Below are 285,983 nucleotides of genomic sequence, written 5' to 3'. Positions count from 1 at the left end.
TGGAATCCCCACTGGGAATCTGTCTGGTCTCACCTTCAGGCAAATACGGCTCAGTATTTGCACTGAAAATGCTTGGAAGCAGAAATCCCAACTTGGAAAAGGAGCCACAAAGGAATAGCAAGATACTTTCCATTTTTTGAAGTGTCAGCTTCTGACACTTCACTCGTCTGTAACAACAGCTCATTTGTAGATCAGCTCTTCCTTTGACTCCAATCCAAAAAAATCTCATGTTCCCTTGAACTGTCCAGTCTCCTTCAAAGACTTAGGTTGATGTTTCTTGCAGTGACTGTGCTGATCCAAGGATCAGCTTTGTCTTCGATTCCTGCTCGTCTGTGTGTCCCTGGTTTGACATTTTGACCGTTTCCTGCAAGTTCTCTCCTCTTTGTGTGGTTTGTGTGTGAGCCAGATCATCAACAGCTGCAGTGGCCCCGAGCTGGCCCCGTCTGTCCTCAGCCCACTGCTTTCTAAAGACACCACCGATTTCCTGAGAGGACACCTGACACCCAAAGAGATAAACCTCTGGGATTCCCTGGGGGAGACATGGACCAGATCCAGGTAAGGACAGAGCTGCCATCTCCCCAGGCTCCCCACGCAGACGGGATGCTTGGATTCCCTGATGCTCCTGCTTCTTCTTTCAGGGGATGCCCTGAAAGACACATTCTTCGTGAATGTCCCCTCATATTCCCACTTTCTGTCCTAGAGCCGAGTGGCCCCGAGACACGAACATCCCCACCTACATCCCCAAATTCCACAACGGCTGGGAACCACCCACAGAAATCTTCCGTGGAGCTCCCTGGGAAATAGACATTGGACACTTGCAAGAGGAAGGTTAGTCCTGTGTCCCTGTCTCTTCACTCTCCCTCCCCCTTTTCCGGAGAAATGGAGCTGCAGGGGTAGTGGTGGCGTGCAACAAGTAGTTGGCTCAAAACTCAGTTGGATCTGGTTGCCCCAGTTAAATACAGAAAGCAAATGAGGCTGGAAAAGGGCAGCAATAATGAGCCTCTCCCAATCCAAGGCAACAGCACCCTACAGCGTAACTGAGCTCCAGGGACACAGGCTTCCCTGGAGAACACCTTGACCAAAATCTGCCAGACCATGACTCATCTACCACTATCCCTCTCCTTTTCTCCGATCAGCTTTCCCCTTTCCTGGTAACACTGACTCCATGTCTGCCTTTCCAGCTCTCCTCAGCCAATGGATATCCTTACTGGAACTCCTCACTCAAGTGTGGCCAGACGGCTGAGCAGACACAGGTCGGGGATGCCTTCAAACAGAACATCACTCCACATGGAAATAGGTGATGGATCCGCACGCCCGGAGCTTTGGCTCCCACCTCGGAACCTCATGAACGCACACGGACACGTACAGTGACACTGGGACGTTTGGGCATCCTGGAGACAACTCCCTGCCACTGTTAATAACCATCAAGGGAAGACAAAGATCAGCTGAGGGGTTATTCCCATAAGCACTGTCTGCTGTTTAACCCCCAGCAGCTCTGCAAGGAAAGGAATCGCAGGTGTTTTCCACCGCAGGAGGCAAAAATATTGACTGACTTCATCAGTCCATCCATAGGTCTTGTTTCCCAACATCAGCCCAGCAAAGTGACCTTAAGGATCAGGTGCCAAAGATGCTGCACTGCGCTTTGGCTCTCCATGTGTGTAGAGATGCTGGAATCATGGAATCACAGAAGGGATTGGGTGGGAAGGGACCTTAAAGATTATCCCGTTCCAACCCCCTGCCATGGCCAGAGACACCTTTCACTATCCCAGGTTGCTTCAAGCTCTGTCCAGCCTGGCCTTGGACACTGCCAGGGATCCAGGGGCAGCCACAGCTTCTCTGGGCAACCTGTGCCAGGGCCTCAGCACCTTCACAGGGAAGGATTTCTTCCCAATATCCCATCTAAACCCACCCTCTGGCAGCAGGAAGCCATTCCTCCTTGTCCTTTCACTCCAGGCTCTTCAAGTCCCTCTCCAGCTCTCTTGGGGCGCCTTTAGGCACTGGAAAAGGCTCTAAGGGCTCTCCAGAGCCTCCTCTTCTCCAGGCTGAACATTCCCAGCCCTCCCAGCCCATCTGTGTAATGCTCTAGCTCTTGGAGCACTTCCTGCCCCTTCCTGTCTGATATTGCGCTGGTTTATTAAAGGAAATTCTGACTCTTTCTGCTATCTCTGTGTATTTATCTCCAAAGGACTGTGAGTACGGAAGAGTCATCCCCTATGTTCCTCAGCTCTTCTTTGGGGAACTCACCTACAAATGGAACTGCAGAAATGGGGAGGGAGGAAAAGGAAACAGGATGTGAATCGAGCACCTGCATAGTGACCACAGATGTCCACTGCTAGACAGACACTGATGTCAGGCAGATCATGCCCTCCAAATAGTGCTCAGAAAGAGAACAAGTTTGGGATTCCTGAAACTGCTCTGAATTGGATTTGCTTAAACAGATGTCATTAGTAAAAGCAATCAAAGAAAGAGTTTTGATCCCTCTTCCAAGCTGATGCCACTTATCATGTATCTTCCCTGCATTCTTCTAGGGAAGCTGTTTTTGATGTTGTCCTGTCCTTCTTTTTATAAGGGAGCAAAAATACTTTATTAAGTATTACTCTTTCAGTTTTGTTTCCTCTCATCTTCTGAGATACAGTAAAGTGAACATTCAGCAGAATAGTTTTGTATTTTTTGAACACAATTCTTCTTTTATCCAATTGAGGCCCTTCTGTGATCATGAAAAAACAGAAACTGTTGTGAACTACAGTTTACACTCATAAGAGGTTGACATGGGTCAGTTCTCCAAGGTTATTCTTAGTTCAACTGCTGTGTAAACTGTTGATGTCACTGACTGGAGGCTGCTCTTCAGGACATTATAGATATGATAATTATATGACAGAAAATGCAACATATAGTTGAATCTGACCTTCAAGTTCACTAGCTTAAAAAAGGAAAAAAATGTCTGTAAGAAATTTGCTGCTTTTCCCATTACTAAGATGTAATAGATGCCTTCAAGTTTATACTCAGTCGACAGCATATACACATGGACAGCAGTGCCCATCCATCTTCAAGCTAGGGTACATTTTAAGTCTCAATGATCACTGCCTCCAGAAAGCATTTTTGAGACAAAACAGGCAAAGTCTTTTGCATATCTAGACAATCATCCAATACTAGGATCTTCACTCCCACATAAACACTTCATGTTTTTCCACAGAGGAATCTGAGATAGATTTTTCTGAGAAATAACAAACCACCAAAAATTAATTAAATGACAAACAAGGGAAAAGCACCACTTCCTCACTCAGCACATTTTCCTTGATTTTCATTAAGCATTCAGATTTACAGATGCTGATATTGCCACAAGAGCAGTTTTTTTCTGGTTTAACTTCCTCTTTCAGTAGAGCGAGCACAGCTGCAAAATGCAAGCTCATTTCCAGGCTCTCTTACACATCACCAGTTTACCACATTCCAACCAGTCACAGCTGTGCAACACCCTGTCAGGGTACTGGGATTACTGCAGTGCCACAGACAGTTTAAGTGAGGCTCATGGAGCTGTACAATTTTAACTATGTTTTATATGTATAATTAAATGATGCATGACATGGAAATAAGCCAGCTGTACTGAAACTGAACAAACTAACTGCTCTGATGCAACAGTTAAGCATCTCATCAGTTCTAAAATGAAACAGGTTTAAAGCAAAAACAATATAGAGAACAGAATGCTTGACACTGTTAAATAGCATACTCAAAGGATAATTTTTGAACATTAAGGAAATGCACTCACCCAGTCAAATTTTCAAAAGAATTCCTGGCACCAAAATATTCTCTGTTTGCTTTTTCACCATGTTTTAAGAATGGATCACTCTGGGGGAAGAAAATCCTGTGCGCAAAACACTGCGTGAAACTAAACAATCCTTAAACATGGCTAATTTCCATGTGGAGCTGATGATTTAGCACTGTCATCCTTCAGCAGAGGAGAAAGAATTACCTGTCTTTAGTTTATTTAGGTAAGATGAAAAAAGTGAAGAGCGTGAATTTGATCTTGCTTCAATTTACTTCAGTGGAAAAACTCTTGCCATGACTTCAGTGAGAGTGAGACTGCATCTTAATTCATTCTATATGGAGAAAAACAAATCAGCTGAGAATAATGCTTTTGTTTATTAGATGTAAATTACTACCACAGTCGTTTTTAACAGTGCTAAGTAAATCCTGCTTTAAAAGCCAAACGTTGCCTTCAGTCCTGCTTATTCCTCTGTACTGTGTCACAATGCAGGATTCCTGGTCCTCTGACCAAGTCACCGCTGTCACAGTAAGCATGGCTTGCTCTGGGGAATGGCCACATTCCCACACGGGAATGATAGATGTTTGTGGATGTCACTGGTGACAATGTCCAAATCTGGGCTAGGGCATGCCCCCCAGCCAAGAAACTAGGGTGCACACTTTTGTAATATAAATGCATTCACTGAGAACACAGACTGCACTTACTAAAATGTCCATGAAAAGCAGCCAAGTAAATCAAATCAATAGGGTTAAATTTGCAATTAGGATTCTCTCTTTCGGCAGGAAAATTTTAGGATAGCCACAAATTGAGAAAAATTTGCTTTTTTTTCTTCTTTTTCTCAGAAGGCAATCAACCTTCTGGTCTGGCTATTCTTTACTTCTCCCTATGAAGTAAAATCTAAAAAGACACACACACGATATTTATGGAAGGACCTCCCAATGAATTAGGAAAAATTATTACTCAGAAGATCAAACAGAAACAAGACTGTCTACACTGTATGAATTAAACATACATGAATTAGGACACTGAGCCTTCCATTCTTTAGTAACAGAACTGATGCTGTCCTGAAAATGACATTAATGAATTAGACTGGTATATGAAAACCTTCTGCATCTGCTCTAGAGGTTGGAATGAGGATGTTAAATGAGGCAGCAGACAACAAGGACGTGCTGCTTAGGGAAGCTGAATATCACTTCTGTGCTTGTGGAGTTCTGCAGTTTGGATGAAGGTCACAGGTTATCTCCAGCTACATGAAAATGAGTGATAAATACACACTGTTGGTCTTAGACTGAAAGCAGTACTAGGCAAAGAGAGTCAAAATATGGAATATTACTCAAAATCATCCCCTGGTTTTCTAAAGATCATAATCTTCTATTAGAAGACAGTTTGTTACCTTCTCCTAATAGTAAAGCTGTAATAGTAAAAGCACCTCAATCTTGTAGAAGTATCTAAGATACACAGAATAAGTAAGGTATATGCAGTGAGAGCACCCTAAAAACATCACAAGAGGAGTGACAATTTCTGGGATAGTAATGACATGAACGAGTATCTAAACGTTAAGTCTGAGTGAATAAGAGAATTTTTCAACTAATGGATCAGGGAAAATGTGAAAGGATGAGATATGTGATTAAAGATCATAGTGTATTCGGTTAACACAGGTGGAAAATATATGACTTTGATTCTGTACTACAACATATTTTAATTGATTTGTGTGTAGTTTTAGTTTTATACATGCACAATTTTTTAGAACACATCTTTAGACTGGGACAAACAATAAAGGAAATCCATTGTATGACTTTACATTGATCCCAACATCACTCACTGGAATATCTTAACATTTCCTGCACAGATTCCCATTCGTTAAGATGACAACCTTGAGAAGAAGGAAACCTATAACTGCCATTCAGAGAAGGTCTAAAATTTCAATTGCTGTTTGAACACAAAGGAGCTTTGACATGCTGTGGTTTATTGAAGCACTCCTGCAGTTATAGACACATCTTTAACCACCCTACCCTCTCCCTCTTCCTCCATCCAGCACTGATTGATGCAACTGGAAGCTTCAGTAACTGCAGAGCAAAGTCCCGCTTACTTCCAGCTCTCCTGCCCCAGCAAATGCTCAGCTCTTCTGGGAAGATGGAGCTATGCCATAAGCACATTGCACCTGAAAGGAGATGAAACCTTCCCTTCAAAGACACATGTGACCAGGTTTTTGGAACTGCCTGATGTGGCCAGTTCTCATCTGTTTTCCATAAAGAAGGAAAAGAGCCCTGTATTCTCCTCTTCATGATAGTTCAAGTATGAATTCCAAAGAACAGAGATGCCAGGACTTGTCAGTGACATGACTAACAATTTTATGAGAACTGGCAAAAAACCAGTTCATTTCTCCTACATCTTATTCTCAGAAACCTTGGAATTGTTTTGTCTGAAAGATTTGGGGGGAGGAAGGTGGACTTAATTCTCACAACTATATTAAATATTCAGTACATCTGATATTCTGTTGTCAACACGCAAAATATAGTTTAATTATGATAAGCCATACTGGAATCATTTACAATACATAAATGTGAAAAAACAGCATTAAATTATTTCTTGTTCCATGTGGAAAAATATACACCTTCCAACCCCCCAAGAAAGTAAGACAAGGCACAATAAATTCTGGTAATTCTCTTTCTTCTGACTTTTCAGTTCCATCACAGCTCTCAAAACTAAGATTTATGTGCTGTTTTGCATCTGTATCTGTTGTTGATTTTCCCCCCCTACAGGGATATAGGTGAATAAGTTTGGACAGGAAACGGTATCCCTCAAGCCAAACTGAAAGGTTTATAAAGTTGCTAAGAAAAGTTTGGGTCAGGGCCTAAATATCAATCATCTGCTCACTGTCTTTTTAAACGAGCTCAGGCATTTTCCCAACTGTTCCCAGCAGGTCTCTGCCACTATTTTAAACTAAGATTTCAGCCATTTTTTTTCCCCTGTGTTGACCTCACTAATTTTTCTTTCTCCCCCTCTTTACCTGCCAAAGGCATCCATCAGGATTTTGCCAAAGGCTATCTGCTTTTGAAGTTGAGAGGAATTCACTAATCGTGAGTGTCAAATCCACAGTAAATGCCATGGCCATATGGTATATGCTGCTTTTGGGAATTAGCTCAAAAGGCCTAGCTGTGAGAAGGCCGGCTGTATGTCAGGAGGGTTTTACTGCTAACTTTCATAACTCATGTCAGCTCTTTCAGTTTCTGTATGCATTGGCTTCAGGGAGTGCAACTGTTCCCTGAATTTATAAAAATGTTGTCAAGATCCCTTGATCTTGCTTCCTCTGTCTCTCTCGCACAAACACATCCAAACACATTTATATACACAGTGGAATAGCATGCACAGTGGCATGCAAATCTAGCAAAAGAGAAGCTTGTAAATAAATAGCATGTCATTCTGCTTACTCAATACATTTCTCTGGGTGTTAAACTCATGATAAACATATCATAAGCCCCGATGAAGGCTCTACAGCCTGTCCCATCACAGCATCCTGAGTGTAACTCTGCAATGCATAGGAAGACATAAGTTTGAAAAACAGAGCAGAAATAGCTCCCCTAAGGGCAAGGTGCTGACATAGCTGAAACATAACTAACTGGAGAGCATTTGTTTTCACTAAAGAAGGAAGTGTCAGTGACACATCTCTGTGCCTGTGGAGGTGTACTGTACATTCAAAGCAAAAAGAAATCCACCTTCTTTAAAAAATTGGCCATTAATACATAAATATGTCTGTGTTGAAATCCCTCAGACGGTACCATTCTTAACAAGAACTACACACAAGACTAAGAAATTCTGCAGAGAATCACGCTTTTGTGATCCAAAGAGGCAAGGAGAAAGAAAACCACATATGAAGAGTTTAACATACCCACTTAGTGATAGAAAAAGAATTATTACAAAAATAAATGTCAGTCCCCTTGAAACACTTGAGTCAGCGCTCTCAACTTTCTCTGATGCTGTAGGAAGGTGTGAATGTCCTCCATGTGTCACATCATCCGCACCAGCCACACAGGAATGTCTCCAATGCACCTCAGAGCCTTTCAAGGACCACTCCCCTCTAATTTATGTAGAGTCTGTTAACATCCTCTTGGAGCAAACAGAAATAATACTTTTAAAAGACATTTATACTTCAGAAACATGTGCCCCGACACAACAAAAAACCCAGATTTTAATACTGCCCCGAGGCAGAATTCATCCATCTTTAAGGCTTCTATTATGTATTTCCTGGTTAGTAATACAAAAAGAACTGCTGGCAGTATCACATCGAAACCAAAGTGGCAGAATCAGAAAAACTACTGAAAAGTTTACCTTTATAGGAAAGCTTCAGTCTTGGGATATTTTGTTTTGACGTTCCAGTGACTGGAAGGAACAGCATCGCTAAAGACAGCAGGCTGCAGGCATGTGGCACTTGCAAAGCTCTCATTCTGCTCTCCTCTTCTGTATCTTCTTTTGTACTATGGTGAAATATCTCCCCACTTTTCAAACAATCCAAGTTTGATCTGGAAGAAAAAAAGAAAACATCTGTAGATCTGCTTTACTGCATAAGCAACAATTCTGTAAGCAAGCCAGACCTATTTCTAAAGAGCACCTCAGTTAATTTCTTTGCTACGAAAGTATTTTTCCTCTAGTACAAGTAAATATGTTTTGTTTCTTTAATACTAAATTTACACATTTTGACATTGGAAAAATATGTAAACTTTTCAGACACCAATGTCTAGCCTAGCTAACGTTTAAGCACAAATTAAATTAATGCAGTATCCATAAAAAGAACATTTGACATTCAAAAGTGACCATGCAACTTGATAGTTAATACCAGTCCATTGGATATCTTACATGTTTTATAACTCTTTTTGTCTCAGTACAACAGCTATTGTGTGTTTATGCTATGACTAGAATGAACTGTAATGTCTCAGATGCCATGGGGGTACAAGCTGAGTTAACAGTGAGTACTTACCCATCAAAAACTAAACTAAGAAAACTGGAAAGAGCAAGCAGTTGTGTTTAGTTTTAATAGAGAAAAAAGTCAAAGCGGATGATGGATTTAAAAGTGCTTTCAGTATGATATTTCCAGCAGAACAACTGCCTCAACTCATCCACCAAAATGTCCTATAAACTTTAATGAGTGTTTCAGGCTGGGGTCAATAGGCTGATATGGGATTTTGTTAGCACAGTGTGCAACTAAGCCAGCTTTGCAACACTTTTCACTTAGTAAGAATCATTCATATTCCATAAATCTTAAAAGTGTTTTACAACTGAAAGCAATTATCACTGCCCTTATTTTCCCTATGCAAAAACGGAACCATAAAGCTGCAGTGAACCTATTTCCTCAAGGTCACACAGCAAGCACAGTAGTTGAAAAGAAAACAGCAACAGCAGTCCTGCTGTCCTTTGTACCCAGCTATCAAGGATCCCTTTTGCCCAATAACTCGACTTTTGCACATGAAATTATTTGAAATGGCATCTTGAGTTCTGAAGGCAAAACTTCATGGTTAATAAATCACAGAGATCAGAGTATGAAAATATTTGTGAGACCAGATCCTTCCCCCTGCAAGTGCCTGATGCTAGAGGTCAAGGGAGATGGCTGGTGAAATGACAAATGTCAGTGTTTGAGTAATGCTGTAAAACCAAGGAGTAAGGAAATGTTATGGTTAGTCAAGAGATTAATGGCTCATGATGTGCCATGAAAATTCTTTTCTGAAAGGTACTGGAGCTGCCTGATTAAAAGAGCAATCCTAGTGCCCACATCAGCCAGCACTTGCACAGACACCAAAGGAGAGGTTCCTTGCAAGTCCATGAGAGATGCAGCACAGCTTGTGGCCCCTGAGCCTTTTCCACTGGTCTGTTATTTGAACTCCTGCAGCACTGGGTCTTGCAATTCTGTGAGCTACAGCAGCACCCAGAACCAATTCGGCACCTCCTGATACAGGCAGTTCATCCTTCCTGGCATGAAAGGATGGAAACAGAATCCCTTCCGTTCTCTCTGACACAGGAAATCTTTCTCAGATGAAACTTGGGCTTTCTGAGCCTCCAGACTTTCGCTCAATAGCAAAAGACAAGGAAGTGTGCAAGAAGAGCATGATGGTGAAAAAGAGGGAAACAATTCGTAAAATCCCCAAAGCATAATTCCTATTGCAGAACACTAAGCTTCTTCCTTCTCAGTCCCCTCTTCAACACTCATATTCAGTGTCTGAATGCACTACTCTTGGCCAAGTGTGAGTACATGTTCACGAAACGACATGGAGAGAAAACAGACAAACATGAAATGCCTGTTTCATCTTTCTCTTCCCTTTATTACAGTATCAGATCCTAAGAGAACACCCTTACTTCTTCTGTGCCAACACATCTATCTGAGGGTGGACCACGAAGGACTAAAGTGGATTAGACTATCCCAGGGTTAAATCGCCTTTAAGAAATTTATTTAGAGGTGAAAAAGGGGAAAAGAAGGAGAGGGGACGAGGGGGAAGAATATATGAAGATGAGACACCAGCCCTGTTCATCTTCAGCAGGATGATAGTGACAAACCATACTTCAAAAAGAAGCAATTAAGAGGGAGCCAGTCTCACTGCAAGTATGTTGAGAAGTCACGGCCTGAAGGTCTGGGCCTCAGCCAACAGGGAACTCACCAAAGGATATGGGGCTCATTTTCTTGAGGCAAATTACTGTGAAGAATCAGGACTAAATTTGACTAAAAAAACAGTTGCATCAATGCACTGTCATTTGCTGAATTGATTGAGAATCAGCACCAAACTCGGCCCTTCGCCCATAGCTCACAACCTCACTTTTTCATGTAGGCTTTTTTTGCTAATGGGAACCTTCCTTTTTTCTTGGTTGGGTTTTTTTTCCCCTTTCCCCTTTTATTTGAATAATGTCTGTGAAAAACCATTTGCTTTCACGAGGCGGTTAGTTTACACTGGAGGCAGCAGCTCTGTGAGCTCGAGCCAACCCTGTCCTGTCTTTAGATTCATTGCAATCTGGCCACATTGTCACATATATTTTTAGTTTATGATGATCCTCTAATACAATTCCAGCTTCCACACAGAGTCCTTCCAACAGTCTAGCTCAGGTTAATGAACTTCAGGCCACTTCTCTTCTGCAGGAATTTCGAGGCCCAGGGGGTGGCTGTGCCCAAGAGATTTGCCAAAATCCGCTACGATTTCACCGCGCGAAACGCCAGTGAGCTCTCGGTGCTGAAGGATGAAATCCTGGAGGTACGTGACCGCTCCTGGAAAAGGTGTGTCCCCCAGGGGCAGGAGAGAGCTCGGGATAGCAACAAGCACCAACTCCATTTTCCCTGGTGGTATCTCAGCAGTGACACAAAGCTTTGCTCAAACCCAAAGCTGGAGCAGGCTGCCTGTGCTGTGTCGTGTCATTTCCTCAGCTCAAAGACATCGGTCCCATTTTAACCACAGTGAGGAGGGAGGACAACAACTCGCTCTAGAGCCCTGCTCATCCCCCGCTGGGTCGGTTCCTTATCACCACTTCCTCCTCCACGAGGATTTGTTTTCTCTGAAAAGCACCTTTCTCATAACCTTTCTCTTACTGCAGCACTGTTGGCAGCTGGACAAGGTGAGCCCAAGCCCGTGACTTGGGCTGACACTGATCTGTGACCTGAGGAAAAGGTTTCTCTGCAAAATGTGGCTTTTTATTTATTTAATTATTTATTTTAATGCAAAAAGACATCAGAAACTCAGTCATTAGGAAAAAAAGGTCTGGAGAAACAGGGACATTATGTAGGAACTATGAGTTCTTCAGCACGCAGAGGTGCTCTCCTGTTCATCCTTACGATACATTCTGATGCTTTCCAGGAAAAGTTTCAGTCCTGGATTGCATCTGAGAGCAACAGATCTGATTAGAGCTCCTGGCCTCAGTGATGTCCTTCTGGCAACTTCACCTTTTGGATGGTTCGGCCCCGCTATATCCTGGTTGTTTATGCCTGAAATCCCATTTTCCCACAGCAGATTTATTTTTGTCCCTCTCTCAGGTGTTGGAAGATAATAAGCAGTGGTGGAAGTTGCTCAACCGGAGTGGGCAGGCCGGTTATGTTCCGTACAATATCCTGGATGTGGTGAAACTGGAAGAGCTCAAACAGGTCTGTAGTCAGGTAATACCTGACTGGTATCAGCTGCAGGGCACAATCTGCCTCTGGGAATAATGTTGTCATTAGACCTCCCTGATTTCTTAGGATACTATGCACCAATCAGGACAGACCTTCAGAAGTAGACAAAGCCAGGAGATTCCTGAGTCTCCTATGATAAAATTCACATTTTGCTACGATCGTCTTCCCAAATAAGGCCTATCCTTCCTATTTGTGCACCAGCCTCCTGCTTTCCATATTTTTCCACATCAAGATTTTTCTTGGGGGCTAAATTAAAGATGGACACTTCCCTCAGCCAGTTCAGTTCAGCACCAGGAACACGTTACTGGAGTGGAGGCAGATGGAAACACCATCTAAGTGAGAATTAACTGAATACTGCAACTTGCACTGCAGAAATGTGGAGCTGGAGTGTTCTAAACACCCTAGGGAAGCATGGAATTGCTTCCCCATTTTGGTATTGCAGCGTTTGGGCAAAGCCTAAGGCGGCCCAGCAGGCTTCTGGATAAATCCCTGCTAGTTTAATCAAAACGTCAAAAAACTTTCCAGTCCGCTCCAGGCCCTTGGCAGTGGTCCCGCTTCACATCCCAGCTACGGAGCAGTGAGGCTCTGCCTTCCAATGAGATCGAACACGTTTGGCACAACTAGGAATTCCCTTGCGCAAACTTCAGACTTTGCTTTGGGTTCTTCATTCCCAGAAATTAACTTCTTCCATGCAGCTCCACCTGAGGTCTCCCCAGCCCCACATCAGCACAAGGAGAACACGGCAGTTTGTCCCTCCGTGGGTGTGAGGCAGAAAGCTTAAGAACATTAAAAACGACAAAAAAAAATTCTTACTTTTCTTTCCCTTTCTAACCAGTCTAACCAGAGGTACAAAGGAGACCTGAGCCCCAGGGGCCATGGCCCATCCAGCCCAACCCACAAGCTGCCTGCCAGCTACGCCGGGGATAAGTGGGGCACTGAGATGTTGTCGCGCCACTCTGCACAGGACGCCAAAGAACGCACGTGTGTGTCCCACTCTGGGCTCCCCTGGGTTTGGGCGCTCGGGGGACCAGACCTGCCCAAGGGGCTCCCCTGCACCTTTTACTGATCACAGCAATGGAGCAGCACTGTGTCTGGAGGCCATTCCAGGCAGGACAAGAGCCAAGAGAGCAGCCCTGGGGCTTGTGACACCTCCGGGGCTCTCGGGCGGCCCGGGCCGAGCAGGGCAATAAGTGATCACCCCATGCCTCCTTCCTCCAGTTCTAACTTCCTCCTCCTCCTCCCAAGGAGAGAGTTTCCTTTCTCTTCCAAAATGTTTAAGTGTGTCTAAGGAACAGCTCAGGTCAATCCCTTTCTCTCACTTCCTTTTGCTCATCTCCCGGCACACACACAGTGCCCGCCTGGCCGCTTCCTTCATGTGGTTCCACAGAATTCCCGGCCAAACAGGAGATCCGCATCACTCCCTCACCCTGCACGTGCTGTGGGGCTCACAGAGCAGGAGAGAGATCAGGGGCCCTGCTCACCTCACCCCTTATCCCACCCTGTCCACTCCTGGAAGCAGGAGCCCTTCTGGGACGACACGAAGCCCCACAATACGAGGACACAAATCTGTTCGTATCACTGAGTTATTCTCCACAGTCTTCAGGAGTTTCATGGGGAAAGCGATACTGGATGAAGAGTCACTGGAGTTTTCACAGAAGCACAGGATGCCCTGGGCTGGAAGGGACCTTCAAGCTCATCCCATCATGAGTGTGTTGCTCATTCCCAGTTTGTGCTTCCTGCCGCTTCCGTTCTGTTGCGGAGCAAAACCTGGAGCTCTGCGATCAGCAAATTAGTGACTAGAAGCAGCAGAGAGGACTGAAAAGGTCTCAATTCCAAACCTCCAATTGTAGATTCTCACAGAACTGTGCTTCCACATCAGGCAACAGCCAAGGGGTGATGGGAGCAAAATAAATGGCAACACAGGGGCACAGGAAAATGGGAATCACTTTTCTGGGCTGAATTTAAATAAGAATGTTGAGCCACATCCCCATTTGCCCTACAGTTTCCCCACAAACATTTAATGGCATTTTTGACTGAAGACTTGCTTTCATTCCCTACTTGTTTCTACAGAACTTATTCACCAAACGGATGAGCTGAACGACGAGCTGCTAAAGAAGATCACAAACAATAAAATTCAGCCTCCCCACAGGAATTTCAAAGTGGAAAAGCCTCAGCAAGTTTTCGTGCCCCTCACCTTTGAATCCAGCACTGAAGAAGTCAAAGCCTGGCTGGAGGCCAAGTCATTCAGCAAAGAGTAAGATTTGCCCTATTGCCACGTGCAATGCTCGTCCTTCCCTGGAGAAGGAGCGGGGGAGGCCACCGGCACCATCTCACCTGGGACAAGCCACTTGGATTTACTTACAGAGCCTGTGTTGCAAATTAGATTTCAACCCTGTTCAATCCAGGCTCTATAACCAGAATGTTCAGAGCCCAAAGTCACTCCCTTTCTCTGGTATAAATATTTTCTTGGAGATAAACAGTTAACTAACTAAATCCAAGGCCTGAAATGCTACTGGAATTGCAGCTGCCACCTTGGAACAGCCCCAGGGCCCCGTGATATGGTCCCACTGCAGCTCCTGGCCTCCCATCTCCAACTCCTCACCTCTGGCACGAGGCCACGTGCAGCACAATCGTCACCTCCCTACTTTGTGTCTCCCCAGGACCGTGGAACACCTGGGCATCCTCACCGGAGCTCAGCTCTTCTCCCTCAACAGAGAGGAGCTGAAGAAGGTGTGCGGTGATGAGGGAAACAGAGTCTACAGCAAGATCACAGTGGAGAAAAACCAGCTGGAGGTAAGCATTTTTCTGGATAATTCCTGCTGGAATGGGGGCTGTACCAGCAGCGTCAGATAGCTCATTAAACAGGCATTTTAAAAAATACAATTGTGGGGAAAAAAAATGCAACCAAACCTACACCAGCAATAAAACACACGTAAAAATTCCGAAGTGTCTTTTGAGCAAATCTGTAAGATCCCCCTGTTTCCACTAATTAATCTGCTTTTTACTGATATCACTTATCTCTTTGAAACTAGCTCTACTTTTACAGCATTAATTAAATACTGTCACTTAACTGCAGCTTGAAGTTCAAATCCAAACTGCCTGTTTTGTTTCCATTCCAGAAAAGCAGAGGGGAGTCGGAGCTCCAAGAAATCACGAAGCGCCGCCAGGAAAGGATTGATTCTGCAAATTAAAGTCTCTCTGCTTTATTTCAGCTCTTAGCCCTAAGTAGTGCAGAAAAAAAGGGAATGAAAGCAATGATTCCTGGCCCAGGCCAGATGCAGCAGAGCTCCCCTTGGGGTCCAGCTGCCATCAGAGTGACAATTCCTTGAACACTGTTGGGAAGGGTTGACAATAAGACCATGTCCCACTGGGAAAGGTGTTTTAATTTTGCATGAAGTATTTTTTTTATAACTATATATTTTATACTGAAATTTTCCGTGCATGCGATCAGAGCAGGATTCACACGGGGCTGGATGTACAAGGGCTGGCTTCAAGCAAAAAAAGACCCCCAAAGCTTTTCTCCGAGGGCTGTCCCCTGCTCCCCACTCTCCCCTGGCAGAGCAGGCGTGGCACACAGCACAAGAGAGGCCAGCCTCAAGGCTTGGAGCCTGGACCAGAGGAATAAGGCTTTAGAACCCTGCAGTGGTTTGGGTTTAAGGAAAGGACATTAAAGCTCATCCCATTCCACCCCCCTGCCATGGGCAGGAATGCCTGTCACAAGCCCAAGTTGTTCCAAATCTTGTCCAACCTGGCCTCGGACACTTCCAGGAATGGTGAGTCATGACCTCTCTGGGCAACCTAACCCTTTCTATTTCCATTTCCATTTCCTCCTCAGTGCAGGTGTCCCCTGCAGCCCACGAGCACAGGGCCGGTGACAACTGCCTGTCCTTGTCCTGTCCCCCTGTGCCCCCTCGTTGGACAAGGCTAGAATGGCAACACACATTCCCAAAGTCTGGCTGCTTCCTTAAATCCATGGACCAGCTAGTGCTATCTCTGAACAGCTGAAATGAGCTTTCAGTGCCTAGAAATGAGCAGGAGTGACAAACAAAGGGATTTGAATCTGGAAATAGGTGAGTTCCACCCGCCCACCGCTGCTGATGCAGAGGCTGGGGCTCGGGGCAGCTGTGCAGCCCTTCCCTGGGGCACGGATCCTGCACTGGAATGTTGTGGTGGTGTTGCCAAACCGGGCCTCAAACCAGGAGAAGATAAGCCCTGACCGTTTGCTCCCGACCCAGGCACACCCACAGCCCTTCCCAGGGTGTTGGTCACTTGTCCCCATCTTCACGTTTTCACTGCAAAAAGTCAGCTGAAATGATTCCCAAATAGCTGAAACCCCAAAGCACACTGGGAAAGGCAGGTTTAACGCAAATTAAATGGCCACAAGAAAAAAAACCCCTCTAATTTAGCACAGGGTGTTGCTCTTTACTTCCCGTTTTCCTTCATAAAGTTATGTGCATTTGTATATAGCAATCTGTAAATAGGGGTGAGGAAAATCCCTCTCCCTAGAAGCAGAATTAAGTGATTATGCTTCCAAAATTTACTCACCATTTCAAAACTCAAGCAAGCAGCGTAGTTCCTGTCCACAGCAAGTTTGGCACATTGCATTTCTAGCTCTGTTTGACTGACAGACCAATCTGATTGCAAAGCAGTGAAGCACACAGAGCTCCAGAGCTGCCCACAGCCCAGGGACAGCTGGGTTTTCTCTCTCAGCACATGCTGAGTCTTTGTCCAAATTTGTGCCTGTCATTGCACATTTAATGGAAAAAGCTTTAAAACAGCATCTGGGGAGCTCATGTCTAAAACTGAGAACACCAGTGCACCTTAGTTTTGGCTTCATTCTTAAGCGTCTCCAATGGATAATCTGTTTTCTTCATTTGAAACAGGACACTGCTCTCACCAGCAGAATTAGGGTGCAGGCAGGGGAGGATCCTGGGTTTAGTCACAGCCCTGCTAGGATCTGAGAAGGGCACTCACCTTGTCAGGGAGGGATGAAGAGGACAATCCTCCTGAGAAGCCCTGGCTCCGGATTAGGGTGGAGATGGGAGGCAGGATGGCAAGCACGGGAGGCGAAAAAGTTTCTAAAATGAAAATAAAAACGAATGTTGAGCTAGGAAACACACCATCTTCTAGTCCTGGGGTGTAGAGGAAAGCAAATCACAGGGAATTACGGTTATCTGGGATTTTAACAGGAGTGTACATGACAGCTCTGTAAAGCCGGGAGCCACAGGAGCACTTCCTAAAACAAATAGCTCAGTAGACCTTATTGCAGAGGCCACTTTTACAAATTTCCACGCGACTGAGCTGTGCATCTGTTCTGTTTGTACTGCCTGCAGACACTGCTATAAAGTACTGTACATTGATGTAACTGAGCGAAGGAGACAATGATATAACCATGCACTGTACAAGATTTATTAAAATAGTTAAGTTATAACTCCATCTCCGTCTCTTTCACTGGGTTTTCATAATGCTTTGTCACTGAGAGTCTCAGAAACTCAGCAGAATGTCTGAAACCACACATTTCCTTTTGGGTTTGGGGACTGACATTCAACAGGAAGGATGTTACGGCCTGGATAGCTGTGTCTTAAGAATAGGGGCAAAGCATGAGAAGGCTGCACAAAAGCACATTCTTGCCTCTCTGGAAGGGGAACGACTGTGGCAGCTGTCCCAAGTGGAACCATACAGAAAGAGGGAACAGCATAACCCCATGACTAGGAGCCTGTTACACAGATTCTCCAACATTTCCAGCCAAGAGCCATCCTGTTTCCAGAAGCAAAAGTTTCTCTTCTCTTTTCCTTAACAATTAAATTACCCAGCTGAAATAACTGGTAATTCCTTCTGTAGATGTTTTGGAGAGTACAATTTCCAAGTGGGCCCACACTAACAAGATCACCTCTTTTACAGCCTAAATAAAGTTCAGGCGAACCACGAGCCCAAAACACCTGCCTTACTGGGCCGAGGGCTCTCTCAGCGCCTGGAGCTGCACTCGATAAACCATTTCGAACCTTGCCACAACGGCGGGGAAGGGAGCCCAGAGCGCTCAGCTCCTGCAGCGGGGCACCACCGACGCGGCCCCGAGCCTTCCCTCACGGCCGCCTCCCTCAGGGGCTGCCCGCCGCCACCTTGCGGCACCGGCCGCGCCCGGGCCCCGCGCGGCCACGAGGGACGGGTGGCTCAGGGGCGGGTCGGGCGCCGTACCGGCCGCGGGGAAGACTGCCGGGGGTTCTGGCGACACGGAGACTCCGGGGACAGGAGGTTCCGGGCCCGAGAGATCTCGGGGCCAGGAGACTCCCCCGATACGCTCCGTCGGGGACGATGGCGGCGTCACGGTCGCCAAGGCGAACCCCCGCCCGGCCCTCACGAACCAGCCAATCAGAATCGCTCTCCCTCCCGCTGCCCCGCCTCGGCTCCTCCCGCGGCCTCGTCCGTCTCCTGTCCGCGCTCCTGATTGGCCGCTGCCGCCCAGCCAGGCTGGGATTGGCGGCGGGCGGCGGGAGCGCGCGGGCCGGTGGCCTTCGGGCACGTACCGTCCCTCCTGGGCGCGCGAGTCCCCCGGAGCCGCGGACGTGTCGGTGTCCCCCGTGAAGCGGCAGAAGGTGGAGTCGGCGCTGGACCAGCTCAAGCACCACACCACGGTGGTGGCCGACACCGGGGACTTCAACGGTGAGAAGCGGCATGAGGGGATCCTGTCTCCGCAGCTTCTGCTTAGCCCCCTCTCCCGCCCCTCTTCACGGAGAGTGGGCGAGCCCGGCCGAAGGGGCGCGCGCTGCGGGGACCGACCCACCCTGGGGCCGGAGGGGGGGCGAGCGGGACGGCGCTGGGTCTCCATCCCAGGGCAGACCCCGCCGTGATTTCTCCCAGTTTGCCCTCGAGTGTGCCCTGACCACTCCGTTCAGCTCTGCGTGCTGTCAAGGAGAAGTGCCAGACTGAAGCCAGGCTCTGCTGCTCTAATTAATTTTGGGTTTTCTTCCAGTGGGCTGTCTAGATCTGGGACTTGTTTGGGGTTTTTCAGACTCACGCTTGGACGGGGCTTGGAGCAGCCTGGCCCAGTGGAAGCGAGTGGAACTGGATGAGCTTCAAGACTCCTTCCAACCCAAACCATTCCAGGATTCCATGATATGCTTAAAAACTGATTTGGGGTTGGAGAGAAAGAAGGGAAATGATGCTTTTTATTTGTTTCACTTGAGCTGTACATTGATCTTCTCCCTTTTTGCATTTCCAGGATGCAGAAAGTGAGAAGGAACTTGAGGAGATGTGCTCGGTCCAAGAGAAATAATTTTGAAAAAACTCATCTCACTGGATACTGCAGCAACAGTAAAATCCCAAATGGATTTCATGATCCTGACAATTCTGAGTGCACTTCAGGGATAAGGCACAAGATCTTACAGAAAAACAGACGCAGCAGCACACATCCAGGAAAACATCTTGGAATTAATGGCATAAAATCGTGGTTTATTTTCCTGCATCTGTTTGATTTTAGGATCCCTAAAAATGTTACATTCCTAGCATCAGGGGTCAGGGGGTAATTTAGAGGTAGTTGGTGATAAATATTTTTGGTTATATGTAGGGCAGATATTTATGCCTTACATAACTCTGTAATATAAATATGTATTATATATTAGGGCATATAGCTATCTATTTATATATAACCTATTTTTTATGTGTGCCCAGATATAGTTTATATCAGACACTGTGCCTGTCTGAAGGCCTTGCTACTGCGCTCCTAACTCATTCCTGAGGAAAACATCAGGCAAAAGTTGTTAGGTTTAACTGGTTCCTCTTTTCCTTAATAATTATTTTACTCAGTTGGAATAACTGAGAACAGCTGTTAGAGATGTGCAGTTGCCAGTGGGACCAAGGCACTTTTTTGCACAACGCAGAGTGGCGTTTAAGGTATTCAGTAGTCAGAGAAGTGAGGATTAGGATTTTGAATGCTCTTGGGCAACAAGGCTGGCCAGAGATCCCTCCTAACTCACTGTGGGACAGCAAAAACCCCACAGCCAAGGGTAACCAGGGATTGTGGGGATGGAGAATTTAATGGCATCAGGTGGCAGCAGTGCCAGTTCAACTGATAAAAAAGTAAATCCATAACTGCTCTAGAGGAGTATTGTTCCTGGACGTGTGTAAATACAGGGACACCTCTTTACTCTCAACTGAGGGAGGTTTGTGGTTGTGGTGCCAGTTTACCCTTGAGAGTTCCAGGCTTTATTTCAGCTCCCCTGGCCCGGCCTGATGTGCGGCAGTGGTGCGAGGGCCGGAGCCGTTCGCTGGCTCTGGGAACGCAGATGCCATCATGGCCCAGTGGGGGGGGGGAGCTTAGGCTGTGGTGGCAACCTAGGAAAGGGATCAGATGGCTCCTGGAACTGCCCAGAGTGCAGGAAGGGAGGGGGAACTGAACTGCTCCCACAGACCCCTGCTGGGCTATGGTTCTGGGCCAGGCCCATCAGAAAAGTGGCAGCATCAGTGGCACCTCAGTTGTTACTGTCCTTGGAGCTCTCAGGATCAGGATGAAATCATGTTCATGCACTACTGGGAAAGCAGGGAGCAGGATCAGTGCTCTAACTCTCTACACTCTCTCTCCAGGAGTGCCTTGGGTCATGGCAATTTAATGAGTGGAATAGTTTCCTGTGTCTGCCTGGGCAGCTGCAGTTATTGCACAGGCATTCAGGGCTGACAGTTCCCTGCAGGGAGAGCTCAGCACATGTGCCCAGAGGCAATCCCAGCATCTGCAAGAAAGAAAGAAGCAGCAAAAGGTGATTGCTTCTCTTTCAAAGTTCTTTCAAGTGCTCACACCCAAACCAACCTTTGCTCTTGATTCTGGCCAGGTGCATGGTGAGCAGTGGGCACAGGTCATGTCATCCATGCTGGTGTGAGTGATGCTTTCTGGGGGAAAGCAGCTGATCTCCAAAGTTCCCTTCCTGCCCTGTGCCTGATCTGCACAGGAGAAAACCTCTTCCAGGAAGGGATTGTGCTTCCTCTAATCCCATTTGCCCAGTCTGTTCCATGGGGATATTGCCAGCCTGGGGCAGCAGAGGCACACGCAGCTCTCAGCACTCTCTGCTCCAAGCACAGCTCTGGGCTCCTTTGCACACTGCCTCTGCCATGGGGGTTTTCTCCAGGAGAAGCCAAGGAATTGCTCCTGGAAGGGTGCAGATTAAGTTATCCCAAAGGGAAGCAAAGAATAAATCTCTCATTTTTCCATCAAAATGCTCATGCTCTTTCCTACAGATTATTTCAAGTTTTTCCCACAAGCTTTGCCCTACCCATCATCCCATTTTTACCCCAAAAAGTAATTTTCTCTGTCCTCCAGAATGTCTCAGTGTCTATCCCCAAAATTTTCACTGTGTCTCTGCAAGTGACTACCTCAGTTTACCTCATGCTGTTCATTCTCTTCCCTGGGGATTGCTTCAGATTTTCCCTCCAAGCTGTCCCTGTCTGTGCACTTCTGATTTCTTCTTTTTTACAAGAAAGTATTCATTCACTACTCTGGAGATTAGCTCCAGTTTTACCCCCCCCAAAATTGCCCTAACATTCACTAGTCATTGCCTGATTTTTACCTCACTATGTTCATTCTCTCCCCCTAGAGATAACCTCAGGTTTTACCCCCAGTATTTTCCCTACCTGCCCACTAACTATTTACTCTTTTTGACCTATAAATATACTCTTTCTATCCTGGAGATTTCATCAAGTTTTACCCTGAAATATTTCACTATCTTTCCAGTACTGTCTCACTTTACCTCAGGATGTATGCTCTCCCTGCCACACATCACCCCAGCTTTCACCTCCAAAATTATTGCTACTTGTCCACTACTTATTACCTGATATTCACCTCAGTATGTCCATTCTCTGCCCAACAGGTCATTTTAATTTCTACCCCCCAAAACTTGTCCAACCTGTCACCTAGTGACTGCCTCAGTTTACCTCAAAAATGTTGTCTCCCCTAGAGATTACCTCAGACTTGACCCCCACATTTTTTCCCTGTCTGCAAGTTACTACCTCCATTTAACTTCAGTATGTTCATTCTCTGGACTACAGACTCAAGTTTACTCTCAATCTCCCTGCCTCTCCAACACTGATTACTTCCTTTTTACCTCAAAAGATTCATTTATTTTCTACCATGGAGGTTACATCAAGTTTCACCCCCAGAATTTACTAATACTTCCACAACTGATTCACTCAGTTTACCTCAACAAGTGTTCATTCCCTCACCTAGAGGTGACCTTGTATTTTACCCCCAAAGGTTTCCCTACCTGTGCACAACTGATTGCTATAGTTTACTTCAAAATCTTCATGCTCTCCATTACAGGTCACCTCAAGTTCACTTCAAAAGTTTTCCCTACCATTTCCATTAGTGATTATCTCAATTTTTACCTCCAATAAGTCATTCTCTACCTACAGACACTGGATAGTAAATCATACAAAGATCTAAAACACTGCACAAGAAACAGCAGAAAGTTTTCCATAAATAACACAAGTTCCTTTTTTCCCCTCCTCCGCCTAGGACTGCTACCAGGAGACAGGAGAGCTGCTATCAACACTCAAACCTCCCAAGCGTTGTTATTGCTCAGAGAGCTGCGCTGGCACTGAGCTACTCCCATGCGCCTGCAGGGCTCTGGGGAGGGGGAAGACGACCTCCCACTCCTGCCTGGAGAAATTTCAATGCCCTAAAAAGTCATTTCCCTTCTCTCTCTCTGACCCACGGCCAAAGCAGCTGTGTAGAACAACATGGACTACTCATGGAAGGGATGATTCAGTTGTGGGAAAAACGCTAAAGAAAGACTATCACCCCAAATTTCAGGGTGAAAACACACTGCTTGTTAACAGGAGCACACAAACTCATTTAAACCAGAGAGGAAACTGCACACCAGGAAAAGAGCTGAAAGATAGGCCCTGCCTTGATTGATAATTCCAAAGGAAATTCCCCACAGATCATAGGCAATTACCTATAATTTTACCTCCCTAATCACTGGATTTCTGACTTGGGTTGCTGTGGAAGTGTTTCACAGATGCCTTGAGGGGTCAGGGGCTTGGCTGGATTCTTTGTGGTTAGTCCTGACAGGCCCAGGCCAAACCCACCCACCTGCATTGCTGCTCCACCCCAAATTTGCATGAAATACTGAGAACAGATTATAAATACTCCCCTTCTCTGTCCTTCCTGACACATCCATGGAGCAAATGTACTCTATCCATTGTTCCCAAGAGCACCTCTCCAGCCCAAATCCCAGTTTTCACAAACACAAACCAAACAGACCTAAGACAATTATTCCATCAGTGCCTGCAATTCTGAGCTCCCTGTTCCCTGCCACTCACACAGCAATCTCACCTCAGCCCAGAGACTCCCTGTCCCCAAAGGGAAACACAACCTGATAGGGCACAGCTCTGGCACCACATTTCCCCTTGTTCCTGAAAAGCCCTAGGTAAATCCAGTCCCTCAGACCTTGCATCCCTGAACACCAGGAGAGCTGGAGTTTTACCCAGATCCCAGTGCCCTGCACGGCTGCGCTGACACGAGCACAGGCCGATTGCTCCGCCCAGCACCATCCCTCATTTTCCTCCCATTGCTCCCCAAGTGTCCCCAAACCACCCCGTGTCCGTGCCGGGGCCAGGGCCTGCCCCGACCAGAGGCTGTCACCCAGCCTTGCACCTGCTCCCACCCCTGGGAGAGCTGGGAATGCACTGAGAGCTCGGCTCCCCAGTCCTCAGACACACAAATAATGCCCAACCTGCCCCTCTGGGCACAGCCAAACACCACAACTCCATCATCCCCAAGGAACTCTGGCAGTCGCCTCTTCACCTCTGCCCTTGTCCAAAGGACACAGGTAGGACTGGGCTGTCAGAAATGGTATTCCCTAGGCAGTTCATCCCAGCAGAAAGGAGAAGAGGAACCCTGTGTCCCTCTGACTGACCCCACAGCATGGGCAGGACCAGCTGGGTTCTTCGTATTCTAAATTTTAAAATGAACTGAAGAACCTGAAAGGCAAAAAACAACACACATATAAGGTTAGAGCCAGTCAACACACACAGACAGACACACTCTCAGACACCCCTTCTTCAGCTTAGACGCTGACTGCAGCCCTTACTAGAAACACTCCCCCCTAAAGAAGATGCTTTAACATCTTCTTCCATCTGCTGCTCCTTGATGTGGAACAGTAGATCCTGGGAAAATTGGTAGCATCAGTGACCACAGGGATCAAAATTTGCCTTAGGGACCTGCAAGACAGCATGAGGCAGTCTGCAAGTAGCTGACAGCTAGGAGTTATCCCCACACCAGGCCCATAAACTTTCTACCCAAAAGCCCATAGACAGGAGAGGAGAGTTCTAAAACTGTTCAAACTAGCCATGACTGAATGTGCCAGGGCAGGGCAGCTCCAAGCATAAGTGGCACATGGACACACAGTGCATCAAATATAAGCAAAGATGACATGAAGACTTGAGATAATGCTTCAGAAGATAAATTTTTGAGACCAGGATGCTTTGAGGCGACGGAAGCTACGAAACTACTGCAGTGAGGAGGGTCTAGTACACTTCATACAGAAGTCCAAGGGAACAGCACATGAAAAAAAAGATACTACCAAAACTGAGAAGGAAGATGGATAGGAACACCTTGTGTACTTCTTCTGGTCTCAAAAAGCAAAACCATAAAGATGCCAGAATAAGCCCAATCCAGTAAAGTATGCAAGTGCTCCTGCTGCCAATATGGCCCATAACGATGCCTGTAAAGCATTGAGACATCACAAAGCCCTATGACACTGAAGACAACGGACACAGACCACATAACAGACACAAACTGAAACTGCCCAGCAGTTTTACCTGATGGACCCACGATTGCTAGTGCAAGATAAGCCAGAGGCTGATGACGCCGAAGGAAAGAAGGCTCTACGGCAGTAGTACGTGACAGTGAAAGGTAAACTCCTTATGAGAAGTTAGTGCCAAAGCTGGTAAGAGGATGCTCAAGAAGTGCAGTAGGCCTAGAGAAGGAGGCAACGACTGCCAGCTGATACAAAGGGATCCCTAGAGAAGGATTCTGCTGCCAAAGGCTGAAGTGACATCACAAAACATGACCGACCCACAAATGGCCAAGATGCAAGATGTCCACGTGCTTGCTATGCTCAAAAGTGCTCAAAAGCATGGCTACACTGAAGAGTAGGCAAACTTTAGACCGTGGCAATCGTGCCAGACCCGAAGGCAGGCTCCTCGGGTGAAAAGATGGACAATGACATCGAGACTCAAAATCCAATGATGCAAAGCTCACGAGAACATGGAGATGGGTTGGAACTGCCCGGCCCGGCAAAGGCTCGAGTGATGCTGAAGAGAAACCCTCTCTCCCTTAACCTCCAAGGGGCCTGGCCCACTACAGCCCTCTCCTCTCAGCTAACTTCAAATTGCCTCCTGTGATTCCAAAGGTTTTTGCCTTCTCCCAACCAACAGTCCCCACACTTAGCTCTCTGAAGACCAGCAGACGAAATCCATCCTCAACAGAAAAGAATGCTTCAGCACCGTGGATGTCAATACATGGCCCACAGCCCACTTGGGTGGCTGCAAAAGATGGAGAATAATGACAAAATTCAGACTGTGATGACACGTCCCAGAAGTGACCCCTTGCACAATGCCTCTCTCCCTCATAACTGCTGAGGCTCATCGCTCACCGGCCATTTCCAAACTTAGGCTCTGCACCTACTTGTGGTACCTAAGACAACAAAACAGAAACTGCGACTATTGCCCTCCAGAAGAATAAATGCACAGGCTGGGCTCCCTCTGCACCACTGGCCCAGGCTCACCTCAAATCTCCATCCGACTCCGGAGGTGGCCCGGACAATACCTGCAAAGCAAAAAGGGACACGCTTTGCATGCTGCCACGTACCTCTCACCTATCAGTCGCCCCACCTAAATGCCAACTCACCTGCTCGCCTCTGTCCCTTGGCATGCCCAGGGCAGCAGCAGCACCTGCAGAGAAGCAAAGCAAAAAAACATGCTGAGAGACTGAAACCACAGCCTCCCCGCTCCAACTTAAGTACACCACACCTATAGCTTAAGCTTGCACCCACCTGGCCTCCAGCATCCCAGGGCCGGGACACCTTCCCAGTGGACCACCTAAAATGCACAAACAAAAACGGATGCTTAGAGCTGCACCAGAAACTGATACCCAAGCAGTAACAACTCATTCTGGCCACCAGTCACCGCTCACCTCGCTCCATCGACCTCGACCACTGATCTTCAGCATTACTTCCTACAAATAAAGATGAAGAACAAAGCTGTAACACAGTCACCATTTACACTTGCCCTGCAAAGACAAACGGTGACTGACCTTCCTGTGGGAACCACCTCACCTGGTATGGGGCACTCTGCCACAGATTCAATCCATCTGCATCTGAAAGAAAGTGATGACAAAAGTCAAAGTACTGCATCATAACTTAGCAGCTCCAAACATTTTGTGTTAATCTAGAAATACCATCTTGAGTCCAACTAATCCCTACATTACAAATGTCAAGTCCCTAGGACTTATCCTATTACACCTACACCCAGACTATGTAGCAGGGCAAAGCAGCCCCAGGCCAAACACACAGACACCTGTGACACAGGAGATGACAAACAAGGGGATGCAACAAGGAGAGGAAACTCTCAGCAAGAAGAATTACCAATGACATGACCTAGATGAGGCCGATGAGGCTCAAAGAACTCTGGCAGAAAAAGACCCTAACAGAAGGACTTATGCCAAGAACCGCAAAGATGGATGCCTGAGGATCGTACAGTTGGAATCCTCTACCTATCCTCACATTCTCCCAAGTCCTAATCTGTTATAAGGGACCGTTGCAGTGCACAGCTGTCAATACAGCTCAGAACAAGACTGTAAAAGGTGTCTGACTCAATAGTGCTAAAGAGAGATGCGATTCCGATGCATGTCCGAGCCTGCAAGTCAAAGGTTCAAGGGTACCAGCGTCGGGCCAAGGAACGCAAAGGAGCTGCTGAGGATGATGCCCAGCATTTCTGATAAGCCCCTCAAAGGGGTAAGGCAAAAGACATGTGACACAAGATGCCCACAATAGAGACACAGAACACACAATAGACAAGTGACACAACACACACCGGGACTGCTCTGCCATGCACACCTCAGCATTGCGATCAACAGCGAGACTTTGCCTTTACGTGGCCTAAGGGCTCCTCTCGTGGACATCCCCATTTCCAAAGCTAATTCAAAGATCCCTCCCACCAAGTCCTGACCCAGCACCCCACTCTCATTCCCCTCCCTGAGGTGTAGCCCTCGACTTAGCGCTCAGATATCCAGGGATGCAAATCCTCATCAGGTGCAAAACAAGGCCACCTCATCATCTGGGAAGTTCCTGCCCTCAGAGGGCTGTTCTCTCTCAGTCTACTACAATAAAGAAAACCAAACATCAGTGCCTGAACTCAGCAGCACATCAGCCAAAACCCAACAATTCCACTACTCACCGGCTCCTGAGAACGCCCCGGTCCTTGGCTCATACTCTGTGGCCGCACTCCGAGGCCGACGTCGCAGGGTATCCCTGGGTTAAGGGGAGACAAGGTGATGTGGCATTACTGAAACTTGAGGGGACCCTTGCTCCTCCCTCCCTCCCCGACTCTCCACAACTCCTCAGCCATTGCCAAAGGCTGCCCAGATGGCACCTTCAAACAGAAAAGGTACAGGCTTCATCGCAGAGCCCTGTAATACTTCTGGAAGGCTCACAGGGACAGGCAGCTCAAGGGTGATAAACTGGCTCCATCAGCTGGTCCATGAGGGGGTTCAGCCCCTGTAGGCATAATACAAGTGGGCCACCTAAAACACACAAATGGATGCTCAGACAATGCATGCTTTGAGCTGCCCCAGAATTTGGCACCCGAGCAATAACTGGTTGCGTCCACTGGTCACTGCTTACCTCACTCACTTGACCTTGACTGCTGATATCCAGGTTTACTTCCTAAAAACAAAGACAAAGAACAGCCCTGCAACATAACCAAAATGAAACACCACCCCTGAAAAGCTGAATGATGACCAACCTTCCCAGGGGAGAAGGGGCAAAACAAAATGGAAAGGCACATGCCCATGTAGTGTCCAAAAGGGTTGCATTGCCGAGATAGGTTCCACCTGAAAGTGCTTGACTGTGACCTCTTTCTGCAAGGGTGTCTGTCATGTTGGAGTAGTGATTTGAATGCTGCAGACCACCTGTAAAACACAAAAAAAAAAAAAATCAAAGGCTACTTATAGTTTCATCACTAATACAACAACTCCAGTAGCATCCAGTTCTGTGCTGGAATCAATACTCATCCAGCTCATGGTCCCCCCGGTGCCAATAACCTGCTGTGCCAAGTGCTTCACATCTTCAAAATGAAAATCCCAACAGTGAGGTAAACATAGAGCCCAAAGTCAGGCCGTAGCTTGGACTTCAGGCACTGACCCACCTCGCTGCTGTGCTCCTCTGGTCTCCTCCATTCATATCAGGTTTACATGCTCTCCCTCTGCAAAAGAATTATTTGTCAAAGTTACCCAGACAGACAGGGAAAGCTTAGCCTTTCCCAAGTTCTCATTCCTCAAAGCAAACTGCCTAGGATCCCACAACAGTGAGCCTTAGGACAAACTACTATGAAACTGCAAGACACCACTGCACCACTCCCACATCTCCACTGAACACCACACAGACTGGCCACAGTCACTCCATCCGAGGCGTAGCTCAGGTGGCTGAGCAAAGCAAAAGGCTCCCTGTAAAGTCTCCTTTCTTCTCCACCTAACCCCCCCCCCCCAAGACTACTCTACAGAGCAGAGCAATTCCAGGCTAGACACAAACTCAAACAACACATTATACTACAAGCAGTGTGACATGAGGATGATAAAAAAAGCTCTCGGCAAGAAGAACAATGGCAAGGACAGGGACGACGCCAAAAGAGACAACTGATGGTATGGCAATGGTGGATGAAAGAGGCTCTAAGGAGCAGAAGAAAAGACTGGAACAGTGACCTGTTCTAAGAACTGTCAGTCACAATGATCAAGATGGCTGTGAGAGACAAGGCCACATTTAGAATGCTCCCGATATCCTGACAATCTTACAAGCCCCAGGACATTACAGCTCACGGCTGGAAAGGATGGATGGCAGTACAGCCGGGAACAAGGCCTCCAAAGAGATCCGACTCAATGCTTTCAAGATGTGATTCCAAGATGTGGCCAAGCCCACTGGTAAAAGAACAAGTGATATTGGCATCCTACCGAGAAGTACAAAAGTTCAAGAAGCTAGAGATGATGGCCAATGCTTATGATGAGCCCCTTAAGGGTAAAAGGCAGAGAGATCTGATCCAAGGGAAGCCAAAGACACAGAACACACACCGGACAAGACAACACACACTGGAACTGCTCTGCGCTGCACACCCTACAGTTGCAGTCAAAAGTAGGGCTACTCCCTTTAGCTTACCTAAGAAGGCCCTTGGAGAGCATCCCTTTCCCCTACACTACTTTTTAAATCTCTCCCAGCAATTTCCAACCCACTATCCTGCTATCATCCCTTCTCCGGGCCCCAGCCCCCAACTTAGCTTTCAGATGACCGGTGATGTGAATCCACACTGGATGCAAAGGAGTCCACCTCAGCCATCTCCAAAGGCACTGGGATCACCAGGTTGGCCTCTTAGTCAGCTATGACAAAGAAAACCAAAATCAATGCACCAGTGTAGGGGCATACAAGCCAAATCCCAACAAGTCAGCTACTAACTGGGACCCTACTCCCACTCCCACTCATACTTGCAGTCTTTAACTTACCTATCAGAAGCCTCCATCTCCGATGTCATCTCTGACCCAGGGTAGCTCCCTCTTGCAGCACAATGAACCTGCTGAAACATTTGGAGTGTAATACTGACACAATCTGGAATTTCAGGAAATTGCAGTGCTTCTAAGAAAAACAAGGCAAAGGAAAAAAAAATACAAAAAGCACCAAGCACCTTAACAACCTTGAACACTCGATCCAAAAATCACGAACTATGCACTCAATGCTATCTTCTTCACAGTGTCTTCAAAGCCTCTATTGCTTTAGATGCCAAAAGCACCTGCTGAAAGAAAGCTGAGAAAACCTGAATGACCCCCCCCCCCCCCCCCTTCATGGAAATAAGAAGACACCCTCACCCCAACTAACCCCACAGAAAGAATGAGCCTCTTTTTACCCAGGGCTGGGGTTAATATACCCCTGGCCGGGCCCGCCTCTCGTTCCCACAATGCCCGGGAAAAGGGAGGAGGCAATTTTACCAGAAGGGATAAAAGCACTGGGAGGAGCTGCAGCTGTTTGGCTGCTCTGCCTTAAATTCCAGGTGACTAAAGGGCTCTGTAGATGCCTTCTGTTTTACTACAGCTGCATCCACTGAAAGGGTAAAAAAGCTTCTTGTTTTGGCAGCGTAGACACATGAGTTGCATGATTCCTTGTTAAGTTCTGTAATTGTTCATTGGTGGCTATTGAGTCACAGGACTATGGAGGGTGGAGAAGAATAGTAATAATATACATGGTGTAACTCCTGTTGGGGTCTCTAATTAGGGATGTATTCATTATAAATAAAACTGAAAAAATAATGGGCTCTCTGGCAGCAGGAAGGTTTTGTGAGTGCTGGGCTCGCTCCCTTGTGAGAGATTAGGTGCCAGTACCCAGCTAGAAGTGCCCTGAAGTACAGATTTAAATTCTTAAAATGCTGAAAAAGGGGGAGCTTCCTTCAATTGAACCCCTTAAAATGAGAGACTAGGGAGTGTTTATCTCTACTTAAATAGATGCCATAGCAATAAATGGGTTCTCTCCTCTGAATCCCCTAAAATACTGGAAAAAGAGGGGTTTTCCTTACTTCAGGTCTCTCCAGTGATGGAAAAAGGGGGATTTCTCCCTCAATTCACACCCTTATAAAGGAGGGACAACTGGGCTTTCCCCTCAATTTAAACCTTGGGATGATGAAAATGGGGGAGTTATGCTCAATTCCAATCAATAAAATAGCATTGTCAAGGTTTTCCCCTTCTATTTAAACTGGAGAATAATGGAAAATGGGGATTCCCTGTCAAGTGATACCCCTAAGAGCATGGAAAAGGCAGGGTTTTCTTCAACGGATGCCCTTAAAGTTGCAGAGGAAGGGGATTCCCCCTCAATTTAAACACAGACAATTATGGAAGTTTTTTTCCCTCCGTTTAAATCCCTTTGCTCCTCATAACCCCCCTTTTTGGGGGGGGGGCACTGGGGAAGGGCTGCCAAGATGAAAGGGGAAAGTGGAATGTTTCCCTGGGACCCCACATGCTGCCCTGCCTGCTCAGGTGCTGCCCCTTGGCACGAGGGGTTTTCCCTGGGCATTTTCTGGGAGCAGTGCTCTGTGCCCAGGTGCCTCCGGCTGCTCCCCAGCTCCTGCCGGATGCTCCGACCATTGTCCCTGGAGGGACACTCGGGATGCCCCCATTGCCCCTCTGGACCAGCAGCTCCCTGCACAGCTGTGCCCGGGGAACCCTCGGAGAGCGGCCTCTGGCAGGAGCCGCCCCCTCCTCATCCTGGCCGCTCACCCCTGGGGCTGCTGCGGGCTGTGGGGTCAGCGGCGTCGGGGGCGGGCGGGAGGCGCGTGGGCGCCGGCCAGCAGGCATCGGCGGGGACACCTCCGTGCCGCGCGCGCCGCGCCTCTCCCACGAGAGGTCCCCGCGCCCCGCGGTGCCGTGCCGGGCTCTCGTTCCCCCCCCCCCGCGCCGCCGCCGCCCCCCGCTCCCTCCGGCCCGGGGAGCTGCAGGAAAACGCAAAAGCATCGAGGAAGAGCGGGCACCGGAGCTGCCCGAGCCATCGGCTTGCCCGAAGGGCGGCGGCTGCCCGCAGCCGGGAGCAGCCACCAAGGATGGAGCTGCTGTTTGCCGGGAGGTGGGAGCTGGGGGCAGCCGGAGCCGGAGGCAGGCTTTCCCCGGGAGGTGGGAGCTGGGGGCAGCCGGAGCCGGAGGCAGGCTTTCCCCGGGAGGTGAGAGCTGGGGGCAGCCGGAGCCGGAGGCAGGCTTTCCCCGGGAGGTGGGAGCTGGGGGCAGCTGGAGCCGGAGGCAGGCTTTCCCCGGGAGGTGAGAGCTGGGGGCAGCCGGAGCCGGAGGCAGGCTTTCCCCGGGAGGTGGGAGCTGGGGACAGCCGGAGCCGGAGGCAGGCTTTCCCCGGCAGGAGGGGCCGGGAGGATTTCAGCTCGCAGCGGCTCTCGGTGGGTGCTGGATGGAGCCCGGGCTGAGCCAGGTGGCCGGTGCGGGTGCTGTTCCTGTCCCCAGGCGCCGATGAAATGGCAGCTCGGAGCAGCCTCGTGTGTCTGTGTGGAAGCAGCTCCGATGCTGGCAGCCAAATCAAATCAAATTGCTGTCAGATTTGTATTAAATGTGGTGTTTAAATCTGGAACTGCTCAGCTCCCTGGGTGGGAAAGTGCTTGGAGTAGCCAAGCTGAGCCGTTGTTGAGAATTCCAAGCATTGTGTCTTTACTCTCCTTAATACAGCGTTTAAATAATTGATACTTGATGGAGACAGTATCAGGGGGATTTGTTAGAGGGGCAGGGATGTTTTTTCACCTTGCAGTGTGTTGGGATAGTCAAGACTCCTTATGTCAAAATTAATTGATCTTCCTTCTTTTCCTTTTTTTTCCTTTCTAGGTTGTGGCTGAGTGGGAAGAATATTTCGGATAAAGAAATGAAATGCACGAGGGAAGCTTCGTGTTCCCGTGGAGATGCTTTAGGCGCGTGCAGCTTCTGAGCTGCACCGAAACTTGAGGCTGCCACAGAAGCTTCCTGGTAAGCCTGAGTGGGTTTACTGCATGGGGGTTCCAGTCACTGCTGGACATACTCTGAAGTCCTGGGAAAACATGGAACAATAGCTCTGAGTGGAAAAAATATATGCTCAGCATTCTCTAGGGAAAATTATAGTTGGCCTGTAAGTGTACCCCCACGTCTGCATTGGTTAAAAAGTCAGTCCCACACACTTTCCTGGCTGGTGTGAAGTTGTATAGTTCATCAGATCTGATCCAGTGTGTAAAGAAATGTTTACTGTGGACTTTCAGGAGATTATCAGCAGTCCTGGGGAGGCTGCTGAACTTGATCTCCCTGGATTGACAGAATGAATCCACATAGGATGCAGAGCAGGATGTGGTTTCTCAAACAGAATAGTGACATTCTCGAAGGAGGCTACAAGCAAAGGGAATCTTAATTTTAGTTATTGAACACAGAAACATTTATATCTGCTTATGCAACTCTTAGAAGGGAAGAAGAACATGGCCATTCTGTGCAGTCCTATGTGGAAGCGTACTGGCTCAAATTGTCTTTCAAACAGCCAAGTGGCACCGGGTGTCACCTGGAAAAATTAAGTACTGGGGACACTTTACACTCATAAATGGCCTGACCTTGTGTACATGGAAATCAAGGGACTTCTGTAATGTTAGAATGGGTCTCAAATGATGGGTTTTTGCAGATTAGCAATCTATCCAAGGAATGATATCATAAAATTTTGTCTAGCAAAAACTGCTGCCAACATTTAAAAATATCTACCAAATGCTATTCCCGTTAAAACAGTCTTGTTAAAATTGTCTGTTCCAAACAGAACAAGATTTTACTGTTCTTGGTGATGTCGTTTTCCTCCTCAGATTTCTGTGAAAGCATGTGTTTCACAAGGCATATCAAAGTTGTCTCATGGGCAAAAACATGTAAACATCAAGCGTGTCATTTTCTTGAAATCCCCTGTAAAATGGCTCGCCACGCTGCCTTTAACCATTCAGAAGCATAAGAGGAAAAAAGGAATTTGCAGGCACTCCAAGGCTGGGTCTGTGGGAGATCTGAGATGAGCCTGTGGCTCTGCAGTCACCCATCAAGAAGTCACCCAAATGTGCTTTTTATCTTGCAGTTTCCACATTTGGGAGGCAACTACTGCGTAAAGGATCTGGGTTCTGCTAATGAAAAATATATCACAAGGTCCGTGTGTGGCTGGGTTGGTTCCATAGTTCCAGCCATACCTGCTGTTGTGATACATAATCCCAGTTCATACTCCTGGGAAGAGTTTCCTGCAGCAGTGCAGGTGGGAAGTTTCTCTCTTGCACTGGCTCCACATTGAGCTCTTTCTTCTTAATGCAGCCAGTGCACTGAAGGAGGACAAGCTCGCTTCTTCCTTGCCTGGTTGTTCAGGGTGAATCATTAACCAAGCACTTGAGTGACAAACCAAAATTGTTTGTTGAGTGCCTTCTGCAGTCTGCACGGACAGTTTGCCTTCTGCAGGAGGTACGGTTTTCTTCTCTCACGGAATGAAAGCACCACAGACCCCCTCTGCTCGCCGCTGTGCTTTAACCAGACCTGAAGTATGTACATAATAATACATAGATCTGTATCTATCTACGTACATATATGTACTGAAGTATATAATCTATCTATCTATAGAACTTCTTTATATGTATAGAAGTTCTGTGTTGCTCCTGCTTTATGCATGAGGAAAGGGCATACATATAATGAAGAAAGAAGTTAACTTTTCCTTGTACTCTTCCTTTGTAGCCTGTTGAGGCTTTTGGTGAGAGGAATTATATCTTTTTCCTAGCAGCACTTAATGAACTGAAATCATTCTCCAGGATGATGATGACATGCCAGTTCTCGGTATATGGATATGAGTCCTGAGATCCCACACACGGATACACAGAAGGACTGCATAATGTGCTGAAGATGGGGAGAAGGTATGCTTGGGTGAAAGGTGGGACTGTTTCTTCTAATGGCTGCTTACATCCAACAGCAAATACTGATTTCTCCCTTTTTAATGCAAGAGCATTTATCTGCCAGTGTTCAAACTGCATTTCCATGACATAAGAAGAGTTGTCTGGATAATTAACTAATACAGTTAAAACACATCAGTTTGAGCAGATGTTCTTGTCTGTGCTTTTAACGTGAATGGCCTTGATTTTGCAGCAAAGTCCGAGAGATGGCACCTGAATGCAAGGGTTTGGGTTTGTGAAGCTTTGCAGAATGATGGCCTATATTTATATTTCTTTCAGAAACTCCCCATAAGCTGCACACAAACCTCGTTTAGAGAGTTTTACTGAGACAGCAGATTCAAGCCTTCGTTATTAGGGGACATCTGCAATGCCGTTGTCTGCTTGACATTAATTCTTCCAGCTGTGCATCGATGTATTGTAATGGCCCTGGTTTTTTTGGTCGCAGTTTGTTTCCTGCAGTGCCCTCGTGCCTGCGCAGCACTCGTGATGCTGACGTTGACCCTGGGCTGTGTGGCAGATGGGGCTGTCCCGTATCCGAAAGTTACGGGAATGTATGTAGGCGTCAGATGGAATGCTGGTCTCTCGGCTCACCCTTGGCTCTGTAATTTCGTCATCCAGCCATGGAGGACCTGTGCAGCCGTAACTGGCCAAGGCACTCTTAAAAAATTGTGTGCCCATTGACCAAGCTGGATTACCATGCTCTTTCCAAATTCTTGCCGTGCAAGTTCTTCCATGCCCTCACTTGCAACTCAAACTTTTTTTTGTTTTGTTTTAAATGATACTGGTACCAGAGCACGGGCACAGCACTTCTATGAGCTGCAGAGCTATGAATATCTCTTTTTATGGATACAGTGTGTGCATGCTGTGGCTTTGGGCACAGGGTATGTCAGTGCTAGTGTGAGACTGATAATAGCCTCTAAAGATCATTTGAGAAGTTGCTTACCTTTCCCCAGGGAACAGGACACGTCTTTGTATTTCCACCTTCAGATACACAACCCACTTGTGGGCTTGACTGCGTAGCAAATACAGTGTGAGAGTCATCCTTGCTTATGTGGATTTTTTTTTTCCCCCCTCTCCTTTATGTTTTGCTTTGCCCTCTCGTTTGCTTTCTGCCTGTTTTCTCTGAGGCTAGTGATTTCTTGGCAAGTTATTGTTCATAATCAAAGAAAGGTAGTGGGCAAGCAGCAACTGCTGTCTCAGGTAGCCCAAGCTGACCCTGCCACTGCTTTGGCAGGAGAAAGAAGCTTCTTTGGGAGGAGCACAGCTGTCCTGGGCTTTGTGCACACAAGGGCTGCTCAGAGCAGCCCCTTGACCCCATGCTGGCTCTGTGAGCTCTGCCACTGACTGGTAACAGTGATGGCAGTTTGTGTTGAGGCTTTGTTCTCTGCTCCCCAGAGAGAAACATTCAACTGCAGAGTGACTAAGTGGCTTTTCAAAGGCTACATGATGATTCAGTGAATGAACAACAACCCCCAGCAGCTCCAGGCCCCCTTCTCTCTGCAGAACAATGCCTTTCTCCCTGTATGAAGATGTGCACGTAGGATAGGTTGCATACAGAGTTATGTATTTCAAAAGAAATTTGAATATTAATCTTTATATTGTAGTGATGCCACTGTCCTCTAGGCTCTGTAAATAGCAGCACCACAACAATGTGAATGATTCCTTTTATGCAAAACCCTGGCCAGTGAAATAGCTTGTCAATACGAAATAAAATTGCTGCACAAAGGTTTGACAGCTACCTTCATTATATATGTCAATCAAAAGATCCTAAAAGCTTTATTGTCCCTGTACAGAGTCTGAACAATATGCTAGCCCAATATGCCTCAAAGCTATGTTCCCTCTACTCCTTTCATTTAAAAAATAGCCACCAATAACTTTTGACAAACAGTCTGAGAAAACTGCATGAGCAGCAAGGAAATCTTAGATTTTCTTGGGGATCTGTGGGCTGGAGCCTTCCACTCACTGGGCTCTGTCACATGTCACAGTAGATGAGATCTGGTCAGAAACACGGAGCCCTAAAATTACTCTACAAAACCCAGGCTGGCTGGGGTCGTGGGGAGGGCATGGGGAATTAGGGAGGAAAACTTATGCTGAATATGAACTACTTAAATAATTTTGGGTTAAGGCTTTTTGTTGCTTTCCCAGGTATGGGACATTCAAGCTCCTCTGTCGCAGGTCTCCCCCAGGTTAGGCTGGGCCTGTCTTGATGAGCTCTTGCTCTCATCAGAGCCCACCCTACAGCTTGGGAGTGTGAGGCGTGCGGATTTCGGCTGGATTCCCTTTTTCCATGGCGCTCGGTCCTGCGAAGCCCAGCTGTCACTTAGGGCTCGAGGTGCTGTAAGCGGGGCCGGGGTCGGGCGGGAGCGGGGCTGTGTCCCGGGAGGCGGGTCCGGCGGCCGGTGCTCCCGCACGGGCGGTGGGGCCCAGGCCGGGCCCTGCCGGGAGCGAGGGCCCGGCAGCCGCAGCGCTGCGAGCCCAGCGCGGCCCCGCGGCCGCGAGAGGGAGCGGCCGGCGCGCCCCGCTCCTGCCCGGCCCTCACACAGGCCGCCGGAGCCTCCCCGGGAGGGACGGACCCCGCGCCTTCGCTCGGCCCTGCTGAGGCCGCATCTGGAGTGCTGTGTGCAGTTCTGGGCTCCTCAGGACAGGAGAGACATGGAGCCTCTGGAGAGGGTCCGGCTTAGAGTGACAAAGATGATTAAGGAGAATCTCATGTGTGAGGAAAGGCAGAGGGTGCTGGCCCTGGTCAGCCTCGAGAAGAGACGACAGAGAGGGAACCTCATCAAAGTCTATCAGTATCTGAAGGGAGAGTGCCAAGAGGATGGAGCCAGGCTCTGGTTGGGTTTTGCCCAACGATAGTACAAAAGGCAGCGGGCAGAAACTGATGTACACGAGCAAGAGCTTCACTGTGTGGATGCCCAAGCACTGGAACAGATTGCCTAGAGAAGTTGGGGAGTCTCCCTCTTTGGAGGTATTCAGAAGGTATCTGGACACAATCCTCAATAAGCTGCTTTGGGGGGACCCTTGCATGTCTGGGAACTAGGTGACCTCCAGCGGTCCCTTTCCAATCTTTAACCATTCTGTGAAAGTGTGACATTGTAATCTTGTGCCATGACAGAGCAGACTAAATCTGGTTTATGAGGGTGTCATAACTTCTTTGTTCTGGGCTGTAGCTTAAGTTAAGTTTCACAATTCAAAATATCTTGGAGGTTGGTTGTTTCCTCTAAGCCCTCAGCTTGGTTCTTAGCATGTGCTGGTGCGTGGCTTTGCTCTCAGACCTGGTCATGGGCAGTGCAGCAGCAGTACCTCAGGAGGTTACTTCCTGCATGCGTATCTGCCTGTGCCTTTCTGACAGCTGCTTTTGGGATGAGCTGCTGCTCTTGGCCTGTGCTAAAGGGCTGACCTAAAAGTGTAAAGAATAGCCTTGCTCTTGTGTTGGGGAGCGAACCATGGGGATGCTCTGTGAGGATGCATGCAGAGGAGATATGGCAACAGGACTGCTGATCACAACAACTAGTGCTGGTGAAGAAACTGGTAAAATGGAAACTTTTAAAGAATTGAGGTGTTAATTCATGTGCTGAGAAAGCTGTGCTGCCCACTTACCATCCCAAAAACTGTGTGATGTTTCCCTGAGGTGCACTGCTTGCTGCTGCATCATGGCTGTGTCTTTGATCACAGGCAAAATTAAGCATGCTTTTGTAATCAGTAGACTCCACAAGTAGTTTCAAGATACATGGGAGTATATGGGAGTAAAAAGACATAGACTGACACTTCTCACAGTGTTGAAGTTTACATGGTGTGGTGTGTTCTCTCCCCATGCAGCATTGCCCTCCTGTACAGAGCCCTTTTATTCATGTTTTAAAGAATTACCACTGTTGTGGCAATGGCATAGAAGTTGTTTCGGTGCAATTTGTGGCGAGCACCAAATATTGTGCAACAGAATGTCTGTTATCTGTGACAACAGCTGCCTTTCATAACTACCTTTGATTTCAGGTGTGCAAGACTGGACTAAGCTGAACGTAGGTGGTGCTGACAGGATGCAAAAGGCTTTCTGTAAGCAGAGTGGGCTGTGCTTTTCTCGCTAGTCCACCTCTGGCCAAGGACGTACTCTGTAGTGTGTGGGTGCAATGGTCAGGACACTGCAAACACTTTTGCTCCTGTGGTAAGGCTAGGAGCTTGGTGTTGTACATGGAAAAAAAAGCCTACACAAGTCTGAAGCTTCTGCTGTGAGCACCACTGCTTCATCTTGTTATTCTGGCCCTAAAGGAAACCCTCCTGAAGGAATGCTGTACCCAGCCCCTCTGTTTCTGTGAACAGGAGGTAGCGGTGGCTTCCCAGGGGGAATAAACCAGGCTTTGGTGCTTGCCTGTCTTACTTCTCTGCCTTGTGGGAAAATGTTACGAATCCCTCTGTTTGGGTGATTGCTCACGCTTCTGCACCCTCAGACTTCATCTGTCAACTTTTAGCAGTTTATTATGCACTGATGCTGGGATGGCTCTTGCCAGCTAGGAACTGTTTTCCAGTGTCACTCCCTTGTAGTTGGCATGTGGAACTGCTGTGGCATTTTCTCGATGTTTAATGTGACCTAATTGTGTACTTCCACTGTCTGGGAGGATCAGCTCTCCTGGTGTGACAGTTGCCATAAAATCAGCGGTGCGTCTCCGGCATTTGCAGCTGGGTGCAAGGCACAAGTTCCTTGATTTTGCTGCATCAGCCCAGTGAAACATTGCGGGGCTGTGTGTGCAGCCAACTGCCTTTTGTTACGCCTGGTAACAGCTTGGCAATGTTAAAAAAAAATGTAACCTCCAGCTGTTTAATTTGCTCTAGGGAAATAAAAAGGCTTCCTAATAATCTTCATATTTACTTGGCACGTTTGGTTTGAAAGCAGATGGGTTGATTTACGAGATAAATGACAAAGCAAGAGAAGAAGTAGTGTGTCAGTGGCTTTACCATTAGAGAGGAAGGCATTTCTGATATGTGGTTAATCACGATGAACCGTTCTAGGTTTTGGGGTTTTTTTGCAAGTCAGCTTCTTGGACCTTCTGCCCACCAGCTTGCTCAGCCAACTAATTCCCTCAGTGCCCATTGTCACCTCTCCCTATGACCTACAGGTAGGGGAAGGTGCAGAGCTGTAATGAAGGAGAGGGGCTGAGGTGGCCATTCCTTCTCAGTTGTGCCTTCTTTGCCCACTCCAAACTTGTGCAGGAGCCTCCCCGTTGCAGCACTCACCCCCTCCCTGTGGCCAGACCAGTAAGTGCCTATGTCCTTTTGGATGGGCTGGGAAAGGGTCCTTCCTGAGGCACTGCTGCTTGAGGCACTGAGCAGAGCTAGGTTCTCCAGGCAGGCTGGTGCTGAGGCTGTGCCCTCCCTGCCAGAGCCATGCACCCCTCTGCCCTGGCAGGCAGCTGGTAAGTTGTGAAATATGGTTCAGCACTTTTTTTTTTAATAATAAATTGTGCAGCTGTCTTGGAAAGGATTAGAAATCAGTTCTGGAAAAGACTACAGTAGATTTTAGTGAAGAATTCTGCTGTGTCCTTAATTATTGATAAGCATCAGGATGTAAGGACACCATGTTAACCCTTCAGCAGCGAGGACGATTACAAATAATCTAATAAATGACATTCGCAGATTTTCAGATGGAGTAGGTTTAGTTGCAAGTTCTGAGACTTAGAAGTGAGGAAATATCAGAAATAAGGTTTCTGCTTATTATTTTGTATGTCAGATACTGTGTTTGGTGAGGCAACTGGGTTAGATGAACACTGTATGTCCCCTTCAACTGAAAGACACCATTCTACATTTCTGGTGGCACAGGCCTCTCCTAAGGGGTCCCAGATTTGCTTACCACCCCTGCCCTGGTTGCTCTCACCACCTTTCACTAGCGGGTTTTGCTCAGGGGATGAATCAGGGGCAGGTTCATGCCCACAAGGCTCCTGCTCTATGGCCCCAGGGCCAGGCAAGGCTGCAGGAGCACTGTGGAGGGGTTACTGGTTTTGGCAGCTGAATGGTGTCAGGAAAAGCAGCTTCCCTCCCTGCCACGTGTTTCCAGAGGGCTGCTGAATAAGTCAGGGAAGCCAAAGCAAGGCTCCTTTTTGGGCTCAGAAACCTCTGTGCTAGAAGAACCCGTCCCTGCCAGCTAGGGCCCCCCTTGTCCTGCCCATGGTGCGGGTAAGTCACAGGCTCCTCTTCTCTGTGCTGGGATGAACTGCCATGGGAATGCCATTGCCAGCAGCCTGGTGTGCTGGAAAAAGGGAAGAGGGAATGTGGTGCCAGAGCTGCGTGCCATCGGGTTGTGTTTCCCTCTGAGGACAGAGGGTGTCTGGGCCGAGGTGAGATTGCTGGGAGTGCTTGGATGAGCTGTGCAGGAGAGGGAGCTCGGGATTGCAGCTGCTGCTGGAACCATTGCCTTAGGTCTGCTTAGTCAGTGTCTGTGTGAAGTGGGATTTGCGCTGGAGAGGTGCTGTCGGGAACAAAGGACGGAGTAAATCCTCTCCGGGGATGCGCAGGGAGGGACTGAGTTGCAGGGAAGGAGAGTATTTCTAAGCCGTATCAATATTTCCCTGAACCTGGGGCTGGAGCAGTGAGGGGGGTGCTTGGGTTTGGCCTGGGCCTGTCAGGAAGAGCCATAAACGAGCCAGCCGAGGCCCTGAACCCTCCCTGGATGTTTGAAACACTTCCACAGAAAGCCAAGGCAGTCATGATTGCAGAGGACAAGTTGTAGGCGACTGCTGACGATCCGTGGGGAATTTCCTGTGGAATTACCAGTCAGAGAGTGCATGGAAGCAGAGCACATCTTTTGGCTTTTGCCGGTCTGTCACCTCCTGTCTGGCTCTAGAGAGTTTTGTGCGCTCCTGTTCAGGAGGCAGCGTGTTTTCAGCTGGAAATTTGGGGTGGTTTTGTTTCCTCAGGGTCTGGGGTCTTTCCTGAGAGAATCAGCCCTCCCATAAATCCCCCGGGTCGTTCTACACAGCTGCTTTGGCCGTGGCTCAGAGAGAGAGAAGGGAAATGACTTTTTAGGGTGTTGAAATTTCTCCAGGCAGGAGTGGGAGGTCGTCTTGCCCCTCCCCAGAGCCCTGCAGGCGCATGGGAGTAGCTCAGTGCCGGCGCAGCTCTCTGAGCAATAACAACGCTTGGGAGGTTCGGGTGTTGATAACAGCTCTCCTGTCTCCTGGGGCCCAAGGTTCGGTCTCACGGTCCCGGACCGGTGAGGGAGAGAAGGAACTTGTGCTATTCCTGGAAAAGCTTCTGTTATTCCTTGTGCAGCCTTTTAATTCTGTGTTCTGATGGACTGTCCGCTGTTTTTCTAACAGGACTTGTCAGAGATTCAGATTTAGGAATTGAATTTGGGTCCGTTCACTTCAGGATCTTGCCAAGCCTGAAGGCCTGGGGCGATGACTGCTCTCAGCGAGGGCTCTTTATGAATCCTCTGTCAGATTTCCCTCAGTGCTGGGCAGGAAAGGCGAGGGTTTGGATCAGGAATTCTGCAAGGGGGCCCTGTGTGACCGTTGGCTTCTTGTGTGTGTGTGTGCATCAGTGAGCCAAAATCAAGAGCAAAGGCTGGTTTGGTTTTACGAACTTAGAGTAACTTTTAAAAAAAGTAATCAACTTTTTCTTCTTTTTTTAATTTAGGTGCTGGACTTGCCTGTCTGGACGTGTGCTGAGCTCTCGCTGCTGTGGACTGTGCAGCCTTAATTGCTGCAGGTTCCTGTTCTTCTCACCAGCTCAAAGTACACGTGGGGTTTTTTCCCCTTCTATATAGAGCTGTTGAGTTTGGTGATTTTCCTGAATTGAGGATATTGAAGGTCGAGAAGGAAGATTTGTGTCTTTTTGTGCTTTTCTGTTGTTATTTTTAGCACCTGCTCACCATCTGGACATGGTTGGAATACTGGAAACATAAAAGTTTTTAGGTTCAGTGCTTATTTATGCAAACCCAGTTTTTTTGTTTGTTTGTTTGTTTGTTTTTGTTTTTGTTTTTGTTTTTTTGAAAGGTCTCCATTTGTCTGGGCTCTGTTCCTGGTAGTTTGATGTAGAAAAGGTCACGTGAACAGCAGGGAGCAGTGAGCACTTGGAAGGGGGGGTGCAGGTATTTCATCCAGGGTGGGGCAGTGAATGTGGCCTAGGAACAGCTCTCTGGTCAAGTGAGCAGCAGAGGAACTGAAGGATGCTCTTCCCCAGCAGAGCTGCTGCTTTGTGCTCTGGGGCAGCGCTGCCGCTGCTGGGCTTCCTCGGGGAAAACAGCTCCTTTGGGATGTGCTTTGCTGCAAAGGTTTCCCTGAGCTGGGTGTCTACAGGAGGCAGAGTCGGGATACCAGTGTCAGGAGTTTTCCATGGTTTCCAGGCTGTTGTACACAGCACGTTCCGGGCAATTTGCGAGCGTGAGGCAGAGCAAAATGGGTGCAATTGGACTCTGCAAATGCAGTTCAGGCAGACGTTGATCTTTTAACTTTTCCATGGCAGGTGCGAATTCTTGGGCATTTGTGAGTCTGCCTTGACTTGCAGGGATTGAAGGGTTTAGGTGTGGAATTGTTTGGCCAGCTTGCTCCAAGGCATCGTGTACTTCTGGAAGTGCCACACACCTCGCAGGACCGAGGAGCTGCTGGCTGGGTGCTGGTTCTGCTCTGCCCTGGGAACTGGGAGCCCCTGGGAGGGCTGGGGGTGACACCTGGAGATGGGCTGGGGAAGCCTGGAATTGTATCTCAGCACTTTTCTATGCAGCTCTATGGACCGGTGTGTGCTGAACGAAGCGGCTCTTCAGCACAATAAATTCAGCAGTTTGGAAAAACCATGGAATATCTCCGAGTTAATGATGGGAGAGGGTTGGGGCTGCTCCCTGATAACGTGCAGGGCTCGGGGGTGCAAAGCGAAGATGGGGAGAGGAGTGGGGGCTGCTCCTCGTTGTCGGGGCGCCGCGGGCGCTGCGCAGCCTTCCCCTTTTACTTCCCAATTCCTCATTTTGTGCCTCCTTTTCCCTTGGGGATGTGCCCGGGCCGCATTCCAGCGGCCGCCGTGGGACAGCGCCTGCGGGCGGGCGGGGGTGTAGGGTGGGGGGGTGGGGTTCCCGCGTGATTGACGGCCCCAACGGCCAATGGGAAGGCGGGGCGGGCCGAGGGCTGGCCAATGGGGAGGCGGCTCGGGGCTGCGCGTGGCCAGTTGGAATCGGCGGGAGCGGTTGGGGCGGGCGGGCACGGACGGGCCCGGGCGGTGAGCGAGGAGCGGGAGAGCGGGATGGGGAACGGGGGGGAACGGGACGGGGAACGGGATGGGGGAGCGGGGGAACGGGATGGGGGAGTGGGGGAACGGGATGGAGAGCGGGGGATGGGATGGGGAACTGGGGAACGGGATGGGGAGCGGCATCATATTTATTTTTATTTTTGGGTTTAATATTATTTTTATGTCTAATTTTTCCCTTCCCTTCCCTTTCCTTTCCCTTTCTCTCTTCCACCTTTCTTTCCCTTTCCCTTTCCCTTCACACTCCCTTTCTCTTTCTCTTTTCCGTCTCTTTCTTTCCCTGATTCCTGAATTTTTTTTGCCCCAGAATCCACAGCCCAAGCCACGTGCACACACTGCAGATGTGAAGTGTATTTTTACTGCCAGCAAGCACCTGGGAATAAAAAAACCTCAGCCCCAAAGCTTGATGTCTAAACAGCAACACAGAAGTTCTAAACCAGCTGTCTGGATTTGAAAAGACATATGTCTTTGGAAGTGAACATAGAGTTCAACCTGATGTAGTGATCGACTTAGGTTCAGCTTAAAAAAGGCCCTACCGACATTTTATTGTATCTAATCCCTGCTTTCCCCTGCGTTTTAGTTCTTGCCTCTCGGCCCACTCTGTTTCACGGGGCTGTACATGGTAAAACACTTCCCTGTGTGCTTTCTGGGTTTGAGCTGCCCTGCCCCGGCACGTAGGGTCACGGTTAAGTAGAAGAGTTATCAAACTTAGTGGTTCATCTCTTTTTCATGGGTTTTTGGGCAGAAGACTTACGGGCCCGGTGTGGGAATAACTCCCAGCCCTCGGCGTCTCGTTGACCGCCTCCCGTTGTCTCGCAGGTCCCCGAGGCGGCTCCGGATCTCCGCGGTCACCGACGCTGCCGATTTTCCCGGCGCGCGCCGTTCGACGTCGAGGAGCGGCATCCAGAAGCTGTGTCGGAGCATCTCCATGGCTGGGATGTTTGGAGTAAGGGCTGCAGTCAGGGTGTAAGCTGAAGGGTGTGTGACTGTGTGTGTGTGTGCCTGTGTCTGTCTGCCTGCGAGAAGAGTGCGGGTGTGGAATGGTCCTAACCTTGTGTGTGTGAGTTTTGCCTTTCAGGCTTTTCAGCTGCTTTTTAAACTCAGAGTAAAAACAACCCAGCTGCGCTGTCTGGGGATGTTTTCCCTCCCGGCTGGGTTTGTTTATCTGGGACCCGGCCGGTCTGTGAGGTGCCGTTCATCGCCAGGGTTTGGGTGCCGACCGTGCCGGGGATTTGTCAGGCGGGATGATTTTGGGGCTCCCGGGAACCGCGTTCCCATGGGGTGCTCTCGAGACGAGAGCGAGGGTGGGTTTGTGTGTCAGCTGAAGGAGGTGTGTGGTGGATGAGTGTTTTCTTCTCCCTGTGCTGCTGTTGTTTTGGGTTTCCTGAAACAATAAAATGTAATGAATTTTCCAGAAATAGAACAATTGTTACATTGTACTGATAGGGGGTTGGCTTGTGTTGCTCTGTGTTGGTGTTTGCTGCTGCACTTGCACATATTGCTCTGTATGTCAATTGGACTTTGACCAGTGTGCATATGGATTGTATTTGTGCTTGTGCTTGTGTATGTTGTTATTTCCACTTGCTTTGCTGAAGTGTAAATAAAAAACCCTCGTTCAGTAAAGTTGAATAAACCCTAATAAAGATACCCCCCCTCCCCCCTTTTGGTTGCTCTCTTCCTTTGGTGTGGTTTAGTAATTTTTTCGCCGTATTTCTTGCTTTGCTGCTCTGCTTTGCTTTACTTTTCAGTCTATTCCTCACTTGACTTTTTCTAACTCTTTATCTTTTTCTCACTGTTTAACTGTTTCTGGATGTCTCTGTCACTCTATTTCTCAGTTTCTCTTTTTCTCTTCAACACTAATTCTCTTTTAAACTCGATTTCTTTTTCTCTCAAACCCTATTCTGTTTCTCTATTCCTTTTTCTCTCTATTTTTCTTTCTCTTTCTTTGCGACTCTGACTTTCTTTCTCTCTGACTTTCTTTCTTTTCTCTGACTTTCTCTCTCCGACTTTGACTTTCTCTCTCTGACTTTGACTTTCTTTCTCTCTCTCTCTCTGACTTTGACTTTCAAACGACCTTTCTCACCTTCCCTCCTTTGTTCATTTTTACCTTTCTACCTTTGTTTGTTTCTGTAGCAGCTTGGAAAAAAAACAGAGACCGCTCTTTCTTCAGGCATGATCTGCCCCAGTCTTTGGTTAACAGAGCACAGAGGTGTTCAGTGCCATCGTGAGTCTTTAGGGCTGTGGCTCCTGCAGAGGTCCTTGGTGCTCTGATGGACGTGCTCCAAGCGTCCATCCTGGACTCCTGTATCGGGGGCGAGAAGGAAAGCATGTTTTTCCATGTCACAATTGTGACTTCTGCTACTGTGCGCGTAGTAGCCTTTCTCTGTGCGCTACCCTCACCTGCCAGGTCGTTTGCACCGCGCTGACCTGCGTTGTTTCAAACGTTCGTCTTGCGCGTTGCTGCACTCCTCCCGAACCCAAGCACGGGCTGGGCTCTTCTCCTTCTCGCTAACACCGCAAGTAAGAACACCGCACCCGTGCATGTGAACTCAGCAGCGCCGTGCACGTGCAGTTAAAAAGCAGTAATAAAACTCCTCAAACATAAAAAACCCCCAGCAAAAATACCTGCACATAAGCGGCAGAACTCAAAAAAGCAAAGGAATGAGCAACGACTTGGAGAGCGGCACACGCGCAGTAAATTGAGAAGCCGTGCCCGTGCAGTAACGCGGAAAACCGCACGGGTGCAATGACAGAAAGCGACGTGCGCGCAGGGAAGCGGGAGAGCTGCGTGGTGCTGCTCGCTGCTTCCACCTGCTGGTGCACAGGAGGCACTACAGCCACCCCGGGGAGCAGCTGCAGGCGCGCATTGGCCCAACGATGCCGGCTGAAGAAAGCTGCGCGTGTGCAGGGAGCGGCCGCAGCTACCCACGCGCAGCGCCGCGGGAAGGCCGTGCGGGCGCGGCGGCTTTTTACGCTCGGTGCTGCCGCTCAGGGGGTAACATCCCGTACCGCAGGCCACGACCTCACGATTTCCGTGGGTGCCGCCGCCTCATGCTTGTCCCGGCCGTGTGGGGCTTCAGTGGCCAGAGCGCAAATCCCGGAGCGGTGGCGCTGCTGCCGCCAGGCATTCGCGGTCCTGTTGCTCGGATGCTGGGCACGTTCTGTAGGGGATAAAACGAACGTTTTGGGGTTAAAATGTGAGTTAATTTGTATGGGAGGAAATGAACGTTTTGAGGTAAAATCGGGGCAATTAGTAGGTGACATTTTGGGATGAAAATTGAGGTTCTTATCGATAGGGGACAGACAGAGACAATTTGAGGGAAAAGACCTGAGCTAATCTGTGAGGGACAGAATGAACGTTTTGAAGGTACATACGAGGAAAACTACAGGGGACAGAGTGAAAATTTTGGTTTTAATATAAGAAGGGCAGCGCGCCCGCGCATGCGCAGTAGGCAGCGCGCCCGCGCATGCGTAGTAGGCAGCGCGCCCGCGCATGCGCAGTAGCCACCGGGCCCGCGCATGCGCAGTAGGCAGCGCGCCCGCGCATGCGCAGTAGGCAGCGCGCCCGCGCATGCGCAGTAGGCAGCGCGCCCGCGCATGCGCAGTAGGCAGCGCGCCCGCGCATGCTCCGTAGCCCCCGCGCCCGCGCATGCGCAGTAGCCACCGGGCCCGCGCATGCGCAGTAGCCACCGCGCCCGCGCATGCGCAGTAGCCACCGGGCCCGCGCATGCGCAGTAGCCACCGCGCCCGCGCATGCGCAGTAGCCACCGCGCCCGCGCATGCGCAGTAGCCACCGCGCCCGCGCATGCGCAGTAGCCACCGCGCCCGCGCATGCGCAGTAGCCACCGGGCCCGCGCATGCGCAGTAGCCACCGCGCCCGCGCATGCGCAGTAGCCACCGCGCCCGCGCATGCGCAGTAGCCACCGCGCCCGCGCATGCGCAGTAGCCACCGGGCCCGCGCATGCGCAGTAGCCACCGCGCCCGCGCATGCGCAGTAGCAACCACGCCCGCGCGGGCACGCCCGCGCGGGGGCCGCGCGCAGTGGGGCAGCGCGCCCGCGCATGATGCGCAGAGGTTTCTTTCGGACCTGGGCTGCATTTCCATCCCCCGCTCTGGGAGTCACCAGGTGCGTTAGGAGCGAGCCGATCCCGCTCCCTGAGACACAAGGGCTTGCTCGAGGAGACCGTTCCTGTTCCTCTCTTCCAGCCACTCTGCTCTCCCCAAAACACCCATTTCCTCGGAGCTCCTCTGCAACTGCATTTCCATGGACCCAGGGCTCCAGAAGCTGCAGAGTCCTGCAATGGGGTTTCTTTGGGAAGGGACCTTAAGCTCTTGCAGTTCCACCTCTGTCATGAGAATTTCAGGGCTCTAAGACTCACAGAACCATTTGGGCTTGGAAGGACCTTAAAGCTCATCCAGTGCCAGCACTGCCACGGGCAGGGACACCTCCCACTGTCCCGGGCTGCTCCCAGCCCCAGTGTCCAGCCTGGCCTGGAACATTCCAGGGCATCCAGGGGCAAATCCTCCTCTCTGGGCAGACAGAATGAGCTAAACCTGGCTATTCCTGAGGGAGTGATGGCAGCACAGCCGAGTCCTGCATCCCTGATTCCCACGGGGTTGTGGTTTGGGGATTTCTTTTCCATCCATTAAAGCTCCTTTCTAGTTCCGGGAGCTGGAAGTTTGGGAGGATGTGACACCTGGGATTAGAGCCCCCATTCCAGCAGCATCCATTGCACCTGAACGTTGTGCTCGAGTCCACTTTAGACTCAGCCCAGTTTTGATTAAGTCTGCCAAGGCTTTTGAGGCCATGAGATGTTGCCTGGAAATCAGAAAATGCCAAAGGGGACTGGAGATCCGTGTTGGAATCACGGGATCGCTGCTGCAGAGGGGAGGTGGAATTCAAAACCCCTCAGGAAGAGATTATGTGCAGAGTTTTGACTGAAATATAACTGTTTAACGAGCTCCAAATTGTGTGCTTTATTATATAAACATTCTATTTGCAGGAGAATATCTGGAAAAGACCTTTGGGATCGCCAAGTCCAACCCTCAACCCAGCCCCACCAGCACGCTCCCCAGCCACCCCTGTCCTCCAGCGCCACATCCACGGTTTTTGAAGCCTTGCAGGGATGGCGTCTCCACCCCTGGCCCGGCCTTGGTCATCCAGGGACAAGGATTCCTCTGCTTTTGCAGGAAGAGGGAAGGGGAAGCGTTTCCCTCGCAGATGGGACAGAAACGTGTTCCACAGGCTCCAGGCGTGGGTGAGTGACAGCTGAAGGCTGAGCCACGGTGAGCAGCAGAGCTAATTACCACCTTCCCCCAGTGCTCTAATTACCACCTTCCCCCAGTGCTCTAATTAGCACCTCCCTCAGCTCACCCTTCCACCCAGCCACTTCCTCAAGCCTGTTTTTCAGGGGTTTTGTCACCCGGCATTCGGCTGCCGCGCAGCTTTGTCCTCCAGGTGCTGCTCCTGCCCGGAATTGGACCCAAGGGGATGGAAAACGCCGTGGTTCCAGTGGGATTTGGGTCTCCGGCACATCCCGCCCGCTGTGCCCTCAGCCTGGTGCCCCCAGCCACAGGGAAAGGCAGCAGGTGGTGTAATCCCCCACCTAATCCTAAAGATTTCTCTCCAGGAATGCCGGGGCCTCCCAGCTCAGCAGAGCATTCCCTGGTGCCAGGCGCTTCCTCACACGCAGGGAAAAGGTGGAAACCCAACGCTTTTCCCAAAAGCCCAAAATATTCCCCAATGTGGCAGCCGGGAGCTGAGGGAATGGGCACCTTCCCCTTCTGTCTGGGTGCCTGCGGCAGCTCCGAGGTGTTGCTCGGGGATTTGCAGTGTTGGGATCCTGCAGGGCCAGGGAAGTGCTTTGGGCCCCTTCATCCGTGCAGGGAAAAGCAGATATTCCATTAACCCCTTAGAGACCATTGCAGGAGCTTCCTGGGAGAACTGGAAATGGGGATCCGTAGGGGAATTGACTCCCAATTAATGCTGTCAGAAACCCTTCAGCCACCCCAAACCACCCCAAACCTTCCACAAACAAACCTGGAGGAGAACCCAGGGCCTCCTTGTGCCCTGGCCGTGTCACACCCTGGCAGTGCCACTCTGTGCTTCCCCTTCTTTGGGCCAGAATTGTTCCCAGAATGATAAACCCGGAGGGAAGTGTTTCCACCTGGGAAAGTGAGGCTGTTCCCACACCACCCTCCTATTTATTTCATGAGGAATTTTGAAATTTTGGTTTTCTGCTCCAGCCAGGGACAGAAGAAAGTTTGGGCAGCAAAAAAAATCTGAAGTTGAATCAGATCTTAAGCCTGGATTTAAAATGGATTACATTAAAAGAACCCAAAAAATCCAGAAAAGAATGAAAGAATTCGTAATTCTCTTTCTGATCTCCCTCTGCTGCATCCCTGTCCTCCCATCCACTCTTCCCATCTCCAATTATAGATCCCTCCAGGCAGAGCCCTGCCAGTGTTTCTGTCAGGGAAGTGCCAAGCCCATCCACAATGCTTTACAAATAATCACAGGGAACACAGATTTTGTGAAATATTGAAGCTTTTGCTGTTAAAAAAAATGAAGTCTCTCTGCCATATCAGCCACGATGAAATGTCAGTGTGCCACCCTTCCCCAAGTAACATCCTTCCCTCTGTCACTCTCGCTCTGGCACATGGCAGGCCGGGATCATCTCCTCCTTCCCACAGGGAAGGAGTTGGGTTTAAATTCGAGACACAAACTTGGACAAAATTGAATGTCTGAGGTGTGTAAGAATAAGGGAAAATCGTCTCAGATCTTCTTCAGCTGCCTTTGTTTCCTGCCCTGTAACTCTTCACTCCCTGAAATGACTCAGAACTTCTGTCCCTGTTCCCTGGGAGCAGAGCCCGCCCCCCCCCCCCCCCCCCCCCAGCTGCCCCCTCCTGTCAGGGAATTCCAGAGAGAGAAAAGGTCTCTCTGGAGCCTCCTTTTCTCCAGGCTGAGCCCCTGGGAGAGCAGGGATTGAGCAGGTGTGGGGGCTGAGGTGCTCCAGCTTTAAGGTCTCACTCTGAGAGCACTCTGAGTTTGTTTCCAGGCTGGAAATGGTGCCTGGAATTTTGGGTGGCCAACGGGGATCTCGAGGATTTGAGGTGGCAGCTGGGAGAGAAACCTGCTGCCCAAATGGTACTGGAGGTTATTTCCCTCTCTCTGGAATCTCTGTCAATTAAGAGCCCAGCCTTCTCCGGGGCTGCAGTTGCATTATTTGCTTTCACCTCCGATCTGCCCGAGGTGGAGTGAACTCCTCTGGAGCTGGCAAACGCCAACAGATCCCATCTCCACAGGGTTAAGGGATGGAATTGTATTTCTCTTAACCTCTTTTGACCGGGAAGTTGGGATTTTCCCCCTCTGCCTGATCCCTGTTTCTCCTTTCTCGAGTCTTGAGTTGTTTTGGGGAGCAGAAGGTTCAGGGCTGTGCCCCTGAAGCAGCTCTGGCTGTGTGAACACAGCAACTTTCTGCAAGTTAAATCTGCTGCTATTTCTGTATTTGAAAAGGAGCTGAAATGCCAGTGGTGATGTAATGTTCATTTACATTTAGGGTCTGTTTCTATTTATTTTTGCTCCTATTAACTTCATCTTGATTCCAACAGTTTGGGGTTTGTTTTTTTTTTACCCGCTGAGGCTCTCTTTGCTGTGAACAGCTTGTTTTTTACTTCAAGCATGCCAGATTTCCTGCCTTATCGAGTCCATGAATGAAGAAGAATGACAGGTAGAAGGGGAAATGGATGTCTCCTCCCCAAGGGAAGGCTCCTGAATTGGATAGGAGCCGTTTCTCTAGGAACTGCTGCCTCTGGTTGCCGCTGGAATGGCTCTGGAAGGAGCTTGGAGGGGATCATTCACCTCGGCTTTGTCCCGGGTGTGCAGAGCTGGGGAGATGCTTTCGGGCTGAGAGATTTCCTGTGCCATCTTCCATGAACATGAAGAGAGGTGGATTAAAAGTGCCTGCAGAGCTCTGATGTGCAGCCTGTGGCTCCCTGCTCCCACTGCTGCTCCGCTCAAGGAGTTTCTCAGCCCCAGAGCAGGAGAAAAAGGCAGAAAATCATGGAATCCTGGGGTTGTTGAGGCTGGCAAAGGCCTCTAGCATCATCAAGTCCAAACATCAACCACCACCATGGTCACACCAACCCATGACCTCAAGTGCCATGTATTTATCCATACATATTTATCCCTACATATTTATCCCTATATTTATCCATATGTTTATCCATGTATTTACCCATGTATTTATTCCTATATTTACCTATGTATTTACCCAGGTATTTTATGAACACTCAAGTGCCATATCCATGTATTTTATGAGCACTTCCAGGGTTGGTGACTCCACCACTGCCCTGGGCAGCTGTTCCAGCGCTGGACAACCCTTCCCATGCTGGGCCAGGAGATGGATTCTGGAAATGCAGACTCTGAGGAGCTGGGGATTAAGGCAGCATTGGATTCCTTTATTCTCCCAGAAGGATAAAGGAGATTTATCCCCAGACGAACCAGAGCTGATCACACTGAGGTCATCAGTGGGATTTCTTCCTTACTCCCACAAATACCCACTGGGGTGACAGAGTTCCCTACAAGGGCGGTGTTGGAAGGAGCTGCTGGAATGTTTTGCTGTTTATTGGGATCCACAGGATGTTTGGTGTCTCTCAGAGCTGTTCCAGGCTTTCCACAGACCCAAACGCTCCTCACACTTCTCCTCAGAGTAGAGAGGTTTCCCAGAGTGCTGGTTTTTAATTTCAGATGCTGGGATAACGACACGGCTTCAGGAGGCAGGAGACTCATTGTGCTGTGCCTCAGTCCAGGCAGGGACAACCCCCAGCTAATAAAAACCTCTTTAAAGCACAAAAAGTCCCATTAAGCTGATATTATAAAGGCTGCAAATTGAAGCAGGCCTCAATCAGAAAGCAGCAGAATTTAATTCCCCCCCTTGCCCATTTGCATGATGATCTCCTTCCTAATTGCCCATCTACGCTTTTCCCACAGAAGTGCTGTCCCGAGGTTGGAGATGGTTCCAGCTTTATGGAGCTTTGATCTTTATCTGCTTTTACTTTTTACAGGGCACAGAACCCGAGAGTGGCAGCTGCTTTCCTCTTGTTCCTCCTGTGGCAGTGAACTGCTCTTCCCAAGGACGGCTGCAGGAATTCTCAGGCAGCAGAACGTATGGAATGCCAGGCACGCTACAGAATTCCAGTGGGAGCAGCAGGAACTTCTGTTCTTTACTGGCAGGGCTGTGCCATGAAGGGGAGCTCGGAGATATTGGTCAGCTCAGGGAATGAGCCTGGCTCATGGTAAGGAAATTCACTGTGCAGTTACTTCGGGCCCTTCTCCTTCTCCTCCTTCTCCTCCTTCTCCTTCTCCTTCTCCTTCTCCTTCTCCTTCTCCTTCTCCTTCTCCTTCTCCTTCTCCTTCTCCTTCTCCTTCTCCTTCTCCTTCTCCCTCTCTTCCCAACACCAGTTCCAGACCTCAGTATAATCCATGTTCCCACAGCCTGACCTTGCAGTTTTCCCAGTTTAGCAGCCCCAGCCACACTTGCAGCCTCTTTGTGTGGACTTTGTCTTGCTGAAATCTCCCTTTGTTGATCCTTTGCTGCCTCACCTTTTATCCAGCAATAACGTGCAGTGGGTGGAAGCTTCTCAGAATTCCCTCCCTGTTCCACTGGAAACATTCCCAAGTGGAAGCAGCTGCACTGCCCATCAGCACTTGCCTGCTTTTAGGGGTGGTTGAGGCATGAAGGATGCAACAAATGGAGTTGGCTCCAAGGGGATGAAATGCTCCCCCTGAGGCTGCTCAGAGAGCTGGAGCTGAGGAATCCGGGTGGGAATCACTCCAAGAAAAAGGAAGGAAAAGAGAGCAGAGGAACAGGGATGCAATTCCAACCTCTCCAAGGACTGGGATGGGCACATTCACCAACACCATTTAATCTAGACACGATTTCTTCTTTGCCTCTGGCTGCCAGGAGCAGGATGAGCAGTTTAATGAGTTTAAATAGTGAATAGTTTAATTAGCTGGAAGAGACTGGATCAATAGCTGCTTAAACAAACAACTGGATCCCTGTTTCCAAGCTTGGATGTAGTTTTGGAAGGTTCCTGGCAGTTTGGCAGGGATTAGTGATGCTGAGAATGTGCTTTTTTGTGGGTTTGGGGCTTTTACTCCTGTTCACGTGGCTGCTCTTTTTCTTGTTGAGTGGAAAACAGGAGGGAAAGAGCAACGATGGAAGGAATTCCACTCTTGCTGCTTGAAGGGATGGATCAGGAAGGGAACAGGCTGCAGGGAATTTGGAGTGCAAACTGAGATCTCTCCGATATTTTCGGCTCAGTCAGTCCCTCAGTGCTTGGTGGCTGTTTAGGCCACGTGCAAGGTGAATGATGGTGCACATGGCAGAGCTGCTGGTGGCTCCTTCCCCTGCCCGGCTGTCAGTCACCCTGCAGGGTGCTGGAGCAGCGTGCCAGAGGCCGTGGATCCTATGGATCCCATGGATCCCAGGGGCGTGATCAGGAGCCTGGGCCTGCTGGCCACTCCTTGCTCTCTCTTACCCTGATTTTTCAGCTCTGCAGCGAATCCAGCTTGAGTTTTTCAACCCCCTAGAAAACCCAGGGACCTTTCATGTCTGTTCTCAGATCTGGGATTTAAATCCAGCCCTTATCAAAGCACCCCGTGACCAGGCAGGCCCTGAATCCCAGCAGGGATCTGATAAAGAGGGACCTGACATCCTAAAGAAACCCTTTGAAATCCTGCTGGGATTGATTTGTATCCATAATGGAGCCCCGAGCTCTCTGCCAGGGAGAGATGAAGCTGCTCCTTTGCTTTATTATCCTCAGGCCCTTCCCAGCTTTGAGGGAAATTCAGTCCCTCTTCAAGCCCCAAAATCATGGAAAAGCTCCTTTGTATCCTCTCCACAGCCCCTACGTGGATTAATCAACTTTTTATTTGATATGGTGTCATTCTCCTTTTTTTTCCATGGCTAAAACTCCACGGTGAGCAATCAGAGCAGAAATAGGAAATGCAGGAGTCTTGGATTCCACAGTGGGATTAACTTCCCTTTTCTGCTCTCTTTCAGGACAGGAAAAACCACTGAACTCGCCCCATCTTTGGGACCAAGAGCTTTGGTGCTGGAGTAGGCAAAGCCAGCTAGGGCCCCCCTTGTCCTGCCCATGGTGTGGGTCAGGGACAGGCTCCTCTTCTCCTCTGTGCTGGGATGAACTGCCTAGGGAATGCTATTTCTGACAGCCCGGTCCTAGCCCCGGCTACTGGAAATGGGCAGAGGTGAAGAGGCAAGTGCCAGAGTTGCTTGGGGATGATGGAATTGTGGTGTTTGGCTGTGCCCAGAGGGGCAGGTTGGGCATTTCTGTGTGTCTGAGGACCGGTTTGGGTGCTGGGGAGCCCGGGGAGCCGAGCTCTCAGTGCATTCCCAGCTCACCGGGGGTGGGAGCTGGTGCAGGGCTCTGGTTGGGCTCGGGGCAGGCCCTGGCCCCGGCACAGACACGCTGGGGTGCTTTGGGGACGCTTGGGGAGCAATGGGAAGAAAATGAGGGATGGTGCTGGGCGGAGCGATCGGCCTGTGCTCGTGTCAGCGCAGCCGTGCAGGGCACTGGGATCTGGGTAAAGCACCGGCTCTCCTGGTGTTCAGGGATGCAAGGTCTGAGGGACCGGATTTACTTGGGGTTTTCCAGGACAGCAGGAAGAAGAGGAAATGTGGTGCCAGAGGTGCGTCCCATCAGGTTGCAGTTCCCTCTTTCCCATTTCCATTTCCTCCTCAGTGCAGGTGTCCCCTGCAGCCCATGAGCACGGGGCCGGTGACAACTCCCTGTCTGTAGAGGGATTCCTTATGGAACAAGGGCAGATGACACTTGTGTGAGGCTTACGACTGTTAGAATTAGACCGGGATGGGTTTAAGGAAAACTGGAACCGTGTGTTAATCTTACTGGTCAATGAACAAATGGAATCCACACTTCTATAAGAAAAAATAGAGTGTATGGAGCATATAGAAGAAGCTGTTTTTGCCTGCTGCTGCTGCTTGGCTTTATCATGTAACCCCATTCGAACTCTGCCTTCAAGACAGCTGTGAGACCGTGAAATAAAGAACTTAGCAGAACAGCAGCCTCCTCTGCTCTTTCACCCTGGTCCGAGAAGGAGGGGTACCCTGTCAAAGGCTCAACACTTGCCTTTCTGACTTTGTTTCTAAATTTCTACCTTTCTAATTTTGTTTGTTTCTAATTTTTTTTTGTTTGTTTGTTTCTAACTTTGTTTGTTTTCAACTTTCTCCCTTTAGAAATTTGTTTGTTTCTTGTATTTTACCTCTTTGTTTGTTTCTAAATTTCTGCCGTTGTAACTTTGTTTCTAACTTTCTACTTTTAAAATTTCATTTGTTTTTAACTTTTTACCATTCCTCCCAGCGAGGGCTGTGTGCAGAATACTAAAACCTGTTAAGTTCTTCACTTTTACGTCTATAGGCAAATGCTACTGATTTAGATGTAAATTCATTTTGAAATGAGCCAGCCCTCTCTCTCTACTCTGTCGCATACAGCAATATAAGAAGCTGGGAATAGAGATCCGCAGGTTTTGAGAATAACGAGCCGGCGTTTTTCTGTAGGAAGGAAAGCAGCAAGCGCCTGGCCGCAGGAGCCGAGACGCTCGGGCTGCAGGAGCTGCAGAGCGCCCGGAGCCGGCTTTTCCCTGTGCTCTGTGCCTGCCCCCGGGCTGAGCTGGGCGGCGCTGCTGCCGCCCGGTGCCGGCTGAGCCGAGAGGGCGGCGGCCTCGGTGGCTGCCGAGCGTGGCAAGGAGCGGGAGCGAGCGGGGCCGGGTCTATCAGCGGAGGGGGGGGGGGGGGGGGCGAAGGGCGGTTCGCAGCGCCAAGGGACACGGCCGTGCGTGAGCGGGGCCACAGCTATGGAAAGGAACGGGCGCCGTGCGGGGCGGTGACCGCGGGGAATGACAGCGCGGGGGGCGGCCCGGCGGGGCCGGTTTTGCCGGGCAGCAGAGGCGCGGTCGCAGCGCGACCCGGGCGGGAGGCACCGGGCGGGCACGGTCGGAATCGAGCCGCCCGCGTGTCGCTCTCAAGGAGGCGGCTCGGAAAGGAAGGCGCAGTTCCGCGCTCTCGGGACGGCGTTAAGTGACCTTGCAGAGGGTGGTTTACACTTCGGCCACACTCAAGATGGCGGACGCACTAGGCCCCTGCGAGAGGTGTCGCTGCCGATGCCTGCCGGCGGTCGCGGAGCCGTCGCCCGCCTCCGGCGCGGCTGACCCCGCCAGCCGTGTCCTCGCGCCGGGAAGCACGGCGGAAAATCGCGCGGAAAGCGCGGGGCCGGCGTCGGAGTCCGGGCCGGATTCAGGCAGCCGACTAGACAGAAGCCCTTGTGAGGGGCGGCGGGGGCCCTAAGTGTACCACACTAAAGATGGCGGCTCGACCGGAAGTGGCTTCTGGCAGCACCCAAGATGGCGGCGAAGGGCGGAAGTGACGTCACTGGCCACACTAAAGATGGCGGTCGTGTCCGCTGTTTTCTGACCTTCTCAATATGGCGGCAGGGAAGGCTCCCCCAAGCTGCGTCTATTCGGCTGCCTGAACGCGACGCCGACGCCGACGCCAGAGCAGCGCTTGCACGCAGTTTTCTGAGGCGTTTCCCGCTATGCGGACAGCGACTGTGGGGCCAGCGGCGCCTGGGGCAGGCGGGAGCATTCAGGCAGCCGGATAGACGGAGCGGGGTCCTTCCGGCCGCCATCTTGAGAAGGTCGAATAGCCACGGACCCGATCGCCGCATCGGTGCGGTACCGGTGACTTCCGCCCTTCCTCGCCGGGAGCGGCAATGGCGGGGAGCCCGGGGAGCAGCGCGGCCGGGCCGGGGGCACCGGGGCGGGTGCTCCGGGCTCGGAGGTGAGCGGGGAACGGGGACAGCCCCGAGCGGACGGTGGGGGCCGCGGGGGATCGGTATTCCGGCCCAGGGATGAGTGTTCCGGCACAGGGGTGGCTGTCCCGGCACAGGGATGCGTTCATGGACTGTCTAATAATATTATTTAACGATCGTGCAAGGAGATCTGTATAAAAAAATCCTCCGTGGTCATCCTTCTCCCAGCCCCGCTGTGTTTTCAGGATCTTGGGGGAAGAGTTTGGGTCTGGACAAGGCTCTCGGGCACAGGGTGGGATTCTTGGGGTGCAGGGCCAGGATCTGGACTCGATGCTCCCTGTGGGTCCCTTGCAGCCCAGGAAATGCTGCGATCCTGTGCCTCTGAGGGTGAAATAAAGGGGAGCGGTGGGGTTTGTGCCCGCTGTGTTCACGGCCCCGCCGGCTCAGGGCGGGTTAAAGGCGCAGCTGCCCCGAGACAGCGGGACCGGCCGGGGCTGCTCGCTCCCGGTGCTGCCGCCTCGTGGGGAGAGCCCGGCACTGCAGCCCGGAACGGCGCTGGACCACGGGATGGGCGTGGAACAGCAGCGCAGGGGATGCTGAGGCAGCCCAGGGAATGCTGCGGTCCCAGGGAAGGCTGAGGCGTCCCCTGCCCGGGGCACTCGGCAGCAAACCCCTGATGTTGAGCAGAAAAAGGAAAGTTCTGGGTTAGTGGGAGGAGGTTTCTGGAATGGAGCTGGGACAGGTGCTGATCCACGCGTGGAATCACGGGCTGGTTTGGCTTGGAAGGGACCACCAGGATCATTTACACTCTGTTTGTTGTCTGGTTCCACAGCAAAGAACATCCAGAACTGCCGCCTCACCCTCACGGACAGCAGGAATGTCTTCCATAGCTCTTGTTTTGGAATGGGAATGGCTGTTGGGAGCTCTGGCAGGACCAGGTAAGAAGAGAAATGGGATCATTGTGGCTGCTGCTGGAGGTGGTTTTCTGCTTTCCGGCTGTTCTTCTCATTGATCCTTTCACAGCAGTGTTCTAGGGCACATTTGAGGGTAATTCCAGGAATTTCAAACCAGATAAAAACTGGTGGGGAAAAAATGTGAACCTGATCCATTTCTGGTAATTCCAAGCTTCTCCCACAACACCGTTCCAGGGGAAAGCTGATAAAAGGGTAAAGATGCAGAGGAACAAGTGCTGTAAAGCCCCCTGGCGCTCTGAGAGAGCAAACCTTCCAGTACTCCCAGCAGATCTCTTGGAGAAAGTGTGGGATCGCAAGGTTTTCCAGGAAAGCAAAACAGGGGCGGAGATGAGGGAATAGGCTTCCAGTTCTTCCTTTAGCTGAAAGCCTGGGGGAATTGAGAGGGGCCACAAGAACTGTTTGTGTAGGAAAATGGGAGTTTGGGGGCTGAATCTGAGTTTCCCTCTGGGGCGTTTTTGAGGGAAAAGCTGAGGTGCTGTTTAGAGGAGAGAATGCAGATTTTTGGGGTGGAAAAGGTTGAATCAATATTGTAGAGGAAGTAAAATGTTGGGGGTAAAAGTGGATGCATTCTGGAGGGGACAGAAGGAATATTTTGGAGGCAAAATGGGGAACTGAGTAGTGGACAGATGGGGAACATTTTGGAGGCAACACTTGACAAACTCTCTGGGGTGGAGAACGACCACATGGAGGGAAAAATGAGGTGATGAGCAGTGGGCACGTAGGGAAGGTTGTGGGGGTAAATCTTGAGAAAAGCCCCAAGAAATCCTTGGAAGCAGGAGTGAGGAATTCAGTGGTGGAAAAATAGGGGAATTTTGCGGGGGTAAAACTTCAAAAGATCTAAGAGTTGAGAGTGTGTGTTTTTAGGTAAAAAGGATGTCTTGTTGAAGTTGGGCGTCTGGATTGTGGCATTTCTGGATCACAGGGTGTTTTTCCAGAAAGTAGGAGATAAAGGAGACTCCCAAAGCCTCGGTAGCTGTGTTAAGAAATCCCTGCCAGGGAAGAAAGGTACCTAAACCTCCTAGAAATAGGGACTAATTAGCATGGGAAGGGGAAAACCCACCCCCCAGTGGGAGAGAGCGCGCCGGGTAAGGGAAGAGAAGGATGCCCTTAAGAAGAAGCAGGGAAGGTGAATTTCTCGGCTTGCTAAAATGTATCAAAAAGTTTGGAACCTGGGTCTGTGTGGAGGCCGGGATTTTCTCGGCCATATGCAGAGCCCAGCACTAGGAATAAAGTTTTGATATCCTTCCAGCACCCAAACGCAGCAGAGGGAATCCTGGCGGAGCTGGAAAACGCTGTCGCTCCGTCGGTGGAATTCCTGGGAACTGGAAAGCAGCAGAAGCAGCAAGAACAGAGTTGGAAGCAGGCTCCAGCCGGGTAAGGCAGACACCAAATCCTTTGGAACTGGGCAGGGGTGGGAAGAACGAATTCTTACATTTGTAGCCCAGGGATTCCTGAGCAGGATCCCGGCAGGGAAGACTGCAGGGATCAGGCTGGGGCCTGATCGCAGCTGGGGGCAGCGAGCCTTGGAATTGGCTGAAGGGAAGAAAGAGGGATCCTTTGAGCACAAGGATCAGGTGTCAAATGCGGAGATGGCATCAGACAATTCCTCGGGAGGGTTTAGTTCCTGGGCCAAATCGATCTGCTGCCTTGTGAAGGAGCTCAGAGAGCTGGGAAGAGCCCAAGCAACGCAGGGAATGCACCGGCAGATAAAAGTGCCGGGGAACGGTGGGGAAAAGCATCCGAACAGGGGGCCTCGTTTTGTACAGGGACGGTACAAAAAATTGTCCGAAAGAATAGGAATGGAATGGGATTTTACGTATTCCTCGGAGGCCACAATCCAGTGGGAAGGCTGAGAGAAAGAAACAAGGCCTAAAAAGGCAGATGAGCCAAATCTGCCCAAAGCCTCCAATGGCCACATTCCCTGGCATTGCTGAGGACTTCAGCCAAGCTCCAAGCAAAAGGTGAGCCCCTGATTTTGGTGCCAAGGGAAACTCCAAGTTAAGAATGATCCAAATATGAAGCGCTTCTCACAAAACTCAGCTTTGCAAACCTTTCTTTGGGCTAAAAAAGAAAAGATGGGAATGCCCTTGGCAGAAAAGCAGCTGTGAGGCACAGCAGGCTTCAGATGCCTGTCAGCAGGAGCTCCAGGAGAAACGGCTGCTGGCTCCGGGCATCCTGGGCTTTCCAGGCAGGTTTTGTAGCGGATTGCAAGGCAGTTTTCCTGCCTCTGGGGGGTGGCACCTGCACCCCGCTGGAAAGGGAAAATGTGGAGAGAGGGGCAAGCGGGAAGACGGTTGCTGATGTGTGTCCTTGGATCGCAGTTCCTCCCGGTGAGTCTGTGCTGCTGGAAGTTTGAAGGAGATCAGTCCTGGAGTACGTGTGGGTTCACCTGTGGGGTTTGGGAGCGACGCTGGCCATGAAATTCCAGGGATGTTCCCTTTGCTGGAGTGAGAAGCAGTGGAAGCACTTTGCTGTCTGCTTCTTCATCGCCTTCGCCTCGGTCCCCTGGGGCTCCAGGTAATCCCCTCTCACCTTTGCTTTTCCAAGGGTCTCTAAATGAGGGCTTGAGCTTTGGTGTAGCTCCCTTTACAGGGAAGATCTGTTCCAGGAAAGGTCTCCTGGTCTGGACCGATGGCGTTGCAGGAAGAGCAGGAAACCCCGCAGCTCCTGTGGCTCCCTCATCCGATTTGCCTGCAGGCAGCAGCAAGGATCATTCCCAAGTGTCATCCCCTGGCTCCGTGACTCGGTGAGGTTGTGTTCCCCCAAAGGCCAGGGGCCGCTTTGTTTTGCAGCTCACGAAAGTCCAGCTCGGTGGTGCTGGGTTTGGTTTTTGTGTGTAATGAAGGCACTAAAAAATTCCCCTCCTTCACTGGCACAGCCCTGGAGTGGGAGCAGATTCCCCTTATCCCGCAGTTATCCCGCTCCTGCCCTGGATCCCTGCGGTGCCGTGTGTTCTCCAAGCTCACAGCACTGCTGGCTCTAAACAAGAAAAACAATCCCTGTTCCTTCTCTTCTCCGTCCTTGATGTTCCCAGGCCCTGCATCTCCCTGGCTATTCCCTGTGGGAGTCTTCATCTCCATCCCACCTTATCCCGATCAGGTAAGGGTCTGAGACGTGTTTAGCAGCAAATGCATTCCTGTGAAGAAAGCCAAGAGCAAAGAGCATCCAGATGCAGAGAAGTCTTTAGAAAAGCGTTCCAGACGTGCAAATGAGGGATGTGTCTTCCTGCATGTCCTGTTGTTTTTCTCTGTCGCGTTTTGGAAGGGTTTCTCTCAGTGATTTCCTGCAGTCCAGGTGCGTCCCTTCTTTTGTCCAAATCCAGTGCCAGAGGATCGAACAACTGACGAGTGGGGCCTGGGATGAAAACGGTTCTCCTAAAATGAGGGAAACAATGCTAGAAGAGAAATGAGCATCCTTTTAATGCCTGGAATAAAAATGCTGGGAAAGGGCACTTTTTATTTGATATGGTGTCATTCTCCTTTTTTTTCCATGGCTAAAACTCCACGGTGAGCAATCAGAGCAGAAATAGGAAATGCAGGAGTCTTGGATTCCACAGTGGGATTAACTTCCCTTTTCTGCTCTCTTTCAGGACAGGAAAAACCACTGAACTCGCCCCATCTTTGGGACCAAGAGCTTTGGTGCTGGAGTAGGCAAAGCCAGCTAGGGCCCCCCTTGTCCTGCCCATGGTGTGGGTCAGGGACAGGCTCCTCTTCTCCTCTGTGCTGGGATGAACTGCCTAGGGAATGCTATTTCTGACAGCCCGGTCCTAGCCCCGGCTACTGGAAATGGGCGGAGGTGAAGAGGCAAGTGCCAGAGTTGCTTGGGGATGATGGAATTGTGGTGTTTGGCTGTGCCCAGAGGGGCAGGTTGGGCATTTCTGTGTGTCTGAGGACCGGTTTGGGTGCTGGGGAGCCCGGGGAGCCGAGCTCTCAGTGCATTCCCAGCTCACCCGGGGGTGGGAGCAGGTGCAAGGCTGGGTGACAGCCTCTGGTCGGGCTCGGGGCAGGCCCTGGCCCCGGCACAGACACGCTGGGGTGGTTTGGGGACGCTTGGGGAGCAATGGGAAGAAAATGAGGGATGGTGCTGGGCAGAGCGATCGGCCTGTGCTCGTGTCAGCGCAGCCGTGCAGGGCACTGGGATCTGGGTAAAACACCGGCTCTCCTGGTGTTCAGGGAAGCAAGGTCTGTATTTATCCATACATATTTATCCCTACATATTTATCCCTATATTTATCCATGGATTATCCATATATGTTTATCCATATACATTTATCCATATTTTTATCCACGTATTTACCCATGAATTTATCCCTATATTTACCCATGTATTTCCCCAGGTATTTTATGAACACTCAAGTGCCATATCCATGTATTTTATGAGCACTTCCAGGGTTGGTGACTCCACCACTGCCCTGGGCAGCTGTTCCAGCGCTGGACAACCCTTCCCATGCTGGGCCAGGAGATGGATTCTGGAAATGCAGACTCTGAGGAGCTGGGGATTAAGGCAGCATTGGATTCCTTTATTCTCCCAGAAGGATAAAGGAGATTTATCCCCAGACGAACCAGAGCTGATCACACTGAGGTCATTAGTGGGATTTCTTCCTTACTCCCACAAATACCCACTGGGGTGACAGAGTTCCCTACAAGGGCGGTGTTGGAAGGAGCTGCTGGAATGTTTTGCTGTTTATTGGGATCCACAGGATGTTTGGTGTCTCTCAGAGCTGTTCCAGGCTTTCCACAGACCCAAACGCTCCTCACACTTCTCCTCAGAGTAGAGAGGTTTCCCAGAGTGCTGGTTTTTAATTTCAGATGCTGGGATAACGACACGGCTTCAGGAGGCAGGAGACTCATTGTGCTGTGCCTCAGTCCAGGCAGGGACAACCCCCAGCTAATAAAAACCTCTTTAAAGCACAAAAAGTCCCATTAAACTGATATTATAAAGGCTGCAAATTGAAGCAGGCCTCAATCAGAAAGCAGCAGAATTTAATTCCCCCCCCTTGCCCATTTGCATGATGATCTCCTTCCTAATGGCCCATCTACGCTTTTCCCACAGAAGTGCTGTCCCGAGGTTGGAGATGGTTCCAGCTTTATGGAGCTTTGATCTTTATCTGGTTTTACTTTTTACAGGGCACAGAACCCGAGAGTGGCAGCTGCTTTCCTCTTGTTCCTCCTGTGGCAGTGAACTGCTCTTCCCGAGGACGGCTGCAGGAATTCTCAGGCAGCAGAACGTATGGAATGCCAGGCACGCTACAGAATTCCAGTGGGAGCAGCAGGAACTTCTGTTCTTTACTGGCAGGGCTGTGCCATGAAGGGGAGCTCGGAGATATTGGTCAGCTCAGGGAATGAGCCTGGCTCATGGTAAGGAAATTCACTGTGCAGTTACTTCGGGCCCTTCTCCTTCTCTTTTTCCTCGTTCTCCTCCTCCTCCTTCTCCTCCTCCTCCTCCTTCTCCTCCTCCTTCTCCTTCTCCTCCTCCTTCTCCTTCTCCTTCTCCTTCTCCTTCTCCTTCTCCTTCTCCTTCTCCTTCTCCTTCTCCTTCTCCTTCTCCTTCTCCTTCTCCTTCTCCTTCTCCTTCTCCTTCTCCTTCTCCTTCTCCTTCTCCTTCTCCTTCTCCTTCTCCTTCTCCTTCTCCTTCTCCTCCTTCTCCTTCTCCTTCTCCTTCTCCTTCTCCTTCTCCTTCTCCTTCTCCTCCTTCTCCTTCTCCTTCTCCTTCTCCTTCTCCTCCTTCTCCTTCTCCTTCTCCTTCTCCTTCTCCTTCTCCTTCTCCTTCTCCTTCTCCTTCTCCTTCTCCTTCTCCTTCTCCTTCTCCTTCTCCTTCTCCTTCTCCTTCTCCTTCTCCTTCTCCTTCTCCCTCTCTTCCCAACACCAGTTCCAGACCTCAGTATAATCCATGTTCCCACAGCCTGACCTTGCAGTTTTCCCAGTTTAGCAGCCCCAGCCACACTTGCAGCCTCTCTGTCTGGACTTTGTCTTGCTGAAATCTCCCTTTGTTGATCCTTTGCTGCCTCACCTTTTATCCAGCAATAACGTGCAGTGGGTGGAAGCTTCTCAGAATTCCCTCCCTGTTCCACTGGAAACATTCCCAAGTGGAAGCAGCTGCACTGCCCATCAGCACTTCCCTGCTTTTAGGGGTGGTTGAGGCATGAAGGATGCAACAAATGGAGTTGGCTCCAAGGGGATGAAATGCTCCCCCTGAGGCTGCTCAGAGAGCTGGAGCTGAGGAATCCGGGTGGGAATCACTGCAGGAAAAAGGAAGGAAAAGAGAGCAGAGGAACAGGGATGCAATTCCAACCTCTCCAAGGACTGGGATGGGCACATTCACCAACACCATTTAATCTAGACACGATTTCTTCTTTGCCTCTGGCTGCCAGGAGCAGGATGAGCAGTTTAATGAGTTTAAATAGTGAATAGTTTAATTAGCTGGAAGAGACTGGATCAATAGCTGCTTAAACAAACAACTGGATCCCTGTTTCCAAGCTTGGATGTAGTTTTGGAAGGTTCCTGGCAGTTTGGCAGGGATTAGTGATGCTGAGAATGTGCTTTTTTGTGGGTTTGGGGCTTTTACTCCTGTTCACGTGGCTGCTCTTTTTCTTGTTGAGTGGAAAACAGGAGGGAAAGAGCAACGATGGAAGGAATTCCACTCTTGCTGCTTGAAGGGATGGATCAGGAAGGGAACAGGCTGCAGGGAATTTGGAGTGCAAACTGAGATCTCTCCGATATTTTCGGCTCAGTCAGTCCATCAGTGCTTGGTGGCTGTTTAGGCCACGTGCAAGGTGAATGATGGTGCACATGGCAGAGCTGCTGGTGGCTCCTTCCCCTGCCCGGCTGTCAGTCACCCTGCAGGGTGCTGGAGCAGCGTGCCAGAGGCCGTGGATCCTATGGATCCCATGGATCCCAGGGGCGTGATCAGGAGCCTGGGCCTGCTGGCCACTCCTTGCTCTCTCTTACCCTGATTTTTCAGCTCTGCAGCGAATCCAGCTTGAGTTTTTCAACCCCCTAGAAAACCCAGGGACCTTTCATGTCTGTTCTCAGATCTGGGATTTAAATCCAGCCCTTATCAAAGCACCCCGTGACCAGGCAGGCCCTGAATCCCAGCAGGGATCTGATAAAGAGGGACCTGACATCCTAAAGAAACCCTTTGAAATCCTGCTGGGATTGATTTGTATCCATAATGGAGCCCCGAGCTCTCTGCCAGGGAGAGATGAAGCTGCTCCTTTGCTTTATTATCCTCAGGCCCTTCCCAGCTTTGAGGGAAATTCAGTCCCTCTTCAAGCCCCAAAATCATGGAAAAGCTCCTTTGTATCCTCTCCACAGCCCCTACGTGGATTAATCAACTTTTTATTTGATATGGTGTCATTCTCCTTTTTTTTCCATGGCTAAAACTCCACGGTGAGCAATCAGAGCAGAAATAGGAAATGCAGGAGTCTTGGATTCCACAGTGGGATTAACTTCCCTTTTCTGCTCTCTTTCAGGACAGGAAAAACCACTGAACTCGCCCCATCTTTGGGACCAAGAGCTGTGGTGTTGGAGTAGGCAAAGCCAGCTAGGGCCCCCCTTGTCCTGCCCATGGTGTGGGTCAGGGACAGGCTCCTCTTCTCCTCTGCGCTGGGATGAACTGCCTAGGGAATGCTATTACTGACAGCCCGGTCCTAGCCCCGGCTACTGGAAATGGGCGGAGGTGAAGAGGCAAGTGCCAGAGTTGCTTGGGGATGATGGAATTGTGGTGTTTGGCTGTGCCCAGAGGGGCAGGTTGGGCATTTCTGTGTGTCTGAGGACCGGTTTGGGTGCTGGGGAGCCCAGGGAGCCGAGCTCTCAGTGCATTCCCAGCTCACCCGGGGGTGGGAGCTGGTGCAGGGCTCTGGTCGGGCTCGGGGCAGGCCCTGGCCCCGGCACAGACACGCTGGGGTGGTTTGGGGCCGCTTGGGGAGCCGTGGGAGGAAAATGAGGGATGGTGCTGGGCGGAGCGATCGGCCTGTGCTCGTGTCAGCGCAGCCGTGCAGGGCACTGGGATCTGGGTAAAACACCGGCTCTCCTGGTGTTCAGGGAAGCAAGGTCTGTATTTATCCATACATATTTATCCCTACATATTTATCCCTATATTTATCCATGGATTATCCATATATGTTTATCCATATACATTTATCCATATTTTTATCCACGTATTTACCCATGAATTTATCCCTATATTTACCCATGTATTTCCCCAGGTATTTTATGAACACTCAAGTGCCATATCCATGTATTTTATGAGCACTTCCAGGGTTGGTGACTCCACCACTGCCCTGGGCAGCTGTTCCAGCGCTGGACAACCCTTCCCATGCTGGGCCAGGAGATGGATTCTGGAAATGCAGACTCTGAGGAGCTGGGGATTAAGGCAGCATTGGATTCCTTTATTCTCCCAGAAGGATAAAGGAGATTTATCCCCAGACGAACCAGAGGTGATCACACTGAGGTCATTAGTGGGATTTCTTCCTTACTCCCACAAATACCCACTGGGGTGACAGAGTTCCCTACAAGGGCGGTGTTGGAAGGAGCTGCTGGAATGTTTTGCTGTTTATTGGGATCCACAGGATGTTTGGTGTCTCTCAGAGCTGTTCCAGGCTTTCCACAGACCCAAACGCTCCTCACACTTCTCCTCAGAGTAGAGAGGTTTCCCAGAGTGCTGGTTTTTAATTTCAGATGCTGGGATAACGACACGGCTTCAGGAGGCAGGAGACTCATTGTGCTGTGCCTCAGTCCAGGCAGGGACAACCCCCAGCTAATAAAAACCTCTTTAAAGCACAAAAAGTCCCATTAAACTGATATTATAAAGGCTGCAAATTGAAGCAGGCCTCAATCAGAAAGCAGCAGAATTTAATTCCCCCCCCTTGCCCATTTGCATGATGATCTCCTTCCTAATTGCCCATCTACGCTTTTCCCACAGAAGTGCTGTCCCGAGGTTGGAGATGGTTCCAGCTTTATGGAGCTTTGATCTTTATCTGCTTTTACTTTTTACAGGGCACAGAACCCGAGAGTGGCAGCTGCTTTCCTCTTGTTCCTCCTGTGGCAGTGAACTGCTCTTCCCGAGGACGGCTGCAGGAATTCTCAGGCAGCAGAACGTATGGAATGCCAGGCACGCTACAGAATTCCAGTGGGAGCAGCAGGAACTTCTGTTCTTTACTGGCAGGGCTGTGCCATGAAGGGGAGCTCGGTGATATTGGTCAGCTCAGGGAATGAGCCTGGCTCATGGTAAGGAAATTCACTGTGCAGTTACTTCGGGCCCTTCTCCTTCTCCTTCTCCTCCTTCTCCTCCTTCTCCTCCTCCTCCTTCTCCTCCTCCTTCTCCTCCTCCTTCTCCTTCTCCTTCTCCTTCTCCTTCTCCTTCTCCTTCTCCTTCTCCTTCTCCTTCTCCTTCTCCTTCTCCTTCTCCTTCTCCTTCTCCTCCTTCTCCTTCTCCTTCTCCTTCTCCTTCTCCTTCTCCTCCTTCTCCTTCTCCTTCTCCTTCTCCTTCTCCTTCTCCTTCTCCTTCTCCTTCTCCTTCTCCTTCTCCTTCTCCTTCTCCTTCTCCTTCTCCTTCTCCTTCTCCTTCTCCTTCTCCTTCTCCCTCTCTTCCCAACACCAGTTCCAGACCTCAGTATAATCCATGTTCCCACAGCCTGACCTTGCAGTTTTCCCAGTTTAGCAGCCCCAGCCACACTTGCAGCCTCTCTGTCTGGACTTTGTCTTGCTGAAATCTCCCTTTGTTGATCCTTTGCTGCCTCACCTTTTATCCAGCAATAACGTGCAGTGGGTGGAAGCTTCTCAGAATTCCCTCCCTGTTCCACTGGAAACATTCCCAAGTGGAAGCAGCTGCACTGCCCATCAGCACTTGCCTGCTTTTAGGGGTGGTTGAGGCATGAAGGATGCAACAAATGGAGTTGGCTCCAAGGGGATGAAATGCTCCCCCTGAGGCTGCTCAGAGAGCTGGAGCTGAGGAATCCGGGTGGGAATCACTGCAGGAAAAAGGAAGGAAAAGAGAGCAGAGGAACAGGGATGCAATTCCAACCTCTCCAAGGACTGGGATGGGCACATTCACCATCACCATTTAATCTAGACACGATTTCTTCTTTGCCTCTGGCTGCCAGGAGCAGGATGAGCAGTTTAATGAGTTTAAATAGTGAATAGTTTAATTAGCTGGAAGAGACTGGATCAATAGCTGCTTAAACAAACAACTGGATCCCTGTTTCCAAGCTTGGATGTAGTTTTGGAAGGTTCCTGGCAGTTTGGCAGGGATTAGTGATGCTGAGAATGTGCTTTTTTGTGGGTTTGGGGCTTTTACTCCTGTTCACGTGGCTGCTCTTTTTCTTGTTGAGTGGAAAACAGGAGGGAAAGAGCAACGATGGAAGGAATTCCACTCTTGCTGCTTGAAGGGATGGATCAGGAAGGGAACAGGCTGCAGGGAATTTGGAGTGCAAACTGAGATCTCTCCGATATTTTCGGCTCAGTCAGTCCATCAGTGCTTGGTGGCTGTTTAGGCCACGTGCAAGGTGAATGATGGTGCACATGGCAGAGCTGCTGGTGGCTCCTTCCCCTGCCCGGCTGTCAGTCACCCTGCAGGGTGCTGGAGCAGCGTGCCAGAGGCCGTGGATCCTATGGATCCCATGGATCCCAGGGGCGTGATCAGGAGCCTGGGCCTGCTGGCCACTCCTTGCTCTCTCTTACCCTGATTTTTCAGCTCTGCAGCGAATCCAGCTTGAGTTTTTCAACCCCCTAGAAACCCAGGGACCTTTCATGTCTGTTCTCAGATCTGGGATTTAAATCCAGCCCTTATCAAAGCACCCCGTGACCAGGCAGGCCCTGAATCCCAGCAGGGATCTGATAAAGAGGGACCTGACATCCTAAAGAAACCCTTTGAAATCCTGCTGGGATTGATTTGTATCCATAATGGAGCCCCGAGCTCTCTGCCAGGGAGAGATGAAGCTGCTCCTTTGCTTTATTATCCTCAGGCCCTTCCCAGCTTTGAGGGAAATTCAGTCCCTCTTCAAGCCCCAAAATCATGGAAAAGCTCCTTTGTATCCTCTCCACAGCCCCTACGTGGATTAATCAACTTTTTATTTGATATGGTGTCATTCTCCTTTTTTTTCCATGGCTAAAACTCCACGGTGAGCAATCAGAGCAGAAATAGGAAATGCAGGAGTCTTGGATTCCACAGTGGGATTAACTTCCCTTTTCTGCTCTCTTTCAGGACAGGAAAAACCACTGAACTCGCCCCATCTTTGGGACCAAGAGCTTTGGTGCTGGAGTAGGCAAAGCCAGCTAGGGCCCCCCTTGTCCTGCCCATGGTGTGGGTCAGGGACAGGCTCCTCTTCTCCTCTGCGCTGGGATGAACTGCCTAGGGAATGCTATTACTGACAGCCCGGTCCTAGCCCCGGCTACTGGAAATGGGCGGAGGTGAAGAGGCAAGTGCCAGAGTTGCTTGGGGATGATGGAATTGTGGTGTTTGGCTGTGCCCAGAGGGGCAGGTTGGGCATTTCTGTGTGTCTGAGGACCGGTTTGGGTGCTGGGGAGCCCGGGGAGCCGAGCTCTCAGTGCATTCCCAGCTCTCCCAGTGGTGGGAGCTGGTGCAGGGCTGGGTGACAGCCTCTGGTTGGGCTCGGGGCAGGCCCTGGCCCCGGCACAGACACGCTGGGGTGGTTTGGGGACACTTGGGGAGCAATGGGAAGAAAATGAGGGATGGTGCTGGGCGGAGCAATCGGCCTGCGCTCGTGTCAGCGCAGCCGTGCAGGGCACTGGGATCTGGGTAAAGCACCGGCTCTCCTGGTGTTCAGGGATGCAAGGTCTGAGGGACTGGATTTACTTGGGGTTTTCCAGGACAGCAGGAAGAAGAGGAAATGTGGTGCCAGAGGTGCGTCCCATCAGGTTGCAGTTCCCTCTTTCCCATTTCCATTTCCTCCTCAGTGCAGGTGTCCCCTGCAGCCCATGAGCACGGGGCCGGTGACAACTCCCTGTCTGTAGAGGGATTCCTTATGGAACAAGGGCAGATGACACTTGTGTGAGGCTTACGACTGTTAGAATTAGACCGGGATGGGTTTAAGGAAAACTAGAATCGTGTGTTAATCTTACTGGTCAATGAACAAATGGAATCCACACTTCTATAAGAAAAAATAGAGTGTATGGAGCATATAGAAGAAGCTGTTTTTGCCTGCTGCTGCTGCTTGGCTTTATCATGTAACCCCATTCGAACTCTGCCTTCAAGACAGCTGTGAGACCGTGAAATAAAGAACTCAGCAGAACAGCAGCCTCCTCTGCTCTTTCACCCTGGTCCGAGAAGGAGGGGTACCCTGTCAAAGGCTCAACACTTGCCTTTCTGACTTTGTTTCTAAATTTCTACCTTTCTAATTTTGTTTGTTTCTAATTTTTTTGTTTGTTTGTTTCTAACTTTGTTTGTTTTCAACTTTCTCCCTTTAGAAATTTGTTTGTTTCTTGTATTTTACCTCTTTGTTTGTTTCTAAATTTCTGCCGTTGTAACTTTGTTTCTAACTTTCTACTTTTAAAATTTCATTTGTTTTTAACTTTTTACCATTCCTCCCAGCGAGGGCTGTGTGCAGAATACTAAAACCTGTTAAGTTCTTCACTTTTACGTCTATAGGCAAATGCTACTGATTTAGATGTAAATTCATTTTGAAATGAGCCAGCCCTCTCTCTCTACTCTGTCGCATACAGCAATATAAGAAGCTGGGAATAGAGATCCGCAGGTTTTGAGAATAACGAGCCGGCGTTTTTCTGTAGGAAGGAAAGCAGCAAGCGCCTGGCCGCAGGAGCCGAGACGCTCGGGCTGCAGGAGCTGCAGAGCACCCGGAGCCGGCTTTTCCCTGTGCTCTGTGCCTGCCCCCGGGCTGAGCTGGGCGGCGCTGCTGCCGCCTGGTGGCGAGAGCGCGGCACTGCCGCCCCCGACACGGCGCCCCGGCGCTGCTGCCGCCCGGTGCCGGCTGAGCCGAGAGGGCGGCGGCCTCGGTGGCTGCCGAGCGTGGCAAGGAGCGGGAGCGAGCGGGACCGGGTCTGTCAGCGGAGGGGAGGGGCGAAGGGCGGTTCGCAGCGCCAAGGGACACGGCCGTGCGTGAGCGGGGCCACAGCTATGGAAAGGAGCGGGCGCCGTGCGGGGCGGTGACCGCGGGGAATGACAGCGCGGGGGGCGGCCCGGCGGGGCCGGTTTTGCCGGGCAGCAGAGGCGCGGTCGCAGCGCGACCCGGGCGGGAGGCACCGGGCGGGCACGGTCGGAATCGAGCCGCCCGCGTGTCGCTCTCAAGGAGGCGGCTCGGAAAGGAAGGCGCAGTTCCGCGCTCTCGGGACGGCGTTAAGTGACGTTTTTATTAGAATATGACAGTCTTTATTTTATTTTATTATTTTATTATCTGCCAGGACCTTGCAGAGGGTGGTTTACACTTCCGCCACACTCAAGATGGCGGACGCAGTAGGCCCCCTGCGAGAGGTGTCCCTGCCGATGCCTGCCGCCGGTCGCGGAGCCGTCGCCCGCCTCCGGCGCGGCTGACCCCGCCAGCCGTGTCCTCGCGCCGGGAAGCACGGCGGAAAATCGCGCGGAAAGCGCGGGGCCGGCGTCGGAGTCCGGGCCGGATTCAGGCAGCCGACTAGACAGAAGCCCTTGTGAGGGGCGGCGGGGGCCCTAAGTGTACCACACTAAAGATGGCGGCTCGACCGGAAGTGGCTTCTGCCAGCACCCAAGATGGCGGCGAAGGGGCGGAAGTGTCGTCACTGCCACACTAAAGATGGCGGCCGTGTGCACTGTTTTCTGACCTTCTCAATATGGCGGCAGGGAAGCCCCCCCCCCCCCCCCCCCCAAGCTGCGTCTACTCGGCTGCCTGAACGCGACGCCGACGCCGACGCCAGCTCAGCGCTTGCGCGCAATTTTCTGAGGCGTTTCCCGCTACGCGGACACCGACTGTGGGGTCAGTGGCGCCTGGGGCAGGCGGGAGCATTCAGGCAGTCGAATAGACGGAGCGGTGGGGTCCTTCCGGCCGCCATCTTGAGAAGGTCGAATAGCCACATCGGTGCGGTACCGGTGACTTCCGCCCTTCTTCGCCAGGAGCGGCGATGGCGGGGAGCCCGGGGAGCAGCGCTGCCGGGCCGGGGGCACCGGGGCGGGTGCTCCGGGCTCGGAGGTGAGCGGGGAACGGGGACAGCCCCGAGCGGACGGTGGGGGCCGCGGGGGATCGGTATTCCGGCCCAGGGATGAGTGTCCCGGCACAGGGATGCGTTCATGGACTGTCTAATAATGTTATTTAACGATCGTGCAAGGAGATCTGTATAAAAAAATCCTCCGTGGTCATCCTTCTCCCAGCCCCGCTGTGTTTTCAGGATCTTGGGGGAAGCGTTTGGGTCTGAACAAGGCTCTCGGGCACAGGGTGGGATTCTTGGGGTGCAGGGCCAGGATTTGGACTCGATGCTCCCTGTGGGTCCCTTGCAGCCCAGGAAATGCTGCGATCCTGTGCCTCTGAGGGTGAAATAAAGGGGAGCGGTGGGGTTTGTGCCCGCTGTGTTCACGGCCCCGCCGGCTCAGGGCGGGTTAAAGGCGCAGCTGCCCCGAGACAGCGGGACCGGCCGGGGCTGCTCGCTCCCGGTGCTGCCGCCCCGTGGGGAGAGCCCGGCACTGCAGCCCGGAACGGCGCTGGACCACGGGATGGGCGTGGAACAGCAGCGCAGGGGATGCTGAGGCAGCCCAGGGAATGCTGCGGTCCCAGGGAAGGCTGAGGCGTCCCCTGCCCGGGGCACTCGGCAGCAAAGCCCTGATGTTGAGCAGAAAAAGGAAAGTTCTGGGTTAGTGGGAGGAGGTTTCTGGAATGGAGCTGGGACAGGTGCTGATCCACGCGTGGAATCACGGGCTGGTTTGGCTTGGAAGGGACCACCAGGATCATTTACACTCTGTTTGTTGTCTGATTGCACAGCGAAGAACATCCAGAACTGCCGCCTCACCCTCACGGACAGCAGGAATGTCTTCCATAGCTCTTGTTTCGCAATGGGAATGGCTGTTGGGAGCTCTGGCAGGACCAGGTAAGAAGAGAAATGGGATCATTGTGGCTGCTGCTGGAGGTGGTTTTCTGCTTTCCGGCTGTTCTTCTCATTGATCCTTTCACAGCAGTGTTCTAGGGCACATTTGAGGGTAATTCCAGGAATCTGAAACCAGATAAAAACTGGTGGGGAAAAAATGTGAACGTGATCCATTTCTGGTAGTTCCAAGCTTCTCCCACAACACCGTTCCAGGGGAAAGCTGATAAAAGGGTAAAGATGCAGAGGAACAAGTGCTGTAAAGCCCCCTGGCGCTCTGAGAGAGCAAACCTTCCAGTACTCCCAGCAGATCTCTTGGAGAAAGTGTGGGATCGCAAGGTTTTCCAGGAAAGCAAAACAAGGGTGGAGATGAGGGAATGGGCTTCCAGTTCTTCCTTGAGCTGAAAGCCTGGGGGAATTGAGAGGGGCCACAAGAACTGTTTGTGTAGGAAAATGGGAGTTTGGGGGCTGAATCTGAGTTTCCCTCTGGGGCATTTTTGAGGGAAAAGCTGAGGTGCTGTTTAAGGGAGAGAATGCAGATTTTTGGGGTGGAAAAGGTTGAATCAATATTGTAGAGGAAGTAAAACGCTGGGGGTAAAAGTGGATGCAATCTGGAGGGGACAGATTGAATATTTTGGAGGCAAAATGGGGAACTGAGTAGTGGAGAGATGGGGAACATTTTGGAGGCAACACTTGACAAACTCTCTGGGGTGGAGAACGACCACATTGAGGGAAAAATGAGGTGATGAGCAGTGGGCACGTAGGGAAGGTCGTGGGGGTAAATCTTGAGAAAAGCCCCGTGGTATTCAAGAAATCCTTGGAAGCAGGACTGAGGAATTCAGTGGTGGAAAAATAGGGGAATTTTGCGGGGGTAAAACTTTAAAAGATCTAAGAGTTGAGAGTGTGTGTTTTTAGGTAGAAAGGATGTCTTGTTGAAGTTGGGCGTCTGGATTGTGGCATTTATGGATCCAGAAAGTAGAAGATAAAGGAGACTCCCAAAGCCTCGGTAGCTGTGTTAAGAAATCCGTCCCAGGGAAGAAAGGTACCTAAACCTCCTAGAAGTAGGGACTAATTAGCATGGGAAGGGGAAAACCCACCCCCAGTGGGAGAGAGCACGCCGGGTAAGGGAAGAGAAGGATGCCCTTAAGAAGAAGCAGGGAAGGTGAATTTCTCGGCTTGCTGAAATGTATCCAAAAGTTTGGAATCTGGGTCTGTGTGGAGGCCGGGATTTTCTCGGCCATATGCAGAGCCCAGCACTAGGAATAAAGGAATTCCAGGCTTTACAACGCCAAAAATGCAGTACCAGAGAGTTCTGTTATCCCGAGGACTTGGGGGATACTTGGCAAAAATTTCCGGGGGCCCAGGCTGGACCGAGCTTTTAACGCTCCCCGGATTCACGGGATCGGGGATTCCAGCGTGCCCTGCACGGGTTTTTTCAGGGAAGTCCCAAATCCTTCGTGTGAGCACGAAGCAGAATCCCCTGGGAGCTGTGAAGGCAACAGGATATTTCTTGGGAATTTTGAAGGGTTGGGTGAGTCCTCAGTGTTAGGTTGGAATGAACGCAAATTGTCCGGGAGTTGCTGGTTTGGGGATGGCCGGGTCTGGGTTTGGATTTGTGGGCACCGAGTGTTCCTTGTGTCAGCTTTAGGTCTTCTGGATTGGTGGGAATTGTCAGAGAAAAGAGAAGGCAATTGAAATGCGGAGCTCCATTCCCGGAGAAATGGTCAGGATGGGAGCGGGAAGGCTGTGGAGCTGCTGGGAGCTCGTGGAGAACGAAAGGATCTGAGGCCTGGAGGCAAAAGCTGTGGAACAAAGCCTGAAAAGGGTGTGGGGTGGGGCGGGAGGGGGAGGAGGGCACCGTGGTGGGGGGAAAGAGGGAAAGGATCCCTGCTCCGGGAATCCAGCAGGGACCAGGAGAGGATCATTTTCCATCCACTGCTCTCAGTGGAATCCTAATAAGGACGGTGGAAGGGAAGTGATTCGTTTGTTCTTAGGTTTGGAATGAAAGGTGCTCTTGCAGAGGGGACTATTGACCTGTTAAAATTCCGTTGGATACAGGAAAAGAGGGAGGAAGCAAGCAGCTGGGGAATGAACGGGTGGATTTTTTGGTGGATACAGGGAAAGACACGGGAAGGGGCTCTCAAGTAAAATACACCTCACGGGCAGCACCAGGAGAAGCCTCAAGTGCCCTTTTTTTCCAAGCTCTGACATTCCAGAGGAGTAAGCAGTGGTCAGCCCATCACTTTCTGTATTCCTTGGATGCCCAGTGCTTTGTTGGGAAGAGATAATATTTGGAAATGAACAAATCCGGGGATGTAATTTCCTGATAGTAAAGCCCCAGAGAGCCTGGTTTTGATATCCTTCCAGCACCCAAACGCAGCAGAGGGAATCCTGGCGGAGCTGGAAAACGCTGTCGCTCCGTCGGTGGAATTCCTGGGAACTGGAAAGCAGCAGAAGCAGCAAGAACAGAGTTGGAAGCAGGCTCCAGCCGGGTAAGGCAGACACCAAATCCTTTGGAACTGGGCAGGGGTGGGAAGAATGAATTCTTACATTTGTAGCCCAGGGATTCCTGAGCAGGATCCCGGCAGGGAAGACTGCAGGGATCAGGCTGGGGCCTGATCGCAGCTGGGGGCAGCGAGCCTTGGAATTGGCTGAAGGGAGGAAAGAGGGATCCTTTGAGCACAAGGATCAGGTGTCAAATGCGGAGATGGCTTCAGACAATTCCTCGGGAGGGTTTAGTTCCTGGGCCAAATCGATCTGCTGCCTTGTGAAGGAGCTCAGAGAGCTGGGAAGAGCCCAAGCAACGCAGGGAATGCACCGGCAGATAAAAGTGCCGGGGAACGGTGGGGAAAAGCATCCGAACAGGGGGCCTCGTTTTGTACAGGGACGGTGCAAAAAATTGTCCGAAAGAATAGGAATGGAATGGGATTTTACGTATTCCTCGGAGGCCACAATCCAGTGGGAAGGCTGAGAGAAAGAAACAAGGCCTAAAAAGGCAGATGAGCCAAATCTGCCCAAAGCCTCCAATGGCCACATTCCCTGGCATTGCTGAGGACTTCAGCCAAGCTCCAAGCAAAAGGTGAGCCCCTGATTTTGGTGCCAAGGGAAACTCCAAGTTAAGAATGATCCAAATATGAAGCGCTTCTCACAAAACTCAGCTTTGCAAACCTTTCTTTGGGCTAAAAAAGAAAAGATGGGAATGCCCTTGGCAGAAAAGCAGCTGTGAGGCACAGCAGGCTTCAAATGCCTGTCAGCAGGAGCTCCAGGAGAAACGGCTGCTGGCTCCGGGCATCCTGGGCTTTCCAGGCAGGTTTTGTAGCGGATTGCAAGGCAGTTTTCCTGCCTCTGGGGGGTGGCACCTGCATCCCGCTGGAAAGGGAAAATGTGGAGAAAGGGGCAAGCGGGAAGACGGTTGCTGATGTGTGTCCTTGGATTGCAGTTCCTCCCGGTGAGTCTGTGCTGCTGGAAGTTTGAAGGAGATCAGTCCTGGAGTACGTGTGGGTTCACCTGTGGGGTTTGGGAGCGACGCTGGCCATGAAATTCCAGGGATGTTCCCTTTGCTGGAGTGAGAAGCAGTGGAAGCACTTTGCTGTCTGCTTCTTCATCGCCTTCGCCTCGGTCCCCTGGGGCTCCAGGTAATCCCCTCTCACCTTTGCTTTTCCAAGGGTCTCTAAATGAGGGCTTGAGCTTTGGTGTAGCTCCCTTTACAGGGAAGATCTGTTCCAGGAAAGGTCTCCTGGTCTGGACCGATGGCGTTGCAGGAAGAGCAGGAAACCCCGCAGCTCCTGTGGCTCCCTCATCCGATTTGCCTGCAGGCAGCAGCAAGGATCATTCCCAAGTGTCATGCCCTGGCTCCGTGACTCGGTGAGGTTGTGTTCCCCCAAAGGCCAGGGGCCGCTTTGTTTTGCAGCTCACGAAAGTCCAGCTCGGTGGTGCTGGGTTTGGTTTTTGTGTGTAATGAAGGCACTAAAAAATTCCCCTCCTTCACTGGCACAGCCCTGGAGTGGGAGCAGATTCCCCTTATCCCGCAGTTATCCCGCTCCTGCCCTGGATCCCTGCGGTGCCGTGTGTTCTCCAAGCTCACAGCACTGCTGGCTCGAGACAAGAAAAACAATCCCTGTTCCTTCTCTTCTCCGTCCTTGATGTTCCCAGGCCCTGCATCTCCCTGGCTATTCCCTGTGGGAGTCTTCATCTCCATCCCACCTTATCCCGATCAGGTAAGGGTCTGAGACGTGTTTAGCAGCAAATGCATTCCTGTGAAGAAAGCCAAGAGCAAAGAGCATCCAGATGCAGAGAAGTCTTTAGAAAAGCGTTGCAGACGTGCAAATGAGGGATGTGTCTTCCTGCATGTCCTGTTGTTTTTCTCTGTCACGTTTTGGAAGGGTTTCTCTCAGTGATTTCCTGCAGTCCAGGTGCGTCCCTTCTTTTGTCCAAATCCAGTGCCAGAGGATCGAACAAGTGACGAGTGGGGCCTGGGATGAAAACGGTTCTCCTAAAATGAGGGAAACAATGCTAGAAGAGAAATGAGCATCCTTTTAATGCCTGGAATAAAAATGCTGGGAAAGGGCACTTTTTATTTGATATGGTGTCATTCTCCTTTTTTTTTCCATAGCTAAAACTCCACGGTGAGCAAGCAGAGCAGAAATAGGAAATGCAGGAGTCTTGGATTCCACAGTGGGATTAACTTCCCTTTTCTGCTCTCTTTCAGGACAGGAAAAACCACTGAACTCGCCCCATCTTTGGGACCAAGAGCTGTGGTGCTGGAGTAGGCAAAGCCAGCTAGGGCCCCCCTTGTCCTGCCCATGGTGTGGGTCAGGGACAGGCTCCTCTTCTCCTCTGTGCTGGGATGAACTGCCTAGGGAATGCTATTTCTGACAGCCCGGTCCTAGCCACGGCTACTGGAAATGGGCGGAGGTGAAGAGGCAAGTGCCAGAGTTGCTTGGGGATGATGGAATTGTGGTGTTTGGCTGTGCCCAGAGGGGCAGGTTGGGCATTTCTGTGTGTCTGAGGACCGGTTTGGGTGCTGGGGAGCCCGGGGAGCCGAGCTCTCAGTGCATTCCCAGCTCACCCGGGGGTGGGAGCTGGTGCAGGGCTCTGGTCGGGCTCGGGGCAGGCCCTGGCCCCGGCACAGACACGCTGGGGTGGTTTGGGGATGCTTGGGGAGCCGTGGGAGGAAAATGAGGGATGGTGCTGGGCGGAACGGTCGGCCTGCGCTCGTGTCAGCGCAGCCGTGCAGGGCACTGGGATCTGGGTAAAACACCGGCTCTCCTGGTGTTCAGGGAAGCAAGGTCTGTATTTATCCATACATATTTATCCCTACATATTTATCCCTATATTTATCCATGGATTATCCATATATGTTTATCCATATACATTTATCCATATTTTTATCCACGTATGTACCCATGAATTTATCCCTATATTTACCCATGTATTTCCCCAGGTATTTTATGAACACTCAAGTGCCATATCCATGTATTTTATGAGCACTTCCAGGGTTGGTGACTCCACCACTGCCCTGGGCAGCTGTTCCAGCGCTGGACAACCCTTCCCATGCTGGGCCAGGAGATGGATTCTGGAAATGCAGACTCTGAGGAGCTGGGGATTAAGGCAGCATTGGATTCCTTTATTCTCCCAGAAGGATAAAGGAGATTTATCCCCAGACGAACCAGAGGTGATCACACTGAGGTCATTAGTGGGATTTCTTCCTTACTCCCACAAATACCCACTGGGGTGACAGAGTTCCCTACAAGGGCGGTGTTGGAAGGAGCTGCTGGAATGTTTTGCTGTTTATTGGGATCCACAGGATGTTTGGTGTCTCTCAGAGCTGTTCCAGGCTTTCCACAGACCCAAACGCTCCTCACACTTCTCCTCAGAGTAGAGAGGTTTCCCAGAGTGCTGGTTTTTAATTTCAGATGCTGGGATAACGACACGGCTTCAGGAGGCAGGAGACTCATTGTGCTGTGCCTCAGTCCAGGCAGGGACAACCCCCAGCTAATAAAAACCTCTTTAAAGCACAAAAAGTCCCATTAAGCTGATATTATAAAGGCTGCAAATTGAAGCAGGCCTCAATCAGAAAGCAGCAGAATTTAATTCCCCCCCCTTGCCCATTTGCATGATGATCTCCTTCCTAATTGCCCATCTACGCTTTTCCCACAGAAGTGCTGTCCCGAGGTTGGAGATGGTTCCAGCTTTATGGAGCTTTGATCTTTATCTGCTTTTACTTTTTACAGGGCACAGAACCCGAGAGTGGCAGCTGCTTTCCTCTTGTTCCTCCTGTGGCAGTGAACTGCTCTTCCCGAGGACGGCTGCAGGAATTCTCAGGCAGCAGAACGTATGGAATGCCAGGCACGCTACAGAATTCCAGTGGGAGCAGCAGGAACTTCTGTTCTTTACTGGCAGGGCTGTGCCATGAAGGGGAGCTCGGAGATATTGGTCAGCTCAGGGAATGAGCCTGGCTCATGGTAAGGAAATTCACTGTGCAGTTACTTCGGGCCCTTCTCCTTCTCCTCCTCCTTCTCCTCCTCCTCCTCCTCCTCCTCCTCCTCCTCCTCCTCCTTCTCCTTCTCCTTCTCCTTCTCCTTCTCCTTCTCCTTCTCCTTCTCCTTCTCCTTCTCCTTCTCCTTCTCCTTCTCCTTCTCCTTCTCCTTCTCCTCCTTCTCCTTCTCCTTCTCCTTCTCCTTCTCCTTCTCCTTCTCCTTCTCCTTCTCCTTCTCCTTCTCCTTCTCCCTCTCTTCCCAACACCAGTTCCAGACCTCAGTATAATCCATGTTCCCACAGCCTGACCTTGCAGTTTTCCCAGTTTAGCAGCCCCAGCCACACTTGCAGCCTCTCTGTCTGGACTTTGTCTTGCTGAAATCTCCCTTTGTTGATCCTTTGCTGCCTCACCTTTTATCCAGCAATAACGTGCAGTGGGTGGAAGCTTCTCAGAATTCCCTCCCTGTTCCACTGGAAACATTCCCAAGTGGAAGCAGCTGCACTGCCCATCAGCACTTGCCTGCTTTTAGGGGTGGTTGAGGCATGAAGGATGCAACAAATGGAGTTGGCTCTAAGGGGATGAAATGCTCCCCCTGAGGCTGCTCAGAGAGCTGGAGCTGAGGAATCCGGGTGGGAATCACTGCAGGAAAAAGGAAGGAAAAGAGAGCAGAGGAACAGGGATGCAATTCCAACCTCTCCAAGGACTGGGATGGGCACATTCACCAACACCATTTAATCTAGACACGATTTCTTCTTTGCCTCTGGCTGCCAGGAGCAGGATGAGCAGTTTAATGAGTTTAAATAGTGAATAGTTTAATTAGCTGGAAGAGACTGGATCAATAGCTGCTTAAACAAACAACTGGATCCCTGTTTCCAAGCTTGGATGTAGTTTTGGAAGGTTCCTGGCAGTTTGGCAGGGATTAGTGATGCTGAGAATGTGCTTTTTTGTGGGTTTGGGGCTTTTACTCCTGTTCACGTGGCTGCTCTTTTTCTTGTTGAGTGGAAAACAGGAGGGAAAGAGCAACGATGGAAGGAATTCCACTCTTGCTGCTTGAAGGGATGGATCAGGAAGGGAACAGGCTGCAGGGAATTTGGAGTGCAAACTGAGATCTCTCCGATATTTTCGGCTCAGTCAGTCCATCAGTGCTTGGTGGCTGTTTAGGCCACGTGCAAGGTGAATGATGGTGCACATGGCAGAGCTGCTGGTGGCTCCTTCCCCTGCCCGGCTGTCAGTCACCCTGCAGGGTGCTGGAGCAGCGTGCCAGAGGCCGTGGATCCTATGGATCCCATGGATCCCAGGGGCGTGATCAGGAGCCTGGGCCTGCTGGCCACTCCTTGCTCTCTCTTACCCTGATTTTTCAGCTCTGCAGCGAATCCAGCTTGAGTTTTTCAACCCCCTAGAAACCCAGGGACCTTTCATGTCTGTTCTCAGATCTGGGATTTAAATCCAGCCCTTATCAAAGCACCCCGTGACCAGGCAGGCCCTGAATCCCAGCAGGGATCTGATAAAGAGGGACCTGACATCCTAAAGAAACCCTTTGAAATCCTGCTGGGATTGATTTGTATCCATAATGGAGCCCCGAGCTCTCTGCCAGGGAGAGATGAAGCTGCTCCTTTGCTTTATTATCCTCAGGCCCTTCCCAGCTTTGAGGGAAATTCAGTCCCTCTTCAAGCCCCAAAATCATGGAAAAGCTCCTTTGTATCCTCTCCACAGCCCCTACGTGGATTAATCAACTTTTTATTTGATATGGTGTCATTCTCCTTTTTTTTCCATGGCTAAAACTCCACGGTGAGCAATCAGAGCAGAAATAGGAAATGCAGGAGTCTTGGATTCCACAGTGGGATTAACTTCCCTTTTCTGCTCTCTTTCAGGACAGGAAAAACCACTGAACTCGCCCCATCTTTGGGACCAAGAGCTGTGGTGTTGGAGTAGGCAAAGCCAGCTAGGGCCCCCCTTGTCCTGCCCATGGTGTGGGTCAGGGACAGGCTCCTCTTCTCCTCTGTGCTGGGATGAACTGCCTAGGGAATGCTATTTCTGACAGCCCGGTCCTAGCCCCGGCTACTGGAAATGGGCGGAGGTGAAGAGGCAAGTGCCAGAGTTGCTTGGGGATGATGGAATTGTGGTGTTTGGCTGTGCCCAGAGGGGCAGGTTGGGCATTTCTGTGTGTCTGAGGACCGGTTTGGGTGCTGGGGAGCCCGGGGAGCCGAGCTCTCAGTGCATTCCCAGCTCACCCGGGGGTGGGAGCTGGTGCAGGGCTCTGGTCGGGCTCGGGGCAGGCCCTGGCCCCGGCACAGACACGCTGGGGTGGTTTGGGGATGCTTGGGGAGCCGTGGGAGGAAAATGAGGGATGGTGCTGGGCGGAACGGTCGGCCTGCGCTCGTGTCAGCGCAGCCGTGCAGGGCACTGGGATCTGGGTAAAACACCGGCTCTCCTGGTGTTCAGGGAAGCAAGGTCTGTATTTATCCATACATATTTATCCCTACATATTTATCCCTATATTTATCCATGGATTATCCATATATGTTTATCCATATACATTTATCCATATTTTTATCCACGTATGTACCCATGAATTTATCCCTATATTTACGCATGTATTTCCCCAGGTATTTTATGAACACTCAAGTGCCATATCCATGTATTTTATGAGCACTTCCAGGGTTGGTGACTCCACCACTGCCCTGGGCAGCTGTTCCAGCGCTGGACAACCCTTCCCATGCTGGGCCAGGAGATGGATTCTGGAAATGCAGACTCTGAGGAGCTGGGGATTAAGGCAGCATTGGATTCCTTTATTCTCCCAGAAGGATAAAGGAGATTTATCCCCAGACGAACCAGAGGTGATCACACTGAGGTCATTAGTGGGATTTCTTCCTTACTCCCACAAATACCCACTGGGGTGACAGAGTTCCCTACAAGGGCGGTGTTGGAAGGAGCTGCTGGAATGTTTTGCTGTTTATTGGGATCCACAGGATGTTTGGTGTCTCTCAGAGCTGTTCCAGGCTTTCCACAGACCCAAACGCTCCTCACACTTCTCCTCAGAGTAGAGAGGTTTCCCAGAGTGCTGGTTTTTAATTTCAGATGCTGGGATAACGACACGGCTTCAGGAGGCAGGAGACTCATTGTGCTGTGCCTCAGTCCAGGCAGGGACAACCCCCAGCTAATAAAAACCTCTTTAAAGCACAAAAAGTCCCATTAAGCTGATATTATAAAGGCTGCAAATTGAAGCAGGCCTCAATCAGAAAGCAGCAGAATTTAATTCCTCCCCCTTGCCCATTTGCATGATGATCTCCTTCCTAATGGCCCATCTACGCTTTTCCCACAGAAGTGCTGTCCCGAGGTTGGAGATGGTTCCAGCTTTATGGAGCTTTGATCTTTATCTGCTTTTACTTTTTACAGGGCACAGAACCCGAGAGTGGCAGCTGCTTTCCTCTTGTTCCTCCTGTGGCAGTGAACTGCTCTTCCCAAGGACGGCTGCAGGAACTCTCAGGCAGCAGAACGTATGGAATGCCAGGCACGCTACAGAATTCCAGTGGGAGCAGCAGGAACTTCTGTTCTTTACTGGCAGGGCTGTGCCATGAAGGGGAGCTCGGAGATATTGGTCAGCTCAGGGAATGAGCCTGGCTCATGGTAAGGAAATTCACTGTGCAGTTACTTCGGGCCCTTCTCCTTCTCCTCCTTCTCCTCCTTCTCCTCCTTCTCCTCCTCCTTCTCCTTCTCCTCCTCCTTCTCCTTCTCCTTCTCCTTCTCCTTCTCCTTCTCCTTCTCCTTCTCCTTCTCCTTCTCCTTCTCCTTCTCCTTCTCCTTCTCCTTCTCCTTCTCCTTCTCCTTCTCCTTCTCCTTCTCCTTCTCCTTCTCCTTCTCCCTCTCTTCCCAACACCAGTTCCAGACCTCAGTATAATCCATGTTCCCACAGCCTGACCTTGCAGTTTTCCCAGTTTAGCAGCCCCAGCCACACTTGCAGCCTCTCTGTCTGGACTTTGTCTTGCTGAAATCTCCCTTTGTTGATCCTTTGCTGCCTCACCTTTTATCCAGCAATAACGTGCAGTGGGTGGAAGCTTCTCAGAATTCCCTCCCTGTTCCACTGGAAACATTCCCAAGTGGAAGCAGCTGCACTGCCCATCAGCACTTGCCTGCTTTTAGGGGTGGTTGAGGCATGAAGGATGCAACAAATGGAGTTGGCTCCAAGGGGATGAAATGCTCCCCCTGAGGCTGCTCAGAGAGCTGGAGCTGAGGAATCCGTGTGGGAATCACTCCAAGAAAAAGGAAGGAAAAGAGAGCAGAGGAACAGGGATGCAATTCCAACCTCTCCAAGGACTGGGATGGGCACATTCACCAACACCATTTAATCTAGACACGATTTCTTCTTTGCCTCTGGCTGCCAGGAGCAGGATGAGCAGTTTAATGAGTTTAAATAGTGAATAGTTTAATTAGCTGGAAGAGACTGGATCAATAGCTGCTTAAACAAACAACTGGATCCCTGTTTCCAAGCTTGGATGTAGTTTTGGAAGGTTCCTGGCAGTTTGGCAGGGATTAGTGATGCTGAGAATGTGCTTTTTTGTGGGTTTGGGGCTTTTACTCCTGTTCACGTGGCTGCTCTTTTTCTTGTTGAGTGGAAAACAGGAGGGAAAGAGCAACGATGGAAGGAATTCCACTCTTGCTGCTTGAAGGGATGGATCAGGAAGGGAACAGGCTGCAGGGAATTTGGAGTGCAAACTGAGATCTCTCCGATATTTTCGGCTCAGTCAGTCCATCAGTGCTTGGTGGCTGTTTAGGCCACGTGCAAGGTGAATGATGGTGCACATGGCAGAGCTGCTGGTGGCTCCTTCCCCTGCCCGGCTGTCAGTCACCCTGCAGGGTGCTGGAGCAGCGTGCCAGAGGCCGTGGATCCTATGGATCCCATGGATCCCAGGGGCGTGATCAGGAGCCTGGGCCTGCTGGCCACTCCTTGCTCTCTCTTACCCTGATTTTTCAGCTCTGCAGCGAATCCAGCTTGAGTTTTTCAACCCCCTAGAAACCCAGGGACCTTTCATGTCTGTTCTCAGATCTGGGATTTAAATCCAGCCCTTATCAAAGCACCCCGTGACCAGGCAGGCCCTGAATCCCAGCAGGGATCTGATAAAGAGGGACCTGACATCCTAAAGAAACCCTTTGAAATCCTGCTGGGATTGATTTGTATCCATAATGGAGCCCCGAGCTCTCTGCCAGGGAGAGATGAAGCTGCTCCTTTGCTTTATTATCCTCAGGCCCTTCCCAGCTTTGAGGGAAATTCAGTCCCTCTTCAAGCCCCAAAATCATGGAAAAGCTCCTTTGTATCCTCTCCACAGCCCCTACGTGGATTAATCAACTTTTTATTTGATATGGTGTCATTCTCCTTTTTTTTCCATGGCTAAAACTCCACGGTGAGCAATCAGAGCAGAAATAGGAAATGCAGGAGTCTTGGATTCCACAGTGGGATTAACTTCCCTTTTCTGCTCTCTTTCAGGACAGGAAAAACCACTGAACTCGCCCCATCTTTGGGACCAAGAGCTGTGGTGTTGGAGTAGGCAAAGCCAGCTAGGGCCCCCCTTGTCCTGCCCATGGTGTGGGTCAGGGACAGGCTCCTCTTCTCCTCTGTGCTGGGATGAACTGCCTAGGGAATGCTATTTCTGACAGCCCGGTCCTAGCCACGGCTACTGGAAATGGGCGGAGGTGAAGAGGCAAGTGCCAGAGTTGCTTGGGGATGATGGAATTGTGGTGTTTGGCTGTGCCCAGAGGGGCAGGTTGGGCATTTCTGTGTGTCTGAGGACCGGTTTGGGTGCTGGGGAGCCCGGGGAGCCGAGCTCTCAGTGCATTCCCAGCTCACCCGGGGGTGGGAGCTGGTGCAGGGCTCTGGTCGGGCTCGGGGCAGGCCCTGGCCCCGGCACAGACACGCTGGGGTGGTTTGGGGATGCTTGGGGAGCCGTGGGAGGAAAATGAGGGATGGTGCTGGGCGGAACGGTCGGCCTGCGCTCGTGTCAGCGCAGCCGTGCAGGGCACTGGGATCTGGGTAAAACACCGGCTCTCCTGGTGTTCAGGGAAGCAAGGTCTGTATTTATCCATACATATTTATCCCTACATATTTATCCCTATATTTATCCATGGATTATCCATATATGTTTATCCATATACATTTATCCATATTTTTATCCACGTATGTACCCATGAATTTATCCCTATATTTACGCATGTATTTCCCCAGGTATTTTATGAACACTCAAGTGCCATATCCATGTATTTTATGAGCACTTCCAGGGTTGGTGACTCCACCACTGCCCTGGGCAGCTGTTCCAGCGCTGGACAACCCTTCCCATGCTGGGCCAGGAGATGGATTCTGGAAATGCAGACTCTGAGGAGCTGGGGATTAAGGCAGCATTGGATTCCTTTATTCTCCCAGAAGGATAAAGGAGATTTATCCCCAGACGAACCAGAGGTGATCACACTGAGGTCATTAGTGGGATTTCTTCCTTACTCCCACAAATACCCACTGGGGTGACAGAGTTCCCTACAAGGGCGGTGTTGGAAGGAGCTGCTGGAATGTTTTGCTGTTTATTGGGATCCACAGGATGTTTGGTGTCTCTCAGAGCTGTTCCAGGCTTTCCACAGACCCAAACGCTCCTCACACTTCTCCTCAGAGTAGAGAGGTTTCCCAGAGTGCTGGTTTTTAATTTCAGATGCTGGGATAACGACACGGCTTCAGGAGGCAGGAGACTCATTGTGCTGTGCCTCAGTCCAGGCAGGGACAACCCCCAGCTAATAAAAACCTCTTTAAAGCACAAAAAGTCCCATTAAGCTGATATTATAAAGGCTGCAAATTGAAGCAGGCCTCAATCAGAAAGCAGCAGAATTTAATTCCTCCCCCTTGCCCATTTGCATGATGATCTCCTTCCTAATTGCCCATCTACGCTTTTCCCACAGAAGTGCTGTCCCGAGGTTGGAGATGGTTCCAGCTTTATGGAGCTTTGATCTTTATCTGCTTTTACTTTTTACAGGGCACAGAACCCGAGAGTGGCAGCTGCTTTCCTCTTGTTCCTCCTGTGGCAGTGAACTGCTCTTCCCAAGGACGGCTGCAGGAACTCTCAGGCAGCAGAACGTATGGAATGCCAGGCACGCTACAGAATTCCAGTGGGAGCAGCAGGAACTTCTGTTCTTTACTGGCAGGGCTGTGCCATGAAGGGGAGCTCGGAGATATTGGTCAGCTCAGGGAATGAGCCTGGCTCATGGTAAGGAAATTCACTGTGCAGTTACTTCGGGCCCTTCTCCTTCTCCTTCTCCTCCTTCTCCTCCTTCTCCTCCTCCTTCTCCTTCTCCTTCTCCTCCTCCTTCTCCTTCTCCTTCTCCTTCTCCTTCTCCTCCTCCTTCTCCTTCTCCTTCTCCTTCTCCTTCTCCTTCTCCTTCTCCTTCTCCTTCTCCTTCTCCTTCTCCTTCTCCTTCTCCTTCTCCTTCTCCCTCTCTTCCCAACACCAGTTCCAGACCTCAGTATAATCCATGTTCCCACAGCCTGACCTTGCAGTTTTCCCAGTTTAGCAGCCCCAGCCACACTTGCAGCCTCTCTGTCTGGACTTTGTCTTGCTGAAATCTCCCTTTGTTGATCCTTTGCTGCCTCACCTTTTATCCAGCAATAACGTGCAGTGGGTGGAAGCTTCTCAGAATTCCCTCCCTGTTCCACTGGAAACATTCCCAAGTGGAAGCAGCTGCACTGCCCATCAGCACTTGCCTGCTTTTAGGGGTGGTTGAGGCATGAAGGATGCAACAAATGGAGTTGGCTCCAAGGGGATGAAATGCTCCCCCTGAGGCTGCTCAGAGAGCTGGAGCTGAGGAATCCGTGTGGGAATCACTCCAAGAAAAAGGAAGGAAAAGAGAGCAGAGGAACAGGGATGCAATTCCAACCTCTCCAAGGACTGGGATGGGCACATTCACCAACACCATTTAATCTAGACACGATTTCTTCTTTGCCTCTGGCTGCCAGGAGCAGGATGAGCAGTTTAATGAGTTTAAATAGTGAATAGTTTAATTAGCTGGAAGAGACTGGATCAATAGCTGCTTAAACAAACAACTGGATCCCTGTTTCCAAGCTTGGATGTAGTTTTGGAAGGTTCCTGGCAGTTTGGCAGGGATTAGTGATGCTGAGAATGTGCTTTTTTGTGGGTTTGGGGCTTTTACTCCTGTTCACGTGGCTGCTCTTTTTCTTGTTGAGTGGAAAACAGGAGGGAAAGAGCAACGATGGAAGGAATTCCACTCTTGCTGCTTGAAGGGATGGATCAGGAAGGGAACAGGCTGCAGGGAATTTGGAGTGCAAACTGAGATCTCTCCGATATTTTCGGCTCAGTCAGTCCATCAGTGCTTGGTGGCTGTTTAGGCCACGTGCAAGGTGAATGATGGTGCACATGGCAGAGCTGCTGGTGGCTCCTTCCCCTGCCCGGCTGTCAGTCACCCTGCAGGGTGCTGGAGCAGCGTGCCAGAGGCCGTGGATCCTATGGATCCCATGGATCCCAGGGGCGTGATCAGGAGCCTGGGCCTGCTGGCCACTCCTTGCTCTCTCTTACCCTGATTTTTCAGCTCTGCAGCGAATCCAGCTTGAGTTTTTCAACCCCCTAGAAACCCAGGGACCTTTCATGTCTGTTCTCAGATCTGGGATTTAAATCCAGCCCTTATCAAAGCACCCCGTGACCAGGCAGGCCCTGAATCCCAGCAGGGATCTGATAAAGAGGGACCTGACATCCTAAAGAAACCCTTTGAAATCCTGCTGGGATTGATTTGTATCCATAATGGAGCCCCGAGCTCTCTGCCAGGGAGAGATGAAGCTGCTCCTTTGCTTTATTATCCTCAGGCCCTTCCCAGCTTTGAGGGAAATTCAGTCCCTCTTCAAGCCCCAAAATCATGGAAAAGCTCCTTTGTATCCTCTCCACAGCCCCTACGTGGATTAATCAACTTTTTATTTGATATGGTGTCATTCTCCTTTTTTTTCCATGGCTAAAACTCCACGGTGAGCAATCAGAGCAGAAATAGGAAATGCAGGAGTCTTGGATTCCACAGTGGGATTAACTTCCCTTTTCTGCTCTCTTTCAGGACAGGAAAAACCACTGAACTCGCCCCATCTTTGGGACCAAGAGCTGTGGTGTTGGAGTAGGCAAAGCCAGCTAGGGCCCCCCTTGTCCTGCCCATGGTGTGGGTCAGGGACAGGCTCCTCTTCTCCTCTGTGCTGGGATGAACTGCCTAGGGAATGCTATTTCTGACAGCCCGGTCCTAGCCCCGGCTACTGGAAATGGGCGGAGGTGAAGAGGCAAGTGCCAGAGTTGCTTGGGGATGATGGAATTGTGGTGTTTGGCTGTGCCCAGAGGGGCAGGTTGGGCATTTCTGTGTGTCTGAGGACCGGTTTGGGTGCTGGGGAGCCCGGGGAGCCGAGCTCTCAGTGCATTCCCAGCTCACCCGGGGGTGGGAGCTGGTGCAGGGCTCTGGTCGGGCTCGGGGCAGGCCCTGGCCCCGGCACAGACACGCTGGGGTGGTTTGGGGATGCTTGGGGAGCCGTGGGAGGAAAATGAGGGATGGTGCTGGGCGGAACGGTCGGCCTGCGCTCGTGTCAGCGCAGCCGTGCAGGGCACTGGGATCTGGGTAAAACACCGGCTCTCCTGGTGTTCAGGGAAGCAAGGTCTGTATTTATCCATACATATTTATCCCTACATATTTATCCCTATATTTATCCATGGATTATCCATATATGTTTATCCATATACATTTATCCATATTTTTATCCACGTATTTACCCATGAATTTATCCCTATATTTACGCATGTATTTCCCCAGGTATTTTATGAACACTCAAGTGCCATATCCATGTATTTTATGAGCACTTCCAGGGTTGGTGACTCCACCACTGCCCTGGGCAGCTGTTCCAGCGCTGGACAACCCTTCCCATGCTGGGCCAGGAGATGGATTCTGGAAATGCAGACTCTGAGGAGCTGGGGATTAAGGCAGCATTGGATTCCTTTATTCTCCCAGAAGGATAAAGGAGATTTATCCCCAGACGAACCAGAGGTGATCACACTGAGGTCATTAGTGGGATTTCTTCCTTACTCCCACAAATACCCACTGGGGTGACAGAGTTCCCTACAAGGGCGGTGTTGGAAGGAGCTGCTGGAATGTTTTGCTGTTTATTGGGATCCACAGGATGTTTGGTGTCTCTCAGAGCTGTTCCAGGCTTTCCACAGACCCAAACGCTCCTCACACTTCTCCTCAGAGTAGAGAGGTTTCCCAGAGTGCTGGTTTTTAATTTCAGATGCTGGGATAACGACACGGCTTCAGGAGGCAGGAGACTCATTGTGCTGTGCCTCAGTCCAGGCAGGGACAACCCCCAGCTAATAAAAACCTCTTTAAAGCACAAAAAGTCCCATTAAGCTGATATTATAAAGGCTGCAAATTGAAGCAGGCCTCAATCAGAAAGCAGCAGAATTTAATTCCTCCCCCTTGCCCATTTGCATGATGATCTCCTTCCTAATGGCCCATCTACGCTTTTCCCACAGAAGTGCTGTCCCGAGGTTGGAGATGGTTCCAGCTTTATGGAGCTTTGATCTTTATCTGCTTTTACTTTTTACAGGGCACAGAACCCGAGAGTGGCAGCTGCTTTCCTCTTGTTCCTCCTGTGGCAGTGAACTGCTCTTCCCAAGGACGGCTGCAGGAACTCTCAGGCAGCAGAACGTATGGAATGCCAGGCACGCTACAGAATTCCAGTGGGAGCAGCAGGAACTTCTGTTCTTTACTGGCAGGGCTGTGCCATGAAGGGGAGCTCGGAGATATTGGTCAGCTCAGGGAATGAGCCTGGCTCATGGTAAGGAAATTCACTGTGCAGTTACTTCGGGCCCTTCTCCTTCTCCTTCTCCTCCTTCTCCTCCTTCTCCTCCTCCTTCTCCTTCTCCTTCTCCTCCTCCTTCTCCTTCTCCTTCTCCTTCTCCTTCTCCTTCTCCTTCTCCTTCTCCTTCTCCTTCTCCTTCTCCTTCTCCTTCTCCTTCTCCTTCTCCTTCTCCTTCTCCTTCTCCTTCTCCTTCTCCTTCTCTTCCCAACACCAGTTCCAGACCTCAGTATAATCCATGTTCCCACAGCCTGACCTTGCAGTTTTCCCAGTTTAGCAGCCCCAGCCACACTTGCAGCCTCTCTGTCTGGACTTTGTCTTGCTGAAATCTCCCTTTGTTGATCCTTTGCTGCCTCACCTTTTATCCAGCAATAACGTGCAGTGGGTGGAAGCTTCTCAGAATTCCCTCCCTGTTCCACTGGAAACATTCCCAAGTGGAAGCAGCTGCACTGCCCATCAGCACTTGCCTGCTTTTAGGGGTGGTTGAGGCATGAAGGATGCAACAAATGGAGTTGGCTCTAAGGGGATGAAATGCTCCCCCTGAGGCTGCTCAGAGAGCTGGAGCTGAGGAATCCGGGTGGGAATCACTGCAGGAAAAAGGAAGGAAAAGAGAGCAGAGGAACAGGGATGCAATTCCAACCTCTCCAAGGACTGGGATGGGCACATTCACCAACACCATTTAATCTAGACACGATTTCTTCTTTGCCTCTGGCTGCCAGGAGCAGGATGAGCAGTTTAATGAGTTTAAATAGTGAATAGTTTAATTAGCTGGAAGAGACTGGATCAATAGCTGCTTAAACAAACAACTGGATCCCTGTTTCCAAGCTTGGATGTAGTTTTGGAAGGTTCCTGGCAGTTTGGCAGGGATTAGTGATGCTGAGAATGTGCTTTTTTGTGGGTTTGGGGCTTTTACTCCTGTTCACGTGGCTGCTCTTTTTCTTGTTGAGTGGAAAACAGGAGGGAAAGAGCAACGATGGAAGGAATTCCACTCTTGCTGCTTGAAGGGATGGATCAGGAAGGGAACAGGCTGCAGGGAATTTGGAGTGCAAACTGAGATCTCTCCGATATTTTCGGCTCAGTCAGTCCATCAGTGCTTGGTGGCTGTTTAGGCCACGTGCAAGGTGAATGATGGTGCACATGGCAGAGCTGCTGGTGGCTCCTTCCCCTGCCCGGCTGTCAGTCACCCTGCAGGGTGCTGGAGCAGCGTGCCAGAGGCCGTGGATCCTATGGATCCCATGGATCCCAGGGGCGTGATCAGGAGCCTGGGCCTGCTGGCCACTCCTTGCTCTCTCTTACCCTGATTTTTCAGCTCTGCAGCGAATCCAGCTTGAGTTTTTCAACCCCCTAGAAACCCAGGGACCTTTCATGTCTGTTCTCAGATCTGGGATTTAAATCCAGCCCTTATCAAAGCACCCCGTGACCAGGCAGGCCCTGAATCCCAGCAGGGATCTGATAAAGAGGGACCTGACATCCTAAAGAAACCCTTTGAAATCCTGCTGGGATTGATTTGTATCCATAATGGAGCCCCGAGCTCTCTGCCAGGGAGAGATGAAGCTGCTCCTTTGCTTTATTATCCTCAGGCCCTTCCCAGCTTTGAGGGAAATTCAGTCCCTCTTCAAGCCCCAAAATCATGGAAAAGCTCCTTTGTATCCTCTCCACAGCCCCTACGTGGATTAATCAACTTTTTATTTGATATGGTGTCATTCTCCTTTTTTTTCCATGGCTAAAACTCCACGGTGAGCAATCAGAGCAGAAATAGGAAATGCAGGAGTCTTGGATTCCACAGTGGGATTAACTTCCCTTTTCTGCTCTCTTTCAGGACAGGAAAAACCACTGAACTCGCCCCATCTTTGGGACCAAGAGCTGTGGTGTTGGAGTAGGCAAAGCCAGCTAGGGCCCCCCTTGTCCTGCCCATGGTGTGGGTCAGGGACAGGCTCCTCTTCTCCTCTGTGCTGGGATGAACTGCCTAGGGAATGCTATTTCTGACAGCCCGGTCCTAGCCCCGGCTACTGGAAATGGGCGGAGGTGAAGAGGCAAGTGCCAGAGTTGCTTGGGGATGATGGAATTGTGGTGTTTGGCTGTGCCCAGAGGGGCAGGTTGGGCATTTCTGTGTGTCTGAGGACCGGTTTGGGTGCTGGGGAGCCCGGGGAGCCGAGCTCTCAGTGCATTCCCAGCTCACCCGGGGGTGGGAGCTGGTGCAGGGCTCTGGTCGGGCTCGGGGCAGGCCCTGGCCCCGGCACAGACACGCTGGGGTGGTTTGGGGATGCTTGGGGAGCCGTGGGAGGAAAATGAGGGATGGTGCTGGGCGGAACGGTCGGCCTGCGCTCGTGTCAGCGCAGCCGTGCAGGGCACTGGGATCTGGGTAAAACACCGGCTCTCCTGGTGTTCAGGGAAGCAAGGTCTGTATTTATCCATACATATTTATCCCTACATATTTATCCCTATATTTATCCATGGATTATCCATATATGTTTATCCATATACATTTATCCATATTTTTATCCACGTATGTACCCATGAATTTATCCCTATATTTACGCATGTATTTCCCCAGGTATTTTATGAACACTCAAGTGCCATATCCATGTATTTTATGAGCACTTCCAGGGTTGGTGACTCCACCACTGCCCTGGGCAGCTGTTCCAGCGCTGGACAACCCTTCCCATGCTGGGCCAGGAGATGGATTCTGGAAATGCAGACTCTGAGGAGCTGGGGATTAAGGCAGCATTGGATTCCTTTATTCTCCCAGAAGGATAAAGGAGATTTATCCCCAGACGAACCAGAGGTGATCACACTGAGGTCATTAGTGGGATTTCTTCCTTACTCCCACAAATACCCACTGGGGTGACAGAGTTCCCTACAAGGGCGGTGTTGGAAGGAGCTGCTGGAATGTTTTGCTGTTTATTGGGATCCACAGGATGTTTGGTGTCTCTCAGAGCTGTTCCAGGCTTTCCACAGACCCAAACGCTCCTCACACTTCTCCTCAGAGTAGAGAGGTTTCCCAGAGTGCTGGTTTTTAATTTCAGATGCTGGGATAACGACACGGCTTCAGGAGGCAGGAGACTCATTGTGCTGTGCCTCAGTCCAGGCAGGGACAACCCCCAGCTAATAAAAACCTCTTTAAAGCACAAAAAGTCCCATTAAGCTGATATTATAAAGGCTGCAAATTGAAGCAGGCCTCAATCAGAAAGCAGCAGAATTTAATTCCTCCCCCTTGCCCATTTGCATGATGATCTCCTTCCTAATGGCCCATCTACGCTTTTCCCACAGAAGTGCTGTCCCGAGGTTGGAGATGGTTCCAGCTTTATGGAGCTTTGATCTTTATCTGCTTTTACTTTTTACAGGGCACAGAACCCGAGAGTGGCAGCTGCTTTCCTCTTGTTCCTCCTGTGGCAGTGAACTGCTCTTCCCAAGGACGGCTGCAGGAACTCTCAGGCAGCAGAACGTATGGAATGCCAGGCACGCTACAGAATTCCAGTGGGAGCAGCAGGAACTTCTGTTCTTTACTGGCAGGGCTGTGCCATGAAGGGGAGCTCGGAGATATTGGTCAGCTCAGGGAATGAGCCTGGCTCATGGTAAGGAAATTCACTGTGCAGTTACTTCGGGCCCTTCTCCTTCTCCTCCTTCTCCTCCTTCTCCTCCTTCTCCTCCTTCTCCTCCTCCTTCTCCTCCTCCTTCTCCTTCTCCTTCTCCTCCTCCTTCTCCTTCTCCTTCTCCTCCTCCTTCTCCTTCTCCTTCTCCTTCTCCTTCTCCTTCTCCTTCTCCTTCTCCTTCTCCTTCTCCTTCTCCTTCTCCTTCTCCTTCTCCCTCTCTTCCCAACACCAGTTCCAGACCTCAGTATAATCCATGTTCCCACAGCCTGACCTTGCAGTTTTCCCAGTTTAGCAGCCCCAGCCACACTTGCAGCCTCTCTGTCTGGACTTTGTCTTGCTGAAATCTCCCTTTGTTGATCCTTTGCTGCCTCACCTTTTATCCAGCAATAACGTGCAGTGGGTGGAAGCTTCTCAGAATTCCCTCCCTGTTCCACTGGAAACATTCCCAAGTGGAAGCAGCTGCACTGCCCATCAGCACTTGCCTGCTTTTAGGGGTGGTTGAGGCATGAAGGATGCAACAAATGGAGTTGGCTCCAAGGGGATGAAATGCTCCCCCTGAGGCTGCTCAGAGAGCTGGAGCTGAGGAATCCGTGTGGGAATCACTCCAAGAAAAAGGAAGGAAAAGAGAGCAGAGGAACAGGGATGCAATTCCAACCTCTCCAAGGACTGGGATGGGCACATTCACCAACACCATTTAATCTAGACACGATTTCTTCTTTGCCTCTGGCTGCCAGGAGCAGGATGAGCAGTTTAATGAGTTTAAATAGTGAATAGTTTAATTAGCTGGAAGAGACTGGATCAATAGCTGCTTAAACAAACAACTGGATCCCTGTTTCCAAGCTTGGATGTAGTTTTGGAAGGTTCCTGGCAGTTTGGCAGGGATTAGTGATGCTGAGAATGTGCTTTTTTGTGGGTTTGGGGCTTTTACTCCTGTTCACGTGGCTGCTCTTTTTCTTGTTGAGTGGAAAACAGGAGGGAAAGAGCAACGATGGAAGGAATTCCACTCTTGCTGCTTGAAGGGATGGATCAGGAAGGGAACAGGCTGCAGGGAATTTGGAGTGCAAACTGAGATCTCTCCGATATTTTCGGCTCAGTCAGTCCATCAGTGCTTGGTGGCTGTTTAGGCCACGTGCAAGGTGAATGATGGTGCACATGGCAGAGCTGCTGGTGGCTCCTTCCCCTGCCCGGCTGTCAGTCACCCTGCAGGGTGCTGGAGCAGCGTGCCAGAGGCCGTGGATCCTATGGATCCCATGGATCCCAGGGGCGTGATCAGGAGCCTGGGCCTGCTGGCCACTCCTTGCTCTCTCTTACCCTGATTTTTCAGCTCTGCAGCGAATCCAGCTTGAGTTTTTCAACCCCCTAGAAACCCAGGGACCTTTCATGTCTGTTCTCAGATCTGGGATTTAAATCCAGCCCTTATCAAAGCACCCCGTGACCAGGCAGGCCCTGAATCCCAGCAGGGATCTGATAAAGAGGGACCTGACATCCTAAAGAAACCCTTTGAAATCCTGCTGGGATTGATTTGTATCCATAATGGAGCCCCGAGCTCTCTGCCAGGGAGAGATGAAGCTGCTCCTTTGCTTTATTATCCTCAGGCCCTTCCCAGCTTTGAGGGAAATTCAGTCCCTCTTCAAGCCCCAAAATCATGGAAAAGCTCCTTTGTATCCTCTCCACAGCCCCTACGTGGATTAATCAACTTTTTATTTGATATGGTGTCATTCTCCTTTTTTTTCCATGGCTAAAACTCCACGGTGAGCAATCAGAGCAGAAATAGGAAATGCAGGAGTCTTGGATTCCACAGTGGGATTAACTTCCCTTTTCTGCTCTCTTTCAGGACAGGAAAAACCACTGAACTCGCCCCATCTTTGGGACCAAGAGCTGTGGTGTTGGAGTAGGCAAAGCCAGCTAGGGCCCCCCTTGTCCTGCCCATGGTGTGGGTCAGGGACAGGCTCCTCTTCTCCTCTGTGCTGGGATGAACTGCCTAGGGAATGCTATTTCTGACAGCCCGGTCCTAGCCACGGCTACTGGAAATGGGCGGAGGTGAAGAGGCAAGTGCCAGAGTTGCTTGGGGATGATGGAATTGTGGTGTTTGGCTGTGCCCAGAGGGGCAGGTTGGACATTTCTGTGTGTCTGAGGACCGGTTTGGGTGCTGGGGAGCCCGGGGAGCCGAGCTCTCAGTGCATTCCCAGCTCACCCGGGGGTGGGAGCTGGTGCAGGGCTCTGGTCGGGCTCGGGGCAGGCCCTGGCCCCGGCACAGACACGCTGGGGTGGTTTGGGGATGCTTGGGGAGCCGTGGGAGGAAAATGAGGGATGGTGCTGGGCGGAACGGTCGGCCTGCGCTCGTGTCAGCGCAGCCGTGCAGGGCACTGGGATCTGGGTAAAACACCGGCTCTCCTGGTGTTCAGGGAAGCAAGGTCTGTATTTATCCATACATATTTATCCCTACATATTTATCCCTATATTTATCCATGGATTATCCATATATGTTTATCCATATACATTTATCCATATTTTTATCCACGTATGTACCCATGAATTTATCCCTATATTTACGCATGTATTTCCCCAGGTATTTTATGAACACTCAAGTGCCATATCCATGTATTTTATGAGCACTTCCAGGGTTGGTGACTCCACCACTGCCCTGGGCAGCTGTTCCAGCGCTGGACAACCCTTCCCATGCTGGGCCAGGAGATGGATTCTGGAAATGCAGACTCTGAGGAGCTGGGGATTAAGGCAGCATTGGATTCCTTTATTCTCCCAGAAGGATAAAGGAGATTTATCCCCAGACGAACCAGAGGTGATCACACTGAGGTCATTAGTGGGATTTCTTCCTTACTCCCACAAATACCCACTGGGGTGACAGAGTTCCCTACAAGGGCGGTGTTGGAAGGAGCTGCTGGAATGTTTTGCTGTTTATTGGGATCCACAGGATGTTTGGTGTCTCTCAGAGCTGTTCCAGGCTTTCCACAGACCCAAACGCTCCTCACACTTCTCCTCAGAGTAGAGAGGTTTCCCAGAGTGCTGGTTTTTAATTTCAGATGCTGGGATAACGACACGGCTTCAGGAGGCAGGAGACTCATTGTGCTGTGCCTCAGTCCAGGCAGGGACAACCCCCAGCTAATAAAAACCTCTTTAAAGCACAAAAAGTCCCATTAAGCTGATATTATAAAGGCTGCAAATTGAAGCAGGCCTCAATCAGAAAGCAGCAGAATTTAATTCCTCCCCCTTGCCCATTTGCATGATGATCTCCTTCCTAATTGCCCATCTACGCTTTTCCCACAGAAGTGCTGTCCCGAGGTTGGAGATGGTTCCAGCTTTATGGAGCTTTGATCTTTATCTGCTTTTACTTTTTACAGGGCACAGAACCCGAGAGTGGCAGCTGCTTTCCTCTTGTTCCTCCTGTGGCAGTGAACTGCTCTTCCCAAGGACGGCTGCAGGAACTCTCAGGCAGCAGAACGTATGGAATGCCAGGCACGCTACAGAATTCCAGTGGGAGCAGCAGGAACTTCTGTTCTTTACTGGCAGGGCTGTGCCATGAAGGGGAGCTCGGAGATATTGGTCAGCTCAGGGAATGAGCCTGGCTCATGGTAAGGAAATTCACTGTGCAGTTACTTCGGGCCCTTCTCCTTCTCCTTCTCCTCCTTCTCCTCCTTCTCCTCCTCCTTCTCCTTCTCCTTCTCCTCCTCCTTCTCCTTCTCCTTCTCCTTCTCCTTCTCCTCCTCCTTCTCCTTCTCCTTCTCCTTCTCCTTCTCCTTCTCCTTCTCCTTCTCCTTCTCCTTCTCCTTCTCCTTCTCCTTCTCCCTCTCTTCCCAACACCAGTTCCAGACCTCAGTATAATCCATGTTCCCACAGCCTGACCTTGCAGTTTTCCCAGTTTAGCAGCCCCAGCCACACTTGCAGCCTCTCTGTCTGGACTTTGTCTTGCTGAAATCTCCCTTTGTTGATCCTTTGCTGCCTCACCTTTTATCCAGCAATAACGTGCAGTGGGTGGAAGCTTCTCAGAATTCCCTCCCTGTTCCACTGGAAACATTCCCAAGTGGAAGCAGCTGCACTGCCCATCAGCACTTGCCTGCTTTTAGGGGTGGTTGAGGCATGAAGGATGCAACAAATGGAGTTGGCTCCAAGGGGATGAAATGCTCCCCCTGAGGCTGCTCAGAGAGCTGGAGCTGAGGAATCCGTGTGGGAATCACTCCAAGAAAAAGGAAGGAAAAGAGAGCAGAGGAACAGGGATGCAATTCCAACCTCTCCAAGGACTGGGATGGGCACATTCACCAACACCATTTAATCTAGACACGATTTCTTCTTTGCCTCTGGCTGCCAGGAGCAGGATGAGCAGTTTAATGAGTTTAAATAGTGAATAGTTTAATTAGCTGGAAGAGACTGGATCAATAGCTGCTTAAACAAACAACTGGATCCCTGTTTCCAAGCTTGGATGTAGTTTTGGAAGGTTCCTGGCAGTTTGGCAGGGATTAGTGATGCTGAGAATGTGCTTTTTTGTGGGTTTGGGGCTTTTACTCCTGTTCACGTGGCTGCTCTTTTTCTTGTTGAGTGGAAAACAGGAGGGAAAGAGCAACGATGGAAGGAATTCCACTCTTGCTGCTTGAAGGGATGGATCAGGAAGGGAACAGGCTGCAGGGAATTTGGAGTGCAAACTGAGATCTCTCCGATATTTTCGGCTCAGTCAGTCCATCAGTGCTTGGTGGCTGTTTAGGCCACGTGCAAGGTGAATGATGGTGCACATGGCAGAGCTGCTGGTGGCTCCTTCCCCTGCCCGGCTGTCAGTCACCCTGCAGGGTGCTGGAGCAGCGTGCCAGAGGCCGTGGATCCTATGGATCCCATGGATCCCAGGGGCGTGATCAGGAGCCTGGGCCTGCTGGCCACTCCTTGCTCTCTCTTACCCTGATTTTTCAGCTCTGCAGCGAATCCAGCTTGAGTTTTTCAACCCCCTAGAAACCCAGGGACCTTTCATGTCTGTTCTCAGATCTGGGATTTAAATCCAGCCCTTATCAAAGCACCCCGTGACCAGGCAGGCCCTGAATCCCAGCAGGGATCTGATAAAGAGGGACCTGACATCCTAAAGAAACCCTTTGAAATCCTGCTGGGATTGATTTGTATCCATAATGGAGCCCCGAGCTCTCTGCCAGGGAGAGATGAAGCTGCTCCTTTGCTTTATTATCCTCAGGCCCTTCCCAGCTTTGAGGGAAATTCAGTCCCTCTTCAAGCCCCAAAATCATGGAAAAGCTCCTTTGTATCCTCTCCACAGCCCCTACGTGGATTAATCAACTTTTTATTTGATATGGTGTCATTCTCCTTTTTTTTCCATGGCTAAAACTCCACGGTGAGCAATCAGAGCAGAAATAGGAAATGCAGGAGTCTTGGATTCCACAGTGGGATTAACTTCCCTTTTCTGCTCTCTTTCAGGACAGGAAAAACCACTGAACTCGCCCCATCTTTGGGACCAAGAGCTGTGGTGTTGGAGTAGGCAAAGCCAGCTAGGGCCCCCCTTGTCCTGCCCATGGTGTGGGTCAGGGACAGGCTCCTCTTCTCCTCTGTGCTGGGATGAACTGCCTAGGGAATGCTATTTCTGACAGCCCGGTCCTAGCCACGGCTACTGGAAATGGGCGGAGGTGAAGAGGCAAGTGCCAGAGTTGCTTGGGGATGATGGAATTGTGGTGTTTGGCTGTGCCCAGAGGGGCAGGTTGGGCATTTCTGTGTGTCTGAGGACCGGTTTGGGTGCTGGGGAGCCCGGGGAGCCGAGCTCTCAGTGCATTCCCAGCTCACCCGGGGGTGGGAGCTGGTGCAGGGCTGGGTGACAGCCTCTGGTCGGGCTCGGGGCAGGCCCTGGCCCCGGCACAGACACGCTGGGGTGGTTTGGGGACGCTTGGGGAGCAATGGGAAGAAAATGAGGGATGGTGCTGGGCGGAGCGATCGGCCTGCGCTCGTGTCAGCGCAGCCGTGCAGGGCACTGGGATCTGGGTAAAACACCGGCTCTCCTGGTGTTCAGGGAAGCAAGGTCTGTATTTATCCATACATATTTATCCCTACATATTTATCCCTATATTTATCCATGGATTATCCATATATGTTTATCCATATACATTTATCCATATTTTTATCCACGTATGTACCCATGAATTTATCCCTATATTTACCCATGTATTTCCCCAGGTATTTTATGAACACTCAAGTGCCATATCCATGTATTTTATGAGCACTTCCAGGGTTGGTGACTCCACCACTGCCCTGGGCAGCTGTTCCAGCGCTGGACAACCCTTCCCATGCTGGGCCAGGAGATGGATTCTGGAAATGCAGACTCTGAGGAGCTGGGGATTAAGGCAGCATTGGATTCCTTTATTCTCCCAGAAGGATAAAGGAGATTTATCCCCAGACGAACCAGAGGTGATCACACTGAGGTCATTAGTGGGATTTCTTCCTTACTCCCACAAATACCCACTGGGGTGACAGAGTTCCCTACAAGGGCGGTGTTGGAAGGAGCTGCTGGAATGTTTTGCTGTTTATTGGGATCCACAGGATGTTTGGTGTCTCTCAGAGCTGTTCCAGGCTTTCCACAGACCCAAACGCTCCTCACACTTCTCCTCAGAGTAGAGAGGTTTCCCAGAGTGCTGGTTTTTAATTTCAGATGCTGGGATAACGACACGGCTTCAGGAGGCAGGAGACTCATTGTGCTGTGCCTCAGTCCAGGCAGGGACAACCCCCAGCTAATAAAAACCTCTTTAAAGCACAAAAAGTCCCATTAAACTGATATTATAAAGGCTGCAAATTGAAGCAGGCCTCAATCAGAAAGCAGCAGAATTTAATTCCCCCCCCTTGCCCATTTGCATGATGATCTCCTTCCTAATTGCCCATCTACGCTTTTCCCACAGAAGTGCTGTCCCGAGGTTGGAGATGGTTCCAGCTTTATGGAGCTTTGATCTTTATCTGCTTTTACTTTTTACAGGGCACAGAACCCGAGAGTGGCAGCTGCTTTCCTCTTGTTCCTCCTGTGGCAGTGAACTGCTCTTCCCGAGGACGGCTGCAGGAATTCTCAGGCAGCAGAACGTATGGAATGCCAGGCACGCTACAGAATTCCAGTGGGAGCAGCAGGAACTTCTGTTCTTTACTGGCAGGGCTGTGCCATGAAGGGGAGCTCGGAGATATTGGTCAGCTCAGGGAATGAGCCTGGCTCATGGTAAGGAAATTCACTGTGCAGTTACTTCGGGCCCTTCTCCTTCTCCTTCTCCTCCTCCTCCTCCTCCTCCTCCTCCTCCTCCTCCTTCTCCTTCTCCTTCTCCTTCTCCTTCTCCTTCTCCTTCTCCTTCTCCTTCTCCTTCTCCTTCTCCTTCTCCTTCTCCTTCTCCTTCTCCTTCTCCTTCTCCTCCTTCTCCTTCTCCTTCTCCTTCTCCTTCTCCTTCTCCTTCTCCTTCTCCCTCTCTTCCCAACACCAGTTCCAGACCTCAGTATAATCCATGTTCCCACAGCCTGACCTTGCAGTTTTCCCAGTTTAGCAGCCCCAGCCACACTTGCAGCCTCTCTGTCTGGACTTTGTCTTGCTGAAATCTCCCTTTGTTGATCCTTTGCTGCCTCACCTTTTATCCAGCAATAACGTGCAGTGGGTGGAAGCTTCTCAGAATTCCCTCCCTGTTCCACTGGAAACATTCCCAAGTGGAAGCAGCTGCACTGCCCATCAGCACTTGCCTGCTTTTAGGGGTGGTTGAGGCATGAAGGATGCAACAAATGGAGTTGGCTCTAAGGGGATGAAATGCTCCCCCTGAGGCTGCTCAGAGAGCTGGAGCTGAGGAATCCGGGTGGGAATCACTGCAGGAAAAAGGAAGGAAAAGAGAGCAGAGGAACAGGGATGCAATTCCAACCTCTCCAAGGACTGGGATGGGCACATTCACCAACACCATTTAATCTAGACACGATTTCTTCTTTGCCTCTGGCTGCCAGGAGCAGGATGAGCAGTTTAATGAGTTTAAATAGTGAATAGTTTAATTAGCTGGAAGAGACTGGATCAATAGCTGCTTAAACAAACAACTGGATCCCTGTTTCCAAGCTTGGATGTAGTTTTGGAAGGTTCCTGGCAGTTTGGCAGGGATTAGTGATGCTGAGAATGTGCTTTTTTGTGGGTTTGGGGCTTTTACTCCTGTTCACGTGGCTGCTCTTTTTCTTGTTGAGTGGAAAACAGGAGGGAAAGAGCAACGATGGAAGGAATTCCACTCTTGCTGCTTGAAGGGATGGATCAGGAAGGGAACAGGCTGCAGGGAATTTGGAGTGCAAACTGAGATCTCTCCGATATTTTCGGCTCAGTCAGTCCATCAGTGCTTGGTGGCTGTTTAGGCCACGTGCAAGGTGAATGATGGTGCACATGGCAGAGCTGCTGGTGGCTCCTTCCCCTGCCCGGCTGTCAGTCACCCTGCAGGGTGCTGGAGCAGCGTGCCAGAGGCCGTGGATCCTATGGATCCCATGGATCCCAGGGGCGTGATCAGGAGCCTGGGCCTGCTGGCCACTCCTTGCTCTCTCTTACCCTGATTTTTCAGCTCTGCAGCGAATCCAGCTTGAGTTTTTCAACCCCCTAGAAACCCAGGGACCTTTCATGTCTGTTCTCAGATCTGGGATTTAAATCCAGCCCTTATCAAAGCACCCCGTGACCAGGCAGGCCCTGAATCCCAGCAGGGATCTGACAAAGAGGGACCTGACATCCTAAAGAAACCCTTTGAAATCCTGCTGGGATTGATTTGTATCCATAATGGAGCCCCGAGCTCTCTGCCAGGGAGAGATGAAGCTGCTCCTTTGCTTTATTATCCTCAGGCCCTTCCCAGCTTTGAGGGAAATTCAGTCCCTCTTCAAGCCCCAAAATCATGGAAAAGCTCCTTTGTATCCTCTCCACAGCCCCTACGTGGATTAATCAACTTTTTATTTGATATGGTGTCATTCTCCTTTTTTTTCCATGGCTAAAACTCCACGGTGAGCAATCAGAGCAGAAATAGGAAATGCAGGAGTCTTGGATTCCACAGTGGGATTAACTTCCCTTTTCTGCTCTCTTTCAGGACAGGAAAAACCACTGAACTCGCCCCATCTTTGGGACCAAGAGCTTTGGTGCTGGAGTAGGCAAAGCCAGCTAGGGCCCCCCTTGTCCTGCCCATGGTGTGGGTCAGGGACAGGCTCCTCTTCTCCTCTGTGCTGGGATGAACTGCCTAGGGAATGCTATTTCTGACAGCCCGGTCCTAGCCCCGGCTACTGGAAATGGGCGGAGGTGAAGAGGCAAGTGCCAGAGTTGCTTGGGGATGATGGAATTGTGGTGTTTGGCTGTGCCCAGAGGGGCAGGTTGGGCATTTCTGTGTGTCTGAGGACCGGTTTGGGTGCTGGGGAGCCCGGGGAGCCGAGCTCTCAGTGCATTCCCAGCTCACCCGGGGGTGGGAGGTGGTGCAGGGCTCTGGTTGGGCTCGGGGCAGGCCCTGGCCCCGGCACAGACACGCTGGGGTGGTTTGGGGATGCTTGGGGAGCAATGGGAAGAAAATGAGGGATGGTGCTGGGCGGAGCGATCGGCCTGTGCTCGTGTCAGCGCAGCCGTGCAGGGCACTGGGATCTGGGTAAAGCACCGGCTCTCCTGGTGTTCAGGGATGCAAGGTCTGAGGGACCGGATTTACTTGGGGTTTTCCAGGACAGCAGGAAGAAGAGGAAATGTGGTGCCAGAGGTGCGTCCCATCAGGTTGCAGTTCCCTCTTTCCCATTTCCATTTCCTCCTCAGTGCGGGTGTCCCCTGCAGCCCATGAGCACGGGGCCGGTGACAACTCCCTGTCTGTAGAGGGATTCCTTATGGAACAAGGGCAGATGACACTTGTGTGAGGCTTACGACTGTTAGAATTAGACCGGGATGGGTTTAAGGAAAACTAGAATCGTGTGTTAATCTTACTGGTCAATGAACAAATGGAATCCACACTTCTATAAGAAAAAATAGAGTGTATGGAGCATATAGAAGAAGCTGTTTTTGCCTGCTGCTGCTGCTTGGCTGTATCATGTAACCCCATTCGAACTCTGCCTTCAAGACAGCTGTGAGACCGTGAAATAAAGAACTTAGCAGAACAGCAGCCTCCTCTGCTCTTTCACCCTGGTCCGAGAAGGAGGGGTACCCTGTCAAAGGCTCAACACTTGCCTTTCTGACTTTGTTTCTAAATTTCTACCTTTCTAATTTTGTTTGTTTCTAATTTTTTTGTTTGTTTGTTTCTAACTTTGTTTGTTTTCAACTTTCTCCCTTTAGAAATTTGTTTGTTTCTTGTATTTTACCTCTTTGTTTGTTTCTAAATTTCTGCCGTTGTAACTTTGTTTCTAACTTTCTACTTTTAAAATTTCATTTGTTTTTAACTTTTTACCATTCCTCCCAGCGAGGGCTGTGTGCAGAATACTAAAACCTGTTAAGTTCTTCACTTTTACGTCTATAGGCAAATGCTACTGATTTAGATGTAAATTCATTTTGAAATGTGCCAGCCCTCTCTCTCTAATCTGTCGCATACAGCAATATAAGAAGCTGGGAATAGAGATCCGCAGGTTTTGAGAATAAGGAGCCGGCGTTTTTCTGTAGGAAGGAAAGCAGCAAGCGCCTGGCCGCAGGAGCCGAGACGCTCGGGCTGCAGGAGCTGCAGAGCGCCCGGAGCCGGCTTTTCCCTGTGCTCTGTGCCTGCCCCCGGGCTGAGCTGGGCGGCGCTGCTGCCGCCTGGTGGCGAGAGCGCGGCACTGCCGCCCCCGACACGGCGCCCCGGCGCTGCTGCCGCCCGGTGCCGGCTGAGCCGAGAGGGCGGCGGCCTCGGTGGCTGCCGAGCGTGGCAAGGAGCGGGAGCGAGCGGGGCCGGGTCTGTCAGCGGAGGGGAGGGGCGAAGGGCGGTTCGCAGCGCCAAGGGACACGGCCGTGCGTGAGCGGGGCCACAGCTATGGAAAGGAGCGGGCGCCGTGCGGGGCGGCGACCGCGGGGAATGACAGCGCGGGGGGCGGCCCGGCGGGGCCGGTTTTGCCGGGCAGCAGAGGCGCGGTCGCAGCGCGACCCGGGCGGGAGGCACCGGGCGGGCACGGTCGGAATCGAGCCGCCCGCGTGTCGCTCTCAAGGAGGCGGCTCGGAAAGGAAGGCGCAGTTCCGCGCTCTCGGGACGGCGTTAAGTGACGTTTTTATTAGAATATGACAGTCTTTATTTTATTTTATTATTTTATTATCTGCCAGGACCTTGCAGAGGGTGGTTTACACTTCCGCCACACTCAAGATGGCGGACGCACTAGGCCCCCTGCGAGAGGTGTCCCTGCCGATGCCTGCCGCCGGTCGCGGAGCCGTCGCCCGCCTCCGGCGCGGCTGACCCCGCCAGCCGTGTCCTCGCACCGGGAAGCACGGCGGAAAATCGCGCGGAAAGCGCGGGGCCGGCGTCGGAGTCCGGGCCGGATTCAGGCAGCCGACTAGACAGAAGCCCTTGTGAGGGGCGGCGGGGGCCCTAAGTGTACCACACTAAAGATGGCGGCTCGACCGGAAGTGGCTTCTGCCAGCACCCAAGATGGCGGCGAAGGGGCGGAAGTGTCGTCACTGCCACGCTAAAGATGGCGGTCGTGTGCACTGTTTTCTGACCTTCTCAATATGGCGGCAGGAAAGGCCCCCCCCCCCCCCCCCCCAAGCTGCGTCTACTCGGCTGCCTGAACGCGACGCCGACGCCGACGCCAGCCCAGCGCTTGCACGCAATTTTCTGAGGCGTTTCCCGCTACGCGGACACCGACTGTGGGGTCAGCGGCGCCTGGGGCAGGCGGGAGCATTCAGGCAGTCGAATAGACGGAGCGGGGGGCGAGGGGGGGGGGGGGTCCTTCCGGCCGCCATCTTGAGAAGGTCGAATAGCCACATCGGTGCGGTATCGGTGACTTCCGCCCTTCTTCGCCAGGAGCGGCGATGGCGGGGAGCCCGGGGAGCAGCGCTGCCGGGCCGGGGGCACCGGGGCGGGTGCTCCGGGCTCGGAGGTGAGCGGGGAACGGGGACAGCCCCGAGCGGACGGTGGGGGCCGCGGGGGATCGGTATTCCGGCACAGGGATGAGTGTTCCGGCACAGGGGTGGCTGTCCCGGCACAGGGATGCGTTCATGGACTGTCTAATAATGTTATTTAACGATCGTGCAAGGAGATCTGTATAAAAAAATCCTCCGTGGTCATCCTTCTCCCAGCCCCGCTGTGTTTTCAGGATCTTGGGGGAAGCGTTTGGGTCTGAACAAGGCTCTCGGGCACAGGGTGGGATTCTTGGGGTGCAGGGCCAGGATTTGGACTCGATGCTCCCTGTGGGTCCCTTGCAGCCCAGGAAATGCTGCGATCCTGTGCCTCTGAGGGTGAAATAAAGGGGAGCGGTGGCGTTTGTGCCCGCTGTGTTCACGGCCCCGCCGGCTCAGGGCGGGTTAAAGGCGCAGCTGCCCCGAGACAGCGGGACCGGCCGGGGCTGCTCGCTCCCGGTGCTGCCGCCCCGTGGGGAGAGCCCGGCACTGCAGCCCGCGCAGGCGCTGGACCACGGGATGGGCGTGGAACAGCAGCGCAGGGGATGCTGAGGCAGCCCAGGGAATGCTGCGGTCCCAGGGAAGGCTGAGGCGTCCCCTGCCCGGGGCACTCGGCAGCAAAGCCCTGATGTTGAGCAGAAAAAGGAAAGTTCTGGGTTAGTGGGAGGAGGTTTCTGGAATGGAGCTGGGACAGGTGCTGATCCACGCATGGAATCACGGGCTGGTTTGGCTTGGAAGGGACCACCAGGATCATTTACACTCTGTTTGTTGTCTGATTGCACAGCGAAGAACATCCAGAACTGCCGCCTCACCCTCACGGACAGCAGGAATGTCTTCCATAGCTCTTGTTTTGGAATGGGAATGGCTGTTGGGAGCTCTGGCAGGACCAGGTAAGAAGAGAAATGGGATCATTGTGGCTGCTGCTGGAGGTGGTTTTCTGCTTTCCGGCTGTTCTTCTCATTGATCCTTTCACAGCAGTGTTCCTGGGCACATTTGAGGGTAATTCCAGGAATCTGAAACCAGATAAAAACTGGTGGGGAAAAAATGTGAACGCGATCCATTTCTGGTAGTTCCAAGCTTCTCCCACAACACCGTTCCAGGGGAAAGCTGATAAAAGGGTAAAGATGCAGAGGAACAAGTGCTGTAAAGCCCCCTGGCGCTCTGAGAGAGCAAACCTTCCAGTACTCCCAGCAGATCTCTTGGAGAAAGTGTGGGATCGCAAGGTTTTCCAGGAAAGCAAAACAAGGGTGGAGATGAGGGAATGGGCTTCCAGTTCTTCCTTGAGCTGAAAGCCTGGGGGAATTGAGAGGGGCCACAAGAACTGTTTGTGTAGGCAAATGGGAGTTTGGGGGCTGAATCTGAGTTTCCCTCTGGGGCATTTTTGAGGGAAAAGCTGAGGTGCTGTTTAAGGGAGAGAATGCAGATTTTTGGGGTGGAAAAGGTTGAATCAATATTGTAGAGGAAGTAAAACGCTGGGGGTAAAAGTGGATGCAATCTGGAGGGGACAGATTGAATATTTTGGAGGCAAAATGGGGAACTGAGTAGTGGAGAGATGGGGAACATTTTGGAGGCAACACTTGACAAAGTCTCTGGGGTGGAGAACGACCACATTGAGGGAAAAATGAGGTGATGAGCAGTGGGCACGTAGGGAAGGTCGTGGGGGTAAATCTTGAGAAAAGCCCCGTGGTATTCAAGAAATGCTTGAAAGCAGGAGTGAGGAATTCAGTGGTGGAAAAATAGGGGAATTTTGCGGGGGTAAAACTTTAAAAGATCTAAGAGTTGAGAGTGTGTGTTTTTAGGTAGGAAGGATGTCTTGTTGAAGTTGGGCGTCTGGATTGTGGCATTTATGGATCCAGAAAGTAGAAGATAAAGGAGACTCCCAAAGCCTCGGTAGCTGTGTTAAGAAATCCGTCCCAGGGAAGAAAGGTACCTAAACCTCCTAGAAGTAGGGACTAATTAGCATGGGAAGGGGAAAACCCACCCCCAGTGGGAGAGAGCACGCCGGGTAAGGGAAGAGAAGGATGCCCTTAAGAAGAAGTAGGGAAGGTGAATTTCTCGGCTTGCTGAAATGTATCCAAAAGTTTGGAACCTGGGTCTGTGTGGAGGCCGGGATTTTCTCGGCCATATGCAGAGCCCAGCACTAGGAATAGAGTAATTCCAGGCTTTACAACGCCAAAAATGCAGTACCAGAGAGTTCTGTTATCCCGAGGACTTGGGGGATATTTGGCAAAAATTTCCGGGGGCCCAGGCTGGACCGAGCTTTTAACGCTCCCCGGATTCACGGGATCGGGGATTCCAGCGTGCCCTGCACGGGTTTTTTCAGGGAAGTCCCAAATCCTTCGTGTGAGCACGAAGCAGAATCCCCTGGGAGCTGTGAAGGCAACAGGATATTTCTTGGGAATTTTGAAGGGTTGGGTGAGTCCTCAGTGTTAGGTTGGAATGAACGCAAATTGTCCGGGAGTTGCTGGTTTGGGGATGGCCGGGTCTGGGTTTGGATTTGTGGGCACCGAGTGTTCCTTGTGTCAGCTTTAGGTCTTCTGGATTGGTGGGAATTGTCAGAGAAAAGAGAAGGCAATTGAAATGCGGAGCTCCATTCCTGGAGAAATGGTCGGGATGGGAGAGGAAAGGCTGTGGAGCTGCTGGGAGCTCCTGGAGAACGAAAGGATCTGAGGCCTGGAGGCAAAAGCTGTGGAACAAAGCCTGAAAAGGGTGTGGGGTGGGGCGGGAGGGGGAGGAGGGCACCGTGGTGGGGGGAAAGAGGGAAAGGATCCCTGCTCCGGGAATCCAGCAGGGACCAGGAGAGGATCATTTTCCATCCACTGCTCTCAGTGGAATCTTAATAAGGACGGTGGAAGGGAAGTGATTCGTTTGTTCTTAGGTTTGGAATGAAAGGTGCTCTTGCAGAGGGGACTATTGACCTGTTAAAATTCCGTTGGATACAGGAAAAGAGGGAGGAAGCAAGCAGCTGGGGAATGAAGGGGTGGATTTTTTGGTGGATACAGGGAAAGACACGGGAAGGGGCTCTCAAGTAAAATACACCTCACGGGCAGCACCAGGAGAAGCCTCAAGTGCCCTTTTTTTCCAAGCTCTGACATTCCAGAGGAGTAAGCAGTGGTCAGCCCATCACTTTCTGTATTCCTTGGATGCCCAGTGCTTTGTTGGGAAGAGATAATATTTGGAAATGAACAAATCCGGGGATGTAATTTCCTGATAGTAAAGCCCCAGAGACCCTGGTTTTGATATCCTTCCAGCACCCAAACGCAGCAGAGGGAATCCTGGCGGAGCTGGAAAACGCTGTCGCTCCGTCGGTGGAATTCCTGGGAACTGGAAAGCAGCAGAAGCAGCAAGAACAGAGTTGGAAGCAGGCTCCAGCCGGGTAAGGCAGACACCAAATCCTTTGGAACTGGGCAGGGGTGGGAAGAACGAATTCTTACATTTGTAGCCCAGGGATTCCTGAGCAGGATCCCGGCAGGGAAGACTGCAGGGATCAGGCTGGGGCCTGATCGCAGCTGGGGGCAGCGAGCCTTGGAATTGGCTGAAGGGAAGAAAGAGGGATCCTTTGAGCACAAGGATCAGGTGTCAAATGCGGAGATGGCATCAGACAATTCCTCGGGAGGGTTTAGTTCCTGGGCCAAATCGATCTCCTGCCTTGTGAAGGAGCTCAGAGAGCTGGGAAGAGCCCAAGCAACGCAGGGAATGCACCGGCAGATAAAAGTGCCGGGGAACGGTGGGGAAAAGCATCCGAACAGGGGGCCGCGTTTTGTACAGGGACGGTACAAAAAATTGTCCGAAAGAATAGGAATGGAATGGGATTTTACGTATTCCTCGGAGGCCACAATCCAGTGGGAAGGCTGAGAGAAAGAAACAAGGCCTAAAAAGGCAGATGAGCCAAATCTGCCCAAAGCCTCCAATGGCCACATTCCCTGGCATTGCTGAGGACTTCAGCCAAGCTCCAAGCAAAAGGTGAGCCCCTGATTTTGGTGCCAAGGGAAACTCCAAGTTAAGAATGATCCAAATATGAAGCGCTTCTCACAAAACTCAGCTTTGCAAACCTTTCTTTGGGCTAAAAAAGAAAAGATGGGAATGCCCTTGGCAGAAAAGCAGCTGTGAGGCACAGCAGGCTTCAAATGCCTGTCAGCAGGAGCTCCAGGAGAAACGGCTGCTGGCTCCGGGCATCCTGGGCTTTCCAGGCAGGTTTTGTAGCGGATTGCAAGGCAGTTTTCCTGCCTCTGGGGGGTGGCACCTGCATCCCGCTGGAAAGGGAAAATGTGGAGAGAGGGGCAAGCGGGAAGACGGTTGCTGATGTGTGTCCTTGGATTGCAGTTCCTCCCGGTGAGTCTGTGCTGCTGGAAGTTTGAAGGAGATCAGTCCTGGAGTACGTGTGGGTTCACCTGTGGGGTTTGGGAGCGACGCCGGACATGAAATTCCAGGGATGTTCCCTTTGCTGGAGTGAGAAGCAGTGGAAGCACTTTGCTGTCTGCTTCTTCATCGCCTTCGCCTCGGTCCCCTGGGGCTCCAGGTAATCCCCTCTCACCTTTGCTTTTCCAAGGGTCTCTAAATGAGGGCTTGAGCTTTGGTGTAGCTCCCTTTACAGGGAAGATCTGTTCCAGGAAAGGTCTCCTGGTCTGGACCAATGGCGTTGCAGGAAGAGCAGGAAACCCCGCAGCTCCTGTGGCTCCCTCATCCGATTTGCCTGCAGGCAGCAGCAAGGATCATTCCCAAGTGTCATGCCCTGGCTCCGTGACTCGGTGAGGTTGTGTTCCCCCAAAGGCCAGGGGCCGCTTTGTTTTGCGGCTCACGAAAGTCCAGCTCGGTGGTGCTGGGTTTGGTTTTTGTGTGTAATGAAGGCACTAAAAAATTCCCCTCCTTCACTGGCACAGCCCTGGAGTGGGAGCAGATTCCCCTTATCCCGCAGTTATCCCGCTCCTGCCCTGGATCCCTGCGGTGCCGTGTGTTCTCCAAGCTCACAGCACTGCTGGCTCTAAACAAGAGAAACAATCCCTGTTCCTTCTCTTCTCCGTCCTTGATGTTCCCAGGCCCTGCATCTCCCTGGCTATTCCCTGTGGGAGTCTTCATCTCCATCCCACCTTATCCCGATCAAATAAGGGTCTGAGACGTGTTTAGCAGCAAATGCATTCCTGTGAAGAAAGCCAAGAGCAAAGAGCATCCAGATGCAGAGAAGTCTTTAGAAAAGCGTTCCAGACGTGCAAATGAGGGATGTGTCTTCCTGCATCTCCTGTTGTTTTTCTCTGTCACGTTTTGGAAGGGTTTCTCTCAGTGATTTCCTGCAGTCCAGGTGCGTCCCTTCTTTTGTCCAAATCCAGTGCCAGAGGATCGAACAAGTGACGAGTGGGGCCTGGGATGAAAACGGTTCTCCTAAAATGAGGGAAACAATGCTAGAAGAGAAATGAGCATCCTTTTAATGCCTGGAATAAAAATGCTGGAAAAGGGCACTTTTTATTTGATATGGTGTCATTCTCCTTTTTTTTTCCATAGCTAAAACTCCACGGTGAGCAATCAGAGCAGAAATAGGAAATGCAGGAGTCTTGGATTCCACAGTGGGATTAACTTCCCTTTTCTGCTCTCTTTCAGGACAGGAAAAACCACTGAACTCGCCCCATCTTTGGGACCAAGAGCTTTGGTGCTGGAGTAGGCAAAGCCAGCTAGGGCCCCCCTTGTCCTGCCCATGGTGTGGGTCAGGGACAGGCTCCTCTTCTCCTCTGTGCTGGGATGAACTGCCTAGGGAATGCTATTTCTGACAGCCCGGTCCTAGCCCCAGCTACTGGCAATGGGCGGAGGTGAAGAGGCAAGTGCCAGAGTTGCTTGGGGATGATGGAATTGTGGTGTTTGGCTGTGCCCAGAGGGGCAGGTTGGGCATTTCTGTGTGTCTGAGGACCGGTTTGGGTGCTGGGGAGCCCAGGGAGCCGAGCTCTCAGTGCATTCCCAGCTCACCCGGGGGTGGGAGCTGGTGCAGGGCTCTGGTCGGGCTCGGGGCAGGCCCTGGCCCCGGCACAGACACGCTGGGGTGGTTTGGGGCCGCTTGGGGAGCCGTGGGAGGAGAATGAGGGATGGTGCTGGGCAGAGCGATCGGCCTGTGCTCGTGTCAGCGCAGCCGTGCAGGGCACTGGGATCTGGGTAAAGCACCGGCTCTCCTGGTGTTCAGGGAAGCAAGGTCTGTATTTATCCATACATATTTATCCCTACATATTTATCCCTATATTTATCCATGGATTATCCATATATGTTTATCCATATACATTTATCCATATTTTTATCCACGTATTTACCCATGAATTTATCCCTATATTTACCCATGTATTTACCCAGGTATTTTATGAACACTCAAGTGCCATATCCATGTATTTTATGAGCACTTCCAGGGTTGGTGACTCCACCACTGCCCTGGGCAGCTGTTCCAGCGCTGGACAACCCTTCCCATGCTGGGCCAGGAGATGGATTCTGGAAATGCAGACTCTGAGGAGCTGGGGATTAAGGCAGCATTGGATTCCTTTATTCTCCCAGAAGGATAAAGGAGATTTATCCCCAGACGAACCAGAGGTGATCACACTGAGGTCATTAGTGGGATTTCTTCCTTACTCCCACAAATACCCACTGGGGTGACAGAGTTCCCTACAAGGGCGGTGTTGGAAGGAGCTGCTGGAATGTTTTGCTGTTTATTGGGATCCACAGGATGTTTGGTGTCTCTCAGAGCTGTTCCAGGCTCTCCACAGACCCAAACGCTCCTCACACTTCTCCTCAGAGTAGAGAGGTTTCCCAGAGTGCTGGTTTTTAATTTCAGATGCTGGGATAATGACACGGCTTCAGGAGGCAGGAGACTCATTGTGCTGTGCCTCAGTCCAGGCAGGGACAACCCCCAGCTAATAAAAACCTCTTTAAAGCACAAAAAGTCCCATTAAACTGATATTATAAAGGCTGCAAATTGAAGCAGGCCTCAATCAGAAAGCAGCAGAATTTAATTCCCCCCCTTACCCATTTGCATGATGATCTCCTTCCTAATTGCCCATCCACACTTTTCCCACAGAATTGCTGTCCCGAGGTTGGAGATGGTTCCAGCTTTATGGAGCTTTGATCTTTATCTGCTTTTACTTTTTACAGGGCACAGAACCCGAGAGTGGCAGCTGCTTTCCTCTTGTTCCTCCTGTGGCAGTGAACTGCTCTTCCCGAGGACGGCTGCAGGAATTCTCAGGCAGCAGAACGTATGGAATGCCAGGCACGCTACAGAATTCCAGTGGGAGCAGCAGGAACTTCTGTTCTTTACTGGCAGGGCTGTGCCATGAAGGGGAGCTCGGAGATATTGGTCAGCTCAGGGAATGAGCCTGGCTCATGGTAAGGAAATTCACTGTGCAGTTACTTTGGGCTCTTTCTCTCCTTCTCCTTCTCCTTCTCCTTCTCCTTCTCCTTCTCCTTCTCCTTCTCCTTCTCCTTCTCCTTCTCCTCCTTCTCCTTCTCCCTCTCTTCCCAACACCAGTTCCAGACCTCAGTATAATCCACGTTCCCACAGCCTGACCTTGCAGTTTTCCCAGTTTAGCAGCCCCAGCCACACTTGCAGCCTCTCTGTCTGGACTTTGTCTTGCTGAAATCTCCCTTTGTTGATCCTTTGCTGCCTCACCTCTTATCCAGCAATAACGTGCAGTGGGTGGAAGCTTCTCAGAATTCCCTCCCTGTTCCACTGGAAACATTCCCAAGTGGAAGCAGCTGCACTGCCCATCAGCACTTGCCTGCTTTTAGGGGTGGTTGAGGCATGAAGGATGCAACAAATGGAGTTGGCTCCAAGGGGATGAAATGCTCCCCCTGAGGCTGCTCAGAGAGCTGGAGCTGAGGAATCCGGGTGGGAATCACTCCAAGAAAAAGGAAGGAAAAGAGATCAGAGGAACAGGGATGCAATTCCAACCTCTCCAAGGACTGGGATGGGCACATTCACCAACACCATTTAATCTAGACACGATTTCTTCTTTGCCTCTGGCTGCCAGGAGCAGGATGAGCAGTTTAATGAGTTTAAATAGTGAATAGTTTAATTAGCTGGAAGAGACTGGATCAATAGCTGCTTAAACAAACAACTGGATCCCTGTTTCCAAGCTTGGATGTAGTTTTGGAAGGTTCCTGGCAGTTTGGCAGGGATTAGTGATGCTGAGAATGTGCTTTTTTGTGGGTTTGGGGCTTTTACTCCTGTTCACGTGGCTGCTCTTTTTCTTGTTGAGTGGAAAACAGGAGGGAAAGAGCAACGATGGAAGGAATTCCACTCTTGCTGCTTCAAGGGATGGATCAGGAAGGGAACAGGCTGCAGGGAATTTGGAGTGCAAACTGAGATCTCTCCGATATTTTCGGCTCAGTCAGTCCATCAGTGCTTGGTGGCTGTTTAGGCCACGTGCAAGGTGAATGATGGTGCACATGGCAGAGCTGCTGGTGGCTCCTTCCCCTGCCCGGCTGTCAGTCACCCTGCAGGGTGCTGGAGCAGCGTGCCGGAGGCCGTGGATCCTATGGATCCCATGGATCCCAGGGGCGTGATCAGGAGCCTGGGCCTGCTGGCCACTCCTTGCTCTCTCTTACCCTGATTTTTCAGCTCTGCAGCGAATCCAGCTTGAGTTTTTCAACCCCCCAGAAACCCAGGGACCTTTCATGTCTGTTCTCAGATCTGGGATTTAAATCCAGCCCTTATCAAAGCACCCCGTGACCAGGCAGGCCCTGAATCCCAGCAGGGATCTGATAAAGAGGGACCTGACATCCTAAAGAAACCCTTTGAAATCCTGCTGGGATTGATTTGTATCCATAATGGAGCCCCGAGCTCTCTGCCAGGGAGAGATGAAGCTGCTCCCTTGCTTTATTATCCTCAGGCCCTTCCCAGCTTTGAGGGAAATTCAGTCCCTCTTCAAGCCCCAAAATCATGGAAAAGCTCCTTTGTATCCTGTCCACAGCCCCTACGTGGATTAATCAACTTTTTATTTGATATGGTGTCATTCTCCTTTTTTTTCCATGGATAAAACTCCACGGTGAGCAATCAGAGCAGAAATAGGAAATGCAGGAGTCTTGGATTCCACAGTGGGATTAACTTCCCTTTTCTGCTCTCTTTCAGGACAGGAAAAACCACTGAACTCGCCCCATCTTTGGGACCAAGAGCTTTGGTGCTGGAGTAGGCAAAGCCAGCTAGGGCCCCCCTTGTCCTGCCCATGGTGTGGGTCAGGGACAGGCTCCTCTTCTCCTCTGCGCTGGGATGAACTGCCTAGGGAATGCTATTACTGACAGCCCGGTCCTAGCCCCAGCTACTGGAAATGGGCGGAGGTGAAGAGGCAAGTGCCAGAGTTGCTTGGGGATGATGGAATTGTGGTGTTTGGCTGTGCCCAGAGGGGCAGGTTGGGCATTTCTGTGTGTCTGAGGACCGGTTTGGGTGCTGGGGAGCCCGGGGAGCCGAGCTCTCAGTGCATTCCCAGCTCACCCGGGGGTGGGAGCTGGTGCAGGGCTGGGTGACAGCCTCTGGTCGGGCTCGGGGCAGGCCCTGGCCCCGGCACAGACACGCTGGGGTGCTTTGGGGACGCTTGGGGAGCAATGGGAAGAAAATGAGGGATGGTGCTGGGCGGAGCGATCGGCCTGTGCTCGTGTCAGCGCAGCCGTGCAGGGCACTGGGATCTGGGTAAAGCACCGGCTCTCCTGGTGTTCAGGGATGCAAGGTCTGAGGGACCGGATTTACTTGGGGTTTTCCAGGACAGCAGGAAGAAGAGGAAATGTGGTGCCAGAGGTGCGTCCCATCAGGTTGCAGTTCCCTCTTTCCCATTTCCATTTCCTCCTCAGTGCAGGTGTCCCCTGCAGCCCATGAGCACGGGGCCGGTGACAACTCCCTGTCTGTAGAGGGATTCCTTATGGAACAAGGGCAGATGACACTTGTGTGAGGCTTACGACTGTTAGAATTAGACCAGGATGGGTTTAAGGAAAACTAGAACCGTGTGTTAATCTTACTGGTCAATGAACAAATGGAATCCACACTTCTATAAGAAAAAATAGAGTGTATGGAGCATATAGAAGAAGCTGGTTTTGCCTGCTGCTGCTGCTTGGCTTTATCATGTAACCCCATTCGAACTCTGCCTTCAAGACAGCTGTGAGACCGTGAAATAAAGAACTCAGCAGAACAGCAGCCTCCTCTGCTCTTTCACCCTGGTCCGAGAAGGAGGGGTACCCTGTCAAAGGCTCAACACTTGCCTTTCTGACTTTGTTTCTAAATTTCTACCTTTCTAATTTTGTTTGTTTCTAATTTTTTTGTTTGTTTGTTTCTAACTTTGTTTGTTTTCAACTTTCTCCCTTTAGAAATTTGTTTGTTTCTTGTATTTTACCTCTTTGTTTGTTTCTAAATTTCTGCCGTTGTAACTTTGTTTCTAACTTTCTACTTTTAAAATTTCATTTGTTTTTAACTTTTTACCATTCCTCCCAGCGAGGGCTGTGTGCAGAATACTAAAACCTGTTAAGTTCTTCACTTTTACGTCTATAGGCAAATGCTACTGATTTAGATGTAAATTCATTTGGAAATAAGCCAGCCCTCTCTGTCTACTCTGTCGCATACAGCAATATAAGAAGCTGGGAATAGAGATCCGCAGGTTTTGAGAATAACGAGCCGGCGTTTTTCTGTAGGAAGGAAAGCAGCAAGCGCCTGGCCGCAGGAGCCGAGACGCTCGGGCTGCAGGAGCTGCAGAGCGCCCGGAGCCGGCTTTTCCCTGTGCTCTGTGCCTGCCCCCGGGCTGAGCTGGGCGGCGCTGCTGCCGCCCGGTGCCGGCTGAGCCGAGAGGGCGGCGGCCTCGGTGGCTGCCGAGCGTGGCAAGGAGCGGGAGCGAGCGGGGCCGGGTCTGTCAGCGGAGGGGAGGGGCGAAGGGCGGTTCGGAGCCGAGGGACACGGCCGTGCGTGAGCGGGGCCACAGCTATGGAAAGGAACGGGCGCCGTGCGGGGCGGTGACCGCGGGGAATGACAGCGCGGGGGGCGGCCCGGCGGGGCCGGTTTTGCCGGGCAGCAGAGGCGCGGTCGCAGCGCGACCCGGGCGGGAGGCACCGGGCGGGCACGGTTGGAATAGAGATGCCAATGTGCCGCTCTCAAGCGGGCGGCTCGGAAAGGAAGGCGCAGTTCCGCGCTCTCGGGACGGCCTAAGTGACGCTTTATTATCACCTGCCAGGACCTTGACGAGGGCTGGTGCCACTTCCGCCACACTCAAGATGGCGGACGCACTAGGCCCCCTGCGAGAGGTGTCCCTGCCGATGCCTGCCGCCGGTCGCGGAGCCGTCGCCCGCCTCTGGCGCCGCTGACCCCACCAGCCGTGTCCTCGCACCGGGTAGCACCGCGGAAAATCGCGCGGAAAGCGCGAGATCGGTGTCGGAGTCCGGGCCGGATTCAGGCAGCCGACTAGACAGAAGCCCTTGTGAGGGGGGGCTTAAATGCACCACACTAAAGATGGCGGCTCAACCGGAAGTGGCTTCTGCCAGCACCCAAGATGGCGGCGAAGGGCGGCTGCTCCGGGCTTGGAGGTGAGTTGTGAACGGGGACAGCCCCGAGCGAACGGCAGGGGCCCCGGGGGATCGGTATTCCGGCCCAGGGATTGCTGTCCCGGCCCAGGGATTGCTGTCCTGGCACAGCGGGGGAGCTGCAGGCACGGGGCACCGGAGCTGCCTCATCCGTGCGGGGCCCAAGGCGTCGCTCCGGGGTGGATTCTGTAGGGGACAAAATGAACATTTTGGGGTAAAATCTGGGTTAATCTGCAGGGGAGAGAATGAACAGTTTGGGGTAAGAATGAGCTGATCGGTGCTCGCCGGAGGGGCCAGCTCGGGCTGGTTCTGTGTTGCTGTGAAGAATTTGCTTTGTGGAAAGAAAGAGACACCTGAGACTGCCGCGGGAATCCTGGGGTGGAGCCGGGAAGGAAACCTGGTCTGACTGCGGGAATGGGAAGGGGGGGTCAGGAGGGGTCCTGGTCGGTCACTGGAGCTGCCGCCGGGAAGGCGACGTGTAACAATGTATAGCGAGGTGTAAGGAACATATTGATTACTGGATTATCTATAACAAGGTGTGAGGAACATATTGATTATTGGATTATCTATAACGAGGTATAAGGAAGATATTGATTGCTGGACTATCTAATGATACTATATAACAATCGTACAAGGAGATCTATATAAAAAATCCTCCATGGTCATCCTTCTCCCAGCCCCGCTGTGTTTTCAGGGTGTTGGGGGCAGAGTTTGGGTCTGGACAAGGCTCTCGGGCACAGGGTGGGATTCTTGGGGTGCAGGGCCAGGATTTGGACTCGATGCTCCCTGTGGGTCCCTTGCAGCCCAGGAAATGCTGCGATCCTGTGCCTCTGAGGGTGAAATAAAGGGGAGCGGTGGGGTTTGTGCCCGCTGTGTTCACGGCCCCGCCGGCTCAGGGCGGGTTAAAGGCGCAGCTGCCCCGAGACAGCGGGACCGGCCGGGGCTGCTCGCTCCCGGTGCTGCCGCCCCGTGGGGAGAGCCCGGCACTGCAGCCCGGAACGGCGCTGGACCACGGGATGGGCGTGGAACAGCAGCGCAGGGGATGCTGAGGCAGCCCAGGGAATGCTGCGGTCCCAGGGAAGGCTGAGGCGTCCCAGGGAATGCTGAGGCAGCCCAGGGAAGGCTGAGGCGTCCCAGGGAATGCTGAGGCTTCCCCTGCCCGGGGCACTCGGCAGCAAATCCCTGATGTTGAGCAGAAAAAGGAAAGTTCTGGGTTAGTGGGAGGAGGTTTCTGGAATGGAGCTGGGACAGGTGCTGATCCACGCATGGAATCACGGGCTGGTTTGGCTTGGAAGGGACCACCAAGATCATTTACACTCTGTTTGTTGTCTGGTTCCACAGCAAAGAACATCCAGAACTGCCACCTCACCCTCACGGACAGCAGGAATGCCTTCCATAGCTCTTGTTTTGGAATGGGAATGGCTGTTGGGAGCTCTGGCAGGACCAGGTAAGAAGAGAAATGGGATCATTGTGGCTGCTGCTGGAGGTGGTTTTCTGCTTTCCGGCTGTTCTTCTCATTGATCCTTTCACAGCAGTGTTCTAGGGCACATTTGAGGGTAATTCCAGGAATTTCAAAACAGTTGAAAAATGGTGGGGAAAAGATGTGAACCTGATCCATTTCTAGTAATTCCAAGCTTCTCTCACAGCACTGTTCCAGGGGAAAGCTGATGAAAGGATAAAGATGCAGAGGAACAAGTGCTGTAAACCCCCCAGGCTCTCTGACAGAGCGAACCTTCCAGTAATGCCAGTACATCGCTCTGAGAGACTCTGGGATCACAAGGTTTTCCAGGAAAGCAAAACAAGGGCGGAGATGAGGGAACAGGCTTCCAGTTAAGAATGGTTTGGTGGGTGTAGGAATGATTCTTGTATGTTTGATGCTTCCCTTTTTATTCCTGAATAATTTAAAAATGATTCCTTGAATAAATCATCTAAATTTGGGAATTTAAATTTGAGAGGGAACAGTGCAACATTAATACAGGCAGAGATCATGGAATGATGGAATGGTTTGCATTGAAAGCCCCATCTCTGAGCCTGTTCTGGGCAGGCTCCTGCCCATCGGCCACTCGTTGCAGGTGGACATGGAAGTGATGGAGGCGTTCAGGGAACGCTGATTGGTTTTCCCTGCCTCTGGCAGTCAGGTCATTAAAAAGACTAATTGACCTCTTCCAGTGGGGAGACATTTAAACAAGAGGTGCCAAAAAGAATTGGAGCTTCTGCACGATGAAATCTGCAAGTATCCAACTTAAAATCCCCCCTGGATCGTCACCGGTCCAACTCCCATGGACTGGTCACCTTGGCCAGGAGTGTCCAATCCTGCTGTCAATGCACTGGGCCGGGGTCTCATTTTCATTTCATGTAAAGACCCTCTGGGTGCCCCCCAGTCACTGGAAAGACCGGACTGGGCTCCCAGGGCAGTAATTCCAGGTGTTCTCTTCATGGGAATAGCACAGGAGCCTTCCCCTTGGCCAGAGGAGTGGCCAGTGCCTCCCTCAGTCCACAAATCCCCAGGACAGAACACAGAGAAAGCAACAGGAATATGGAAATCCCCCACAGTGGGAGATTCTGGTGCTCTGGATTAGATTTTGGATTTATAACGTTAAAGGGAGGGGTTTCAAAGACTGAAATATTATGTTTTATGACTCAAACATTTTCTTAAAAGACTTTTAAAACTGTATTACAAAAACTGCAGAAGACTCCCACACCCTGAATGGGGCCCCGAGGCCTGACACTGCTCGCTGATGAAGGTAAGATAAAGTAACAGCTCAGGGCTGGGGATATTCACGGAGCTCAGGCTTAACACCTCCAAGATGAGGAGCACAGCCCCAGGGCTATCAGCTGCCCGGGCTGGCACCAAGGGGTGGAGGGAGGAGAGGCTTTGGGTACCTTGGAAAAGCCGGTGGTCACAGCCGCAGTGACTGCCCATCCTGCACTGTGCAGAGCCCGGCTGCGGGGTCCTCACCGGGGGGAGGAAGCTCATCCACAGCAGAAGGGGTGACATGGCCCAGCACAGGGGCCCCCCGACCCTGCACCAGAGCACCAGAGATGATGCAGCAGACCCTCAGTGTTGCAAGGGACAGCGTCAAGCCGGCCCCTGCAAGAGAGGCACGTGGGCGTTCCCAGCTGGCCCAAAGTGTGCATTAACCCACGGAATTCTGCACCCTTCGGCTGGGGCAGCGTGTGGCGGCGTGGCCACGGCGCCCACGGGGGACCCTCCCCACCGGCAGGGCGGATGGAGGGGAGCAACGAGACGTCGTTGGCACCCTCAGATGGGTGATGGGCTTCCATCCAACCCCTCTCCCTGTTCCCCACGCACCCTACCCTTCTGTTTTCTATTTCTCTCTCTTCCCTTCTCTTTGTCTCTCTACTATTAAATAAAATACATCCATTTTTTTGGCAACAACATCTAGCCTCGTTTGGTTTTAATCTCGTTTCTGGGGATATTTTGAACCTTCTAAGTTCTTTCTGGTTTAGGCACAGAGACTGAGCTTGCTTTGCTTTTCTGCGTTTAAACCGGATCATAACAGGGCAGGTGTGGAGGGGTTTTTCTCCCTCTCCTGTTCATTAGTGTTACCACTGCTCTTGTTGCTCTCACTGTTACTATGTGTTGTCATTAATCTCAAATGATTGTATTTGTCTTGGTTTCCATTCTTAAACTGTTCTGAGCTGGAATTTTGTCTCTGGTCTCTTCCCCATCCCACGGGGGGTGAGGGAGCGGCTGCTGGTGCCCAGCTGGGGTCCAGCCATGGCCCCGGGCACTTCTGGGGGCTCCGAACCCGAGGGACAGGAGCGGTTTTGGGCTCACAAAGAGACCCAGTGCTGCGTTTCTGGGGCTCAGAAGCAGGCGCAGAGCTTAAAAGCAGAGACTAAATCCTGCATTGTGGAGTCCTATTAGCGCAGGCCGAGGCCCTAGGGTATATCACTGTCCCACAGCCGTAGGGAGGAGGAGGAGGAGAGAAGATCCGGCAGGCAGGAATTGTGCAGCAAGATTGATTAATTATTTTACAAACTCTTTTATAGACTTCTTTCTTCATAGTCTAATTGGACAAAGGATCAGCCTCCCCTTGGGGGTGATTGGCTAAAATCCTAAAACATCCATTGTCAAAATATTTTTCTACTGTACCATAAAGAAGACTTTTCAAGGTTGCAGGTGGCTTGGTTGTTTACATAATTCTGCTACCTCTTCTGTGAGAGAGAAAAGTCTCTCACAGAAAATAGCAAGAAAATCCTTGCTAGCAGCATTTCTCGATCTACAGAGTCCTGAGAGCAGGCTGGTATGGCCAGAGTTGGGACTCAGAAACAGTGACTAAATCCTGTTCTCAGGGCTTGAGGAAGAGAGCGAGTCCTGTGTGTTTGGGCTCACAAAGAGAAACGGAAGTGCTGCGTTTTGCTGGACCTGAATTAAAGGCCAAGTGCCGTGTTTTGATGCTCAAAGCGGGCTCTTCGGGCCAGGGCGAGTGTGTGTCTCTGAGCTCCGAGTCCTGCCTCAGGCACAGCCCGAAGCCGGGCTCGCCGGCCCCACGCAGAGCTCGGGAGCAGCGACTCAGCGCCGCGTCCGGGGCTGGCGGCAGAGCCCGGGGCCGCGTCGTGGGGCCCAAGGCGGGCTCCGGGAGGGGCTCAGGGCTGAGAGCGGAGCCCGGCCCGGCGCGTCGGGCCCGGCTCGGGATCCCGGGGCTGCCCGGGCGCCGGCACAGCCCCGGCTCCCCGCGGAGAGCCGGCCGGAGCAGGAGCGGCAGCGCCGGGCTCGGCCCCAGCGCCCGTCCCGGAGCGGCTCCTCCCGGTGCCGATCCCAGCCCCGATCCCGCCGGGGGAGAGGCGGCACCGCCCGGGACCCGCAGCGGCCGCCGGCACGACCCGGAGCCCCGGTCCCGGGAGCGGCCCCGGTGCGGCCCCGGTGCGCGGGGCGGGCCCGGCCCGGGAGAGAGGGGCGGGGCCCCGAGCGATGGAGCCGCCCCCGTGCCGGGCAGGGCGGGCCCCGGGGCCGGGCGGGGCCGGGGCTCTGGGGCGGGGCCGAGCGGGGCCGGGCGGGGCCGGGGGCGGCTTCAGGGGCGGGGCCGGGCCCGGCTCAGGTGCGCGGGGCGGGGTCCGCACAGGTGCGCGGGGTCCCAGGGCGGCTGCGCAGGGCGGGGCCGAGGTGATTTAAGCCCCCGAAATCGCCCCTGCCGCCATTTGCTCCCTCAGAGCTCGGGGAGGCTGCGGCCGGGCCGGGCTCCCCCGGCGGGGCCCGGGAGAGGCCCCCGCTCCCCCTCTTTCTTCCCCGTCTTTCTTCCCCCTGTTTCTCCTGCCCTTATCCTCCTCCTTCTTCCCCCGCTTATCACCTCTTTCCTACCCCCCCCCCCCAGTTTCTTTCTCTCTCCCCCACACCCTCCCTGTCTCTCCCAGCCCCCTGCCTGCCCTCTCCCCAGCGCCCCCCCACCCTCTCTCCCTGCTCCCCTGTGCATCCCCGACCCCCCCCGCCTCCTTTCTCCCCCACCCCTTTCTCCCCTCTCCGTACCCCGCTCCCCAACCCGACTCCCCTCTCTTCCTCCTCCTCTGACCATCATCCCTCACCCGACCTTTCCCTTCCCCCCTCGTTCTCCCCAACCCACCCCGACTCCTCTCCCTACCCCATCTCATCCCTCCCCGTTCCCTCTTTCCCCCGCAGCCGCGGGGCTCGGGGCGCCGGAGAATAAAGCCCAGAGGGCCGGAGCCCGGCGCCCCTGCCCTCGCTGGAGCCTCGCACAGGGGACCCGCTCGGCGGGTCCCCCGTGCAGTACAAAAACAGCGCCGGGGCTCCGGCTTTCCACACATCACACTGGGGATCCCCTCCTCAGGAGGGGTTCCCGGGGGGGTGGTGGGTCTCGGGGAGGGTTGTGGGTTGAGGTGGGCCCCCTCCTCAGGAGGGGTTCCCGGGGGGGTGGTGGGTTTCGGGGGGGGGGGGGGGGTTGGGGTTGGGGTGGGCCCCCTCCGTAGGAGGGGGTCCCGGGGGGGTGGGTGGGATGGGCCCCCTCCGGAGGAGGGGGTCCCGGGAGGGGGTCAGGGTGGGCCCCCTCCGGAGGAGGGGGTCCGGGGGAGGGGGGTGGGGCGGAGGGGGGACTTTCCCCCCCTCCAGTCCCCGCCCCCTCTCCCGGACCCCCTCCTCCGGACGGGGCTCACCCCGGCCCCCTCCCGGGACCCCCTCCTCCGGACCGGGGCCCCGGGGGGAGGGAGGGGGTGGGTGGGTGGGGGGGTCCGGGCGGGTGGGGCTGTTGGTTTGGCCTGTGGTCTCTATGTCTGTTCATGCCACAGAGTGACGTGACCCCCTCTGCTTTCCCCCCCCACCCCCCTCCCTCCCCGGGGCCCCGGTCCGGAGGAGGGGTTCCCGGGAGGGGGCCGGGGTGAGCCCCGTCCGGAGGAGGGGGTCCGGGAGAGTGGGCGGGGACTGGAGGGGGGGAAAGTCCCCCCTCCGCCCCACCCCCCTCCCCCGGACCCCCTCCTCCGGAGGGGGCCCACCCTGACCCCCTCCCGGGACCCCCTCCTCCGGAGGGGGCCCACCCCAACCCACCACCCTCCCTGAAACCCACCCACCCCCCCGGGAACCCCTCCTGAGGAGGGGATCCCCAGTGTGATGTGTGGAAAGCCGGAGCCCCGGCGCTGTTTTTGTACTGCACGGGGGACCCGCCGAGCGGGCCCGGCCCGTGTGGGGCTCCAGCGAGGGCAGGGGCGCCGGGCTCCGGCCCTCTGGGCTTTATTCTCCGGCGCCCCGAGCCCCGCGGCTGCGGGGGAAAGACAGGACAGAGGACGGGAATAAGGGAGCAGAGGGGGTCAAAGAAGGAGCGCAGGTGGGGGGTTCGGGGTGTGCAGGGAGAGGTGGGATGGGGGGACAGGAAAGGAGGCGGGGGAGGACGAGGACGGAGCACAGGTGGGGGGGGGTCAAGGTGCAGAGGGGGAAAGAGGGAAGAGGAACAGGGGGAGGTGGAGGGGGAAGGAAAGGTGGGAGACGGAGGGGGAGGATTGAGGGCAGGTGGGGGGAACTGGGAGGGGAAGGGGAGCAGGGTGAGGGGGCAGGGGGGACCCGGGATGGGGGCGAAGGAACGGTGGAGAAGGGGAGAGAGGGTGGAGGGGTAGGGCAGGGTTGGGGTGTGTAGGGGGACAGGGAGGGGGGATGGGGGGGACCGGGCCGGGGGGGGAGGGAGGGGAGGGCTAGGGGGGAGAGGGGGGGGGGTAGGGGGGGGGGGTAGGGGGGGGGGGTAGGGGGGGGGGGTAGGGGGGGGGGGTGTAGGGGGTGGGGGAGGGGAGGCAGAGGGGGGAGAACGGAGAAGGGTTAGAAGAAGACAGACAAACACAAATATAAAGGAAAAGAACTACAGAGACATAGAAATATGGAAATACAGAGATCTAGAGCCCGGTCCGGCCACAACCGTTCCCACCGAGCGCCGAGGGAACAAATGGCGGCGCCGCCGATTCCCGAGGCTTAAATCCCCTCGGCCCCGCCCCGCGCAGCCGCTCTGGGGCCCCGCGCACCTGTGCGGACCCCGCCCTTCACACCTGTGCCGGGCCCGCCCCGCCCCGCCCGCGCCCGTAAATGCCGGCGGATCCGCGCCCGCTCCGCTTTGTGCGGTGGATGCTCATCCTGCTCCTCCCGGGCTGTGGCGGGACCGTCGTTCGGAGCGCTGTGCGGAGCCCGGCACCGGGGGCTGCTCCCGGCGCTGCGCCGAGCCCGAGGCGCTGAGGTGGGAACGGGACCCGGGCCCTGGGATTCGGGGCTGGGTTCTGTCGGTGTCTGCTGGGGGTCCCGGGCCGAGCCGCTTGTCTCTCGGCGGGCGGGGTGCGGCTGCCGGGCTCGGAGAACTGAGGTGGGATGGGGGATGGCATTAGGCATCGGGATCGCCGCGGCTGGCAAGTGCCGCTCCGGGATAGGCGCTGGCGCCGAGCCCGGCGCTGCCGCTCCGGCTGCGGCCAGCGCGGGGCTGGGCTCCCGCCGGAGCTCCGGCTACGCTCCCGCTGCGGCCGTGGGGAGCCGGGGCCGTGCCGGTGCCGGGCCCGCCGGGAGGGCGGCGCTTCCCCGCAGCAGGCGCTGGATCGCGCCTGGAAGCGGCCGGGCCGCGGGGACCGCCCGTGCCCGCCCCGGCACCCCCCGAGGCCGCCGCTCCCTCAGCGCCGCCCGCCCTGTGGGGCGCCCCCTGGCGCAACCGGAGCGCCGGCGCTCCCGGCCCGGCCCCGCCCGCAGCCCCCGCGGGGACGCGGAGCTCCCCCAGCCCCGGCACTGCCGAGGCCGCCGCTCCCCCTGCCCCGGGCCGCTCCCCCGGGGGCCTCCCGCCCGCCGCGGCCCCGCCCAACCAGCGCGCCTGCAGCGGGACGAGCCGCTCCCCCGGCCCGGCCGCTGGCGCCGAGGCCGCTGCTGCCGCTCCTGCTCTGACTGCGCCCGCTGCGGGACCGGGGCCTCGCCGGGGCTCGCTGCTGCTTGAGCCGCTCATCCCACAACTGCCGCTTGAGACCTGATGCTCTCCTTCCTCCCCCCGCTTTCTCTGCGGCTTGCACGCTCCACTGCAAAAACCTCTGGCTTTAAAAGGCCAGGGAAAAATGTTTCCTCTTTATTTCCAGAGCACAGGAGATCCTGAGTGGCAATAGGTACACAAGGACCACCAAGTCGAACCCTTATGTGAATGGCTCCTCTGGCCACTGAACCCACACCTGGGCACTCTCAGCACCCTGCTCCAGCCAAGCCAATCTCAGCTCCTGGCAATGTCCTGCCTGGGATAGGAATGCCAAGTGCCAGCAAGGTCATTCCTATGCAAATACAACTCCTTCTTTTATGCTAATACTGCTTGCCACACCAGCCCCTGTAATTGCCATAGGGCAGAGCTCCATGGCCAGCACCTGATCATGCAACAACACAGGTGAGCAGTTGTGTGACAGCACTGAACTCTTCCCATAACCCTGATTTCCTGCCCTTTCCAGGATTTACCCAACAGCTGTAAAGGTGCTTGTTCCATGGCCCTTTCCAGGGAGAAATGAGCAAGGCAAGTCCTGAGGGTTCACTTGCTCCACAGCCAAAGCTCTTCTGGAGAGGGTCAGGGCTGCTCCTGCCTGCAGAGGGGCCTTTCCCACAGGTGAGTGTTCACAGCCCAAAATCCCAGGGGCTGCTGAGGCCGCGCCAGCTTTTGTGGCCCAGAGCTGCACAGAGCTCCCAGCAACTCCTGCTCACTGCCAGGAGTGTTCCTTGGTGCTCCTTCTGTGTGTCCCAGCTGGCAGGGAATGGGGGGAAGGAGAAGGCCAGGAGGCCCAGGAAGGGAAGCAGCAGCTCTTGTGCTTTGGATTTGCAGAGAGGAGCTGTGCCTGCAGTGTCCTGCCCGTGGCACGCAGCGTGCCAAACACACATCCCCGGAACGGGCACTGGGCTGCCCGGGCAGCGCTGGGATGGACATGGATAAAGGGCTGCCCGCGGCCCCTCGGCCAGGGGCTGCTCTGAACAGGCACCCAGAGATGCTTCAGTCCCGACAGACCCCACTGACACCCCAAAAATGCCCCAAGGAACAGCTGGCACTGGGCAATGTCAGAATGGGCTGTTTGCAGAGGGGCTCAGACAGCAATTCCCAGTGCTGACCTCCCACACACCTGCCAGCTATGTCCCAGCCACCCAAAATGCCTTCCCTTCCAGCCTGAGGCCATCATCCCTCAGCAGTGTTAAAGCCAAGGCAAGCTTCCCCCACAGCAATGAAATGCCAAGCAATGCCCTCAGAGATGCCTTCAAATGAAAGGTCAGAGTCAGAGAAATCTCTTTGGATTGAGTTGGGAGTTTTTGGGGAGCCAGCTGGAACTGCACAACTGATGGAAAGCTTTCCCAGGTGGCTCCCACTGCAGGTGCCCTGAAGGCAGGGATGTGCATCCCTTTCCTGAGGGAAAAGAACTTGCAGAGGCCACTCCTGAGGCTCTGGAATGAAATCAACTCCTGCAGGGAGAGAAGTCCTCCCGTGGGCACAGGGGCTGCCTCAGCACGGGCTGGGAGCGTGTCCAGCCAGCGCCTGTTCCTGCTTTCAAATATCACCTGGAGCCCCAGCTCGGGGGGTGCAGGCAGCTGAATTCCAGGGAACTCTGTCAGGTGCCCCCAGGGACATTGGGGGGGGGCTGGGGGATGAGGGTTACAAACAGCAAATTCTATGGAACATGAAGCTGTCCTTGCCCTGACCCTGCTGAGCTTCCCTGGAAGCTCTGCTGGGTCCTGACACAGCTGGTGTTAAATAGGCAGCTCTGCATGGGAATATCCATGCTCCAGGAGGCGCTGGGAGGCTATGCCAGTGGCAATTCAGCAGGGAATTCAGGGCTTTGGGTAGAATTCATCTGAACTAGCAAAGCCAACCCCCAAATCTGCCCACCACCCAGGGAACAATCTTTGTGCTGCCCTGGCAGCCAAAGCCCCTGGGCTGGGAAATGTCAGCAGGCAAATGGATGGAATGATCTAAATGCCAGCATCCCCCAAAGGGACAATGCCATCACCTCCCTTTGCTCCCCAAGTGTCCACTGTGTTCCCCACAGGTGCCCTGGGGATGCCAGGGAGGTGCCTTTGCCCACAGTGCCTTTCTCCTGCCCCTCTCCAGCCTGAGGCCTCTTCTCCCTTCCCTGCCAGCTGCTGCCAAGGAAGGAAGACACAGTAAGTGCTGAGTTGACCTCCAAATAGTCCTTCCCTCACCTTGAGATGACCTGAGATTTTACCCCCAAAATGTCCCCATCTGCCTCCTTCTGAGTTCCTCATTTTTTACAAGGAAGCATTCTTTCTCTGCTCTGGAGATTACCACAAGATTTGCCCCCAAAACTTTCCCCACCTGTCCACTACCTCTTTCCTCATTTCCACCTCAATCTTTTCATTCTTTGCCCTACAGATGCTTTCAATTTTTACCCCTCTGAACTTCCCTACCTGTCCATAAGTGATTACCTCAGTTTACCCCATCAAGTGCATGCTCTCTGCTACAGATCACCTCAGATTTTACCCCCAAAATTTTCTGCACATCTCCACCACTGAGTACTTTATTTTTACCTCCAAATACTCATTTTCTACCATGGAGATTCCCTCAAGTTTTACCTGCCAGATTTACCCACCTGTCCACAGCAATTCCCTCAGTTTACCTCAGGATGCTCCTGCTCTCTCCTAGAGATGACCTCACATTTTACCCCCTCAGTTTTCCCTACCTGCCCAGTTCTGATCACCTCCTTTTTACCTCAAAACATGAGTTCTTTCTTCTACTGATGAACTCGGATTTTATTACCAAAATGTCTATTTTGTCCCCTGTACACTGACTAGATTTTAAAACCCAAACCACGCAGGTTATGTCTGTCTTACCCCCAAAATGTTCATTCTGTCCCCTACAAATTAGGTCAGATTTTTTCTCAAAACCACTTATGGTTCCTACATAATTACCTCAGGGTTTTCCCCCCACATTCTACCTCATCTTGACTACTGATCACCTCATTGCTTCCTCAATATGTTCATTCTTTGCCCTACAGATCTTCCCAAGTTTTACACCCCAAATTTCCTTGCCTAGCCCCAGTGATTGCCTCAGTTCATGTCAGTGGTCACACTCTCCCTAGAGATTACCTCAAGTTTAACCCCCAAAATTTTCCTGAACTGTCCACAACTTATTACCTCATTTTTACCAAAAAAGATTCATTCTCAACCTTTAGATCATTTCAAGTTTGACCCCCCAAAATTCCCCTACCTGTCCACTACTGACTCCCTCATTCTTCCTTCAATATTTATTTCCTTTCTACCATGTAGCTTCTATCAAGATTTACCCCCAAAGTTTTCCATCTGTCTACTACTGCTTACCTCATTTTTACCTCAAAATGTTCTTTCTACAGCTTATTTAATATTATTTTTACACAAGTTTCCCTATCTGCCCACAACTGATTCCCTCATGTTACCTCAGTGTGTTCATGCTCTCCCCTAGAGATTAGCTCAGATTTAGCCCCCAAATTTTCCCCACATGCTCAGTACTCATCACCTCCTTTTTCCCTCCAAGTGTTCATTCTCTGCTCTTGAGACTTTGTCAAGTTTGGCCTCCAAAATTTTCCTTCTTTGTCTACTACTGAGTACCTCATTTTTGCTCCAAAATATTCATTCTGTCCCCTACAGATTACATCAAGTTTTACCCCCCAGTTTTTCCTTCCTGTACAATATTAACTCTTTTCTGCCCCAAAAATGTGCATTCTCTCCCCTAAACATCACCTCAGCTTTTCCCTCAAAAATGCCACCTTGCTCTGCTTGACATCCCCTCCCATTTTCCTACACAAACAATTCTTGTGTCCCCTTTCAGTCACCCCAGGTTTTCAGCTGAAAATGTCTCCTCTGTCCCCTCAAAGTCATCCCAGGTTTTCCCAGTGAGGAGCTGCAAGGAATTCAGGCAGGGCCAATGACACCAGGGAACAGCTGTAAATTCAGAGGCAGAGAGAGAAGATCTACCAGGAAAGGGGAAAGGTTCAGAAAACATTTCTGCAATTAATTAATAATTATTTCCAGTTCCCCACTGAGAAGAACACAACCTCACAGCTGTTAAGGCCTGACAGTTCCCTGCAGGGAGAGCTCAGCCCATGTGCCCAGAGGCAATCGCAGCATCTGCAAGAAAGAAAGAAGCAGCAAAAGGTGATTGCTTCTCTTTCAAAGTTATTTCAAGTGCTCACACCCAAACCCACCTTTGCTCTTGATTCTGGCCAGGTGCATGGTGAGCAGTGGGCACAGGTCATGTCATCCATGCTGGTGTGAGTGATGCTTTCTGGGGGAATTCAGCTGATCTCCAAAGTTCCCTTCCTGCCCTGTGCCTGATCTGCACAGGAGAAAACCTCTTCCAGGAAGGGATTGTGCTCCCTCTAATGCCATTTGCCCAGTCTGTTCCATGGGGATATTGCCAGCCTGGGGCAGCAGAGGCACACGCAGCTCTCAGCACTCCCTGCTCCAAGCACAGCTCAGGGCTCCTTTGCACACTGCCTCTGCCATGGGGGTTTTCTCCAGGAGAAGCCAAGGAATTGCTCCTGGAAGGGTGCAGATTAAGTTATCCCAAAGGGAAGCAAAGAGTAAGTACTCCAGGAAGAGCCCTTGGGATCTGCTGGGCTGAGGTGGGAAGGGGACATTCATTCCCTGCAGGGCCAATACACAACAACCTCCAAGCCAAAGCACAGACTGGCAGGTGGGGTCTGACAGCAGCACTCTGACAAACCTCCTTGTCATTCTTCCCTGCAGTGACTTTTGCAAGCAAACTCTGAAGCTGACAAGCCCAGAAGCTCCATCCAGCCACTCTGGAAGGAAAGGATACTCCCAGGGATGAGGCACATTCCCAGCAAACTCTCCCAACACAGCCTGGAGGCAGCGCTGGAGCTCGGGTGTGGGGCTGGGAAGGGCTGCCAGGAGCACGCAGCCCCCAGGTGGGGTGGCAGCGGCAGCAGCAAATTCCCACAGGCTGATGGCACAGCAGAGAGACAAAGGCCAGCAGTGCCCACGGGAGGTGCAGGGTTAATTCTGCTCCCTGCTCTGCCCCATCCCCGCAGGAAATCTCCAAGGGGGAGAGAAACTCTCAGGGTGCCCAAAATGCAGCATCTGTCACCCTGATCCAGCTTCAACTCAGCATGGGGGGCCAAACTCCCCCCACAGGTAAACACTGAGCTGAGCTGGTCAGTCTCAAACACAGCCCCAGTTCTCACCTCCAGCCTGCTCCTGGGGCTGCTGCCACATTCCTGACAAGGAGCCCCTTTGGACAGGGCTCTCTCTGTGTCTCAGGTGCTGGGCACTGCAGGGACCAGGGCAGCCCCCTCTGGGGACAATTGGGGATTCATCCCACACCACAGGCAGGACCAGGGGCCCTCCAGTACAGGCTGGTGGGGCCAGAGCCCCTTGGGTTTGGCTGCTCAAACACCAAAGCTTTTGGCAAAGATGGGACAAGTTAAGTGGGTTTTCCTGGCCTGAGAGAGAGAAGAAATTGTTGAAATTAAGCATGGCAATTAAGTCCACTGTGGAAGTCAAAGGCTCCTGGCTTTCCCACTCCTGTTCTGATTGCTCACTAGAGGGTTTTATCCATAAAAAAATGAGAGGTGGCACCAAATAAAAGAGCTCTTTTTCAACATTTTTCCCCTACTTACTTTCATACCTAAAAAGGATGTCCATTTTTTCTTAGTGCATTCTTTGCCTAATTTTAACAGAATCGTTTTCCTTCCAGGCCCCACTTGTGGGTTCTTCACTCCTTTGCCATTGGACTTTGGACAAAGGAAGAGAAGCATCTGCTCCAAACGGGTGTCATCCTATGGGGAACACACGCTGCCTCACTCTCCCCATTCTGGATGCTGGCTCCAATCCAGTCTGAGTTTTCCCCTGTTTTCCATGTCTAAGGACAGGAACTTGTCCTGGTCAGGGTGTAAGGCCTTAAACTGCACCTTGATCTGGGGGGCTGGGACTGGGATTCCAGCAGGGAATTCATTGTTTTACAAATAAAAGTTATTCCAGGGAGCTGCTGCTTCACCACACAGTGTCAGCAAAAGAGAGAGAACACCAAAGGTGTATCCAAAAACAAGGATGGAATGATTCCTCCTGCTTTGAGTGGGATCAGGGCTTATGCTGCCCTGGAATGACAAAGAACTTCTCCCTCAGCCCCCTAGAGAGCCCTCAAAAAGCCAAAGTGCAGCAGGGAAGGAAGGAAGGAAAGGCACCTGCTGGGGACAGCACAGCTCCAGCTGCTCATGGGGACTGGGACTGAGTCTGGAGCCAAAAGCCCCTTCCCAGGCTGGAGGGGCTTGCCTAAAGCACCACCTCTGGGAAGCAAAGGGCTATGGAAGAAATGGAGTGGGAATTTACAATAATAATCATAACGGATCGGGAAAGAGCAACAACAGAAGCAACAATCATTCCAAGGGAGCAGGAGGGATGCTGAGCTTTAAACAAGGTTTGAGTGAGGCAGCAGCTCCTGGCAGTTCTAACCCACAGCTCCAGCTCTGCGATTCCAGGAGCACTGCAAGCTCCTCCTGCCCAGTCCCTGGCTTTGCCTCCTGCCAGTACTCGGCACCTCGGGCACGGGTGGCTGCGAGTGCTCCAGTGCTGCTGCCCCGAGGGAGCGGGAAAATGGCCACTAAACCCCTTCCCACTGGGCTGGCTCCGAGCTCTGGCTGGGGAAAACATTTGGCACCCCTGGCATTTCAATGCAATCAGTTTCCATCACTTTGAAGATGCACTGAATAAACCCAGGGCACATAAGTAAACCTCTCCCCATAAGGAGAGCCCCAGGGAATACACAATTCTTCCTATGCCTGGCCAAAGAAACCAGGAGCCAGGTTTTGGGGAAGAGACTCCAGACTCTTATCTCCTTCCCTGGCTGTAAACCACTTGCAGAGGCTTTGGAGTTCATACAAGCTTGTCAGGCTTTGGCTACTTCATTTAAATTCTATTCAGATACTGGAATGGAAGTGTCCTAAAGGCACCTCACTCAGACTTTAAGCCCTCTACCACCAAAGAATTTAGATGCTCTTTTCTTAGGAACACCCCACCTCTGCTTCTTTAGGTGTCTCCATGTGGGACATCAATTAAATGCGGACAAATTTTAGAATGCAGCTTCCAAGTCAAGTTACCTGCTAGGAAATTACTCCAGCTCTCTGGCACCTTGGGCTGTTTTAAACACAGCCTGGCCCTTCATGGCTGAGGCTCTGAGCTACACAACTTGTGAGCTGGCAAGTAACAGCAGCTGAGGTCTCATCCCAGCTGTACACAAAAACAGGGAGTGGGGGCTGCACTTGGATACATGCAGGCAGGGTTGGGCCCCTTCTGAAAGCTTCAATCCCTGTTTTTCAGAGACTCAATCAGGGATAATGACATTTTAGCAAAGCTCTCTTAAGGCACGTGAAAACCCGAGCAAGAAAATGGAATCAAAGCCTTTGTTCCACTGGCCTCACGCCCCAAATTCCAACGGGACAGACAAGTCCCTCTCCTCGCAAGGCAACGTCTCCTACCTGGATCTGTGCCTTCCCCAGCCTTTGGTGGCCGTTGTCTCCATCCTCCCACACCTCCTCATCTTCCTCCTCAGCAGGCCTGGCTTCCTCATCCTGCAGAGCAAGCACAGGGACACTCACCAGCCTGCTCATCCCAAACCTGGGCAGCAGGGATGGACTGCTGGGACCCCCTGGACACTCACCCCTCTGCTGGGCACCATCCCTGCTCTGCAGTCCATTCCCGTTCCTGGCCTGGCATCTCCTTTGAACGGGATGTTAAACCACAACCACTTGCTCTGCTGGGTTTTGGGACATCAGAGACTCCCCCAAGGCAATGGACAAAGCTCCTGTTCCCACAGCCTCTGCCTCCCAAAGCCCTGCTAGGGCCAGGCAGAGCAAGGGAAACCCCTCAGTTCCTGCTGGAAATTTCCTCTTGTGCCCGTAAACCCAGGGAAATCGTGGCTGCCCCATCCCTGGAAGTGTTCAAGGCCAGGCTGGCCGCAGCTTGGAGCACCCTGTGGATGGAATGAGGTGATCCTTAAGGTCCCTTCCCACCCAAATTATTCCGCCATTCCAGGATGATTCTGTGATCTCTCCCTGCATTTATTTTGCATCGTTTCCTCTCTAATCTGAATTCCCAAATCGAAATGATTTTTTAAAGAAATCATTTAAAATTATCCCAGGAATAAAAAGGGGTGCATCAAACATACAAGAATCATTCCTACCTCCATCAAATCATTGTTAATTGGAAGCCTATTTCCTCATCTCTGTCCTTAGTTTTCCTTTCCTAGGAAACCTTATGATCCCACAGTTTCTCCAAGAGATTTACTGGGATTGCAGAAAGGTTTGCTTTGCCAGGGAGGCTGGGGGGTTTACAACACTTGTTCCTCTGCATCTTTATCCTTTCACCAGCTTTCCCCTGGAACGGTGCTGCAAGAGAAGTTCAGAATTACTAGAAATGGATCAGGTTCACCTTTTTTCCTCATTCTTTTCCAACGACTTCAAAATTCTTGGAATTATCCTCAAATGAGGCCTAGCAAGCTACTGTGAAAATATCAATCAGAGGAACATCTTGACAAGAGAAAACCACATCCAGCAGCAGCCAAAACAATGCCACTGCTATTCTTACCTGGTCTCCAGGTGCTCCAGCCAGAGCTCCCAACACCCACTGCCATTCCATGAGGGTGAGGAGGCAGTTTTGGACGTGTTCTTTGCCACGGGATGGGATAACAGAGCCCAGAGGGTCTTTGTGTCCCTTCCAAGCCACCCCATGATTCCATGATACCATCAGCACCTATACCAATTCCATTCTGGAAAGCCCAATTCCATTCCTCCCATCAACTCAGAATTTCTCCCTTCCTCTCTCTGCTCCACATCAGGCATGTGTTGCCACAGGCATGGGATGCCTCAGCACTGCCTGGGAATGCCACTCAAGGCTGCCCTGGTGGCCTCAGTGCTCCAAAATGCCCAGCTGGCTCCCGTTCCAGTCAGGAATGTCCCAAACAGCAGCGTGGGGTGTGCCCTCTGCATCCCACCATTGGGGCAGCTCCCATAGAATGTGACCGACTTACTGGGTTTGGAATTCCCGGCTTAAAAGTCAGGTGGTGGAATATCCTCTCCTGGGAATATCCGGAAGACCAGAAGGCTCCCTGGAAGCCACAGGTCAGGGACAGAGTCAGATGAACGATCCTGAACTGGTTTTCAGGGGATGCATCCCCAGCCTGTGGCTGCAAAAACTCCAGAGCTGGTCCTTCCCCTTGGGACAGCCAGGGAAAACATCCCCAGCATGGATTTCTGACAGGAAAAAACTCACTGCTCCAGGCTACTTGGCTCCTCCCAAATCCAGGCCAGCACTCCAACAGGCTCTAAGGACAAAACAACAGCAAAGACCATCTCAGGGCACACGCCATGAGCTGGGCGTCACATTCCTCACTGGAACTGGGCTGTTCCCACATCCCTGGGACAGTCGGGAGCATCCCCCGTTCCTCACTCTTCCATTCAGGACAAAGAGACAACAGAGCTGTCAAACAGCCAGTGTGTAACCCCAACAATCCAGGGAAAACCACCTTGCTCTGGGGAGAAACATCATGCCCAGTTATGGAAAAAGCCAAAGAGCAGTACTGGAAACACTCCCGGGCATGGAGGCTCCCAGCTCCGGAAATGCAGCTCACAGGCTTCTTCCCATGGGAACCCCAATCTTGCCCGGGACTGGGCTCAGGGAGAAAGTCCTGCCCATTCCACCACTCTGGCACAGACACCCCAGGAAGGTGTCCCTGACCATGGCAAGGGGCTGAACAGGATGGTCTGTAAGGTTCTTGCCAGCACAGACCATTCCAGGAGTTTAAGGTGGATTTGAGCAGCTCCTGGGGACATGAACACCACCCACACCTCCCACCTGGCTCAGCCCAGAGTCCATCCAGCACTCACAGAGAGCTGCTGGGAGCTGAAATTCTCCCTGCTCCCCCTGCCTCCAGCTCCTGGGAAAGAGGAGCTGCATCCTGGTGGGTGCCCCTGGCTCTGGGCAGCTGTTGCCTTCAGGCGGGGGGATGGCTCGGGCAGCTCCGGTGACTGTTCCGCCTCGATGATTTTGTGTTTTCCTGCATTTCCCTGGGCTGGAGGGGAGCAGGGGGTGCGGTGGGAGTGCGGGAAGGCAGCGGCGGGGAGGGCAAGGAGTGGGGCCGGGCACCGCACGGCGCAGGGGGGCTTCTGCTGGCACTGGAGGGGCGCGACCGTACGGAGGCGTCCCCGCCGCTGCCGGCCACTGCCCACGGGGCTCCTGCCCGCCCCCGGCGCCACTGACCCCACACCCCGTGTCCCCACACTGGGAACCACCACGGAAAATCATGCTGGAACCTCTAATCCTGAGCCCAAGCCTTGACCTTTTACCCCCTGACCTTTGACCCCTTGACCCATTCCTTGACAACCCGACCTTTGATCCCTGACCCCTGACCTTGGACCATCCACCTTTACACCTTGATCCCTGACTTTTGACCCCCAACCTTAGCCCTTTGACCCTTACCTTTTGACCCATGACACCTGACCCCAGGACCTTTGACCCCCCTGAGCCCTGTGACCTTTGCCCCAACCTTCTACATGTGACCTCTGTGCTATGACATTGACCACCTTGACCTTTGACCCCTGGACTTTGACCTTTGATTCCCTGACCCCCCAACCTTTGCCCTGACTTTTGTCCCTTTATCCCCTAACCTTTAACCCCCTCTACTTTATACCCTGCACTGCTCTTGCTGCCTGGAACCCCTCACTCCTGCTCTACACGCCCCAGCCCCCAACTCGTACCTGTCACTCTCCAGCCTGCAGATGTCATCCCCACCTTTTTGGTGTGGGGCTTGGCCTCCTCTGAGGGTTCCAGGGTTATCCCAGCACCAGGCTTACTGAGCTGTGCTGCACTGAGGGTTCCAGGGTTGCTGCATTGTGCTGCTGGTGGGGGGAAAATGGTGCTGTTAGGGGTGGTGTAAGGGCTGGTGCACCTTTTCCCTGTATTCCTAACCTCCACTGTGTACTCTCCACCCTGTTAGGGAGGCTCTTTGTTTGGCTGCACCCAAACCTTGGCGATGAACATCGCCTCACAGACAGGACGGGACCAAGGAAAAACAAAACCCAGATGGGGGAGAAAAAAAACCTCACAGCTGGCTGTTTTCTTATTATAAAGTTAAAAATCAGTTGAAAAAACTGAAAGGCAAAAATCACACACACAAGGTTAGAACCAGTCAACACACACGCTCTCACAGACTGACACACGCAGACACAGACAGACACACACTCTCACAGACAGACACCCCTTCTTCAGCTTACACACTGACTGCAGCCCTTACTCACAACACTCCACTGATGAAGACGCTTCAACGCATCTTCCAACTGCTGCTCCCTGACGTGGAAGGGCAGATTCTGGGAAAAGCGGTAGCATCGGTGACTGCAGGGATCGGAATCGGCCTTGGGGACCTGCAAGACAACATGAGGCAGTCTACAAGTAGCTGACAGCTCGGAGTTATCCCCATACACCAGGCCCGTAAGTTTTCTACACAAAACCCCACAGACAAGAGATGAACCACAAAGTTTTACAACTGTTCAACCCAGCCATGACTCTACGTGCCAGGGCAGGGCAGCTCCAAGTGTAAGCACACCAAATAGAAGCAAAGATGACACGAGGACTTGAGATAACTCTCCAGAAGATAAATTCTAGACCCGATATGCTTGGAGGCAATGGAACCTACGGAACTACCACAGTGAGGAGGGTCCAGAGAAGTCCATGGCCCATGAAAAAAAGATACTACCAAAAGTGAGAAGGAAGATGGATGAGAACATCTTGTGTACTCCTTCTGCTCTCCAAAAGCAAAACTGTAAAGATGCCGGAATGAGCCCGATCCGGGAAAGGACGCGAGCAGAGACCCCCGCTGCCGCTACGGCCCAGAACGAGGCCGAGAAAGCACCGAGACGTAACAAAGCCCTGTGACACAGGAGAGGATGGACACAAACTACAGAACACAGACACAAATGACATAACACAGACACGAGCTGAACCTGCCCAGCAACGGGCACAAGATTCCTAGAGCAAGATGAGCCAGAAGCTGGCGATGCCGAAGGAAAGAAGGCTCTATGGCAACAGCACGCGACAGTGAAACGTAACTCCTTCCAAGAAGCCAGTGCCAAAGCAGCTCAGAGGATGCTTGAGAAGCTCGGCAGGCCTAGAGAAGGAGGCAATGACTGCCAGGTGATACAAAGGGATCCCTAGGGAAGGACTCTGCCACCAAAGGCTGAAGTGACGTTGCAAAACGTGACCAACCAGCAAGTGGCCAAGATGCCCGCGGGCGGCTACGCCAGCGAGTAGGTGAAATGGAGACCGTGGCGATCGTGCCAGACCCGAAGGCGAGCTCCTCGGGCAAAAAGATCCACGATGACGGCGAGACTCAAAGGCCGATGACAGAGATGGGTGGGAACTGCCCTGCCCAGCAAAGGCTCGGGTGATGCTGAGGAGAAACCCTCTCCCTTTACTTCCAAGGGGCCCTCCCACAACAGCCCTCTCCTCTAAGCTAACTTCCAATTGCCTCCTGGAACTCCAAAGGCCTTTCCCTTCTCCCAACCACCGCTCCCAACACTTAGCTTTCTGAAGACAAACGGACAAAATCCATCCTTGGCAGAAAAAATGCATCAGCACCTCAGATGTCAACACGTTCCCCACGGTCCGCTTTGGCAGCTGCAAAAGATGGAGAACAAGGAGAAAATTCAGCCTCTGACAACACACGCCAAAAGAGACCCCTTCCGCAAGGCCCCCTCCCTCGAAACTGCCGAGGCTCAGCGCTTACCTGCTCTCTCCAAACTTCAGCTCCACACCTGCTCACGGTACCTAAGACAACAAAACAGAAAACGTCACTGTTGCCCTCCAGAAGAGCATCCCCGGGCTACTCCACACCACTGCCCCGGCTCACCTCAAATCCTGATCTGACTCTGGAGGTGGCCAGGACAAACCTGCACAATGAAAAGGGACACGCTCAGCACGCTGCCATAGACCGCTGGCCTATCAGCCACCCCACCTAAATGCCAACTCACCTGCTCGCCTCTGGCCCTTGGCACGCCCAGGGCAGCAGCAACACCTGCAGAGAAGCAAAGCAAAAACACACAAAACATGCTGAGAGACTGTGAAACCACAGCCTCCCTGCTCCGACTGAAGTACACCACACCTATACCTTAGGCTTGCACCCTCCAGCATCCAGGGCCAGGACATCCTGCAAGTGGACCACCTAAAACACACAAACAACAACGGATGCTTAGAGCTGCACCAAAAATTGAGACCGAGGCCGTAACAACTCATTCTGTCCACCGGTCACTGCTCACCTCGCTCCATCGCCCCTGACTGCCAATATCCGGCATTACTTCCAAAAAAAAAAAAAGACATGGAACAATGCTGTAACATAGTAGCATGACATAGCCCAGCAGGACTGCAGAGAGGGGCAGAGAGGGAAAGCCGGCCAGGATCTCGTTCCCAGCCCTGAGCAGGGGCTTTACTGGCCTGACTGTCCTGTACTACCCGAGCTCTGGGGACAATGAACCAGGCTCAGTCCCTGCCTCACCACTGGCACCCTGAAATTCTGGCACTGCAAGAGTCAGGGGAGGTTTCAGCAGTGATTTCAGCAAGGTCAGAGCCGCTCCCAGCAAAAGCTGTTCTTAGACTACTCCTGGCAGAAGAACCCAGAGTACCTGCCACTGCAGGATGCTTGTGACTTCCAGGTGGAGGAGAAGGGTGGAAACAATCCAAGATGAAGACAGAATGATGAACACAGCAAAGAGGATTTCTGTATGCTCTGCACTGTTTTGTCACGTTCAGCCCTTCCTGGGCTGTTCTCTGCTTGTTGTTCTCAAGATCAACATCTCCGACTAAGGGCGGGTGATGTGAATTCCAAGGAAGTACAATTCAATTCTCCCCTAGATCTTTCCCTAAAGTACAAGATACTGATTCACCTCCCTTCCCACCAGAGTCAATCAAAGACTATCCAAAAACGTAAATTATGATAATGCGGAATCTGGTCTCCATTAGAAAAATTAATGTAGTATTTTTTATCAGAGCTTTGGTTAAATGTAACAACGCAGGAAGTGCCTGTGCTCAGGTTATTGGAGAGTGCGAGGTTTTCTCATCGCATCAGCCCTGTCAGCTGACAAATGTGGCTGTGCACTAAGGCACAAAGCACCGACGTTTGCACACTACAGCTGGAATCTGCTATCTCCGTGTGCAGACGCAACCACTGCTCATCACAGATAAACCCACAAGGGCTGCTCCAGCACTGACTTACCTGGGGAAAAACCAGCACTAAGAGGAGCAAAATAAAAAGCATGGGAGTAGTAGTTTCACCCTGAGCAGCTCCGTGAGATGGGCAGGAATCAGAGAATCCCCTGAGTAACTCTGAACTTGCTTTTCCTGATCACCTTTCACAGAATCCATAGCAGCAACCCATGAACATCCCGTGTGTAGGTTTATTCCAAAACCCACTCGCAGAAACATCAGGATATTGCACCTAAAGCTGCCTCTGCCAGAGGGAAGCAAGAGCTGGGGCTGGGAGAGGAAACAGGCAGGAACTTGCTCTCAGGAGAGGCAGCACGTGGGCTGCTGGCACTGCCAGCAGGAGGACGCAGGTGGGAGCAGGTAAAATTCCAATACAAAATGCAACTGGGGAATGTGACGGTGCAGAGGCTGTAGGTTGGCAGTCTAAGACTTTGGGGTTTATCACAGCTCTGCAAAAGCACCGAATTTCGCCAGCAGGTACCACTCATCCTCCTCAGGACAAGCTTCCAAGAGTTCATCTCTCAATTTGTGCCCCAGTGTGGGCCAAGTGCTGGTGGAGCCTGGGCTGGCACCCCGAGCTCTCACCCCAGCTGGCACCCCCAGGGCTTTCCAACGTGCCACTGCCACCCAAGCCACAATGGTGGGGCCTGAGGAAAGGAAGGAATGAGGAGGGACTTAGGACACAATCCTGCCCTTCAGACAGGCAGATTTACCTGTGCTCCAGTCTCAAGGGGGCTCTCAGTGGATAACTCAAGCATCCCGCGTGGGACACTGGGGCCAAGGAGCAGCTGGAGGCAGCTCTGTCACCTGGGCTACCTGTGTGTAGCCATATTTAGCAATAACTGAATTGATTGAAATAAAGGGTAAAAGCTTGACTCAGCCTGTAACTTTCACCTTTCTTTCAAGTGCAAAAAGAAGCAGAAAAATCCATTCATATTGATGCTTTCCAGCTATGTCTCTTTCAGATTCCCAGGTGTTCATCCCCTCACAGAGTTTTAGCGGTGACACAGAAGAAAGTTCTTTGCGTGCTGCCAGAAAAATGAGATTTCTCCCATTTTTTATTTTTACACCTAAAGTATGAAAACATTATCATCACACAGAATAGTTCTGCACACTCTCCTCTGGGCAAGGGGAAGATTCCCTGATAGGCAGATTCCAATCCCTCCTGTCCATATTTACATCCCTAAGGCCTCAGACCCTCTGTAGGTAACCACGGGGTTCCCAGGTGAGAGGAGTCACTGTGAGAACAGAATTAAACCCCAAAGCACCTCTGAGGAGACAGCGCCTGACTCTGGGAGTGCCTCCCTCTCGCGTGGAAGGTGTGGCTTACTCAGGAGTTACTCCAGGAGTTCCTACTCTGCCCAGGCCAGGCCTGCTCCGGACACTCCCCGTGCCCTCAGAGCCACAAACCCAGCTCAGGGCTGGGCTCAGAGCTCCAACACCACCAGGAATGAGCACTCCCTGAGCCCCCTGCCCTCCCAGCCCTGCTCTAGGCTGGGCAGGCACTGAGGGGCTCACTGACACCTCCAGGGTGGCTCTTTAAAGGTGGTGGCACAGGTGCTCCACAGCAGACCTGTGCCAGACCCAACTTCTCCACGGGCAAGGAAGAACCTCCCAAAGCAGGTGACACAAAAAGCTCTGGTGTGGCCCAGGGACTGCTCAAGGTCACAACCAAAATTAGTTCTGAGCTCAGGGTGGTGTCACTTCAGTTCCCTGCCACTGCTGCCACTTCCTGCCACCTTCAGCTTTTGCTCCAGGCACCAAAATATGATTTTTTCAAGGCCAGCCCATCTAAACTATCTGAAATTGCAGCCTGGCCGATCTCGGGAGCTCCCACACTCACTCATGAGGATGAAGTGACAGACCAGCAGTGAGCACTTCTCCCTCTTCCAGCCAAGCTGTGAATTGCTCCTCCCTCAGCTTCAGCAACCACTTTTCGTGCCAGTTCCTGAAGAGAATCTCGTGCTGAACATCCATCACTTTTTCAGTGCAGAGCATTTGGCTTCATCCTCAAGCCCTAGAAACACTCAGCTAAACCAGCACTAAAACCTGATTAAACTCGCATCCTGCACAGCACAATGAACTTGGACTTGGGCAGGAATCAGAATATCTGGGAATGAAGAGAACCCAAGAGCTCGGAGAGGTTTGCTTTGCCCTTGTCCTGCCTTGGGCTCCTGGCTCTGCCACAGCAGTTACAAGAAGCAGAGCAGCGACCTCCCCTCCCCTCCTCATCAACACAAACCCCCAAAAGCAGAGTTTGTCTCTCTCAGACCCACCTTGAGCTGTGTCCGCAGCAACAACGAGGCTGTTGAAAGCAGCAACCCCACAGCTCGGCGTCTGCAGGGCTGCACCCTCTCCATCCTACAGCCTCTCCATCTCCCCACAGCTTGGAGTGATCTGTTCTCCCAGTTTAGAGAAGGTGACACCAACCTCACTTTGGTTTGGGTACAAACTCTGAGGCAGACACTGAAGGCAAAGGAAGACGAGGCCTTGGTGGGAAGGGACCTTAAAGCCCATCCAGTGCCACCCCTGCCAAGGGCAGGGACACCTTCCACTGTCCCAGGCTGCTCCAAGCCCCAGTGTCCAGCCTGGCCTTGGACACTGCCAGGGATCCAGGGGCAGCCACAGCTGCTCTGGGCACCCTGTGCCAGGGCCTGCCCACCCTCACACGGAAGGATTTCTTCTGCGTATCTACTCTGAACTGAAGTTTAAGTATCTAAGCTCAAGTTTAGTTATTGCTGAGCCTCTGCTGAAGATAACTGAGACACCATAGTAGGAGAGAAAGGAAACAGGCCTGTAGAACAAACCACAGGCGAGTAACAAACCAAAATGATGTGGCCAAGAACAATTATTGCCACAGAAAAGAAACCTCAGTCACCAAAAACTCCAGTCTATTCCTACATCCTCACCCAGGGGGACTCCAAACACGACACTGCAACTCATGCTCCTCCCAGCTCCACACACACATTGCTGGGACCTCTTGCAAGCTGCTCAAGCTCTCTCCACATGCCAAATCTGCCCATGGCAGAGGTGCTGCTTTCCTGGCTCAGCTCCCAAGACTCGACTCTCAGTATTTCCGCCCTCAATACTGTAAATTTCTGGTGATCTGGAGCAAAGATTTCTGGCTTGCTGTGTGGCTTCTCACACAGAACCTGACCCCAGGGGCTCAGTCTCACTCTCTCCGTGTTTGACACAAGTCATAAAGCAAGAGCTGCAAAGACATTTCGAGGCAGTATCAGGGGCCTGAGACAGCTTTTGAGATCAAAGTTGAAATCCACTGTTTTCTTTCATTGCTGTTAAACTGTACTGGAGTCCTGGGGGCACTTTTGGGCGCCACAATATAAAAAAGATACAAAGCTGACAGCATCCAAAGAAGGGACATGGGGATGGGGAAGGGTGTGGAAGGACCATGAAAGAGCTGCTGAGGGCACTGGGTTTGTTCTGGTAGAGAAGTGTGAGGTCAGAACACATCGGGGGCTACAGCTCTGATCTCCGCTCCCTGGGACACAGACAGGACCCAGGGAGCAGCTGGAGCTGGGCCAGGGCAGGCTCACGCTGAGATCAGGGAAAGGCTCTTCCCCCAGAGGCTGCTGGGCACTGCCCAGGCTCCCCAGGGAATGGGCACGGCCCTGAGGCTGCCAGAGCTCCAGGAGCGTTTGGACAGCGCTGCCAGGGATGCCCAGGCTGGGGCTGTTGGGGGGTCTGGGCAGGGACGGGGGTGGGACTGGGTGATCCCTGTGGGTCCCTTCCAGCTCAGGATATTCCAGGATTGTCTCACTCCCCAACAGGGGAGAGTCTGCTCTCACACAGAGCTGCAAACACACTGTGCAGGAGGCAGCAAATGACAACAATTGACATTGATACATTAATAAAGCCAAGATATTAAGCAAGCCAAAAGATAAATTTTCCCTTTTGTTCCTGACCAACAAGACCTGTCCCAGTCCCAGTCCAGCCACTAAGCAACTCCAGTGTGACACAGGGACTGTCTCACACCTCGAGGCCGACACACAACAGCAGCACAGCACCGGGAGTTTAATCACGTTTCCCTCATTAGAGGAGACAATTAATGACCGCTCAGGTGCACAACCACTCCTGCAGAGCACTTCACTAGAGCCCGTTCTGCAAGAACTCCCCCAGGCTGCAAAGCCCCATTTGCCAGGGACCTGAGAGAAGAATTCGGTAGTTTTAAAGGAATGTCAGGAACCAGGAATACACCTGAGTGTAGGAACCGAGAGTGCCGAGAATATTTCTCGGTTTCCATCTCGCCCGATCCATCTGTTACGGCGCAAGGCAGAGGCAGGTCCCTACCTCCCGAGCCTGGGGTCCTCCCATCAGATGAGCCATGCGCGCGGCCAGGGGCGGTCCCGGAGCTTCCATCGGGCCCTCCCGCTATCCCCACGCGGCCCGGGTTCGCGGCCGCTTCCGCGTTTGAACGGCGGCGCCTGCTGCTGACGTCATCACTCCCGCCGCTTCCATCCCGGCCTTACTTCCGCCTTCGGGAGCCCTCGCTTCCACGCCTGCGCGGCGCGGCATCGGCCGCCCCTCCTCAGTGCCGGTTACCCCGGCAACGCCGCTCGCGGCTCGAGCCGCTCCTGGCCCGGTCCCGGCCCTGCCCGGGACGTCAGCCCCGGCCCCGCTGCCAGCCCAGCCCCGGCCCCGCTTCCAGCCCAGCCCCGGCCCCGCTGCCAGCCCAGCCCCGCTCCCGCTGCCAGCCCAGCCCCGGCCCCGCTGCCAGCCCAGCCCCGGCCCCGTTTCCAGCCCCGCTCCCGCTTCCAGCCCCGGCCCCGCTGCCAGCCCAGCCCCGGCCCCGCTGCCAGCCCAGCCCCGGCCCCGCTGCCAGCCCCGCCCCGGCCCCGCTGCCAGCCCAGCCCCGGCCCCGCTTCCATCCCAGCCCCGCTCCCGCTTCCAGCCCCGCCCCGCCCCCGCTTCCATCCCAGCCCCGGCCCCGCTTCCAGCCCAGCCCCGGCCCCGCTGCCAGCCCAGCCCCGCTCCCGCTGCCAGCCCCGCCCCGGCCCCGCTGCCAGCCCAGCCCCGCTCCCGCTGCCAGCCCCGCCCCGCCCCGCCCCCGCTTCCAGCCCAGCCCCGGCCCCGCTTCCAGCCCAGCCCCGGCCCCGCTGCCAGCCCAGCCCCGCTCCCGCTGCCAGCCCCGCCCCGGCCCCGCTTCCAGCCCCGCCCCGGCCCCGCTTCCAGCCCAGCCACGGCCCCGCTGCCCGGCACCAGCGCTTCCCAGGCCAGCCCGGTCCCGTCCACGGTCCCGGCCGCCCGCCCGGCACCTCCAGCCACACACGGACGCTTCAGCTGCCACGCCGATACGACCGATAAGCACAGCACCTCCAGCCAGCAGTGCAATTCGTTCGGCTACTGCAGTTCCATCCTAGGAGCTTTCGGCAGCTACACCTCCTACCAGCTCTGTGTCCACACAGCCCCCGTCTGCACCGCAGCCACAGCCGTGGACACACAGCAGAGACATTTCAACAGCTGCCGTGTCACCACGGCATGTACCCCCTATCATCACTCTGATAACACCACTCAGAGGATTATCACAACAATCACACGATGCTGAACCATGTTTCCCGTGCCATTTCAGCGAAACAAATACGATTTTATCTCCAGAACAGAAAGAGGACTTTCTCAACTATATGTGGACACCTCTTCCATCACAACAGGACCAAGCACGCGTTATTAATAGTGACGTCTCGCATCGAGACATTCCATTTCATGCACATTCTTCTCGAACTTCTCAGGGACATTCAGCTGATTTTATGGGACTTTTTCATCCTCAAATGCCTGCTCAACACTTCAGTGAGAAGGATATAGTGACCAGCACAGCTTCAGAAAGCATTCCTCTATCTTCCCAAGCTTCATCTCCTTTTTTTACAACAACCAATACAACTCCAACTTCTCATATGCCTTCTTCACAGCTTCGAAATCCACAACAGGAATCTGATCCCTCATTTTTCCACCGTCGCTTTCAGCGTTCGGATGACTTTGTTCGTCACCTTTATTTCCGACTCAGAGAACGTGCAGATTATCTGCCTCCAGAGGTTGCAGCACTGGGTCCCCACCCCTCACCCATCCCGCATGCTGGCAGTACCCTACCCAGATCCACTGCACCCTCTCCTCCAGTGGCCAGATCACAGCCACCTGCGATGGCAGGTTCAGCCACTCCTCGTTTATTTCCTTACAGTGCACAGCCGCAAATACCGACCTCTATTCCTCATCCAGGAGGGGGAGAAGAACATGGAATAATAATAAAATAAGAATTTTAAAGTTGTTTATTTTATATTAATTTTTTTTAATTTTATGAGAGAACTACCTACCCCATGACATTTGAGTTTCAATTATTAATTCAGTTAAGGTTCTCTTTAAAGTTTGTTTCATCCTCTCTACCCGTCCTGAACTCTGTGGATGCCATGGGGTATGTAGTCTCTCACAAAATAAAATTAAAAAAAATAAATAAAATAAACAACTTTAAAATTCTTATCCCTTAGACCCTGTGTTTCCCACCCAGCATGAAGCATACTTGCTTTCTTCTGTGTTAATGAGTTCTTTTGAATTTATAAATACTTGTATTAGCGGTGATGGCGCCCGCCCGCGGAGTGATCCGCCGGAGGGACTATTTGTGATGCGCTCCTGCCCGCGGAGGGATCAGCGCTGATGCCGCCCCGCCCGCCCAGCTGCTCTCGCTGCCTTTTCCCGCTCTCCCCTCTGCTCCCAGCGCTTCTCCTGCAAAGGGCGCGGCTTTTCCTGGGCTCTTTTCCTGCCGGGCTGCAGCGAGCGCTCCCGTCAAGGAGCAGGGGCAGCTTTGCTCGCGGCGGCAGCGATTCAACAGAGCAGGCCCGGAACAATTCCTGCTTAGCCGGGCTTTGAGCACATTCCTGAGCCAGCACCAGCAGCAGCGAGTGAGGCAGCGGCACATGAAGGAGGCTGCGGCTCTGGCCAGGCTGGGGAGGGGCTCCTCTGTAATAGAAGAACATGGAGAGACAAACCAGAAAGGGCAGGAAAAAAAGAAAAAGCCAAGACAAACTAAACTTTTTTTTAAAAATAATCCGGATCCAGAGGGACTTCTGGCTGGAGAACTTCCTGGGGAGCAATCCTGCCCCTCTGGGAGGCAATGCCAGGGCAACTCCAGCTGAAACCTGCACACAAACACCACAAAGATTTCAGATATTTGCAGGAAGCATCCACTTAGCAACTGCTGCTTAATAATTTATTCCCTTTCCCATTAAATGGTACATTCAGTCCACAAGACTTCAACACCTTTCTGGTAGTTTTATTTACAGTCTGCAGCGTGTTCTGTAAAACACAGGAGTGCACACAGACACACACGCACAAACATTTAAAGAAGTACAGTTTATTCCAAAGGAAGTCTACGCACTACTTTTTCCATAAAAATTATAAAAAATACTTTAGTTACTGTATTCTACCTAAACCAAGATACTTGAGAATTCTTCCACAAGTGATGCCCCCTCCCCACAAAGGGCACTCCGACAAGAAGAAATTCAGGAGACTGCATCACCAAATAAAATCCTAATGGCAACTGCTTCAATCCCCCAGAAGAACAATGAATTCCCACTCTGCATCCAGCAATCCCTGCTCTGCAGCCTGTCTGCATCTGCTTTTGTAGGGCTTGTGGGGCTTTTGCATTCACTTCCTTCTCCAGGGCAGTTCCCACAAACAAAGAATGACTGAATTTCTGCAGACTGTCACTCGGCAATCCTGCATTTCACACATGCAAAGGGAAACACTTTCCTTTGAGCCCTTTATTTCAAGGAGTCTCTTTTTTACTGAGCATCCAGTGAGAACAGTGCCCAGTTGTGGCTGTTATTATTTCTCTGCTTTTGCTGCGTGGCAATATTGTGCTGGAGCTCTGCAGAACACCCACTGCAGCCCTTGTCTCACTGGGGCACACCGAATTGACAAAAAAAAGGCACAAAGATGAAACTCCTAAAGCAGCAGCAGCCCCAAGTCACTGAGCTGCTGCTTCCCACCACCAACACTCTGTGTCTCAGCAAACACTTCCAACGCACGAGCCAAGGCCACAGGGGAGTGAAAAGCCCAGAGCCTGCGGGCAGGACAAGCACTCCATTGATCAGTAACAAACCAACACAGCTCAGCTGGATGGTGCACTTAAGACTGGACCTGGAAGCATCAGGAAAAGCCATTGGAACACAAGCTCAGCAGCACAGAATCCATTTGGCACCAGCTGATGAGATGGGAGGCTCTGTGTGGGACACGTTGTGCATTCAGCTTCAACTATGCCACAGCTCCACAGCAGCGCTGAAAAACTTCTGCTTTTAACAGTTGGAGAGGATTTTCTCAATGGAAGTGAAGCTGTCATTAACAGAGGAACAGCACACGATGCACAACATAACCTGCAATAAAAAGCTTTTGCTTTCCAGCATGTAAGCATCCAGGTTACTGGACTTCAGCTCATGGAAACGAATCTGATGATAGATTTTTTTTTAATTTTTCTTGGAACTAAAAAAGTAAAATCTTCCATAAAAGGATAAAGCACAAAAATACTCTCTCAGTACATCTCAGGAAGCCATTTAATACCTTCCATGTCCTAGGAACAACTAGGCAAAACACTTGGAAAGTGTGAGCAGTAGAAATGTTGACCATTGAATGTTTGGCAGCCGTGTGCTCCAGCCCCTGGGAGGGGCTTGTCCCCCACTCCACACCAGTCCTGCAGCTCCCCAGCTATTTCTTCTTCTTCTTCTTTGGGGGCTCATCCTCAGAGCTGCTGCTGCTGCTGCTGCTGGAGGAGCTCGGATCCGAGTCGAAGTCGGAGGAGGAGGAAGAGCTGCTGGAGGAGGAGGAGGGGGAGGAGGAGGAGGAGCTGTCCTCACTGTCGCTGTCCTCGGAGGAGGTAGAGGAGTCCTGGCTGTCAGAGGAGTCGCTGGCTGAGCTGTCACTGCTGCTGCTGCTGCTGGAACTGGTCACACTTTTGGACCTGGGAGAGAACAAAGAGCTGAGCACAGCCCTGCCAGAGCCCATGGCACCGTGTTCTCTGCTCTGCTGTAATTATCCAAAGATCAATTTGTTGCCTTGAAAATTTCCAGGCCTCACCACCTAAGATGAATTCCTGTGCCCTCCCTCCCTTTCCCACTCCTGGATGAGTGGATTTTGGCCATTTGAGCAACGGCAGAGTGGCCTCAGGGCATGACATAGCCCAGCAGGACTGCAGAGAGGGGCAGAGAGGGAAAGCTGGCCAGGATCTCGTTCCCAGCCCTGAGCAGGGGCTTTACTGGCCTGACTGTCCTGTACTACCTGAGCTCTGGGGACAGTGAACCAGGCTCAGTCCCTGCCTCACCACTGCAGCAGGAATTCTGTCAGTTGTGACCAAACTTGTCCAGCGAACACATCCTACAAGCTCCTTCCTGGGCAGTTATTAATAAGGAAAACCAAGAGACTGTAAACAACCTTAAAGCAGGATACCAAGCTCCAGCCTTTTCTTTGAGAAGCAAATATGGCTAATTTGTGCCTGCTCAGGATCAGAAGGAGCAGCTGATCTCCTGGCAAGAGCCCAGGGTGGAGCACGCAGCAGAGCTGGGACACTGTGGTGGGGTCCTGCCACGTTCCTCACCATGGGGCTGCCGAGTCCCTGGGAAGTGCCCGTTCATTGGGTCACCCTGCTGCCAGCAGTTGTTTCCCACTCCACATTAATGTTTCATCTCCGGCATTTCAAATGCTTTGCATTTCGGTAGGAGCAGGGAGCCTGTCTCCCATGGCAACAGTGCCAGGAGTCCAGGACAGGAGAAGGAGCTGAATGGGAGCACAAACTGGAGAGGTTTCTCACCACAGCTCAGCTGATTGCTGTTACTGAAACCCAGTTCTTGCAGTAAATCAATCCCAAGTGTTTGCTCCTCCATTCTGCCACAGCTCACCTCAAATACCACTGGATTTGGAGCCTTTCAGTGGCCAGGGCAGCTCCGGGTGCCCCAGGCAAGACCTTGGTGGAGACTTTCCCTTGTCAGCAGTTTGCCAGGGGACCCTCAGAACACCTATCCTGTTGTTTTCATCCATGGAACTAGTGGGATTCTCAACCCTGCAAGAGGCAGAAGCACCAGCAATCCTGGCCCTTCCTCACTAGGACTTTCAAAATAAGCCAAGGTCTTCTGTGTCTGTTCAAATTAGCTTTAAAGGCACTGATTTAACAGAGAGGGTATTCCCCCCCTCCTGAAATTCACTGGGAATTAGAAATGGACAGAAAATAAAAATGAATGATTCCTACTCCTCCATCCCTTACTCTTCTCATCAGTCCACAACACTAGCCCCATGTGACAGAAAAGAGAAGGCACACTCAGGTTAAGGTTAAACTGTGTTTACGTTCTCTTTTCAGGCCAAACTAAGGAAGCACATCCAAAACCCCCGTGCTTCAGAGTCGGTGCATTTCCTCTTCAGGCCGCTGGAACTGGTAAATCTTATTCCCAGGTCTCACTGGGAACTCCTTTTATTTCTAGTTCACACTTACAAGTAGATAGATTGTGCAACAGGGTTGGAAAACTGCTCACACCTGGCCACAGCTTTCTCAGGAACTTCCAGAAGTGATGCCGGTTGTTCCTGGCCTCTGATCCGGTTTGAAGCTTGAAGTAAATACAGGAATCCCAGCAAATATGAATCCTTCCACCGGGTCAATAAGGCATTACTGTGAACAAAAGGGGCAGCCAGCTGGAGTCCCCACTGGGAATCTGTCTGGTCTCACCTTCAGGCAAATACGGCTCAGTATTTGCACTGAAAATGCTTGGAAGCAGAAATCCCAACTTGGAAAAGGAGCCACAAAGGAATAGCAAGATACTTTCCATTTTTTGAAGTGTCAGCTTCTGACACTTCACTCGTCTGTAACAACAGCTCATTTGTAGATCAGCTCTTCCTTTGACTCCAATCCAAAAAAATCTCATGTTCCCTTGAACTGTCCAGTCTCCTTCAAAGACTTAGGTTGATGTTTCTTGCAGTGACTGTGCTGATCCAAGGATCAGCTTTGTCTTCGATTCCTGCTCGTCTGTGTGTCCCTGGTTTGACATTTTGACCGTTTCCTGCAAGTTCTCTCCTCTTTGTGTGGTTTGTGTGTGAGCCAGATCATCAACAGCTGCAGTGGCCCCGAGCTGGCCCCGTCTGTCCTCAGCCCACTGCTTTCTAAAGACACCACCGATTTCCTGAGAGGACACCTGACACCCAAAGAGATAAACCTCTGGGATTCCCTGGGGGAGACATGGACCAGATCCAGGTAAGGACAGAGCTGCCATCTCCCCAGGCTCCCCACGCAGACGGGATGCTTGGATTCCCTGATGCTCCTGCTTCTTCTTTCAGGGGATGCCCTGAAAGACACATTCTTCGTGAATGTCCCCTCATATTCCCACTTTCTGTCCTAGAGCCGAGTGGCCCCGAGACACGAACATCCCCACCTACATCCCCAAATTCCACAACGGCTGGGAACCACCCACAGAAATCTTCCGTGGAGCTCCCTGGGAAATAGACATTGGACACTTGCAAGAGGAAGGTTAGTCCTGTGTCCCTGTCTCTTCACTCTCCCTCCCCCTTTTCCGGAGAAATGGAGCCGCAGGGGTAGTGGTGGCGTGCAACAAGTAGTTGGCTCAAAACTCAGTTGGATCTGGTTGCCCCAGTTAAATACAGAAAGCAAATGAGGCTGGAAAAGGGCAGCAATAATGAGCCTCTCCCAATCCAAGGCAACAGCACCCTACAGCGTAACTGAGCTCCAGGGACACAGGCTTCCCTGGAGAACACCTTGACCAAAATCTGCCAGACCATGACTCATCTACCACTATCCCTCTCCTTTTCTCCGATCAGCTTTCCCCTTTCCTGGTAACACTGACTCCATGTCTGCCTTTCCAGCTCTCCTCAGCCAATGGATATCCTTACTGGAACTCCTCACTCAAGTGTGGCCAGACGGCTGAGCAGACACAGGTCGGGGATGCCTTCAAACAGAACATCACTCCACATGGAAATAGGTAATGGATCCGCACGCCCGGAGCTTTGGCTCCCGCCTCGGAACCTCATGAACGCACACGGACACGTACAGTGACACTGGGACGTTTGGGCATCCTGGAGACAACTCCCTGCCACTGTTAATAACCACCAAGGGAAGACAAAGATCAGCTGAGGGCTTATTCCCATAAGCACTGTCTGCTGTTTAACCCCCAGCAGCTCTGCAAGGAAAGGAATCGCAGGTGTTTTCCACCGCAGGAGGCAAAAATATTGACTGACTTCATCAGTCCATCCATAGGTCTTGTTTCCCAACATCAGCCCAGCAAAGTGACCTTAAGGATCAGGTGCCAAAGATGCTGCACTGCGCTTTGGCTCTCCATGTGTGTAGAGATGCTGGAATCATGGAATCACAGAAGGGATTGGGTGGGAAGGGACCTTAAAGATTATCCCGTTCCAACCCCCTGCCATGGCCAGAGACACCTTTCACTATCCCAGGTTGCTTCAAGCTCTGTCCAGCCTGGCCTTGGACACTGCCAGGGATCCAGGAGCAGCCACAGCTTCTCTGGGCAACCTGTGCCAGGGCCTCAGCACCTTCACAGGGAAGGATTTCTTCCCAATATCCCATCTAAACCCACCCTCTGGCAGCAGGAAGCCATTCCTCCTTGTCCTTTCACTCCAGGCTCTTCAAGTCCCTCTCCAGCTCTCTTGGGGCGCCTTTAGGCACTGGAAAAGGCTCTAAGGGCTCTCCAGAGCCTCCTCTTCTCCAGGCTGAACATTCCCAGCCCTCCCAGCCCGTCTGTGTAATGCTCTAGCTCTTGGAGCACTTCCTGGCCCTTCCTGTCTGATATTGCGCTGGTTTATTAAAGGAAATTCTGACTCTTTCTGCTATCTCTGTGTATTTATCTCCAAAGGACTGTGAGTACGGAAGAGTCATCCCCTATGTTCCTCAGCTCTTCTTTGGGGAACTCACCTATAAATGGAACTGCAGAAATGGGGAGGGAGGAAAAGGAAACAGGATGTGAATCGAGCACCTGCATAGTGACCACAGATGTCCACTGCTAGACAGACACTGATGTCAGGCAGATCATGCCCTCCAAATAGTGCTCAGAAAGAGAACAAGTTTGGGATTTCTGAAACTGCTCTGAATTGGATTTGCTTAAACAGATGTCATTAGTAAAAGCAATCAAAGAAAGAGTTTTGATCCCTCTTCCAAGCTGATGCCACTTATCATGTATCTTCCCTGCATTCTTCTAGGGAAGCTGTTTTTGATGTTGTCCTGTCCTTCTTTTTATAAGGGAGCAAAAATACTTTATTAAGTATTACTCTTTCAGTTTTGTTTCCTCTCATCTTCTGAGATACAGTAAAGTGAACATTCAGCAGAATAGTTTTGTATTTTTTGAACACAATTCTTCTTTTATCCAATTGAGGCCCTTCTGTGATCATGAAAAAACAGAAACTGTTGTGAACTACAGTTTACACTCATAAGAGGTTGACATGGGTCAGTTCTCCAAGGTTATTCTTAGTTCAACTGCTGTGTAAACTGTTGATGTCACTGACTGGAGGCTGCTCTTCAGGACATTATAGATATGATAATTATATGACAGAAAATGCAACATATAGTTGAATCTGACCTTCAAGTTCACTAGCTTAAAAAAGGAAAAAAGTGTCTGTAAGAAATTTGCTGCTTTTCCCATTACTAAGATGTAATAGATGCCTTCAAGTTTATACTCAGTCGACAGCATATACACATGGACAGCAGTGCCCATCCATCTTCAAGCTAGGGTACATTTTAAGTCTCAATGATCACTGCCTCCAGAAAGCATTTTTGAGACAAAACAGGCAAAGTCTTTTGCATATCTAGACAATCATCCAATACTAGGATCTTCACTCCCACATAAACACTTCATGTTTTTCCACAGAGGAATCTGAGATAGATTTTTCTGAGAAATAACAAACCACCAAAAATTAATTAAATGACAAACAAGGGAAAAGCACCACTTCCTCACTCAGCACATTTTCCTTGATTTTCATTAAGCATTCAGATTTACAGATGCTGATATTGCCACAAGAGCAGGTTTTTTCTGGTTTAACTTCCTCTTCCAGTAGAGCGAGCACAGCTGCAAAATGCAAGCTCATTTCCAGGCTCTCTTACACATCACCAGTTTACCACATTCCAACCAGTCACAGCTGTGCAACACCCCGTCAGGGTACTGGGATTACTGCAGTGCCACAGACAGTTTAAGTGAGGCTCATGGAGCTGTACAATTTTAACTATGTTTTATATGTATAATTAAATGATGCATGACATGGAAATAAGCCAGCTGTACTGAAACTGAACAAACTAACTGCTCTGATGCAACAGTTAAGCATCTCATCAGTTCTAAAATGAAACAGGTTTAAAGCAAAAACAATATAGAGAACAGAATGCTTGACACTGTTAAATAGCATGGTCAAAGGATAATTTTTGAACATTAAGGAAATGCACTCACCCAGTCAAATTTTCAAAAGAATTCCTGGCACCAAAATATTCTCTGTTTGCTTTTTCACCATGTTTTAAGAATGGATCACTCTGGAGGAAGAAAATCCTGTGCGCAAAACACTGCGTGAAACTAAACAATCCTTAAACATGGCTAATTTCCATGTGGAGCTGATGATTTAGCACTGTCATCCTTCAGCAGAGGAGAAAGAACTACCTGTCTTTAGTTTATTTAGGTAAGATGAAAAAAGTGAAGAGCGTGAATTTGATCTTGCTTCAATTAACTTCAGTGGAAAAACTCTTGCCATGACTTCAGTGAGAGTGAGACTGCATCTTAATTCATTCTATATGGAGAAAAACAAATCAGCTGAGAATAATGCTTTTGTTTATTAGATGTAAATTACTACCACAGTCGTTTTTAACAGTGCTAAGTAAATCCTGCTTTAAAAGCCAAACGTTGCCTTCAGTCCTGCTTATTCCTCTGTACTGTGTCACAATGCAGGATTCCTGGTCCTCTGACCAAGTCACCGCTGTCACAGTAAGCATGGCTTGCTCTGGGGAATGGCCACATTCCCACACGGGAATGATAGATGTTTGTGGATGTCACTGGTGACAATGTCCAAATCTGGGCTAGGGCATGCCCCCCAGCCAAGAAACTAGGGTGCACACTTTTGTAATATAAATGCATTCACTGAGAACACAGACTGCACTTACTAAAATGTCCATGAAAAGCAGCCAAGTAAATCAAATCAATAGGGTTAAATTTGCAATTAGGATTCTCTCTTTCGGCAGGAAAATTTTAGGATAGCCACAAATTGAGAAAAATTTGCTTTTTTTTCTTCTTTTTCTCAGAAGGCAATCAACCTTCTGGTCTGGCTATTCTTTACTTCTCCCCATGAAGTAAAATCTAAAAAGACACACACACGATATTTATGGAAGGACCTCCCAATGAATTAGGAAAAATTATTACTCAGAAGATCAAACAGAAACAAGACTGTCTACACTGTATGAATTAAACATACATGAATTAGGACACTGAGCCTTCCATTCTTTAGTAACAGAACTGATGCTGTCCTGAAAATGACATTAATGAATTACACTGGTATATGAAAACCTTCTGCATCTGCTCTAGAGGTTGGAATGAGGATGTTAAATGAGGCAGCAGACAACAAGGACGTGCTGCTTAGGGAAGCTGAATATCACTTCTGTGCTTGTGGAGTTCTGCAGTTTGGATGAAGGTCACAGGTTATCTCCAGCTACATGAAAATGAGTGATAAATACACACTGTTGGTCTTAGACTGAAAGCAGTACTGGGCAAAGAGAGTCAAAATATGGAATATTACTCAAAATCATCCCCTGGTTTTCTAAAGATCATAATCTTCTATTAGAAGACAGTTTGTTACCTTCTCCTAATATTAAAGCTGTAATAGTAAAAGCACCTCAATCTTGTAGAAGTATCTAAGATACACAGAATAAGTAAGGTATATGCAGTGAGAGCACCCTAAAAACATCACAAGAGGAGTGACAATTTCTGGGATAGTAATGACATGAACGAGTATCTAAACGTTAAGTCTGAGTGAATAAGAGAATTTTTCAACTAATGGATCAGGGAAAATGTGAAAGGATGAGATATGTGATTAAAGATCATAGTGTATTCGGTTAACACAGGTGGAAAATATATGACTTTGATTCTGTACTACAACATATTTTAATTGATTTGTGTGTAGTTTTAGTTTTATACATGCACAGTTTTTTAGAACACATCTTTAGACTGGGACAAACAATAAAGGAAATCCATTGTATGACTTTACATTGATCCCAACATCACTCACTGGAATATCTTAACATTTCCTGCACAGATTCCCATTCGTTAAGATGACAACCTTGAGAAGAAGGAAACCTATAACTGCCATTCAGAGAAGGTCTAAAATTTCAATTGCTGTTTGAACACAAAGGAGCTTTGACATGCTGTGGTTTATTGAAGCACTCCTGCAGTTATAGACACATCTTTAACCACCCTACCCTCTCCCTCTTCCTCCATCCACCACTGATTGATGCAACTGGAAGCTTCAGTAACTGCAGAGCAAAGTCCCGCTTACTTCCAGCTCTCCTGCCCCAGCAAATGCTCAGCTCTTCTGGGAAGATGGAGCTATGCCATAAGCACATTGCACCTGAAAGGAGATGAAACCTTCCCTTCAAAGACACATGTGACCAGGTTTTTGGAACTGCCTGATGTGGCCAGTTCTCATCTGTTTTCCATAAAGAAGGAAAAGAGCCCTGTATTCTCCTCTTCATGAGAGTTCAAGTATGAATTCCAAAGAACAGAGATGCCAGGACTTGTCAGTGACATGACTAACAATTTTATGAGAACTGGCAAAACAGTTCATTTCTCCTACATCTTATTCTCAGAAACCTTGGAATTGTTTTGTCTGAAAGATTTGGGGGGAGGAAGGTAGACTTAATTCTCACAACTATATTAAATATTCAGTACATCTGATATTCTGTTGTCAACACGCAAAATATAGTTTAATTATGATAAGCCATACTGGAATCATTTACAATACATAAATGTGAAAAAACAGCATTAAATTATTTCTTGTTCCATGTGGAAAAATATACACCTTCCAACCCCCCAAGAAAGTAAGACAAGGCACAATAAATTCTGGTAATTCTCTTTCTTCTGACTTTTCAGTTCCATCACAGCTCTCAAAACTAAGATTTATGTGCTGTTTTGCATCTGTATCTGTTGTTGATTTTCCCCCCCTACAGGGATATAGGTGAATAAGTTTGGACAGGAAACGGTATCCCTCAAGCCAAACTGAAAGGTTTATGAAGTTGCTAATAAAAGTTTGGGTCAGGGCCTAAATATCAATCATCTGCTCACTGTCTTTTTAAACGAGCTCAGGCATTTTCCCAACTGTTCCCAGCAGGTCTCTGCCACTATTTTAAACTAAGATTTCAGCCATTTTTTTTCCCCTGTGTTGACCTCACTAATTTTTCTTTCTCCCCCTCTTTACCTGCCAAAGGCATCCATCAGGATTTTGCCAAAGGCTATCTGCTTTTGAAGTTGAGAGGAATTCACTAATCGTGAGCGTCAAATCCACAGTAAATGCCATGGCCATATGGTATATGCTGCTTTTGGGAATTAGCTCAAAAGGCCTAGCTGTGAGAAGGCCGGCTGTATGTCAGGAGGGTTTCACTGCTAACTTTCATAACTCATGTCAGCTCTTTCAGTTTCTGTATGCATTGGCTTCAGGGAGTGCAACTGTTCCCTGAATTTATAAAAATGTTGTCAAGATCCCTTGATCTTGCTTCCTCTGTCTCTCTCGCACAAACACATCCAAACACATTTATATACACAGTGGAATAGCATGCACAGTGGCATGCAAATCTAGCAAAAGAGAAGCTTGTAAATAAATAGCATGTCATTCTGCTTACTCAATACATTTCTCTGGGTGTTAAACTCATGATAAACATATCATAAGCCCCGATGAAGGCTCTACAGCCTGTCCCATCACACCATCCTGAGTGTAACTCTGCAATGCATAGGAAGACATAAGTTTGAAAAACAGAGCAGAAATAGCTCCCCTAAGGGCAAGGGGCTGACATAGCTGAAACATAACTAACTGGAGAGCATTTGTTTCCACTAAAGAAGGAAGTGTCAGTGACACATCTCTGTGCCTGTGGAGGTGTACTGTACATTCAAAGCAAAAAGAAATCCACCTTCTTTAAAAAATTGGCCATTAATACATAAATATGTCTGTGTTGAAATCCCTCAGACGGTACCATTCTTAACAAGAACTACACACAAGACTAAGAAATTCTGCAGAGAATCACGCTTTTGTGATCCAAAGAGGCAAGGAGAAAGAAAACCACATATGAAGAGTTTAACATATCCACTTAGTGATAGAAAAAGAATTATTACAAAAATAAATGTCAGTCCCCTTGAAACACTTGAGTCAGCTCTCTCAACTTTCTCTGATGCTGTAGGAAGGTGTGAATGTCCTCCATGTGTCACATCATCCGCACCAGCCACACAGGAATGTCTCCAATGCACCTCAGAGCCTTTCAAGGACCACTCCCCTCTAATTTATGTATAGTCTGTTAACATCCTCTTGGAGCAAACAGAAATAATACTTTTAAAAGACATTTATACTTCAGAAACATGTGCCCCGACACAACAAAAAACCCAGATTTTAATACTGCCCCGAGGCAGAATTCATCCATCTTTAAGGCTTCTATTATGTATTTCCTGGTTAGTAATACAAAAAGAACTGCTGGCAGTATCACATCGAAACCGAAGTGGCAGAATCAGAAAAACTACTGAAAAGTTTACCTTTATAGGAAAGCTTCAGTCTTGGGATATTTTGTTTTGACGTTCCAGTGACTGGAAGGAACAGCATTGCTAAAGACAGCAGGCTGCAGGCATGTGGCACTTGCAAAGCTCTCATTCTGCTCTCCTCTTCTGTATCTTCTTTTGTACTATGGTGAAGTATCTCCCCACTTTTCAAACAATCCAAGTTTTATCTGGAAGAAAAAAAGAAAACATCTGTAGATCTGCTTTACTGCATAAGCAACAATTCTGTAAGCAAGCCAGACCTATTTCTAAAGAGCACCTCAGTTAATTTCTTTGCTACGAAAGTATTTTTCCTCTAGTACAAGTAAATATGTTTTGTTTCTTTAATACTAAATTTACACATTTTGACATTGGAAAAATATGTAAACTTTTCAGACACCAATGTCTAGCCTAGCTAACGTTTAAGCACAAATTAAATTAATGCAGTATCCATAAAAAGAACATTTGACATTCAAAAGTGACCATGCAACTTGATAGTTAATACCAGTCCATTGGATATCTTACATGTTTTATAACTCTTTTTGTCTCAGTACAACAGCTATTGTGTGTTTATGCTATGACTAGAATGAACTGTAATGTCTCAGATGCCATGGGGGTACAAGCTGAGTTAACAGTGAGTACTTACCCATCAAAAACTAAACTAAGAAAACTGGAAAGAGCAAGCAGTTGTGTTTAGTTTTAATAGAGAAAAAAGTCAAAGCGGATGATGGATTTAAAAGTGCTTTCAGTATGATATTTCCAGCAGAACAACTGCCTCAACTCATCCACCAAAATGTCCTATAAACTTTAATGAGTATTTCAGGCTGGGGTCAATAGGCTGATACGGGATTTTGTTAGCACAGTGTGCAACTAAGCCAGCTTTGCAACACTTTTCACTTAGTAAGAATCATTCATATTCCATAAATCTTGAAGTGTTTTACAACTGAAAGCAATTATCACTGCCCTTATTTTCCCTATGCAAAAACGGAACCATAAAGCTGCAGTGAACCTATTTCCTCAAGGTCACACAGCAAGCACAGTAGTTGAAAAGAAAACAGCAACAGCAGTCCTGCTGTCCTTTGTACCCAGCTATCAAGGATCCCTTTTGCCCAATAACTCGACTTTTGCACATGAAATTATTTGAAATGGCATCTTGAGTTCTGAAGGCAAAACTTCATGGTTAATAAATCACAGAGATCAGAGTATGAAAATATTTGTGAGACCAGATCCTTCCCCCTGCAAGTGCCTGATGCTAGAGGTCAAGGGAGATGGCTGGTGAAATGACAAATGTCAGTGTTTGAGTAATGCTGTAAAACCAAGGAGTAAGGAAATGTTATGGTTAGTCAAGAGATTAATGGCTCATGATGTGCCATGAAAATTCTTTTCTGAAAGGTACTGGAGCTGCCTGATTAAAAGAGCAATCCTAGTGCCCACATCAGCCAGCACTTGCACAGACACCAAAGGAGAGGTTCCTTGCAAGTCCATGAGAGATGCAGCACAGCTTGTGGCCCCTGAGCCTTTCCACTGGTCTGTTATTTGAACTCCTGCAGCACTGGGTCTTGCAATTCTGTGAGCTACAGCAGCACCCAGAACCAATTCGGCACCTCCTGATACAGGCAGTTCATCCTTCCTGGCATGAAAGGATGGAAACAGAATCCCTTCCGTTCTCTCTGACACAGGAAATCTTTCTCAGATGAAACTTGGGCTTTCTGAGCCTCCAGACTTTCGCTCAATAGCAAAAGACAAGGAAGTGTGCAAGAAGAGCATGATGGTGAAAAAGAGGGAAACAATTCGTAAAATCCCCAAAGCATAATTCCTATTGCAGAACACTAAGCTTCTTCCTTCTCAGTCCCCTCTTCAACACTCATATTCAGTGTCTGAATGCACTACCCTTGGCCAAGTGTGAGTACATGTTCACGAAATGACATGGAGAGAAAACAGACAAACATGAAATGCCTGTTTCATCTTTCTCTTCCCTTTATTACAGTATCAGATCCTAAGAGAACACCCTTACTTCTTCTGTGCCAACACATCTATCTGAGGGTGGACCACGAAGGACTAAAGTGGATTAGACTATCCCAGGGTTAAATCGCCTTGAAGAAATTTATTTAGAGGTGAAAAAGGGGAAAAGAAGGAGAGGGGAGGAGGGGGAAGAATATATGAAGATGAGACACCAGCCCTGTTCATCTTCAGCAGGATGATAGTGACAAACCATACTTCAAAAAGAAGCAATTAAGAGGGAGCCAGTCTCACTGCAAGTATGTTGAGAAGTCACGGCCTGAAGGTCTGGGCCTCAGCCAACAGGGAACTCACCAAAGGATATGGGGCTCATTTTCTTGAGGCAAATTACTGTGAAGAATCAGGACTAAATTTGACTAAAAAAACAGTTGCATCATTGCACTGTCATTTGCTGAATTGATTGAGAATCAGCACCAAACTCGGCCCTTCGGCCATAGCTCACAACCTCACTTTTTCATGTAGGCTTTTTTTGCTAATGGGAACCTTCCTTTTTTCTTGGTTGGGTTTTTTTTCCCCTTTCCCCTTTTATTTGAATAATGTCTGTGAAAAACCATTTGCTTTCACAAGGCGGTTAGTTTACACTGGAGGCAGCAGCTCTGTGAGCTCGAGCCAACCCTGTCCTGTCTTTAGATTCATTGCAATCTGGCCACATTGTCACATATATTTTTAGTTTATGATGATCCTCTAATACAATTCCAGCTTCCACACAGAGTCCTTCCAACAGTCTAGCTCAGGTTAATGAACTTCAGGCCACTTCTCTTCTGCAGGAATTTCGAGGCCCAGGGGGTGGCTGTGCCCAAGAGATTTGCCAAAATCCGCTACGATTTCACCGCGCGAAACGCCAGTGAGCTCTCGGTGCTGAAGGATGAAATCCTGGAGGTACGTGACCGCTCCTGGAAAAGGTGTGTCCCCCAGGGGCAGGAGAGAGCTCGGGATAGCAACAAGCACCAACTCCATTTTCCCTGGTGGTATCTCAGCAGTGACACAAAGCTTTGCTCAAACCCAAAGCTGGAGCAGGCTGCCTGTGCTGTGTCGTGTCATTTCCTCAGCTCAAAGACATCGGTCCCATTTTAACCACAGTGAGGAGGGAGGACAACAACTCGCTCTAGAGCCCTGCTCATCCCCCGCTGGGTCGGTTCCTTATCACCACTTCCTCCTCCACGAGGATTTGTTTTCTCTGAAAAGCACCTTTCTCATAACCTTTCTCTTACTGCAGCACTGTTGGCAGCTGGACAAGGTGGGACGTGACTTGGGCTGACACTGATCTGTGACCTGAGGAAAAGGTTTCTCTGCAAAATGTGGCTTTTTATTTATTTAATTATTTATTTTAATGCAAAAAGACATCAGAAACTCAGTCATTAGGAAAAAAAGGTCTGGAGAAACAGGGACATTATGTAGGAACTATGAGTTCTTCAGCACGCAGAGGTGCTCTCCTGTTCATCCTTACGATACATTCTGATGCTTTCCAGGAAAAGTTTCAGTCCTGGATTGCATCTGAGAGCAACAGATCTGATTAGAGCTCCTGGCCTCAGTGATGTCCTTCTGGCAACTTCACCTTTTGGATGGTTCGGCCCCGCTATATCCTGGTTGTTTATGCCTGAAATCCCATTTTCCCACAGCAGATTTATTTTTGTCCCTCTCTCAGGTGTTGGAAGATAATAAGCAGTGGTGGAAGTTGCTCAACCGGAGTGGGCAGGCCGGTTATGTTCCGTACAATATCCTGGATGTGGTGAAACTGGAAGAGCTCAAACAGGTCTGTAGTCAGGTAATACCTGACTGGTATCAGCTGCAGGGCACAATCTGCCTCTGGGAATAATGTTGGCATTAGACCTCCCTGATTTCTTAGGATACTATGCACCAATCAGGACAGACCTTCAGAAGTAGACAAAGCCAGGAGATTCCTGAGTCTCCTATGATAAAATTCACATTTTGCTACGATCGTCTTCCCAAATAAGGCCTATCCTTCCTATTTGTGCACCAGCCTCCTGCTTTCCATATTTTTCCACATCAAGATTTTTCTTGGGGGTTAAATTAAAGATGGACACTTCCCTCAGCCAGTTCAGTTCAGCACCAGGAACACGTTACTGGAGTGGAGGCAGATGGAAACACCATCTAAGTGAGAATTAACTGAATAGTGCAACTTGCACTGCAGAAATGTGGAGCTGGAGTGTTCTAAACACCCTAGGGAAGCATGGAATTGCTTCCCCATTTTGGTATTGCAGCGTTTGGGCAAAGCCTAAGGCGGCCCAGCAGGCTTCTGGATAAATCCCTGCTAGTTTAATCAAAACGTCAAAAAACTTTCCAGTCCGCTCCAGGCCCTTGGCAGTGGTCCCGCTTCACATCCCAGCTACGGAGCAGTGAGGCTCTGCCTTCCAATGAGATCGAACACGTTTGGCACAACTAGGAATTCCCTTGCGCAAACTTCAGACTTTGCTTTGGGTTCTTCATTCCCAGAAATTAACTTCTTCCATGCAGCTCCACCTGAGGTCTCCCCAGCCCCACATCAGCACAAGGAGAACACGGCAGTTTGTCCCTCCGTGGGTGTGAGGCAGAAAGCTTAAGAAAATTAAAAACGACCAAAAAAAATTCTTACTTTTCTTTCCCTTTCTAACCAGTCTAACCAGAGGTACAAAGGAGACCTGAGCCCCAGGGGCTATGGCCCATCCAGCCCAACCCACAAGCTGCCTGCCAGCTACGCCGGGGATAAGTGGGGCACTGAGATGTTGTCGCGCCACTCTGCACAGGACGCCAAAGAACGCACGTGTGTGTCCCACTCTGGGCTCCCCTGGGTTTGGGCGCTCGGGGGACCAGACCTGCCCAAGGGGCTCCCCTGCACCTTTTACTGATCACAGCAATGGAGCAGCACTGTGTCTGGAGGCCATTCCAGGCAGGACAAGAGCCAAGAGAGCAGCCCTGGGGCTTGTGACACCGCCGGGGCTCTCGGGCGGCCCGGGCCGAGCAGGGCAATAAGTGATCACCCCATGCCTCCTTCCTCCAGTTCTAACTTCCTCCTCCTCCTCCCAAGGAGAGAGTTTCCTTTCTCTTCCAAAATGTTTAAGTGTGTCTAAGGAACAGCTCAGGCCAATCCCTTTCTCTCACTTCCTTTTGCTCATCTCCCGGCACACACACAGTGCCCGCCTGGCCGCTTCCTTCATGTGGTTCCACAGAATTCCCGGCCAAACAGGAGATCCGCATCACTCCCTCACCCTGCACGTGCTGTGGGGCTCACAGAGCAGGAGAGAGATCAGGGGCCCTGCTCACCTCACCCCTTATCCCACCCTGTCCACTCCTGGAAGCAGGAGCCCTTCTGGGACGACAGGAAGCCCCACCATACAAGGACACAAATCTGTTCGTATCACTGAGTTATTCTCCACAGTCTTCAGGAGTTTCATGGGGAAAGCGATACTGGATGAAGAGTCACTGGAGTTTTCACAGAAGCACAGGATGCCCTGGGCTGGAAGGGACCTTCAAGCTCATCCCATCATGAGTGTGTTGCTCATTCCCAGTTTGTGCTTCCTGCCGCTTCTGTTCTGTTGCGGAGCAAAACCTGGAGCTCTGCGATCAGCAAATTAGTGACTAGAAGCAGCAGAGAGGACTGAAAAGGTCTCAATTCCAAACCTCCAATTGTAGATTCTCACAGAACTGTGCTTCCACATCAGGCAACAGCCAAGGGGTGATGGGAGCAAAATAAATGGCAACACAGGGGCACAGGAAAATGGGAATCACTTTTCTGGGCTGAATTTAAATAAGAATGTTGAGCCACATCCCCATTTGCCTTACAGTTTCCCCACAAACATTTAATGGCATTTTTGACTGAAGACTTGCTTTCATTCCCTACTTGTTTCTACAGAACTTATTCACCAAACGGATGAGCTGAACGACGAGCTGCTAAAGAAGATCACAAACAATAAAATTCAGCCTCCCCACAGGAATTTCAAAGTGGAAAAGCCTCAGCAAGTTTTCGTGCCCCTCACCTTTGAATCCAGCACTGAAGAAGTCAAAGCCTGGCTGGAGGCCAAGTCATTCAGCAAAGAGTAAGATTTGCCCTATTGCCACGTGCAATGCTCGTCCTTCCCTGGAGAAGGAGCGGGGGAGGCCACCGGCACCATCTCACCTGGGACAAGCCACTTGGATTTACTTACAGAGCCTGTGTTGCAAATTAGATTTCAACCCTGTTCAATCCAGGCTCTATAACCAGAATGTTCAGAGCCCAAAGTCACTCCCTTTCTCTGGTATAAATATTTTCTTGGAGATAAACAGTTAACTAACTAAGTCCAAGGCCTGAAATGCTACTGGAATTGCAGCTGCCACCTTGGAACAGCCCCAGGGCCCCGTGATATGGTCCCACTGCAGCTCCTGGCCTCCCATCTCCAACTCCTCACCTCTGGCACGAGGCCACGTGCAGCACAATTGTCACCTCCCTACTTTGTGTCTCCCCAGGACCGTGGAACACCTGGGCATCCTCACCGGAGCTCAGCTCTTCTCCCTCAACAGAGAGGAGCTGAAGAAGGTGTGCGGTGATGAGGGAAACAGAGTCTACAGCAAGATCACAGTGGAGAAAAACCAGCTGGAGGTAAGCATTTTTCTGGATAATTCCTGCTGGAATGGGGGCTGTACCAGCAGCGTCAGATAGCTCATTAAACAGGCATTTTAAAAAATACAATTGTGGGGAAAAAAAATGCAACCAAACCTACACCAGCAATAAAACACACGTAAAAATTCCAAAGTGTCTTTTGAGCAAATCTGTAAGATCCCCCTGTTTCCACTAATTAATCTGCTTTTTACTGATATCACTTATCTCTTTGAAACTAGCTCTACTTTTACAGCATTAATTAAATACTGTCACTTAACTGCAGCTTGAAGTTCAAATCCAAACTGCCTGTTTTGTTTCCATTCCAGAAAAGCAGAGGGGAGTCGGAGCTCCAAGAAATCACGAAGCGCCGCCAGGAAAGGATTGATTCTGCAAATTAAAGTCTCTCTGCTTTATTTCAGCTCTTAGCCCTAAGTAGTGCAGAAAAAAAGGGAATGAAAGCAATGATTCCTGGCCCAGGCCAGATGCAGCAGAGCTCCCCTTGGGGTCCAGCTGCCATCAGAGTGACAATTCCTTGAACACTGTTGGGAAGGGTTGACAATAAGACCATGTCCCACTGGGAAAGGTGTTTTAATTTTGCATGAAGTATTTTTTTTATAACTATATATTTTATACTGAAATTTTCCGTGCATGCGATCAGAGCAGGATTCACACGGGGCTGGATGTACAAGGGCTGGCTTCAAGCAAAAAAAGACCCCCAAAGCTTTTCTCCGAGGGCTGTCCCCTGCTCCCCACTCTCCCCTGGCAGAGCAGGCGTGGCACACAGCACAAGAGAGGCCAGCCTCAAGGCTTGGAGCCTGGACCAGAGGAATAAGGCTTTAGAACCCTGCAATGGTTTGGGTTTAAGGAAAGGACATTAAAGCTCATCCCATTCCACCCCCCTGCCATGGGCAGGAATGCCTGTCACAAGCCCAAGTTGTTCCAAATCTTGTCCAACCTGGCCTCGGACACTTCCAGGAATGGTGAGTCATGACCTCTCTGGGCAACCTAACCCTTTCTATTTCCATTTCCATTTCCTCCTCAGTGCAGGTGTCCCCTGCAGCCCACGAGCACAGGGCCGGTGACAACTGCCTGTCCTTGTCCTGTCCCCCTGTGCCCCCTCGTTGGACAAGGCTAGAATGGCAACACACATTCCCGAAGTCTGGCTGCTTCCTTAAATCCATGGACCAGCTAGTGCTATCTCTGAACAGCTGAAATGAGCTTTCAGTGCCTAGAAATGAGCAGGAGTGACAAACAAAGGGATTTGAATCTGGAAATAGGTGAGTTCCACCCGCCCACCGCTGCTGATGCAGAGGCTGGGGCTGGGGGCAGCTGTGCAGCCCTTCCCTGGGGCACGGATCCTGCACTGGAATGTTGCGGTGGTGTTGCCAAACCGGGCCTCAAACCAGGAGAAGATAAGCCCTGACCGTTTGCTCCCGACCCAGGCACACCCACAGCCCTTCCCAGGGTGTTGGTCACTTGTCCCCATCTTCACATTTTCACTGCAAAAAGTCAGCTGAAATGATTCCCAAATAGCTGAAACCCCAAAGCACACTGGGAAAGGCAGGTTTAACGCAAATTAAATGGCCACAAGAAAAAAACCCCTCTAATTTAGCACAGGGTGTTGCTCTTTACTTCCCGTTTTCCTTCATAAAGTTATGTGCATTTGTATATAGCAATCTGTAAATAGGGGTGAGGAAAATCCCTCTCCCTAGAAGCAGAATTAAGTGATTATGCTTCCAAAATTTACTCACCATTTCAAAACTCAAGCAAGCAGCGTAGTTCCTGTCCACAGCAAGTTTGGCACATTGCATTTCTAGCTCTGTTTGACTGACAGACCAATCTGATTGCAAAGCAGTGAAGCACACAGAGCTCCAGAGCTGCCCACAGCCCAGGGACAGCTGGGTTTTCTCTCTCAGCACATGCTGAGTCTTTGTCCAAATTTGTGCCTGTCATTGCACATTTAATGGAAAAAGCTTTAAAACAGCATCTGGGGAGCTCATGTCTAAAACTGAGAACACCAGTGCACCTTAGTTTTGGCTTCATTCTTAAGCGTCTCCAATGGATAATCTGTTTTCTTCATTTGAAACAGGACACTGCTCTCACCAGCAGAATTAGGGTGCAGGCAGGGGAGGATCCTGGGTTTAGTCACAGCCCTGCTAGGATCTGAGAAGGGCACTCACCTTGTCAGGGAGGGATGAAGAGGACAATCCTCCTGAGAAGCCCTGGCTCCGGATTAGGGTGGAGATGGGAGGCAGGATGGCAAGCACGGGAGGCGAAAAAGTTTCTAAAATGAAAATAAAAACGAATGTTGAGCTAGGAAACACACCATCTTCTAGTCCTGGGGTGTAGAGGAAAGCAAATCACAGGGAATTACGGTTATCTGGGATTTTAACAGGAGTGTACATGACAGCTCTGTAAAGCCGGGAGCCACAGGAGCACTTCCTAAAACAAATAGCTCAGTAGACCTTATTGCAGAGGCCACTTTTACAAATTTCCACGCGACTGAGCTGTGCATCTGTTCTGTTTGTACTGCCTGCAGACACTGCTATAAAGTACTGTACATTGATGTAACTGAGCGAAGGAGACAATGATATAACCATGCACTGTACAAGATTTATTAAAATAGTTAAGTTATAACTCCATCTCCGTCTCTTTCACTGGGTTTTCATAATGCTTTGTCACTGAGAGTCTCAGAAACTCAGCAGAATGTCTGAAACCACACATTTCCTTTTGGGTTTGGGGACTGACATTCAACAGGAAGGATGTTACGGCCTGGATAGCTGTGTCTTAAGAATAGGGGCAAAGCATGAGAAGGCTGCACAAAAGCACATTCTTGCCTCTCTGGAAGGGGAACAACTGTGGCAGCTGTCCCAAGTGGAACCATACAGAAAGAGGGAACAGCATAGCCCCATGACTAGGAGCCTGTTACACGGATTCTCCAACATTTCCAGCCAAGAGCCATCCTGTTTCCAGAAGCAAAAGTTTGTCTTCTCTTTTCCTTAACAATTAAATTACCCAGCTGAAATAACTGGTAATTCCTTCTGTAGATGTTTTGGAGAGTACAATTTCCAAGTGGGCCCACACTAACAAGATCACCTCTTTTACAGCCTAAATAAAGTTCAGGCGAACCACGAGCCCAAAACACCTGCCTTACTGGGCCGAGGGCTCTCTCAGCGCCTGGAGCTGCACTCGATAAGCCATTTCGAACCTTGCCACAACGGCGGGGAAGGGAGCCCAGAGCGCTCAGCTCCTGCAGCGGGGCACCACCGACGCGGCCCCGAGCCTTCCCTCACGGCCGCCTCCCTCAGGGGCTGCCCGCCGCCACCTTGCGGCACCGGCCGCGCCCGGGCCCCGCGCGGCCACGAGGGACGGGTGGCTCAGGGGCGGGTCGGGCGCCGTAGCGGCCGCGGGGAAGACTGCCGGGGGTTCTGGCGACACGGAGACTCCGGGGACAGGAGGTTCCGGGCCCGAGAGATCTCGGGGCCAGGAGACTCCCCCGATACGCTCCGTCGGGGACGATGGCGGCGTCACGGTCGCCAAGGCGAACCCCCGCCCGGCCCTCACGAACCAGCCAATCAGAATCGCTCTCCCTCCCGCGGCCTCGTCCGTCTCCTGTCCGCGCTCCTGATTGGCCGCTGCCGCCCAGCCAGGCTGGGATTGGCGGCGGGCGGCGGGAGCGCGCGGGCCGGTGGCCTTCGGGCACGTACCGTCCCTCCTGGGCGCGCGAGTCCCCCGGAGCCGCGGACGTGTCGGTGTCCCCCGTGAAGCGGCAGAAGGTGGAGTCGGCGCTGGACCAGCTCAAGCACCACACCACGGTGGTGGCCGACACCGGGGACTTCAACGGTGAGAAGCGGCATGAGGGGATCCTGTCTCCGCAGCTTCTGCTTAGCCCCCTCTCCCGCCCCTCTTCACGGAGAGTGGGCGAGCCCGGCCGAAGGGGCGCGCGCTGCGGGGACCGACCCACCCTGGGGCCGGAGGGGGGGCGAGCGGGACGGCGCTGGGTCTCCATCCCAGGGCAGACCCCGCCGTGATTTCTCCCAGTTTGCCCTCGAGTGTGCCCTGACCACTCCGTTCAGCTCTGCGTGCTGTCAAGGAGAAGTGCCAGACTGAAGCCAGGCTCTGCTGCTCTAATTAATTTTGGGTTTTCTGCCAGTGGGCTGTCTAGATCTGGGACTTGTTTGGGGTTTTTCAGACTCACGCTTGGACGGGGCTTGGAGCAGCCTGGCCCAGTGGAAGCGAGTGGAACTGGATGAGCTTCAAGACTCCTTCCAACCCAAACCATTCCAGGATTCCATGATATGCTTAAAAACTGATTTGGGGTTGGAGAGAAAGAAGGGAAATGATGCTTTTTATTTGTTTCACTTGAGCTGTACATTGATCTTTTCCCTTTTTGCATTTCCAGGATGCAGAAAGTGAGAAGGAACTTGAGGAGATGTGCTCGGTCCAAGAGAAATAATTTTGAAAAAACTCATCTCACTGGATACTGCAGCAACAGTAAAATCCCAAATGGATTTCATGATCCTGACAATTCTGAGTGCACTTCAGGGATAAGGCACAAGATCTTACAGAAAAACAGACGCAGCAGCACACATCCAGGAAAACATCTTGGAATTAATGGCATAAAATCATGGTTTATTTTCCTGCATCTGTTTGATTTTAGGATCCCTAAAAATGTTACATTCCTAGCATCAGGGGTCAGGGGGTAATTTAGAGGTTTTGGTTATATGTAGGGCAGATATTTATGCCTTACATAACTCTGTAATATAAATATGTATTATATATTAGGGCATATAGCTATCTATTTATATATAACCTATTTTTTATGTGTGCCCAGATATAGTTTATATCAGACACTGTGCCTGTCTGAAGGCCTTGCTACTGCGCTCCTAACTCATTCCTGAGGAAAACATCAGGCAAAAGTTGTTAGGTTTAACTGGTTCCTCTTTTCCTTAATAATTATTTTACTCAGTTGGAATAACTGAGAACAGCTGTTAGAGATGTGCAGTTCCCAGTGGGACCAAGGCACTTTTTTGCACAACGCAGAGTGGCGTTTAAGGTAGGCAGTAGTCAGAGAAGTGAGGATTAGGATTTTGAATGCTCTTGGGCAACAAGGCTGGCCAGAGATCCCTCCTAACTCACTGTGGGACAGCAAAAACCCCACAGCCAAGGGGAACCAGGGATTGTGGGGATGGAGAATTTAATGGCATCAGGGGGCAGCAGTGCCAGTTCAACTGATAAAAAAGTAAATCCACGACTGCTCTAGAGGAGTATTGTTCCTGGACGTGTGTAAATACAGGGACACCTCTTTACTCTCAACTGAGGGAGGTTTGTGGTTGTGGTGCCAGTTCACCCTTGAGAGTTCCAGGCTTTATTTCAGCTCCCCTAGCCCGGCCTGATGTGCAGCAGTGGTGCGAGGGCCGGAGCCGTTCGCTGGCTCTGGGAACGCAGATGCCATCATGGCCCAGTGGGGGGGGGAGCTTAGGCTGTGGTGGCAACCTCAGAAAGGGATCAGATGGCTCCTGGAACTGCCCAGAGTGCAGGAAGGGAGGGGGAACTGAACTGCTCCCACAGACCCCTGCTGGGCTATGGTTCTGGGCCAGGCCCATCAGAAAAGTGGCAGCATCAGTGGCACCTCAGTTGTTACTGTCCTTGGAGCTCTCAGGATCAGGATGAAATCATGTTCATGCACTACTGGGAAAGCAGGGAGCAGGATCAGTGCTCTAACTCTCTACACTCTCTCTCCAGGAGTGCCTTGGGTCATGGCAATTTCATGTGTGGAATAGTTTCCTGTGTCTGCCTGGGCAGCTGCAGTTATTGCACAGGCATTCAGGGCTGACAGTTCCCTGCAGGGAGAGCTCAGCACATGTGCCCAGAGGCAATCCCAGCATCTGCAAGAAAGAAAGAAGCAGCAAAAGGTGATTGCTTCTCTTTCAAAGTTATTTCAAGTGCTCACACCCAAACCCACCTTTGCTCTTGATTCTGGCCGGGTGCATGGTGAGCAGTGGGCACAGGTCATGTCATCCATGCTGGTGTGAGTGATGCTTTCTGGGGGAAAGCAGCTGATCTCCAAAGTTCCCTTCCTGCCCTGTGCCTGATCTGCACAGGAGAAAACCTCTTCCAGGAAGGGATTGTGCTTCCTCTAATCCCATTTGCCCAGTCTGTTCCATGGGGATATTGCCAGCCTGGGGCAGCAGAGGCACACGCAGCTCTCAGCACTCTCTGCTCCAAGCACAGCTCTGGGCTCCTTTGCACACTGCCTCTGCCGTGGGGTTTTCTCCAGGAGAAGCCAAGGAATTGCTCATGGAAGGGTGCAGATTAAGTTATCCCAAAGGGAAGCAAAGAATAAATATCTCATTTTTCCATCAAAATGCTCATGCTCTTTCCTACAGATTATTTCAAGTTTTTCCCACAAGCTTTGCCCTACCCATCATCCCATTTTTACCCCAAAAAGTAATTTTCTCTGTCCTCCAGAATGTCTCAGTGTCTATCCCCAAAATTTTCACTGTGTCTCTGCAAGTGACTACCTCAGTTTACCTCATGCTGTTCATTCTCTTCCCTGGGGATTGCTTCAGATTTTCCCTCCAAGCTGTCCCTGTCTGTGCACTTCTGATTTCTTCTTTTTTACAAGAAAGTATTCATTCACTACTCTGGAGATTAGCTCCAGTTTTACCCCCCCAAAATTGCCCTAACATTCACTAGTCATTGCCTGATTTTTACCTCACTATGTTCATTCTCTCCCCCTAGAGATAACCTCAGGTTTTACCCCCAGTATTTTCCCTACCTGCCCACTAACTATTTACTCTTTTTGACCTATAAATATTCTCTTTCTATCCTGGAGATTTCATCAAGTTTTACCCTGAAATATTTCACTATCTTTCCAGTACTGTCTCACTTTACCTCAGGATGTACGCTCTCCTTGCCACACATCACCCCAGCTTTCACCTCCAAAATTATTGCTACTTGTCCACTACTTATTACCTGATATTCACCTCAGTATGTCCATTCTCTGCCCAACAGGTCATTTTAATTTCTACCCCCCAAAACTTTGCCAACCTGTCACCTAGTGACTGCCTCAGTTTACCTCAAAAATGTTGTCTCCCCTAGAGATTACCTCAGACTTGACCCCCACATTTTTTCCCTGTCTGCAAGTTACTACCTCCATTTAACTTCAGTATGTTCATTCTCTGGACTACAGACTCAAGTTTACTCTCAATCTCCCTGCCTCTCCAACACTGATTACTTCCTTTTTACCTCAAAAGATTGATTTATTTTCTACCATGGAGGTTACATCAAGTTTCACTCCCAGAATTTACTAATACTTCCACAACTGATTCACTCAGTTTACCTCAACAAGTGTTCATTCCCTCACCTAGAGGTGACCTTGTATTTTACCCCCAAAGGTTTCCCTACCTGTGCACAACTGATTGCTATAGTTTACTTCAAAATCTTCATGCTCTCCATTACAGGTCACCTCAAGTTCACTTCAAAAGTTTTCCCTACCATTTCCATTAGTGATTATCTCAATTTTTACCTCCAATAAGTCATTCTCTACCTACAGACACTGGATAGTAAATCATACAGAGATCTAAAACACTGCACAAGAAACAGCAGAAAGTTTTCCATGAATAACACAAGTTCCTTTTTTTCCCTCCTCCGCCTAGGACTGCTACCAGGAGACAGGAGAGCTGCTATCAACACTCAAACCTCCCAAGCGTTGTTATTGCTCAGAGAGCTGCGCTGGCACTGAGCTACTCCCATGCGCCTGCAGGGCTCTGGGGAGGGGGAAGACGACCTCCCACTCCTGCCTGGAGAAATTTCAATGCCCTAAAAAGTCATTTCCCTTCTCTCTCTCTGACCCACGGCCAAAGCAGCTGTGTAGAACAACATGGACTACTCATGGAAGGGATGATTCAGTTGTGGGAAAAACGCTAAAGAAGGCCTATCACCCCAAATTTCAGGGTGAAAACACACTGCTTGTTAACAGGAGCACACAAACTCATTTAAACCAGAGAGGAAACTGCACACCAGGAAAAGAGCTGAAAGATAGGCCCTGCCTTGATTGATAATTCCAAAGGAAATTCCCCACAGATCATAGGCAATTACCTATAATTTTACCTCCCTAATCACTGGATTTCTGACTTGGGTTGCTGTGGAAGTGTTTCACAGATGCCTTGAGGGGTCAGGGGCTTGGCTGGATTCTTTGTGGTTAGTCCTGACAGGCCCAGGCCAAACCCACCCACCTGCATTGCTGCTCCACCCCAAATTTGCATGAAATACTGAGAACAGGTTATAAATACTCCCCTTCTCTGTCCTTCCTGACACATCCATGGAGCAAATGTACTCTATCCATTGTTCCCAAGAGCACCTCTCCAGCCCAAATCCCAGTTTTCACCAACACAAACCAAACAGACCTAAGACAATTATTCCATCAGTGCCTGCAATTCTCAGCTCCCTGTTCCCTGCCACTCACACAGCAATCTCACCTCAGCCCAGAGACTCCCTGTCCCCAAAGGGAAACACAACCTGATAGGGCACAGCTCTGGCACCACATTTCCCCTTGTTCCTGAAAAGCCCTAGGTAAATCCAGTCCCTCAGACCTTGCATCCCTGAACACCAGGAGAGCTGGAGTTTTACCCAGATCCCAGTGCCCTGCACAGCTGCGCTGACACGAGCACAGGCCGATCGCTCTGCCCAGCACCATCCCTCATTTTCCTCCCATTGCTCCCCAAGTGTCCCCAAACCACCTCGTGTCTGTGCCGGGGCCAGGGCCTGCCCCGACCAGAGGCTGTCACCCAGCCTTGCACCTGCTCCCACCCCTGGGAGAGCTGGGAATGCACTGAGAGCTCGGCTCCCCAGTCCTCAGACACACAAATAATGCCCAACCTGCCCCTCTGGGCACAGCCAAACACCACAACTCCATCATCCCCAAGGAACTCTGGCAGTCGCCTCTTCACCTCTGCCCTTTTCCAAAGGACACAGGTAGGACTGGGCTGTCAGAAATGGTATTCCCTAGGCAGTTCATCCCAGCACAAAGGAGAAGAGGAACCCTGTGTCCCTCTGACTGACCCCACAGCATGGGCAGGACCAGCTGGGTTCTTCATATTCTAAATTTTAAAATGAACTGAAGAACCTGAAAGGCAAAAAACAACACACATATAAGGTTAGAGCCAGTCAACACACACAGACAGACACACTCTCAGACACCCCTTCTTCAGTTTACACACTGACTGCAGCCCTTACTAGAAACACTCCCCCCTAAAGAAGATGCTTTAACATCTTCTTCCATCTGCTGCTCCTTGATGTGGAACAGTAGATCCTGGGAAAATTGGTAGCATCAGTGACCATAGGGATCAAAATTTGCCTTAGGGACCTGCAAGACAGCATGAGGCAGTCTGCAAAGTAGCTGACAGCTAGGAGTTATCCCCACACCAGGCCCATAAACTTTCTACCCAAAAGCCCATAGACAGGAGAGGAGAGTTCTAAAACTGTTCAAACTAGCCAGGACTGAATGTGCCAGGGCAGGGCAGCTCCAAGCATAAGTGGCACATGGACACACAGTGCATCAAATATAAGCAAAGATGACATGAAGACTTGAGATAACGCTTCAGAAGATAAATTTTTGAGACCAGGATGCTTTGAGGCGACGGAAGCTACAAAACTACTGCAGTGAGGAGGGTCTAGTACACTTCATACAGAAGTCCAAGGGAACGGCACATGAAAAAAAAGATACTACCAAAACTGAGAAGGAAGATGGATAGGAACACCTTGTGTACTTCTTCTGGTCTCAAAAAGCAAAACCATAAAGATGCCAGAATAAGCCCGATCCAGGAAAGTATGCAAGTGCTCCTGCTGCCGATATGGCCCATAACGATGCCTGTAAAGCACTGAGACATCACAAAGCCCTATGACACTGAAGACAACGGACACAGACCACATAACATAGACACAAACTGAAACTGCCCAGCAGTTTTACCTGATGGACCCAAGATTGCTAGTGCAAGATAAGCCAGAGGCTGATGACGCCGAAGGAAAGAAGGCTCTACGGCAGTAGTACGTGACAGTGAAAGGTAAACTCCTTATGAGAAGTTAGTGCCAAAGCTGGTAAGAGGATGCTCAAGAAGTGCAGTAGGCCTAGAGAAGGAGGCAACGACTGCCAGCTGATACAAAGGGATCCCTAGAGAAGGATTCTGCTGCCAAAGGCTGAAGTGACATCACAAAACATGACCGACCCACAAATGGCCAAGATGCAAGATGTCCACATGCTTGCTATGCTCAAAAGTGCTCAAAAGCATGGCTACACTGAAGAGTAGGCAAAATTTAGACCATGGCAATCGTGCCAGACCCGAAGGCAGGCTCCTCGGGTGAAAAGATGGACAATGACATCGAGACTCAAAATCCAATGATGCAAAGCTCACAAGAACATGGAGATGGGTTGGAACTGCCCGGCCCGGCAAAGGCTCAAGTGATGCTGAAGAGAAAGCCTCTCTCCCTTCACCTCCAAGGGGCCTGGCCCACTACAGCCCTCTCCTCTCAGCTAACTTCAAATTGCCTCCTGTGATTCCAAAGGTTTTTGCCTTCTCCCAGCCAACAGTCCCCACACTTAGCTCTCTGAAGACCAGCAGACGAAATCCATCCTCAACAGAAAAGAATGCTTCAGCACCGTGGATGTCAATACATGGCCCACAGCCCACTTGGGTGGCTGCAAAAGATGGAGAATAATGACAAAATTCAGACTGTGATGACACGTCCCAGAAGTGACCCCTTGCACAATGCCTCTCTCCCTCATAACTGCTGAGGCTCATCGCTCACCAGCCGTTTCCAAACTTAGGCTCCGCACCTACTTGTGGTACCTAAGACAACAAAACAGAAACTGCGACTATTGCCCTCCAGAAGAATAAATGCACGGGCTGGGCTCCCTCTGCACCACTGGCCCAGGCTCACCTCAAATCTCCATCCGACTCCGGAGGTGGCCCGGACGATACCCGCAAAGCGAAAAGGGACACGCTTCGCATGCTGCCACGTACCTCTCACCTATCAGTCGCCCCACCTAAATGCCAACTCACCTGCTCGCCTCTGTCCCTTGGCATGCCCAGGGCAGCAGCAGCACCTGCAGAGAAGCAAAGCAAAAAAACATGCTGAGAGACTGAAACCACAGCCTCCCCGCTCCAACTCAAGTACACCACACCTACAGCTTAAGCTTGCACCCACCTGGCCTCCAGCATCCCAGGGCCGGGACACCTTCCCAGTGGACCACCTAAAATGCACAAACAAAAACAGATGCTTAGAGCTGCACCAGAAACTGATACCCAAGCAGTAACAACTCATTCTGGCCACCAGTCACCGCTCACCTCGCTCCATCGACCTCGACCACTGATCTTCAGCATTACTTCCTACAAATAAAGATGAAGAACAAAGCTGTAACATAGTCACCATTTACACTTGCCATGCAAAGACAAACGGTGACTGACCTTCCTGTGGGAACCACCTCACCTGGTATGGGGCACTCTGCCACAGATTCAATCCATCTGCATCTGAAAGAAAGTGATGACAAAAGTCAAAGTACTGCATCGTAACTTAGCAGCTCCAAACATTTTGTGTTAATCTAGAAATACCATCTTGAGTCCAACTAATCCCTACATTACAAATGTCAAGTCCCTAGGACTTATCCTATTACACCTACACCCAGACTGTGTAGCAGGGCAAAGCAGCCCCAGGCCAAACACACAGACACCTGTGACACAGGAGATGACAAACAAGGGGATGCAACAAGGAGAGGAAAGTCTCAGCAAGAAGAATTACCAATGACATGACCTAGATGAGGCTCAAAGAACTCTGGCAGGAAAAGACCTTAACAGAAGGACTTACGCCAAGAACCGCAAAGATGGACGCCCGAGAATCGTACGGTTGGAATCCTCTACCTATCCTCGCATTCTCCCAAGTCCTAATCTGTTATAAGGGATCGTTGCCGTGCACAGCTGTCAATACAGCTCAGAACAAGACTGTAAAAGGTGTCTGACTCAATAGTGCTAAAGAGAGATGCGATTCCCATGCATGTCCGAGCCTGCAAGTCAAAGGTTCAAGGGTACCAGCGTCGGGCCAAGGAACGCAAAGGAGCTGCTGAGGATGATGCCCAGCATTTCTGATAAGCCCCTCAAAGGGGTAAGGCAAAAGACATGTGACACAAGATGCCCACAATAGAGACACAGAACACACAATAGACAAGTGACACAACACGCACCGGGACTGCTCTGCCCTGCACACCTCAGCATTGCGATCAACAGCGAGACTTTGCCTTTACGTGGCCTAAGGGGCCCTCTCGTGGACATCCCCATCTCCAAAGCTAATTCAAAGATCCCTCCCACCAAGTCCTGACCCAGCACCCCACTCTCATCCCCCTCCCTGAGGTGTAGCCCTCGACTTAGCTCTCAGATATCCAGGGATGCAAATCCTCATCAGGTGCAAAACAAGGCCACCTCATCATCTGGAAAGTTCCTGCCCTCAGAGGGCTGTTCTCTCTCAGTCTACTACAATAAAGAAAACCAAACATCAGTGCCTGAACTCAGCAGCACATCAGCCAAAACCCAACAATTCCACTACTCACCAGCTCCTGAGAACGCCCCGGTCCTTGGCTCACACGCTGGGGCCGCACTCCGACGCCGCCGTCGCAGGGTATCCCTGGGTTAAGGGGAGACAAGGTGATGTGGCATTGCTGAAACTTGAGGGGACCCTCGCTCCTCCCTCCCTCCCCGACTCGCCACAACTCCTCAGCCATTGCCAAAGGCTGCCCAGATGGCACCTTCAAACAGAAAAGGTACAGGCTTCATCGCAGAGCCCTGTAATACTTCTGGAAGGCTCACAGGGACAGGCAGCTCAAGGGTGATAAACTGGCTCCATCAGCTGGTCCATGAGGGGGTTCAGCCCCTGTAGGCATAATACAAGTGGGCCACCTAAAACACACAAATGGATGCTCAGACAATGCATGCTTTGAGCTGCCCCAGAATTTGGCACCCGAGCAGTAACTGGTTGCGTCCACTGGTCACTGCTTACCTCACTCACTTGACCTTGACTGCTGATATCCAGGTTTACTTCCTAAAAATAAAGACAAAGAACAGCCCTGAAACATAACCAAAATGAAACACCACCCCTGAAAAGCTGAATGATGACCAACCTTCCCAGGGGAGAAGGGGCAAAACAAAATGGAAAGGCACATGCCCATGTAGTGTCCAAAAGGGTTGCATTGCCGAGATAGGTTCCACCTGAAAGTGCTTGACTGTGACCTCTTTCTGCAAGGGTGTCTGTCATGTTGGAGTAGCGATTTGAATGCTGCAGACCACCTGTAAAACGCAAAAAAAAAAATCAAAGGCTACTTATAGTTTCATCACTAATACAACAACTCCAGTAGCATCCAGTTCTGTGCTGGAATCAATACTCATCCAGCTCATGGTCCCCCCAGTGCCAATACCCTGCTGTGCCAAGTGCTTCGCATCTTCAAAATGAAAATCCCAACAGTGAGGTAAACATAGAGCCCAAAGTCAGGCCGTAGCTTGGACTTCAGGCACTGACCCACCTCGCTGCTGTGCTCCTCTGGTCTCCTCCATTCATATCAGGTTTACATGCTCTCCCTCTGCAAAAGAATTATTTGTCAAAGTTACCCAGACAGACAGGGAAAGCTTAGCCTTTCCCAAGTTCTCATTCCTCAAAGCAAACTGCCTAGGATCCCACAGTAGTCGGCCTTAGGACAAACTACTATGAAACTGCAAGACACCACTGCACCACTCCCACATCTCCACTGAACACCACACAGACTGGCCACAGTCACTCCATCCGAGGCGTGGCTCAGGTGGCTGAGCAAAGCAAAAGGCTCCCTGTAAAGTCTCCTTTCTTCTCCACCTAACCCCCCCCCCCCCAAGACTACTCTACAGAGCAGAGCAATTCCAGGCTAGACACAAACTCAAACAACACATTATACTACAAGCAGTGGGACATGAGGATGATAAAAAAAGCTCTCGGCAAGAAGAACGATAGCAAGGACAGGGACGACGCCAAAAAAGATAACTGATGGTATGGCAATGGTGGATGAAAGAGGCTCTAAGGAGCAGAAGAAAAGACTGGAACAGTGACCTGTTCTAAGAACTGTCAGTCACAATGATCAAGATGGCTGTGAGAGACAAGGCCACATTTAGAATGCTCCCATATCCTGACAATCTTACAAGCCCCAGGACATTACAGCTCAAGGCTGGAAAGGATGGATGGCAGTACAGCTGGGAACAAGGCCTCAGAAGAGATCCGACTCAATGCTTTCAAGATGTGATTCCAAGATGTGGCCAAGCCCACTGGTAAAAGAACAAGTGATATTGGCATCCTACCGAGAAGTACGAAAGATCAAGAAGCTAGAGATGATGGCCAATGCTTATGATGAGCCCCTTAAGGGTAAAAGGCAGAGAGATCTGATCCAAGGGAAGCCAAAGACACAGAACACACACCGGACAAGACAACACACACTGGAACTGCTCTGCGCTGCACACCCTACAGTTGCAGTCAAAAGTAGGGCTACTCCCTTTAGCTTACCTAAGAAGCCCCTTGGAGAGCATCCCTTTCCCCTACACTACTTTTTAAATCTCTCCCAGCAATTTCCAACCCACTATCCTGCTATCATCCCTTCTCCGGGCCCCAGCCCCCAACTTAGCTTTCAGATGACCAGTGATGTGAATCCACACTGGATGCAAAGGAGTCCACCTCAGCCATCTCCAAAGGCACTGGGATCACCAGGTTGGCCTCTTAGTCAGCTATGACAAAGAAAACCAAAATCAATGCACCAGTGTAGTGGCATACAAGCCAAATCCCAACAAGTCAGCTACTAACTGGGACCCTGCTCCCGCTCCCACTCATACTTGCAGTCTTTAACTTACCTATCAGAAGCCTCCATCTCCAATGTCATCTCTGACCCAGGGTAGCTCCCTCTTGCAGCACAATGAACCTGCTGAAAAATTTGGAGTGTAATACTGACACAATCTGGAATTTCAGGAAATTGCAGTGCTTCTAAGAAAAACAAGGCAAAGGAAAAAAAAAATACAAAAAGCACCAGGCACCTTAACAACCTTGAACACTCGATGCAAAAATCATGAACTATGCACTCAATGCTATCTTCTTCACAGTGTCTTCAAAGCCTCTATTGCTTTAGATGCCAAAAGCACCTGCTGAAAGAAAGCTGAGAAAACCTGAATGACCCCCCCCCCCCCCCCTTCATGGAAATAAGAAGACACCCTCAACCCAACTAACCCCACGGAAAGAATGAGCCTTTTTTTACCCAGGGCTGGGGTTAATATACCCCTGGCCGGGCCCGCCTCTCGTTCCCACAATGCCCGGGAAAAGGGAGGAGGCAATTTTACCAGAAGGGATAAAAGCACTGGGAGGAGCTGCAGCTGTTTGGCTGCTCTGCCTTAAATTCCAGGTGACTAAAGGGCTCTGTAGATGCCTTCTGTTTTACTACAGCTGCATCCACTGAAAGGGTAAAAAAGCTTCTTGTTTTGGCAGCGTAGACACATGAGTTGCATGATTCCTTGTTAAGTTCTGTAATTGTTCATTGGTGGCTATTGAGTCACAGGACTATGGAGGGTGGAGAAGAATAGTAATAATATACATGGTGTAACTCCTGTTGGGGTCTCTAATTAGGGATGTATTCATTATAAATAAAACTGAAAAAATAATGGGCTCTCTGGCAGCAGGAAGGTTTTGTGAGTGCTGGGCTCGCTCCCTTGTGAGAGATTAGGTGCCAGTACCCAGCTAGAAGTGCCCTGAAGTACAGATTGAAATTCTTAAAATGCTGAAAAAGGGGGAGCTTCCTTCAATTGAACCCCTTAAAATGAGACACTAGGGAGTGTTTATCTCTACTTAAATAGATGCCATAGCAATAAATGGGTTCTCTCCTCTGAATCCCCTAAAATACTGGAAAAAGAGGGGTTTTCCTTACTTCAGGTCTCTCCAGTGATGGAAAAAGGGGGATTTCTCCCTCAATTCACACCCTTATAAAGGAGGGACAACCGGGCTTTCCCCTCAATTTAAACCTTGGGATGATGAAAATGGGGGAGTTATGCTCAATTCCAATCAATAAAATAGCATTGTCAAGGTTTTCCCCTTCTATTTAAACTGGAGAATAATGGAAAATGGGGATTCCCTGTCAAGTGATACCCCTAAGAGCATGGAAAAGGCAGGGTTTCCTTCAACTGATGCCCTTAAAATTGCAGAGGAAGGGGATTCCCCCTCAATTTAAACACAGACAATTATGGAAAAGGAAGTTTTTTTCCCTCCGTTTAAATCCCTTTTCTCCTCATAACCCCCCTTTTTTGGGGGGGGCACTGGGGAAGGGCTGCCAAGATGAAAGGGGAAAGTGGAATGTTTCCCTGGGACCCCACATGCTGCCCTGCCTGCTCAGGTGCTGCCCCTTGGCACGAGGGGTTTTCCCTGGGCATTTTCTGGGAGCAGTGCTCTGTGCCCAGGTGCCTCCGGCTGCTCCCCAGCTCCTGCCGGATGCTCCGACCATTGTCCCTGGAGGGACACTCGGGATGCCCCCATTGCCCCTCTGGACCAGCAGCTCCCTGCACAGCTGTGCCCGGGGAACCCTCGGAGAGCGGCCTCTGGCAGGAGCCGCCCCCTCCTCATCCTGGCCGCTCACACCTGGGGCTGCTGCGGGCTGTGGGGTCAGCGGCGTCGGGGGCGGGCGGGAGGCGCGTGGGCGCCGGCCAGCAGGCATCGGCGGGGACACCTCCGTGCCGCGCGCGCCGCGCCTCTCCCACGAGAGGTCCCCGCGCCCCGCGGTGCCGTGCCGGGCTCTCGTTCCCCCCCCCCCGCGCCGCCGCCGCCCCCCGCTCCCGCCGGCCCGGGGAGCTGCAGGAAAACGCAAAAGCATCGAGGAAGAGCGGGCACCGGAGCTGCCCGAGCCATCGGCTTGCCCGAAGGGCGGCGGCTGCCCGCAGCCGGGAGCAGCCACCAAGGATGGAGCTGCTGTTTGCCGGGAGGTGGGAGCTGGGGGCAGCCGGAGCCGGAGGCAGGCTTTCCCCGGGAGGTGAGAGCTGGGGGCAGCCGGAGCCGGAGGCAGGCTTTCCCCGGGAGGTGGGAGCTGGGGGCAGCCGGAGCCGGAGGCAGGCTTTCCCCGGCAGGAGGGGCCGGGAGGATTTCAGCTCGCAGCGGCTCTCGGTGGGTGCTGGATGGAGCCCGGGCTGAGCCAGGTGGCCGGTGCGGGTGCTGTTCCTGTCCCCAGGCGCCGATGAAATGGCAGCTCGGAGCAGCCTCGTGTGTCTGTGTGGAAGCAGCTCCGATGCTGGCAGCCAAATCAAATCAAATTGCTGTCAGATTTGTATTAAATGTGGTGTTTAAATCTGGAACTGCTCAGCTCCCCAGGTGGGAAAGTGCTTGGAGTAGCCAAGCTGAGCCGTTGTTGAGAATTCCAAGCATTGTGTCTTTACTCTCCTTAATACAGCGTTTAAATAATTGATACTTGATGGAGACAGTATCAGGGGGATTTGTTAGAGGGGCAGGGATGTTTTTTCACCTTGCAGTGTGTTGGGATAGTCAAGACTCCTTATGTCAAAATTAATTGATCTTCCTTCTTTTCCTTTTTTTTCCTTTCTAGGTTGTGGCTGAGTGGGAAGAATATTTCGGATAAAGAAATGAAATGCACGAGGGAAGCTTCGTGTTCCCGTGGAGATGCTTTAGGCGCGTGCAGCTTCTGAGCTGCACCGAAACTTGAGGCTCCCACAGAAGCTTCCTGGTAAGCCTGAGTGGGTTTACTGCATGGGGGTTCCAGTCACTGCTGGACATACTCTGAAGTCCTGGGAAAACATGGAACAATAGCTCTGAGTGGAAAAAATATATGCTCAGCATTCTCTAGGGAAAATTATAGTTGGCCTGTAAGTGTACCCCCACGTCTGCATTGGTTAAAAAGTCAGTCCCACACACTTTCCTGGCTGGTGTGAAGTTGTATAGTTCATCAGATCTGATCCAGTGTGTAAAGAAATGTTTACTGTGGACTTTCAGGAGATTATTAAACTTGATCTCCCTGGATTGACAGAATGAATCCACATAGGATGCAGAGCAGGATGTGGTTTCTCAAACAGAATAGTGACATTCTTGAAGGAGGCTACAAGCAAAGGGAATCTTAATTTTAGTTATTGAACACAGAAACATTTATATCTGCTTATGCAACTCTTAGAAGGGAAGAAGAACATGGCCATTCTGTGCAGTCCTATGTGGAAGTGTACTGGCTCAAATTGTCTTTCAAACAGCCAAGTGGCACCGGGTGTCACCTGGAAAAATTAAGTACTGGGGACACTTTACACTCATAAATGGCCTGACCTTGTGTACATGGAAATCAAGGGACTTCTGTAATGTTAGAATGGGTCTCAAATGATGGGTTTTTGCAGATTAGCAATCTATCCAAGGAATGATATCATAAAATTTTGTCTAGCAAAACCTGCTGCCAACATTTAAAAATATCTACCAAATGCTATTCCCGTTAAAACAGTCTTGTTAAAATTGTCTGTTCCAAACAGAACAAGATTTTACTGTTCTTGGTGATGTCGTTTTCCTCCTCAGATTTCTGTGAAAGCATGTGTTTCACAAGGCATATCAAAGTTGTCTCATGGGCAAAAACATGTAAACATCAAGCGTGTCATTTTCTTGAAATCCCCTGTAAAATGGCTCGCCACGCTGCCTTAACCATTCAGAAGCATAAGAGGAAAAAAGGAATTTGCAGGCACTCCAAGGCTGGGTCTGTGGGAGATCTGAGATGAGCCTGTGGCTCTGCAGTCACCCATCAAGAAGTCACCCAAATGTGCTTTTTATCTTGCAGTTTCCACATTTGGGAGGCAACTACTGCGTAAAGGATCTGGGTTCTGCTAATGAAAAATATATCACAAGGTCCGTGTGTGGCTGGGTTGGTTCCATAGTTCCAGCCATACCTGCTGTTGTGATACATAATCCCAGTTCATACTCCTGGGAAGAGTTTCCTGCAGCAGTGCAGGTGGGAAGTTTCTCTCTTGCACTGGCTCCACATTGAGCTCTTTCTTCTTAATGCAGCCAGTGCACTGAAGGAGAACAAGCTCGCTTCTTCCTTGCCTGGTTGTTCAGGGTGAATCATTAACCAAGCACTTGAGTGACAAACCAAAATTGTTTGTTGAGTGCCTTCTGCAGTCTGCACGGACAGTTTGCCTTCTGCAGGAGGTACGGTTTTCTTCTCTCACGGAATGAAAGCACCACAGACCCCCTCTGCTCGCCGCTGTGCTTTAACCAGACCTGAAGTATGTACATAATAATACATAGATCTGTATCTATCTACGTACATATATGTACTGAAGTATATAATCTATCTATAGAACTTCTTTATATGTATAGAAGTTCTGTGTTGCTCCTGCTTTATGCATGAGGAAAGGGCATACATATAATGAAGACAGAAGTTAACTTTTCCTTGTACTCTTCCTTTGTAGCCTGTTGAGGCTTTTGGTGAGAGGAATTATATCTTTTTCCTAGCAGCACTTAATGAACTGAAATCATTCTCCAGGATGATGATGACATGCCAGTTCTCGGTATATGGATATGAGTCCTGAGATCCCACACACGGATACACAGAAGGACTGCATAATGTGCTGAAGATGGGGAGAAGGTATGCTTGGGTGAAAGGTGGGACTGTTTCTTCTAATGGCTGCTTACATCCAACAGCAAATACTGATTTCTCCCTTTTTAATGCAAGAGCACTTATCTGCCAGTGTTCAAACTGCATTTCCATGACATAAGAAGAGTTGTCTGGATAATTAACTAATACAGTTAAAACACATCAGTTTGAGCAGATGTTCTTGTCTGTGCTTTTAACGTGAATGGCCTTGATTTTGCAGCAAAGTCCGAGAGATGGCACCTGAATGCAAGGGTTTGGGTTTGTGAAGCTTTGCAGAATGATGGCCTATATTTATATTTCTTTCAGAAACTCCCCATAAGCTGCACACAAACCTCGTTTAGAGAGTTTTACTGAGACAGCAGATTCAAGCCTTCGTTATTAGGGGACGTCTGCAATGCCGTTGTCTGCTTGACATTAATTCTTCCAGCTGTGCATCGATGTATTGTAATGGCCCTGGGTTTTTTGGTCGCAGTTTGTTTCCTGCAGTGCCCTCGTGCCTGCGCAGCACTCGTGATGCTGACGTTGACCCTGGGCTGTGTGGCAGATGGGGCTGTCCCGTATCCCAAAGTTACGGGAATGTATGTAGGCGTCAGATGGAATGCTGGTCTCTCCGCTCACCCTTGGCTCTGTAATTTCGTCATCCAGCCATGGAGGACCTGTGCAGCCGTAACTGGCCAAGGCAGTGGGTGAGCACAAGCTGCAGCTCTGCAGGAGATCAGGGACCTCTTGCCCACAGCAGAAACAGCAAGTAACTGCAGTTCTCAGAACTCGTTACCGTGCCCTTAACTGCAGTATTTCCCTGCTCTGTAATCTGGCCAAAGGTAGGTAGGTTTTGATAGGGATAGACACATTTCTACCACAAAGGTCACCTCTCTGCCAGATTCCAAAATTTCCCTTCCGGAGCTAGAGATCCTCATGTAAAAGGTTGCCTGAATTTAGGTAGCGTGTGCCAAGCAGTATATTTTTCCTTTAATAATATTCCTGGAAATAGCGGAACTGTTTTGGCTAAAGCAGATGCTGAACTGTTCAGAATGAAATTCTCAGAGCTGAAATCTGGCGAAGCAGAGTAACGTGCCCTTTTGTTAACCCTGGGGAAGGCTGAGCACCGTGGCAGCAGGGAGGGGAGGTGGCACTGCTGGTCGGCAAACCAAGGAAACCAAGGAGCGCTGCTTTTAGCAAACTGCCAGCTTGAAGCCAGTGAGGAACATCCTTGGGCTCCTGCACTCTGTGTTTTTATGTTCACCTTAAATAATGAACAGAGAAACCCAGAGGCACCAGTGCTGCTTCCAGCTGCCTTGAACTGCTTAAATAGGTAGTTTTAATCACCCAGGCTCCGTTCTCTCCACCTGTATTGCTCCTGGGCTTAAGGCTGGATGTATCTATGGAATCTCTAGTTATGTATTGGAGTTTGGCCTGAAGTAATTTGTGTTGCCGACTTGGTACTCTTTCCCCACCCTGGAAGTCTATCTGCAGAACCCCTCTGTGCCAGGCAAGAGAGTCCCCCATAGATGTTTCACTATACAGTTACATCTTTTGGGTTAAAGCCTTACAGGGCTATCATGTGAATGAGGACAAAGCTGTTTTTCTTCTTTGCTTTCTGCCCTGTCTTCTTTCTCTGTATTTTAGGACCCAAGTAACAGGGACATATAGCTCCTGTTCTGCTTCCTGGTTGTGTCACTGAAACTGCAGGAAAAACAAAAAGCCCTCCAACAACATTTTTAATGTTAGAGAGTCAAGGCACTACTTTCTTCTCTGGCCAGGATGTACCACAGAAATCATCTCATCCGCACATAGCCCGGGTGTGCGGAGAATCATTCCATGACACATGATCTTTACTAGAATTTTCAGATCTTTTTTGCAGTCAAAACTCACAGAAACTAATTGGGTCAGTGTTCATTGGTCTCAAGTTGTGTAGTTCCTAGTATCTGCTCTCCTATTAGATCCGGATTTCTTCGCTTCTGATGTTAATTAGATCTTCATTGCTTGAATTTCTTATCAGTCTTTGCCGGAGGCAGAGTCTGGGGTAGATGTTCCTAGATGGCCACTGAGGTTCTGTTGGTTCTGTTGATGTTCCATCGATGGCTTTATCTTGTTGGGGCTACTCCCAGTCTGTTGAAATGCTAAGCCCATCAGGCCTCACCTAGAGAAACAATGCCCTGGAAAGAAGCTTCAGTTCCCTTCCCCTGGGGCAAAGATGAGCAAACCTGGCTAAAGTCATAGATAAAAGATTTTTAAACTGGTATGTTTTCTAACAGTTGTATATAATGCTTTATTACATAAACGGGCTGGGAAAAGCTCTGGTACCCCTGACCAAGCTGGTTTTGTCTCAGACAGTGCTGTTATTTTGGGGCTAGACATGAAGCTGCTGTCTCTGGACTTGAAAATGAATATAGGAATGACTGAACAAACAAACGTGGTACACTCTTAAAAAATTGTGTGCCCATTGACCAAGCTGGATTACCATGCTCTTTCCAAATTCTTGCCGTGCAAGTTCTTCCATGCCCTCACTTGCAACTCAAACTTTTTTTTGTTTTGTTTTGTTTTAAATGAAACTGGTACCAGAGCACGGGCACAGCACTTCTATGAGCTGCAGAGCTATGAATATCTCTTTTTATGGATACAGTGTGTGCATGCTGTGGCTTTGGGCACAGGGTATGTCAGTGCTAGTGCGAGACTGATAATAGCCTCTAAAGATCATTTGAGAAGTTGCTTACCTTTCCCCAGGGAACAGGACACGTCTTTGTATTTCCACCTTCAGATACACAACCCACTTGTGGGCTTGACTGCATAGCAAATAGTGTGAGAGTCATCCTTGCTTATGTGGATTTTTTTTCCCCCCTCTCCTTTATGTTTTGCTTTGCCCTCTCGTTTGCTTTCTGCCTGTTTTCTCTGAGGCTAGTGATTTCTTGGCAAGTTATTGTTCATAATCAAAGAAAGGTAGTGGGCAAGCAGCAACTGCTGTCTTAGGTAGCCCAAGCTGACCCTGCCACTGCTTTGGCAGGAGAAAGAAGCTTCTTTGGGAGGAGCACAGCTGTCCTGGGCTTTGTGCACACAAGGGCTGCTCAGAGCAGCCCCTTGACCCCATGCTGGCTCTGTGAGCTCTGCCACTGACTGGTAACAGTGATGGCAGTTTGTGTTGAGGCTTTGTTCTCTGCTCCCCAGAGAGAAACATTCAACTGCAGAGTGACTAAGTGGCTTTTCAAAAGCTACATGATGAATCAGTGAATGAACAACAACCCCCAGCAGCTCCAGGCCCCCTTCTCTCTGCAGAACAATGCCTTTCTCCCTGTATGAAGATGTGCACGTAGGATAGGTTGCATACAGAGTTATGTATTTCAAAAGAAATTTGAATATTAATCTTTATATTGTAGTGATGCCACTGTCCTCTAGGATCTGTAAATAGCAGCACCACAACAATGTGAATTATTCCTTTTATGCAAAACCCTGGCCAGTGAAATAGCTTGTCAATACAAAATAAAATTGCTGCACAAAGGTTTGACAGCTACCTTCATTATATATGTCAATCAAAGGATCCTAAAAGCTTTATTGTTCCTGTACAGAGTCTGAACAATATGCTAGCCCAATATGCCTCAAAGCTATTTTCTCTCTACTCCTTTCATTTAAAAAATAGCCACCAATAACTTTTGACAAACAGTCTGAGAAAACTGCATGAGCAGCAAGGAAATCTTAGATTTTCTTGGGGATCTGTGGGCTGGAGCCTTCCACTCACTGGGCTCTGTCACATGTCACAGTAGATGAGATCTGGTCAGAAACACGGAGCCCTAAAATTACTCTACAAAACCCAGGCTGGCTGGGGTCGTGGGGAGGGCATGGGGAATTAGGGAGGAAAACTTATGCTGAATATGAACTACTTAAATAATTTTGGGTTAAGGCTTTTTGTTGCTTTCCCAGGTATGGGACATTCAAGCTCCTCTGTCGCAGGTCTCCCCCAGGTTAGGCTGGGCCTGTCTTGATGAGCTCTTGCTCTCATCAGAGCCCACCCTACAGCTTGGGAGTGTGAGGCGTGCGTATTTCGGCTGGATTCCCTTTTTCCATGGCGCTCGGTCCTGCGAAGCCCAGCTGTCACTTAGGGCTCGAGGTGCTGTAAGCGGGGCCGGGGTCGGGCGGGAGCGGGGCTGTGTCCCGGGAGGCGGGTCCGGCGGCCGGTGCTCCCGCACGGGCGGTGGGGCCCAGGCCGGGCCCTGCCGGGAGCGAGGGCCCGGCAGCCGCAGCGCTGCGAGCCCAGCGCGGCCCCGCGGCCGCGAGAGGGAGCGGCCGGCGCGCCCCGCTCCTGCCCGGCCCTCACACAGGCCGCCGGAGCCTCCCCGGGAGGGACGGACCCCGCGCCTTCGCTCGGCCCTGCTGAGGCCGCATCTGGAGTGCTGTGTGCAGTTCTGGGCTCCTCAGGACAGGAGAGACATGGAGCCTCTGGAGAGGGTCCGGCTTAGAGTGACAAAGATGATTAAGGAGAATCTCATGTGTGAGGAAAGGCAGAGGGTGCTGGCCCTGGTCAGCCTCGAGAAGAGACGACAGAGAGGGAACCTCATCAAAGTCTATCAGTATCTGAAGGGAGAGTGCCAAGAGGATGGAGCCAGGCTCTGGTTGGGTTTTGCCCAACGATAGTACAAAAGGCAGCGGGCAGAAACTGATGTACATGAGCAAGAGCTTCACTGTGTGGATGCCCAAGCACTGGAACAGATTGCCTAGAGAAGTTGTGGAGTCTCCCTCTTTGGAGGTATTCAGAAGGTATCTGGACACAATCCTCAATAAGCTGCTTTGGGGGACCCTTGCATGTCTGGGAACTAGGTGACCTCCAGTGGTCCCTTTCCAATCTTTAACCATTCTGTGAAAGTGTGACATTGTAATCTTGTGCCATGACAGAGCAGACTAAATCTGGTTTATGAGGGTGTCATAACTTCTTTGTTCTGGGCTGTAGCTTAAATTAAGTTTCACAATTCAAAATATCCTGGAGGTTGGTTGTTTCCTCTAAGCCCTCAGCTTGGTTCTTAGCATGTGCTGGTGCGTGGCTTTGCTCTCAGACCTGGTCACGGGCAGTGCAGCAGCAGTACCTCAGGAGGTTACTTCCTGCATGCGTATCTGCCTGTGCCTTTCTGACAGCTGCTTTTGGGATGAGCTGCTGCTCTTGGCCTGTGCTAAAGGGCTGACCTAAAAGTGTAAAGAATAGCCTTGCTCTTGTGTTGGGGAGCGAACCATGGGGATGCTCTGTGAGGATGCATGCAGAGGAGATATTGCAACAGGACTGCTGATCACGACAACTAGTGCTGGTGAAGAAACTGGTAAAATGGAAACTTTTAAAGAATTGAGGTGTTAATTCATGTGCTGAGAAAGCTGTGCTGCCCACTTACCATCCCAAAAACTGTGTGACGTTTCCCTGAGGTGCACTGCTTGCTGCTGCATCATGGCCGTGTCTTTGATCACAGGCAAAATTAAGCATGCTTTTGTAATCAGTAGACTCCACAAGTAGTTTCAAGATACATGGGAGTATATGGGAGTAAAAAGACATAGACTGACACTTCTCACAGTGTTGAAGTTTACATGGTGTGGTGTGTTCTCTCCCCATGCAGCATTGCCCTCCTGTACAGAGCCCTTTTATTCATGTTTTAAAGAATTACCACTGTTGTGGCAATGGCATAGAAGTTGTTTCGGTGCAATTTGTGGCGAGCACCAAATAATTGTGCAACAGAATGTCTGTTATCTGTGACAACAGCTGCCTTTCATAACTACCTTTGATTTCAGGTGTGCAAGACTGGACTAAGCTGAACGTAGGTGGTGCTGACAGGATGCAAAAGGCTTTCTGGAAGCAGAGTGGGCTGTGCTTTTCTCGCTTGTCCACCTCTGGCCAAGGACGTACTCTGTAGTGTGTGGGTGCAATGGTCAGGACACTGCAAACACTTTTGCTCCTGTGGTAAGGCTAGGAGCTTGGTGTTGTACATGGAAAAAAAGCCTACACAAGTCTGAAGCTTCTGCTGTGAGCACCACTGCTTCATCTTGTTATTCTGGCCCTAAAGGAAACCCTCCTGAAGGAATGCTGTACCCAGCCCCTCTGTTTCTGTGAACAGGAGGTAGCGGTGGCTTCCCAGGGGGAATAAACCAGGCTTTGGTGCTTGCCTGTCTTACTTCTCTGCCTTGTGGGAAAATGTTACGAATCCCTCTGTTTGGGTGATTGCTCACGCTTCTGCACCCTCAGACTTCATCTGTAAACTTTTAGCAGTTTATTATGCACTGATGCTGGGATGGCTCTTGCCAGCTAGGAACTGTTTTCCAGTGTCACTCCCTTGTAGTGGGCATGTGGAACTGCTGTGGCATTTTCTCGATGTTTAATGTGACCTAATTGTGTACTTCCACTGTCTGGGAGGATCAGCTCTCCTGGTGTGACAGTTGCCATAAAATCAGCGGTGCGTCTCTGGCATTTGCAGCTGGGTGCAAGGCACAAGTTCCTTGATTTTGCTGCATCAGCCCAGTGAAACATTGCGGGGCTGTGTGTGCAGCCAACTGCCTTTTGTTACGCCTGGTAACAGCTTGGCAATGTTAAAAAAAATGTAACCTCCAGCTGTTTAATTTGCTCTAGGGAAATAAAAAGGCTTCCTAATAATCTTCATATTTACTTGGCACGTTTGGTTTGAAAGCAGATGGGTTGATTTACGAGATAAATGACAAAGCAAGAGAAGAAGAAGTGTGTCAGTGGCTTTACCATTAGAGAGGAAGGCATTTCTGATATGTGGTTAATCACGATGAACTGTTCTAGGTTTTGGGGTTTTTTTGCAAGTCAGCTTCTTGGACCTTCTGCCCACCAGCTTGCTCAGCCAACTAATTCCCTCAGTGCCCATTGTCACCTCTCCCTATGACCTACAGGTAGGGGAAGGTGCAGAGCTGTAATGAAGGAGAGGGGCTGAGGTGGCCATTCCTTCTCAGTTGTGCCTTCTTTGCCCACTCCAAACTTGTGCAGGAGCCTCCCCGTTGCAGCACTCACCCCCTCCCTGTGGCCAGACCAGTAAGTGCCTATGTCCTTTTGGATGGGCTGGGAAAGGGTCCTTCCTGAGGCACTGCTGCTTGAGGCACTGAGCAGAGCTAGGTTCTCCAAGCAGGCTGGTGCTGAGGCTGTGCCCTCCCTGCCAGAGCCATGCACCCCTCTGCCCTGGCAGGCAGCTGGCAAGTTGTGAAATATGGTTCAGCACTTTTTTTTTTAATAATAAATTGTGCAGCTGTCTTGGAAAGGATTAGAAATCAGTTCTGGAAAAGACTACAGTAGATTTTAGTGAAGAATTCTGCTGTGTCCTTAATTATTGATAAGCATCAGGATGTAAGGACACCATGTTAACCCTTCAGCAGCGAGGACGATTACAAATAATCTAATAAATGACATTCGCAGATTTTCAGATGGAGTAGGTTTAGTTGCAAGTTCTGAGACTTAGAAGTGAGGAAATATCAGAAATAAGGTTTCTGCTTATTATTTTGTATGTCAGATAGCGTGTTTGGTGAGGCAACTGGGTTAGATGAACACTGTATGTCCCCTTCAACTGAAAGACACTATTCTACATTTCTGGTGGCACAGGCCTCTCCTAAGTGGTCCCAGATTTGCTTACCACCCCTGCCCTGGTTGCTCTCACCACCTTTCACTAGCGGGTTTTGCTCAGGGGATGAATCAGGGGCAGGTTCATGCCCACAAGGCTCCTGCTCTATGGCCCCAGGGCCAGGCAAGGCTGCAGGAGCACTGTGGAGGGGTTACTGGTTTTGGCAGCTGAATGGTGTCAGGAAAAGCAGCTTCCCTCCCTGCCACGTGTTTCCAGAGGGCTGCTGAATAAGTCAGGGAAGCCAAAGCAAGGCTCCTTTCTGGGCTCAGAAACCTCTGTGCTAGAAGAACCCGTCCCTGCCAGCTAGGGCCCCCCTTGTCCTGCCCATGGTGTGGGTAAGTCACAGGCTCCTCTTCTCTGTGCTGGGATGAACTGCCATGGGAATGCCATTGCCAGCAGCCTGGTGTGCTGGAAAAAGGGAGAAGGGAAGAGGGAATGTGGTGCCAGAGCTGCGTGCCATCGGGTTGCGTTTCCCTCTGAGGACAGAGGGTGTCTGGGCCGAGGTGAGATTGCTGGGAGTGCTTGGATGAGCTGTGCAGGAGACAGGGAGCTCGGGATTGCAGCTGCTGCTGGAACCATTGCCTTAGGTCTGCTTAGTCAGTGTCTGTGTGAAGCGGGACTTGCGCTGGAGAGGTGCTGTCGGGAACAAAGGACGGAGTAAATCCTCTCTGGGGATGTGCAGGGAGGGACTGAGTTTCAGGGAAGGAGAGTATTTCTAAGCCGTATCAATATTTCCCTGAACCTGGGGCTGGAGCAGTGAGGGGGGTGCTTGGGTTTGGCCTGGGCCTGTCAGGAAGAGCCATAAACGAGCCAGCCGAGGCCCTGAACCCTCCCTGGATGTTTGAAACGCTTCCACAGAAAGCCAAGGCAGTCATGATTGCAGAGGACAAGTTGTAGGCAACTGCTTACGATCCGTGGGGAATTTCCTGTGGAATTACCAGTCAGAGAGTGCATGCAAGCAGAGCACATCTTTTGGCTTTTTCCGGTCTGTCACCTCCTGTCTGGCTCTAGAGAGTTTTGTGCGCTCCCGTTCAGGAGGCAGCGTGTTTTCAGCTGGAAATTTGGGGTGGTTTTGTTTCCTCAGGGTCTGGGGTCTTTCCTGAGAGAATCAGCCCTCCCATAAATCCCCCGGGTCGTTCCACACAGCTGCTTTGGCCGTGGCTCAGAGAGAGAGAAGGGAAATGACTTTTTAGGGCGTTGAAATTTCTCCAGGCAGGAGTGGGAGGTCGTCTTGCCCCTCCCCAGAGCCCTGCAGGCGCATGGGAGTAGCTCAGTGCCGGCGCAGCTCTCTGAGCAATAACAACGCTTGGGAGGTTCGGGTGTTGATAACAGCTCTCCTGTCTCCTGGGGCCCAGGGTTCGGTCTCACGGTCCCGGACCGGTGAGGGAGAGAAGGAACTTGTGCTATTCCTGGAAAAGCTTCTGTTATTCCTTGTGCAGCCTTTTAATTCTGTGTTCTGATGGACTGTCCGCTGTTTTTCTAACAGGACTTGTCAGAGATTCAGATTTAGGAATTGAATTTGGGTCCGTTCACTTCAGGATCTTGCCAAGCCTGAAGGCCTGGGGCGATGACTGCTCTCAGCGAGGGCTCTTTATGAATCCTCTGTCAGATTTCCCTCAGTGCTGGGCAGGAAAGGCGAGGGTTTGGATCAGGAATTCTGCAAGGGGGCCCTGTGTGACCATTGGCTTCTTGTGTGTGTGTGTGTGCATCAGTGAGCCAAAATCAAGAGCAAAGGCTGGTTTGGTTTTACGAACTTAGAGTAACTTTTAAAAAAAGTAATCAACTTTTTCTTCTTTTTTTAATTTAGGTGCTGGAATTGCCTGTCTGGACGTGTGCTGAGCTCTCGCTGCTGTGGACTGTGCAGCCTTAATTGCTGCAGGTTCCTGTTCTTCTCACCAGCTCAAAGTACACGTGGGGTTTTTTCCCCTTCTATATAGAGCTGTTGAGTTTGGTGATTTTCCTGAATTGAGGATATTGAAGGTCGAGAAGGAAGATTTGTGTCTTTTTGTGCTTTTCTGTTGTTATTTTTAGCACCTGCTCACCATCTGGACATGGTTGGAATACTGGAAACATAAAAGTTTTTAGGTTCAGTGCTTATTTATGCAAACCCAGGTGTTTTTTTTTTTTTTTTTTGAAAGGTCTCCATTTGTCTGGGCACTGTTCCTGGTAGTTTGATGTAGAAAAGGTCACGTGAACAGCAGGGAGCAGTGAGCACTTGGAAGGGGGGGGTGCAGGTATTTCATCCAGGGTGGGGCAGTGAATGTGGCCTAGGAACAGCTCTCTGGTCAAGTGAGCAGCAGAGGAACTGAAGGATGCTCTTCCCCAGCAGAGCTGCTGCTTTGTGCTCTGGGGCAGCGCTGCCGCTGCTGGGCTTCCTCGGGGAAAACAGCTCCTTTAGGATGTGCTTTGCTGCAAAGCTTTCCCTGAGCTGGGTGTCTGCAAGAGGCGTCAGGATACCAGTGTCAGGAGTTTTTCATGGTTTCCAGGCTGTTGTACACAGCACGTTCCGGGCAATTTGCGAGCGTGAGGCAGAGCAAAATGGGTGCAATTGGACTCTGCAAATGCAGTTCAGGCAGACGTTGATCTTTTAACTTTTCCATGGCAGGTGCGAATTCTTGGGCATTTGTGAGTCTGCCTTGACGTGCAGGGATTGAAGGGTTTAGGTGTGGAATTGTTTGGCCAGCTTGCTCCAAGGCATCGTGTACTTCTGGAAGTGCCACACACCTCGCAGGACCGAGGAGCTGCTGGCTGGGTGCTGGTTCTGCTCTGCCCTGGGAACTGGGAGCCCCTGGGAGGGCTGGGGGTGACACCTGGAGATGGGCTGGGGAAGCCTGGAATTGTATCTCAGCACTTTTCTATGCAGCTCTATGGACCGGTGTGTGCTGAACGAAGCGGCTCTTCAGCACAATAAATTCAGCAGTTTGGAAAAACCATGGAATATCTCCGAGTTAATGATGGGAGAGGGTTGGGGCTGCTCCCTGATAACGTGCAGGGCTCGGGGGTGCAAAACGAAGATGGGGAGAGGAGTGGGGGCTGCTCCTCGTTGTCGGGGCGCCGCGGGCGCTGCGCAGCCTTCCCCTTTTACTTCCCAATTCCTCATTTTGTGCCTCCTTTTCCCTTGGGGATGTGCCCGGGCCGCATTCCAGCGGCCGCCGTGGGACAGCGCCTGCGGGCGAGGGGGGGGGGGGGGGGGGGGGGGTGTTCCCGCGTGATTGACGGCCCCAGCGGCCAATGGGAAGGCGGGGCGGGCCGAGGGCTGGCCAATGGGGAGGCGACTCGGGGCTGCGCGTGGCCAGTTGGAATCGGCGGGAGCGGTTGGGGCGGGCGGGCACGGACGGGCCCGGGCGGTGAGCGAGGAGCGGGAGAGCGGGATGGGGAACGGGGGGGAACGGGACGGGGAACGGGATGGGGAACGGGATGGGGGAGCGGGATGGGGGAGCGGGGGAACGGGATGGAGAGCGGGGGATGGGATGGGGAACGGGATGGGGAGCGGCATCATATTTATTTTTATTTTTGGGTTTAATATTATTTTTATGTCTAATTTTTCCCTTTCCTTTCCCTTTCTCTCTTCCACCTTTCTTTCCCTTTCCCTTTCCCTTCACACTCCCTTTCTCTTTCTCTTTTCCGTCTCTTTCTTTCCCTGATTCCTGAATTTTTTTGCCCCAGAATCCACAGCCCAAGCCACGTGCACACACTGCAGATGTGAAGTGTATTTTTACTGCCAGCAAGCACCTGAGAATAAAAAAACCTCAGCCCCAAAGCTTGATGTCTAAACAGCAACACAGAAGTTCTAAACCAGCTGTCTGGATTTGAAAAGACATATGTCTTTGGAAGTGAACATAGAGTTCAACCTGATGTAGTGATCGACTTAGGTTCAGCTTAAAAAAGGCCCTACCGACATTTTATTGTATCTAATCCCTGCTTTCCCCTGCGTTTTAGTTCTTGCCTCTCGGCCCACTCTGTTTCACGGGGCTGTACATGGTAAAACACTTCCCTGTGTGCTTTCTGGGTTTGAGCTGCCCTGCCCCGGCACGTAGGGTCACGGTTAAGTAGAAGAGTCATCAAACTTAGTGGTTCATCTCTTTTTCATGGGTTTTTGGGCAGAAGACTTATGGGCCCGGTGTGGGAATAACTCCCAGCCCTCGGCGTCTCGTTGACCGCCTCCCGTTGTCTCGCAGGTCCCCGAGGCGGCTCCGGATCTCCGCGGTCACCGACGCTGCCGATTTTCCCGGCGCGCGCCGTTCGACGTCGAGGAGCGGCATCCAGAAGCTGTGTCGGAGCATCTCCATGGCTGGGATGTTTGGAGTAAGGGCTGCAGTCAGGGTGTAAGCTGAAGGGTGTGTGACTGTGTGTGTGTGTGCCTGTGTCTGTCTGCCTGCGAGAAGAGTGCGGGTGTGGAATGGTCCTAACCTTGTGTGTGTGAGTTTTGCCTTTCAGGCTTTTCAGCTGCTTTTTAAACTCAGAGTAAAAACAACCCAGCTGCGCTGTCTGGGGATGTTTTCCCTCCCGGCTGGGTTTGTTTATCTGGGACCCGGCCGGTCTGTGAGGTGCCGTTCATCGCCAGGGTTTGGGTGCCGACCGTGCCGGGGATTTGTCAGGCGGGATGATTTTGGGGCTCCCGGGAACCGCGTTCCCATGGGGTGCTCTCGAGACGAGAGCGAGGGTGGGTTTGTGTGTCAGCTGAAGGAGGTGTGTGGTGGATGAGTGTTTTCTTCTCCCTGTGCTGCTGTTGTTTTGGGTTTCCTGAAACAATAAAATGTAATGAATTTTCCAGAAATAGAACAATTGTTCCATTGTACTGATAGGGGGTTGGCTTGTGTTGCTCTGTGTTGGTGTTTGCTGCTGCACTTGCACATATTGCTCTGTATGTCAATTGGACTTTGACCAGTGTGCGTATGGATTGTATTTGTGCTTGTGCTTGTGTATGTTGTTATTTCCACTTGCTTTGCTGAAGTGTAAATAAAAAACCCTCGTTCAATCAAGTTGAATAAACCCTAATAAAGATACCCCCCTCCCCCCTTTTGGTTGCTCTCTTCCTTTGGTGTGGTTTAGTAATTTTTTCGCCGTATTTCTTGCTTTGCTGCTCTGCTTTGCTTTACTTTTCAGTCTATTCCTCCCTTGACTTTTTCTAACTCTTTATCTTTTTCTCACTGTTTAACTGTTTCTGGATGTCTCTGTCACTCTATTTCTCAGTTTCTCTTTTTCTCTTCAACACTAATTCTCTTTTAAACTCGATTTCTTTTTCTCTCAAACCCTATTCTGTTTCTCTGTTCCTTTTTCTCTCTATTTTTCTTTCTCTTTCTTTGTGACTCTGACTTTCTTTCTCTCTGACTTTCTTTCTTTTCTCTGACTTTCTCTCTCCGACTTTGACTTTCTCGCTCTGACTTTGACTTTCTTTCTCTCTCTCTCTCTGACTTTGACTTTCAAACGACCTTTCTCACCTTCCCTCCTTTGTTCATTTTTACCTTTCTACCTTTGTTTGTTTCTGTAGCAGCTTGGAAAAAAACAGAGACCACTCTTTCTTCAGGCATGATCTGCCCCAGTCTTTGGTTAACAGAGCACAGAGGTGTTCAGTGCCATCGTGAGTCTTTAGGGCTGTGGCTCCTGCAGAGGTCCTTGGTGCTCTGATGGACGTGCTCCAAGCGTCCATCCTGGACTCCTGTATCGGGGGCGAGAAGGAAAGCATGTTTTTCCATGTCACAATTCTGACTTCTGCTACTGTGCGCGTAGTAGCCTTTCTCTGTGCGCTACCCTCACCTGCCAGGTCGTTTGCACCGCGCTGACCTGCGTTGTTTCAAACGTTCGTCTTGCGCGTTGCTGCACTCCTCCCGAACCCAAGCACGGGCTGGGCTCTTCTCCTTCTCGCTAACACCGCAAGTAAGAACACCGCACCCGTGCATGTGAACTCAGCAGCGCCGTGCACGTGCAGTTAAAAAGCAGTAATAAAACTCCTCAAACATAAAAAACCCCCAGCAAAAATACCTGCACATAAGCGGCAGAACTCAAAAAAGCAAAGGAATGAGCAACGACTTGGAGAGCGGCACACGCGCAGTAAATTGAGAAGCCGTGCCCGTGCAGTAACGCGGAAAACCGCACGGGTGCAATGACAGAAAGCGACGTGCGCGCAGGGAAGCGGGAGAGCTGCGTGGTGCTGCTCGCTGCTTCCACCTGCTGGTGCACAGGAGGCACTACAGCCACGCCGGGGAGCAGCTGCAGGCGCGCATTGGCCCAACGATGCCGGCTGAAGAAAGCTGCGCGTGTGCAGGGAGCGGCCGCAGCTACCCACGCGCAGCGCCGCGGGAAGGCCGTGCGGGCGCGGCGGCTTTTTACGCTCGGTGCTGCCGCTCAGGGGGTAACATCCCGTACCGCAGGCCACGACCTCACGATTTCCGTGGGTGCCGCCGCCTCATGCTTGTCCCGGCCGTGTGGGGCTTCAGTGGCCAGAGCGCAAATCGCGGAGCGGTGGCGCTGCTGCCGCCAGGCATTCGCGGTCCTGTTGCTCGGATGCTGGGCACGTTCTGTAGGGGATAAAACGAACGTTTTGGGGGTAAAATGTGAGTTAATTTGTATGGGAGAAAATGAACGTTTTGAGGTAAAATCGGGGCAGTTAGTAGGTGACATTTTGGGATGAAAATTGAGGTTCTTATCGGTAGGGGACAGACAGAGACAATATGAGGGAAAAGACCTGAGCTAATCTGTGAGGGACAGAATGAACGTTTTGAAGGTACATACGAGGAAAACTACAGGGGACAGAGTGAAAATCTTGGTTTTAATATAAGAAGGGCAGCGCGCCCGCGCATGCGCAGTAGGCAGCGCGCCCGCGCATGCGCAGTAGGCAGCGCGCCCGCGCATGCGCAGTAGGCAGCGCGCCCGCGCATGCGCAGTAGGCAGCGCGCCCGCGCATGCGCAGTAGGCAGCGCGCCCGCGCATGCGCAGTAGGCAGCGCGCCCGCGCATGCGCAGTAGGCAGCGCGCCCGCGCATGCGCAGTAGGCAGCGCGCCCGCGCATGCGCAGTAGGCAGCGCGCCCGCGCATGCGCAGTAGGCAGCGCGCCCGCGCATGCGCAGTAGGCAGCGCGCCCGCGCATGCGCAGTAGGCAGCGCGCCCGCGCATGCGCAGTAGGCAGCGCGCCCGCGCATGCGCAGTAGGCAGCGCGCCCGCGCATGCGCAGTAGGCAGCGCGCCCGCGCATGCGCAGTAGGCAGCGCGCCCGCGCATGCGCAGTAGGCAGCGCGCCCGCGCATGCGCAGTAGGCAGCGCGCCCGCGCATGCGCAGTAGGCAGCGCGCCCGCGCATGCGCAGTAGCCACCGCGCCCGCGCATGCGCAGTAGGCAGCGCGCCCGCGCATGCGCAGTAGGCAGCGCGCCCGCGCATGCGCAGTAGGCAGCGCGCCCGCGCATGCGCAGTAGCCACCGCGCCCGCGCATGCGCAGTAGGCAGCGCGCCCGCGCATGCGCAGTAGGCAGCGCGCCCGCGCATGCGCAGTAGGCAGCGCGCCCGCGCATGCGCAGTAGGCAGCGCGCCCGCGCATGCGCAGTAGGCAGCGCGCCCGCGCATGCGCAGTAGCCACCGCGCCCGCGCATGCGCAGTAGGCAGCGCGCCCGCGCATGCGCAGTAGCCACCGCGCCCGCGCATGCGCAGTAGGCAGCGCGCCCGCGCATGCGCAGTAGCCACCGCGCCCGCGCATGCGCAGTAGGCAGCGCGCCCGCGCATGCGCAGTAGCCACCGCGCCCGCGCATGCGCAGTAGGCAGCGCGCCCGCGCATGCGCAGTAGGCAGCGCGCCCGCGCATGCGCAGTAGGCAGCGCGCCCGCGCATGCGCAGTAGCCACCGCGCCCGCGCATGCGCAGTAGCCACCGGGCCCGCGCATGCGCAGTAGCCACCGCGCCCGCGCATGCGCAGTAGGCAGCGCGCCCGCGCATGCGCAGTAGCCACCGCGCCCGCGCATGCGCAGTAGGCAGCGCGCCCGCGCATGCGCAGTAGCCACCGCGCCCGCGCATGCGCAGTAGGCAGCGCGCCCGCGCATGCGCAGTAGCCACCGCGCCCGCGCATGCGCAGTAGCCACCGGGCCCGCGCATGCGCAGTAGCCACCGCGCCCGCGCATGCGCAGTAGCCACCGGGCCCGCGCATGCGCAGTAGCCACCGCGCCCGCGCATGCGCAGTAGCCACCGGGCCCGCGCATGCGCAGTAGCCACCGCGCCCGCGCATGCGCAGTAGCCACCGGGCCCGCGCATGCGCAGTAGCCACCGCGCCCGCGCATGCGCAGTAGCCACCGGGCCCGCGCATGCGCAGTAGCCACCGCGCCCGCGCATGCGCAGTAGCCACCGGGCCCGCGCATGCGCAGTAGCCACCGCGCCCGCGCATGCGCAGTAGCCACCGGGCCCGCGCATGCGCAGTAGCCACCGCGCCCGCGCATGCGCAGTAGCCACCGGGCCCGCGCATGCGCAGTAGCCACCGCGCCCGCGCATGCGCAGTAGCCACCGGGCCCGCGCATGCGCAGTAGCCACCGCGCCCGCGCATGCGCAGTAGCCACCGGGCCCGCGCATGCGCAGTAGCCACCGCGCCCGCGCATGCGCAGTAGCCACCGGGCCCGCGCATGCGCAGTAGCCACCGCGCCCGCGCATGCGCAGTAGCCACCGGGCCCGCGCATGCGCAGTAGCCACCGCGCCCGCGCATGCGCAGTAGCCACCGGGCCCGCGCATGCGCAGTAGCCACCGCGCCCGCGCATGCGCAGTAGCCACCGGGCCCGCGCATGCGCAGTAGCCACCGCGCCCGCGCATGCGCAGTAGCCACCGGGCCCGCGCATGCGCAGTAGCAACCGCGCCCGCGCATGCGCAGTAGCCACCGGGCCCGCGCATGCGCAGTAGCAACCGCGCCCGCGCATGCGCAGTAGCCACCGGGCCCGCGCATGCGCAGTAGCAACCGCGCCCGCGCATGCGCAGTAGCCACCGGGCCCGCGCATGCGCAGTAGCAACCGCGCCCGCGCGGGCGTGCCCGCGCGGGGGCCGCGCGCAGTGGGGCAGCGCGCCCGCGCATGATGCGCAGAGGTTTCTTTCGGACCTGGGCTGCATTTCCATCCCCCGCTCTGGGAGTCACCAGGTGCGTTAGGAGCGAGCCGATCCCGCTGCCTGAGACACAAGGGCTTGCTCGAGGAGACTGTTCCTGTTCCTCTCTTCCAGCCACTCTGCTCTCCCCAAAACACCCATTTCCTCGGAGCTCCTCTGCAACTGCATTTCCATGGACCCAGGGCTCCAGAAGCTGCAGAGTCCTGCAATGGGGTTTCTTTGGGAAGGGACCTTAAGCTCTTGCAGTTCTACCTCTGTCATGAGAATTTCAGGGCTCTAAGACTCACAGAACCATTTGGGCTTGGAAGGACCTTAAAGCTCATCCAGTGCCAGCACTGCCACGGGCAGGGACACCTCCCACTGTCCCGGGCTGCTCCCAGCCCCAGTGTCCAGCCTGGCCTGGAACATTCCAGGGCATCCAGGGGCAAATCCTCCTCTCTGGGCAGACAGAATGAGCTAAACCTGGCTATTCCTGAGGGAGTGATGGCAGCACAGCCGAGTCCTGCATCCCTGATTCCCACGGGGTTGTGGTTTGGGGATTTCTTTTCCATCCATTAAAGCTCCTTTCTAGTTCCGGGAGCTGGAAGTTTGGGAGGATGTGACACCTGGGATTAGAGCCCCCATTCCAGCAGCATCCATTGCACCTGAACGTTGTGCTCGAGTCCACTTTAGACTCAGCCCAGTTTTGATTAAGTCTACCAAGGCTTTTGAGGCCATGAGATGTTGCCTGGAAATCAGAAAATGCCAAAGGGGACTGGAGATCCGTGTTGGAATCACGGGATCGCTGCTGCAGAGGGGAGGTGGAATTCAAAACCCCTCATGAAGAGATTATGTGCAGAGTTTTGACTGAAATATAACTGTTTAACGAGCTCCAAATTGTGTGCTTTATTATATAAACATTCTATTTGCAGGAGAATATCTGGAAAAGACCTTTGGGATCGCCAAGTCCAACCCTCAACCCAGCCCCACCAGCACGCTCCCCAGCCACCCCTGTCCTCCAGCGCCACATCCACGGTTTTTGAAGCCTTGCAGGGATGGCGTCTCCACCCCTGGCCCGGCCTTGGTCATCCAGGGACAAGGATTCCTCTGCTTTTGCAGGAAGAGGGAAGGGGAAGCGTTTCCCTCGCAGATGGGACAGAAACGTGTTCCACAGGCTCCAGGCGTGGGTGAGTGACAGCTGAAGGCTGAGCCACGGTGAGCAGCAGAGCTAATTACCACCTTCCCCCAGTGCTCTAATTACCACCTTCCCCCAGTGCTCTAATTACCACCTCCCTCAGCTCACCCTTCCACCCAGCCACTTCCTCAAGCCTGTTTTTCAGGGGTTTTGTCACCCGGCATTCGGCTGCCGCGCAGCTTTGTCCTCCAGGTGCTGCTCCTGCCCGGAATTGGACCCAAGGGGATGGAAAACGCCGTGGTTCCAGTGGGATTTGGGTCTCCGGCACATCCCGCCCGCTGTGCCCTCAGCCTGGTGCCCCCAGCCACAGGGAAAGGGAGCAGGTGGTGTAATCCCCCACCTAATCCTAAAGATTTCTCTCCAGGAATGCCGGGGCCTCCCAGCTCAGCAGAGCATTCCCTGGTGCCAGGCGCTTCCTCACACGCAGGGAAAAGGTGGAAACCCAACGCTTTTCCCAAAAGCCCAAAATATTCCCCAATGTGGCAGCCGGGAGCTGAGGGAACGGGCACCTTCCCCTTCTGTCTGGGTGCCTGTGGCAGCTCCGAGGTGTTGCTCGGGGATTTTCAGTGTTGGGATCCTGCAGGGCCAGGGAAGTGCTTTGGGCCCCTTCATCCGTGCAGGGAAAAGCAGATATTCCATTAACCCCTTAGAGACCATTGCAGGAGCTTCCTGGGAGAACTGGGAATGGGGATCCGTAGGGGGATTGACTCCCAATTAATGCTGTCGGAAACCCTTCAGCCACCCCAAACCACCCCAAACCTTCCACAAACAAACCTGGAGGAGAACCCAGGGCCTCCTTGTGCCCTGGCCGTGTCACACCCTGGCAGTGCCACTCTGTGCTTCCCCTTCTTTGGGCCAGAATTGTTCCCAGAATGATAAACCCGGAGGGAAGTGTTTCCACCTGGGAAAGTGAGGCTGTTCCCACACCACCCTCCTATTTATTTCATGAGGAATTTTGAAATTTTGGTTTTCTGCTCCAGCCAGGGACAGAAGAAAGTTTGGGCAGCAAAAAAAATCTGAAGTTGAATCAGATCTTAAGCCTGGATTTAAAATGGATCACATTAAAAGAACCCAAAAAATCCAGAAAAGAATGAAAGAATTCGTAATTCTCTTTCTGATCTCCCTCTGCTGCATCCCTGTCCTCCCATCCACTCTTCCCATCTCCAATTATAGATCCCTCCAGGCAGAGCCCTGCCAGTGTTTCTGTCAGGGAAGTGCCAAGCCCATCCACAATGCTTTACAAATAATCACAGGGAACACAGATTTTGTGAAATACTGAAGCTTTTGCTGTTAAAAAAAATGAAGTCTCTCTGCCATGAAATGTCAGTGTGCCACCCTTCCCCAAGTAACATCCTTCCCTCTGTCACTCTCGCTCTGGCACATGGCAGGCCGGGATCATCTCCTCCTTCCCACAGGGAAGGAGTTGGGTTTAAATTCGAGACACAAACTTGGACAAAATTGAATGTCTGAGGTGTGTAAGAATAAGGGAAAATCGTCTCAGATCTTCTTCAGCTGCCTTTGTTTCCTGCCCTGTAACTCTTCACTCCCTGAAATGACTCAGAACTTCTGTCCCTGTTCCCTGGGAGCAGAGCCCGACCCTCCCCCCCCCCCCCCCAGCTGCCCCCTCCTGTCAGGGAATTCCAGAGAGAGAAAAGGTCTCTCTGGAGCCTCCTTTTCTCCAGGCTGAGCCCCTGGGAGAGCAGGGATTGAGCAGGTGTGGGGGCTGAGGTGCTCCAGCTTTAAGGTCTCGCTCTGAGAGCACTCCGAGTTTGTTTCCAGGCTGGAAATGGTGCCTGGAATTTTGGGTGGCCAACGGGGATCTCGAGGATTTGAGGTGGCAGCTGGGAGAGAAACCTGCTGCCCAAATGGTACTGGAGGTTATTTCCCTCTCTCTGGAATCTCTGTCAATTAAGAGCCCAGCCTTCTCCGGGGCTGCAGTTGCATTATTTGCTTTCACCTCCGATCTGCCCGAGGTGGAGTGAACTCCTCTGGAGCTGGCAAACGCCAACAGATCCCATCTCCACAGGGTTAAGGGATGGAATTGTGTTTCTCTTAACCTCTTTTGACCGGGAAGTTGGGATTTTCCCCCTCTGCCTGATCCCTGTTTCTCCTTTCTCGAGTCTTGAGTTGTTTTGGGGAGCAGAAGGTTCAGGGCTGTGCCCCTGAAGCAGCTCTGGCTGTGTGAACACAGCAACTTTCTTCTGCAAGTTAAATCTGCTGCTATTTCTGTATTTGAAAAGGAGCTGAAATGCCAGTGGTGATGTAATGTTCATTTACATTTAGGGTCTGTTTCTATTTATTTTTGCTCCTATTAACTTCATCTTGATTCCAACAGTTTGGGGTTTGTTTTTTTTTTACCCGCTGAGGCTCTCTTTGCTGTGAACAGCTCGTTTTTTACTTCAAGCCTGCCAGATTTCCTGCCTTATCGAGTCCATGAATGAAGAAGAATGACAGGTAGAAGGGGAAATGGATGTCTCCTCCCCAAGGGAAGGCTCCTGAATTGGATAGGAGCCGTTTCTCTAGGAACTGCTGCCTCTGGTTGCCGCTGGAATGGCTCTGGAAGGAGCTTGGAGGGGATCATTCACCTCGGCTTTGTCCTGGGTGTGCAGAGCTGGGGAGATGCTTTTGGGCTGAGAGATTTCCTGTGCCATCTTCCATGAACATGAAGAGAGGTGGATTAAAAGTGCCTGCAGAGCTCTGATGTGCAGCCTGTGGCTCCCTGCTCCCACTGCTGCTCCGCTCAAGGAGATTCTCAGCCCCAGAGCAGGAGAAAAAGGCAGAAAATCATGGAATCCTCGGGTTGTTGAGGCTGGCAAAGGCCTCTAGCATCATCAAGTCCAAACATCAACCACCACCATGGTCACACCAACCCATGACCTCAAGTGCCATGTATTTATCCATACATATTTATCCCTACATATGTATCCCTATATTTATCCATATGTTTATCCATGTATTTACCCATGTATTTATTCCTATATTTACCCATGTATTTACCCAGGTATTTTATGAACACTCAAGTGCCATATCCATGTATTTTATGAGCACTTCCAGGGTTGGTGACTCCACCACTGCCCTGGGCAGCTGTTCCAGCGCTGGACAACCCTTCCCATGCTGGGCCAGGAGATGGATTCTGGAAATGCAGACTCTGAGGAGCTGGGGATTAAGGCAGCATTGGATTCCTTTATTCTCCCAGAAGGATAAAGGAGATTTATCCCCAGACGAACCAGAGGTGATCACACTGAGGTCATCAGTGGGATTTCTTCCTTACTCCCACAAATACCCACTGGGGTGACAGAGTTCCCTACAAGGGCGGTGTTGGAAGGAGCTGCTGGAATGTTTTGCTGTTTATTGGGATCCACAGGATGTTTGGTGTCTCTCAGAGCTGTTCCAGGCTTTCCACAGACCCAAACGCTCCTCACACTTCTCCTCAGAGTAGAGAGGTTTCCCAGAGTGCTGGTTTTTAATTTCAGATGCTGGGATAACGACACGGCTTCAGGAGGCAGGAGACTCATTGTGCTGTGCCTCAGTCCAGGCAGGGACAACCCCCAGCTAATAAAAACCTCTTTAAAGCACAAAAAGTCCCATTAAGCTGATATTATAAAGGCTGCAAATTGAAGCAGGCCTCAATCAGAAAGCAGCAGAATTTAATTCCCCCCCTTGCCCATTTGCATGATGATCTCCTTCCTAATTGCCCATCTACGCTTTTCCCACAGAAGTGCTGTCCCGAGGTTGGAGATGGTTCCAGCTTTATGGAGCTTTGATCTTTATCTGCTTTTACTTTTTACAGGGCACAGAACCCGAGAGTGGCAGCTGCTTTCCTCTTGTTCCTCCTGTGGCAGTGAACTGCTCTTCCCGAGGACGGCTGCAGGAATTCTCAGGCAGCAGAACGTATGGAATGCCAGGCACGCTACAGAATTCCAGTGGGAGCAGCAGGAACTTCTGTTCTTTACTGGCAGGGCTGTGCCATGAAGGGGAGCTCGGAGATATTGGTCAGCTCAGGGAATGAGCCTGGCTCATGGTAAGGAAATTCACTGTGCAGTTACTTCGGGCCCTTCTCCTTCTCCTCCTTCTCCTCCTTCTCCTTCTCCTCCTCCTCCTTCTCCTCCTCCTCCTCCTCCTTCTCCTCCTTCTCCTCCTTCTCCTCCTTCTCCTCCTTCTCCTCCTTCTCCTCCTTCTCCTTCTTCTCCTCCTCCTCCTCCTCCTCCTCCTCCTCCTCCTCTCCTTCTCCTTCTCCTTCTCCTTCTTCTCCTTCTCCTTCTCCTCCTTCTCCTCCTTCTCCTCCTTCTCCTCCTTCTCCTCCTTCTCCTTCTTCTCCTCCTCCTCCTCCTCCTCCTCCTCCTCTCCTTCTCCTTCTCCTTCTCCTTCTTCTCCTTCTTCTCCTCCTTCTCCTCCTTCTCCTCCTTCTCCTCCTTCTCCTCCTTCTCCTCCTCCTCCTCCTCCTCCTCCTCTCCTTCTCCTCTCCTTCTCCTTCTCCTTCTCCTTCTCCTTCTCCTTCTCCTTCTCCTTCTCCTTCTCCTTCTCCTTCTCCTTCTCCTTCTCCTTCTCCTTCTCCTTCTCCTTCTCCTTCTCCCTCTCTTCCCAACACCAGTTCCAGACCTCAGTATAATCCATGTTCCCACAGCCTGACCTTGCAGTTTTCCCAGTTTAGCAGCCCCAGCCACACTTGCAGCCTCTCTGTCTGGACTTTGTCTTGCTGAAATCTCCCTTTGTTGATCCTTTGCTGCCTCACCTTTTATCCAGCAATAACGTGCAGTGGGTGGAAGCTTCTCAGAATTCCCTCCCTGTTCCACTGGAAACATTCCCAAGTGGAAGCAGCTGCACTGCCCATCAGCACTTGCCTGCTTTTAGGGGTGGTTGAGGCATGAAGGATGCAACAAATGGAGTTGGCTCCAAGGGGATGAAATGCTCCCCCTGAGGCTGCTCAGAGAGCTGGAGCTGAGGAATCCGGGTGGGAATCACTCCAAGAAAAAGGAAGGAAAAGAGAGCAGAGGAACAGGGATGCAATTCCAACCTCTCCAAGGACTGGGATGGGCACATTCACCATCACCATTTAATCTAGACACGATTTCTTCTTTGCCTCTGGCTGCCAGGAGCAGGATGAGCAGTTTAATGAGTTTAAATAGTGAATAGTTTAATTAGCTGGAAGAGACTGGATCAATAGCTGCTTAAACAAACAACTGGATCCCTGTTTCCAAGCTTGGATGTAGTTTTGGAAGGTTCCTGGCAATTTGGCAGGGATTAGTGATGCTGAGAATGCGCTTTTTTGTGGGTTTGGGGCTTTTACTCCTGTTCACGTGGCTGCTCTTTTTCTTGTTGAGTGGAAAACAGGAGGGAAAGAGCAACGATGGAAGGAATTCCACTCTTGCTGCTTGAAGGGATGGATCAGGAAGGGAACAGGCTGCAGGGAATTTGGAGTGCAAACTGAGAGCTCTCCGATATTTTCGGCTCAGTCAGTCCATCAGTGCTTGGTGGCTGTTTAGGCCACGTGCAAGGTGAATGATGGTGCACATGGCAGAGCTGCTGGTGGCTCCTTCCCCTGCCCGGCTGTCAGTCACCCTGCAGGGTGCTGGAGCAGCGTGCCAGAGGCCGTGGATCCTATGGATCCCGTGGATCCCAGGGGCGTGATCAGGAGCCTGGGCCTGCTGGCCACTCCTTGCTCTCTCTTACCCTGATTTTTCAGCTCTGCAGCGAATCCAGCTTGAGTTTTTCAACCCCCTAGAAAACCCAGGGACCTTTCATGTCTGTTCTCAGATCTGGGATTTAAATCCAGCCCTTATCAAAGCACCCCGTGACCAGGCAGGCCCTGAATCCCAGCAGGGATCTGATAAAGAGGGACCTGACATCCTAAAGAAACCCTTTGAAATCCTGCTGGGATTGATTTGTATCCATAATGGAGCCCCGAGCTCTCTGCCAGGGAGAGATGAAGCTGCTCCTTTGCTTTATTATCCTCAGGCCCTTCCCAGCTTTGAGGGAAATTCAGTCCCTCTTCAAGCCCCAAAATCATGGAAAAGCTCCTTTGTATCCTCTCCACAGCCCCTACGTGGATTAATCAACTTTTTATTTGATATGGTGTCATTCTCCTTTTTTTTCCATGGCTAAAACTCCACGGTGAGCAATCAGAGCAGAAATAGGAAATGCAGGAGTCTTGGATTCCACAGTGGGATTAACTTCCCTTTTCTGCTCTCTTTCAGGACAGGAAAAACCACTGAACTCGCCCCATCTTTGGGACCAAGAGCTGTGGTGTTGGAGTAGGCAAAGCCAGCTAGGGCCCCCCTTGTCCTGCCCATGGTGTGGGTCAGGGACAGGCTCCTCTTCTCCTCTGTGCTGGGATGAACTGCCTAGGGAATGCTATTTCTGACAGCCCGGTCCTAGCCCCGGCTACTGGAAATGGGCAGAGGTGAAGAGGCAAGTGCCAGAGTTGCTTGGGGATGATGGAATTGTGGTGTTTGGCTGTGCCCAGAGGGGCAGGTTGGGCATTTCTGTGTGTCTGAGGACCGGTTTGGGTGCTGGGGAGCCCGGGGAGCCGAGCTCTCAGTGCATTCCCAGCTCACCCGGGGGTGGGAGCTGGTGCAGGGCTGGGTGACAGCCTCTGGTCGGGCTCGGGGCAGGCCCTGGCCCCGGCACAGACACGCTGGGGTGGTTTGGGGATGCTTGGGGAGCCGTGGGAGGAGAATGAGGGATGGTGCTGGGCGGAGCGATCGGCCTGCGCTCGTGTCAGCGCAGCCGTGCAGGGCACTGGGATCTGGGTAAAGCACCGGCTCTCCTGGTGTTCAGGGAAGCAAGGTCTGTATTTATCCATACATATTTATCCCTACATATTTATCCCTATATTTATCCATGGATTATCCATATATGTTTATCCATATACATTTATCCATATTTTTATCCACGTATGTACCCATGAATTTATCCCTATATTTACGCATGTATTTCCCCAGGTATTTTATGAACACTCAAGTGCCATATCCATGTATTTTATGAGCACTTCCAGGGTTGGTGACTCCACCACTGCCCTGGGCAGCTGTTCCAGCGCTGGACAACCCTTCCCATGCTGGGCCAGGAGATGGATTCTGGAAATGCAGACTCTGAGGAGCTGGGGATTAAGGCAGCATTGGATTCCTTTATTCTCCCAGAAGGATAAAGGAGATTTATCCCCAGACGAACCAGAGGTGATCACACTGAGGTCATTAGTGGGATTTCTTCCTTACTCCCACAAATACCCACTGGGGTGACAGAGTTCCCTACAAGGGCGGTGTTGGAAGGAGCTGCTGGAATGTTTTGCTGTTTATTGGGATCCACAGGATGTTTGGTGTCTCTCAGAGCTGTTCCAGGCTTTCCACAGACCCAAACGCTCCTCACACTTCTCCTCAGAGTAGAGAGGTTTCCCAGAGTGCTGGTTTTTAATTTCAGATGCTGGGATAACGACACGGCTTCAGGAGGCAGGAGACTCATTGTGCTGTGCCTCAGTCCAGGCAGGGACAACCCCCAGCTAATAAAAACCTCTTTAAAGCACAAAAAGTCCCATTAAGCTGATATTATAAAGGCTGCAAATTGAAGCAGGCCTCAATCAGAAAGCAGCAGAATTTAATTCCCCCCCCTTGCCCATTTGCATGATGATCTCCTTCCTAATTGCCCATCTACGCTTTTCCCACAGAAGTGCTGTCCCGAGGTTGGAGATGGTTCCAGCTTTATGGAGCTTTGATCTTTATCTGCTTTTACTTTTTACAGGGCACAGAACCCGAGAGTGGCAGCTGCTTTCCTCTTGTTCCTCCTGTGGCAGTGAACTGCTCTTCCCAAGGACGGCTGCAGGAACTCTCAGGCAGCAGAACGTATGGAATGCCAGGCACGCTACAGAATTCCAGTGGGAGCAGCAGGAACTTCTGTTCTTTACTGGCAGGGCTGTGCCATGAAGGGGAGCTCGGAGATATTGGTCAGCTCAGGGAATGAGCCTGGCTCATGGTAAGGAAATTCACTGTGCAGTTACTTCGGGCCCTTCTCCTTCTCCTCCTTCTCCTCCTTCTCCTCCTCCTCCTCCTTCTCCTCCTCCTTCTCCTTCTCCTCCTCCTCCTCCTTCTCCTCCTCCTTCTCCTTCTCCTTCTCCTTCTCCTTCTCCTTCTCCTTCTCCTTCTCCTTCTCCTTCTCCTTCTCCTTCTCCTTCTCCTTCTCCTTCTCCTTCTCCTTCTCCTTCTCCTTCTCCTTCTCCTTCTCCTTCTCCTTCTCCTTCTCCTTCTCCTTCTCCTTCTCTTCCCAACACCAGTTCCAGACCTCAGTATAATCCATGTTCCCACAGCCTGACCTTGCAGTTTTCCCAGTTTAGCAGCCCCAGCCACACTTGCAGCCTCTCTGTCTGGACTTTGTCTTGCTGAAATCTCCCTTTGTTGATCCTTTGCTGCCTCACCTTTTATCCAGCAATAACGTGCAGTGGGTGGAAGCTTCTCAGAATTCCCTCCCTGTTCCACTGGAAACATTCCCAAGTGGAAGCAGCTGCACTGCCCATCAGCACTTGCCTGCTTTTAGGGGTGGTTGAGGCATGAAGGATGCAACAAATGGAGTTGGCTCCAAGGGGATGAAATGCTCCCCCTGAGGCTGCTCAGAGAGCTGGAGCTGAGGAATCCGGGTGGGAATCACTCCAAGAAAAAGGAAGGAAAAGAGAGCAGAGGAACAGGGATGCAATTCCAACCTCTCCAAGGACTGGGATGGGCACATTCACCAACACCATTTAATCTAGACACGATTTCTTCTTTGCCTCTGGCTGCCAGGAGCAGGATGAGCAGTTTAATGAGTTTAAATAGTGAATAGTTTAATTAGCTGGAAGAGACTGGATCAATAGCTGCTTAAACAAACAACTGGATCCCTGTTTCCAAGCTTGGATGTAGTTTTGGAAGGTTCCTGGCAGTTTGGCAGGGATTAGTGATGCTGAGAATGCGCTTTTTTGTGGGTTTAGGGCTTTTACTCCTGTTCACGTGGCTGCTCTTTTTCTTGTTGAGTGGAAAACAGGAGGGAAAGAGCAACGATGGAAGGAATTCCACTCTTGCTGCTTGAAGGGATGGATCAGGAAGGGAACAGGCTGCAGGGAATTTGGAGTGCAAACTGAGATCTCTCCGATATTTTCGGCTCAGTCAGTCCATCAGTGCTTGGTGGCTGTTTAGGCCACGTGCAAGGTGAATGATGGTGCACATGGCAGAGCTGCTGGTGGCTCCTTCCCCTGCCCGGCTGTCAGTCACCCTGCAGGGTGCTGGAGCAGCGTGCCAGAGGCCGTGGATCCTATGGATCCCATGGATCCCAGGGGCGTGATCAGGAGCCTGGGCCTGCTGGCCACTCCTTGCTCTCTCTTACCCTGATTTTTCAGCTCTGCAGCGAATCCAGCTTGAGTTTTTCAACCCCCTAGAAACCCAGGGACCTTTCATGTGTGTTCTCAGACCTGGGATTTAAATCCAGCCCTTATCAAAGCACCCCGTGACCAGGCAGGCCCTGAATCCCAGCAGGGATCTGATAAAGAGGGACCTGACATCCTAAAGAAACCCTTTGAAATCCTGCTGGGATTGATTTGTATCCATAATGGAGCCCCGAGCTCTCTGCCAGGGAGAGATGAAGCTGCTCCTTTGCTTTATTATCCTCAGGCCCTTCCCAGCTTTGAGGGAAATTCAGTCCCTCTTCAAGCCCCAAAATCATGGAAAAGCTCCTTTGTATCCTCTCCACAGCCCCTACGTGGATTAATCAACTTTTTATTTGATATGGTGTCATTCTCCTTTTTTTTCCATGGCTAAAACTCCACGGTGAGCAATCAGAGCAGAAATAGGAAATGCAGGAGTCTTGGATTCCACAGTGGGATTAACTTCCCTTTTCTGCTCTCTTTCAGGACAGGAAAAACCACTGAACTCGCCCCATCTTTGGGACCAAGAGCTGTGGTGTTGGAGTAGGCAAAGCCAGCTAGGGCCCCCCTTGTCCTGCCCATGGTGTGGGTCAGGGACAGGCTCCTCTTCTCCTCTGTGCTGGGATGAACTGCCTAGGGAATGCTATTACTGACAGCCCGGTCCTAGCCCCGGCTACTGGAAATGGGCAGAGGTGAAGAGGCAAGTGCCAGAGTTGCTTGGGGATGATGGAATTGTGGTGTTTGGCTGTGCCCAGAGGGGCAGGTTGGGCATTTCTGTGTGTCTGAGGACCGGTTTGGGTGCTGGGGAGCCCGGGGAGCCGAGCTCTCAGTGCATTCCCAGCTCACCCGGGGGTGGGAGCTGGTGCAGGGCTCTGGTCGGGCTCGGGGCAGGCCCTGGCCCCGGCACAGACACGCTGGGGTGGTTTGGGGACGCTTGGGGAGCCGTGGGAGGAAAATGAGGGATGGTGCTGGGCGGAGCGATCGGCCTGTGCTCGTGTCAGCGCAGCCGTGCAGGGCACTGGGATCTGGGTAAAACACCGGCTCTCCTGGTGTTCAGGGAAGCAAGGTCTGTATTTATCCCTACATATTTATCCCTACATATTTATCCCTATATTTATCCATGGATTATCCATATATGTTTATCCATATACATTTATCCATATTTTTATTCACGTATTTACCCATGAATTTATCCCTATATTTACGCATGTATTTCCCCAGGTATTTTATGAACACTCAAGTGCCATATCCATGTATTTTATGAGCACTTCCAGGGTTGGTGACTCCACCACTGCCCTGGGCAGCTGTTCCAGCGCTGGACAACCCTTCCCATGCTGGGCCAGGAGATGGATTCTGGAAATGCAGACTCTGAGGAGCTGGGGATTAAGGCAGCATTGGATTCCTTTATTCTCCCAGAAGGATAAAGGAGATTTATCCCCAGACGAACCAGAGGTGATCACACTGAGGTCATTAGTGGGATTTCTTCCTTACTCCCACAAATACCCACTGGGGTGACAGAGTTCCCTACAAGGGCGGTGTTGGAAGGAGCTGCTGGAATGTTTTGCTGTTTATTGGGATCCACAGGATGTTTGGTGTCTCTCAGAGCTGTTCCAGGCTTTCCACAGACCCAAACGCTCCTCACACTTCTCCTCAGAGTAGAGAGGTTTCCCAGAGTGCTGGTTTTTAATTTCAGATGCTGGGATAACGACACGGCTTCAGGAGGCAGGAGACTCATTGTGCTGTGCCTCAGTCCAGGCAGGGACAACCCCCAGCTAATAAAAACCTCTTTAAAGCACAAAAAGTCCCATTAAGCTGATATTATAAAGGCTGCAAATTGAAGCAGGCCTCAATCAGAAAGCAGCAGAATTTAATTCCTCCCCCTTGCCCATTTGCATGATGATCTCCTTCCTAATGGCCCATCTACGCTTTTCCCACAGAAGTGCTGTCCCGAGGTTGGAGATGGTTCCAGCTTTATGGAGCTTTGATCTTTATCTGCTTTTACTTTTTACAGGGCACAGAACCCGAGAGTGGCAGCTGCTTTCCTCTTGTTCCTCCTGTGGCAGTGAACTGCTCTTCCCAAGGACGGCTGCAGGAACTCTCAGGCAGCAGAACGTATGGAATGCCAGGCACGCTACAGAATTCCAGTGGGAGCAGCAGGAACTTCTGTTCTTTACTGGCAGGGCTGTGCCATGAAGGGGAGCTCGGAGATATTGGTCAGCTCAGGGAATGAGCCTGGCTCATGGTAAGGAAATTCACTGTGCAGTTACTTCGGGCCCTTCTCCTTCTCCTCCTTCTCCTCCTTCTCCTCCTCCTTCTCCTCCTCCTTCTCCTTCTCCTTCTCCTTCTCCTTCTCCTTCTCCTTCTCCTTCTCCTTCTCCTTCTCCTTCTCCTTCTCCTTCTCCTTCTCCTTCTCCTTCTCCCTCTCTTCCCAACACCAGTTCCAGACCTCAGTATAATCCATGTTCCCACAGCCTGACCTTGCAGTTTTCCCAGTTTAGCAGCCCCAGCCACACTTGCAGCCTCTCTGTCTGGACTTTGTCTTGCTGAAATCTCCCTTTGTTGATCCTTTGCTGCCTCACCTTTTATCCAGCAATAACGTGCAGTGGGTGGAAGCTTCTCAGAATTCCCTCCCTGTTCCACTGGAAACATTCCCAAGTGGAAGCAGCTGCACTGCCCATCAGCACTTGCCTGCTTTTAGGGGTGGTTGAGGCATGAAGGATGCAACAAATGGAGTTGGCTCTAAGGGGATGAAATGCTCCCCCTGAGGCTGCTCAGAGAGCTGGAGCTGAGGAATCCGTGTGGGAATCACTGCAGGAAAAAGGAAGGAAAAGAGAGCAGAGGAACAGGGATGCAATTCCAACCTCTCCAAGGACTGGGATGGGCACATTCACCAACACCATTTAATCTAGACACGATTTCTTCTTTGCCTCTGGCTGCCAGGAGCAGGATGAGCAGTTTAATGAGTTTAAATAGTGAATAGTTTAATTAGCTGGAAGAGACTGGATCAATAGCTGCTTAAACAAACAACTGGATCCCTGTTTCCAAGCTTGGATGTAGTTTTGGAAGGTTCCTGGCAGTTTGGCAGGGATTAGTGATGCTGAGAATGTGCTTTTTTGTGGGTTTGGGGCTTTTACTCCTGTTCACGTGGCTGCTCTTTTTCTTGTTGAGTGGAAAACAGGAGGGAAAGAGCAACGATGGAAGGAATTCCACTCTTGCTGCTTGAAGGGATGGATCAGGAAGGGAACAGGCTGCAGGGAATTTGGAGTGCAAACTGAGATCTCTCCGATATTTTCGGCTCAGTCAGTCCATCAGTGCTTGGTGGCTGTTTAGGCCACGTGCAAGGTGAATGATGGTGCACATGGCAGAGCTGCTGGTGGCTCCTTCCCCTGCCCGGCTGTCAGTCACCCTGCAGGGTGCTGGAGCAGCGTGCCAGAGGCCGTGGATCCTATGGATCCCATGGATCCCAGGGGTGTGATCAGGAGCCTGGGCCTGCTGGCCACTCCTTGCTCTCTCTTACCCTGATTTTTCAGCTCTGCAGCGAATCCAGCTTGAGTTTTTCAACCCCCTAGAAACCCAGGGACCTTTCATGTCTGTTCTCAGATCTGGGATTTAAATCCAGCCCTTATCAAAGCACCCCGTGACCAGGCAGGCCCTGAATCCCAGCAGGGATCTGATAAAGAGGGACCTGACATCCTAAAGAAACCCTTTGAAATCCTGCTGGGATTGATTTGTATCCATAATGGAGCCCCGAGCTCTCTGCCAGGGAGAGATGAAGCTGCTCCTTTGCTTTATTATCCTCAGGCCCTTCCCAGCTTTGAGGGAAATTCAGTCCCTCTTCAAGCCCCAAAATCATGGAAAAGCTCCTTTGTATCCTCTCCACAGCCCCTACGTGGATTAATCAACTTTTTATTTGATATGGTGTCATTCTCCTTTTTTTTCCATGGCTAAAACTCCACGGTGAGCAATCAGAGCAGAAATAGGAAATGCAGGAGTCTTGGATTCCACAGTGGGATTAACTTCCCTTTTCTGCTCTCTTTCAGGACAGGAAAAACCACTGAACTCGCCCCATCTTTGGGACCAAGAGCTTTGGTGCTGGAGTAGGCAAAGCCAGCTAGGGCCCCCCTTGTCCTGCCCATGGTGTGGGTCAGGGACAGGCTCCTCTTCTCCTCTGTGCTGGGATGAACTGCCTAGGGAATGCTATTACTGACAGCCCGGTCCTAGCCCCGGCTACTGGAAATGGGCGGAGGTGAAGAGGCAAGTGCCAGAGTTGCTTGGGGATGATGGAATTGTGGTGTTTGGCTGTGCCCAGAGGGGCAGGTTGGGCATTTCTGTGTGTCTGAGGACCGGTTTGGGTGCTGGGGAGCCCGGGGAGCCGAGCTCTCAGTGCATTCCCAGCTCACCCGGGGGTGGGAGCTGGTGCAGGGCTGGGTGACAGCCTCTGGTCGGGCTCGGGGCAGGCCCTGGCCCCGGCACAGACACGCTGGGGTGGTTTGGGGCCGCTTGGGGAGCAATGGGAAGAAAATGAGGGATGGTGCTGGGCAGAGCGATCGGCCTGTGCTCGTGTCAGCGCAGCCGTGCAGGGCACTGGGATCTGGGTAAAGCACCGGCTCTCCTGGTGTTCAGGGATGCAAGGTCTGAGGGACCGGATTTACTTGGGGTTTTCCAGGACAGCAGGAAGAAGAGGAAATGTGGTGCCAGAGGTGCGTCCCATCAGGTTGCAGTTCCCTCTTTCCCATTTCCATTTCCTCCTCAGTGCGGGTGTCCCCTGCAGCCCATGAGCACGGGGCCGGTGACAACTCCCTGTCTGTAGAGGGATTCCTTATGGAACAAGGGCAGATGACACTTGTGTGAGGCTTACGACTGTTAGAATTAGACCGGGATGGGTTTAAGGAAAACTAGAATCGTGTGTTAATCTTACTGGTCAATGAACAAATGGAATCCACACTTCTATAAGAAAAAATAGAGTGTATGGAGCATATAGAAGAAGCTGTTTTTGCCTGCTGCTGCTGCTTGGCTGTATCATGTAACCCCATTCGAACTCTGCCTTCAAGACAGCTGTGAGACCGTGAAATAAAGAACTCAGCAGAACAGCAGCCTCCTCTGCTCTTTCACCCTGGTCCGAGAAGGAGGGGTACCCTGTCAAAGGCTCAACACTTGCCTTTCTGACTTTGTTTCTAAATTTCTACCTTTCTAATTTTGTTTGTTTCTAATTTTTTTGTTTGTTTGTTTCTAACTTTGTTTGTTTTCAACTTTCTCCCTTTAGAAATTTGTTTGTTTCTTGTATTTTACCTCTTTGTTTGTTTCTAAATTTCTGCCGTTGTAACTTTGTTTCTAACTTTCTACTTTTAAAATTTCATTTGTTTTTAACTTTTTACCATTCCTCCCAGCGAGGGCTGTGTGCAGAATACTAAAACCTGTTAAGTTCTTCACTTTTACGTCTATAGGCAAATGCTACTGATTTAGATGTAAATTCATTTTGAAATGAGCCAGCCCTCTCTCTCTACTCTGTCGCATACAGCAATATAAGAAGCTGGGAATAGAGATCCGCAGGTTTTGAGAATAAGGAGCCGGCGTTTTTCTGTAGGAAGGAAAGCAGCAAGCGCCTGGCCGCAGGAGCCGAGACGCTCGGGCTGCAGGAGCTGCAGAGCGCCCGGAGCCGGCTTTTCCCTGTGCTCTGTGCCTGCCCCCGGGCTGAGCTGGGCGGCGCTGCTGCCGCCCGGTGCCGGCTGAGCCGAGAGGGCGGCGGCCTCGGTGGCTGCCGAGCGTGGCAAGGAGCGGGAGCGAGCGGGGCCGGGTCTGTCAGCGGAGGGGAGGGGCGAAGGGCGGTTCGCAGCGCCAAGGGACACGGCCGTGCGTGAGCGGGGCCACAGCTATGGAAAGGAGCGGGCGCCGTGCGGGGCGGCGACCGCGGGGAATGACAGCGCGGGGGGCGGCCCGGCGGGGCCGGTTTTGCCGGGCAGCAGAGGCGCGGTCGCAGCGCGACCCGGGCGGGAGGCACCGGGCGGGCACGGTCGGAATCGAGCCGCCCGCGTGTCGCTCTCAAGGAGGCGGCTCGGAAAGGAAGGCGCAGTTCCGCGCTCTCGGGACGGCGTTAAGTGACGTTTTTATTAGAATATGACAGTATTTATTTTATTTTATTATTTTATTATCTGCCAGGACCTTGCAGAGGGTGGTTTACACTTCCGCCACACTCAAGATGGCGGACGCAGTAGGCCCCCTGCGAGAGGTGTCCCTGCCGATGCCTGCCGCCGGTCGCGGAGCCGTCGGCCGCCTCCGGCGCGGCTGACCCCGCCAGCCGTGTCCTCGCACCGGGAAGCACGGCGGAAAATCGCGCGGAAAGCGCGGGGCCGGCGTCGGAGTCCGGGCCGGATTCAGGCAGCCGACTAGACAGAAGCCCTTGTGAGGGGCGGCGGGGGCCCTAAGTGTACCACACTAAAGATGGCGGCTCGACCGGAAGTGGCTTCTGCCAGCACCCAAGATGGCGGCGGAGGGCGGAAGTGTCGTCACTGCCACACTAAAGATGGCGGCCGTGTGCACTGTTTTCTGACCTTCTCAATATGGCGGCAGGAAAGCCCCCCCCCCCCCCCCCCCCCCCAGCTGCGTCTATTCGGCTGCCTGAACGCGACGCCGACGCCGACGCCAGCCCAGCGCTTGCGCGCAATTTTCTGAGGCGTTTCCCGCTACGCGGACACCGACTGTGGGGTCAGCGGCGCCTGGGGCAGGCGGGAGCATTCAGGCAGTCGAATAGACGGAGCGGGGGGGCGAGGGGGGGGGGTCCTTCCGGCCGCCATCTTGAGAAGGTCGAATAGCCACATCGGTGCGGTACCGGTGACTTCCGCCCTTCTTCGCCAGGAGCGGCGATGGCGGGGAGCCCGGGGAGCAGCGCTGCCGGGCCGGGGGCACCGGGGCGGGTGCTCCGGGCTCGGAGGTGAGCGGGGAACGGGGACAGCCCCGAGCGGACGGTGGGGGCCGCGGGGGATCGGTATTCCGGCCCAGGGATGAGTGTTCCGGCACAGGGGTGGCTGTCCCGGCACAGGGATGCGTTCATGGACTGTCTAATAATGTTATTTAACGATCGTGCAAGGAGATCTGTATAAAAAAATCCTCCGTGGTCATCCTTCTCCCAGCCCCGCTGTGTTTTCAGGATCTTGGGGGAAGCGTTTGGGTCTGAACAAGGCTCTCGGGCACAGGGTGGGATTCTTGGGGTGCAGGGCCAGGATTTGGACTCGATGCTCCCTGTGGGTCCCTTGCAGCCCAGGAAATGCTGCGATCCTGTGCCTCTGAGGGTGAAATAAAGGGGAGCGGTGGGGTTTGTGCCCGCTGTGTTCACGGCCCCGCCGGCTCAGGGCGGGTTAAAGGCGCAGCTGCCCCGAGACAGCGGGACCGGCCGGGGCTGCTCGCTCCCGGTGCTGCCGCCCCGTGGGGAGAGCCCGGCACTGCAGCCCGCGCAGGCGCTGGACCACGGGATGGGCGTGGAACAGCAGCGCAGGGGATGCTGAGGCAGCCCAGGGAATGCTGCGGTCCCAGGGAAGGCTGAGGCGTCCCCTGCCCGGGGCACTCGGCAGCAAACCCCTGATGTTGAGCAGAAAAAGGAAAGTTCTGGGTTAGTGGGAGGAGGTTTCTGGAATGGAGCTGGGACAGGTGCTGATCCACGCATGGAATCACGGGCTGGTTTGGCTTGGAAGGGACCACCAGGATCATTTACACTCTGTTTGTTGTCTGATTGCACAGCGAAGAACATCCAGAACTGCCGCCTCACCCTCACGGACAGCAGGAATGTCTTCCATAGCTCTTGTTTTGGAATGGGAATGGCTGTTGGGAGCTCTGGCAGGACCAGGTAAGAAGAGAAATGGGATCATTGTGGCTGCTGCTGGAGGTGGTTTTCTGCTTTCCGGCTGTTCTTCTCATTGATCCTTTCACAGCAGTGTTCTAGGGCACATTTGAGGGTAATTCCAGGAATCTGAAACCAGATAAAAACTGGTGGGGAAAAAATGTGAACGTGATCCATTTCTGGTAGTTCCAAGCTTCTCCCACAACACCGTTCCAGGGGAAAGCTGATAAAAGGGTAAAGATGCAGAGGAACAAGTGCTGTAAAGCCCCCTGGCGCTCTGAGAGAGCAAACCTTCCAGTACTCCCAGCAGATCTCTTGGAGAAAGTGTGGGATCGCAAGGTTTTCCAGGAAAGCAAAACAAGGGTGGAGATGAGGGAATAGGCTTCCAGTTCTTCCTTTAGCTGAAAGCCTGGGGGAATTGAGAGGGGCCACAAGAACTGTTTGTGTAGGAAAATGGGAGTTTGGGGTCTGAATCTGAGTTTCCCTCTGGGGCATTTTTGAGGGAAAAGCTGAGGTGCTGTTTAAGGGAGAGAATGCAGATTTTTGGGGTGGAAAAGGTTGAATCAATATTGTAGAGGAAGTAAAACGCTGGGGGTAAAAGTGGATGCAGTCTGGAGGGGACAGATTGAATATTTTGGAGGCAAAATGGGGAACTGAGTAGTGGAGAGATGGGGAACATTTTGGAGGCAACACTTGACAAAGTCTCTGGGGTGGAGAACGACCACATGGAGGGAAAAATGAGGTGATGAGCAGTGGGCACGTAGGGAAGGTCGTGGGGGTAAATCTTGAGAAAAGCCCCGTGGTATTCAAGAAATGCTTGGAAGCAGGACTGAGGAATTCAGTGGTGGAAAAATAGGGGAATTTTGCGGGGGTAAAACTTTAAAAGATCTAAGAGTTGAGAGTGTGTGTTTTTAGGTAGGAAGGATGTCTTGTTGAAGTTGGGCGTCTGGATTGTGGCATTTATGGATCCAGAAAGTAGAAGATAAAGGAGACTCCCAAAGCCTCGGTAGCTGTGTTAAGAAATCCGTCCCAGGGAAGAAAGGTACCTAAACCTCCTAGAAGTAGGGACTAATTAGCATGGGAAGGGGAAAACCCACCCCCAGTGGGAGAGAGCACGCCGGGTAAGGGAAGAGAAGGATGCCCTTAAGAAGAAGTAGGGAAGGTGAATTTCTCGGCTTGCTGAAATGTATCCAAAAGTTTGGAACCTGGGTCTGTGTGGAGGCCGGGATTTTCTCGGCCATATGCAGAGCCCAGCACTAGGAATAGAGTAATTCCAGGCTTTACAACGCCAAAAATGCAGTACCAGAGAGTTCTGTTATCCCGAGGACTTGGGGGATATTTGGCAAAAATTTCCGGGGGCCCAGGCTGGACCGAGCTTTTAACGCTCCCCGGATTCACGGGATCGGGGATTCCAGCGTGCCCTGCACGGGTTTTTTCAGGGAAGTCCCAAATCCTTCGTGTGAGCACGAAGCAGAATCCCCTGGGAGCTGTGAAGGCAACAGGATATTTCTTGGGAATTTTGAAGGGTTGGGTGAGTCCTCAGTGTTAGGTTGGAATGAACGCAAATTGTCCGGGAGTTGCTGGTTTGGGGATGGCCGGGTCTGGGTTTGGATTTGTGGGCACCGAGTGTTCCTTGTGTCAGCTTTAGGTCTTCTGGATTGGTGGGAATTGTCAGAGAAAAGAGAAGGCAATTGAAATGCGGAGCTCCATTCCCGGAGAAATGGTCGGGATGGGAGAGGAAAGGCTGTGGAGCTGCTGGGAGCTCCTGGAGAACGAAAGGATCTGAGGCCTGGAGGCAAAAGCTGTGGAACAAAGCCTGAAAAGGGTGTGGGGTGGGGCGGGAGGGGGAGGAGGGCACCGTGGTGGGGGGAAAGAGGGAAAGGATCCCTGCTCCGGGAATCCAGCAGGGACCAGGAGAGGATCATTTTCCATCCACTGCTCTCAGTGGAATCTTAATAAGGACGGTGGAAGGGAAGTGATTCGTTTGTTCTTAGGTTTGGAATGAAAGGTGCTCTTGCAGAGGGGACTATTGACCTGTTAAAATTCCGTTGGATACAGGAAAAGAGGGAGGAAGCAAGCAGCTGGGGAATGAAGGGGTGGATTTTTTGGTGGATACAGGGAAAGACACGGGAAGGGGCTCTCAAGTAAAATACACCTCATGGGCAGCACCAGGAGAAGCCTCAAGTGCCCTTTTTTTCCAAGCTCTGACATTCCAGAGGAGTAAGCAGTGGTCAGCCCATCACTTTCTGTATTCCTTGGATGCCCAGTGCTTTGTTGGGAAGAGATAATATTTGGAAATGAACAAATCCGGGGATGTAATTTCCTGATAGTAAAGCCCCAGAGACCCTGGTTTTGATATCCTTCCAGCACCCAAACGCAGCAGAGGGAATCCTGGCGGAGCTGGAAAACGCTGTCGCTCCGTCGGTGGAATTCCTGGGAACTGGAAAGCAGCAGAAGCAGCAAGAACAGAGTTGGAAGCAGGCTCCAGCCGGGTAAGGCAGACACCAAATCCTTTGGAACTGGGCAGGGGTGGGAAGAACGAATTCTTACATTTGTAGCCCAGGGATTCCTGAGCAGGATCCCGGCAGGGAAGAGTGCAGGGATCAGGCTGGGGCCTGATCGCAGCTGGGGGCAGCGAGCCTTGGAATTGGCTGAAGGGAAGAAAGAGGGATCCTTTGAGCACAAGGATCAGGTGTCAAATGCGGAGATGGCATCAGACAATTCCTCGGGAGGGTTTAGTTCCTGGGCCAAATCGATCTCCTGCCTTGTGAAGGAGCTCAGAGAGCTGGGAAGAGCCCAAGCAACGCAGGGAATGCACCGGCAGATAAAAGTGCCGGGGAACGGTGGGGAAAAGCATCCGAACAGGGGGCCTCGTTTTGTACAGGGACGGTACAAAAAATTGTCCGGAAGAATAGGAATGGAATGGGATTTTACGTATTCCTCGGAGGCCACAATCCAGTGGGAAGGCTGAGAGAAAGAAACAAGGCCTAAAAAGGCAGATGAGCCAAATCTGCCCAAAGCCTCCAATGGCCACATTCCCTGGCATTGCTGAGGACTTCAGCCAAGCTCCAAGCAAAAGGTGAGCCCCTGATTTTGGTGCCAAGGGAAACTCCAAGTTAAGAATGATCCAAATATGAAGCGCTTCTCACAAAACTCAGCTTTGCAAACCTTTCTTTGGGCTAAAAAAGAAAAGATGGGAATGCCCTTGGCAGAAAAGCAGCTGTGAGGCACAGCAGGCTTCAAATGCCTGTCAGCAGGAGCTCCAGGAGAAACGGCTGCTGGCTCCGGGCATCCTGGGCTTTCCAGGCAGGTTTTGTAGCGGATTGCAAGGCAGTTTTCCTGCCTCTGGGGGGTGGCACCTGCATCCCGCTGGAAAGGGAAAATGTGGAGAGAGGGGCAAGCGGGAAGACGGTTGCTGATGTGTGTCCTTGGATCGCAGTTCCTCCCGGTGAGTCTGTGCTGCTGGAAGTTTGAAGGAGATCAGTCCTGGAGTACGTGTGGGTTCACCTGTGGGGTTTGGGAGCGACGCTGGCCATGAAATTCCAGGGATGTTCCCCCTTGCTGGAGTGAGAAGCAGTGGAAGCACTTTGCTGTCTGCTTCTTCATCGCCTTCGCCTCGGTCCCCTGGGGCTCCAGGTAATCCCCTCTCACCTTTGCTTTTCCAAGGGTCTCTAAATGAGGGCTTGAGCTTTGGTGTAGCTCCCTTTACAGGGAAGATCTGTTCCAGGAAAGGTCTCCTGGTCTGGACCGATGGCGTTGCAGGAAGAGCAGGAAACCCCGCAGCTCCTGTGGCTCCCTCATCCGATTTGCCTGCAGGCAGCAGCAAGGATCATTCCCAAGTGTCATCCCCTGGCTCCGTGACTCGGTGAGGTTGTGTTCCCCCAAAGGCCAGGGGCCGCTTTGTTTTGCAGCTCACGAAAGTCCAGCTCGGTGGTGCTGGGTTTGGTTTTTGTGTGTAATGAAGGCACTAAAAAATTCCCCTCCTTCCCTGGCACAGCCCTGGAGTGGGAGCAGATTCCCCTTATCCCGCAGTTATCCCGCTCCTGCCCTGGATCCCTGCGGTGCCGTGTGTTCTCCAAGCTCACAGCACTGCTGGCTCTAAACAAGAAAAACAATCCCTGTTCCTTCTCTTCTCCGTCCTTGATGTTCCCAGGCCCTGCATCTCCCTGGCTATTCCCTGTGGGAGTCTTCATCTCCATCCCACCTTATCCCGATCAGATAAGGGTCTGAGACGTGTTTAGCAGCAAATGCATTCCTGTGAAGAAAGCCAAGAGCAAAGAGCATCCAGATGCAGAGAAGTCTTTAGAAAAGCGTTCCAGACGTGCAAATGAGGGATGTGTCTTCCTGCATCTCCTGTTGTTTTTCTCTGTCACGTTTTGGAAGGGTTTCTCTCAGTGATTTCCTGCAGTCCAGGTGCGTCCCTTCTTTTGTCCAAATCCAGTGCCAGAGGATCGAACAACTGACGAGTGGGGCCTGGGATGAAAACGGTTCTCCTAAAATGAGGGAAACAATGCTAGAAGAGAAATGAGCATCCTTTTAATGCCTGGAATAAAAATGCTGGAAAAGGGCACTTTTTATTTGATATGGTGTCATTCTCCTTTTTTTTTCCATAGCTAAAACTCCACGGTGAGCAATCAGAGCAGAAATAGGAAATGCAGGAGTCTTGGATTCCACAGTGGGATTAACTTCCCTTTTCTGCTCTCTTTCAGGACAGGAAAAACCACTGAACTCGCCCCATCTTTGGGACCAAGAGCTTTGGTGCTGGAGTAGGCAAAGCCAGCTAGGGCCCCCCTTGTCCTGCCCATGGTGTGGGTCAGGGACAGGCTCCTCTTCTCCTCTGCGCTGGGATGAACTGCCTAGGGAATGCTATTACTGACAGCCCGGTCCTAGCCCCGGCTACTGGAAATGGGCGGAGGTGAAGAGGCAAGTGCCAGAGTTGCTTGGGGATGATGGAATTGTGGTGTTTGGCTGTGCCCAGAGGGGCAGGTTGGGCATTTCTGTGTGTCTGAGGACCGGTTTGGGTGCTGGGGAGCCCGGGGAGCCGAGCTCTCAGTGCATTCCCAGCTCTCCCGGGGGTGGGAGCTGGTGCAGGGCTCTGGTCGGGCTCGGGGCAGGCCCTGGCCCCGGCACAGACACGCTGGGGTGGTTTGGGGCCGCTTGGGGAGCAATGGGAAGAAAATGAGGGATGGTGCTGGGCGGAGCGATCGGCCTGTGCTCGTGTCAGCGCAGCCGTGCAGGGCACTGGGATCTGGGTAAAACACCGGCTCTCCTGGTGTTCAGGGAAGCAAGGTCTGAGGGACCGGATTTGCTTGGGGTTTTCCGAGACAGCAGGAAGAAGAGGAAATGTGGTGCCAGAGGTGCGTCCCATCAGGTTGCAGTTCCCTCTTTCCCATTTCCATTTCCTCCTCAGTGCAGGTGTCCCCTGCAGCCCATGAGCACGGGGCCGGTGACAACTCCCTGTCTGTAGAGGGATTCCTTATGGAACAAGGGCAGATGACACTTGTGTGAGGCTTACGACTGTTAGAATTAGACCGGGATGGGTTTAAGGAAAACTAGAATCATGTGTTAATCTTACTGGTCAATGAACAAATGGAATCCACACTTCTATAAGAAAAAATAGAGTGTATGGAGCATATAGAAGAAGCTGTTTTTGCCTGCTGCTGCTGCTTGGCTGTATCATGTAACCCCATTCGAACTCTGCCTTCAAGACAGCTGTGAGACCGTGAAATAAAGAACTCAGCAGAACAGCAGCCTCCTCTGCTCTTTCACCCTGGTCCGAGAAGGAGGGGTACCCTGTCAAAGGCTCAACACTTGCCTTTCTGACTTTGTTTCTAAATTTCTACCTTTCTAATTTTGTTTGTTTCTAATTTTTTTTTTGTTTCTAACTTTGTTTGTTTTCAACTTTCTCCCTTTAGAAATTTGTTTGTTTCTTGTATTTTACCTCTTTGTTTGTTTCTAAATTTCTGCCGTTGTAACTTTGTTTCTAACTTTCTACTTTTAAAGTTTCATTTGTTTTTAACTTTTTACCATTCCTCCCAGGGAGGGCTGTGTGCAGAATACTAAAACGTGTTAAGTTCTTCATTTTTACATCTATAGGCAAATGCTACTGATGTAGATGTAAATTCATTTTGAAATGAGCCAGCCCTCTCTCTCTACTCTGTCACATACAGCAATATAAGAAGCTGGGAATAGAGATCCGCAGGTTTTGAGAATAAGGAGCCGGCGTTTTTCTGTAGGAAGGAAAGCAGCAAGCGCCTGGCCGCAGGAGCCGAGACGCTCGGGCTGCAGGAGCTGCAGAGCGCCCGGAGCCGGCTTTTCCCTGTGCTCTGTGCCTGCCCCCGGGCTGAGCTGGGCGGCGCTGCTGCCGCCCGGTGCCGGCTGAGCCGAGAGGGCGGCGGCCTCGGTGGCTGCCGAGCGTGGCAAGGAGCGGGAGCGAGCGGGGCCGGGTCTGTCAGCGGAGGGGAGGGTCCCGAGAGCGGCCCCGGTGCGCGGGGCGGGCCCGGCCCGGGAGAGAGGGGCGGGGCCCCGAGCGATGGAGCCGCCCCCGTGCCGGGCAGGGCGGGCCCCGGGGCCGGGCGGGGCCGGGGCTCTGGGGCGGGGCCGAGCGGGGCCGGGGGCGGCTTCAGGGGCGGGGCCGGGCCCGGCTCAGGTGCGCGGGGCGGGGTCCGCACAGGTGCGCGGGGTCCCAGGGCGGCTGCGCAGGGCGGGGCCGAGGTGATTTAAGCCCCCGAAATCGCCCCTGCCGCCATTTGCTCCCTCAGAGCTCGGGGAGGCTGCGGCCGGGCCGGGCTCCCCCGGCGTGGCCCGGGAGAGGCCCCCGCTCCCCCTCTTTCTTCCCCGTCTTTCTTCCCCCTCTTTCTCCTGCCCTTATCCTTCTCCTCCTTCCCCCGCTTATCACCTCTTTCCTACCCCCCCCAGTTTCTTTCTCTCTCCCCCACACCCTCCCTGTCTCTCCCAGCCCCCTGCCTGCCCTCTCCCCAGCGCCCCCCCACCCTCTCTCCCTGCTCCCCTGTGCATCCCCGACCCCCCCCGCCTCCTTTCTCCCCCACCCCTCCTTTCTCCCCTCTCCGTACCCCGCTCCCCAACCCGACTCCCCTCTCTTCCTCCTCCTCTGACCATCATCCCTCCCCCTCACCCGACCTTTCCCTTCCCCCCTCGTTCTCCCCAACCCACCCCGACTCCTCTCCCTACCCCATCTCATCCCTCCCCGTTCCCTCTTTCCCCCGCAGCCGCGGGGCTCGAGGCGCCGGAGAATAAAGCCCAGAGGGCCGGAGCCCGGCGCCCCTGCCCTCGCTGGAGCCTCGCACGGGGGACCCGCTCGGCGGGTCCCCCGTGCAGTACAAAAACAGCGCCGGGGCTCCGGCTTTCCACACATCACACTGGGGATCCCCTCCTCAGGAGGGGTTCCCGGGGGGGGTGGTGGGTTTTGGGGAGGGTGGTGGGTTGGGGTGGGCCCCCTCCTCAGGAGGGGTTCCCGGGGGGGTGGTGGGTTTCGGGGAGGGTGGTGGGTTGGGGTTGGGGTGGGCCCCCTCCTTAGGAGGGGGTCCCGGGGGGGTGGGTGGGATGGGCCCCCTCCGGAGGAGGGGGTCCCGGGAGGGGGTCAGGGTGGGCCCCCTCCGGAGGAGGGGGTCCGGGGGAGGGGGGTGGGGCGGAGGGGGGACTTTCCCCCCCTCCAGTCCCCGCCCCCTCTCTCGGACCCCCTCCTCCGGACGGGGCTCACCCCGGCCCCCTCCCGGGACCCCCTCCTCCGGACCGGGGCCCCGGGGGGAGGGAGGGTGGGGTGGGGGGGGGTCCGGGCGGGAGGGGCTGTTGGTTTGGCCTGTGAGCTCTATGTCTGTTCATGCCACAGAGTGACGTGACCCCCTCTGCTTCCCCCCCCCCACCCCCCCTCCCCGAGGCCCCGGTCCGAAGGAGGGGGTCCCGGGGAGGGGGCTGGGGTGAGCCCCGTCCGGAGGAGGGGGTCCGGGAGAGGGGGCGGGGACTGGAGGGGGGGAAAGTCCCCCCTCCGCCCCACCCCCCTCCCCCGGACCCCCTCCTCCGGAGGGGGCCCACCCTGACCCCCTCCCGGGACCCCCTCCTCCGGAGGGGGCCCACCCCAACCCCAACCCACCACCCTCCCCGAAACCCACCACCCCCCCGGGAACCCCTCCTGAGGAGGGGGCCCCCCCCCAACCCACCACCCTCCCTGAAACCCACCCACCCCCCGGGACCCCCTCCTGAGGAGGGGGCCCACCCCAACCCACCACCCTCCCTGAAACCCACCACCCCCCCGGGAACCCCTCCTGAGGAGGGGATCCCCAGTGTGATGTGTGGAAAGCCGGAGCCCCGGCGCTGTTGTTGTACTGCACGGGGGACCCGCCGAGCGGGCCCGGCCCGTGTGGGCTCCAGCGAGGGCAGGGGCGCCGGGCTCCGGCCCTCTGGGCTTTATTCTCCGGCGCCCCGTGCCCCGCGGCTGCGGGGGAAAGACGGGACAGAGGACGGGAATAAGGGAGCAGAGGGGGTCAAAGAAGGAGCGCAGGTGGGGGGTTCGGGGTGTGCAGGGAGAGGTGGGATGGGGGGACAGGAAAGGAGGCGGGGGGAAGACGAGGACGGAGCACAAGTGGGGGGTCAAGGTGCAGAGGGGAAACGAGGGAAGAGGAACAGGGGGAGGTGGAGGGGGAAGGAAAGGTGGGAGACGGAGGGGGAGGATTGAGGGCAGGTGGGGGGAACTGGGAGGGGAAGGGGAGCAGGGTGAGGGGGCAGGGGGGACCCGGGATGGGGGCGAAGGAACGGTGGAGAAGGGGAGAGAGGGTGGAGGGGTAGGGCAGGGTTGGGGTGTGTAGGGGAACAGGGAGGGGGGATGGGGGGGACCGGGCCGGGGGGGGAGGGAGGGGAGGGCTAGGGGGGAGAGGGGGGGGGGTAGGGGGGGGGTGTAGGGGGTGGGGGAGGGGAGGCAGAGGGGGGAGAACGGAGAAGGGTTAGAAGAAGACAAACAAACACAAATATAAAGGAAAAGAACTACAGAGACATAGAAATATGGAAATACAGAGATCTAGAGCCCGGTCCGGCCACAACCGTTCCCACCGAGCGCCGAGGGAGCAAATGGCGGCGGCGCCGATTCCCGAGGCTTAAATCCCCTCGGCCCCGCCCCGCGCAGCCGCTCTGGGGCCCCGCGCACCTGTGCGGACCCCGCCCTTCACACCTGTGCCGGGCCCGCCCCGCCCCGCCCGCGCCCGTAAATGCCGGCGGATCCGCGCCCGCTCCGCTTTGTGCGGTGGATGCTCATCCTGCTCCTCCCGGGCTGTGGCGGGACCGTCGTTCGGAGCGCTGTGCGGAGCCCGGCACCGGGGGCTGCTCCCGGCGCTGCGCCGAGCCCGAGGCGCTGAGGTGGGAACGGGACCCGGGCCCTGGGATTCGGGGCTGGGTCCTGTCGGTGTCTGCTGGGGGTCCCGGGCCGAGCCGCTTGTCTCTCGGCGGGCGGGGTGCGGCTGCCGGGCTCGGAGAACTGAGGTGGGATGGGGGATGGCATTAGGCATCGGGATCGCCGCGGCTGGCAAGTGCCGCTCCGGGATTGGCGCTGGCGCCGAGCCCGGCGCTGCCGCTCCGGCTGCGGCCAGCGCGGGGCTGGGCTCCCGCCGGAGCTCCGGCTACGCTCCCGCTGCGGCCGTGGGGAGCCGGGGCCGTGCCGGTGCCGGGCCCGCCGGGAGGGCGGCGCTTCCCCGCAGCAGGCGCTGGATCGCGCCTGGAAGCGGCCGGGCCGCGGGGACCGCCCGTGCCCGCCCCGGCACCCCCCGAGGCCGCCGCTCCCTCAGCGCCGCCCGCCCTGTGGGGCGCCCCCTGGCGCAACCGGAGCGCCGGCGCTCCCGGCCCGGCCCCGCCCGCAGCCCCCGCGGGGACGCGGAGCTCCCCCAGCCCCGGCACTGCCGAGGCCGCCGCTCCCCCTGCGCACGGCAGCGCCCGCCTCCCCCTGCCCCGGGCCGCTCCCCCGGGGGCCTCCCGCCCGCCGCGGCCCCGCCCAACCAGCGCGGCTGCAGCGGGACGAGCCGCTCCCCCGGCCCGGCCGCTGGCGCCGAGGCCGCTGCTGCCGCTCCTGCTCTGACTGCGCCCGCTGCGGGACCGGGGCCTCGCCGGGGCTCGCTGCTGCTTGAGCCGCTCATCCCACAACTGCCGCTTGAGACCTGATGCTCTCCTTCCTCCCCCCCGCTTTCTCTGCGGCTTGCACGCTCCACTGCAAAAACCTCTGGCTTTAAAAGGCCAGGGAAAAATGTTTCTTCTTTATTTCCAGAGCACAGGAGATCCTGAGTGGCAATGGCTACACAAGGACCACCAAGTCGAACCCTTATGTGAATGGCTCCTCTGGCCACTGAACCCACACCTGGGCACTCTCAGCACCCTGCTCCAGCCAAGCCAATCTCAGCTCCTGGCAATGTCCTGCCTGGGATAGGAATGCCAAGTGCCAGCAAGATCATTCCTATGCAAATATAACTCCTTCTTTTATGCTAATGCTGCTTGCCACACCAGCCCCTGTAATTGCCATAGGGCAGAGCTCCATGGCCAGCACCTGATCATGCAACAACACAGGTGAGCAGTTGTGTGACAGCACTGAACTCTTCCCATAACCCTGATTTCCTGCCCTTTCCAGGATTTACCCAACAGCTGCAAAGGTGCTTGTTCCATGGCCCTTTCCAGGGAGAAATGAGCAAGGCAAGTCCTGAGAGTTCACTTGGTCCATGGCCAAAGCTCTTCTGGAGAAGGTCAGGGCTGCTCCTGCCTGCAGAGGGGCCTTTCCCACAGGTGAGTGTTCACAGCCCAAAATCCCAGGGGCTGCTGAGGCCGGGCCAGCTTTTGTGGCCCAGAGCTGCACAGAGCTCTCAGCAACTCCTGCTCACTGCCAGGAGTGTTCCTTGGTGCTCCTTCCGTGTGTCCCAGCTGGCAGGGAATGGGGGGAAGGAGAAGGCCAGGAGGCCCAGGAAGGGAAGCAGCAGCTCTTGTGCTTTGGATTTGCAGAGAGGAGCTGTGCCTGCAGTGTCCTGCCCGTGGCACGCAGTGTGCCAAACACACATCCCCGGAACGGGCACTGGGCTGCCCGGGCAGCGCTGGGATGGACATGGATAAAGGGCTGCCCGCGGCCCCTCGGCCAGGGGCTGCTCTGAACAGGCACCCAGAGATGCTTCAGTCCTGACAGACCCCACTGACACCCCAAAAATGCCCCAAGGAACAGCTGGCACTGGGCAATGTCAGAATGGGCTGTTTGCAGAGGGGCTCAGACAGCAATTCCCAGTGCTGACCTCCCACACACCTGCCAGCTATGTCCCAGCCACCCAAAATGCCTTCCCTTCCAGCCTGAGGCCATCATCCCTCAGCAGTGTTAAAGCCAAGGCAAGCTTCGCCCACAGCAATGAAATGCCAAGCAATGCCCTCAGAGATGCCTTCAAATGAAAGGTCAGAGTCAGAGAAATCTCTTTGGATTGAGTTGGGAGTTTTTGGGGAGCCAGCTGGAACTGCACAACTGATGGAAAGCTTTCCCAGGTGGCTCCCACTGCAGGTGCCCTGAAGGCAGGGATGTGCATCCCTTTCCTGAGGGAAAAGAACTTGCAGAGGCCACTCCTGAGGCTCTGGAATGAAATCAACTCCTGCAGGGAGAGAAGTCCTCCCGTGGGCACAGGGGCTGCCTCAGCACAGGCTGGGAGCGTGTCCAGCCAGCGCCTGTTCCTGCTTTCAAATATCACCTGGAGCCCCAGCTCGGGGGGTGCAGGCAGCTGAATTCCAGGGAACTCTGTCAGGTGCCCCCAGGGACATTGGGGGGGGGGCTGGGGGATGAGGGTTACAAACAGCAAATTCTATGGAACATGAAGCTGTCCTTGCCCTGACCCTGCTGAGCTTCCCTGGAAGCTCTGCTGGGTCCTGCCACAGCTGGTGTTAAATAGGCAGCTCTGCATGGGAATATCCATGCTCCAGGAGGCACTGGGAGGCTATGCCAGTGGCAATTCAGCAGGGAATTCAGGGCTTTGGGTAGAATTCATCTGAACTAGCAAAGCCAACCCCCAAATCTGCCCACCACCCAGGGAACAATCTTTGTGCTGCCCTGGCAGCCAAAGCCCCTGGGCTGGGAAATGTCAGCAGGCAAATGGATGGAATGATCTAAATGCCAGCATCCCCCAAAGGGACAATGCCATCACCTCCCTTTGCTCCCCAAGTGTCCGCTGTGTTCCCCACAGGTGCCCTGGGGATGCCAGGGAGGTGCCTTTGCCCACAGTGCCTTTCTCCTGCCCCTCTCCAGCCTGAGGCCTCTTCTCCCTTCCCTGCCAGCTGCTGCCAAGGAAGGAAGACACAGTGAGTGCTGAGTTGACCTCCAAATAGTCCTTCCCTCACCTTGAGATGACCTGAGATTTTACCCCCAAAATGTCCCCTTCTGCCTCCTTCTGAGTTCCTCATTTTTTACAAGGAAGCATTCTTTCTCTGCTCTGGAGATTACCACAAGATTTGCCCCCAAAACTTTCCCCACCTGTCCACTACCTCTTTCCTCATTCCCACCTCAATCTTTTCATTCTTTGCCCTACAGATGCTTTCAATTTTTACCCCTCTGAACTTCCCTACCTGTCCATAAGTGATTACCTCAGTTTACCCCATCAAGTGCATGCTCTCTGCTACAGATCACCTCAGATTTTACCTCCAACATTTTCTGTACATCTCCAGCACTGAGTACTTTATTTTTACCTCCAAATACTCATTTTCTACCATGGAGATTCCCTCAAGTTTTACCTGCCAGATTTACCCACCTGTCCACAGCAATTCCCTCAGTTTACCTCAGGATGCTCCTGCTCTCTCCTAGAGATGACCTCACATTTTACCCCCTCAGTTTTCCCTACCTGCCCAGTTCTGATCACCTCCTTTTTACCTCAAAACATGAGTTCTTTCTTCTACTGATGAACTCGGATTTTATCACCAAAATGTCTATTTTGTCCCCTGTACACTGACTAGATTTTAAAACCCAAACCACGCAGGTTATGTCTGTCTTACCCCCAAAATGTTCATTCTGTCCCCTACAAATTAGGTCAGATTTTTTCTCAAAACCACTTATGGTTCCTACAGAATTACCTCAGGGTTTGCCCCCCACATTCTACCTCATCTTGACTACTGATCACCTCATTGCTTCCTCAATATGTTCATTCTTTGCCCTACAGATCTTCCCAAGTTTTACACCCCAAATTTCCTTGCCTAGCCCCAGTGATTGCCTCAGTTCATGTCAGTGGTCACACTCTCCCTAGAGATTACCTCAAGTTTAACCCCCAAAATTTTCCTTAACTGTCCACAACTTATTACCTCATTTTTACCAAAAAAAGATTCATTCTCAACCTTTAGATCATTTCAAGTTTGACCCCCCAAAATTCCCCTACCTGTCCACTACTGATTCCCTCATTCTTCCTTCAATATTTATTTCCTTTCTACCATGTAGCTTCTATCAAGATTTACCCCCAAAGTTTTCCATCTGTCTACTACTGCTTACCTCATTTTTACCTCAAAATGTTCTTTCTACAGCTTATTTAATATTATTTTTACACAAGTTTCCCTATCTGCCCACAACTGATTCCCTCATGTTACCTCAGTGTGTTCATGCTCTCCCCTAGAGATTAGCTCAGATTTAGCCCCCAAATTTTCCCCACATGCTCAGTATTCATCACCTCCTTTTTCCCTCCAAGCGTTCATTCTCTGCTCTTGAGACTTTGTCAAGTTTGGCCTCCAAAATTTTCCTTCTTTGTCTACTACTGAGTACCTCATTTTTGCTCCAAAATATTCATTCTGTCCCCTACAGATTACATCAAGTTTTACCCCCCAGTTTTTCCTTCCTGTACAATATTAACTCTTTTCTGCCCCAAAAATGTGCATTCTTTCCCCTAAACATCACCTCAGCTTTTCCCTCAAAAATGCCACCTTGCTCTGCTTGACATCCCCTCCCATTTTCCTACACAAACAATTCTTGTGTCCCCTCTCAGTCACCCCAGGTTTTCAGCTGAAAATGTCTCCTCTGTCCCCTCAAAGTCATCCCAGGTTTTCCCAGTGAGGAGCTGCAAGGAATTCAGGCAGGGCCAATGACACCAGGGAACAGCTGTAAATTCAGAGGCAGAGAGAGAAGATCTACCAGGAAAGGGGAAAGGTTCAGAAAACATTTCTGCAATTAATTAATAATTATTTCCAGTTCCCCACTGAGAAGAACACAACCTCAGAGCTGTTAAGGCCTGACAGTTCCCTGCAGGGAGAGCTCAGCCCATGTGCCCAGAGGCAATCCCAGCATCTGCAAGAAAGAAAGAAGCAGCAAAAGGTGATTGCTTCTCTTTCAAAGTTATTTCAAGTGCTCACCCCCAAACCCACCTTTGCTCTTGATTCTGGCCAGGTGCATGGTGAGCAGTGGGCACAGGTCATGTCATCCATGCTGGTGTGAGTGATGCTTTCTGGGGGAATTCAGCTGATCTCCAAAGTTCCCTTCCTGCCCCATGCCTGATCTGCACAGGAGAAAACCTCTTCCAGGAAGGGATTGTGCTCCCTCTAATGCCATTTGCCCAGTCTGTTCCATGGGGATACTGCCAGCCTGGGGCAGCAGAGGCACATGCAGCTCTCAGCACTCTCTGCTCCAAGCACAGCTCTGGGCTCCTTTGCACACTGCCTCTGCCGTGGGGTTTTCTCCAGGAGAAGCCAAGGAATTGCTCCTGGAAGGGTGCAGATTAAGTTATCCCAAAGGGAAGCAAAGAGTAAGTACTCCAGGAAGAGCCCTTGGGATCTGCTGGGCTGAGGTGGGAAGGGGACATTCATTCCCTGCAGGGCCAATACACAACAACCTCCAAGCCAAAGCACAGACTGGCAGGTGGGGTCTGACAGCAGCACTCTGACAAACCTCCTTGTCATTCTTCCCTGCAGTGACTTTTGCAAGCAAACTCTGAAGCTGACAAGCCCAGAAGCTCCATCCAGCCACTCTGGAAGGAAAGGATACTCCCAGGGATGAGGCACATTCCCAGCAAACTCTCCCAACACAGCCTGGAGGCAGCGCTGGAGCTCGGGTGTGGGGCTGGGAAGGGCTGCCAGGAGCACGCAGCCCCCAGGTGGGGTAGCAGCGGCAGCAGCAAATTCCCACAGGCTGATGGCACAGCAGAGAGACAAAGGCCAGCAGTGCCCACGGGAGGTGCAGGGTTAATTCTGCTCCCTGCCCTGCCCCATCCCTGCAGGAAATCTCCAAGGGGGAGAGAAACTCTCAGGGTGCCCAAAATGCAGCATCTGTCACCCTGATCCAGCTTCAACTCAGCATGGGGGGCCAAACTCCCCCCACAGGTAAACACTGAGCTGAGCTGGTCAGTCTCAAACACAGCCCCAGTTCTCACCTCCAGCCTGCTCCTGGGGCTGCTGCCACATTCCTGACAAGGAGCCCCTTTGGACAGGGCTCTCTGTGTGTCTCAGGTGCTGGGCACTGCAGGGACCAGGGCAGCCCCCTCTGGGGACAATTGGGGATTCATCCCACACCATGGGCAGGACCAGGGGCCCTCCAGTACAGGCTGGTGGGGCCAGAGCCCCTTGGGTTTGGCTGCTCAAACACCAAAGCTTTTGGCAAAGATGGGACAAGTTAAGTGGGTTTTCCTGGCCTGAGAGAGAGAAGAAATTGTTGAAATTAAGCATGGCAATTAAGTCCACTGTGGAAGTCAAAGGCTCCTGGCTTTCCCACTCCTGTTCTGATTGCTCACTAGAGGGTTTTATCCATAAAAAAATGAGAGGTGGCACCAAATAAAAGAGCTCTTTTTCAACATTTTTCCCCTACTTACTTTCATACCTAAAAAGGATGTCCATTTTTTCTTAGTGCATTCTTTGCCTAATTTTAACAGAATCGTTTTCCTTCCAGGCCCCACTTGTGGGTTCTTCACTCCTTTGCCATTGGACTTTGGACAAAGGAAGAGAAGCATCTGCTCCAAACGGGTGTCATCCTATGGGGAACACCCCCTGTACCAGCCCCAGCCTGGGCCAAGCACGCTGCCTCACTCTCCCCATTCTGGATGCTGGCTCCAATCCAGTCTGAGTTTTCCCCTGTTTTCCATGTCTAAGGACAGGAACTTGTCCTGGTCAGGGTGTAAGGCCTTAAACTGCACCTTGATCTGGGGGGCTGGGACTGGGATTCCAGCAGGGAATTCATTGTTTTACAAATAAAAGTTATTCCAGGGAGCTGCTGCTTCACCACACAGTGTCAGCAAAAGAGAGAGAACACCAAAGGTGTATCCAAAACCAAGGATGGAATGATTCCTCCTGCTTTGAGTGGGATCAGGGCTTATGCTGCCCTGGAATGACAAAGAACTTCTCCCTCAGCCCCCTAGAGAGCCCTCAAAAAGCCAAAGTGCAGCAGGGAAGGAAGGAAAGGCACCTGCTGGGGACAGCACAGCTCCAGCTGCTCATGGGGACTGGGACTGAGTCTGGAGCCAAAAGCCCCTTCCCAGGCTGGAGGGGCTTGCCTAAAGCACCACCTCTGGGAAGCAAAGGGCTATGGAAGAAATGGAGTGGGAATTTACAATAATAATCATAATGGATCGGGAAAGAGCAACAACAGAAGCAACAATCATTCCAAGGGAGCAGGAGGGATGCTGAGCTTTAAACAAGGTTTGAGTGAGGCAGCAGCTCCTGGCAGTTCTAACCCACAGCTCCAGCTCTGCGATTCCAGGAGCACTGCAAGCTCCTCCTGCCCAGTCCCTGGCTTTGCCTCCTGCCAGTACTCGGCACCTCGGGCACGGGTGGCTGCGAGTGCTCCAGTGCTGCTGCCCCGAGGGAGCGGGAAAATGGCCACTAAACCCCTTCCCACTGGGCTGGCTCTGAGCTCTGGCTGGGGAAAACATTTGGCACCCCGGCATTTCAATGCAATCAGTTTCCATCACTTTGAAGATGCACTGAATAAACCCAGGGCACATAAGTAAACCTCTCCCCATAAGGAGAGCCCCAGGGAATACACAATTCTTCCTATGCCTGGCCAAAGAAACCAGGAGCCAGGTTTTGGGGAAGAGACTCCAGACTCTTATCTCCTTCCCTGGCTGTAAACCACTTGCAGAGGCTTTGGAGTTCATACAAGCTTGTCAGGATTTGGCTACTTCATTTAAATTCTATTCAGATACTGGAATGGAAGTGTCCTAAAGGCACCTCACTCAGACTTTAAGCCCTCTACCACCAAAGAATTTAGATGCTCTTTTCTTAGGAACACCCCACCTCTGCTTCTTTAGGTGTCTCCATGTGGGACATCAATTAAATGCGGACAAATTTTAGAATGCAGCTTCCAAGTCAAGTTACCTGCTAGGAAATGACTCCAGCTCTCTGGCACCTTGGGCTGTTTTAAACACAGCCTGGCCCTTCATGGCTGAGGCTCTGAGCTACACAACTTGTGAGCTGGCAAGTAACAGCAGCTGAGGTCTCATCCCAGCTGTACACAAAAACAGGGAGTGGGGGCTGCACTTGGATACATGCAGGCAGGGTTGGGCCCCTTCTGAAAGCTTCAATCCCTGTTTTTCAGAGACTCAATCAGGGATAATGACATTTTAGCAAAGCTCTCTTAAGGCACGTGAAAACCCGAGCAAGAAAATGGAATCAAAGCCTTTGTTCCACTGGCCTCACGCCCCAAATTCCAACGGGACAGACAAGTCCCTCTCCTCGCAAGGCAACGTCTCCTACCTGGATCTGTGCCTTCCCCAGCCTTTGGTGGCCGCTGTCTCCATCCTCCCACACCTCCTCATCTTCCTCCTCAGCAGGCCTGGCTTCCTCATCCTGCAGAGCAAGCACAGGGACACTCACCAGCCTGCTCATCCCAAACCTGGGCAGCAGGGATGGACTGCTGGGACCCCCTGGACACTCACCCCTCTGCTGGCCACCATCCCTGCTCTGCAGTCCATTCCCGTTCCTGGCCTGGCATCTCCTTTGAATGGGATGTTAAACCACAACCACTTGCTCTGCTGGGTTTTGGGACATCAGAGACTCCTCCAAGGCAGTGGACAAAGCTCCTGTTCCCACAGCCTCTGCCTCCCAAAGCCCTGCTAGGGCCAGGCAGAGCAAGGGAAACCCCTCAGTTCCTGCTGGAAATTTCCTCTTGTGCCCGTAAACCCAGGGAAATCGTGGCTGCCCCATCCCTGGAAGTGTTCAAGGCCAGGCTGGCCGCAGCTTGGAGCACCCTGGGGATGGAATGAGGTGATCCTTAAGGTCCCTTCCCACCCAAATTATTCCGCCATTCCAGGATGATTCTGTGATCTCTCCCTGCATTTATTTTGCATCGTTTCCTCTCTAATCTGAATTCCCAAATCGAAATGATTTTTTAAAGAAATCATTTAAAATTATCCCAGGAATAAAAAGGGGTGCATCAAACATACAAGAATCATTCCTACCTCCATCAAATCATTGTTAATTGGAAGCCTATTTCCTCATCTCTGTCCTTAGTTTTCCTTTCCTAGGAAACCTTATGATCCCACAGTTTCTCCAAGAGATTTACTGGGATTGCAGAAAGGTTTGCTTTGTCAGGGAGGCTGGGGGGTTTACAACACTTGTTCCTCTGCATCTTTATCCTTTCACCAGCTTTCCCCTGGAACGGTGCTGCAAGAGAAGTTCAGAATTACTAGAAATGGATCAGGTTCACCTTTTTTCCTCATTCTTTTCCAACGACTTCCAAATTCTTGGAATTATCCTCAAATGAGGCCTAGCAAGCTACTGTGAAAACATCAATCAGAGGAACATCTTGACAAGAGAAAACCACATCCAGCAGCAGCCAAAACAATGCCACTGCTATTCTTACCTGGTCTCCAGGTGCTCCAGCCAGAGCTCCCAACACCCACTGCCATTCCATGGGGGTGAGGAGGCCGTTTTGGACGTGTTCTTTGCCACGGGATGGGATAACAGAGCCCAGAGGGTCTTTGTGTCCCTTCCAAGCCACCCCATGATTCCATGATACCATCAGCACCTATACCAATTCCATTCTGGAAAGCCCAATTCCATTCCTCCCATCAACTCAGAATTTCTCCCTTCCTCTCTCTGCTCCACATCAGGCATGTGTTGCCACAGGCATGGGATGCCTCAGCACTGCCTGGGAATGCCACTCAAGGCTGCCCTGGTGGCCTCAGTGCTCCAAAATGCCCAGCTGGCTCCCGTTCCAGTCAGGAATGTCCCAAACAGCAGCGTGGGGTGTGCCCTCTGCATCCCACCATTGGGGCAGCTCCCATAGAATGTGACTGACTTACTGGGTTTGGAATTCCCGGCTTAAAAGTCAGGTGGTGGAATATCCTCTCCTGGGAATATCCAGAAGACCAGAAGGCTCCCTGGAAGCCACAGGTCAGGGACAGAGTCAGATGAACGATCCTGAACTGGTTTTCAGGGGATGCATCCCCAGCCTGTGGCTGCAAAAACTCCAGAGCTGTTCCTTCCCCTTGGGACAGCCAGGGAAAACATCCCCAGCATGGATTTCTGACAGGAAAAACCTCACTGCTCCAGGCTACTTGGCTCCTCCCAAATCCAGGCCAGCACTCCAACAGGCTCTAAGGACAAAACAACAGCAAAGACCATCTCAGGGCACACGCCACGAGCTGGGCGTCACATTCCTCACTGGAACTGGGCTGTTCCCACATCCCTGGGACAGTCGGGAGCATCCCCCGTTCCTCACTCTTCCATTCAGGACAAAGAGACAACAGAGCTGTCAAACAGCCAGTGTCTTACCCCAACAATCCAGGGAAAACCACCTTGCTCTGGGGAGAAACATCATGCCCAGTTATGGAAAAAGCCAAAGAACAGTACTGGAAACACTCCCGGGCATGGAGGCTCCCAGCTCCGGAAATGCAGCTCACAGGCTTCTTCCCATGGGAACCCCAATCTTGCCCGGGACTGGGCTCAGGGAGAAAGTCCTGCCCATTCCACCACTCTGGCACAGACACCCCAGGAAGGTGTCCCTGACCATGGCAAGGGGCTGAACAGGATGGTCTGTAAGGTTCTTGCCAGCACAGACCATTCCAGGAGTTTAAGGTGGATTTGAGCAGCTCCTGGGGACATGAACACCACCCACACCTCCCACCTGGCTCAGCCCAGAGTCCATCCAGCACTCACAGAGAGCTGCTGGGAGCTGAAATTCTCCCTGCTCCCCCTGCCTGGGAAACCCTGCCTCCAGCTCCTGGGAAAGAGGAGCTGCATCCTGCTGGGTGCCCCTGGCTCTGGGCAGCTGCCGCCTTCAGGCGGGGGGATGGCTCGGGCAGCTCCGGTGACTGTTCCACCTCGATGATTTTGTGTTTTCCTGCATTTCCCTGGGCTGGAGGGGAGCAGGGGGTGCGGTGGGAGTGCGGGAAGGCAGCGGCGGGGAGGGCAAGGAGTGGGGCCGGGCACCGCACGGCGCAGGGGGGCTTCTGCTGGCACTGGAGGGGCGCGACCGTACGGAGGCGTCCCCGCCGCTGCCGGCCACTGCCCACGGGGCTCCTGCCCGCCCCCGGCGCCACTGACCCCACACCCCGTGTCCCCACACTGGGAACCACCACGGAAAATCATGCTGGAACCTCTAATCCTGAGCCCGAGCCTTGACCTTTTACCCCCTGACCTTTGACCCCTTGACCCATTCCTTGACAACCCGAGCTTTGATCCCTTACCTTTGACCATCCAGCAAGTGGCCAAGATGCCCGCGGGCAGCTACGCCAGCGAGTAGGTGAAATGGAGACCGTGGCGATCGTGCCAGACCCGAAGGCGAGCTCCTCGGGCAAAAAGATCCACGATGATGTCGAGACTCAAAGGCCGATGACAAAGATGGGTGGGAACTGCCCTGCCCAGCAAAGGCTCGGGTGATGCTGAGGAGAAACCCTCTCCCTTTACTTCCAAGGGGCCCTCCCACAACAGCCCTCTCCTCTAAGCTAACTTCCAATTGCCTCCTGGAACTCCAAAGGCCTTTCCCTTCTCCCAACCACCGCTCCCAACACTTAGCTTTCTGAAGACAAACGGACAAAATCCATCCTTGGCAGAAAAAATGCATCAGCACCTCGGATGTCAACACGTTCCCCACGGTCCGCTTTGGCAGCTGCGAAAGATGGAGAACAAGGAGAAAATTCAGCCTCTGACAACACACGCCAAAAGAGACCCCTTCCGCAAGGCCCCCTCCCTCGAAACTGCCGAGGCTCAGCGCTTACCTGCTCTCTCCAAACTTCAGCTCCACACCTGCTCACGGTACCTAAGACAACAAAACAGAAAACGTCACTGTTGCCCTCAAGAAGAGCATCCCCGGGCTACTCCACACCACTGCCCCGGCTCACCTCAAATCCTGATCTGACTCTGGAGGTGGCCAGGACAAACCTGCACAATGAAAAGGGACACGCTCAGCACGCTGCCATAGACCGCTGGCCTATCAGCCACCCCACCTAAATGCCAACTCACCTGCTCGCCTCTGGCCCTTGGCACGCCCAGGGCAGCAGCAGCACCTGCAGAGAAGCAAAGCAAAAACACACAAAACATGCTGAGAGACTGTGAAACCACAGCCTCCCTGCTCCGACTGAAGTACACCACACCTATACCTTAGGCTTGCACCCTCCAGCATCCAGGGCCAGGACATCCTGCAAGTGGACCACCTAAAACACACAAACAACAACGGATGCTTAGAGCTGCTCCAAACATTGAGACCGAGGCCGTAACAACTCATTCTGTCCACCGGTCACTGCTCACCTCGCTCCATCGCCCCTGACTGCCAATATCCGGCATTACTTCCAAAAAAAAAAAAAGACATGGAACAATGCTGTAACATAGTAGCATGACATAGCCCAGCAGGACTGCAGAGAGGGGCAGAGAGGGAAAGCCGGCCAGGATCTCGTTCCCAGCCCTGAGCAGGGGCTTTACTGGCCTGACTGTCCTGTACTACCCGAGCTCTGGGGACAATGAACCAGGCTCAGTCCCTGCCTCACCACTGGCACCCTGAAATTCTGGCACTGCAAGAGTCAGGGGAGGTTTCAGCAGTGATTTCAGCAAGGTCAGAGCCGCTCCCAGCAAAAGCTGTTCTTAGACTACTCCTGGCAGAAGAACCCAGAGTACCTGCCACTGCAGGATGCTTGTGACTTCCAGGTGGAGGAGAAGGGTGGAAACAATCCAAGATGAAGACAGAATGATGAACACAGCAAAGAGGATTTCTGTATGCTCTGCACTGTTTTGTCACGTTCAGCCCTTCCTGGGCTGTTCTCTGCTTGTTGTTCTCAAGATCAACATCTCCGACTAAGGGCGGGTGATGTGAATTCCAAGGAAGTACAATTCAATTCTCCCCTAGATCTTTCCCTAAAGTACAAGATACTGATTCACCTCCCTTCCCACCAGAGTCAATCAAAGACTATCCAAAAACGTAAACTATGATAATGCGGAATCTGGTCTCCATTAGAAAAATTAATGTAGTATTTTTTATCAGAGCTTTGGTTAAATGTAACAACGCAGGAAGTGCCTGTGCTCAGGTTATTGGAGAGTGCGAGGTTTTCTCATCGCATCAGCCCTGTCAGCTGACAAATGTGGCTGTGCACTAAGGCACAAAGCACCGACGTTTGCACACTACAGCTGGAATCTGCTATCTCCGTGTGCAGACACAACCACTGCTCATCACAGATAAACCCACAAGGGCTGCTCCAGCACTGACTTACCTGGGGAAAAACCAGCACTAAGAGGAGCAAAATAAAAAGCATGGGAGTAGTAGTTTCACCCTGAGCAGCTCCGTGAGATGGGCAGGAATCAGAGGATCCCCTGAGTAACTCTGAACTTGCTTTTCCTGATCACCTTTCACAGAATCCATAGCAGCAACCCATGAACATCCCGTGTGTAGGTTTATTCCAAAACCCACTCGCAGAAACATCAGGATATTGCACCTAAAGCTGCCTCTGCCAGAGGGAAGCAAGAGCTGGGGCTGGGAGAGGAAACAGGCAGGAACTTGCTCTCAGGAGAGGCAGCACGTGGGCTGCTGGCACTGCCAGCAGGAGGACGCAGGTGGGAGCAGGTAAAATTCCAATACAAAATGCAACTGGGGAATGTGACGGTGCAGAGGCTGTAGGTTGGCAGTCTAAGACTTTGGGGTTTATCACAGCTCTGTGAAAGCACTGAATTTTGCCAGCAGGTACCATTCATCCTCCTCAGTGTTGGGGAAGATGAAACAGGAAAGCCTTATAAATATGATTGCCTGACAAAAGATTTTGACAATATGAAAACTATAAGCGACATCGAAATGAAAGCCATTTTTGAAATACCAAATCTTAGTTACTGAACAACTGGAAAACAATGGTATGGCCGACTGAAGGTAATCCCCTCTTGATTGAACAATACCCTCTGCTTGCAGGCAGGTCCAAGGGTCAGAGCAGACCCTACTAGCTCAGCAGAAGGGGTCCAAAGAGTAGTTTTTAAGAGTTAAGATGTAACACTCTATGGTAATACAAGAACTCTTATAGGCTGTATGTAAATGCTATAGGATTTGTATCTTGTATTAGATTGGTTAGTGACAATTAGAATATTCAGTACAGAAGATGATTTATTGTATTGTAACCAAGACTTCAGACATTCTCTCTCACTACTTCTTCACTCTCATTCCTCTCACTCTCTCTCTCTTTACTTACCCGCTTACACTCTTGCTCTCTTGGGCCTGCTCAGAGCTGCAGCTGGCAGCTCTAAGCAGTGCCCCTGTACCCACGCCCTTTGCAATAAACCGCATGTTCCAAGATCTGACTGCAGAGATCTCTCGTCTCCACTCGTCACCGCCCGGTCCAGACTGAACCCCAAAGCTCCCGCACTCAGGACAAGCTTCCAAGAGTTCATCTCTCAATCTGTGCCCCAGTGTGGGCCAAGTGCTGGTGGAGCCTGGGCTGGCACCCCGAGCTCTCACCCCCAGCTGGCACCCCCAGGCCTTTCCAATGTGCCACTGCCACCCAAGCCACAATGGTGGGGCCTGAGGAAAGGAAGGAATGAGGAGGGACTTAGGACACAATCCTGCCCTTCAGACAGGCAGATTTACCTGTGCTCCAGTCTCAAGAGGGCTCTCAGTGGATAACTCAAGCATCCCGCGTGGGACACTGGGGCCAAGGAGCAGCTGGAGGCAGCTCTGTCACCTGGGCTACCTGTGTGTAGCCATATTTAGCAATAACTGAATTGATTGAAATAAAGGGTAAAAGCTTGACTCAGCCTGTAACTTTCACCTTTCTTTCAAGTGCAAAAAGAAGCAGAAAAATCCATTCATATTGATGCTTTCCAGCTATGTCTCTTTCAGATTCCCAGGTATTCATCCCCTCACAGAGTTTTAGCGGTGACACAGAAGAAAGTTCTTTGCGTGCTGCCAGAAAAACGAGATTTCTCCCATTTTTTATTTTTACACCTAAAGTATGAAAACATTATCATCACACAGAAGAGTTCTGCACACTCTCCTGTGGGCAAGGGGAAGATTCCCTGATAGGCAGATTCCAATCCCTCCTGTCCATATTTACATCCCTAAGGCCTCAGACCCTCTGGAGGTAACCACGGGGTTCCCAGGTGAGAGGAGTCACTGTGAGAACAGAATTAAACCCCAAAGCACCTCTGAGGAGACAGCGCCTGACTCTGGGAGTGCCTCCCTCTCGCGTGGAAGGTGTGGCTTACTCAGCAGTTACTCCAGGAGTTCCTACTCTGCCCAGGCCAGGCCTGCTCCGGACACTCCCCATGCCCTCAGAGCCACAAACCCAGCTCAGGGCTGGGCTCAGAGCTCCAACACCACCAGGAATGAGCACTCCCTGAGCCCCCTGCCCTCCCAGCCCTGCTCTAGGCTGGGCAGGCACTGAGGGGCTCACTGACACCTCCAGGGTGGCTCTTTAAAGGTGGTGGCACAGGTGCTCCACAGCAGACCTGTGCCAGACCCAACTTCTCCACGGGCAAGGAAGAACCTCCCAAAGCAGGTGACACAAAAAGCTCTGGTGTGGCCCAGGGACTGCTCAAGGTCACAACCAAAATTAGTTCTGAGCTCAGGGTGGTGTCACTTCAGTTCCCTGCCACTGCTGCCACTTCCTGCCACCTTCAGCTTTTGCTCCAGGCACCAAAATATGATTTTTTCAAGGCCAGCCCATCTAAACTATCTGAAATTGCAGCCTGGCCGATCTCGGGAGCTCCCAGACTCACTCATGAGGATGAAGTGACAGACCAGCAGTGAGCACTTCTCCCTCTTCCAGCCAAGCTGTGAATTCTCCCTCAGCTTCAGCAACCACTTTTCGTGCCAGTTCCTGAAGAGAATCTTGTGCTGAACATCCATCACTTTTTCAGTGCAGAGCATTTGGCTTCATCCTCAAGCCCTAGAAACACTCAGCTAAACCAGCACTAAAACCTGATTAAACTCGCATCCTGCACAGCACAATGAACTTGGACTTGGGCAGGAATCAGAATATCTGGGAATGAAGAGAACCCAAGAGCTCGGAGAGGTTTGCTTTGCCCTTGTCCTGCCTTGGGCTCCTGGCTCTGCCACAGCAGTTACAAGAAGCAGAGCAGCGACCGCCCCTCCCCTCCTCATCAACACAAACCCCCAAAAGCAGAGTTTGTCTCTCTCAGACCCACCTTGAGCTGTGTCCGCAGCAACAACGAGGCTGTTGAAAGCAGCAACCCCACAGCTCGGCGTCTGCAGGGCTGCACCCTCTCCATCCTACAGCCTCTCCATCTCCCCACAGCTTGGAGTGATCTGTTCTCCCAGTTTAGAGAAGGTGACACCAACCTCACTTTGGTTTGGGTACAAACTCTGAGGCAGACACTGAAGGCAAAGGAAGACGAGGCCTTGGTGGGAAGGGACCTTAAAGCCCATCCAGTGCCACCCCTGCCAAGGGCAGGGACACCTTCCACTGTCCCAGGCTGCTCCAAGCCCCAGTGTCCAGCCTGGCCTTGGACACTGCCAGGGATCCAGGGGCAGCCACAGCTGCTCTGGGCACCCTGTGCCAGGGCCTGCCCACCCTCACACGGAAGGATTTCTTCCGTGTATCTACTCTGAAGTTTAAGTATCTAAGCTCAAGTTTAGTTATTGCTGAGCCTCTGCTGAAGATAACTGAGACACCATAGTAGGAGAGAAAGGAAACAGGCCTGTAGAACAAACCACAGGCGAGTAACAAACCAAAATGATGTGGCCAAGAACAATTATTGCCACAGAAAAGAAACCTCAGTCACCAAAAACTCCAGTCTATTCCTACATCCTCACCCAGGGGGACTCCAAACACGACACTGCAACTCATGCTCCTCCCAGCTCCACACACACATTGCTGGGACCTCTTGCAAGCTGCTCGAGCTCTCTCCACGTGCCAAATCTGCCCATGGCAGAGGTGCTGCTTTCCTGGCTCAGCTCCCAAGACTCAACTCTCAGTATTTCCGCCCTCAATACTGTAAATTTCTGGTGATCTGGAGCAAAGATTTCTGGCTTGCTGTGTGGCTTCTCACACAGAACCTGACCCCAGGGGCTCAGTCTCACTCTCTCCGTGTTTGACACAAGTCATAAAGCAAGAACTGCAAAGACATTTCGAGGCAGTATCAGGGGCCTGAGACAGCTTTTGAGATCAAAGTTGAAATCTACTGTTTTCTTTCCTTGCTGTTAAACTGTACTGGAGTCCTGGGGGCACTTTTGGGCGCCACAGTATACAAAAGATACAAAGCTGACAGCATCCAAAGAAGGGACATGGGGATGGGGAAGGGTGTGGAAGGACCATGAAAGAGCTGCTGAGGGCACTGGGTTTGTTCTGGTAGAGAAGTGTGAGGTCAGAACACATCGGGGGCTACAGCTCTGATCTCCGCTCCCTGGGACACAGACAGGACCCAGGGAGCAGCTGGAGCTGGGCCAGGGCAGGCTCACGCTGAGATCAGGGAAAGGCTCTTCCCCCAGAGGCTGCTGGGCACTGCCCAGGCTCCCCAGGGAATGGGCACGGCCCCGAGGCTGCCAGAGCTCCAGGAGCGTTTGGACAGCGCTGCCAGGGATGCCCAGGCTGGGGCTGTTGGGGGGTCTGGGCAGGGACGGGGGTGGGACTGGGTGATCCCTGTGGGCCCCTTCCAGCTCAGGATATTCCAGGATTGTCTCACTCCCCAACAGGGGAGAGTCTGCTCTCACACAGAGCTGCAAACACACTGTGCAGGAGGCAGCAAATGACAACAATTGACATTGATACATTAATAAAGCCAAGATATTAAGCAAGCCAAAAGATAAATTTTCCCTTTTGTTCCTGACCAACAAGACCTGTCCCAGTCCCAGTCCAGCCACTAAGCAACTCCAGTGTGACACAGGGACTGTCTCACACCTCGAGGCCGACACACAACAGCAGCACAGCACCGGGAGTTTAATCACGTTTCCCTCATTAGAGGAGACAATTAATGACCGCTCAGGTGCACAACCACTCCTGCAGAGCGCTTCACTAGACCCCGTTCTGCAATAACTCCCCCAGGCTGCAAAGCCCCATTTGCCAGGGACCTGAGAGAAGAATTCGGTAGTTTTAAAGGAATGTCAGGAACCAGGAATACACCTGAGTGTAGGAACCGAGAGTGCCGAGAATATTTCTCGGTTTCCATCTCGCCCGATCCATCTGTTACGGCGCAAGGCAGAGGCAGGTCCCTACCTCCCGAGCCTGGGGTCCTCCCATCAGATGAGCCATGCGCGCGGCCAGGGGCGGTCCCGGAGCTTCCATCGGGCCCTCCCGCTATCCCCACGCGGCCCGGGTTCGCGGCCGCTTCCGCGTTTGAACGGCGGCGCCTGCTGCTGACGTCATCACTCCCGCCGCTTCCATCCCGGCCTTACTTCCGCCTTCGGGAGCCCTCGCTTCCACGCCTGCGCGGCGCGGCATCGGCCGCCCCTCCTCAGTGCCGGTTACCCCGGCAACGCCGCTCGCGGCTCGAGCCGCTCCTGGCCCGGCCCCGGCCCTGCCCGGGACGTCAGCCCCGGCCCCGCTGCCAGCCCAGCCCCGGCCCCGCTGCCAGCCCAGCCCCGGCCCCGCTTCCAGCCCCGCCCCGGCCCCGCTGCCAGCCCAGCCCCGGCCCCGCTTCCAGCCCAGCCCCGGCCCCGCTTCCAGCCCAGCCCCGGCCCCGCTGCCAGCCCAGCCCCAGCCCCGCTGCCAGCCCAGCCCCGCCCCCGCTTCCAGCCCCGGCCCCGCTTCCAGCCCCGCCCCGGCCCCGCTTCCAGCCCCGGCCCCGCTTCCAGCCCAGCCCCGGCCCCGCTTCCAGCCCCGCCCCGCTCCCGCTTCCAGCCCCGGCCCCGCTGCCAGCGCAGCCCCGGCCCCGCTTCCAGCCCCGCCCCGGCCCCGCTTCCAGCCCCGGCCCCGCTTCCAGCCCAGCCCCGGCCCCGCTTCCAGCCCAGCCCCGGCCCCGCTTCCAGCCCAGCCCCGGCCCCGCTGCCAGCCCCGCCCCGCTCCCGCTTCCAGCCCCGGCCCCGCTTCCAGCCCAGCCCCGGCCCCGCTTCCAGCCCCGCCCCGGCCCCGCTTCCAGCCCCGGCCCCGCTGCCAGCCCAGCCCCGGCCCCGCTTCCAGCCCCGCCCCGGCCCCGCTTCCAGCCCCGCCCCCGCTTCCAGCCCAGCCCCGGCCCCGCTGCCAGCCCCGCCCCCGCTGCCAGCCCAGCCCCGGCCCCGCTTCCAGCCCCGCCCCGGCCCCGCTTCCAGCCCCGCCCCGCTCCCGCTTCCAGCCCCGGCCCCGCTGCCAGCCCAGCCCCGGCCCCGCTTCCAGCCCAGCCCCGGCCCCGCTGCCAGCCCCGGCCCCGCTTCCAGCCCAGCCCCGGCCCCGCTGCCCGGCACCAGCGCTTCCCAGGCCAGCCCGGTCCCGCCCACGGTCCCGGCCGCCCGCCCGGCACCTCCAGCCACACACGGACGCTTCAGCTGCCACGCCGATACGACCGATAAGCACAGCACCTCCAGCCAGCAGTGCAATTCGTTCGGCTACTGCAGTTCCATCCTAGGAGCTTTCGGCAGCTACACCTCCTACCAGCTCTGTGTCCACACAGCCCCCGTCTGCACCGCAGCCACAGCCGTGGACACACAGCAGAGACATTTCAACAGCTGCCGTGTCACCACGGCATGTACCCCCTATCATCACTCTGATAACACCACTCAGAGGATTATCACAACAATCACACGATGCTGAACCATGTTTCCCGTGCCATTTCAGCGAAACAAATACGATTTTATCTCCAGAACAGAAAGAGGACTTTCTCAACTATACGTGGACACCTCTTCCATCACAACAGGACCAAGCACGTGTTATTAATAGTGACGTCTCGCATCGAGACATTCCATTTCATGCACATTCTTCTCGAACTTCTCAGGGACATTCAGCTGATTTTATGGGACTTTTTCATCCTCAAATGCCTGCTCAACACTTCAGTGAGAAGGATATAGTGACCAGCACAGCTTCAGAAAGCATTCCTCTATCTTCCCAAGCTTCATCTCCTTTTTTTACAACAACCAATACAACTCCAACTTCTCATATGCCTTCTTCACAGCTTCGAAATCCACAACAGGCATCTGATCCCTCATTTTTCCACCGTCGCTTTCAGCTTTCGGATGACTTTGTTCGTCACCTTTATTTCCGACTCAGAGAACGTGCAGATTATCTGCCTCCAGAGGTTGCAGCACTGGGTCCCCACCCCTCACCCATCCCGCATGCTGGCAGTACCCTACCCAGATCCACTGCACCCTCTCCTCCAGTGTCCAGATCGCAGCCACCTGCGATGGCAGGTTCAGCCACTCCTCGTTTATTTCCTTACAGTGCACAGCCGCAAATACCGACCCCTATTCCTCATCCAGGAGGGGGAGAAGAACATGGAATAATAATAAAATAAGAATTTTAAAGTTGTTTATTTTATATTAATTTTTTTTAATTTTATGAGAGAACTACATACCCCATGACATTTGAGTTTCAATTATTAATTCAGTTAAGGTTCTCTTTAAAGTTTGTTTCATCCTCTCTACCCGTCCTGAACTCTGTGGGTGCCATGGGGTATGTAGTTCTCTCATAAAATTAAAAAAAAAAAAAATAAATAAAATCAACAACTTTAAAATTCTTATCCCTTAGACCCTATGTTTCCCACCCAGCATGAAGCATACTTGCTTTCTTCTGTGTTAATGAGTTCTTTTGAATTTACAAATACTTGTATTAGCGGTGATGGCGCCCGCCCGCGGAGTGATCCGCCGGAGGGACTATTTGTGATGCGCTCCTGCCCGCGGAGGGATCAGCGCTGATGCCGCCCCGCCCGCCCAGCTGCTCTCGCTGCCTTTTCCCGCTCTCCCCTCTGCTCCCAGCGCTTCTCCTGCAAAGGGCGCGGCTTTTCCTGGGCTCTTTTCCTGCCGGGCTGCAGCGAGCGCTCCCCTCAAGGAGCAGGGGCAGCTTTGCTCGCGGCGGCAGCGATTCAACAGAGCAGGCCCGGAACAATTCCTGCTTAGCCGGGCTTTGAGCACATTCCTGAGCCAGCACCAGCAGCAGCGAGTGAGGCAGCGGCACATGAAGGAGGCTGCGGCTCTGGCCAGGCTGGGGAGGGGTTCCTCTGTAAAAGAAGAACAGGGAGAGACAAACCAGAAAGGGCAGGAAAAAAAGAAAAAGCCAAGACAAACTAAACTTTTTTTAAAAAATAATCTGGATCCAGAGGGACTTCTGGCTGGAGAACTTCCTGGGGAGCAATCCTGCCCCTCTGGGAGGCAATGCCAGGGCAACTCCAGCTGAAACCTGCACACAAACACCACAAAGATTTCAGATATTTGCAGGAAGCATCCACTTAGCAACTGCTGCTTAATAATTTATTCCCTTTCCCATTAAATGGTACATTCAGTCCACAAGACTTCAACACCTTTCTGGTAGTTTTATTTACAGTCTGCAGCGTGTTCTGTAAAACACAGGAGTGCACACAGACACACACGCACAAACATTTAAAGAAGTACAGTTTATTCCAAAGGAAGTCTACGCACTACTTTTTCCATAAAAATTATTAAAAATACTTTAGTTACTGTATTCTACCTAAACCAAGATACTTGAGAATTCTTCCACAAGTGATGCCCCCTCCCCACAAAGGGCACTCCGACAAGAAGAAATTCAGGAGACTGCATCACCAAATAAAATCCTAATGGCAACTGCTTCAATGCACCAGAAGAACAACGAATTCCCACTCTGCATCCAGCAATCCCTGCTCTGCAGCCTGTCTGCATCTGCTTTTGTAGGGCTTGTGGGGCTTTTGCATTCACTTCCTTCTCCAGGGCAGTTCCCACAAACAAAGAATGACTGAATTTCTGCAGACTGTCACTCGGCAATCCTGCATTTCACACATGCAAAGGGAAACACTTTCCTTTGAGCCCTTTATTTCAAGGAGTCTCTTTTTTACTGAGCATCCAGTGAGAACAGTGCCCAGTTGTGGCTGTTATTATTTCTCTGCTTTTGCTGCGTGGCAATATTGAGCTGGAGCTCTGCAGAACACCCACTGCAGCCCTTGTCTCACTGGGGCACACCGAATTGACAAAAAAAAGGCACAAAGATGAAACTCCTAAAGCAGCAGCAGCCCCAAGTCACTGAGCTGCTGCTTCCCACCACCAACACTCTGTGTCTCAGCAAACACTTCCAACGCACGAGCCAAGGCCACAGGGGAGTGAAAAGCCCAGAGCCTGCGGGCAGGACAAGCACTCCATTGATCAGTAACAAACCAACACAGCTCAGCTGGATGGTGCACTTAAGACTGGACCTGGAAGCATCAGGAAAAGCCATTGGAACACAAGCTCAGCAGCACAGAATCCATTTGGCACCAGCTGATGAGATGGGAGGCTCTGTGTGGGACACGTTGTGCATTCAGCTTCAACAATGCCACAGCTCCACAGCAGCGCTGAAAAACTTCTGCTTTTAACAGTTGGAGAGGATTTTCTCAATGGAAGTGAAGCTGTCATTAACAGAGGAACAGCACACGATGCACAACATAACCTGCAATAAAAAGCTTTTGCTTTCCAGCATGTAAGCATCCAGGTTACTGGACTTCAGCTCATGGAAACGAATCTGATGATAGATTTTTTTTAAATTTTTCTTGGAACTAAAAAAGTAAAATCTTCCATAAAAGGATAAAGCACAAAAATACTCTCTCAGTACGTCTCAGGAAGCCATTTAATACCTTCCATGTCCTAGGAACAACTAGGCAAAACACTTGGAAAGTGTGAGCAGTAGAAATGTTGACCATTGAATGTTTGGCAGCCGTGTGCTCCAGCCCCTGGGAGGGGCTTGTCCCCCACTCCACACCAGTCCTGCAGCTCCCCAGCTATTTCTTCTTCTTCTTCTTTGGGGGCTCATCCTCAGAGCTGCTGCTGCTGCTGCTGCTGGAGGAGCTCGGATCCGAGTCGAAGTCGGAGGAGGAGGAAGAGCTGCTGGAGGAGGAGGAGGGGGAGGAGGAGGAGTGTTGGGTGGAGTCGCGGGAGACAAGCACTCAAGGCATCATGTTCAGCAAGTCTCGATTTATTTTTCAAAACTACACTTACTTATAGTACCTTTAATTAGCTCATACATATTGCAAAAGTCGAGCTCCTCATTGGTGGGAGCTATTCCGTGGGATCTGCAAACACGGTGGTCTTATCTTCCTCTTCCATATGGTTTCTGTCTTCTTACTTATCTGAATGCACATTCTGTTATCTATGCAACCTCTTGCTCAAGGACTCAGTGTCTGCATCTTTACTAAGCCTGCTGTGTTATCATGACCTTTGCTTTTTAGCCATTCTTCAGAAAGACTCTCAACAGAGGAGGAGCTGTCCTCACTGTCACTGTCCTCGGAGGAGGTAGAGGAGTCCTGGCTGTCAGAGGAGTCGCTGGCTGAGCTGTCACTGCTGCTGCTGCTGCTGGAACTGGTCACACTTTTGGACCTGGGAGAGAACAAAGAGCTGAGCACAGCCCTGCCAGAGCCCATGGCACTGTGTTCTCTGCTCTGCTGTAATTATCCAAAGATCAATTTGTTGCCTTGAAAATTTCCAGGCCTCACCACCTAAGATGAATTCCTGTGCCCTCCCTCCCTTTCCCACTCCTGGATGAGTGGATTTTGGCCATTTGAGCAACGGCAGAGTGGCCCCAGGGCATGACATAGCCCAGCAGGACTGCAGAGAGGGGCAGAGAGGGAAAGCTGGCCAGGATCTCGTTCCCAGCCCTGAGCAGGGGCTTTACTGGCCTGACTGTCCTGTACTACCTGAGCTCTGGGGACAGTGAACCAGGCTCAGTCCCTGCCTCACCACTGCAGCAGGAATTCTGTCAGTTGTGACCAAACTTGTCCAGCGAACACATCCTACAAGCTCCTTCCTGGGCAGTTATTAATAAGGAAAACCAAGAGACTGTAAACAACCTTAAAGCAGGATACCAAGCTCCAGCCTTTTCTTTGAGAAGCAAATATGGCTAATTTGTGCCTGCTCAGAATCAGAAGGAGCAGCTGATCTCCTGGCAAGAACCCAGGGTGGAGCACGCAGCAGAGCTGGGACACTGTGGTGGGGTCCTGCCACGTTCCTCACCATGGGGCTGCCGAGTCCCTGGGAAGTGCCCGTTCATTGGGTCACCCTGCTGCCAGCAGTTGTTTCCCACTCCACATTAATGTTTCATCTCCGGCATTTCAAATGCTTTGCATTTCGGTAGGAGCAGGGAGCCTGTCTCCCATGGCAACAGTGCCAGGAGTCCAGGACAGGAGAAGGAGCTGAATGGGAGCACAAACTGGAGAGGTTTCTCACCACAGCTCAGCTGATTGCTGTTACTGAAACCCAGTTCTTGCAGTAAATCAATCCCAAGTGTTTGCTCCTCCATTCTGCCACAGCTCACCTCAAATACCACTGGATTTGGAGCCTTTCAGTGGCCAGGGCAGCTCCGGGTGCCCCAGGCAAGACCTTGGTGGAGACTTTCCCTTGTCAGCAGTTTGCCAGGGGACCCTCAGAACACCTATCCTGTTGTTTTCATCCATGGAACTAGTGGGATTCTCAACCCTGCAAGAGGCAGAAGCACCAGCAATCCTGGCCCTTCCTCACTAGGACTTTCAAAATAAGCCAAGGTCTTCTGTGTCTGTTCAAATTAGCTTTAAAGGCACTGATTTAACAGAGAGGGTATTCCCCCCCGCCTGAAATTCACTGGGAATTAGAAATGGACACAAAATAAAAATGAATGATTCCTACTCCTCCATCCTTTACTCTTCTCATCAGTCCACAACACTCGCCCCATGTGACAGAAAAGAGAAGGCACACTCAGGTTAGGGTTAAACTGTGTTTACGTTCTCTTTTCAGGCCAAACTAAGGAAGCACATCCAAAACCCCCGTGCTTCAGAGTTGGTGCATTTCCTCTTCAGGCCGCTGGAACTGGTAAATCTTATTCCCAGGTCTCACTGGGAACTCCTTTTATTTCTAGTTCACACTTACAAGTAGATAGATTGTGCAACAGGGTTGGAAAACTGCTCATACCTGGCCACAGCTTTCTCAGGAACTTCCAGAAGCGATGCCGGTTGTTCCTGGCCTCTGATCCGGTTTGAAGCTTGAAGTAAATACAGGAATCCCAGCAAATATGAATCCTTCCACCGGGTCAATAAGGCATTACTGTGAACAAAAGGGGCAGCCAGCTGGAATCCCCACTGGGAATCTGTCTGGTCTCACCTTCAGGCAAATACAGCTCAGTATTTGCACTGAAAATGCTTGGAAGCAGAAATTCCAACTTGGAAAAGGAGCCACAAAGGAATAGCAAGATACTTTCCATTTTTTGAAGTGTCAGCTTCTGACACTTCACTCGTCTGTAACAACAGCTCATTTGTAGATCAGCTCTTCCTTTGACTCCAATCCAAAAAAATCTCATGTTCCCTTGAACTGTCCAGTCTCCTTCAAAGACTTAGGTTGATGTTTCTTGCAGTGACTGTGCTGATCCAAGGATCAGCTTTGTCTTCGCTTCCTGCTCATCTGTGTGTCCCTGGTTTGACATTTTGACCGTTTCCTGCAAGTTCTCTCCTCTTTGTGTGGTTTGTGTGTGACCCAGATCATCAACAGCTGCGGTGGCCCCGAGCTGGCCCCGTCTGTCCTCAGCCCACTGCTTTCTAAAGACACCACCGATTTCCTGAGAGGACACCTGACACCCAAAGAGATAAACCTCTGGGATTCCCTGGGGGAGACATGGACCAGATCCAGGTAAGGACAGAGCTGCCATCTCCCCAGGCTCCCCACGCAGACGGGATGCTTGGATTCCCTGATGCTCCTGCTTCTTCTTTCAGGGGATGCCCTGAAAGACACATTCTTCGTGAATGTCCCCTCATATTCCCACTTTCTGTCCTAGAGCCGAGTGGCCCCGAGACACGAACGTCCCCACCTACATCCCCAAATTCCACAACGGCTGGGAACCACCCACAGAAATCTTCCGTGGAGCTCCCTGGGAAATAGACATTGGACACTTGCAAGAGGAAGGTTAGTCCTGTGTCCCTGTCTCTTCACTCTCCCTCCCCCTTTTCCAGAGAAATGGAGCTGCAGGGGTAGTGGTGGCGTGCAACAAGTAGTTGGCTCAAAACTCAGTTGGATCTGGTTGCCCCAGTTAAATACAGAAAGCAAATGAGGCTGGAAAAGGGCAGCAATAATGAGCCTCTCCCAATCCAAGGCAACAGCACCCTACAGCGTAACTGAGCTCCAGGGACACAGGCTTCCCTGGAGAACACCTTGACCAAAATCTGCCAGACCATGACTCATCTACCACTATCCCTCTCCTTTTCTCCGATCAGCTTTCCCCTTTCCTGGTAACACTGACTCCATGTCTGCCTTTCCAGCTCTCCTCAGCCAATGGATATCCTTACTGGAACTCCTCACTCAAGCGTGGCCAGACGGCTGAGCAGACACAGGTCGGGGATGCCTTCAAACAGAACATCACTCCACATGGAAATAGGTGATGGATCCGCACGCCCGGAGCTTTGGCTCCCACCTCGGAACCTCATGAACGCACACGGACACGTACAGTGACACTGGGACGTTTGGGCATCCTGGAGACAACTCCCTGCCACTGTTAATAACCACCAAGGGAAGACAAAGATCAGCTGAGGGGTTATTCCCATAAGCACTGTCTGCTGTTTAACCCCCAGCAGCTCTGCAAGGAAAGGAATCGCAGGTGTTTTCCACCGCAGGAGGCAAAAATATTGACTGACTTCATCAGTCCATCCATAGGTCTTGTTTCCCAACATCAGCCCAGCAAAGTGACCTTAAGGATCAGGTGCCAAAGATGCTGCACTGCGCTTTGGCTCTCCATGTGTGTAGAGACGCTGGAATCATGGAATCACAGAAGGGATTGGGTGGGAAGAGACCTTAAAGATTATCCCGTTCCAACCCCCTGCCATGGCCAGAGACACCTTTCACTATCCCAGGTTGCTTCAAGCTCTGTCCAGCCTGGCCTTGGACACTGCCAGGGATCCAGGGGCAGCCACAGCTTCTCTGGGCAACCTGTGCCAGGGCCTCAGCACCTTCACAGGGAAGGATTTCTTCCCAATATCCCATCTAAACCCACCCTCTGGCAGCGGGAAGCCATTCCTCCTTGTCCTTTCACTCCAGGCTCTTCAAGTCCCTCTCCAGCTCTCTTGGGGCGCCTTTAGGCACTGGAAAAGGCTCTAAGGGCTCTCCAGAGCCTCCTCTTCTCCAGGCTGAACATTCCCAGCCCTCCCAGCCCGTCTGTGTAATGCTCTAGCTCTTGGAGCACTTCCTGGCCCTTCCTGTCTGATATTGCGCTGGTTTATTAAAGGAAATTCTGACTCTTTCTGCTATCTCTGTGTATTTATCTCCAAAGGACTGTGAGTACGGAAGAGTCATCCCCTATGTTCCTCAGCTCTTCTTTGGGGAACTCACCTATAAATGGAACTGCAGAAATGGGGAGGGAGGAAAAGGAAACAGGATGTGAATCGAGCACCTGCATAGTGACCACAGATGTCCACTGCTAGACAGACACTGATGTCAGGCAGATCATGCCCTCCAAATAGTGCTCAGAAAGAGAACAAGTTTGGGATTTCTGAAACTGCTCTGAATTGGATTTGCTTAAACAGATGTCATTAGTAAAAGCAATCAAAGAAAGAGTTTTGATCCCTCTTCCAAGCTGATGCCACTTATCATGTATCTTCCCTGCATTCTTCTAGGGAAGCTGTTTTTGATGTTGTCCTGTCCTTCTTTTTATAAGGGAGCAAAAATACTTTATTAAGTATTACTCTTTCAGTTTTGTTTCCTCTCCTCTTCTGAGATACAGTAAAGTGAACATTCAGCAGAATAGTTTTGTATTTTTTGAACACAATTCTTCTTTTATCCAACTGAGGCCCTTCTGTGATCATGAAAAAACAGAAACTGTTGTGAACTACAGTTTACACTCATAAGAGGTTGACATGGGTCAGTTCTCCAAGGTTATTCTTAGTTCAACTGCTGTGTAAACTGTTGATGTCACTGACTGGAGGCTGCTCTTCAGGACATTATAGATATGATAATTATATGACAGAAAATGCAACATATAGTTGAATCTGACCTTCAAGTTCACTAGCTTAAAAAAGGAAAAAAATGTCTGTAAGAAATTTGCTGCTTTTCCCATTACTAAGATGTAATAAATGCCTTCAAGTTTATACTCAGTCGACAGCATATACACATGGACAGCAGTGCCCATCCATCTTCAAGCTAGGGTACATTTTAAGTGTCAATGATCACTGCCTCCAGAAAGCATTTTTGAGACAAAACAGGCAAAGTCTTTTGCATATCTAGACAATCATCCAATACTAGGATCTTCACTCTCACATAAACACTTCATGTTTTTCCACAGAGGAATCTGAGATAGATTTTTCTGAGAAATAACAAACCACCAAAAATTAATTAAATGACAAACAAGGGAAAAGCACCACTTCCTCACTCAGCACATTTTCCTTGATTTTCATTAAGCATTCAGATTTACAGATGCTGATATTGCCACAAGAGCAGTTTTTTTCTGGTTTAACTTCCTCTTCCAGTAGAGCAAGCACAGCTGCAAAATGCAAGCTCACTTCTAGGCTCTCTTACACATCACCAGTTTACCACATTCCAACCAGTCACAGCTGTGCAACACCCCGTCAGGGTACTGGGATTACTGCAGTGCCACAGACAGTTTAAGTGAGGCTCATGGAGCTGTACAATTTTAACTATGTTTTATATGTATAATTAAATGATGCATGACATAGAAATAAGCCAGCTGTACTGAAACTGAACAAACTAACTGCTCTGATGCAACAGTTAAGCATCTCATCAGTTCTAAAATGAAACAGGTTTAAAGCAAAAACAATATAGAGAACAGAATGCTTGACACTGTTAAATAGCATGGTCAAAGGATAATTTTTGAACATTAAGGAAATGCACTCACCCAGTCAAATTTTCAAAAGAATTCCTGGCACCAAAATGTTCTCTGTTTGCTTTTTCACCATGTTTTAAGAATGGATCACTCTGGGGGAAGAAAATCCTGTGCGCAAAACACTGCGTGAAACTAAACAATCCTTAAACATGGCTAATTTCCATGTGGAGCTGATGATTTAGCACTGTCATCCTTCAGCAGAGGAGAAAGAATTACCTGTCTTTAGTTTATTTAGGTAAGATGAAAAAAGTGAGGAGCGTGAATTTGATCTTGCTTCAATTTACTTCAGTGGAAAAACTCTTGCCATGACTTCAGTGAGAATGAGACTGCATCTTAATTCATTCTATATGGAGAAAAACAAATCAGCTGAGAATAATGCTTTTGTTTATTAGATGTAAATTACTACCATAGTCGTTTCTAACAGTGCTAAGTAAATCCTGCTTTAAAAGCCAAACGTTGCCTTCAGTCCTGCTTATTCCTCTGTACTGTGTCACAATGCAGGATTCCTGGTCCTCTGACCAAGTCACCGCTGTCACAGTAAGCATGGCTTGCTCTGGGGAATGGCCACATTCCCACACGGGAATGATAGATGTTTGTGGATGTCACTGGTGACAATGTCCAAATCTGGGCTAGGGCATGCCCCCCAGCCAAGAAACTAGGGTGCACACTTTTGTAATATAAATGCATTCACTGAGAACACAGACTACACTTACTAAAATGTCCATGAAAAGCAGCCAAGTAAATCAAATCAATAGGGTTAAATTTGCAATTAGGATTCTCTCTTTCGGCAGGAAAATTTTAGGATAGCCACAAATTGAGAAAAATTTGCTTTTTTTTCTTCTTTTTCTCAGAAGGCAATCAACCTTCTGGTCTGGCTATTCTTTACTTCTCCCTATGAAGTAAAATCTAAAAAGACACACACACGATATTTATGGAAGGACCTCCCAATGAATTAGGAAAAATTATTACTCAGAAGATCAAACAGAAACAAGACTGTCTACACTGTATGAATTAAACATACATGAATTAGGACACTGAGCCTTCCATTCTTTAGTAACAGAACTGATGCTGTCCTGAAAATGACATTAATGAATTAGACTGGTATATGAAAACCTTCTGCATCTGCTCTAGAGGTTGGAATGAGGATGTTAAATGAGGCAGCAGACAACAAGGACGTGCTGCTTAGGGAAGCTGAATATCACTTCTGTGCTTGTGGAGTTCTGCAGTTTGGATGAAGGTCACAGGTTATCTCCAGCTACATGAAAATGAGTGATAAATACACACTGTTGGTCTTAGACTGAAAGCAGTACTGGGCAAAGAGAGTCAAAATATGGAATATTACTCAAAATCATCCCCTGGTTTTCTAAAGATCATAATCTTCTATTAGAAGACAGTTTGTTACCTTCTCCTAATAGTAAAGCTGTAATAGTAAAAGCACCTCAATCTTGTAGAAGTATCTAAGATACACAGAATAAGTAAGGTATATGCAGTGAGAGCACCCTAAAAACATCACAAGAGGAGTGACAATTTCTGGGATAGTAATGACATGAACGAGTATCTAAACGTTAAGTCTGAGTGAATAAGAGAATTTTTCAACTAATGGATCAGGGAAAATGTGAAAGGATGAGATATGTGATTAAAGATCATAGTGTATTCGGTTAACACAGGTGGAAAATATATGACTTTGATGCTGTACTACAACATATTTTAATTGATTTGTGTGTTGTTTTAGTTTTATACATGCACAATTTTTTAGAACACATCTTTAGACTGGGACAAACAATAAAGGAAATCCATTGTATGACTTTACATTGATCCCAACATCACTCACTGGAATATCTTAACATTTCCTGCACAGATTCCCATTCGTTAAGATGACAACCTTGAGAAGAAGGAAACCTGTAACTGCCATTCAGAGAAGGTCTAAAATTTCAATTGCTGTTTGAACACAAAGGAGCTTTGACATGCTGTGGTTTATTGAAGCACTCCTGCAGTTATAGACACATCTTTAACCACCCTACCCTCTCCCTCTTCCTCCATCCACCACTGATTGATGCAACTGGAAGCTTCAGTAACTGCAGAGCAAAGTCCCGCTTACTTCCAGCTCTCCTGCCCCAGCAAATGCTCAGCTCTTCTGGGAAGATGGAGCTATGCCATAAGCACATTGCACCTGAAAGGAGATGAAACCTTCCCTTCAAAGACACATGTGACCAGGTTTTTGGAACTGCCTGATGTGGCCAGTTCTCATCTGTTTTCCATAAAGAAGGAAAAGAGCCCTGTATTCTCCTCTTCATGATAGTTCAAGTATGAATTCCAAAGAACAGAGATGCCAGGACTTGTCAGTGACATGACTAACAATTTTATGAGAACTGGCAAAACAGTTCATTTCTCCTACATCTTATTCTCAGAAACCTTGGAATTGTTTTGTCTGAAAGATTTGGGGGGAGGAAGGTGGACTTAATTCTCACAACTATATTAAATATTCCGTACATCTGATATTCTGTTGTCAACACGCAAAATATAGTTTAATTATGATAAGCCATACTGGAATCATTTACAATACATAAATGTGAAAAAACAGCATTAAATTATTTCTTGTTCCATGTGGAAAAATATACACCTTCCAACCCCCCAAGAAAGTAAGACAAGGCACAATAAATTCTGGTAATTCTCTTTCTTCTGACTTTTCAGTTCCATCACAGCTCTCAAAACTAAGATTTATGTGCTGTTTTGCATCTGTATCTGTTGTTGATTTTCCCCCCCTACAGGGATATAGGTGAATAAGTTTGGACAGGAAACGGTATCCCTCAAGCCAAACTGAAAGGTTTATAAAGTTGCTAAGAAAAGTTTGGGTCAGGGCCTAAATATCAATCATCTGCTCACTGTCTTTTTAAACGAGCTCAGGCATTTTCCCAACTGTTCCCAGCAGGTCTCTGCCACTATTTTAAACTAAGATTTCAGCCATTTTTTTTCCCCTGTGTTGACCTCACTAATTTTTCTTTCTCCCCCTCTTTACCTGCCAAAGGCATCCATCAGGATTTTGCCAAAGGCTATCTGCTTTTGAAGTTGAGAGGAATTCACTAATCGTGAGCGTCAAATCCACAGTAAATGCCATGGCCATATGGTATATGCTGCTTTTGGGAATTAGCTCAAAAGGCCTAGCTGTGAGAAGGCCGGCTGTATGTCAGGAGGGTTTTACTGCTAACTTTCATAACTCATGTCAGCTCTTTCAGTTTCTGTATGCATTGGCTTCAGGGAGTGCAACTGTTCCCTGAATTTATAAAAATGTTGTCAAGATCCCTTGATCTTGCTTCCTCTGTCTCTCTCGCACAAACACATCCAAACACATTTATATACACAGTGGAATAGCATGCACAGTGGCATGCAAATCTAGCAAAAGAGAAGCTTGTAAATAAATAGCATGTCATTCTGCTTACTCAATACATTTCTCTGGGTGTTAAACTCATGATAAACATATCATAAGCCCCGATGAAGGCTCTACAGCCTGTCCCATCACACCATCCTGAGTGTAACTCTGCAATGCATAGGAAGACATAAGTTTGAAAAACAGAGCAGAAATAGCTCCCCTAAGGGCAAGGTGCTGACATAGCTGAAACATAACTAACTGGAGAGCATTTGTTTTCACTAAAGAAGGAAGTGTCAGTGACACATCTCTGTGCCTGTGGAGGTGTACTGTACATTCAAAGCAAAAAGAAATCCACCTTCTTTAAAAAATTGGCCATTAATACATAAATATGTCTGTGTTGAAATCCCTCAGACGGTACCATTCTTAACAAGAACTACACACAAGACTAAGAAATTCTGCAGAGAATCACGCTTTTGTGATCCAAAGAGGCAAGGAGAAAGAAAACCACATATGAAGAGTTTAACATACCCACTTAGTGATAGAAAAAGAATTATTACAAAAATAAATGTCAGTCCCCTTGAAACACTTGAGTCAGCTCTCTCAACTTTCTCTGATGCTGTAGGAAGGTGTGAATGTCCTCCATGTGTCACATCATCCGCACCAGCCACACAGGAATGTCTCCAATGCACCTCAGAGCCTTTCAAGGACCACTCCCCTCTAATTTATGTATAGTCTGTTAACATCCTCTTGGAGCAAACAGAAATAATACTTTTAAAAGACATTTATACTTCAGAAACATGTGCCCCGACACAACAAAAAACCCAGATTTTAATACTGCCCCGAGGCAGAATTCATCCATCTTTAAGGCTTCTATTATGTATTTCCTGGTTAGTAATACAAAAAGAACTGCTGGCAGTATCACATCGAAACCAAAGTGGCAGAATCAGAAAAACTACTGAAAAGTTTACCTTTATAGGAAAGCTTCAGTCTTGGGATATTTTGTTTTGACGTTCCAGTGACTGGAAGGAACAGCATTGCTAAAGACAGCAGGCTGCAGGCATGTGGCACTTGCAAAGCTCTCATTCTGCTCTCCTCTTCTGTATCTTCTTTTGTACTATGGTGAAGTATCTCCCCACTTTTCAAACCAAGTTTTATCTGGAAGAAAAAAAGAAAACATCTGTAGATCTGCTTTACTGCATAAGCAACAATTCTGTAAGCAAGCCAGACCTATTTCTAAAGAGCACCTCAGTTAATTTCTTTGCTACGAAAGTATTTTTCCTCTAGTACAAGTAAATATGTTTTGTTTCTTTAATACTAAATTTACACATTTTGACATTGGAAAAATATGTAAACTTTTCAGACACCAATGTCTAGCCTAGCTAACGTTTAAGCACAAATTAAATTAATGCAGTATCCATAAAAAGAACATTTGACATTCAAAAGTGACCATGCAACTTGATAGTTAATACCAGTCCATTGGATATCTTACATGTTTTATAACTCTTTTTGTCTCAGTACAACAGCTATTGTGTGTTTATGCTATGACTAGAATGAACTGTAATGTCTCAGATGCCATGGGGGTACAAGCTGAGTTAACAGTGAGTACTTACCCATCAAAAACTAAACTAAGAAAACTGGAAAGAGCAAGCAGTTGTGTTTAGTTTTAATAGAGAAAAAAGTCAAAGCGGATGATGGATTTAAAAGTGCTTTCAGTATGATATTTCCAGCAGAACAACTGCCTCAACTCATCCACCAAAATGTCCTATAAACTTTAATGAGTGTTTCAGGCTGGGGTCAATAGGCTGATACGGGATTTTGTTAGCACAGTGTGCAACTAAGCCAGCTTTGCAACACTTTTCACTTAGTAAGAATCATTCATATTCCATAAATCTTGAAGTGTTTTACAACTGAAAGCAATTATCACTGCCCTTATTTTCCCTATGCAAAAACGGAACCATAAAGCTGCAGTGAACCTATTTCCTCAAGGTCACACAGCAAGCACAGTAGTTGAAAAGAAAACAGCAACAGCAGTCCTGCTGTCCTTTGTACCCAGCTATCAAGGATCCCTTTTGCCCAATAACTCGACTTTTGCACATGAAATTATTTGAAATGGCATCTTGAGTTCTGAAGGCAAAACTTCATGGTTAATAAATCACAGAGATCAGAGTATGAAAATATTTGTGAGACCAGATCCTTCCCCCTGCAAGTGCCTGATGCTAGAGGTCAAGGGAGATGGCTGGTGAAATGACAAATGTCAGTGTTTGAGTAATGCTGTAAAACCAAGGAGTAAGGAAATGTTATGGTTAGTCAAGAGATTAATGGCTCATGATGTGCCATGAAAATTCTTTTCTGAAAGGTACTGGAGCTGCCTGATTAAAAGAGCAATCCTAGTGCCCACATCAGCCAGCACTTGCACAGACACCAAAGGAGAGGTTCCTTGCAAGTCCATGAGAGATGCAGCACAGCTTGTGGCCCCTGAGCCTTTCCACCGGTCTGTTATTTGAACTCCTGCAGCACTGGGTCTTGCAATTCTGTGAGCTACAGCAGCACCCAGAACCAATTCGGCACCTCCTGATACAGGCAGTTCATCCTTCCTGGCATGAAAGGATGGAAACAGAATCCCTTCCGTTCTCTCTGACACAGGAAATCTTTCTCAGATGAAACTTGGGCTTTCTGAGCCTCCAGACTTTCGCTCAATAGCAAAAGACAAGGAAGTGTGCAAGAAGAGCATGATGGTGAAAAAGAGGGAAACAATTCGTAAAATCCCCAAAGCATAATTCCTATTGCAGAACACTAAGCTTCTTCCTTCTCAGTCCCCTCTTCAACACTCATATTCAGTGTCTGAATACACTACTCTTGGCCAAGTGTGAGTACATGTTCACGAAACGACATGGAGAGAAAACAGACAAACATGAAATGCCTGTTTCATCTTTCTCTTCCCTTTATTACAGTATCAGATCCTAAAGGAACACCCTTACTTCTTCTGTGCCAACACATCTATCTGAGGGTGGACCACGAAGGACTAAAGTGGATTAGACTATCCCAGGGTTAAATCGCCTTTAAGAAATTTATTTAGAGGTGAAAAAGGGGAAAAGAAGGAGAGGGGACGAGGGGGAAGAATATATGAAGATGAGACACCAGCCCTGTTCATCTTCAGCAGGATGATAGTGACAAACCATACTTCAAAAAGAAGCAATTAAGAGGGAGCCAGTCTCACTGCAAGTATGTTGAGAAGTCACGGCCTGAAGGTCTGGGCCTCAGCCAACAGGGAACTCACCAAAGGATATGGGGCTCATTTTCTTGAGGCAAATTACTGTGAAGAATCAGGACTAAATTTGACTAAAAAAACAGTTGCATCAATGCACTGTCATTTGCTGAATTGATTGAGAATCAGCACCAAACTCGGCCCTTCGGCCATAGCTCACAACCTCACTTTTTCATGTAGGCTTTTTTTGCTAATGGGAACCTTCCTTTTTTCTTGGTTGGGTTTTTTTTCCCCTTTCCCCTTTTATTTGAATAATGTCTGTGAAAAACCATTTGCTTTCACGAGGCGGTTAGTTTACACTGGAGGCAGCAGCTCTGTGAGCTCGAGCCAACCCTGTCCTGTCTTTAGATTCATTGCAATCTGGCCACATTGTCACATATATTTTTAGTTTATGATGATCCTCTAATACAATTCCAGCTTCCACACAGAGTCCTTCCAACAGTCTAGCTCAGGTTAATGAACTTCAGGCCACTTCTCTTCTGCAGGAATTTCGAGGCCCAGGGGGTGGCTGTGCCCAAGAGATTTGCCAAAATCCGCTACGATTTCACCGCGCGAAACGCCAATGAGCTCTCGGTGCTGAAGGATGAAATCCTGGAGGTACGTGACCGCTCCTGGAAAAGGTGTGTCCCCCAGGGGCAGGAGAGAGCTCGGGATAGCAACAAGCACCAACTCCATTTTCCCTGGTGGTATCTCAGCAGTGACACAAAGCTTTGCTCAAACCCAAAGCTGGAGCAGGCTGCCTGTGCTGTGTTGTGTCATTTCCTCAGCTCAAAGACATCGGTCCCATTTTAACCACAGTGAGGAGGGAGGACAACAACTCGCTCTAGAGCCCTGCTCATCCCCCGCTGGGTCGGTTCCTTATCACCACTTCCTCCTCCACGAGGATTTGTTTTCTCTGAAAAGCACCTTTCTCATAACCTTTCTCTTACTGCAGCACTGTTGGCAGCTGGACAAGGTGGGACGTGACTTGGGCTGACACTGATCTGTGACCTGAGGAAAAGGTTTCTCTGCAAAATGTGGCTTTTTATTTATTTAATTATTTATTTTAATGCAAAAAGACATCAGAAACTCAGTCATTAGGAAAAAAAGGTCTGGAGAAACAGGGACATTATGTAGGAACTATGAGTTCTTCAGCACGCAGAGGTGCTCTCCTGTTCATCCTTACGATACATTCTGATGCTTTCCAGGAAAAGTTTCAGTCCTGGATTGCATCTGAGAGCAACAGATCTGATTAGAGCTCCTGGCCTCAGTGATGTCCTTCTGGCAACTTCACCTTTTGGATGGTTCGGCCCCGCTATATCCTGGTTGTTTATGCCTGAAATCCCATTTTCCCACAGCAGATTTATTTTTGTCCCTCTCTCAGGTGTTGGAAGATAATAAGCAGTGGTGGAAGTTGCTCAACCGGAGTGGGCAGGCCGGTTATGTTCCGTACAATATCCTGGATGTGGTGAAACTGGAAGAGCTCAAACAGGTCTGTAGTCAGGTAATACCTGACTGGTATCAGCTGCAGGGCACAATCTGCCTCTGGGAATAATGTTGTCATTAGACCTCCCTGATTTCTTAGGATACTATGCACCAATCAGGACAGACCTTCAGAAGTAGACAAAGCCAGGAGATTCCTGAGTCTCCTATGATAAAATTCACATTTTGCTACGATCGTCTTCCCAAATAAGGCCTATCCTTCCTATTTGTGCACCAGCCTCCTGCTTTCCATATTTTTCCACATCAAGATTTTTCTTGGGGGTTAAATTAAAGATGGACACTTCCCTCAGCCAGTTCAGTTCAGCACCAGGAACACGTTACTGGAGTGGAGGCAGATGGAAACACCATCTAAGTGAGAATTAACTGAATACTGCAACTTGCACTGCAGAAATGTGGAGCTGGAGTGTTCTAAACACCCTAGGGAAGCATGGAATTGCTTCCCCATTTTGGTATTGCAGCGTTTGGGCAAAGCCTAAGGCGGCCCAGCAGGCTTCTGGATAAATCCCTGCTAGTTTAATCAAAACGTCAAAAAACTTTCCAGTCCGCTCCAGGCCCTTGGCAGTGGTCCCGCTTCACATCCCAGCTACGGAGCAGTGAGGCTCTGCCTTCCAATGAGATCGAACACGTTTGGCACAACTAGGAATTCCCTTGCGCAAACTTCAGACTTTGCTTTGGGTTCTTCATTCCCAGAAATTAACTTCTTCCATGCAGCTCCACCTGAGGTCTCCCCAGCCCCATATCAGCACAAGGAGAACACGGCAATTTGTCCCTCCATGGGTGTGAGGCAGAAAGCTTAAGAAAATTAAAAACGACCAAAAAAAATTCTTACTTTTCTTTCCCTTTCTAACCAGTCTAACCAGAGGTACAAAGGAGACCTGAGCCCCAGGGGCTATGGCCCATCCAGCCCAACCCACAAGCTGCCTGCCAGCTACGCCGGGGATAAGTGGGGCAGTGAGATGTTGTCGCGCCACTCTGCACAGGGCGCCAAAGAACGCACGTGTGTGTCCCACTCTGGGCTCCCCTGGGTTTGGGCGCTCGGGGGACCAGACCTGCCCAAGGGGCTCCCCTGCACCTTTTACTGATCACAGCAATGGAGCAGCACTGTGTCTGGAGGCCATTCCAGGCAGGACAAGAGCCAAGAGAGCAGCCCTGGGGCTTGTGACACCGCCGGGGCTCTCGGGCGGCCCGGGCCGAGCAGGGCAATAAGTGATCACCCCATGCCTCCTTCCTCCAGTTCTAACTTCCTCCTCCTCCTCCCAAGGAGAGAGTTTCCTTTCTCTTCCAAAATGTTTAAGTGTGTCTAAGGAACAGCTCAGGTCAATCCCTTTCTCTCACTTCCTTTTGCTCATCTCCCGGCACACACACAGTGCCCGCCTGGCCGCTTCCTTCATGTGGTTCCACAGAATTCCCGGCCAAACAGGAGATCCGCATCACTCCCTCACCCTGCACGTGCTGTGGGGCTCACAGAGCAGGAGAGAGATCAGGGGCCCTGCTCACCTCACCCCTTATCCCACCCTGTCCACTCCTGGAAGCAGGAGCCCTTCTGGGACGACAGGAAGCCCCACAATACAAGGACACAAATCTGTTCGTATCACTGAGTTATTCTCCACAGTCTTCAGGAGTTTCATGGGGAAAGCGATACTGGATGAAGAGTCACTGGAGTTTTCACAGAAGCACAGGATGCCCTGGGCTGGAAGGGACCTTCAAGCTCATCCCATCATGAGTGTGTTGCTCATTCCCAGTTTGTGCTTCCTGCCGCTTCCGTTCTGTTGCGGAGCAAAACCTGGAGCTCTGCGATCAGCAAATTAGTGACTAGAAGCAGCAGAGAGGACTGAAAAGGTCTCAATTCCAAACCTCCAATTGTAGATTCTCACAGAACTGTGCTTCCACATCAGGCAACAGCCAAGGGGTGATGGGAGCAAAATAAATGGCAACACAGGGGCACAGGAAAATGGGAATCACTTTTCTGGGCTGAATTTAAATAAGAATGTTGAGCCACATCCCCATTTGCCTTACAGTTTCCCCACAAACATTTAATGGCATTTTTGACTGAAGACTTGCTTTCATTCCCTACTTGTTTCTACAGAACTTATTCACCAAACGGATGAGCTGAACGACGAGCTGCTAAAGAAGATCACAAACAATAAAATTCAGCCTCCCCACAGGAATTTCAAAGTGGAAAAGCCTCAGCAAGTTTTCGTGCCCCTCACCTTTGAATCCAGCACTGAAGAAGTCAAAGCCTGGCTGGAGGCCAAGTCATTCAGCAAAGAGTAAGATTTGCCCTATTGCCACGTGCAATGCTCGTCCTTCCCTGGAGAAGGAGCGGGGGAGGCCACCGGCACCATCTCACCTGGGACAAGCCACTTGGATTTACTTACAGAGCCTGTGTTGCAAATTAGATTTCAACCCTGTTCAATCCAGGCTCTATAACCAGAATGTTCAGAGCCCAAAGTCACTCCCTTTCTCTGGTATAAATATTTTCTTGGAGATAAACAGTTAACTAACTAAATCCAAGGCCTGAAATGCTACTGGAATTGCAGCTGCCACCTTGGAACAGCCCCAGGGCCCCGTGATATGGTCCCACTGCAGCTCCTGGCCTCCCATCTCCAACTCCTCACCTCTGGCACGAGGCCACGTGCAGCACAATCGTCACCTCCCTACTTTGTGTCTCCCCAGGACCGTGGAACATGTGGGCATCCTCACCGGAGCTCAGCTCTTCTCCCTCAACAGAGAGGAGCTGAAGAAGGTGTGCGGTGATGAGGGAAACAGAGTCTACAGCAAGATCACAGTGGAGAAAAACCAGCTGGAGGTAAGCATTTTTCTGGATAATTCCTGCTGGAATGGGGGCTGTACCAGCAGCGTCAGATAGCTCATTAAACAGGCATTTTAAAAAATACAATTGTGGGGAAAAAAAATGCAACCAAACCTACACCAGCAATAAAACACACGTAAAAATTCCGAAGTGTCTTTTGAGCAAATCTGTAAGATCCCCCTGTTTCCACTAATTAATCTGCTTTTTACTGATATCACTTATCTCTTTGAAACTAGCTCTACTTTTACAGCATTAATTAAATACTGTCACTTAACTGCAGCTTGAAGTTCAAATCCAAACTGCCTGTTTTGTTTCCATTCCAGAAAAGCAGAGGGGAGTCGGAGCTCCAAGAAATCACGAAGCGCCGCCAGGAAAGGATTGATTCTGCAAATTAAAGTCTCTCTGCTTTATTTCAGCTCTTAGCCCTAAGTAGTGCAGAAAAAAAGGGAATGAAAGCAATGATTCCTGGCCCAGGCCAGATGCAGCAGAGCTCCCCTTGGGGTCCAGCTGCCATCAGAGTGACAATTCCTTGAACACTGTTGGGAAGGGTTGACAATAAGACCATGTCCCACTGGGAAAGGTGTTTTAATTTTGCATGAAGTATTTTTTTTATAACTATATATTTTATACTGAAATTTTCCGTGCATGCGATCAGAGCAGGATTCACACAGGGCTGGATGTACAAGGGCTGGCTTCAAGCAAAAAAAGACCCCCAAAGCTTTTCTCCGAGGGCTGTCCCCTGCTCCCCACTCTCCCCTGGCAGAGCAGGCGTGGCACACAGCACAAGAGAGGCCAGCCTCAAGGCTTGGAGCCTGGACCAGAGGAATAAGGCTTTAGAACCCTGCAATGGTTTGGGTTTAAGGAAAGGACATTAAAGCTCATCCCATTCCACCCCCCTGCCATGGGCAGGAATGCCTGTCACAAGCCCAAGTTGTTCCAAATCTTGTCCAACCTGGCCTCGGACACTTCCAGGAATGGTGAGTCATGACCTCTCTGGGCAACCTAACCCTTTCTATTTCCATTTCCATTTCCTCCTCAGTGCAGGTGTCCCCTGCAGCCCACGAGCACAGGGCCGGTGACAACTGCCTGTCCTTGTCCTGTCCCCCTGTGCCCCCTCGTTGGACAAGGCTAGAATGGCAACACACATTCCCAAAGTCTGGCTGCTTCCTTAAATCCATGGACCAGCTAGTGCTATCTCTGAACAGCTGAAATGAGCTTTCAGTGCCTAGAAATGAGCAGGAGTGACAAACAAAGGGATTTGAATCTGGAAATAGGTGAGTTCCACCCGCCCACCGCTGCTGATGCAGAGGCTGGGGCTGGGGGCAGCTGTGCAGCCCTTCCCTGGGGCACGGATCCTGCACTGGAATGTTGTGGTGGTGTTGCCAAACCGGGCCTCAAACCAGGAGAAGATAAGCCCTGACCGTTTGCTCCCGACCCAGGCACACCCACAGCCCTTCCCAGGGTGTTGGTCACTTGTCCCCATCTTCACATTTTCACTGCAAAAAGTCAGCTGAAATGATTCCCAAATAGCTGAAACCCCAAAGCACACTGGGAAAGGCAGGTTTAACACAAATTAAATGGCCACAAGAAAAAAACCCCTCTAATTTAGCACAGGGTGTTGCTCTTTACTTCCCGTTTTCCTTCATAAAGTTATGTGCATTTGTATATAGCAATCTGTAAATAGGGGTGAGGAAAATCCCTCTCCCTAGAAGCAGAATTAAGTGATTATGCTTCCAAAATTTACTCACCATTTCAAAACTCAAGCAAGCAGCGTAGTTCCTGTCCACAGCAAGTTTGGCACATTGCATTTCTAGCTCTGTTTGACTGACAGACCAATCTGATTGCAAAGCAGTGAAGCACACAGAGCTCCAGAGCTGCCCACAGCCCAGGGACAGCTGGGTTTTCTCTCTCAGCACATGCTGAGTCTTTGTCCAAATTTGTGCCTGTCATTGCACATTTAATGGAAAAAGCTTTAAAACAGCATCTGGGGAGCTCATGTCTAAAACTGAGAACACCAGTGCACCTTAGTTTTGGCTTCATTCTTAAGCGTCTCCAATGGATAATCTGTTTTCTTCATTTGAAACAGGACACTGCTCTCACCAGCAGAATTAGGGTGCAGGCAGGGGAGGATCCTGGGTTTAGTCACAGCCCTGCTAGGATCTGAGAAGGGCACTCACCTTGTCAGGGAGGGATGAAGAGGACAATCCTCCTGAGAAGCCCTGGCTCCGGATTAGGGTGGAGATGGGAGGCAGGATGGCAAGCACGGGAGGCGAAAAAGTTTCTAAAATGAAAATAAAAACGAATGTTGAGCTAGGAAACACACCATCTTCTAGTCCTGGGGTGTAGAGGAAAGCAAATCACAGGGAATTACAGTTATCTGGGATTTTAACAGGAGTGTACATGACAGCTCTGTAAAGCCGGGAGCCACAGGAGCACTTCCTAAAACAAATAGCTCAGTAGACCTTATTGCAGAGGCCACTTTTACAAATTTCCACGCGACTGAGCTGTGCATCTGTTCTGTTTGTACTGCCTGCAGACACTGCTATAAAGTACTGTACATTGATGTAACTGAGCGAAGGAGACAATGATATAACCATGCACTGTACAAGATTTATTAAAATAGTTAAGTTATAACTCCATCTCCGTCTCTTTCACTGGGTTTTCATAATGCTTTGTCACTGAGAGTCTCAGAAACTCAGCAGAATGTCTGAAACCACACATTTCCTTTTGGGTTTGGGGACTGACATTCAACAGGAAGGATGTTACGGCCTGGATAGCTGTGTCTTAAGAATAGGGGCAAAGCATGAGAAGGCTGCACAAAAGCACATTCTTGCCTCTCTGGAAGGGGAACGACTGTGGCAGCTGTCCCAAGTGGAACCATACAGAAAGAGGGAACAGCATAACCCCATGACTAGGAGCCTGTTACACGGATTCTCCAACATTTCCAGCCAAGAGCCATCCTGTTTCCAGAAGCAAAAGTTTGTCTTCTCTTTTCCTTAACAATTAAATTACCCAGCTGAAATAACTGGTAATTCCTTCTGTAGATGTTTTGGAGAGTACAATTTCCAAGTGGGCCCACACTAACAAGATCACCTCTTTTACAGCCTAAATAAAGTTCAGGCGAACCACGAGCCCAAAACACCTGCCTTACTGGGCCGAGGGCTCTCTCAGCGCCTGGAGCTGCACTCGATAAACCATTTCGAACCTTGCCACAACGGCGGGGAAGGGAGCCCAGAGCGCTCAGCTCCTGCAGCGGGGCACCACCGACGCGGCCCCGAGCCTTCCCTCACGGCCGCCTCCCTCAGGGGCTGCCCGCCGCCACCTTGCGGCACCGGCCGCGCCCGGGCCCCGCGCGGCCACGAGGGACGGGTGGCTCAGGGGCGGGTCGGGCGCCGTACCGGCCGCGGGGAAGACTGCCGGGGGTTCTGGCGACACGGAGACTCCGGGGACAGGAGGTTCCGGGCCCGAGAGATCTCGGGGCCAGGAGACTCCCCCGATACGCTCCGTCGGGGACGATGGCGGCGTCACGGTCGCCAAGGCGAACCCCCGCCCGGCCCTCACGAACCAGCCAATCAGAACCGCTCTCCCTCCCGCTGCCCCGCCTCGGCTCCTCCCGGCCTCGTCCGTCTCCTGTCCGCGCTCCTGATTGGCCGCTGCCGCCCAGCCAGGCTGGGATTGGCGGCGGGCGGCGGGAGCGCGCGGGCCGGTGCCCTTCGGGCACGTACCGTCCCTCCTGGGCGCGCGAGTCCCCCGGAGCCGCGGACGTGTCGGTGTCCCCCGTGAAGCGGCAGAAGGTGGAGTCGGCGCTGGACCAGCTCAAGCACCACACCACGGTGGTGGCCGACACCGGGGACTTCAACGGTGAGAAGCGGCATGAGGGGATCCTGTCTCCGCAGCTTCTGCTTAGCCCCCTCTCCCGCCCCTCTTCACGGAGAGTGGGCGAGCCCGGCCGAAGGGGCGCGCGCTGCGGGGACCGACCCACCCTGGGGCCGGAGGGGGGGCGAGCGGGACGGCGCTCGGTGGCGGCGCTGGGTCTCCATCCCAGGGCAGACCCCGCCGTGATTTCTCCCAGTTTGCCCTCGAGTGTGCCCTGACCACTCCGTTCAGCTCTGCGTGCTGTCAAGGAGAAGTGCCAGACTGAAGCCAGGCTCTGCTGCTCTAATTAATTTTGGGTTTTCTTCCAGTGGGCTGTCTAGATCTGGGACTTGTTTGGGGTTTTTCAGACTCACGCTTGGACGGGGCTTGGAGCAGCCTGGCCCAGTGGAAGCGAGTGGAACTGGATGAGCTTCAAGACTCCTTCCAACCCAAACCATTCCAGGATTCCATGATATGCTTAAAAACTGATTTGGGGTTGGAGAGAAAGAAGGGAAATGATGCTTTTTATTTGTTTCACTTGAGCTGTACATTGATCTTCTCCCTTTTTGCATTTCCAGGATGCAGAAAGTGAGAAGGAACTTGAGGAGATGTGCTCGGTCCAAGAGAAATAATTTTGAAAAAACTCATCTCACTGGATACTGCAGCAACAGTAAAATCCCAAATGGATTTCATGATCCTGACAATTCTGAGTGCACTTCAGGGATAAGGCACAAGATCTTACAGAAAAACAGACGCAGCAGCACACATCCAGGAAAACATCTTGGAATTAATGGCATAAAATCGTGGTTTATTTTCCTGCATCTGTTTGATTTTAGGATCCCTAAAAATGTTACATTCCTAGCATCAGGGGTCAGGGGGTAATTTAGAGGTAGTTGGTGATAAATATTTTTGGTTAGATGTAGGGCAGATATTTATGCCTTACATAACTCTGTAATATAAATATGTATTATATATTAGGGCATATAGCTATCTATTTATATATAACCTATTTTTTATGTGTGCCCAGATATAGTTTATATCAGACACTGTGCCTGTCTGAAGGCCTTGCTACTGCGCTCCTAACTCATTCCTGAGGAAAACATCAGGCAAAAGTTGTTAGGTTTAACTGGTTCCTCTTTTCCTTAATAATTATTTTACTCAGTTGGAATAACTGAGAACAGCTGTTAGAGATGTGCAGTTCCCAGTGGGCCCAAGGCACTTTTTTGCACAACGCAGAGTGGCGTTTAAGGTAGTCAGTAGTCAGAGAAGTGAGGATTAGGATTTTGAATGCTCTTGGGCAACAAGGCTGGCCAGAGATCCCTCCTAACTCACTGTGGGACAGCAAAAACCCCACAGCCAAGGGTAACCAGGGATTGTGGGGATGGAGAATTTAATGGCATCAGGTGGCAGCAGTGCCAGTTCAACTGATAAAAAAGTAAATCCACGCCTGCTCTAGAGGAGTATTGTTCCTGGACGTGTGTAAATACAGGGACACCTCTTTACTCTCAAGTGAGGGAGGTTTGTGGTTGTGGTGCCAGTTCACCCTTGAGAGTTCCAGGCTTTATTTCAGCTCCCCTGGCCGGGCCTGATGTGCGGCAGTGGTGCGAGGGCCGGAGCCGTTCGCTGGCTCTGGGAACGCAGATGCCATCATGGCCCAGTGGGGGGGGGGGAGCTTAGGCTGTGGTGGCAACCTCAGAAAGGGATCAGATGGCTCCTGGAACTGCCCAGAGTGCAGGAAGGGAGGGGGAACTGAACTGCTCCCACAGACCCCTGCTGGGCTATGGTTCTGGGCCAGGCCCATCAGAAAAGTGGCAGCATCAGTGGCACCTCAGTTGTTACTGTCCTTGGAGCTCTCAGGATCAGGATGAAATCATGTTCATGCACTACTGGGAAAGCAGGGAGCAGGATCAGTGCTCTAACTCTCTACACTCTCTCTCCAGGAGTGCCTTGGGTCACGGCAATTTCATGTGTGGAATAGTTTCCTGTGCCTGCCTGGGCAGCTGCAGTTATTGCACAGGCATTCAGGGCTGACAGTTCCCTGCAGGGAGAGCTCAGCCCATGTGCCCAGAGGCAATCCCAGCATCTGCAAGAAAGAAAGAAGCAGCAAAAGGTGATTGCTTCTCTTTCAAAGTTATTTCAAGTGCTCACACCCAAACCAACCTTTGCTCTTGATTCTGGCCAGGTGCATGGTGAGCAGTGGGCACAGGTCATGTCATCCATGCTGGTGTGAGTGATGCTTTCTGGGGGAAAGCAGCTGATCTCCAAAGTTCCCTTCCTGCCCTGTGCCTGACCTGCACAGGAGAAAACCTCTTCCAGGAAGGGATTGTGCTCCCTCTAATGCCATTTGCCCAGTCTGTTCCATGGGGATACTGCCAGCCTGGGGCAGCAGAGGCACACGCAGCTCTCAGCACTCTCTGCTCCAAGCACAGCTCTGGGCTCCTTTGCACACTGCCTCTGCCATGGGGGTTTTCTCCAGGAGAAGCCAAGGAATTGCTCCTGGAAGGGTGCAGATTAAGTTATCCCAAAGGGAAGCAAAGAATAAATATCTCATTTTTCCATCAAAATGCTCATGCTCTTTCCTACAGATTATTTCAAGTTTTTCCCACAAGCTTTGCACTACCCATCATCCCATTTTTACCCCAAAAAGTAATTTTCTCTGTCCTCCAGAATGTCTCAGTGTCTATCCCCAAAATTTTCACTGTGTCTCTGCAAGTGACTACCTCAGTTTACCTCATGCTGTTCATTCTCTTCCCTGGGGATTGCTTCAGATTTTCCCTCCAAGCTGTCCCTGTCTGTGCACTTCTGATTTCTTCTTTTTTACAAGAAAGTATTCATTCACTACTCTGGAGATTAGCTCCAGTTTTACCCCCCCAAAATTGCCCTAACATTCACTAGTCATTGCCTGATTTTTACCTCACTATGTTCATTCTCTCCCCCTAGAGATAACCTCAGGTTTTACCCCCAGTATTTTCCCTACCTGCCCACTAACTATTTACTCTTTTTGACCTATAAATATTCTCTTTCTATCCTGGAGATTTCATCAAGTTTTACCCTGAAATATTTCACTATCTTTCCAGTACTGTCTCACTTTACCTCAGGATGTACGCTCTCCCTGCCACACATCACCCCAGCTTTCACCTCCAAAATTATTGCTACTTGTCCACTACTTATTACCTGATATTCACCTCAGTATGTCCATTCTCTGCCCAACAGGTCATTTGAATTTCTACCCCCCAAAACTTGTCCAACCTGTCACCTAGTGACTGCCTCAGTTTACCTCAAAAATGTTGTCTCCCCTAGAGATTACCTCAGACTTGACCCCCACATTTTTTCCCTGTCTGCAAGTTACTACCTCCATTTAACTTCAGTATGTTCATTCTCTGGACTACAGACTCAAGTTTACTCTCAATCTCCCTGCCTCTCCAACACTGATTACTTCCTTTTTACCTCAAAAGATTCATTTATTTTCTACCATGGAGGTTACATCAAGTTTCACCCCCAGAATTTACTAATACTTCCACAACTGATTCACTCAGTTTACCTCAACAAGTGTTCATTCCCTCACCTAGAGGTGACCTTGTATTTTACCCCCAAAGGTTTCCCTACCTGTGCACAACTGATTGCTATAGTTTACTTCAAAATCTTCATGCTCTCCATTACAGGTCACCTCAAGTTCACTTCAAAAGTTTTCCCTACCATTTCCATTAGTGATTATCTCAATTTTTACCTCCAATAAGTCATTCTCTACCTACAGACACTGGATAGTAAATCATACAAAGATCTAAAACACTGCACAAGAAACAGCAGAAAGTTTTCCATGAATAACACAAGTTCCTTTTTTCCCCTCCTCCGCCTAGGACTGCTACCAGGAGACAGGAGAGCTGCTATCAACACTCAAACCTCCCAAGCGTTGTTATTGCTCAGAGAGCTGCGCTGGCACTGAGCTACTCCCATGCGCCTGCAGGGCTCTGGGGAGGGGCAAGACGACCTCCCACTCCTGCCTGGAGAAATTTCAATGCCCTAAAAAGTCATTTCCCTTCTCTCTCTCTGACCCACGGCCAAAGCAGCTGTGTAGAACAACATGGACTACTCATGGAAGGGATGATTCAGTTGTGGGAAAAACGCTAAAGAAGGCCTATCACCCCAAATTTCAGGGTGAAAACACACTGCTTGTTAACAGGAGCACACAAACTCATTGAAACCAGAGAGGAAACTGCACACCAGGAAAAGAGCTGAAAGACAGGCCCTGCCTTGATTGATAATTCCAAAGGAAATTCCCCACAGATCATAGGCAATTACCTATAATTTTACCTCCCTAATCACTGGATTTCTGACTTGGGTTGCTGTGGAAGTGTTTCACAGATGCCTTGAGGGGTCAGGGGCTTGGCTGGATTCTTTGTGGTTAGTCCTGACAGGCCCAGGCCAAACCCACCCACCTGCATTGCTGCTCCACCCCAAATTTGCATGAAATACTGAGAACACGTTATAAATACTCCCCTTCCCTGTCCTTCCTGACACATCCATGGAGCAAATGTACTCTATCCATTGCTCCCAAGAGCACCTCTCCAGCCCAAATCCCAGTTTTCACCAGCACAAACCAAACAGACCTAAGACAATTATTCCATCACTGCCTGCAATTCTGAGCTCCCTGTTCCCTGCCACTCACACAGCAATCTCACCTCAGCCCAGAGACTCCCTGTCCCCAAAGGGAAACACAACCTGATAGGGCACAGCTCTGGCACCACATTTCCCCTTGTTCCTGAAAAGCCCTAGGTAAATCCAGTCCCTCAGACCTTGCATCCCTGAACACCAGGAGAGCTGGAGTTTTACCCAGATCCCAGTGCCCTGCACAGCTGCGCTGACACGAGCACAGGCCGATCGCTCCGCCCAGCACCATCCCTCATTTTCCTCCCATTGCTCCCCAAGCGTCCCCAAACCACCCCAGCGTGTCTGTGCCGGGGCCAGGGCCCGCCCCAAGGCCAACCAGAGGCTGTCGCCCAGCCCTGCACCAGCTCCCACCCCTGGGAGAGCTGGGAATGCACTGAGAGCTCGGCTCCCCAGTCCTCAGACACACAAATAATGCCCAACCTGCCCCTCTGGGCACAGCCAAACACCACAATTCCATCATCCCCAAGGAACTCTGGCAGTCGCCTCTTCACCTCTGCCCTTTTCCAAAGGACACAGGTAGGACTGGGCTGTCAGAAATGGTATTCCCTAGGCAGTTCATCCCAGCAGAAAGGAGAAGAGGAACCCTGTGTCCCTCTGACTGACCCCACAGCATGGGCAGGACCAGCTGGGTTCTTCGTATTCTAAATTTTAAAATGAACTGAAGAACCTGAAAGGCAAAAAACAACACACATATAAGGTTAGAGCCAGTCAACACACACAGACAGACACACTCTCAGACACCCCTTCTTCAGCTTACACACTGACTGCAGCCCTTACTAGAAACACTCCCCCCTAAAGAAGATGCTTTAACATCTTCTTCCATCTGCTGCTCCTTGATGTGGAACAGTAGATCCTGGGAAAATTGGTAGCATCAGTGACCATAGGGATCAAAATTTGCCTCAGGGACCTGCAAGACAGCATGAGGCAGTCTGCAAGTAGCTGACAGCTAGGAGTTATCCCCACACCAGCCCCATAAACTTTCTACCCAAAAGCCCATAGACAGGAGAGGAGAGTTCTAAAACTGTTCAAACTAGCCAGGACTGAATGTGCCAGGGCAGGGCAGCTCCAAGCATAAGTGGCACATGGACACACAGTGCATCAAATATAAGCAAAGATGACATGAAGACTTGAGATAACGCTTCAGAAGATAAATTTTTGAGACCAGGATGCTTTGAGGCGACAGAAGCTACAAAACTACTGCAGTGAGGAGGGTCTAGTATACTTCATACAGAAGTCCAAGAGAAAGGCACATGAAAAAAAAGATACTACCAAAACTGAGAAGGAAGATGGATAGGAACACCTTGTGTACTTCTTCTGGTCTCAAAAAGCAAAACCATAAAGATGCCAGAATAAGCCCGATCCAGGAAAGTATGCAAGTGCTCCTGCTGCCGATATGGCCCATAACGATGCCTGTAAAGCACTGAGACATCACAAAGCCCTATGACACTGAAGACAACGGACACAGACCACATAACATAGACACAAACTGAAACTGCCCAGCAGTTTTACCTGATGGACCCAAGATTGCTAGTGCAAGATAAGCCAGAGGCTGATGACGCCGAAGGAAAGAAGGCTCTACGGCAGTAGTACGTGACAGTGAAAGGTAAACTCCTTATGAGAAGTTAGTGCCAAAGCTGGTAAGAGGATGCTCAAGAAGTGCAGTAGGCCTAGAGAAGGAGGCAACGACTGCCAGCTGATACAAAGGGATCCCTAGAGAAGGATTCTGCTGCCAAAGGCTGAAGTGACATCACAAAACATGACCGACCCACAAATGGCCAAGATGCAAGATGTCCACGTGCTTGCTATGCTCAAAAGTGCTCAAAAGCATGGCTACACTGAAGAGTAGGCAAACTTTAGACCGTGGCAATCATGCCAGACCTGAAGGCAGGCTCCTCGGGTGAAAAGATGGACAATGACATCGAGACTCAAAATCCAATGATGCAAAGCTCACGAGAACATGGAGATGGGTTGGAACTGCCCAGCCCAGCAAAGGCTCGAGTGATGCTGAAGAGAAACCCTTTCTCCCTTAACCTCCAAGGGGCCTGGCCCACTACAGCCCTCTCCTCTCAGCTAACTTCAAATTGCCTCCTGTGATTCCAAAGGTTTTTGCCTTCTCCCAACCAACAGTCCCCACACTTAGCTCTCTGAAGACCAGCAGACAAAATCCATCCTCGACAGAAAAGAACGCTTCAGCACCGTGGATGTCAATACATGGCCCACAGCCCACTTGGGTGGCTGCAAAAGATGGAGAATAATGACAAAATTCAGACTGTGATGACACATCCCAGAAGTGACCCCTTGCACAATGCCTCTCTCCCTCATAACTGCTGAGGCTCATCGCTCACCAGCCGTTTCCAAACTCAGGCTCTGCACCTACTTGTGGTACCTAAGACAACAAAACAGAAACTGCGACTATTGCCCTCCAGAAGAATAAATGCACGGGCTGGGCTCCCTCTGCACCACTGGCCCAGGCTCACCTCAAATCTCCATCCGACTCCGGAGGTGGCCCGGACGATACCCGCAAAGCGAAAAGGGACACGCTTCGCATGCTGCCACGTACCTCTCACCTATCAGTCGCCCCACCTAAATGCCAACTCACCTGCTCGCCTCTGTCCCTTGGCATGCCCAGGGCAGCAGCAGCACCTGCAGAGAAGCAAAGCAATAAAACATGCTGAGAGACTGAAACCACAGCCTCCCCGCTCCAACTCAAGTACACCACACCTACAGCTTAAGCTTGCACCCACCTGGCCTCCAGCATCCCAGGGCCGGGACACCTTCCCAGTGGACCACCTAAAATGCACAAACAAAAACAGATGCTTAGAGCTGCACCAGAAACTGATACCCAAGCAGTAACAACTCATTCTGGCCACCAGTCACCGCTCACCTCGCTCCATCAACCTCGACCACTGATCTTCAGCATTACTTCCTACAAATAAAGATGAAGAACAAAGCTGTAACATAGTCACCATTTACACTTGCCGTGCAAAGACAAACGGTGACTGACCTTCCTGTGGGAACCACCTCACCTGGTATGGGGCACTCTGCCACAGATTCAATCCATCTGCATCTGAAAGAAAGTGATGACAAAAGTCAAAGTACTGCATCATAACTTAGCAGCTCCAAACATTTTGTGTTAATCTAGAAATACCATCTTGAGTCCAACTAATCCCTACATTACAAATGTCAAGTCCCTAGGACTTATCCTATTACACCTACACCCAGACTATGTAGCAGGGCAAAGCAGCCCCAGGCCAAACACACAGACACCTGTGACACAGGAGATGACAAACAAGGGGATGCAACAAGGAAAGGAAAGTCTCAGCAAGAAGAATTACCAATGACATGACCTAGATGAAGCTCAAAGAACTCTGGCAGGAAAAGACCTTAACAGAAGGACTTATGCCAAGAACCGCAAAGATGGACGCCCGAGAATCGTACGGTTGGAATCCTCTACCTATCCTCACATTCTCCCAAGTCCTAATCTGTTATAAGGGATCATTGCGGTGCACAGCTGTCAATACAGCTCAGAACAAGACTGTAAAAGGTGTCTGACTCAATAGTGCTAAAGAGAGATGCGATTCCCATGCATGTCCGAGCCTGCAAGTCAAAGGTTCAAGGGTACCAGCGTCGGGCCAAGGAACGCAAAGGAGCTGCTGAGGATGATGCCCAGCATTTCTGATAAGCCCCTCAAAGGGGTAAGGCAAAAGACATGTGACACAAGATGCCCACAATAGAGACACAGAACACACAATAGACAAGTGACACAACACGCACCGGGACTGCTCTGCCCTGCACACCTCAGCATTGTGATCAACAGCGAGACTTTCCCTTTATGTGGCCTAAGGGGCCCTCTTGTGGACATCCCCATCTCCAAAGCTAATTCAAAGATCCCTCCCACCAAGTCCTGACCCAGCACCCCACTCTCATCCCCCTCCCTGAGGTGTAGCCCTCGACTTAGCTCTCAGATATCCAGGGATGCAAATCCTCATCAGGTGCAAAACAAGGCCACCTCATCATCTGGGAAGTTCCTGCCCTCAGAGGGCTGTTCTCTCTCAGTCTACTACAATAAAGAAAACCCAACATCAGTGCCTGAACTCAGCAGCACATCAGCCAAAACCCAACAATTCCACTACTCACCGGCTCCTGAGAACGCCCCGGTCCTTGGCTCATACTCTGTGGCCGCACTCCGACATCACAGGGTATCCCTGGGTTAAGGGGAGACAAGGTGATGTGGCATTACTGAAACTTGAGGGGACCCTTGCTCCTCCCTCCCTCCCCAACTCTCCACAACTCCTCAGCCATTGCCAAAGGCTGCCCAGATGGCACCTTCAAACAGAAAAGGTACAGGCTTCATCGCAGAGCCCTGTAATACTTCTGGAAGGCTCACAGGGACAGGCAGCTCAAGGGTGATAAACTGGCTCCATCAGCTGGTCCATGAGGGGGTTCAGCCCCTGTAGGCATAATACAAGTGGGCCACCTAAAACACACAAATGGATGCTCAGACAATGCATGCTTTGAGCTGCCCCAGAATTTGGCACCCGAGCAATAACTGGTTGTGTCCACTGGTCACTGCTTACCTCACTCACTTGACCTTGACTGCTGATATCCAGGTTTACTTCCTAAAAATAAAGACAAAGAACAGCCCTGCAACATAACCAAAATGAAACACCACCCCTGAAAAGCTGAATGATGACCAACCTTCCCAGGGGAGAAGGGGCAAAACAAAATGGAAAGGCACATGCCCATGTAGTGTCCAAAAGGGTTGCATTGCCGAGATAGGTTCCACCTGAAAGTGCTTGACTGTGACCTCTTTCTGCAAGGGTGTCTGTCATGTTGGAGTAGCGATTTGAATGCTGCAGACCACCTGTAAAACAAAAAAAAAAAAAATCAAAGGCTACTTATAGTTTCATCACTAATACAACAACTCCAGTAGCATCCAGTTCTGTGCTGGAATCAATACTCATCCAGCTCATGGTCCCCCCAGTGCCAATACCCTGCTGTGCCAAGTGCTTTGCATCTTCAAAATGAAAATCCCAACAGTGAGGTAAACATAGAGCCCAAAGTCAGGCCGTAGCTTGGACTTCAGGCACTGACCCACCTCGCTGCTGTGCTCCTCTGGTCTCCTCCATTCATATCAGGTTTACATGCTCTCCCTCTGCAAAAGAATTATTTGTCAAAGTTACCCAGACAGACAGGGAAAGCTTAGCCTTTCCCAAGTTCTCATTCCTCAAAGCAAACTGCCTAGGATCCCACAGTAGTCGGCCTTAGGACAAACTACTATGAAACTGCAAGACACCACTGCACCACTCCCACATCTCCACTGAACACCACACAGACTGGCCACAGTCACTCCATCCGAGGCGTGGCTCAGGTGGCTGAGCAAAGCAAAAGGCTCCCTGTAAAGTCTCCTTTCTTCTCCACCTAACCCCCCCCCCCAAGACTACTCTACAGAGCAGAGCAATTCCAGGCTAGACACAAACTCAAACAACACATTATACTACAAGCAGTGGGACATGAGGATGATAAAAAAAGCTCTCGGCAAGAAGAACGATAGCAAGGACAGGGACGACGCCAAAAAAGATAACTGATGGTATGGCAATGGTGGATGAAAGAGGCTCTAAGGAGCAGAAGAAAAGACTGGAACAGTGACCTGTTCTAAGAACTGTCAGTCACAATGATCAAGATGGCTGTGAGAGACAAGGCCACATTTAGAATGCTCCCATATCCTGACAATCTTACAAGCCCCAGGACATTACAGCTCAAGGCTGGAAAGGATGGATGGCAGTACAGCCGGGAACAAGGCCTCAGAAGAGATCTGACTCAATGCTTTCAAGATGTGATTCCAAGATGTGGCCAAGCCCACTGGTAAAAGAACAAGTGATATTGGCATCCTACCGAGAAGTACGAAAGATCAAGAAGCTAGAGATGATGGCCAATGCTTATGATGAGCCCCTTAAGGGTAAAAGGCAGAGAGATCTGATCCAAGGGAAGCCAAAGACACAGAACACACACCGGACAAGACAACACACACTGGAACTGCTCTGCGCTGCACACCCTACAGTTGCAGTCAAAAGTAGGGCTACTCCCTTTAGCTTACCTAAGAAGGCCCTTGGAGAGCATCCCTTTCCCCTACACTACTTTTTAAATCTCTCCCAGCAATTTCCAACCCACTATCCTGCTATCATCCCTTCTCCGGGCCCCAGCCCCCAACTTAGCTTTCAGATGACCAGTGATGTGAATCCACACTGGATGCAAAGGAGTCCACCTCAGCCATCTCCAAAGGCACTGGGATCACCAGGTTGGCCTCTTAGTCAGCTATGACAAAGAAAACCAAAATCAATGCACCAGTGTAGTGGCATACAAGCCAAATCCCAACAAGTCAGCTACTAACTGGGACCCTGCTCCCACTCCCACTCATACTTGCAGTCTTTAACTTACCTATCAGAAGCCTCCATCTCCGATGTCATCTCTGACCCAGGGTAGCTCCCTCTTGCAGTACAATGAACCTGCTGAAACATTTGGAGTGTAATACTGACACAATCTGGAATTTCAGGAAATTGCAGTGCTTCTAAGAAAAACAAGGCAAAGGAAAAAAAAATACAAAAAGCACCAGGCACCTTAACAACCTTGAACACTCGATGCAAAAATCATGAACTATGCACTCAATGCTATCTTCTTCACAGTGTCTTCAAAGCCTCTATTGCTTTAGATGCCAAAAGCACCTGCTGAAAGAAAACTGAGAAAACCTGAACGACCCCCCCCCCTTCATGGAAATAAGAAGACACCCTCAACCCAACTAACCCCACGGAAAGAATGAGCCTTTTTTTACCCAGGGCTGGGGTTAATATACCCCTGGCCGGGCCCGCCTCTCGTTCCCACAATGCCCGGGAAAAGGGAGGAGGCAATTTTACCAGAAGGGATAAAAGCACTGGGAGGAGCTGCAGCTGTTTGGCTGCTCTGCCTTAAATTCCAGGTGACTAAAGGGCTCTGTAGATGCCTTCTGTTTTACTACAGCTGCATCCACTGAAAGGGTAAAAAAGCTTCTTGTTTTGGCAGCGTAGACACATGAGTTGCATGATTCCTTGTTAAGTTCTGTAATTGTTCATTGGTGGCTATTGAGTCACAGGACTATGGAGGGTGGAGAAGAATAGTAATAATATACATGGTGTAACTCCTGTTGGGGTCTCTAATTAGGGATGTATTCATTATAAATAAAACTGAAAAAATAATGGGCTCTCTGGCAGCAGGAAGGTTTTGTGAGTGCTGGGCTCGCTCCCTTGTGAGAGATTAGGTGCCAGTACCCAGCTAGAAGTGCCCTGAAGTACAGATTGAAATTCTTAAAATGCTGAAAAAGGGGGAGCTTCCTTCAATTGAACCCCTTAAAATGAGAGACTAGG

The 285,983-nt window shown here is 51.3% G+C and overlaps 1 pseudogene across 1 annotated transcript; it reads left to right on the top strand.

Annotated features, from left to right (window-relative positions):
- The first annotated feature begins 118,078 nt into the window (after positions 1-118,078).
- On the top strand, positions 118,079-270,458 carry LOC309585620 (epidermal growth factor receptor kinase substrate 8-like protein 2; annotated as a pseudogene). The gene is made up of 12 exons: positions 118,079-118,112; positions 118,221-118,297; positions 255,057-255,131; positions 255,793-255,941; positions 256,087-256,213; positions 256,568-256,683; positions 266,255-266,366; positions 267,133-267,252; positions 268,103-268,250; positions 269,338-269,521; positions 269,928-270,060; positions 270,387-270,458. The product of its transcript is annotated as an epidermal growth factor receptor kinase substrate 8-like protein 2 (transcript).
- The last annotated feature ends 15,525 nt before the right edge of the window (positions 270,459-285,983 follow it).

This window comes from Coloeus monedula (genome assembly GCF_965178545.1).
Source record: "Coloeus monedula genome assembly, contig: HAP1_SCAFFOLD_81, whole genome shotgun sequence".
In the NCBI taxonomy this organism is placed as follows: Eukaryota; Metazoa; Chordata; class Aves; order Passeriformes; family Corvidae; genus Coloeus; species Coloeus monedula.
Note: the sequence above shows the minus strand (reverse complement) of the source record. Positions and strands in the feature narration are given on the sequence as shown.